This window comes from Microcaecilia unicolor, chromosome 1, assembly GCF_901765095.1.
Source record: "Microcaecilia unicolor chromosome 1, aMicUni1.1, whole genome shotgun sequence".
Taxonomy (NCBI): Eukaryota; Metazoa; Chordata; class Amphibia; order Gymnophiona; family Siphonopidae; genus Microcaecilia; species Microcaecilia unicolor.
Window position 1 is genome coordinate 620,454,220 of NC_044031.1, and position 288,358 is coordinate 620,742,577.

Consider the following 288,358-nt stretch of genomic DNA (forward strand, 5'->3'; position numbering starts at 1 on the left):
TTTGTACCTGAGGTAATAGAGGGTTAAGTGACTTCCCCCAAGGTCCCAATGAATGTCGGTGAGAGACGTAGGGATCTGAATTCTGGTTTCCCTGGTTCTCTGTCTTCTGCTCCGTCTCCTAGGTCACCAGTTCCTAAACTGTCCATGGGGATCACGGCCAGTTGGATTTTCAGACTATCTACAGTGAATATGCGTGCTTTACTGCATGCTTTGCATTGTGGATATCCTGGCAGACTGGTTTGCTGGGGGTCCCAGAGAACCTTTCTAGGAAGCAGTATGCAAGGTTGTTGCTGCTCCACATCAGAAGGGAAGACTGGTCCTCTGTTTAATTTTGTGTGTCACATGCATTTCTTAGAGATACAGAATTACACATCTGTGCAGGTGGTAGGGTAAGACTCTTCGATTTGAGTGTGATCCTTATGACAAGAAGTGTTTGCCAGCCTTAGCATAGCAACAACATGGAGAACAAAAGAGTCACAATATGAACCCATATTGTCCTGATCATCCCTCCATTGCCCTCAAACTGGTCCAGATCTTTCCAGTTCCCTCTTTCAGCAGATTTTACAAACTTCCTGAAGCTTCCAATCATCTGCCTCAGCAAACCTAGTCACCTTTCATCAGACTCTAAGAATAGGTTGTATATTACAGTTCTGTCATCAGGATCAGACATCTCATTTCAGGACTGAGTGGTCATTTGTTTATATAGAGAGTCCTTTTTTTAGTGGAGTTATGTTGGATTCCAAGACTGCCACCCATCTGCTCCAGCAACCTCATTACCAGATGTACGGGCTTTGGACCCCCTTAGGTCACCGCCATGAAAACTGGTCCTCAGCTCCTGTTGCATATGGAGCAGCATACTTTTCATCTAATCCATTCTACCTATGCAGTGTCTTTTTTTTTATTTATTTCCGAACCACTGTGCACAGATGTTTTTAGAGATAAGTGGAGCAAAACATCATATTCCTAATACAGTCCCTCCCCCCCCCCCCCCCCCATGTACAGAATAAAAAGAAATTAGATCCAGTCTCTATTAGGAATGGTAGGTTAAAATAAATAAATTGAGAGAGGGGTACAGTTATGATTATTCAGCTCAACCCTCCCTGGTGGAGGAGCAGCCTAGTGGTTACTGCTGTAGCCTGAGGAATGAGGTTCAATTCCCACTGCTGCTCCTTGTGACTCTGGACAAGTCACTTAACCTTCCATCGCCCCAGGTACAAAATAAGTACCTGTATATAATATGTAAAATACTTTGATTGTAACCCACAGAAAGGCAGTATATCAAATCCCATCCCCTTTTCCCTTTCTTATTCAGGGAAATAGTCAAGGCAGCCTCACTTACATAGGGGAAAAGATTGAAGAGGTGCAGGTAATGATGATTTAAAGTCTAGACATTTTTCAGACCTTATAGCTATTGCTGTGGCTCACAGACATTAATGCACAAATGTTGTGGACTTATGAACTCCTGCCTTCTGTCACCAGCTTGGAACCCGAATGGTTTATGGATTAGTTGGTACTTATTGTACTGCCGTTAATGGGTACCAACAAAGCAGTTTTACAATTATAAATAAATAAGAAAATAGAGAAAGGTATGCCAAAAATCAATAGAACAGAACAGGATGGTAAAATATGGTATTGCTTTGGATATCTGTTTGGAGTAATAATTTAGATGCTGTCATCTGGACTACCAGACCAGCTGGACTTTTTAAATCGCAGAAGGAAAAGCAAGGTTAAACAGGTAAGTCATAAAAGCAGCCTTAAACCTGAAACTAGACAATTTTACCTGCAAGTCACAAGGCAACAAATTCCACAGTGTCGCTGCAAGAAAGAAAAATGCTGAAGAACGGTTGAGTCTAGATGCGCTCATTGTGGCTAAGGAAGTTTGAACTGTGGAAGAGTTCAGGTGACAAACTAGTTTATAAGGGACCAGCAGAGATAACAAGTACTTGAGAATGCCTTTATGAAATCCGTTGTGCATTAAAAGGAGACTTTTAAACTGAAACTGGTACCTTATAGGAAGTCAATGATGCTGGTAAAGTAAATGTAAACCGCTCTGTGATGCCCACAGGAAGAGTAGTATATCAAATTTTAAATTAACCATGATCAAACTTGTGTGCCCTGCATAGGACTCTGCCATGTTCTGTACAAGTTGGAGAGAGCTTAAGTAGAAACTATAGGAGACCTGCCTATGCCAAATTACAGGAGTAGCCTAGTGGTTAGTGCAGTGGACTTTAATCCTGGGGAACTGGGTTCAATTCCCACTACAGCTCCTTGTGACTCTGGGCAAGTCACCTAACCCTCCATTGCCCCAGGTACAAAATAAGTACCTGTATATACTATATAAACCGCTTTGAATGTAGCTGCAAAAACCACAGAAAGGCAGTATATCAAGTCCCATTCCCTTTCCCTAAACATGATGTAATGAGGGCATAAAGTACAGTCATACAAAAGCACTGATTGGCTGCTTGCCCTGCAATTGGTAGCATGGAATGGTGCTACTAATTGGGTTTCTGCCAGGTACTTGTGACCTAGATTGGCCATTGCTGGCAGCAGGATACTGGGCTAGATGGACCATTGGTCTGACCTAGTATGGCTATTCTTATGTTCTTAGTTTATTGGTGCTTGATTTAACACCCTTCATTGCACAATCAGTGATTTACAAAGGAAAAAAAATACAAAAGTTAGAAAAGAACTACAACTCATGTCATACAACTAGAGCAAAAAAGAAAGAAGATACAGACTCCACTGTAGCAGAAATGTGAAGACCAACTTATAATTGCTGATCAATGATAATTCGTAAGTATTTAAAAGAATCAACAATTTGTAAAGACGATCTGAACAATTAGGTACCAGGGAAGGGTGACACATGTTGACCAGACAATCAAATAGCAACTGTTTTTGTTGGATTCAATGCAAGTTGATGACTTTGTAACCAAAAGGCGACCTGATCCAGAAATATCTGAAGTGGGATAAGGACAGGATTGCATGGATCCATATAGCGTAATAAAAATGTCATCCACATAATGATATGCACTTATACCTAGAGATTGTACCAAGGTAGCCAAGGAACTCTTGAAAATTATTGGCGACAACACCGAGCCCTGTGATCTGCCACATGATAATTATGAGAGGAAGAGACATTGGGCAAAAGCAGCCTAGAAAAAGAAGAAAACCAATCCAAGACACAACCCACTATGCCAATAGACATGAGTCTTACTAATCATAGCTCATGATCCACTAAGCTGGAAGCCACTGTGTGATCTAGTGAAACAGCTAAGGCTATTTTATGTTGTCTAAAAGATGTATGGACATCATTCAGAATTGCAGTCACTACTGTTTCAGTGCTGTAGCCAGCCCTGAGACCAACTGCTGAGTGTGAGGCTAATACAGATTACACCCTGTATGTTGTAAACAGGAACATAAAGACTCTGTAAATTATTATAAGACTAGTAAGAAATGCCCGTTTCGGGGGAAAATGAAACGGGCGCTAGCAGGATAATCCCCCCCACCGTCCTTCCTCCGTTACTCCCTCCCGAGTTCCAGACACCCCCTCCGTGCCTCCCTTCCAAGTTCCACACCTCTCCTCTCCCTCCGTCCCTCAGTGACGTGGTTGCGCGTTTGCGAAGTTCGGTGCGCTCTCCCAGCAGCTGTCAGAGAATGTGTGGAAGTCGTCCGTTGTGTGTTCGCCGCCCCGCCCTCTGCGTCAACGTGTGTTGACGTGAGGGCGTAGGTACACTGACTGCAGACCCGTCCCGCCCTCAACGTCTTCGCGTTTTGACACGAGGGCGGAGCTACAGTGACTGCAGCCTGCAGGCCAAACCGGATATCTCGGGCGCCTCAAGTTTCCGGCTTGAGGCTTCAATAGAACATTGGAGGTGCCTTTTATATATATAGATAGCACTCCGGAACTTAAAAGTCTAATGTCTGGAAAGCAATTAACGTTTCCTTTATCTATAGATCTGAACCCCTAAAAGCCCAAAAGACACTGATAAGCAAATCTCAGATATTATGAAAGATGAAAAACTTGTTTTTTGGCAGCAGGTAAAAATAATGTAAAAGTAAGACAAAATGCACAAATGCTAGACTACACAAATTGATGGTAAGAGCAATGAACTTTGATCTTTGTCAAACTAAGTTAGAGAATTCACACTGTCAGGATTGCTGGACATACTTAGATTAATATGAAACCGGCTTCTGATAACCCCCCCTCCCTCAGGAAGCCCTGAGGATGGCAGATAGACCAAATGTTGCCCAGCTGCCTGCTAGCTCTTTGTTTCTCAAGTACCCCTACTTAACATACCTTTGTCCTCTCTGGGCATCTGGGACCAGGGCTCTCTGAGAACAATGAAAGCCAGACAGATAGGCTCCAAAACTAGGGACTTCAAAGATTAAAACCTGTGAAAGTACTCACCTTCCTTACATCAGGAAATTAAACTGGAGTTTGCAAAGGAAATAGCTGATAACAAAGGCTGGGAAGAAAAGAAGTTATTTGATCCCTCTCTGGTTCTGTTAGGTATATAAAAGTCAGAGCACATGGCTCTGCTCTCTTCTTCCTTTCTCTACACACCCCCATCTTTAGCCACCAGAGCACCTAGCTCTGCTCCCCCTTTCTCCTTCAGCCCTACCCCAAGGCTCTCTCTCTTTTTTTCCTCTGAACACCCCTATCCTTACTTTTCTTTCATTGATTCCCATCTAAACACACACACAGTTACAGCATTGCAATATTTATCTGTACTAAGTGCTGTGAGCCTATATAGGCAAATATATATATATATATATATATAATATACACACACAAACCCGTGTGGATTGTGCATTCTTGGGAACCCACTGCCTCTACAGACTGCACCCGGGACCATACCTAGACAACGAATGCTGACACACGCTAGTACCCTAGGCCCTGAAGTGATTAGGACCACTGGCTTTCCCCAGCACTGTAGTGAATGAACAGTTTACGACCTGGCCCATGAAGAAGGGTCCTGGACACTGAAAGTGAAGAGATGGCGAAGGCTGGCAATGCTGTCTCTCAGGAACTGGAACAGATGCTGCAGGCAGGCCGAATTTTAACAAACTTAGGATGTCCTTATGGCCTAGCAGCTCGGATCTGGTGGCTTTCTGTTCACTTAGCAGCAGGACTTCAGATAACTTCTTATCGTTACAGAGGCTTCTTATTTATTTCATTTATATCTAACATTATCCCAATACATCAGGTTCAATGTGGCTAACAATGTATTGTAATTAACAGTACAAAAAGTGATGCAGGATAGTGGGTCTTGGGTGAAAACAACCCTCAAAAGTTTAGCACAACAGGTAGGGGTACCTGTTTGTGTCAGATGTTATAAGCTGGGGAAGCAAACACTGTCCCACTTGCATCATGCGGAGGGTCACCTCGATCACAAGTCCTTGTTCCCATAAACAATATGCAGGTGTTACTATTATACATCTGTTGCTACACGTTGGCAAAGGGAATTTACAGCAGACCTTGGCAAAGTCTTGCTGTGTAATCCTTGTCTAAGGCCCAGGAGGATTACAGGCCTTTGCATGCAAGTTGTACTTAGCCAGAGTATCTGATAGTGCAAGGGTATAGTGCTAAGTAGGAGGTCTTATCCCCACAGGAGGGTGTAAAAATAATGTTGCCTGTACAAACAGAGAAATGTTGAAAAACTTGTTTTTCCAAAATCTTAGCAACACCAAATTTGAATATTATTCTAGCCCAACTAATGTTGGGACCATTTCTAGCAAGGGCTGAAGCACCCATAAGATTCCTGACATGGAATAGGGCAGTGTCTATGGCTAAATTTGTATTCCTATTCTCCTGTCAGATTTATGGCAAACAGATGATAAAAGTTCCCCTTTAGTGAGCTTAAACCTTTAGGTAGAAAAATAATTAGTAGGCACAGTAATGAAACAGACAAAAAGAGAACTGGAGATGATTTTAGCCTTTAAAATAAAAGCTCCTTTTCATGGGCACTCCAGTATTGAACTAATATGGATGAAAGAATTATGGAATTCTTCACATTGTGAGGACAGGATGAGACATTGTGTTTTTTCTGCTTTTAGCTTTAGTTGGAATGCGTCCGCCCATGATTTCATTATTTGGAGGCTGTGTGTGATTTCATTTGTGATTTCGGTTATGTCTTGCTTGAACGGGTTGTATATCGTGACATCGTCAGCATAGATATATGGATTAAGTCCTTGGTTGGATAGCGATTTGGCTAAAGGTGTCATCATTAAGTTGAAAAGGGTTGGTGAGAGCGGTGATCCTTGTGGTACACCTCATTCAGGTTTCCATGGTGTTGACATTTTTGAGTTTGAGATCACTTGATAAGATCTTGCTGTTAAGAAGCCTTTAAACCATCTTAGTACGTTTCCTCCAATCCCGAAGTAGTCTAGGATGTTCGGGAGTATTTGGTGGCTGAACATGTCGAACGCACTGGACATATCAAATTGTAGGAGTAGCACATTGTTTCCAGTTGCAATTAGTTGTTTGATTTTGGTTATGAGAGTGGTTAGCACTGTTTCAGTACTATGGTTGGATCAAAATCCTGACTGTGATTCAGGTAGTATTATGAATTTGTTTAGGTAATTGGTGAATTATAACTAAGGGCACCTTTTAACAAGCAGCTACTGGCAATGACAACAGTTCTGACAACAGTTCAGTTCATATGGGAACAGTCCTTTCCTTGATGCACCAGGAGACAGCTAAGAGTATAATTGGCAGCTCCTGTGCCTGATTCCTCTCCTTCATTTGCCTTAGTCCTTAAGGCAGGGAACTAAGGCTCTCATGAGCCCCTGGGTGGGCTTCCCCAATACTGCTCCTATACAGGCTCTTTGTGGACACCCTTCACATCATAAGGGAGGCTCATTTGTCCTTGGGTTTTTATACCTCCCTCTTAAAGCTCCAGCTCAAATGTTATTGAGCTGTTTTTTTCAGAAATGACCTCCTACTATTCAGGGTTGATTGGCATCTTTGCTTGAGTTGGGCCCCAGAATGTTCTTCCTGGTAATGTGTAGGAAAGAGCACTTTGGTAGCTGGTACATATGTAAGGCCACTGCATGGGTTTCTAGCCACATCTTCACTATACAATACTATCTTGACTCCTCAGGTCACAATATGCTTCAAAATCTTCATCCACAAACCTTATTCTTGCCACCCACCTCCTTGAATAGCCATGTTGCCTATTAAGTGAATAAACAGAATGGGCAACCCTCAGCTTGGCGTTCACCGAAAGTGTTGCTGCATTATCTGGGCTTTCAATGGAAAAAGCAAAGCTGACCTGTAATTGGGATCACTGTAAACCTCAGGATAAGGCAAGACCCATCATCCTTCCTTTTGCTCTCTCCCAGAAGATGTGTATTCTATACTGAACCCATCAGAGAAAGTGACTCACTTGAGAGAGAGAGAGAGACTGAGAGACTGTGCCTGTGTGTGTGTCCCCTAATCACAGAGCTCAACATTGGTCTCACAAAAAGGAGCAATAGTTGAACTGAGCACAACACCCATACAATTCTGCTCTATAAAGAGCAGGCAGAGGTCATTGGGGCACAGTATCTTGTCACAATAAATCTGAACAGAGAGGCTGATGACCTGATAGCTCTATTTCCAAAAACCATAACTAGTTTCTGTCTGTAAGTCACCCACAGGGCTGCCAGTAAGATTACAACTTGTGAGATTAAAAGCCATTATGGATGTGTACATGTACATTTATCTGCTTTTAAGATGCTGATGATAACTGCTGGGTTCTAACCACTGTTTATAATCTGAGCTGATGGGGCCCGTGTGTGTGTATTTTAAATATTTTATTGTGTAAGTAAAATTGTGATCTGCCCAGAACTGTAGGATGGAGCGGAATATACATTTTTAAAATGTATGCGTACCTTAAACCAGTTTAAACTAGGATAACAGTGACCCTTTGTCTTTATCCTGTTTGTATGGTAAGAAACTGGAGGAGGAAATTGTAATATTTTATCCACAGACACTAAAAATGATTGTACCAGCCAGGGGGGGATCATCTTCAGCACCACTAATTGTAGGACTAGCTACAGAAATATCTGTAACTGCTATGTGTTATTTCTGTAGTGCTACTAAATGTATGTTATTCAGTCATATAATTTGTCTTCAGTTTAGCCACCCAGTTATTTGCTCCAATGCCTCTATCCTACCCTTCATTCTTTCTATATGTCTCAAGTGCACTTGCCCCCTCAGCTGTAACATACTGGCGTTATGAACATCATCCCTGTGTTTAATAAATGTTTGCTTTATGGTGAGAATTAATTTATTAGGATTTATTTACTGCCTCTTTGAAGAAATTCATAAAGAATAAAACATACTTACCAAACATAGTATGCAATCACACTTTACAAAGAGCAGTATAACTTGCTCAACGAATATAGTGCACTTGATGTCATTGCAGGCCTAAACATAGTAAAAGCCAAATTAAATAAATGTGCCTTCAACAATTTTCTAAATCATAACACAAACTCCACACTTTGCAGTTCAAAAGGCAACACATTCCAAAGTGATACACCTTCTACTCAGAAATCACTATAAAGAATCCATTACGCATACCTTCAATATTTAAAAACACAAAATTTTCCAATTAAATATATATATAAAGATTTTTCCCACCCATTAAAATTTCCATTAAAAACATGTTCAACTCAACAAACTCTCAGATTGCACGAAAAGCATGATTGTTCACCATTCTAGTTGTTAATACCCTTTTACCAAATCTTATCTTATTGATACAGAGAATGCAAAAAATACAAATACTTAATATTTTCAAATGCATTTCATGTGCCATCAATAATCTCTTGAGACTTTTGATACTAATATTTAAACAAGGAGAGAATGTTTCACACACACACAAGTTGAAATGTCAAAACTGTGACTTTGAAAAACTTGTTGTGAAAGTCAAGGGAGAGTTTGGAAGAGAACTCAGTGATCATTAGATAAAAACGCGAACAAGTTGGAAGCCACTGACTAAGACCTACATCTGGAACGTCGCAGAATGTATCAATTGATGGACTAGTAGTAGTGTGTGAAACATTCTCTCCTTGTTTAAATATTAATAACAAAGTCTCAAGAGATTATTGATGGCATGTGAAAAGCATTTGGACTGATGCACACATCAGTATTAGGTATCTGTATTTTTTGCATTCTCTGTATATTGAAGCTTTACTCAGTATCAATATAAGATAAGATGTGGTAAAAGGGTATTAACATCTAGAATGGTGAACAATCATACTTTTTGTGCAATCTGAGAGTTTGGTGATTTGAAAAAGTTTTTTATGAACAATGGGTGGGGAAAAAATCTTTATTTATAATATATATATATTTGATTGGAAAATAAAGTGTTGTGTTTTTAAGTATTGAAAGTACTGTATATGTAATGGAGTCTTTATAGTGATTTTTGATTATAGATATTTAGAGACTAATTATAATTTGAGTCCTTTTGTTATAGTGTTTACACCTTCTACCCAGACCATAGAGGTCTGGTACACATCAAGTCTAATTTGAATAACATGTGCTTATTTTTTTTCCTTACATTTGTACCCCGCACTTTCCCACTCATAGCAGGTTCAATGTGGCTTACATATTATATACAGGTACTTATTTGTACCTGGGGCAATGGAGGGTTAAGTGACTTGCCCAGAGTCACAAGGAGCTGCCTGTGCCTGCAGTGGGAATCGAACCCAGTTTCTCAGGACCAAAGTCCACCACTCTAACCACTAGGTCACTCCTCCAATCTCCTTCAATCTCAGAGCGGCAGCAAATTTTCTGATGCAGCATCAAGTTGGAGGAGAAGAATATGGTGACTTTTCCCAATCCTGGCAGTAACCTGGAGGATGGAGCATAACAGGCTTCCTGTTCCAGGGCATGGTGGGGCGGGGGGCACTTAGCAGTGGCAGGCAGACTGTGAAGCACCTGAGATACAGTTCCCCCACTCCTTAGCTACTTTCTCATCTCCCCAGACACAGCAGTTACGACAACTAAGCAACCCCCAAGAAACCAGCCTTAGAACTGGGCGTCCAGGGTCTCCTTCCATTCCTCCAAGACACCAGCCAAAGACTAGAGGGGGAAGGAGAAAAGGGAACAGTCTCCACCACCACTGTCAGACATGTTGGGCACAACTGCATATTTTCTGGGGAAAATGAAAGGAAACACTGCAGGTGAGTGTTGCAGGCAGTGTCTAGCTGTAGTTGTAGTACTGAGGAAGAGACCATCACTTTTGCCTCTAATACCACTGAGGGTTACAGGGAGTATTTGCGGACTATGAGACCCTCCTGTCCAGATCTTGTACTGGAGGGCATTGAAGGGAGGTCTGTCTGTTATACTGAGGCACATTGCAGGGAGTATGAGCCCCTCACATACAGCTCTGGTACCGGAGGGGGGGGGGGGGGTCATTGCAGGGAGCCCTGGCAGTATTACTAGAAGAACGTGAATTTTCTCTTTGACACCTGTCTGGTTGCTCCATTCTGCTCTTTTTCTCAGGGTGCCCTGTGTTTGGTATCTGGCAGCCTCGCATGTGTCCTCTCTATTCCTGTCCCTGTGTAAACACTGAGACCTAGCAGTCCAGCTTCCCTGGGCAGTACTGTACACAGAAAAGGCATTGGGAATACCTAACATAGGACAAGCTGTTCTAAATGGACTCAGAGGCTGCCAAATGTAAACAGTGGGCTGCAAATGTGATCAGAGGTTACCCAAGGAAACATGTTTGCCTGTAATTTGGTATCACCTTCAAGTAGTGTCCGTTGGTTTTGCAGCTGGCACAAGTGCTCAGTTTAAAACTTAATTTAACTTCCTTTCCCTAAGTACATTAGACCTGGTTTTTGTTGTCATCTGTGACCTTTAAATACATCCTGAGCTGCCTCCTCCATGTTCCCTCTGCAGAACCTGAGACAAAGTAAAGGAGGATTTTGAAGGCCAATTTGGAATTGCAGGGGCAGGTTGGAATATTTGATTGCTTTCAAGGAAGCTCCTCCATGCAGGAATAACTGGTTAATCTTGGCAGGAAAACTGGGATGTACAAATTATTAGGAGTATTTGTAATGTCACTTAAAATGCTCTGGGGCTGGTGTTACACAGCTCAGTTGTCAGTAATTTATGGATAAGGGTTGGCACCAGGCCCATGATTCATAAGCAGGAGGTACATAGATGAGGGCTTACAGCAGGAAATTATATTATGTCTCACTTTAGTCCACTCCCTATAATAGCAACAGACAGGGTCAATCCCCCCTCACACCCCTTGTGAGAGGAAGGGTCACTGTCTCAGGGGCAGAGCAAGGCTCATTCTTATGTTTCTGTAAGTTACTGCCCAGAGAGTTCATTGTGTGGTCATTTCCCCTTGGATTTGGATTTCTGTGGCTCTCAGTTATTTCTTATTCCTCATTTACACTCTGTGATACCAGAAGCTCAGTGAGTGTTTATTATTACAGATACTCTATGCTTTAAAGTCTTTTTCTATGATGCTTTATGTGTATCAGTGCAATACCTGCACAGGGATCTGAGGCAGATCTGTCCAGCTGTCCGAAGCAATTAGAATTTATGTGCACAATTTTCTAAGTGTATTCTGTAAAATGGTGCATGTAAATTCTAACACGCAGATCTCAAAAGGGGGTGTGGCCATGGGAGGTGCATGGGCAGGTTGTGGGCATTCCTAAAAATTACATGCACTGGTATAGAATACGTCTGATCTGCACCTAAGTTGGGCATGGGTATTTGTACCAGGTTTTAGTTGGCGCAAATGGTCATGCCTAAATTTAGTCGCAAGTCCGGTATTCTGTAAACTACATCTAACTTTAGGCAAAGTTTATAGAATAGCACCAAACACGTTCTTTGGTGCCATATATAGAATCTGGCCCTATGTATATCCACGTGATACCTTTATGGGATTCAGATGCAGGTCTGCTCGTTAGATTCCTCCATGCTTTACTCATGCTTTACATGTATCAGAGTGAGGCCTGTATGGGGTTCAGATGTAGATCTACTCTTCAGCTATCTGTGCTGTATTCATGCTTTACATGTATTGGTGTGAGGCCTGTACGGGGTTCAGATGTAGATCTGCAGCTCAGCTATCTGTGCTATATTCATGCTTCACATGTATCTGTGTGAGACCTATACGGGGTTCTGATGCAGATCTGCTCCTCAGCTATCTGTGCTGTATTCATGCTTTACATGTATCGGTGTGAAGCCTATATGGGGTTCTAATATAGATCTGCTGGGATATAATTATACCGGTCTATAATATGTTCAGGAAAGACAGGGTAGGAAGAAAGGGAGGAGGAGTGGCATTATACGTTAAAGATAATATTAAAGCCACATAATTGCAGAACCTACAGGGTAAGGAAGAAGAACTGTGGGTCAGTCTGGAAAGAGGAAATGGCAAATATATACTTCACAGACAGAAGTGGACAGGGATTTAATTGAAGACATACAGAATATAGCTGTGAAAAGGGACATACTACTAATAGGTGATTTTAATATGCCAGATGTTGATTGAGGTATCCTTATTGTGGGGTCTTTTAGAAGCAGGGAGATCCTGGATTCTCTAAAGGGGGAACTACTCCAGCAGTTAGTAATGGACCCCACGCAGGATGGGGTCATAGTGGACTTAGTGCTTACTAATGGGGAGAGTGTTTCTGATGTTATAGTAGGTGATCATCTCGCATCCAGTGAGCACCAGATGGTGTGGATTTATATTAAGATAGGTGTGGAGAGGATTCATTTAAAAGCGAAGGTTCTAGATTAAAAAAAAAAAATCTAACTTTTGTTCAGACAAGGGATTACCTCAAGGAATTGCTGTCTGGATGAGAAAATCTAGAAGAAGTTGGGAAGCAATGGACAAAACTGAAAGGAGCTATAGTAAGGGCAACAAACATTTTTGAAAGGAAAGTATGAGGAAAAGGAGACTGGTTTGGTTCTCAAAAGTAGTAGCTGAAAATGTAAAGAAAAAGAAAGAGATCGTAGAAAGAGGAAGACAGGTGATGGAAAAGCTAAGAAAAACTGGTGAAGTAGTCAGGAAAGCAAACAAGCAAATGGAAGAAAAAGTAGCCAATATGATAAAATGGGGGGGGGGGGGGGGGGGGGGGGAGAGAACAAGACATTTTTTAGATATGTTAGTGATAGGAGGAAGTGCAAAAGTGTCTTTGTGAGACTCAAAGGTTAAGAGGAGGAATATGTAGAAACTGATAAAGATAAGGTGGAATTGCTTAACAAATATTTCTATTCTATGTTCATAGCTGAAGGGCTGGAAACAGGATTGCAGAAGACAAACACAAATAGGAATGGAGAGATGATATCCCTGAATAATTTTAAGAGGACTGTGTTCATGAGGAGCTGGCTAAAGTAAATGTGGACAAAGGTGGATGGCATACATCCGAGGTAGTGGCGTTCCTAGGGGGGCTGACACCCGGGGCGGATCGCCGATGCGCCCCGCCCCCTGGGTGCAGCGCCCCCCCCCCCCCCGGTGCAGCGCGACCCCCTCCAGCGAAAGGACACACCCCACCCCAGCGAAAGAAACCCCCCCCCCCGGATGCACGCCGCTGGGGGGGTGCCGTGCGCCAGTCAGCTTCGTTTGTTTCCATGCTCCCTCTGCCCCAGAAAAGGTTACTTCCTGTTCCGGGGCAGAGGCGTGCACCCAGGGCAGACCGCCCCCTCCGCCCCCCCCCCCTTGGTACGCCACTGATCTGAGGGTACTGAAGGAACTTAGGGAAGTTCTAGCAGCTCCACTGACTGACCTTTCCAATGGTTCTCTAGAGTTGGGAGTGGTCCCGGATGACTGAAGAGGAATAGATGTGGTCCCTCTTCACAAAAACAGAAGTAAGGAAGCGGTTGGAAGCTACCAGCCGGTAAGTCTTGATTTCTGTGGTAAGTAAATTAATGGAAATGCTTTTAAAACAGAGAATAGTACAGTTTTTGGAATCCAATGGATTAAAGGATACAAGGCAACATGGTTTCACTAGAGACAGGTCTTGTCAGACAAATCTGATTGACTGGGTGACCACAGAGTTGGATTGAGGGAGAGCACTAGATGCGGTGTATTTAGATTTTAGCAAAGCCTTTGACACGGTTCCACATAGACGACTAATAAATAAACTGAATGCTCTCAGTATAGGCCCTAAAATGACTGACTGGGTTAGGAACTGGTTGAGTTGAAGATGACAGAGGTAGTGGTAAATGGAGCTCATTCTGGGGAAAGGATGTTACCGGTGGTGTGCCACAAGTTTCAGTTCTTGTGCCGGTTCTTTTTAACATTTTTGTAAGCGATATTGCTGACTCTCTGTCTGGTAAGGTTTGCTTCTTTGCAGATGATACCATAATCTCCTGATGGTGTGGATAACATGAGGAAGGATTTAGTGAAGCTAAAGGAATGATCTGGAATTTGGCAGCTTAGATTTAGCTAAAAAATGCAGGGCCATGCATTTGGGATGCAAAAACCTGAGGGAACAGTACAGTTTAGGGGGTGAAGAAATGTTGTGCATGAAGGAGGAGCGGGACTTGAGTTTGATCATATGGGATGATTTTAAGGTGGCCAAACAACTAGAAAAGGTGACAGCAAAAGCTAGAAGGATGCTTTCGTGCATAAGGAGAGGAATGGCCAGTAGAAAAAAGGTGATGGTGCCTCTGTGTAAGACTCTGATGAGACTTCATTAGAATACCATGTACAATTCTGGTGATCGGTTCTTGAAAAAGATATACATAGGATGGAATCAGTCCAGAGGGCGGCTACAAAAATGGTCATTGGTCTTCATCATAAAACATATGGGGACAGACTTAAAGATCGCAATATGTATACTTTGGAAGAAAGATGGAAGAGGGAAGATATGATAGAGACATTTAAATATCTATGCAGCATAAATGCACAGGGGGAAGCAAGTCTCTTTCAACTGAAAGCAAGCTCTGGAACGAGGGGGCATAGGATGAAGGTGAAAGAGATAGACTCAGAAGTAATCCGAGGAAATACTTCTTCATGGAAAGGGTGATGAGTTCGTGGAAAGTCCTCCCAGTGGAATTGGTGGAGACGGAAACAGTTATGCAATTTGTGGTATTAAGCTAAATTGATAGAAGGCTGCGAGTGGTGTGACCACATCACGCCCTCAGACAAAATGGGCTAGAGTATTTAATGAATAAGTTAACCCTTTACACACCTTTAAGACCTCTAAGGTCCTCTCAAGGATCATCACTATCTGTACCCTCATCAAAAGAAATTGTACGATGCGATACCCACCAGTGAGCCTTCTCAGGAGTAGTCCCCACACTCTGGAATTTACTGCCAGGGAAGCTACGTATAACTCGAGACTACTTCTACTTCAGGAAGGAGATGAAAGCCTGGCTCTTCTCCCAAGCCTTTAATACACAGGGTGACTGACTATACACGCATTCTGCACCTGGACTAGCTTGCTACACATATTGCCTTCACTTTAACTAACCATCAGATTATCCCAACTGACTCTGTACCACGTATCTTGTTCCCATCATATATCTGTTCTTGGCCCATCAGCTATATGGTAAACCATGTTGTAGAAAATCTTTAGTATCATATCTATGTTAGTTCTAATGCATACTTATTGGTATATCATTAGTATTATGCTAACTTTGTATTATAACTCTAGTATTTGAATTCCAGTGCTGCTAAATGTGTATATTTTGATACTGTTTTCACAGTACCTCTATTATTAGGTTTCAATTTACTGTTTTCATGTTTACCTCATTTATTGTATTTATGTTTATTCTTGGTTATTTTACTATTGTTATGCTGTTAACAAAATTGTAAGTTTTATGTTAAACTGTACCTGCTGTATACTGCCTTGGTTAATACATCCCAGGCAATAAATAAGTAAATATTAGGGTTATCAGAAAGTCAGTTATGTCAACTTCAAATAATACAGAATGCGGCTGCAAAGTTGATATTAGGAGGAAATTATTTCTATGAGATAGTAAGAAATTAAATGTTACTGCTCTCGCATCCTTTTAGTCATTAGCTGCAGGAGGATGCTGGGGTTGGGGGTGTCCTGATAATGGGACCACTTGGCTCTGGGTCACGTGACAGGCTTAGCCAGCCCTGGGCTTTTCCGTTCTGTCATTTAAGAATGGGGCCACCATCTGACCCAGATCAGTGAGGCTGGTCCAGTTCACTGCAAGTCTGTTCTGCTCTCTCTGCTCCTCTCCTGTACAAGTCTTTCCTTTGGAACAATCTCCCATCAAGTGCTTAGGATATCCAGCTGCTGCCTGTCCTTCCCAGTGAAATAAAAGCAGCCCTGTTGCCTTCACCTTTCCTGGATTACCACTACTACTATTACTTATCATTTCTATAGCGTTACTAGACATATGCAGCGCTGTACCACCTCCTTATCCCCCAACCCCGGTCCCTTGCACCTCAGACTGTGGTTAGGAAGCCCCTTTACGCCAAGTGAATGGGTACATAAACAGATGTGCTAGGATGCCTCCAAGTACTCTCCTGTTTCATAGAGCTGCAACCCATTTTCCCTTGCTGCCTGTGGCAAGCGTGCCCTGCGCTTGTATCTGTAAACAGACTGGTCCCCAGCTCAGCCAGCTTGCACTGGATGGAGTGTGTAAGTGGATCTAGGCATGGCGGGGGGGGGGGGGGGGGGGGGGGGGGTCTGGGTTCCTTCTTTAAATTGTGGGAGGTAAGATTCCACTGAGAGATCAGCTGTTCCTGGAAAGGTCAAAGCCTCCAGTCTCTCACTAAGAAATATGACTGACAGTGGCACACATGTGCCTTCTCCACCCCTGGAGTGGCATGTGATCAAAGAGGGAGAGAGGCGCCACCAGTGACAAGAGACAGACAGTGACAAGGAGAGGAGTTTGCACCAGTGAAAAGAGACAGTGACAAGAGGTGCTTGCACCAGTGAGAACTGACAGATAGTGACAGGGACAGGGGCCTGCCTCAGTGACTGAGAGGAGCTTGTAGCAGTGGGAAGAGAATGACAGTAGGAAACAGTGAGAGTCACCTGTAATAGCAAGAGAAAGAGAGAAAGTAAAACTCTGAGATGGTTAATGTAGGTAAGAGGACAGAAAGAAACCAAGAGCAGTCAGTGAGTTAAAGACGGAAAGGATCTTCAGCCTTTAACCTTGGACACAGAAGACTAGAAAAAGAACCTGCGTCAGACAGACAGACAGAGGAAGAAGCATTCACCTGTGATTCAGACGTCTGACAGCCTGGAAAGCCTCCCCAGGTTAGTGACCCTCCTCCCTGCCCTCTGTGCTGCAGAATAGGCTGTGACCCAGGAGACAAGTCCTCTCCCTGCACAGACCCGCCCATACTATTCCTGGAAATGGGATACTCATACCCTCATCCTAGAAGGAGTCTGGGAGTTATATTCAGAGTAAACTTTCTTCCTCTCAAAGTTTTATAAATGTGTGATATGATGTGATATAAACCACTCTAAAATCTCCAGAAGACACAGTCTAATCCCATGACAATTATCAAGATTCATATCTCCTTCCTTTGAGGGTAGGGCCAGCCTTGTCCAAAAGGAAATTTGAGGAAAATTGACTTAATGATGCAACATAACAGGGATTGAATCTGAGGTGACTGACCCTCATGATGCAGCATTGCAGTGTCTCTGGAGTTAATTGACCCTCATGATGCAGAGTTACAGTGATACCAGAGGTAATTAACCCCCAGGATGCAGTGTTACAGTGACTGACATTGGGTGTAATTGACTCCCATGAAGCAGTCTTAGAATGACTAAAACAAAAAATCCCCAAATCACTGGTTATTATTCCCATAATGCTATCAAAAAACCAGGAAAAATGCTACAAAATCTTTTTTTTCAGAAATCTTTTTTAAGAAGAGTGCCCTCAGAGATATCCGCTTTCTTTAACGGTTAACAATAACCTTTGCCTAGTGGTATAGCACTTCATTCATTCTATTCCAAAAGCGGTGACAGCTTTAACCCGAGTCCCTGAGGAAAGCAGTTTGAAACCCCATGGCGTTGGGCGATTTCAGGGGAGAGCAGTCCTTTGCTATTGCATCTTGGGAGCCCTGAGCATCCAGACAGCAAGGACGCGGGCTCAAAAGATGTCTATTTCTAATTTGGATTTTGCAACTTTAGTGAAGTGGCAGCTGGCCATCGTTGGTGAAGGTTTATCAGAGTTTTTTTTATGTTTGACCACATAATCACAAGTGACACAAATAGCATTAAGTATGGTGTTAAATGAAGAGCAGCCCGATGAATGAAGTGCTATACCACTAGGCAAAGGTTATTACCATTAAAGAAACTGGATATCTCAGAGGGCACTCTTCTTACAAAATCTTTTTTTCAGAAATATTTTTTAACATTTTTCCTGTTTTTTTTTTATAGTCTTAGAATGACTGACATTGGATGTAACTGGCTCCCATGATGCAGTGTTACAGTGACTGACGGGTGTAATTGGTTCCCATGATGCAGCATTAGAATGACTGACGTTGGGTGTAACTGGCTCCCATGATGCAGTGTTACAGTGACTGACGGATGTAATTGGTTCCCATGATGCAGTGTTACAGTGACTGACGGGTGTAATTAGTTCCCATGATGCAGCATTAGAATGACTGACGTTGGGTGTAACTGGCTCCCATGATGCAGTGTTACAGTGACTGACGGGTGTAATTGGTTCCCATGATGCAGCATTAGAATGACTGACGTTGGGTGTAACTGGCTCCCATGATGCAGTGTTACAGTGACTGACGGGTGTAATTGGTTCCCATGATGCAGCATTAGAATGACTGACGTTGGGTGTAACTGGCTCCCATGATGCAGTGTTAGAATGACTGACGTTGGGTGTAACTGGCTCCCATGATGCAGTGTTACAGTGACTGATGGGTGTAATTAGTTCCCATGATGCAGTGTTACAGTGACTGACGGGTGTAATTGGTTCCCATGATGCAGCATTAGAATGACTGTCATTGGGTGTAACTGGCTCCCATGATGCAGTGTTAGAATGACTGACGTTGGGTGTAACTGGCTCCCATGATGCAGTGTTACAGTGACTGACATTGGGTGTAATTGGTTCCCATGATACAGTGTTACAGTGACTGACGGGTGTAATTGGTTCCCATGATGCAGCATTAGAATGACTGACATTGGGTGTAATTGGTTCCCATGATGCAGCATTAGAATGACTAACATTGGATGTAATTGACTCCCTTGATGCAATAATACAGTTATTGATACCGGAGGTAATTGATTCCCAGGATGCAACATCTTGTGATGTGTTTTGGAGATAAATCAGCCTGATGATATACTTCCTCTTCCAGAAATGTATTTAATTATTTGCAATGGTTTGATATCCGGGCATTGTGCATATTGTGCGGTGTACAATAGAAATCCACAATGTAAGGAAAAGAAAATACAATATCATCATTATAGTGAGGGTGAAACAAGGCCGAAGACACACAGAGGAAATGTATAGGCAAAATGAATTCCTACAGATCAATGCTCTATTTTCCCTCATGAGCTAAACCTCAGACTAAGGTGTCTGAATATCTGCAGGGCAGAGATAGTTGGGGCCTCTCTGTTCTTTGGGGGTTTGGTGCACATCCTGCCTAGTTTGGTATCTTTCTCTCCCATGTGCAGCCTGTGTCAGTCTTGTTCAGCGGGTGATAAGACTTTCTGCTCTAGTATGGGTGTGGCAGAAGAGACCTGTAGGCGCCTGACAACTCCTTTCCCTGTTTACCTTTTACCATGTAGAAAAACCAACTGTACCAAGCTGTAGCTTGTGAAATCCTGCATGATGACAACAACCCTCTGATTATAGTGTGCTCACTTACAGCATATTCTTAAAGAAGCGATGCCATATCAGGATGAATTAGGCTGTCCGGGATAGCCTCTTTTTGCTTGGCTAGAAGAATTGAGGGGCATATTTGGTGTAGGGGGCAGTTTGATACCCCATGCTCCTTTGTGAATGGGGAGAAAAACAGGCTTCTGGAATTGTCAGCACAAATCCCAGTCCCGTAGAAAATGACACATCATACACTGGTTTGGGATTTATCAAAATAAAACCTTTCCTTGGCAACTTGTGGCAAGTGAAAAAATAAATCAGTCCATGCAATGTTATTGGTTCTGGCTCACTTCCTGTGCAAACCTGAAGCAGAAAACAAGAGTTCAAGCTCCAGAGGTCACAGTCCAGAACATCAAAATGGAAAGAGACTGCACCCACCACAAACTAAGTGCTACTTCTTTCGCCTTGTAGATTCTGAGGCACTATCCGGTGCTTGGGCCCACCATTGTCCCCTGGTGCAGATCCGTGGCATTAGACATGCTCTTCTGCTGGCAAATGTGAGCTTTTGCACTCTTGGCCGTCCTTCCACTTAACGCCAAGTCCACTTTTCACAAATCCTGGTGGAGTAACAGACTAACTCACTTCTTTATGTGAGAATACCCTCTTGACTTTGTCAATCGTGCCAGCTTTTGCACCAGGACCCCAAGAATTCCCCCAAGTCATCCCAAGACAGAAGACAACTTAGAAGGAATCCATAACATGAGGACTCATAAGCCTTATTCACTCCTAGAGATTTGTCTTCATTGAGGGAATGTTTATGAAGCACTCACCTAACTCTCTTCTTCCTCATCACTCAGTCCTTAGGGACATGTTTAAGGGGACCCTTCCAGTAGTTTTGTTCCTCATTGCTACGGATACATCCAAGCCACCAGCCATAGAAGCAATAAGCTAGCGCTTCTCATCCAAGTCAGTATTTATTTTATCTGGTGAAGAACTTTTGTGCATGAAAGAGGAGTAGGACTTGGGCGTGATCGTATGTGATGATCTTAAGATGGCCAAATAGGTAGGAAAGGTGATGGTGAAAGTTAGAAGGATGCTTGGGTGCATAAGGAGAGGAATAGCCAGCAGGGTAAAGGACGTGATGATGTCCCTGTGTAAGACTCTAGTGAGACCTCAGTAAGAACATGAGATTAGCCATACTGGGTCAGACCAATGGTCCATCTAACCCAGTATCTTCCTTCCAACAGTGGCCAATCCAGGTCACAAGTATCTGGCTGAAACCCAATTAGTAGCAACATTTCATGCTACCAATCCCGCACTTTCAAAAAGATATAAACAGGATGGAGTCAATCCAGTGGGCGGCTACTAAAATGGTCAGTGGTCTTTATCATAAAGTGTATGGGGACAGACATTTATTTATTTAAAATATTTATAGCCTGTGTATTAACTATGCAGGTTACAAAAAACAAACACAGTAATGCAACAAAATCACATACAAAAATATAATCAATACATATATATTAAAGATCTCAATTTATATACTTTGGAAGAAAGGTGGGAGAGTGGAGATATGATAGAGACATTTAAATACCTAGGAGGCATAAATGCACAGGAAGTGAGTCTCTTTTAATTGAAAGGAATCTCTGGAACGAGGGGGCATAGGATGAAGGTGAAAGGGGATAGACTCAGAAGTAACCTGAGGAAATACTTCTTCACGGAATGGTGGTGAATTCATGGAACTGCCTCCCGGTGGAAGTGGTGGAGACGAAAACAGTAAGTGAATTCAAGAGAGCATGGAACAAGTACATAGGATCTCTATGAGATAGAAGGAGATAGAAGATGACATGGATGCGCAAGTTGGATAGGCCGTATGTTCTTTATGTGCCTACATTATTCTATGTTTCTATTTATAACCTTTACAAAAACATCACAGATCCTCACCAGTCATGGGATAGGGGGTAGTGTTCTATTGTGGATTAAAAACTGGTTAAAAGATAGAAAACAGAGAGTAGGGTTAAACATAGTAACGTGGAGGGGAATAATCGAACGGCGCCGGGGAAATACATAGCCGGCGATGTATTTTGGCGGCGCCGCAAACAGCTGGCCAGACCCGTATTTTTGAAAAAGATGGCCGGCCATCTTTTGTTTCGATAATACGGTTCCGGCCAGCCAAATGCCTTGGCCGGGGTTTGAGATGGCCAGCGTCGTTTTTTAGCGATAATGGAAAGTTATGTTGGCCATCTCAAACCCCGGCCAAATTCAAGACATTTGGCCGTGGGAGGAGCCAGCATTTTTAGTGCACTGGCCCCCCTGACATGCCAGGACACCAACCGGGCTCCCTAGGAAAAGCTCCCACGTGCATAGCTCCCTTACTTTGGGAGCTGAGCCCCCCAACCCCCCCCAAAACCCACTACCCACAAATGTACTGCACCCACTAAAACTGCTCCAGGGACCTGCATACAGCCTCTAGGACTTATTGCTGCTGTATAACTTTGGCACACCTGAAGACTAATCTCTTTGAAAAAGTCCTTTATTTGAATATGCACATTTACTCACAGTTAACTGCAGATCAGAAGTTGTGCCCCACTGGCAAAGAGTCCCCTGGTACTAAGATGAGCAGTAGGTCAGAGCTGGCACAATGGTGTACAATGCCCTCTTTCAGCACCATTCAAGGTAAGAACTACGTTCTCTAACGTGGGTAACACAGGAAAGGGAACTAAAACTGGCTTACAAAAATGGCCACTACCGCATGGACTACAACAGCAAACAAAACAGGGCACACTCTGACCCAGTAAGCAGGGGGAAAGCACCAGGGGAGCAGAGCCTACCAACTACCAATACCTACACCCACGACAATGCATTGCTGATGTGACTCTGCAGTGCAAATAACAGAAAAGGTGTCACACTCACCCCAGAGCCACATCACAAGCAGGAAAAGGCTGTCGGAGGACAGAACACATTCTGCTGTCATGGAGGTGGGTACGGCATTGGAGGCTGGCATACAGGCTGGAAAAAAAAGTGTTTAAAGTGGGCTTTTTTTGGTGGGAGGGGGTTAGTGACCACTGGGGGAGTATGGGGAGGTCATCCCCCATTCCCTCCAGTGGTCATCTGGTGAGTTGGGGCACCTTTTTGAGGCTTGGTTGTGAAAATAAAAGGACCAAGTAAACCCGGCAAAATACTGCTTAACGCCGTTTTTTTTTCCATTATCGGTGAAAGCCGGCTATCTGGTAGCCACGCCCATACCCGCCCATGTCCCGCCTTCGCTTCGCTGCCAACACACCCCTTTGAACTTTCGCTGGCAAGGAGACGGGAAAGCGGCGATGCTGTCAAAAAAAAGCAGCTTTCGATTATACCGATTTCGCCACTTTTCTGAGATCGCCAGCCATCTCCTGATTTGTGTCGGGAAATGGCCGGCGATCACTTTCAATTATGAGCTGGATAGTAACATAGTAGATGACGGCAGAAAAAGACCTGCATGGTCCATCCAGTCTGCCCAACAAGATAAACTCATATGTGCTACTTTTTGTGTATACCTTACCTTGATTTGTATCTGTCCTCTTCAGGGCACAGACCGTATAAGTCTGCCCAGCACTATCCCCGCCTCCCAACCACCAGCCACGCCTCCCACCACTGGCTCTGGCACAGACCGTATAAGTCTGCCCAGCACTATCCCAGCCTCCCATCCACCAGTCCCGCCTCCCACCACTGGCTCTGGCACAGACCGTATAAGTCTGCCCAGCACTATCCCCGCCTCCCAGCAATGGAGCTAAAGCCAACATGGAACGGAGGAACTGCATGGAATAATGGAGCTGTGCTCAACATGCAGCGATGGAGCTGTGCTCAACAAGCAAAATGCATAGATGGAGTCCCAGGGAACAGCCAGAGAAGAAGGTGCTGCCAGGAGGCCAACAGAAAAGGAGCACAACTTGTGGAAATGCAGACCTGGCGCTGCACTCCCCTGGCCTAGAAGGACTAAAACTACAAGAAGAGAAAGCCCCATGCCCCAAGAGACACTCTCGGCACTGAAGTGATCTCTGAGCCACAATGACCGCCCTACTAGGCAACCGATATGGAGCAGCAGTCAACGTAGAGAAAGAACTCTTGCCAAGAGGGAGGTAAGCATCACGGAGCTGGAATCCTCCGATCATAGGGAGCAAAATGCAACCATAAGGCAGTGAGGAAGAAACAACTCTTGCCAGGCCAGGAACAAAGAGGAAGCTGGCCACTAACACCAAACTGAGGAAAAACCAGCTAAGAGAGAGTCAAACTCCAGACCTAGAACAGATCCACTTCCCTGCATAAAAGTAGAGAAAAGCTCACAGATAAGAGGCGATAATCCAGATGCACAGCAATAGATCTGCTCAGCAGGAAAGAACTGCATCCCTTACAGAAAAAGGAAGGAGTGCCAGGAGAGAGGCGCCTGAAACTAGAAAAGGCAAAATCCGCCTGTGCCAGGCTAAAACTCCCGCCTGAAAGCAAGGGAAGCAAGGAAGAGCTGTGGCACACTAGTCCTAAAAAGGCACATTCCCGTAAAGAGACAATGAACTGAGTCGAAGCAAAAGACTGGCAAGAATGGCACTCCCGAGGGTACTCAGAAGAGGAATTTGAGCTAGCAGTTGCACACCAAGGGCAACTCGGACCCCCACCAGAAGGAAAGTACCCTGTAGACAAACCAGAGCAGACAGGAGGGATCCACGGGGCCGAGAGAACCAGAACCTCCCTACGGAAGGGAGGAAAAACTGCTGCCAAAACAAGAATCAAATAGCAGGGGCGTCTCAAGCAAGATGCCAGAAGCAGCAGAGATCAGACGGTCTGGAAAAGAACTGACCAACAGCCGCATAAGGCTGACAGGAATGAAAAAATAGCCCTGGACTAAAAAGACTGAGTGGTCATTATTCTCAGTGGAGAAGGATAGATAGTGGGGTTCTGCAGGGTTCTGTGCTGGGACCACTGCTTTTTAACATATTTATAAATGATCTAGAGATGTGAGAAACTAGTGAGGTAATTAAATTTGCTGACGACACAAAGTTATTCAAAGTTGTTAAATCGCAACAGGATTGTGAAAAATTACAAGAGGACCTTTCAAGACTGAGAGACTGGGAATCCAAATGGCAGATGATGTTTAATGTGAGCAAGTGCAAAGTGATGCAAGTGGGAAAGAGGAACAGAAATTATAGCTACGTAATGCAAGGTTCCACGTTAGGTGTCACCAACCAGGAAAGAGATTTAGGCGGCATCGTTGATGATTCACTGAAACCCTCTGCTCAGTGTGTGGCAGCAGCTAAGAAAGCAAATAGAATGTTAGGTATTATTAGGAAAGGAATGGAAAAAAAATGAGGACGTTATAATGTCTTTGTATCGCTCCATGGTGCGACCACACCTCGAGTATTGTGTTCAATTCTGGTTGCTTAATCTCAAAAAAGATATAGTGGAATTAGAAAAGGTACAGTGAAGGGTGACAAAAATTATAATGGGGATGGGGCAACTTCCCAATGAGAAAAGGGTAAAGCAGCTAAGGCTCTTCAGCTTGGAGAAAAGATGGCTGAGGGGAGATATGATAGAGGTCTATAAAATAATGAGTGGAGTGGAATGGGTAGACGTGAATCGCTTGTTTACTCTTTCTAAAAATACTAGTACTAGGGGGCATGTAAAGAAGCTACTAAGTAGTAAATTTAAAACAAATTGGAGAAAATATTTCTTCACTCAGTGTGTAATTAAACTCTGGAATTAGTTGCCAGAGAATATGGTAAAAGCAGTCAGCTTAGTGGGGTTTAAAAAAGGTTTGGATAGCTTCCTAAAAGAAAAGTCCATAAGCCATTATTAAGATGAACTTGGGGAAAATCCATTGCTTATTTCTAGGATGAGCAGCATAAAATGTATTGTACTGTTTTGGGATCTTACCAGGTACTTGAAACTTGGATTGGCCACTGTTGGAAACAGGATTCTGGGCTTGTTGGACCTTCGGTCTGTCCCAGTATGGCAACACTTATTTATATATATTCACATGAAGGAAAAAGCCTCAGCAAACCCAGACCATTACTATATTCGGTCAATCATGGGTTTAGTTGCAATCATGGGCATAAAAACCTCCAGTGATAGTTTGTTTCAACTTGAATCAATTTTTAATCATTTTAAATGTTATAAGGAAAAAAGCACTTAGCTTACAAAAATGCCCATCTTCTCAACAGCGTTAGAAAAATCACGTCTGCCACCGACGATGGGCAGAGTTTCGAAAAAAAACTGCATCAGGGATGAGCAGAAACAGCTGTAGAGCACTTTCTTAACTTGCTCAGCACTACTACTACTTCACTGCTGCTTAAGGGCTCATATTTTGTCTACTTATACCTCTTAGGTCTCTACCAAATGGGGCAGATGAGTATACAGGATCCCAGACATAATCCATCACAGCAAGGTTTTAAGAGCAGGGCCCCTTTTAAAAGCTTACCTTTATGAGAAAGCTTTTAATGTGCAAACCGATAGTTTGGCTTCTCCTGGGATCCACTGAGACTGCAAGTCTGTCTCTGTTATATTACTAGAATTTTCTAATGTTAGCATTACTGGAACTGTTCCTTCTTTCTTTACATGCTTACTCACGCTATACTTTATACTTTACTGTCATTAATGGCGTTCTTTTCTGACATGTTTTTAATTTATATTGTACACCACTCACTTATTGTCTAAGTGAGGGCAGTATGTCAGATAAAACTAACCATAAACCATGGTATGTGGCCACCATCAGCGTGCTGCCACCAGCCCAGTGATCCCATGGCCTGCAGTGTCACTAGTTCCTGCATCCTTTATTGGCATCTCATTTTCTTCTTTTCCCTCTGCTCTAGAGAGAATAGGGGTTAGAGGGCATAGTAACATAGTAGATGACGGCAGATAAAGACCTTTTCAGTTCATCCAGTCTGCCCAACAAGATAAACTCATAGCATATGGGATGATGTGATACTACATATATATACTTGACCTTGATTTGTCCTTGCCATTTTCAGGGCACAGACCATATACATCTTCAGGTCCTCAAGTCTTTCATACGTCTTGTGGGTAAACACCATTCAATATTTTGTCACTTTTCTCTGAACCACTTTGTCTTTTTACATCCTTAGCAAGATATGGCTTCCAAAACTGAACACAGTACTCCAAGTGGGGCCTCACCAGCGACTTGTACAGGAGTATCAACACCTCCTTTCTTCTACTGGTTATACCCCTCTCTATACAGTCTAGAATCCTTCTGGCCATGGCCACTGCCTTGTCACATTATTTTGCCATCTTGAGATCCTCAAAGACCATTAGCCCGAAGTCCTCCTCAGCTGTGCTTCTCTCCTCCTATCTGTTACATCTCCTTTGGATTTCTGCACCACAAGTGCATCACTCTACACTTCTTGGCATTAAAATTTTAACTGCCAGACCTTTGACCATTGTTCTAATTTTTTGAGATCTCTTCTTGTGTTCCTACTCCCTTCAGAGTATCCACTTTATTGGCTATCTTCATGTTATCTGCAAAAAAGCAAACTTTTCCTTCTAATCCTTCAGCAATGTCTCCCACAAATGTATTAAACAGAATCGGCCCCAGTACTGACCCCTGAGGCACTCCAATACTCACTTTCCTTTCCTCCCATCAAATTCCATTTCACCACTACCCTCTATCATCTGTTGGTCAACCAGTTTCCAATCCAGTTCAGCCCTCTCAGCTTATTCATGAGTCTTCTGTGAGAAACCGTATCAAAGGCTTTGCTGAAATCCAAGTAGATTACATCTAGTGCATAGCCTTTATCTAGTTCTTTGGACATCCAGTCAAAGAAATCAATCAGGTTCATTTGGCAGGATTTTTCTTTGGTAAGGCCATGTTGCCTAGTATCCTGCAACCCGTTGGATTATAGAAAGATAGCTATCTTTTCCTTCAGCAGTGACTCCATTATTTTTCCTACCACCAATGTGAGGCATACCGGCCTGTAGTTTCCCACATTTTCCTCATCCCCACTTTTGTGAAGAGGGAACATAGATATTCCTTTCCCCAGATTCCTTGCATTTCAGACACTCTGATATTGTTTTTCACCTACAGCGCCAGTCCCCCACTTCTTGATCCCTCCTTATCCTTCCTAAAAAGATTATAGCCTGATATGGTCACATCCCATTCATGGGAATCATTGATCCATGTCACTGTAATAGCAACAATATCCAAGTTTTTCTCAAACATCATGGCTTGCAAATCTTGAACTTTTTTTGTACTTAGTCTATGAGCATTTGTGCTCATTGCTTTCCATGTGGTAAGAGAGGTTGTATGGTTTTCTATATTTACATGACCTGCCATCATTTATTTTATTTATTAGGATTTATTCATGTTAGCACAGTCTGAAAAGAATTTTCTGAGTTTTTAAAATCCTTTGTTGGAACTCCCTAGAAAAATCTATAAACAGTGGTGTACTGAGGGCGGGGCGGTGGGGGTGGGAGCCAGCGGAGCCGACAGCCGCAAGGCTGCTCCCAGCACCTCAGGAGGTAAGAACAATGCCCCTGGGGGGGGGGGGTGGCTTGGGGGTGATGCACTGGGAGGGGAATTATACTGCACCTGGGGTGTGTCATGCTGCACCCGGAGGGGGGGGGGGGGTGCGCAGTGGCTATCTGCCCCGGGTGGCATCTGACCAAGGAACACCACTGTCTATAAAAGAACAATTAAGGGTCCTTTTACCAAGCTGCATTAAAAAGTGGCTGGTGTCAGCTCATGGGTTTTCCGTACGCTGCAACCAGGGCCGGTCTTAGCAATTGTGGGGCCCTGTGCAGACCAGTTCAATGGGGCCCCCCCCGCTCTGCCTGCCCCCTGACCCACCCGCTCCCCCCACCCGCCACCATAAGCCATAATTTATCAGAGATTAAAAGGAGGGTTAGAGCTCTCAAAACCCCAACTCACCCCATATCTTGATGTGCATCTAGCACGTTTCAGTAGAGAGCGGCAGACAGCGGCAGTGAATTTTATACGGCAGCTGCCAAGCCCAGAGTCTCCTCACTCCTGCATCCCAAGCCCTTGCGGAAGCAGGAAGTGACATCAAAAGGGGGTGGCATGCAGCAGCGAGGAGGTTCTGGGCTCGGCAGCTGACAGGATATGAAAATCGCTACCACTACCTTATGCTTTCTACTGAAATGTGGATGTACATTAAGGTACGAATCAAGAAGGTGTTGCGAGACAGGAGGACAGACGTGCCAGAGATGGGCCCTAGGAGCGCGGGGCCCTGTTGCCCCTGCCTAAGACCAGCCCTGGCTGCAACCACTTTTAGCGTTGCAGAAAAATGGCCGCCTCAACACATTTTTTTGTAAAGGCCGTGTACAAATCTTACCATTACTGCATGGCCATTACCACAGGAGCCCTTACTGCCACCTATTTAGAAAGTGGTAAGGGCTCCCACACTACTCACGTGGTAATGTGCCTGCGCTACTCGATTAGCACAGGCTCACCTACCCTCCGCCCATGGACATGCCTCCCGTGCTGGAAAGTAAAAAATGTTTTCCAACATGGGATTAGCATGTGCTGAGTTGGAAATTACCACAGAATGCCTCAGCGCATCCCATGGTAGTGTCCTTTCAGTGTATGGTAGGCCTGCATTAGGCCTATTGCGCCTTAGTAAAAGGGCCCCTCACAGCAAAATCTCATAAAAAATGTATACAGAAACACAGACACATGTTTTATAAAATACCTCCCAAAAGAACTCTCATACATCTAAAAATTTATATATACATATGGACCATCAGAGAGTGGGGTACTCTAGATGATAAATTTCAGCCAATAGCAACACCAAGTTCTTCATCGGTCCTTTTTCTTTTTTTTACTTTTTACAATTATCAACCCAGGTATTTTCTCCATTTGTTTACCCTCCTCCCACCCCATCCATCACATTGACAGTCCTCAGCTGGCAGCCACACACCAGGGCTTCCTTTGCAATTTACCTAAAGTGGCCACTAGGTGTCACCATTGTGCAATGATTTAAGTTGTTCAGGAAGGTTTTCACAGCTTTATGCTGTGCAGGTTCTGCCCCTCTTTGCTGATCTCTGATTTCTTATCAGCCTTCTTGCTCGCTTCACACATTTCTCAGGAAATCCTTCTTACTGTTTCATCTATTAAATCAGATCATAAGAGTTCTGTGCACATGCAGGCCTTCTCTTTGGAATGTTCTCCCTATTATAGAAATTATTTATAGTAGTAGTATTAATTTGCATTTAACCTTATTGTATCTCTGTACCACCAAATGTATTTCTGTTCCCTGAAATGGTGAAGCCATTACAGGTTTTTGTAAGTCACATTGAGCCTGCAAATAGGTGGGAAAATGTGGGATACACGTGCAATAAATAATAATAATAATAATAATAATAATAATTTTATTTAGGGATGTTTTGTTATTGCTGATTTATATTCTTGTGCATGTTTGCTGTGATTTCTTTTGCTTAACTGTCTACATGAAAATTATTTCAGATTAAGTTTATCAGCTAAGAACTTTGGATTGGCAGATTACAAATAGATAGATAAGAGTTAACCATTAATGTATTCATTAGTAGAGTCGAGGAATAGCCTAGTGGTAAGAACAAAGCAGGGTTTGAATCCTGTTGCAGTTCCAATGTGGGCTTACTGCTCGGTAAGCCAGAAGTACCACCAGTGGCATAGCTAGGTGGGGCGCCAGGGGAGCAGCCGCTCTCCCAAACGGAGTTCTGCCGGCGCCTATTTTTTTCTCGTCGTGTTGCACTGAAAATGTGCGCCAGCACTGGCGGAAGTCCGCTCTTACTCCCCCTGCGCCGTCAACCTGGCTCCGCTTCTGGCTACCGCAGCAGCTTGGTGGTAGTTCCCACCCCCAGCATGTGCCATTTCCGGCGCTACAGAAATATTTTTATTTTTGTAGCGCTGGTGTTTACCTGGCACTGCTCGGTTACTTCCGGGTTAGCGTGGGAGCCCTTACCACCTCCTCAATGGGTGGTGGTAAGTGTTCCCCCTGAAATGGCTATGCGGCAAGTGCTTCACTTGCCACACGGCAATTTCTTTTTTTAAAAAAACAGCCTTTTACCCGCTGCAGTAAAAGGGAGTCTCGGTGTGCATCAAAAACACGTGCTGACGCCAGCACAGGCCCCCTTTTGCCGCAGCTTAGTGAAAGGACTCCTCAATCCACTATTATCTCAGATACAAAAATTAGATTGTGAGCCTTCTGAGGACAGGAAATACTTACCCTCAAATTCTATATATCGTGCCTTAATTCCCGCGTAGAAATTGAAGTGTATTCTACAACAATGTGTGTATCTTAATTGGTGGATGTTAAGCAAATATCAGCACAAATTAGCATTAAGATTTACACACACAACTCGCTAAATATATTCTGTTAACATGATGCGCGTAAATTCCAAGTTGCATAGTTGAAAAGGGGCGTGGTTATGGGTGTGGAATGGGCGGGATGTGGGCATTTTGAATACACCTGCTCTGCGCCTAATTTAGGTGTCTGGATTTATGCCAAGTAAAATATGGCTTAAATGGACACAACCAAATTTGGTTGTATGAAGAGGCACTCAGCGTATTCTATATACTGCAGGGAAATTTAAGATGATTCTATAAAATTTAGGCATACTTTAGAGAATATGTCTAGGCATATTTTTTTACCGTGCAGATTTTTCTAGCCTCTGGTGTATCTGAAAGTAACTTGCAGGAGTGGAGGAGTAGCCTAGTGGTTGGTGCAGCAGCATTTGATCCTGGGGAAATGGCTTCAATTCCCACTGCAGCTCCTTGTGATTGTGGGAAAGTCACTTAACACTCCACTGCCCCAGGTACAAAATAAGTACCTGTATATATGTAAACCGCTTTGAATGTAGTTGCAAAATACCACAGAAAGGCAGTATATCAAGTATCAAGTCCCATTTCCCTTCCCTTTCCCCTCCCATTTCCCTTGCCTTCAGTCTTTTGGAAAGTGTGAGCTAAATCCAAATCCACTACAGAGGTCAGACTAGCTGTCCAGAAGGTACCAGCCTCTTCCCTATGTCCACTTCTTCAACAAGGGACAATAGCAGCCTTTCTCCAATCCTGCAGAGTTGCCAGAACCTTTTGGAGCTCCCTCGATATCCTGGGTTATATTCCATTTGGCTCCAGTCCTTTGTCATGTTTCAGTATTGCTAATTCTAAATAAACCCTCCCTTCTGTAAATTATCTGCCCCTTCCAACAATCAGTGCTGTTTCTCCAGTTCCTGCTGTATGTTAAGGCTGAACTTATTTGTTTGGTAAATCACCTTCCCAGCATTTCTCCTTTCTCCTCTCAGCCCTGCAGTCCTCTTTTCATGAAGAAAGTCCTGCAGGCTTGCTTTATCACCACAAGTGTATTTCCTTCCCCTTTCATTTTCACCATCCTCACAACTTTCTCTACTTCTCTCACCTTTTTTTTTTTTTGTTACATTTGTACCCCGCGCTTTCCCACTCATGGCAGGCTCAATGCAGCTTACATGGGGCAATGGAGGGTTAAGTGACTTGCCCAGAGTCACAAGGAGCTGCCTGTGCCTGATTACTCTTTGGCCTCTTCTTTCTGAGGTCTCTGGTGACTTTTGACTGCTAATCTTTTAGTCTATATCTTTTCAGTCACCTCCTATGAAATTCACACTGAACTCTTTTTCCTTATATTTTATTTATTTTCCCATGTAAAGATTTTAAATTAGATTACTAAAATAAGAATGGTATTCCTTCAGCTCCTTACAAATACACTAAGCTGGGATGATTGAAATCTCAAGCAAGCAAATAACTAAAGAAAGAAAAAGAAAAAAAAAAAAGAAACATTTCAGAAGATTTAATTCAGTATTACATATCAAACATATCATCAGTGTTTCAAATCTGCAATCAAGATCTTCATAAAGGTAACCTTCCCTATTGAACAATTAACTTTTACACTCACCACCACTGAACTCCCCCTCACTAGTCGCTTGATGATGACATCATTGATGTGCGGCATCCATGGTAACAGCATCCATAGGAACAGCATCCATAGGAACCATTCCTGCTCAGCATGACCATACACAGGTATGTTCTACTAGAAGCTTCAGTGCATACCTGAAGACCTGGTGTAAAGGAGAAGGCTTTGGATTATATCTGAGGCTGGAAGGATAAAAGGTTATAATAATTATGGCCATCACCTATACAAAAGGGGAACTAAAATCTTAAGTGAATAGCTCACATCATAAGCACATAAGTATTGCCGTACTGGGAAAGACCAAAGGTCCATCAAGCCCAGCATCCTGTTTCCAACAGTGGCCAATCCAGGTCAGAAATACCTGGCAAGATCCCAAAAAAGTACAAAACATTCTATACTGCTTATCCCAGAAATAGCGGATTTTCCCCAAGTCCAGTTAATAATGGTCTATGGACCTTTACTTTAGGAAGTCATCTAAACCTGTTTTAAACTCTTCTAAGCTAATTGCCTTTACCACATTCTCTGGCAACGAATTCCAGAGGTTAATTACACGTTGAGTGAAGAAAAATTTTCTCTGATTCATTTTAAATTTACTCCATTGTAGCTTCATCGCATGCCCCCTAGTCCTAGTAATTTTGGAAAGCGTAAACAGACGCTTCACATCTACCCGTTCCACTCCACTCATTATTTTATAGACCTCTATCATATCTCCCCTCAGCCGCCTTTTCTCCAAGCTGAAGAGCCCTAGCCGCTCTAGCCTTTCCTCATAGGGAAGTCGTCCCATCCCCTTTATCATTTTCGTCGCCCTTCTCTGCACCTTTTCTAATTCCACTATATCTTTTTAGAGGTACGGCAACCAGAATTGAACACAATATTCGAGGTGCAGTCGCACCATGGAGCGATACAAAGGCATTATAACATCCTCATTTTTGTTTTCCATTCCTTTCCTAATAATACCTAACATTCTATTTGCTTTCCGAGCCGCAGCAGCACACTGAGCAGAAGGTTTCAACGTATCATCAACGACGACACCTAGATCCCTTTCTTGGTTTATGACTCCTAACGTGGAACCTTGCATGACGTAGCTATAATTTGGATTCCTCTTTCCTACATGCATCACTTTGCACTTGCTCACATTAAACGTCATCTGCCATTTAGACGCCCAGTCTCATAAGGTCCTCTTGTAATTTTTCATAATCCTCCCGCGATTTAACGACTTTGAATAACTTTGTGTCATCAGCAAATTTAATTACCTCACTAGTTACTCCCATCTCTAGGTCATTTATAAATATTTTAAAAAGCAGCGGTCCCAGCACAGACCCCTGGGGAACCCCACTAACTGCCCTTCTCCATTGAGAATACTGACCATTTAATCCTACTCTGTGTTTTCTATCTTTTAACCAGTTTTTAATCCACAATAGAACACTACCTCCTATCCCATAACTCTCCAATTTCCTCTGGAGTCTTTCATGAGATACTTTGTCAAACGCCTTCTGAAAATCCAGATACACAATATCAACCGGCTCCCCTTTATCCACATGTTTGTTCACCCCTTCAAAGAAATATAGTAGATTGGTGAGGCAAGATTTCCCTTCACTAAATCCATGTTGACTTGTCGTCTCATTAATCCATGCTTTTGATTATGCTCTGTAATTTTGTTCTTTATAATAGTCTCTACCATTTTGCCCGGCACCGACGTCAGACTCACCGGTCTATAATTTCCCAGATCTCCTCTGGAACCTTTTTTAAAAAATCGGCATTACCTTGGCCACCCTCCAATCTTCCGGTACCACGCTTGATTTTAAGGTTAAATTACATATTGCTAACAACAACTCCGCAAGTTCATTTTTCAGTTCTATCAGTACTCTGGGATGAATACCATCCGGTCCATGAAATTTGCTACTCTTCAGTTTGTAGAACTGTCCCATTACATCCTCCAGGTTTACAGAGAATTAATTAAGTTTCTCCGACTCATCAGCTTCAAATACCATTTCTGGCACCGGTATCCCACCCAAATCTTCCCCGGTGAAGACCGAAGCAAAGAATTCATTTAATCTCTCTGCTACGACTTTGTCTTCCCTGATTGCCCCTTTTACTCCTCGGTCACTAGCCGCCCAACCGATTCTTTTGCCGGCTTCCTGCTTTTAATATACCTAAAAAAAATTTACTATGTGTTTTGGCCTCCAAAGCAATCTTTTTTTCGAAGTCCCTCTTAGCCTTCCTTATCAGCGCTTTGCATTTGACTTGACATTCCTTATGCTGTTTCTTATTATTTTCAGTCGGTTCCTTCTTCTATTTTCTTAAGGATTTTCTTTTATTTCTAATAGCTTCCTTCACCTCACTTTTTAATCCATGCCAGCTGTTGTTTGGTCTTCCTCCCTCCTTTTTTAATACACGTAATATATTTGGCCTGGGCTTCCAGGGTGGTATTTTTGAACAGCATCCACGCCTGATGTAAATTTTTTGATCCTCACAGCTGTTCCTCTAAGTTTTTTTTTCACTGTTCTTCTCATTTTATCATAGTCTCCTTTTTGAAAGTTAAACGCTAACATATTGAATTTCCTTATTATACTTACTGCAAAGGTAATATCAAATCTGATCATATTATGATCGTTGTTATCAAGCGGCCCCAGCACCATTACCTCCCGCACCAGATCATGTGCTCCACTAAGGACTAGGTCTAGAATTTTTCCTTCTGTTGTTGGCTCCTGTACTAGCTGCTCTATAAAACAGTCCTTGATTTCATCAAGGAATTTTACCTCCCTAGCGTGCCCCAATGTTAAATTTACCCAGTCAATATCGGGGTAATTGAAATCGCCCATTATTATTGTGTTGCCCAGTTTGTTTGCGTCCCTAATTTCCTTTAACATTTCCGCATCCGTCTGTTCATCCTGGCCAGGCGGACAGTAGTACACTCCTATCACTATCCTTTTCCCTTTTACACATGGAATTTCAATCCACAGTGATTCCAAGAAGTGTTTTGTTTCCTGCAGAATTTTCAATCTATTTGATTCAAGGCTTTCGTTAATATACAATGCTACCCCTCCACCAATTCGATCCACCCTATCACTACGATATAATTTGTACCCCGGTATGACAGTGTCCCACTGGTTATCCTCCTTCCACCAGGTCCCAGAGATGCCTATTATATCTAATTTTTCATTTAGTGCAATATATTCTAACTCTCCCATCTTATTTCTTAGGCTCCTGGCATTCGCATAAAGACATTTCAAACTATGTTGTTGCTCCTATTTACATCATGCTTAGTACTTGACAGTATTAATTTGCAATCTTTTGTCTGTTTTTTTATTTTTATTTAAGGACACCTGATCTATTATGGTCTCTTTTTTTTTTTTGCAACCTCACTAGCAGGATACCCTATCGCAGTGGCGTAGGAAGGGGGGGCGGTGGGGCGGTCCACCCCGGGTGCACGCGCTGGGGGGGTGTCGGCTTGCTGGTTCCCTGCTCCTTCTGCCCCGGAACAGGTTACTTCCTGTTCCAGGGCAGAGAAAGCAGGGAAGCAGCAGAGCCGACGCAGCTGGGGGCGGATCGGCCCTCCTGCCTGCCCCCCGCTGAAAGGTAGGGTGCGTTTCGGGGGGGGAGCGCTCCTGAGGGGAGGGCGCCGTGCCCTGCACCCGGGGGGGGGGGGGTGCGCAGCAGTGACCCGCCCCGGGTGTCAGGCACCCTCGCTATGGCACTGCCCTATCGTCCCTATTTTGGTGATATCTTTGAAAGATACCTTATCCTGAACCATGCGCTTCTGAGTGACTGTCAGTCTTCCCCCCCTCCCCGTTTTTAGTTTAAAAGCTGCTCTATCTCCTTTTTAAATGCTGATGCCAGCAGCCTGGTCCCACCCTGGTTAAGGTGGAGCCCATCCTTTAGGAATAGGCTCCCCCTTCCCCAGAATGTTGCCCAGTTCCTAACAAATCTAAAACCCTCCTCCCTGCACCATTGTCTCATCCACGCATTGAGACTCCAGAGCTCTGCCTGTCTCTTGGGCCCTGCGCGTGGAACAGGTAGCATTTCAGAAAATGCTACCCTAGAGGTTTAGGATTTGAGCTTTCTACCTAAGAGTCTAAATTTAGCTTCCAGAACCTCTCTCCCACATTTTCCCATGTCGTTGGTACCCACATGTACCAAGACAGCCGACTCCTCCCCAGCACTATCTAAAATCCTATCTAGGTGACGCGTGAGGCGCACCAGGCAGGCAAGTCACCAGGCGATCCTCATGTTCACCAGCCACCCAGCTATATCTATATGCCTAATGATCGAATCACCAACTACAACAGCTGTCCTAAGTCAGAGGGGTGATAGGTAGGTGGAGGCTGGTTGGCTTGAGCAGTCAGCCCTAGCAAGCAAAGATAACTGATAAGAATCCCACAAAGTCATGTGTCAAGAATAGAGAGGAAACCAGGTTTGAATAAGGATTTACAGAGGGAAGATGAAAGGAGAAGTCGTATTTTGAAGGCTTTGAGCATAAATGCCAGACTTGGAATGGCATAGGAAGATCTAGATATTGTTGCTGTCATGGAAATGTGGTTCAGATGAGTCCTATGAGTGGGATACAGCCATCCCAGGCTAACATCTGTTCAGCAAGCAATCAAATTCACATCTGACCCCATGTCCCTCCCAAACCTTTCAAAATAGTACCATTATTTATAGGGTTGTAACTGTTGCTCGTGCAGGTTACCACAGTGCTTCATTTCCATCCTCTTATCATTAGGGATTCTTGGTGTTTCTCTCACACTTTTTAAAAATTCCACTACTGTTTTGTCTATATCACCTCCTCTGGGAGGGCATTCTAGCTCTTCACCATCCCGTCAATGAAAACAGAGTTTCTATTGCTGTTCCTCAGTCTCCTACTTGGGGTTTTATATTGTGACCCCTGGTTCTGGATCTTCCTTTCCACTGATAAAGGTTGCCTTTTTCTGGATTACTAATACCTTTAGGCATTTAAATGTTTATCATACCTCCCCCCCCCCCCCCCTTTCATCTCCCCTTTTTTCTAGGGTATACATATTTTTCACTGTATCTTATTTCATAAGACTTCTGATGCAAAGCCTACACTGGTTTGGTTGCATTTCTCTGGACCACTTTGAGTCTGTCTCTCTCTCCTTTTTGAGATACAGGGTTTAGATGAGTCCCTCACCAATGACTTGTACAAGGGGCATCATCACTTCCTTTCAGCTGGCTAATCATCTCTTATCAGACTATTTCTTTGTCTTGAGATCATCAGACATCATCACAAGGTCTCTCTCCTGGTTGGTGTACATCAGCTGCTCATCCCCCCTCCCCCATTGTGTACCTTTCTGCACCCCGATTTCATAATTTGGCACTTCTTTACAACAGATTTTAAATGCCAAGCATTCAGCCATGCCTCAATATTTCTCTCTACTCCTTTGGGGGTATTAGTATGATCCACAAAAAGACACATTTTTCCTTCTAACCCTTTCCTCAATATCTTTCACATAGATATGAAATGCAATTTTCTCAGGACTGGTCCTTGAAGCACTGCACTACTCACTTTTCTCTTCTCAGGGTGAATTTCATTTACAACCACCTACTGTCACTCAACCAGTTTCTAATCCAGTCCCCTCTACATTGGGACAGACACCCAAGCTGTGCAGTTTATTCAAGAGCCTCCAATATGATACAATATCAAGAGCTTTACTGAGATCTAAGTAAATCACTTCACCCCATGTCCTTGATATAATCTCTAATGCCTCTAGTAAAGCCATGTGCCCTGGATCCTGTAGCCCACTGAAGTTTGGATAGGTGATTATCTTACCTCATTTGAATCCCCATTAATCTTCTCACTACTGAAATAAGACTTAACCAGCTTGTAGTTTACCACCTCTTCACTTTTATCATATTGATCCTTCCCCAGTCTTATGGAACCACTTCCTGTTGTTTACTCCCTCCCTCCTTTTTCTTGAATATATAGAGTTCTCCCCCTCTTTCCTTCATGGTCTGTTGATTGTGTGTATTCACTTGCCTCCCTTTTTCTCCTTTTAATTTGTACGTTATAAGCCGTCTAGATGGCATGGCTGGCTAGCAGATTAGTAAATCCTAATAAACTTGAAACTTTGAATCTGGACACCCACATTCTGTTATAGAATACTGACATAAGCATCAGCGCACCTCACATTTGCACACTCACAGTTACACCAACCTATCATATGTGTTACTATTCTAGGACAGAGCGAAGGTCCTTCAAGCCCAGTATCCTGTTTCCAACAGTAGCCAATCCAGGTCACAAGTACCTGGCAAGATACTAGAACAGTAAAACAGATTTTATGCTGCTTATCCTAGAAATAAGCAGTGGATTTTTAAAAAACCCTGCTAAGCTAACTGCTTTTACCACATTCTCTAGCAACGAATTCCAGAATTTAATTACACGTTGAGTGAAGAAATATTTTCTCCAGTTTGTTTTAAATTTACTACTTAGTAGCTTCATTGCATACCCCCTAGTCCTAGTATTTTTGGAAAGAGTAAACACATGTAAATTTCAATTAAATCTAACTAGTGCCAACAATTGCTTGTTAAAAAGCCAATTAGTGCTAATTAGCTCATATAATTAGATCGCATGCACAAAGTGGGCACGCCCAAATTTGAATGCGCAATTTTTGGCAACTTTCATAGAATTAGGGGATAAGTCTAGCAATACCCACAAAAATGCTGCTATTCTATACATCAGGGGTCTTCAAATCCAGTCCTTGAGGTTCTCAACCCAGCCTGGCTGTTAGGATTTCCATAATGAATATGTATGAGGTCTATTTGTATGTAATGGAAACAGTGAGTGCAAATAGATCTCATACATATTCCTTATGGAAATCCTGACAGCCAGGCTGGGTTGTGGACCTCAAGGACTGGATTTGAAGATCTCTGCTGTACATTTACTCATGTAGATGCAGGGCTTTTTTTGAGGGGGTACTTGGGGGTACTGAGTACTGGCACCTTTTCCATTGTCTGCAAAAATTGACCCATGGTCCCCAAGTTTTAATGAAAGAGCTCAAGCTCTACACACCAATTCTGCCTTGTCGTAGATTCTGTGACTGGTTGCAGGGTGCCTGGCTATTGTGGGGTGGGTCCCTTAGTGATCACCCCACCCCCTGAAGGGTGGCCTGGCATTTGAGTACCGGCACCTTTTTAGCTAGAAAATATGCACTGTGTAGATGGTGCATAAATATAGGAACTCGGTTATAGACTTCCCTTCACACCTTTGTATCTTCAACCTCCTCTTTTAAAAACCGCATCTGGTTCTTTTTCATCTTGCTTTTATTTCATTTTCTACCCAAAAGATTTGTTGCCATAGTTTTAGCTCCTTTTAGTTTAACTCACTACTCGTCTACTTTGTCCTCTCAGTTCCCCTTTTTTCACAGTCAGTATTTTTGAAATTCAGGACCTTAGTTTTGGGTGACTCCGCTCCCCCTTGGCTGCTATCAGTGGCATAGTTAGGAGGGGTGCCAGGGGAGCAGCCGCTCCCCCAAATGGAGTTCTGCCGGTGCCTATTTTTTTCTCAATGTGTTGCATTGAAAATGTTTGCCAGTGCCGGTGGAAATCCGCTCTCGCTCCCCCCGCACCATCAACCTGGCTCTGCTTCTGGCTGCTATATTAAACCAAACTGACCCTGATATTGGAGAGACAGTCTCCATTCACAAGTGCCAGATGTAGTATCACTTCCATCCTTCATTTGTCTGAGCAGAGCTGCCTGATGGGAATCTGCAATCTCTGTATGTTTCACTGATTCTCACATGTGAAGCTCCAATCCAATTTGGTGGCTTAAATTCTCCTACCGACACCACCTCCCCCTTTCACTCCCACCTTTTGCAAATTGTCAGTCAAAGCCCGCCCCTCTCTGATTCCTCCATTTGAGTTGGAGGTCTATAGATCACACCAGGTGTTTCAGTTGCTTTGATATAATGTTTTTAGACAAAGAGTAACTGCTCCCCTTTTTCTGCCATCTCTGTCCTTCCCAAACAGATAACAGCCCGGTGTGGCCATATCACATTCATGGGACTCATTGAACCATTTCTCCGTAAGAGCAACAATATCCAAGTCTGCCTCCACTATTAGAGTTTGCAGATTTCCAATTTTATTGCTTGGACTTTGAAAATGTGTAATTGTAACTGTCCAGCTCTTTCTCCTCATCTTGCTTATACTCTGCATATCCTCATACCTGCCCTGTACAAACAGTCTGCTGAGCTCATCGTTTTCAGGAGTCTTCCCGCAATCGCGTCATGCTTTTTGGGGTTGACATCCCAAATGAAAAGGCTTCCATCTGCCACCCCCGTTCTCTAATTTATACATCTGTGACTTGTGATCTGAATTTCTCATTTATGATTTTTTGTTCAGACAGTGAAAGGTGTAGGCCATCATTGCAGCAGAGCCTTTTATTGATCCATAGTGGCTCCAGCCCGCTATATGTATCTATATCCTTCTCCTGTACACTGGGTTTGAGACATGTGTTGAAGCAGCTGTTTGACAGAGCCTTTCTTCTCACTTTCCATGAGCAGGCACTATCTGTGAAAAAGCCATGGCCTTTGCTAGGTGTCTAAGTTCACCCCCTAAATTCTGGAACTCCCTCTCTACAACATGGACTCCAATTCCTACCAGATCATTGGTCCTCAAGTGGATTATAACATCCAGGTCAGAGTCCTTGCTTTCTTCTCTAATAGCATTAAGAATTTGGTTTGTATTCCAACTTTGTTTAATCTTTTGTATTCCCATTTTGTTTAATCTGTTGCTCCAACCTTTGGGAATGGAGCTTGAGCGGCTAAAAATACCATTTTATATTTATGCGGATGACATCATTTTATTGTTACCAACAGCTAAAGATTGGGCCACCACTTTGAATAGCATGATGGGTTGTGTCAGAGTTATTGATAATTGGATTACTACTAATTGTTTAAAACTAAATCGAGAAAAATCTAAGCTGCTATGGCTGGGACTGGATGTCTAAACTTTCCACATAATTTTTGAAAAGGAACTAAGGGGCCCTTTTGCTAAGCTGCGTAAGCGTCTATGCACACCCAACATGCGCCAAAATGGAGTTAGCGCCCGACTACTGCATGGCTGTTGCAGTAATTTTGGATTGAGTCCGATATGCGCATCTGAAAAATATTTTTTATTTTCAGGTGCGTGTAACGGACGTGTGCCAAGTGGCATTTGGCAAGTGTAGGTCATTACCGCCCGGTTACTGCATGAGTCTTTACCGCTAGGTCAATGTTTGGCGGTAAGATCTTAGACCCAAAATGGATGCGTGGCAGTTTTCATTTTGCCACACATCCATTTTCGGCAAAAATAAAAAAAAGGCCTTTTTTACAGGCGCGCTAAAAAAGGATTGGCGCGCACCCATAATCCACACCGGGACTGTCTCTTTGTGTCAGGTGTTCAGTGCTGCGTGCGTCTGGTAGCGCTATACAAATGCTAATAATAATAATAATCATGAGGAGCAGCAGTGGAATTTGAACCAGGCTTTAAATACCAGGCTATTCCTCTATTCCAGTCCTCAAGGAGCATCATGATTTTTACTAGAAGCAGACTAGGCCAATCACATCTGATTGTCTTTTAGTTGGTGATCCTGAGAATTAGAGGAAGTACAAGTGCTGGACATGGATTTTTGCAAAGCTTTTGCATGTGTCCTACAAAAGGCTCACCTGGGGCTGGATTAAAAATTGGTTAGGTGACAGCCAGCAGAGAATGGTGGTAGATGGAATCCACTCTGAGGAGAGGAAGGTGTGTAGTGGAATGATTCAGAGATCAGTCCTGAGGATGGTTTTGTTTAACATGTTTGGAAGGGATTTAAAGGAAGTTTGCCTTTTTGCAGATTACATTAAGATTTGCAACAGAGGGCATAGACAACATGAGAAATGATCTGACAACACTGGAGGAATTGTGGGGCGATTTTAAGTTGAGATTCAATTCAAATGTGAGTGGAGTACTAAGGTATCCTCTCTGGCCCCTATACATTTAGAGCCTGCTTCCCTGGGTGTGTGTGTGTGGGGGGGGATCTCTGTTTATTCGGTGGCATTGCTTAGGTTTACAATGCTTTAGGCAGCTTTTGGATGTGGGGGAATTGTTGAGCTTTGAACATCTGCAGGAGTACTATCATCTCGCTGCTCGTGATCAGTTCCCATACTTTCAAATTAAACACTTTATGGTGGCACAAGGGTGGTTACGGGCCGACACAGATGACACAGAACATTTAGAAAACCTGTGGTTAGCACTAAGCAGGATACTTCATGTAGCTGAATATTGCTACATCTAAGGGTCCTAAATGACAGAAATGAGCTACATGCATGGCTCTCTTGGAAACAGACTACAGGCTCTACTATACTGGATTGAACCCATCGAGTCCAGATGGTTGCTGAATTGGATAAACTTACAACCAAGGTTGCCAGGTGGAAAATTTTTTTCCCACCCAAACCAGCCTAAATCCAGCCCAAAACCCGCCCAAACTCAAACCCCACCCCTGACACCCCCACCCCTGCGTCATCACCCCTGCCCCTGCAGTCATCAACCCTGCCTCCCCCGTCATCGGCCCCGCCCAGAACGTCAACCCCGCCCAAAACATCACTAACCCCGCCCCCCGCGGCCGAAAAAACCACCAAAAAACCGCCCAAAACACAAAAAAGAAGCCCAAAAAACCGCAACCCGCCGCGGGCAAAAATTTCCCGCGGCAGGTCGCAGAAAACCGCCCAATTGGGCGGTGAAACCGCCCACCTGGCAACACTGCTTACAACCGGTTTTGATAAAAATGTTGAACAGTGGACAAATTTGCAGCTGATGCTCCAGCTTTTTTTTTTTTGGGGGGGGGGGGGGGTTAATTGACTATTGCTAATGGTTTATGTATAGGGGAGGAGGGGTGGGGATGGGTTGGGAAACAGAGGATAGGGGGTTTTGGGGGGGAGACAGATAATAGAGGTATGTTTTGGAATGCTTACTCATGTGGTGTTCTCAAGTTTTGATTGTTTTCCTCTATGTACTTTTCAATAAATATTTATTGATACAACAACAAGTGGTCAGGCACCTGGAGCAGGGTCAGTACAAGGTTACCGAGTGCCTTAGGGGAACCTTCGGCCTTACAACCCCCCCCCCCCCCACACACACACACACACCTTCAATTAACTTTCAGGCCCCTAGTTCCCCCTCCTCCCCCCATGATGTTAGCAATTGAAGTCAACAATCCTGATCACCATAACATCACCCTTCCCACAATAATCCTGTGAAACTGGCTCCTGGCCAGTTAAATCACCTGTTCAGGTCTAACCACTAATTTTCAGTGGCATGTAACCAGTTAGCCTCCTGAAAATAACTGATTAGTTCCAAACTGCAAACTGGCTGTTTTGGGACATTCCGGGGGCAAAGTCAGCACAGTCAGTTAAGTGCTGATATGCAGAATGTAACTAGTCAGGTTAACTGCATTTTTTTTGTTTGTTTTTTTTTGTTACATTTGTACCCCGTGCTTTTCCCACTCATGGCAGGCTCAATGCGGCAGGCAATGGAGGGTTAAGTGACTTGCCCAGAGTCACAAGGAGCTGCCTGTGCCGGGAATCGAACTTAGTTCCTCAGTTCCCCAGGACCAAAGTCCACCATCCTAACCACTAGGCCACTCCTCCACTCCTATGGGAGCCTTGGGGATCTCAGCCCCCCCAGTTTGGGTTGGGGCCCCCAAGGTCTGCTGATTTGGCTGGAGGGGGGTCTCCAAGCCCTGCCAGCAGAAGGTTTCTTGCAGCGGTATTTTCTGCCATGCTGCCTGCCCTGCTTTCCCCCTCCCCCGTGCGCATGCTCATTTTCAGTGAAAGTGAGTATGCACGAGCTTCATGCTTGCTCAATCTCACTAAACACAAGCATGCATGCATGGGCGGGAAAGCAGGGTAGGCAGCGTGGCAGTGAATATTGCCATAGGAAAACTTCTATGGCAGGGCTTGGAGACCCTCACTAACCCAGGTATGTGAGGTTATGGCAGGGGTTGATAGCTGTGGTGGTAGGGGGGTGTTGGGCAGTGGCTGGGCGGGGGGCCCAGACCGCTCTCAGTCCACCCCTGGTGCCTATACATGTTTTCTATATACACTTTAGGGCACTGTGTTATTTCTGAGCACTTTTCACAAACAACAGTTTATGTGATTGTGGTTGGAACATAAGAACAAAGCCAGGTGGACTTCTATGATGTATGTCCCAGAAAGACCATGATCAAGTATATAATATCACATTCATTGTTGATTTAATTTAGAATTGAGAATGAGTGTGACTATTGGGCAGGCTGGATGGACCAGTCAGGTCTTTATCTGCCGTCACTTACTACGTTATTATGTTACTATCATATGTATTTATAATGATTAGAAAAACACTGAAATTCATGTTGGATAATGGATGTGACAGCAGTGCAAGAGCTAAGGGTATGATAGCTAAGGGGAAAAGTTCTGTGGTAAAGGGGGGGGGGGGATATGATGGAAAGGGAAATGGGACTTGATATACCACCTTTCTGTGGTTTTTGCAACTACATTCAAAGCGGTTTACATAGTATGAACAGGTACTTATTTGTACCTTGGGCAATGGAGAGTTAAGTGACTTGCCCAGAGTCACAAGGAGCTGCAGTGGGAATTGAACCCAGTTCCACAGGATCAAAGTCCGCTGCACTTACCACTAGGTTACTCCTCCAATATGGACATTGATATTTAAATACCTGAAAAAATAAGATACAAACCTGTTTCAGTAGAAAGAAGGTTCTAGAACCAGGGTCACAATCTGAAGCTCCAAGGGGCAGATCCAGGAAAAATGTAGGGAAGCATGTTTTATGGAGAGAGTGGTGGATGCCTGGAATGCCTTCCTGGAAAAAAACTGTGATAGAATTCAAAGTGTGATATAACCCCAGAGGATCTCTAATGACCTGCTCAGAGCAGCAGTTATAGCTCAAAGTAACAGTATCGCATTCTAAGAAAGCTGGGGTGATCTGTATGGTGGGACTATGGTTGAAACCCAAAGTTCACGTGGTCTTGTGATTCTTACAAAATTTGGTAGCAAAACGTAGAAGGGGCCTGGGGTGGATATAAGGGCTATGGTAGTGGTGTACAGTTGTGGGTAGTGGCTTTTGGGTGGGGGGTTGGGGGCTCAGCACACAAGGTAAGGGAGCTATGCACCTGGGAGCAATTTCTGAAGTCCACTGCAGTGCCCCCTAGGGTGCCCGGTTGGTGTCCTGGCATGTGAGGGGGACCAGTGCACTACAAATGCTGGCTCCTCCCATGACCAAAGGGCTTGCATTTGGTCGTTTCTGAGATGGGCGTCCTTAGTTTCCATTATCGCCAAAAATCAGAAATGACCAAGTCTAGGGACGACCTAAATGTCAAGATTTGGGCGTCCCAGACCGTATTACCGAAATGAAAGATGGACGCCCATCTTGTTTCGAAAATATGGGTTTCCCCACCCCTCCACCGGGATGTTTTGCGAGGATGTCCTCAGCAAAACTTGGGCATCCCTATCGATTATGCTCCTCCACATGCTCTTGAGACAGATATGGAGGGCTTTGGTTGGAAAAAGAGTTGAAGTCATGTGAAAGACATAGAGAGAGGGGGATGTGGGCTTAGCTTGTAGATGGGACTTTAGCTATGCATATACCCAAAATGGATGAATCTCAAATGGGCAGCTGGGATGGGCCATTTAGGTGTTTATCTGTCATCCTTTTCTATGTTGCATACCTGGTGCTCAATTCTGATCTCTGGCACTTCCAATCTATTCCAGCTGGGGGCAGCAGAGGATTCAGCAGGAGTGCCAGATGCTGAGAACTGATTACCTGATACCTACAGCTCTGCTCTGGTCTCTGGCACGTCCATTACATTAAATTACATTACACAAGTCTTATAGTCCACAAATACCACTTATAGTTCACTACGGGTAACAGTACTGTAAGGATGAACCAAACATTCAAAAATATATATTATGCTCTTTTAATAGAGCATACTAATCACAATACCATTGTCAACATTTATAAAAATACCTTAGTTGGAATCTGAGCAGATAAATTTCCTAAATAAAAATTTAATAACCTCTAATAACTTGAAGTTCAAGGGGAATAGAATTCCACAAAGTAATAGATGTGGACAAAAATCTAAAATACTTAGTTATGCACAGATGGATGACTTAAAAGAACCTGATTATGTAATCATTCAGATTTATCACATAATGAGATGTTAAGGTAAGATGGAGCTATACCATAAAGTATTTTAAAAACCATAACCTCAAGTTGGGGGCAGCAGATGATTCAGCAGGATTACCAGATGCTGAGAACTGACTACCTGGTACCTGGTACTCTGGTCCCTCACTGCCTCCAGCACTATCAGCCTGGGACAGTATAGAGTTCAACAGGAGCTCCAGAAGCCCATGGTGGGCCTTCAGTAGATTATAACTGAGGTAATCAGGGCCAGATAGGTAGAGTTTATCAGGGAAGATTTTGTGACAAGGAAAATTCCCTCAGGCAGTGTAAAGAATTCCCTTCCCTGCACCCCTGCAGAGATCTGCAGCTGACAGAGAACTGCAGAGAGAGACAGAGGTCAAGAATGAGCCCCGCCTGTCTCTTTAAAACATGATTCCTGAGATGCAGGGGGGTCACTTCTTCCCTCCCCCAGTCCTAACCTGCCCTTTGGATCTGCAGTCCTATACCAGCAGGGTAAGTCCCTTTCACCCTCCTCCATCACTGGAACCAGATGGGGCAGAGGAGGGGAGAAAATCTGTGCAGCACTTGTACAATGCAAGTCTTTTATTTAGAAAGTGGGAGGAGAGTGGAAGGAGAGGAGAGAGACTCAAGAGAGAGAAAGAGATCGGGAGGCAGTTTACAGACTATCCCAGGTTAACTCCATTGTCAGTCAGCACTTCAGCAAGGGCTGGGCAGAGGAGGGAGAAGCCTCTGTGACCCTGGATTCCCCTTTATCCCTCCACCCCAACAGCTGGACTTTCTCCCTTCCTCCTAATCTTTAATCCTGTGACCATCCAAGGTTCAGACTGCTCCGAGGTTGCCAGCTGAGTCTGCTGTTGAGTTTAACACCGGCAGGGCTGAGTAAATCTCCTGCTTTTGGGGGGGGTTTAAACTTTCTAAGAGGCTGATTGTAAGGAGCAGCAGCTGACTCAACTGGCAGGAGTGAGTCTGTACCCCTGCACACTACCTCTTAGGTATGAGCTTTCTGAGGCACTGTGGGGTACTGAAGATCACAGCTGTCTCCTCTGCCTCTGCCCTGTGGCCTGCGGGACCTTGGCACCGTGCCACGGTGCACCCCTTTGCCCGGGTCTGTCTCAGCTGTTCACCTTCCTTGCCTTACAGAGCGTTTTCCGAGTCACAAGGGCTGCGGGACAGTCTGGCCGCAGAGATGGAGAATGGAACACCCAAGGCGGAAAAAATCCTGACACTGGAGTCTATGAACCAGAATGTGAGGAAACTGGAGTATGCTGTGAGGGGTCCCATCGTCACTCGGGCCATGGAGCTGGAAAAGGAACTGCAGCAGGTAAGGCTGTTTTCTTCCTTTCCACACATATGCCAGGAAGCAACCCTGGCGGAGCCGGGGATAGAAAAACTCTTAGAGCTGCAGCAGACAGATGAGGAGAGGGCTCTCTGGTATGTGATGCTGGGGTACAGGTGTGATACCCAGGTATTTGTCTCCCTCACATGGACTCGGTGAAATTTTGGTTTTTTAAGGTAAGACTCTCTAGTAGGTTTAGAGGTCTGGGAAAGGGGGCTCTGCAAGCTGTGATACCAAAGCTCAGAATGTGCTTGAACTTTGTGGAACGCACAGACCTCTTTAGATGAGAATAATTATATGGGGAAAGTGTCTAGTTAATTACTGTCATCTGTTAAAATATATCCCCCCACCTCCCCAGCTGAGAGAAAATTTCAGCTAACTCCCCAGCAGCTGCTGTGCCTCCCTTTCCTCATATCCACTGCTTCTGCTTTTCATGCACACAGGTTCCACTAGTTTTGCCTCCAGATGTGCAGTAGCTGAGTTCCCCTCCCCCTGACAGCTGTGCCTCCCTTATCCACATGGAGTCTCAATGCACATGTGTATCCGCCTCTGCGAGCTGTGCTTTTTGTACCCCCCTCCCCACACACACACACCTGTGCTCCCCTCCCCCTGACAGCTATGTCTCCTGTATCCAAACATTATTGTGTGCAATTCAGGCGCCCGATTTCACAAAAATGCCAACCACAAGCACTGTACAAAGTGGGTGATTTATGCGCCTACCTCTATACCTAGAATTCAATGGCCCTCTCCATTTAGGTAGGGCTGCTGCATATGCATTCCTGAATGTGACTGGTACCTTTTCCATTTACGTACGGCTGCTGTCTATGCGATTTCCCCCAAATGGATACATTTTATCTGGATAGTCGCTGATTCTCGTGGCTAACTAAATACACTTTGGTTCCACTCCCAGAATGGCTCCATCTCTCCTAAACTGAAACAGATAAATATTGGATGGATATTGAGCTCTTGGACCAAACTGTATTTGTTAGCCAGACCCCGCTTCTGCAGTTCCCATACAAGTGCTTTTGAAAATTGACCTGACACAAGGGAGATCATTTTCAGCAATGCTTCCGCGTGTACAATAGCGATTTTGAGTAGAAATGGTACTGCTGTTTCACACACCTGAGAAGACGTGGATTTGTGGCTGGCTATGGAATTACACACAAACTTCTGGATTTCCAATGAATATGCTTATAAATGTTCTTGAAATATTTCTGCATATCAATTTTCAAAGGGAAGTATGAACATACGTTCCCTAAGACCCTGAAGTTCATTGGGTCTGTGCATCCTCACCTTTTGCTCAGAAATACTGTCTCTCTAAGATCCTCTGTGCTTGTTACAGGCTTTCCAGACCTCTGGTTCTGTCCTCATCTCCATCTCCCTTCTCTCACTCATTACGAGTGAGTGTGTCACTCTCATGTGAAGGCTCGCTCACTGTCACTACTCTTTCTGTCAAGAAGGTTACTCCTGAGTGACACTTTTTACCTCCATCCTATGCCCGGTCATTCCAGAGCTTCCTTTCAATTGAAAGAGACCCACCTCCTGTGCATTTATGCATATCTCCCCTCTCCCACCTTTCTTCCAAAGTATACATATGGAGATCTTTAAATCTGTCCCCACACACTTTATGACAAAGACCACTGACCATTTTAGTAGCCACCCTCTGGACCTACTCCATCCTGTTTATATCTTTTTGAAGGCGCAGTCCCCAGAATTGTTCACAATATTCTAAATGAGGTCTCACCAGAATCTTATACAGGAGCATCATCACCTCCTTTTTCCTACTGACCGTTCCTCTCCCTATGCATCCAAGCATCCTTTTAGCTTTTGCTGTCACCTTTTCTACCTGTTAGGCCACCTTAAGATCATCACATATGATCACACCCAAGTCTCGCTCCTCTTTCATGCATAAATATTCTTCACCCCCTAAACTGTACTGCTCCCTCGGGTTTTTGCAGCCCAAATGTATGACCCTGCATTTTTTAGCATTGCATCTTAGCTGCCAAGGTTTAATATGGAGCCTTGAGATCTATGATAGCACAGTTCAATAGAAAGATGATTGAAGATTGTAGATATCACTTCTGTAGTGCTACTTGAAGTAGTCCAATTCAGTGAAACTGCGCAGAGGGACAATCCAGGGTTTTAAAGCATGCCTCTTCTCCCCAACTCTCTCAAGGAAAGTATCCTCTGACTCCTTTTCTAGCAGATGTGTTCCCCCTCCCCACTGCTGCCTTATGCAGTGGAAAGATGCTTCGTTCATACTCACACTTCCATGTTGAAGGCAGATCTGAAAATGAGGGGTGGGGGTTGTTTCCTTCAGAACTGAAGCTGTTCTACCGTTTTGACTTCATAATGTTCTTGGGCACTAAAATAAATGTCTACAGGGGCTTATTAACCACTCACCCTCTCAAGAGTTCAGGAGCTTCCACCATGAGCTCACTGCTGCTCTTCAGAAAACCAACCCTCTCTAAACACTACTGTAGGACTTACTGAATGTCCCACACCCTGGAGCACACTCACAGCATCCTCTGAAAGCAGGTTCCTCTGCCAGGACCTGCTGACCCCATCTGAAAGCAGGTTACTCCATCAGAGCTCCCTTGGTATAAGAATAGTGGAATGGCAGGAGTGAGGTGTACTAGCAGAGATGTATGGGTGGGGATCTCAGAACTACTACTACTTATCTTTTCTATAGCACTACCAGGCATACACAACACTGTATACTTTATATGCAGGTACTTTCCTGTCCCTAATAGACTCACAGACTAAGGTGTTTTGTGTGCCTGGAGCAATGGAGGGTTAAGTGAGTTGCCCAGAGTCACAAAGAGCTGCAGTGTGAATTGAGCCCAGTACCCCCCCCCCCCCCCCCCCAGGTTCTCAGCCCACTGCACTAACTACTAACCTCCACTGAACTCAGAAGAACAAGGTGTGCATCAGCACAAGAATGAGTTACCTGAACAGAGCTGTATTGGGGGATTTCAGTATTGAAATGCCAGGGAGTGCAGCAGGGCAGAGCTCTTCGCAAGTGGAAGAGGGATTAGGGATCTTACTTTGTCCTCTGGTTAAGGTTCTGACCTCTTATCAGTGTTTGAAGCTCTCTGGCCTTTGACCTCCTCTCATTTTTTCCCTAGAAGCCATGATAACTTTATTTCACTCTCCCTCTCCCTCTTCTCATTTACCCCTCCCGCATTCTTTCTTCTATATTCATATCCCTCTATACCTCTGTACAGACATTTTACAATTACCGTACTTCCCATTCTTCCTATGCACCCCTCTCATGTCCTCTATCCCCATCCTTTCCACCAGGTATATGCAGTGCCTGCAGAGTTTACAATCTAGACAGACCAGACAACTCAGACAAGAAATAAATGAGTCTTTGAGGTAAAACAAGGAAAGAAAACAGAACAAAGAGGATGTTTACAGATGGGATTAAGAGAAAAAAGGCATTTGAGTAAAGCAAGGAGGAGCAGCGAGATCTCTTACAAGTCTATACTGAAAAACAGGATAAATTGGGTGGCTTAGTCCGTCCCATAAACTTAGAATAGTACTACACAGACACCCGAAACTGACACATTCAGACCAAAAGTCGTTGTTATTTATCAGTCTAAACAATCAGAATAAGGGCTAATATTTCAAGTCTCCAAATGAGGGAATAGGTGGGAAATGATTCACTGAGGAAAGGATCCCTTTATCTAATTAGGCAAAGCTCCTAGAAATTAGGCTACCACTCCACAAAAAGATCTAGATAAGAAAAGCAGTAAATGGGGTGGTGAGGTGCAAGGAGGGTGGAACCTCAAACAGAGACAGTATTTTTCCAAACCAAATGTGCTAACTCAATTAAGAGCAACAAAGAAATGAGAGACAAATGCATATTATTTCAGCACTGACATATTAAAACAATTACCCAGCCATGGAAATTAAGAGGAACATTTAGATTTCTGGAAAATGAGAATCCAAGCAAATAACTTTTACATTCCAACTGTGTTCCTAGATCTACAAAATACTGACAGTTATGCATCTAAGTGTATGCTTAGAGATGGAAATGTCTATGGGGGTCTAAGTGGTACTTTAGGCTCTCACCCCGCATTAACTGAGATGCCTAAATGGAGGCACCCTGTGGTAGAGCCACCCATAATGGCTTCATTTGGGCCAACTCTGACCAAGGTACTACAGAGAGAAGGACCAGGCTCAAGTCCTGGAAAGTTGCTGATCACCCATGTGTACAGATACCCCAGATGTCTTTATTGGGGAGATCTAACCCTCCATCAAGGCAGTGATAACTAATTCATTGTGATCCCAGTGGGTCTGAGCAAAGCTTAACGTCTCCTCCCCCATATTGTATAGATCCTGCACTTGAATCTTAGCCAAAAGGTCCAGATTTCTTGATACTGTGTAAGAGCACTTGCTGCTAAATGTACCGCTTCCACCGTGGTCACTCCGGGCTAGATTTCATATCTGTACATGCCAGAAGTGTAGCCAGGTTTTGGTGTCAAGGGGAGCAGATTTTTAGTAAAATAGTCGCCGGTGCAAGGCTGAAGGGTTAATCTGCATAGACATCGTTTCATTCAAAATCTGTTTTGGGGAGGGACTGCTCCCTGTGCATGCATTTTCATCGTGCTCACAGTGGGTTAGGTCTGAGTATGCAGTTGACACCTTGAACACAGTGGATCAGATTTTGGGGGTCTTAATGTGAAGCTCCTGCCTTGGTCACAGTGGGTTGGAGTTTGGGACTGAATGTGGAGCTTTCCCCTCCGATCTGAAAGTAAAGATCCCACTTTGATCACACTGGTTTGGATTTAGCATGATACTGCAGAATTTCTCTTATCCCTCCCTGACTAATGAGGGAGAGCCTGGGGTCAGAGGTCAGAAGCAGGAGCTGCGGGGGGGGGGGGGGGGGGGTGATTGCCTGGGGAGGTGGGAAAGAGTGTTAATATTTTTAAAGTGGTGTTTACCTTCCCATTAATAAGTTACCTTCTCTTTCACAAGAAGTGGCAGATAAGTGCTCCTCCAGGATCACTCAGGTGCTGACTTGGCAGTGACTGGAGGATCAGAAAGTGCATGTGTGAGAGCTGAGTCAGATGAGGGCAAAGTCCCAGTGATTGATCCAATCAAGTCTTCCCCTGCTTCTCCACCCCCTACCCCACCCCATCTCTTTTCCTTCTCTCTCTCTCTGGGGCTCATGTGCACAGCTCATTTACATCCCATGATAATGAAGGCATTAACTATTAAAGGAAGAGCACACAAGACCCAGAGGCTGCACAATTAGAAAACACTGGCAATGGTTTACATTTAAGATTTATCAAATTGCATTTTAACAAATTTACAAGAAAAAGGCAATTAAGGCAATATTTTAAACTATAAAACAAAAAAAGTCCACCAGTGGAGAAGGTCATACAAATCCTGTCCAGTTAAATAGCACTTTAGCACCTAACCATGGATATTCAATGGGAGATAATTGGTTATCTCCACTGAATATTCACAGTTAGTGGCTGAATATGCATTAGGCATGGATATTCAGCAGCAAACTGGCTATGTTTAGCTGTTAAAAAATTAAAATTTAAAACTCTGTGTCTGATTTTCAAGGCCCTTACAGGAAATGGCCCCGAATACCTGAAGAATAGGATGATCCTCAATACACCTCCAAGGACACTAAGGTCCTCTCAAGGACTTTCACTAACCACACTCTCTCCAAAAGACATTACATGATGTGATACCTGCAAGTGAGCCTGCTCTGGAGTAGCCCCCACACTCTGGAAAGCACTCCCTGAAGGCTCCGCTTAACACAAGACTATCTCTACTTCAGGAAGTAGGCGAAAGCTTGGCTCGTCAACCAGGCTTTTAATGGAAGAAGTAACTAACTTGTTAGTCTCACTCACACACACAAGGAGTGACACAGGCTGCACATACTGCAGTAGGACATGTTTATCCACTCCTACCCTAACTGAGATAATATTTAACCATCTCTCTGACCTCATGTGCACCTTTCTTTAAATTAGTCACCTTATTTTCTAATTCCTTTTACTTTCTTACCAATCTATATGTTCCATCTATGCTTATACCCTACGTTGTCTATTAAAATGTTCTATTATGTTTTGTGTTGACATTGTAAGTAGTATACTATGCTATACTTTGCATTGTTGTTTGAATATTTTTACTGCTGTAATTGTCTATTGCTCATGTTTGATTTATTCTTACTGTACAACGTCTTGAGTGAATTCTTTCAAATAGACAGTAAATAAATCCTAATAAATAAAATAGATAATAAAATAGGCCACTTAAATTGCAGTCCCATCTTTAACCGCTAAGCACTTAACTGGTTAACGCTGAATATCGGCATAACCGAGTAAGTTGCCACAGTGAAAAATGAAACCAGATATTACATTTATTTATTTTATTTATTTATTGCATTTGTATCCCACATTATCCCACCTCTTTGCAGGCTCAATGTGGCTTACAATTCTTCAAGGGTGATGGAGGTAGAAGAGAACATACAATTGGTTTAACAGAGGGTTTTGGGTTACATGGTGGTGAAATACATGATGATTTTAGAGCAAAAGACATTAAAGAGCATTTCTGGATATATTAGAGATACGTGAAATACATAATAGTTTTAAAGTAAAAGACATTAGAGAACATTTCTGGATATATTAGAGATAGTGCAGTTATACGTGTTGATCTTTATGATATATGTTGTCAAAGAGATAAGTTTTCAGTAGTTTGCGGAAGTTTACATTCTGTTTTATATCCCGCTATAGAAACAAAAGGGGTTCGAAGTTTCCACAAAAGTTCAACAAAAAAGAAAAAAGTGGAAAAACAGAACTTCAAGAGATCAATCCGAGACAAGGGGTGAGATGCTCCAGGAAAGCTTTATTAGGGACCCTACACGGTCCGTGTTTCGGCTTTTAAAAAAGCCTTCATCAGGGGTCGATCAATGAAGCTCATAAAATGTCGTCTCTGAATAAAATAAAAAGTATTGCCTCGTACCAACAGATTCAATTTGAAATAGTATACTATTTCAAATTGAATCTGTTGGTACGAGGCAATACTTTTTATTTTATTCAGAGACGACATTTTATGAGCTCCATTGTCTGTCAGTATATATTCTGTGCAACCACTGATCGACCCCTGATGAAGGCTTTTTTAAAAGCCGAAACACGGACCGTGTAGGGTCCCTAATAAAGCTTTCCTGGAGCATCTCACCCCTTGTCTCGGATTGATCTCTTGAAGTTGTGTTTTTCCACTTTTTTTTTTTTTTTTTTTTATATCCCGCTATAACCATCAAGTTCTAAGCGGGTTACATATAACAAGAGAGCTAGGACATTCTCTTAGGATATTATTAGCAAAAGATCATAATCGAGAGGTAAATTTTCTAAACAGAATAATCTTTAGACTTTTTCTAAAGGAGAGATACGAATGAGAAGAAGAAAATTATACTACAATGTCCTTTCCTAGACGTGCTGCTTGAACAGCCAACAGTCTATCGAAAATTCAAAATCTCCTTATCTCTTTAGTTGTTGGAAAAGTAAAAAAACAATATTTATTTATAGCATTTATATCCCACATTTTCCCACCCACGGGCAGGCTCAATGTGACTTACAGTAATCTACAGAAATCATACATCAATTCTACAACAAACAGTCAACGACATTGAAGTGAAAGAGACTAGAAAATAATAGCAAAGGTGGGGAAATGCGGAAAGAGAAATTGAAGTTAATAGGAAGAGATGTGGGGCGGGTCTTGAGCATAAGCTTTTCCAAATAGGAAGGTCTTAAGATATTTTTTGAAGGTCGGATGATCAGGGGTAATTTTCACAAATTTAGGTAGATCATTCCTCAGTTGTGCGCTAATATAGGAAAAGGTGGAGGCATAGGTGGTTTTATACTTGAGGCCACTATAGATTGGGTAATGTAGATTTAAGTACAAGTGAGCTGATCTGTGAGAGTTTCGAGATGGTAAGCTGACAAGGGTGTCCATATACGCAGGGGTTTCACCATAGAGAATTTTATGCACCTGGCTCTTTGAAATGAAACAAAACAGAAATGAGTTAATAAATAACTAGGAATTTGACCATGTAATGTTTTATAAAGAAATCACGCAAATTTGAAATTTACCTGAGCCTCTATAGGCAACCAATGTACTCTATTATAAAAAGGAGAAACGTTATCATATCTGGAAAGGCCATATTTCAATCTGACTGCCATATGCTGAACTGTCTGAGGTTTTTTAAATGAATGTTTGGTACTGTCCAAGTACACTACATTACAATAATCAAGTGATGAAAGTATCAGTGAATGAACCAATCGTTCAAACTGAACCAGATCAAAACATTTCCTTATAAAACATAGTTTTTACTTTTTTCATCATAAAAAAGCATTTTTATCACAAAGTTTATATGAAATTCTAATGAAATAGAACAGTCCAAAAAACACCCAAAATTTTAATAATTGGAGAAAGAGTAAAAACTGCATTATTAATTGTAATCGTTTAAGGATTTAGATCTGGATGGTAATTAAAACACAAAATTTTAGTTTTCTCCAAATTAAGCTTTAACTTATGATCCTGCATCCATCCTTCCACCATACATATATTATTATTTGTATTATCTAAGTCAGAGATCGATTGTATAGAAATTAGTACTTAAATATCGTCAGCATAGATGTAATGAATAAGACCGTGTTTCTCTAATAAAAGGCTTAGAGATCGCATGAAGATATTAAATAAAACCGGGGAAAGTGGAGAACCCTGCAGAACACCACAAGGGTTTTTCCAACGTGTGGACAATTCTTCCTGTGATTTTACTCTATACAATCTACTAGTCAAAAAACCTTTAAAGCAATCCAGCCCCGCTTTAATATCCAGTCTGACCACCAGCGCTGGGCAGTTACCACGCAGCCTGACGCTGGCTGAATTTTAGGGGATAAATCTTAGAGGGGACGTTACTAATGTGGGCTACTGTTAAGTCAGGTTATTTTACCATTAGCCCAAATCAGTGATAAAATAACAGATCTTAATAGTAGCCCACATTGATAACTATACCCCTTGGTCCGATCTTTATAGATGTCCTCGGAAACCAAGAAAAAACCCAATTTAAAGACCAACTCTAGAATGCTGGGAATGTAATGCAAGGTCTGAGGAGGTGTAAAAGACTAGCTCGTTCTTCTGTGGTTTCTTTGTGTTTATGCCCGTGTCTTCTCTTTTCTGCATCCATACAAGACCTGCAACTTTTTTTCTGGTTTCTTAGAAGAGGATGGGTATAAAAAAACCCATCAGGTATGATTCCTGAGGGGGATATGAGATGGAACAGGGTAAAACGAATCTGATGGACTGTTGAGAAACATGCAGAATAATACTAGTTTATTGATTTATTCATTAGGATTTATTTACTGCCGTTTTGATGGTGTTCACAGCAAATATTTCTGTGCAAAATATCATTCCAGCTCATGCCCATAATGTATGCACATCCATCTCCTTGACTAGTACACATTGTTGGTATTGGAAAAATTGTGTCTCATCACTCAGAGCTGCATGAACATGTGCTGGAATGCTATTCTGTGAGTAACTTACTGTACACACAGTCTAGCATTCGCAGGGTAAGATGCTTGGGAGGAGTGAATGGCATTTGACATTCAGGTCCACACACTGAGGCAGCTGGGGCTTATTGGCTAGTGAAACATGGTCCGTGTAGGCAGCAGATCTGGATACTGGACCTAAACTAAGTTAATTTGAGCTCCTCAGTACCTCTCCACTCTTATCTCCCCCTACACTCCTCCCTGGGAACTCTTCACTGGGTAAATCTCTCTTTTCTGCACCCTTCTCCTCCACCGCTAACTCCAGACTCCGTTCCTTTTATCTGGCTGCACCATATGCCTGGAATAGACTTCCTGAGCCGGTACGTCAAGCTCCATCTCTGGCCGTCTTCAAATTTAGGCTAAAAGCCCACCTTTTTGATGCTGCTTTTAACTCCTAACCCTTACTCACTTGTTCAGTACCCATATCTTATCATTCCCTTCTCTTATTTGTCCTGTTGACCTGTCCTAATTAAATTGTACGCTCTGTCGAGCAGGGACTGTCTCTTTATGTCCGGTGTACAGCACTGACTTTTTAAAGTGATTTATCAGACTAGCATTTCAGCACATGGGCAGTTGTATGCACAAGATCCTGCTGCTGCTAGTGCAGGCCTGTGTGCGCTCTCCCATTTTAGTGCAGACGTTGCACACAGCCTATTTGCATACAATTTGCATACTGCATTGGGAAGCAAAGCTTTTTCTTTACACTTGCGTTAGCCAGCTATACATAACTCTAATACAGGGTTACTGCAGCAGCCCATCTCTGTGTAGTCTCCTAGCAGCAATCACTATAGAAAGAGGTGGTGAGTGGAGGACTATGGTTAGAGCAGTAAGCTGAGAACCAGGGAAGCCAGAGCTCAAATAGAAACCAGCTGGTGATGACCTACACTACAAACTCCACCAATGCTGATTAATGTGTCTCTTCCTGAGTCCCTTTGCCCCTGATGCAGCCTGCATTTCTGGTGAAACATGGCCATGTTGGGCACTTGTTTGTAAGCAGTGGCGTACCAAGGGGGGGGGCGGTGGGGGCGGTCCACCCCGGGTGCACGCCGCTGGGGGGTGCCGTTGTGCGTGTCTGCTGCGAGAGTTCGCTAACTTCTCTCGTTCGCTGCAGCTCCCTCTGCCCTGGAACAGGTTACTTCCTGTTCCGGGGCAGAGGGAGCTGCAGCGAATGAGCAAAGTTAGTAAACTCGCAGCAGGCGCGTGCTGCGGCACCCCCCCTCCACAGCGGCATGCACCCGGGGGAGGCTCTTTTGCGGGGGGGGGGTCTTTCGCCGGGGGGGGGGGTCCACGCTGCATCGGGGGGGGGGGCGCTGCACCCGGGGGCGGGGTGCCGCCCCGGGTGTCCGCCCCCCTAGGAACGCCACTGTTTGTAAGTCCTGGGACCTTTGAAATAACTCATTAAAGACTGCTTTTCTCCAATAAGGTCTGCTATTTTCTTCTGTTCCACCGTGGATTTCTTACCATTCAAATTCAGGGTATTTATTTATTTACTATTTATTAGGATTTATTTACCACCTTTTTGAAAGAATTCACTCAAGGTGGTGTACAGTAAGAATAGATCAAACATGAGCAATAGGCAATTACAGCAGTAAAAATATTCAACTAACAACTTGTAGCGCTATAGAAATGCTAAATAGTAGTAGTAGTAGTAATACAAAGTATGGCATGGTATATTATTTGCAATGTCAGCACAATATGTAATAGAACATTATAATTGATAGTGAAGGGTAAGGCAAAGTTGTAACATATAGATGGGTAAGAAAGTAGAAAGAGTTAGAAAGTAAGGTGACTGATTTGAAGAAAGTTGCACATCAGGTCAGAGATGTTTAAATATTTGTTAACCCTGAGGCTATGTTCACATTTCACAGGCTCTGTGGGCTTTCTGAAACAGCTCTGCCATGTTGTCTGTACTAGCTCTGCTCACTGGCATTAGGTTCTTGACTGGTTCATAGCCCAAGGCGGGATGGAGCTGGGACGTCAGGTAGGAATTAGAGGGATGGTTTATTGTGGCAGCCAATGGCCAGCGGGTACTGTGCCAAACCCATAATTACAGACTTAGTCTGAGCCGGAGGCTGTGGAACCAGTCTGACAGCTCCTCTCTGTGTTACCTCTCTCCTCTCCTGCACCCTGGCCATCCCTTTCACTTTTTAACCCTAGAAGGGATGTTCTCCTGTGCAGCTCACACTGTAGGCATGTTGCATGCATGTATTCCATATGAGCTCTGATGGGATGAGCCTGTGAATTTAAATAGTGCAGCAAGACTCTCCTGTAGGTTTGACTCCAGTCAATTCACAGAATGTTACTGAGGTTGCACACGGCCTGCCTCCTCAGTGCAGGTTTGCAAACAAGGTGGGCAGAACTGCCAAGTTGCCCAGTTCCAGGAGAGATTTTTGGGATAGTCCTGCTTCAAAGTTACAACCCAGCTGCACAGTAGCTTTGTGGTCCCTGATTCCACCTGGTGAAATAGCTCAGCAGGTATCAGGCTGCATCAGGACCTGATTGTCAGATATCTGGAACAGGCTCCAAATCTCTCTCCTGAGAGTGGGTAACTTGGCCGCTCTGTAAGTGTGGAGGAATAGGTATGATATATCTTTCTTTCTGGTTTGCCATTCTTATGCTGCCTCCCAGTCTGAGCTGTGCCAGTGGGGTTATGTCTCAGCATGTGATTACTTGCTTAATGCATGATGGACTGTTGGGGTGTACTTAGCACATATCTGTAAGAGTCTTGACTTGCTTTGGTATCCAATCCACCCCTCCCTATGCACTAGCTGCAAGGTGTCAGCAAATTTGGGAATTCAAAGGGGTATGGGGGGGGGAGGGGAGTGCAGTATTCAAGTCTGTGTTGGAGACATAGAAAGAGCAGCTACCTCTACCAATTTTTCTCCCTCTCTCCTACATCTTCCTTTCATGTTCAAAGTCTCACCCACTGTTCCTCCAAGAGCAGAAGACAAGACCACCTGGGATAAGCATAGACGCCTTAGCTCATAGACGATCCTTAGCTGAGAGAGGAGGGGGGTAGAGCCTGGAAAAAGCACAGAGGATCCTTGGCTGTGTGTGTATGGGGGTGAGGGGTAAAGTCTGGGATAAGCAAAGAGGATCCTTAGCTGTGGGGGGAGTGAGGGATAAAGTCTGGGATAAGCACAGAGGATCCTTAGCTGTGGGGGGAGTGAGGGGTAAAGCCTGGTATAAGCACAGAGGATCCTTAGCTTTGGGGGGAAGCAGGGCCGATCTTAGCAATTGCGGGGCCCTGTGCAGATCAGTTCGCTGGCCCCCCCCCCCAGTCCCACCTAGCCCCGTCCCCACCTAGCCACACCCCACCTAGCCCCGCCCCTTGTTGACAAGATATGTTTTAAACATTTTCTTTTATTTCAAATAAAGACAAATCAAGCAAAACTTGTATACAAAAACTAATTCAAACATGAAAAATGCTATACTAGGAAACCTTTGGGTTTAAAAAGCAAAACCATGTGTATGTAAGGACTGGATAAATGAATTAAAATGAATCCCCTTAATATGTAATACTTGACAGCAATAATGAAACAGTGATTGAATATTCAGATAGCAAGCAGCCTGAGCCAACAGATCAGGGGCGTAGCCAGGCAACAATTTTTGGGTGGGCCTAGGCAAGAAGTGGGTGGGCACCAAGTGTTCTCTCCCCCCTACCACCACCAAAAATATATCTCAATTGGTAGGAAAATGCTTCTTTCCACCATGGCAGTCTGCTGCAGGCATGCACTGAAAACTGAGCATGCAGAGGTGCCCGGTATCATGGAGAGTAGCGTTTTCGTTACCATCAGAGGGAAGTCTTCAGCTGGCAGAACCTGAGATCCCCACCAGCTACTGCTAAATGTGTGCTACTGTTGGGTGGGCCTGAGCCCTGAGTGGGTGGGCCCCGGCCCACCCAGGCCTACCTGTAGCTACGCCACTGCAACAGATTTATTTTTCACTGAACATAATTAACTGCATGAACTTGGCTGCTAATTGTGTGCTGAACTGGACAATGTTGGCACATTTAGCCACACCCTTTTACCAGCCATGGCGCATATAAACAGTAATCATTGAAAATATTACACCAGTACAGGAGAAGAAAAATAACTTTTTTTTACCATTATAAATAATTTCTGGAAGCTGTTACAGCTCTATTATACCCAAAATGACACAAACCAAATTAGCATACAGACTCTGCATGCAGCACAATACCAGAAAAACAGAAAGAAACACATTGCTATACATTGCAAAATATGACAGCAGATGTAAATTCTCAAATTGGACATATTTCAAACACTAAAATGAAGATAACATGATTTTTCTACCTTTGTTGTCTCGTGACTTTGTTTTTCTGATCATGTTGGTCCCAGTCTCTGATTCTGCTGCTCTGTATCTGCTCCCTTAACTCCACTTACAGCGTTTCCTTTCCATTTATTTCTATACTTTCCTCCTTTCTTCTTCATTTCTTGCCATACATCCATAGGTAAAAGCTGGGTCCTCCGCGGACTTGACTGGAGGAGGTATAGAGTGGATCCAGCTTTTGCCTATTTTCTCTAGCCATGTGCAGTTTTTCTCTTCGTTTCCCTTTCCCTCATCTCCATCAGTATGCATCTCCTTCCTTTCTCTTCTCTCTCCTCCATCCATATGCATCTCCTTCCTCTCTCTTCCCTCTTCTCCATCCATGTCCAGCATTTCTCCTCTCTCTCCTCCACTCCATCCATATTCATCTCACTTCATCTCACATCCTCTCTCTTCCCTTCCCTCCATCCATGTCCAGCATTTCAACTCTCCCCTCCCCTCCCCTCTATCTGTGTCCAGAATTTCTCCTCTCCCCTAAATCCATGTGCATCTCCTCCTCTGTCTTCCCTCCCCTGCATCCATGTCCAGCATTTCAACTCTCTCCCCTCCCCTCCCCTCCATCCATGTGCATCTACTTCCTCTGTCTTCCCTCCCATCCATGTCCAGCATTTCTCCTCTCTCCTTTCCCCTCCATTCCATTTGTGTGTATCTCCTTCCTCTGTCTTTCCTTCCCTCCAACATTTCTCCTCTCTTCCCTGCCTTCCACTCCATCCATGTCCAGCATTTCTCCTCTCTCCCCTCCCCTCCATCCATGTGCATCTCCTTCCTGTCTTACCTCACCTCCATCCATGTCCAGCATTTCTCCTGCCCTCTCCTCCATCCATCCATGTCCAGCAACTCTTCTCTCTCCCCTTCCCTCCCCTCCCATCCATGTCCAGCGATTCTGCTCTGCCCTCCCTCCAGTGGTGTGCTGGTAAATGTTTAACAACAGGCTCTCTCCCCGGTCCACCTCTTCGCCCCCCCTCGTTCACCTCTGCGTCACCCCTCCCCCCAAATTGCAGAGCTGGCTATAGCCAGGGAGTGAGCCTGGGGGGGGGGGGGGGGGACAATGCATTACTCCAGGAAAAAAAATGAAATGATCCCAGGTTACAATCTAATTCATGTTTAAAGTGGGATAAAATGCCATAAATAAGTAAATAAATATAAACTTTTAATGTTGAGCACCTGATTCTCAAAGTGGACATATTCCAAACACTATAATGAAAATAAAAAGATTTTTTTCTACCTTTGTTGTCTGATGACTTTGTTTTTCTGATCATGCTGGCCCAGTATCCGATTCTGCTGCTATCTGTCCTCTTAACTCCGTTTCCAGGGCTTCCTTTCCATTTATTTTTTTACTTTACTACTACTACTACTACTACTTATCATTTCTATAGCGCTACAAGACATACGCAGCGCTGTACACCATACACAAAATACAGTCCCTGCTCAAAGAGCTTACAATCTAGATAAGACAGGTAAACAGACAATTAAGGGTAAGGGAATAAAGAGGTGAGGATAAAGGACAGGGCAAGTGAGTCGCGGCGCCGGCATTGAAAGCAGCAGGCTCGGCTCCAGCCTTCCCTCGCATGGTTCCGCCCTCGAGGAAACAGGAAATACATCAGAAGAGGGTGGAACCATGCGAGGGAAGGCTGGAGCTGAGCCTGCTGCTTTCAATGCCGATGCTGCGACTCGAGGAAAAATACAATATTTAAAGGCAGGGCGGCGGCAGGAAGGAAACGAGGGCTATCGGAGAGCTGAGGGCAGACAGGAGATGATGGACAACCTGCAGAGCAGGGGAGCCTGCAGCTCGCGGGGTGGGGGGAGGAGAGGCAAGTCGGCTCGCAACAACCGGCTCGGCTCGCATGATGCAAATAAATTTAACAAACGGCTCTTGCGAGCCGGTGTGAGCCGGCTCCAGCACACCACTGCCTCCCTCCCATCCATGTCCAGCGATTCTCCTTTGCCCCCTATCCTCCCTTCATCCACATCCAGTGTTTCTCCTCTGTCCCCTGCCCTTCCATCCCATCCCATCCATGTCCAGCGATTCTTCTCTGCCCGCTCCTCGATGTCCAGTGACTCGCCCCAGCCCCCAACTTACCCCCTTTTTCAGCCGCTAAGTTTCAGTTTCAACCCCAGCCCCCCACCTGCACCCTCAGCTTTCCAACAGTCCTCCCTTCCATCCAGCCACCCTGTGCTTAAAAAGTCTCAGCAGCAGTAGCAGGCTTGCTTGCCCTTCTCTCTGTGTCCCACCTTCGTGGAAACCGGAAACAGGAAATTGCATCACAGAAATGTGGGACACTGAGATAGAAGGGAATGCTAGAGGCAAGTGAACTTGCTGCTTTCGCTGACACTGACGCCGCTGCGACTTTTTAAACACAGGGTGGCTTTAAGGAAAGGAGGGCTGTCGGAAAGCTGAGGATCGAATGGCGGGGGGAGCAGGAGGAAGCGCTGCGGGGCCCCTGGAGGCAGGAGGCCCTGTGCAACGGCTCCTGTCACCCCTGCCTAAGACCGGCCCTGGGGGGAAGTGAGGGGTAAAGTCTGGGCTAAGCACAGAGGATCCTTAGCTGTGAGGGAGTGAGAGGTAAAGTCTTATTAGGGTGGGTTCTTTTGTATTATGGGAAGATTTAATGATTAGGGCAGATTTTTATTTTGATTTTTCTCACACCCTTTTCAGTAGTAGCTCAAGGTGAGTTATATTCAGGTACACTGGGTATTTCCCTGTCCCTGGAGGGCTCACAATCTAATTATGTACTTGAGGTAATGGAGAGTTAAGTGACTTGCCGAGATCACAAGGAGTAGCAGTGGGATTTGAACTGGCCACCTCTGGATGTCAAGCCCAGTGCTCTATGAGCCTTACTGACTTTTCCTGCCAAGAGATATACTATTTCTACATTTGTTCCTCTGCTTTCCCTTTTCTCTGACTCTCCCCCCCCCCCCCCCCCCCCCCCCCAATCCTTCTTTCTCTCTCCACACAGATTTTGTCTTTGTCCTCCTCAGGATGGGGCTCTGAAGATATGTAGGGGAGCTCTTTGACTGTGAATGGACACCTTGTTCAGCACTGCAGGGGATTAGCTCAGATGGGTCTTTGATCAACAAGAAAAGATTTTGTTTCAGATCACGTTGTTTATGCTTTCTCTTCTTTGGCCAGTACAAGTTGTTTTAGCCTTTGACCCACTCAAGAAGGAGCAGTAGAATTTTCAAATCATTCGCCAAAGTAGCTCTTAGGTTTCTGCTGTGGATGTCTGTAGTCTATAAAATCTCTGGATACAAAAAGGAGCTAAATTTACACACATTTGAAATTAGTGAGCAGTAACCTGCCTTATCTGGCCCCTCTTTCTATACTTTGTGTGTTAATGCACAGAGTATTTGCAGTCTAAGCTAACCAAACACTGTTCACAGTCTGGAAATTACCCAGTTGTTTGTTCTTTGCCTATTTGCAATTACACCAAGGTCAATTTCTTGCCATTTTAAGTATAGAAACAATTAATACATCTTTTTAAATTTGTTAAATAAAAGGTATTCATTATTTATTAAGAAAGCTGAATCCCTTCTTCCCAGATTCTAAATGGCTCCCTTCCTGAGTCTGCTTTTGGAACTGTTCCTGGATGTCTCTGCTTTACACTCGACTCCGTTACCTGACTGAGATATTCATGTGGTGTCTCTGCTTTACAGCTGACTCCATTTTCTGAGACATTCTTGGGGTGTCTCTGCTTTACATCTAACTCCGTTCTCTGAGACATTCCTGGGGTGTCTCTGCTTTACACCCGACTCTGAGACGTTCATGTGGTGTCTCTGCTTTACAGCTGACTCTGTTCTCTGAGGAATTCTTGGGTTGTCTCTGCTTTACACCCAACTCCGTTCTCTGAGACATTCCTGGGGTGTCTCTGCTTTACACCCAACTCTGAGACGTTCATGTGGTGTCTCTCCTTTACAGACGATTCCATTCTCGGAGACATTTTTTGGGTGTCTCTGCTTTACACCCAACTCCATTCTCTGAGACATTCTTGCAATATCTCTGCTTTACACCCAACTCTGCCCTCTGAGACATTTGTGTCTCTGCTTTACACCCAACTCCATTCTCTGAGACATTCCTGGGGTGTCTTTGCTTTACACCCGACTCTGAGACATTCATGTGGTGTCTGTGCTTTACAGCTGACTCCGTTCTCAGAGACATTCTTGAGGTGTCTCTGCTTTACACCTTGTCAATGTTTGAATATGTTAATGAGAAAGTGTTTTGAGCATATTGATTTTTGTTTTCTCCACTTCTCCATTGTTTTTTGAATGGTTGGTCATAGCATTCCTAATCCCCATCCTGCTGGTGCATTCTGACCTTCCGCCAATGTTCCTTCATATACATACAGTTCTTTTGCCAGACAGCCCTAATGCACCAATGGCAAGATGCCATCGTCATGTGCCATGAGTGCTTCACACTGTTCACTGCCGAGCAAAACAGGACGGTGATACAATTTGTTCAAGAAGAGCTCAACCAAAGTTTGCTCTGGACTAAGCCACTGCTGGTTGACAGGTCTTGTCAGCCATGACATCAGTGGTGTAGCCATGGGTGGGCCAGGGCCCACCCTATTTGGATTCTGGCCCACCCAAAATTGTGCACTCTTGCTATGGCTTGCAGAGGTCCTCAAACCCTGTCAGCTGAAGATTTCCTCCTTCTCAGGCAGCCAGTGCTCTTTCAAACAGTGGCATCGGCTCTAGGAAAGTGCAGCTGTCTTGTTTGGAAGAGTGCTGACTGTCTGAACAGGAGGGGATCTACAAACCTTGCCAGCTGAAGATTTCCTCGTGCTCAGGTATTTAATATTGTGGGCTTGCAGGTGGAGGGAGGGATGAAGAGCAGAGCAGAGGGGGGCTAGGGACAGGGGAAGGGCATGAATTCCATGCCCACCCACCTTGGACTCAGGCCCACCCAAAATTGGCTGTCTGGCTACGCCCCTGCGACACTTTCTGTGTGAGTATGGGTCAATCATTATATCTGGGTTTTGCTCACACTTTTTGCAGTAGGTAGCTCAAGGTGAGTTACAATCAGGTACATTAAGGGGTTCATTTTCAAAGTCACTTAGACTTACAAAGTTCCATAGGTTACTGTGGGGCTCATTTTCAAAAGAGAAAAACTTCTAAAAAGTGGCATAAAGCAGCATTTGGATGTTTTTCTCACCAAAGTGTCTAAATCAATACTTTCGAAACTAATTTTCCAGAAGTTTTTCTATGCAGTTTATCTGCAGTGCATCCAAATCTCGAAGGGGTGTGTCAGGGGCATGCTAAGGGTGGGATTTGAGCGTTCATAAGACCTGAATGTTTTTCAGCCATAATGGAACAAAACAAAACTGTCCAGGACAAAAACTAAGATGTTTTGAGTTAGACCTGTTTCAATAACTACTAAGCCACAAAAAAGTGCCCTAAATGACCACTGGAGGAAAAATAGAATGAACCCCCTTTACTCCCATAGTGGTCACTGACCTCCTTCCACCCCCCCCCCCCAAAGATGTAAAAGAAACAATACATAGCAGCCTCTATGACAGCCTCAGATGTTATGGCCAGTCCTATTAGAGCAGCAAGCAGTTCCCTGGAGTAGCCTAGTGATCGGTTCAGTAAGTGCACTATGGAGGTGGAGACCCAGGTCCATAATCCATTCTGTTACACTTGTGGTAGAATGTGTCAGGCCTCCAAAACCCACCAAAAACCTACTGTACCCACATATAGGTGACACCTGCAGCTATAAGGGCTATTGTAGTGGTGTACAGTTGGGCACAGTAGGTTTTTGGTGGGTTTTGGAGAGTTCACTACACAACATAAGGGAGTGATGGTGAGATGTGTACCAGGGAGCTTTTATATGAAGTCCACTGCAGTGCCCCTGGGCTCATCCACTGCTCTCCTGGGATGTCAGCACGGCTTTAATCTTGCCTGACCAATTTACGTCAATTATTTGAAGGAGTAAACAAACATGTGGATAAAGGGGAATCGGTTGATATTGTGTATCTGGATTTTCAAAAGGCGTTTGACAAGGTGCCTCATGAAAGGCTACAGAGGAAATTGGAGGGTCATGGGATAGGAGGTAATGTCCTATTGTGGATTAAAAACTGGTTGAAGGATAGGAAACAGAGAGTGGGGTTAAATGGGCAGTATTCACAATGGAGAAGGGTAGTTAGTGGGGTTCCTCAGGGGTCAGTGCTAGGACCGCTGCTCTTTAATATATTTATAAATGATTTAGAGATGGGAGTAACTAGCGAGGTAATTAAATTTGCTGATGACACAAAGTTATTCAAAGTCGTTAATTTGCGAGAGGATTGTGAAAAATTACAGAAGGACCTTACGAGACTGGGAGACTGGGCGGCTAAATGGCAGATGACGTTTAATGTGAGCAAGTGTAAGGTGATGCATGTGGGAAAAAAGAACCCGAATTATAGCTACGTCATGCAAGGTTCCATGTTAGGAGTTACGGACCAAGAAAGGGATCTGGGTGTCGTCATTGATAATACACTGAAACATTCTGCTCAGTGTGCTGCTGTGGCTAGGAAAGCGAATAGAATGTTGGGTATTATTAGGAAAGGTTTAGAAAACAGGTGTGAGGATGTTATAATGCCGTTGTATCGTTCCATGGTGCGACCGCACCTTGAGTATTGTGTCCAATTCTGGTCGCCGCATCTCAAGAAAGATATAGTGGAATTGGAAAAGGTGCAGCGATGGGCGACGAAAATGATAGCGGGGATGGGACGACTTCCCTATGAAGAAAGACTAAGGAGGCTAGGGCTTTTCAGCTTGGAGAAGAGACGGCTGAGGGAGACATGATACAGGTATATAAAATAATGAGTGGAGTGGAACAGGTGGACGTGAAGCGTCTGTTCACGCTTTCCAAAAATAGTAGGACTAGGGGCATGTGATGAAACTACAGTGTAGTAAATTTAAAACAAATAGGAGAAAATTTTTCTTCACCCAACGTGTAATTAAACTCTGGAATTCGTTGCCGGAGAACATGGTGAAGGGTGTTAGCTTGGCAGAGTTTAAAAAGGATTTGGACAGTTTTCTAAAGGACAAGTCCATAGACCGCTACTAAATGGACTTTGTGAAAAGTCCACAATTTCGGGAATAAAATGTATAGAATGTTTGTACGTTTGGGAAGCTGCCAGGTGCCCTTGACCTGGATTGGCCGCTGTCGGGGACAGGATGCTGGGCTTGATGAGCCTTTGGTCTTTTCCCAGTATGGCATTACTTATGTATGGACCTAAATCCTACCTGGGGTAGCAAAATTGTTCTGGTTTCAACTATATGTAGACATTAATACTATAGAAACCGTTATTACATTGTAAGCAATTTTTTTCTTTTTTCTCTATGCTGTGCTCTATATCTATAATCATCTATACATTTCACTAGATGGTTATATGTCTGTACTATATTCTAGCGATATGTAAGTGCTCAGTGATTTACCATTGTGCTTCAGCAGGTCTACTGCACAATGTATGATTTATTATACATCATCGCACTGCCCTCCCTCTCTCCGTTCAACACTCTTATTTATAGTTATTCTTAAGCCCCCGTTTATACTGGTTCATTGTCTATTTGAGAATACTCAAGCAAAAAAACTTAGCTTGGGGCTGAAGATCTTTGGTGCATACTGTTGGATTATTTGTAGTAAATAATTAGCAGATTTTAGTACACACAGCTTCAGCTTTAGAAATGTTAATTTCTTTCTTCATCTCTCTCTCATTCACCCCTGAATAATTCACTGCTGAGTCACTTTAAAGTTGAAGTAACAAAACATCTGTTTACTCACAGTTTGTAGTTAGATTATAATCAGACAGGCCTATATCTACATATTACTATACATTTGTCTTATCAGCTCCTTCCATGTGCTTAGATGGTAATGGATGCTCACACCACCATAGATCCTCTCAGGTTAGGAGAGATCATGAGCTCCATGTGCTCCATGTGCTGCATGTGCTGCATCAGACCCCCACAGGAAGTTGCATAGCAGTGTGACCTCTCTAAGTAATTCACATCAGAGGTCACAGAGTAATCACAGAGAAATAATAGGTGACAGGCAATGCATGTAAAATACAATTACATTCCAACAAACCCCTTCTCATGCATAACTGTCATGCAATTATTTATTCATACAAAGTCCAAGCTTTATACGCAGATTCACAAAATGTTCTCTGGGTAACGGTTTGGTCATGATGTCAGCTGTCATCTCACTGGTGTGACAATAGTGTAGACTGATGACCCCTTCTTTCGCCAACTCTCGCACGTTGTGGTATTTCGTTGCGATGTGCTTGGTGCGTGACTGAATCTTGTCATTCTGTGACAGTCGGATGCAGCTCTGATTATCTTCCATTATCTGGATTGGTCTCTGTTCAGCTATACCAAAATCCAGCATAAGTTTTTCAATCCACATCAGTTCTCTGCACGCTTCCGATACAGCCACGTATTCAGCTTCTGTAGAAGACAAACTCACAATACTTTGTTTATGACTGGCCCATGAAATTTGTACATTTCCATACATAAACACATATCCACTTGTGGATTTATAATTAGAATGATCCCCTGCCCAATCTGAATCACAGTAACATATTAGTTTTGGATTACTATTGGCTGAAATCTTTAATTTACAATCAATGGTACCCTTTAAATACCTTACCATCCTTTTAACTGCAGTCCAATCTGATTTGGTAGGTGAGCTGACCCTTCTGCTCAAAATTCCTACTGCATTTGCTATATCAGCCCTGTACGTGGTAGCTAGATATAAAAGCTTACCTATGGCTGATCTATATTGGATGTTATCTGGTAAAGGTTCTCTTACTGTTTCATCCTTCAGAAAATCAGTGATCATGGGAGTGCTTACAACTTGGGCATCTTGCATACCTAAACTTTCAATAAGCTCATTTATTTTCTGCTTCTGGCTTAGAAGATAAGAACCATCATTTTGTTTCTCAATTTCTATACCAAGATAGTATGACACATTACCAAGTTCTTTTATCTCAACATTGTGGTTTAAACACTTTACAATGTCCTTGTACTCTTGCTCACTTTTGCTTGCAATGAGCAGATCATCAACAAAAGCTAAAATGTATGCATATTGTCCATTTGTGCACCTAGTGTACAAACATTTATCTGCTTCACCTTGCTTAAATCCTAAATTGGTCAATATTTCATGCAATTTATCATTCCAACATTTTGCACTTTGCTTTAATCCATAAAGACCTTTGTTTAATTTACACACTAGCTGTCTTTGTTTTGTATTTATGAAACCTGTTGGCTGTTCCATGTACAAGTCTTCAGTTATATCTCCGTGAAGAAATGCTGTTTTCACATCAATGTGGTTGACTTGCATGCCTTTTGAGACTGCAATGCTCAGAAGTGTTCTTATTGTCGTGTGTTTCACTACAGGTGCAAACACTTCATCAAAATCTTCTCCATATTTTTGAAGATATCCCTTTGCGACTAATCTGGCTTTATACCTTTCCACTTTTCCTTGTGCATTCCTTTTTAACTTGAATACCCATTTGCATCCTATAGCTTTCTTGCCAGGAGGTAATTTTGTAAGAATCCAAGTATTATTTTTATCCAATGCATCAATTTCTTCTTGTGCAGCTTTATGCCATTCAGCAGCTTCTTCTGCTGGCATTTTCTCAATCTCATCCCATGTTAAGGGCTCTTGAGCTTCTGCTGACTTTGTTAGGTAAGACAGTCTTGGGGGTGGAACACCTTTGTTTTCCCTGGATGAGCGTCTGACAACAGGTTGGTCCGACCTTTCTGCATCCTCTAAATCTGAGAGTCCTTCTCCAATTGATTCCCCTTCTCCAACTGTACTGTCTTCTTCAATGATCCTTTCTGTGTCTGCTTCCTCTGCCTGTTCCTCGTTAGATACAGATGAGTTGCTTTCAGACATCTGCCTTGGTATGGCATTTATATACACTGGCATGTCTATTATGGTTCTAGTTTCATATTCTGGATGATAAGGCTCATCTGGGATAATCCAGCCTTTATCAACCCTTTTGTTTTCATCAAAATATGTAACATGTCTTATGCCAACAATGCCAGTTTTCAGATTCAAAATTCTATATCCTTTGTGTCCTGGAGCATAGCCAACTAAAATGCCCCTTTCTGTTGTGGAATCCAGCTTATGCCTTCTTTGCTTTGGTACATGAGCATATGCTGTACTTCCAAATGTTCTTATGTGTGACAGGTTTGGCTTCCTACCATGCCATGTCTCATGTGGTGTGCGCTCAGCGCCTTTAGTTGGCATTCTGTTTTGTAGGTACACTGCTGTGAGAATGGCTTCCCCCCATAGTCTTTTAGGGAGATTGCTATCTGACAGCATACATCTGGTCATTTCCACAATTGACCTAAATTTTCTCTCTGCAACAGAATTTTGCTCTGGTGTATAAGCTACTGTTGTGATATGCTGAATGCCTTCTTGTTCTAGAAATGTGCGCATGCTTTGTGAAGTGAACTCACCACCATTGTCGGTCTGAAGAACCTTTGGTTTTCTTTCAAATTTGTTGCTCACCATGGTTACGTATTTCTTCAGCATGTCTGTGACTTGACTTTTTTCTTTCAGCAAATAGGCCACACAATATCTAGAGAAATCATCCAAGAATATTAGCACAAATCTGTTATTTCCCAATGATGGGATATTAAACGGTCCACATAAGTCACTGTGTATTAAGTCCAGCACTTTATTACTCCTATTTCCTGTGTATGCAGGAAATGAGGGTCTCACACCTTTTTGAGTAACACAGTCTATGCATTTCTCCATTTTACCAGCATCTGCACTTATCTGAATGCCGGTGGCCAGTTGCTTACTGTAAAGATCCTGGATCACCTTAGAATCACGATGTCCCAGGCGGCGGTGCCAGATTTCCAGACTACATTTACCATCATTCTTCCTTACTTGCGCCATATGTGAGGCTTCACCTGAAATGTTCAGCTTATAAACATCATTATGCATAAAAGCTTCAGCATACACTTCATCATTTTTAGAGATTGTGCACTTACTGTTTTCAAAATGAATCACAAATCCCTTCTTATCTAATGTAGATACACTAAGCATATTGCAAACTGCTTGGGGAATATACAAGACATCACTTACAGGAATTTCTTTAACTTCATTAGACACTTTGCATTTTAAGAATCCAATACCTTTTGCTTGGATCTTAGCAGTCCCTGCGTTTGCAGTTTTAAGAATACCTTCCTCTGGACACATTTCCTGAAAGAAATCTTTACAATTGGTTAAATGGCATGTGCTCCCCGAATCCAAAATCCAAGTACTTTCATTTGAATTATTATTTACCATAGTCAAAGATTTTTCTGCCATTAGAAAGCCCTTGTGTTTATCTTTGTCCTTCATACATTTCCTGGTTTGAAAATTCTTTAGTTCCATTGGCTTAGGTGAGCTAGAGGGAGTGTTTTGTGTTTCCTTACACCATTTAGATACATGTCCCTCCTTTCCACATGAGTAGCAAATCAGCTTGCCCTTGGGTGGAGTTTTCCCATAGCTCCGCCTTCCTCTGTTCTTTGCCAAGAAATTTGTTTCATTTCTCTCTGACTTGCTTTGAGAACACATCTCCTCAGAATCATTTATTATGCATTCCTGCCTTAGTTTTGATGTTGTCTGTTCAAAAGATTGCCCTTCAATGGCCTCATTTACAGACCTAAAAACATCAAACTTCTTTGATAGTGAGGTAAAAAGAAATGCTCTTTTCAATGCATCACACATGGGAATTCCAGAAAGTTCTAGCTTTTGAAATGAAGACATAAGATGCATAATGTGATCATTACATTTACTTTTATCCCTTAATTTGGTTTCATTCAACTCTGCTAACCAAATTGGTTGCTGTTTTGCATATGTAGTTGCATACATAGTTCTCAGTTTATATAAAATGTCCTTTGGTGTATCTTTTCCCTCCACTAATATGGCTTGTTTCTCTGAGAGAGCTTCCAAAAGCATGCACTTCACATAATAGTTTGCATTGTCCCATTCAGCCATATTTTTAGCTGTTCTGTCTTGGTCTAAGCATATATTTAATCTTTTTGCTCGAAGGAGACATATGAATCTTAGTTCCCACTGCCGATAATTAAACTCAGTTAATTTAGGCACCTTGAGAGAATAGAACAATAGTGAATTTCTTCCCTCAGCCATTTTCTTAGCCTTCTGTCTGCTGTGTGGGGGGAGAGAGAGACAGACTGAATCTTTCCTTTAAAACTTAAGAGAAAAATGTGGCTCTTTTTTTCTGCCTGGTAATATTTCTCTTCTTTTTCAATTCCTGGCCCCTGGGCCCATAACCCTTTTGTTGGATTATTTGTAGTAAATAATTAGCAGATTTTAGTACACACAGCTTCAGCTTTAGAAATGTTAATTTCTTTCTTCATCTCTCTCTCATTCACCCCTGAATAATTCACTGCTGAGTCACTTTAAAGTTGAAGTAACAAAACATCTGTTTACTCACAGTTTGTAGTTAGATTATAATCAGACAGGCCTATATCTACATATTACTATACATTTGTCTTATCAGCTCCTTCCATGTGCTTAGATGGTAATGGATGCTCACACCACCATAGATCCTCTCAGGTTAGGAGAGATCATGAGCTCCATGTGCTCCATGTGCTGCATGTGCTGCATCAGACCCCCACAGGAAGTTGCATAGCAGTGTGACCTCTCTAAGTAATTCACATCAGAGGTCACAGAGTAATCACAGAGAAATAATAGGTGACAGGCAATGCATGTAAAATACAATTACATTCCAACACATACAGAGCTCCTGTAGGTTTTCCGTGCAGCGATCTGCCTCAGCTTCCTCCAATTATTGTGCAAAAACGTGATCTAAAATCTCCAATCCTTCACAGTCTTAGTTGCAATCGTTGTTTCATCTGCTGTAGTTCTTGACACCACTTGTGTTTCGCGTCAGGTGCTTTCTCAAGAGAACCATGCTGACTGCCTTCCAAGACTAGTGCATTCCCTCATCCATACCTATAAGGTGGAATGCCAACCTCAATCGATGATTTTTAGCCATGTTTTTTGGTGGGGAGGGGGCGCAGCTTGTTTCACTTAGGACAGGCTTGTCCAATCTATGGCCTGTGGCATAGGCGTAGACTGGGGGGGGGGGCGAGGGGGGCAGTGCCCCCCAAATGATGAAGACGATGAAGACGAGTTCTTTCCCACAGCGGCGAACAGGCGGGTGGGAAAGCAGCAAACAAGCAGCCACGCTGAATTCCGTCCTTCGCTTCCTGAATCCTGCCCTCTCAGCGTCCGCCCGTCCTAAAGGAAATGACATCAGAGGAAGGCGGGATGCAGAGAGAGGGCAGGATTCAGGAAGCAAAGGACGGAGTTCAGCGTGGCTGCTTGCTTGCTACTTTCCCGCCTGCCCGTTCACCGCTGCAGCTTCGGGAGTGGAGTGAGCCATATTTGGGGAGACCCTTGATTTGCAACTATTGATTTGGTGGATCGGTGTGTGCCAGCAGCTGTGATATTTCTTTTGCACACTGTGCATATGAAATTGTGAAAATGAGCTGGAAAAAAAAAGAAAGAAAGTAAGACTTCCTTTTCATTTAATCACCAAAATCCTCCTCAATCTCCGTACTCCATGTGCAGAATACAAGCTTTGCTTCATCATTTTACCATGACCTAATTTATGGCATTGCAGAAAATTGAATAAATATATTGAGTTGTGCTAAAACCAGAGTCTCTAATTCATAGGCGTAGAAACAGAGCAAGCAAACCTGTGTGAGCTGCTGCTGCTGCATCCACGTTGTCGTTCTTGGGAGATGCTTTGAATGGGGAAGGAGACGCTGGATAGAATGGGGAGGGGAACAGAAAGGGATGGAAAGAGGATGGGCAGGGGAGAGAGAAGAATTGTTGGACAACAGGGATTGATGGAGGGGACAGGGGAGAGAGGAAAGAAGGGTGAAAGAGCTGGCTTGATATCTCTTACATATTCCCCAAAAAAGCCAGCTCTTTTTCCCTTCCTTCCTTCATATTAGCATATTCATTTGACTATATATATGCAAATGAATATGCTAATATGCTCCGCCCTATTTTTGCCCCCCCCCCCCCCCAAATGAAACAGTCAAACTATGCCCATGCCCACCAATCTCATTTTCTTAGCCTGCAAAAGCTCCGGGTGAAGTCCTCTCATAGGAGCCGTTTCTCTGTCGCAACTGGTCTAACAGAGGGAGGAACTTTGTTCCACAATCAGGTCATAAAATAAAAGTAAGCTCAAGAGTGAGCACACTATAACTGAAAGGATCTGGCAGGAGGTAAAAGAAGACACTTTTCACTGAGAACGTAATGAACACTTAGGAGTACAAATTGGCAGCTTATCGGAACACATATCTTGGTGCTATGAAACACTTTAAACGTCAACACCAGCATTTTGAAAGTACAATATTTCTTAATTGGAAGCCAATGCAAAGAAGAAAGAATAGATGAGATATGATCTCGTAAACCTGAATCCTTCAAAAGTCGAACAGTCGAGCCACCCGGAAGTTGAGGCTGTTCCTGTGATATCAAGTCTCGTGAGACTTAAATATCGTAAGATCAACCTCAACTTCTGGTGCTGCATGCCACAACCTCGTGATGAAACCAGTTGCGGCAGAGAAGCAGGGATCCCATTGGAGGACTTCACCCGGAGCTCCTGCAGGCCACTCACAGCAGGCAAGCAAGTCTTCATCGAAGGTAAAGGGAATGAGACAGAGTGAAGGCTGTGTGGTAGGGTGGGGTGCAATGCAGTGGAAGGATACATCTAAGAGAGTATCACAGCTTCTGCAGAACAAGCTTTATTTTAAAAGTCCAGGTCACAGATGTTTGCATTTCTGTATTTTATTAAAATTGTATGTAATCTGCATGTTTGGCTATTGTACAACACTTGGAGGAAATGATGTTTTAAAAGAGAAAACACAAGACTACTCTGGGTTTAAATTTAACTTTACTAAATTGCTTGCCTTGGCATCGCAGGACAGAATTAGGACTTCATGGCGGGGGGGGGGGGGGGGGGGAGGGTGTTCCTCTTAAATAGGTGGACTGTTCTTTCTGATATCTAGACATCTATTTAAGAATGTGGACCTCACAACTTTATTGTATCAATGTGGATGTCTTACTTCATCATACCTCTACTACAATATTAGGCTGGTGACATTTGCCTCTTAGTTTACATGGAAGGATCCAGTTATTTAGGATGACAGAGTTACCCCATTGGGTATATGTCATTGCTGATGACGATTGCTTGCTTTGTTGTGTCTAGACCTTGTTCATGTTTGAAACTTCAATAAAATAAGATTTAAACCTAAAAGAGAAAACACATTTGGTTTCATTTATTTCCAAATGCACAGTTAACCCTGAATAAGGATGTCAAATGTGCATCAGGCTGGCCTGCACATTTCAATGCTGTAACAGCTGTGAGGAACCCCTGAGGGTCAGAGAAGAAGGGATCCGGGAGAGGAGCAAGATGGATAGGTTTCATACCCGGGATTCCAACTACAAGTCCCAGGATCCTAGGGGCTGGGAAGCCACACCTTCACGGAGGCATAAGTTTCCCAAGATCCAGAGAAGGGAGGAGGACTACAGTTCCCAAGAACCCCTGCAAAGCCCTGGGGGCAAGCAAAGGGAGCAGCAAGGGAACTACAAGTCCCAGGATACTGAGGGAGAGGAGGGGGATTGGCTGAGGAGGAATAATCAGGAGGGAGAGGACCAGCTGGGGAAAATAAAGGGAGAGGAGCCCATGGAATGGGAGGTGGAGAAAGAGGTCGGAGAGGAAATCCAAGCCCAAGATGACTGGGGAAGTGAGCCCATGGAGATTGCTGCTCTAGCTCAGGTACAAGGGAAGAAGTTGAAAGGCTTCATAACAAACCTTCTTCAAGGCTGGGGAAAGCTTGGAGGAAAAGTTAAGCAGCTGTTCCACTCAAGGAGGAGAGAGGTGCTGTGCTGTAAAGCAGTGAATGATTTCAGCTGTGGCTAGAAGTCAGACCCGGCTGGAGAAACAGGTAGTGACTTGAACTGAGTCCAGGAACCTGGCCATGCTGGGGGAGCAGTGAGTGATTTGAACTGTGTCCAGAAGTCATGCCATGCTAGGGAAGCAGTGAGTGATTTAAACTGTGTCCAGAAGTGGTGCCATGCTGGGGAAACAGGGAGTGACTTGAACTGTGTTCAGAACACTGCCATGCTGGTGAAAACAGTGAGTGATTTAAAACTGTGTCCAGGAATCAGGTCATGCTGGGGAAGCAGTGAATGATTTAAACTGTATCCAGAAACTGTGGCTGGCGGGGAGAAGGAACAAGGGGTGATATGTGCTGTAACCAAGGACTGTGTCTGGAAGAGGAAATGTCTTGGCCTTGCTGATGGAATAAAGCGGTTTAAAGCATATTTTTGGAGTCTGCTTCTGGGAGTGCTGTGTCCAGGGAAGGGCCCTTCCAGGGTCAGCCGAGTTCATACCTGCAGGAAGGCCTGAAGGTGGTGGCCTGCTGACACAGCCGGGGGGGGGGGGGGGTGGTGGTGATGTTTACATATATGAGAGAGAGAATGAGAGACAGCCGGAGGGGGGTACATAGAGAGAGAGAGAGAGAATAAGAGACAGCCGGGGGGGGGGGGGGGTGTTTACTTATGAGAGAGAGGAGAATGAGACAGCCGGGGGGGGGGGGGGGGGGGGGGGGGGGAGGTACATATGAGAGAGAGAGAATAGGTGAAGGTGGGGAAGGGGCATGGAAGAGAAAGAGCGTGTGTCTTGATCCTCCGAATGTTATGAAGTATTAAATGTGGCCTCCAATAACAAAAAGGTTTGACAAGCCTGACTTAGGATCTCTAAAGGAGTGATGGGGAGAATAGATGTTATTGATGGACAGGCTGGATAGGCCATATGGTCTTTATCTGCCTACATTTTTCTCTGTTTCTGTTGCTTATTTATTTATTTCGTTTAATAAAATAAAATTAAACAACAGTTCCAGTCTGACAATTTCCATTTCAACTCATCAAATTGCTAGATTAAAATAAATAAGTTTGAACAGCCTTATGAAATCCCAAAAGATCATTAATAGATCTCACAGAGGGAGGAACCTTGTTCCACAACAACCAGGAACATAAAATAAGTAAGCTCAAGAGTGAGCACACTATAAATGAAGGGATCTGGCAGGAGTTAAAAGAAGACGCTTCTCACTCTGAGAACGTAATGAACACTTAGGAGTACAAATTGGCAGCTTATCGGAACACATATCTTGGTACTATGAAACACTTTAAATGTCAACACCAGCGTTTTGAAGGTGCAATATTTTTAAATTGAAAGCCAATACAAAGAAGACAGAATAGATAAGTTATGATCTTGTAAACCTAAATCCTTCAGAAGTCGAACAGCTGCATTTTGATCACGCTGGAGTCTTTTTAAACTCTTGTCAGGTAACCCCACAAACAATGCATTGCAATAATCAATGCGTGAAATTACATAAGCATAAAGCAACTAAGCAAAATAAGTAAGAATCCTGGGTAATTGGTGTAGATAATAAAATGAAGATAATATACCAATGCTTGAGGCCTAAAAAATAAGATGGGAGAGTTGGAGTATATAGTACTAAACAAAGAGGTAGATATAATAGGCATCTCAGAGACCTGGTGGAAGGAGGACAATTAATGGAACACTGTGTTATCAGGGTACAAATTATATCACAATCATAGGAGCCAGCTCTGTGGGTGTTTGAGCACCCCCAATGTTGAATAAATTCCTTGAATGTGTCCAGGGAGAGGTAATTTCTATTAGGTTCAGCACATCCAATAATTTTGAAACGTTGTCTCCTATGATCGCAATGATAGAATGGATTCAATTGGAGGGGGGGGGGGGGTTGCGCTATATGTTAAAGAGGGAATTGAATCAAACAAAACAAATATTCTACATGAAACAGATAACAGTGAGGAATCCTTGTGGATAGAAATTCCATGTATAAAGGAAAAGAGTAAACTGGTAGGTCTGTACTACCATCTACCAGGACAGAACGAACAGGGAGATGAAAAATGTTTACAGAAATTAGGAAAGCTAGCAAATTGGGCAACATTATAATAATGGGTGATTTCAATTACTGAATATTGACTGGATAAATGTTACATCAGGGAGCGCTAGGGAGGTAAAATTCTTAGATGTAATAAATGATTGCTTCTTGGAGCAACTGGTCCAAGAATCGACAAGAGAGGGAGCTATTTTAGATCTAGTCCTTAGTGGAATGCAGGGCATAAAATGAGGTAATGGTGTTGGATCCACTGGGAAACAGCGATCATAACATGATCAAATTTGAGCAGATATCTGAAGTAAAGTCACTAAGGAAATCTACCGTAGCAGCATTTAATTTTCGGAAGGGCGACTATGACAAAATGAGGAAAACGGTTTAAAAAAAGCCAAAAGGGTCAGCCACAAAAGTTAGGACATTAAAGCAGGCATGGACGTTGTTTAAAAATACTTGTTGTAAGCCCAGACCAGATGTATTCCACATATTAGTAAACGTGGAAAGAATAGCAAACAACAGCATTGATAAAGAAGGCTAAAACAGAATATGAAGAAAAACATGCTGCAGAGACAAAAACTCATACTAACAATTTTTTCAGGTACATCAGAGTCGGAAAGCCTGTGAGGGAATTTGAGGGAGCGTTAGATCATGAAGGAGCAAAAGAGGCACTCAGGGAGGACAAGGTCATAGTGGAGAGATTGAATGAATTCTTTGCTTCAATTTTTACGGAAGAAAATGTAAGAGATTTACCTGTACCGGAAATGGTTTTCAAGGGTGACAATGCAGAGGAACTGAAAGAAATCTTGGTGAACCTTGAAGACATACTGAGCCAAATCTATAAGTTAAAGAGTGATAAATCACCTGGACTGAATGGTATACAACCCAGGGTACTGAAAGAACATGAAATTGCTGATCTGCTGTTAGTGATCTGTAACCTGTCATTAAAATCGTCCTTAGTACCTGAAGATTGGAGAGTGGCCAATGTAATACCGATTTTAAAAAAGGGTTCCAAGGGTAATCCAGGAAATTACAGGCCGATAAGCCTGACGTCAGTGCCAGGCAAGATGATAGAAACTATTATAAAGAATAAAATTACAGAACATGTAGAGAAACATGGTTTAATGGGATAGAATCAGCTTGGGTTCAGCCAAGGGAAGTCTTGCCTCACCAATATGCTTCATTTCTTTGAAGACATGAATAAACATTCAGATAATGGTGAGCCGGTTGATTTAGTGTATGCTGAAATCTTCTACCCAGTATGTGGCGGCGGCCAAAAAAGCAATCAAGTTGTTAGGAATTATTAGGGAAGGGATGCAAAATAAGACCAAGAATATTATACTGCCTCTATATCACACTATGATGCAACCTCACCTTTTTTTTTGTTACATTTGTACCCTGCACTTTCCCACTCATGGCAAGCTCCATGTGGTTTACATTGGGCAATGGAGGGTTAAGTGACTTGCCCAGAGTCACAAGGAGCTGCCTGTGCCTGAAGTGGGAATTGAACTCAGTTTCTCAGGACCAAAGTCCACCACCCTAACCACTAGGCCACTCCTCCACCTTGAGTGTTGCATTCAGTTCTGGTTGCTGTATCTCAAAAAAGGTATAGTGGAATTAGAAAAGGTTCAAAGAAGAATGACCAGAATGATAAAGGGGATGGAACTCTTCCCGTATGGGGAAAGGCTAAAGAGGTTAGGGCTGTTCAGCTTGGAAAAGAGATGGCTGAGGAGGGATATGATTGAGGTCTTTAAAATCCTGAGTGGTGCAGAACGAGTAAAAGTGAATCAACTTTTCACTCTTTCAAAACATACAAAGACCAGGGTACACTTGATGAAATTACATGGAAATACTTTTAAAACAAATAGGAGAAAATATTTTTTCACTCAAATAGTTAAACTCTGGAACTCTCTGCTGGAGGATGTTGTAACAGCGGTTAGAGTATCTGGGTTTAAAAAATGTTTGGACAAGTTCCTGGAGGAAAAGTCCATAGTCTGTTATTGAGATGGACACGGGGAAAGCCACTACTTGCCCTGGGATTGGAATCATGAAATTTGGGTTTCTGCCAGGTACTTGTGACCTGGCTAGGCTACTGTTGGAAACAGGATACTGGGCTAGATGGACCATTGGTCTAACCCAGTATGGCTATTCTTATGTTAAGAGACCAACTGAGAAATATGGTTATCAAAGGTTAATCGAGCATCTAACAAAAGTGCCAGACTATGTACTTTGTCTTTTGTCACTATATTAGACCCTTCCGTTGATAAGATGGGCAAGAAAGCTGACAATTACCTGTATGAATCTACAAGAATTTGGTTTTGGATGTATTCAATTGCAACTTATTCAACATCATCCAATTTTTTATTTCAGTCAGACACGTTTTTGGTGAAGTCAGACAAATCTGTAATTTCTCCAATAGGCCTTCTTGGGCTGATCCAACTAAATAAATAACTGAATATCATCAGCAAATAAGTGGATTCCATATCTCAACGCAATGTCAATAGCTGGACGTACATAAAAATTTAAAGCAATGGTAAAAATAGAGCACCATGAGGATGGAGACACATCTTGAGACAGAAAGATGGCAATAGAGTGGAGGGATCAGGAAAGGAGTTGGAGAGAAACCTTAGGGAAGAGTGAGGGCAATGGAAGAGTGGAAGGATGAGGGATCGTGATGAAGAGAGATCTTGGGACAGAAAGAAGGGAATAGCTGAGTGGAGGGATCAAGAAAGGTGGTGGAGGGAAGCCTTAAGGAAGAGTGAGGGCAACAGGGAGCAATATAATGCCTTTGTATCACTCCATGGTGCGACTGCACCTCGAATACTGTGTGTAATTCTGGTACTGCATCTCAAAAAAAGGTAGAGCAGAATTAGAAAAAGTACAGAGGAGGGTGACGAAAATGATAAAGGAGATGGGACGACTTCCTTTTGAGGAAAAGCTAAAGCAGCTAGGGCTCTTCAGCTTGGAGAAGACACAGCTGAGGGGAGATATGATAGAGACCTATAAAATACTGAGTGGAGTGGAACGGGTAAATGTAAATCGCTTGTTTACTCTTTCAAAAAATACTAGGACTAGGGGGCATGCAATGAAGCTACTAAGTCAGTGTTTTTCAACTGGTGTGCCCGTGGTTGCTCCCCAGGTGTGCCGCTGGAGTTCAGAAGTCCCCATGACACTGCCTGATTTTTTTTTTTATGTCGTTTGCAGCCGTGTCTTTTTTCTTTCCTACCCTCATACTGCATTTTCCCCTCAAGTCAGCAGCTCTCCTGATGCCTCCTCACCCCGGGGCCACACACCTCTCCAGCTTCTTTCTATGCCTACGGCGCTTCAAACCTGTTTACTTGCTGCAGCAGCGATCAACACATGCTGACTGCAGCTGGCCCTGGAACCTTTCCTCTACACATCCCACCCGCCTGCTGATGCAATTTCCTGTTTACATAGGGGCCGAGACATGCAGAGGAAAGGTTCCAGGGCCAGCTGCAGACAGCATATGTTGATCACTGCTGAAGAAAGGAGAAACATTTGAAGCGCTGCAGGCATGGGAAGAAGCAAGCAAGGTGTTTGGACCTGCGGGGGAGGGGGCATCAGGAGAGTTGCTGACTTACACTTGGAGAGGTGGGATCAAGGAGACAGGTTTGAAGTGCCATGGGGCTGGGCGGGGGAGGGAGAGCAGCTGGATTTGCAGGAGTGGCAGGAGAGTTGTTGAATATGTGGAGGGCAGGAGAGATGCTAGACTGGCAGGGGAAGGGGACAAAAGAAAATCTGGACCTGCGGGGGGAGGGGGAGATGATGGAAGGACTGGGAAGAGATTCCAAACTACCCAGGGGGACCCAGAGAAAAGGGGGGGGGGTTGAAATGAGATCCTTGTGGGCTTGGGAATCGGCACTTAAGTGCTATTCTATAAAGGGTGCTTAGCGCGGAGCACTTTCTGTAGAATAGGAGTTTCACACAGATAAATGTGGGCACCATTTACTAAATCTGGCCCTGGGTGCTTAGCTCAATGAGAAGAAAGGTGGTTTGTAATATTGGGCTACTAGAAACTGTATCCCAAGAGACATATAATACAAATCTTTTCCAGAGAAGGGGAAACGGTAAAACTAGCGGACATGAGCTGAGGTTGTGGGGTGGTAGACTCAGCAGTAATGTCAGGACATTTTTTTTCATGGAGAGGGTGATTGATGCCTGCAATGTCCTCCTGAGGGAGATGGTGGAGACAAAAGCAGTGACCAAATTCAAAATGGTGTGGGTTGAACACAGAGGATCTCTAATTAGAAAATGAATGGTATAAAATAACAAAACTTGGTTGCATGTGTGTTTGCATGTCGAGTGGCACTTTAGATGGTGACTCCGACTGTGAACTAAGACTCCGACTGTGAACTAAGACTGTACAAGCTTGCCCAGCACCAGCCTGGGTCCCGTATATGGCATTCCGGTTTTGGATGGGCTGGAAGGGCTTCAACAGCAACTTTAGTAGCTGGAACGTGATGACAGTGCTGGGCAGACTTTTACAGTCTGGGTCCTGCAAATGACAAGGCGTATTTGGATAGGCTGGAGTGGGCTTCAGTGGCAACTTCAGTAGTTGGAACCTAAGTACAGGGTCAAGCGGACTTCTACAGTCTGTGTCCCAGAAACCAAAGAGACAATGATCAAGTATTTTGTATCACATTCATTGTTGGTTTAATCATGACTTGATAATGAGTGTGACTGTTAGGCAGACTGGATGGCCCATTCAGGTTTTTATCTGTCATCATTTACTATGTTACTATGTTAAGAAATGGAGAAGAAAATGTCACTGTAAGAGTGAGAATTAGGGGAACTGTAGTCCCAGGGAAGTTTTCCTGGGAAGGCCAGCTGATGGTAATCAGGGCCTAGTTGGAATAAGAAGGGAAACTGCAAGGGGAGGCAGGAACTGGAGACTGTCAGGAAAGTGGGCAACTGTGGGCTGCCCTGGAAGTCCCAGAGAAGCCCTAGTTTGGCTGAAGAGAGGTCTAGTGGGGAGGCTGTCCTGTTTGTCTGTCTTGATTAGTTTGCAAGCTCTGTTGAGCAGGGACTGTCTCTTACATGTTCAGTGTACAGCAGTGGGTATGTCTAGTAGTGCTATAGAAGTAAGTAGTAGTAGTAAGTACTAGTGGTGGTAAATACAGGAACCATATCTCGATCAAAACCAGCCACATGATTGGTTATGGAGAAGTGAATAGAAGCTAAATCATGGGAAATTTAGTTGCAGTCCAAGACAGTGGATTACAGATCAGATGGTTCACAGTGAGAATAGGGAAAACTGATATATATGAATTCTGTCTGGAAGAGGTGGAATTGGTTATACAACTTGCAGCAGGCTGCAAAATTCTGACGAGAGAAGGTTTCTATATGGGAAAAGCACAATAAGGTTGAACGTGTCATCCAATGGAAACTTTGTAAACATCACAACGTCCCTGTACCAGAAAAACACTGGGATCACAATCCTGAGAGAATTATGGAGAATAGAGAGATTATAATTATCCTGGACGTTCCAAAACCTACTGGGAAAAAGATCAATGCAAGAAAACTGGACATCGTGGCCAGCAAGGAAAACATGAGAACTGTATTTGTAATAGAGACATCAGTGCCAAGTGATTATGCTGTGCGTCAAGTGGAGGAAGAAGCTCAAGTTCAATTTAATTTGATATACCATCTATATATTACATTACATATCGTATTTATTGACTGCCAATACCACAAAGTTCAAGGTGGCTCACAATAAGAAACAGCTGAGTCTTCCCAGGAATAGAATATTCCAAACAGATTCACTTTATTAACACAAATTTCTTGAATATATCCTAGGCAATCTAAGCAGTTTACAAAAATAAAAATAAAGGGGGAAGGGGGCTTTTGAACACAGTACAACACAGTATTAACCAGTACGATATAGGTATATACAATGGGAAGAGATAGTGGAGAGAGATAAGGAGTGAACAAGAGGGTGGTTGAAACATCTCACCAGTTTAATTAGTCACCCCTCCAAAATGATTCATTAATCATGGCTTGAAAAGCAATAGGAAAATAATTGCCTTTAGAAGAGCTTTGAATTTAGAAACATACCATAAGCCATGCTGAGTCAGGCCATGGTCCATCAAGCCCAGCATCTTGTCTCCAACAGTGGGCCACAAGGGCCCTTCAAATCTCAAAAAAAGTAGATCAATTTTTCATATCTGATTTTCAAGGATCTGTGATGGCTTTCCTGAGTCTACCTGGCTAATAGTTTTAAAGACTTTTGCTTCTGGAACTTGATCAAACCTCTTTTGAACCCTGCTATGTTTGTTGCCTTTACTACATCCTCCAGTAACAGGTTCCACAGTTTAATTAATGTAAACATAAATTTCTCTTTTTTTCTTGCCCTTTAATTATAAAAGCAAAACCCTGGGTGAAGTAATTCGCAAATAATAAAGCCATTCTGGTCCCGGATCCTCAATGCTCTGGGCCTAGCATCCTCTATAGGCCACTGAGACAACCATGCCAAGACATTATTAAGCAGTCACTACTTCAGCGGTTTTCAATTCATAAGTACATAAGTAATGCCACATTGGGAAAAGACCAAGGGTCCATCGAGCCCAGCATCCTGTCCACGATAGCGGCCAATCCAGGCCAAGGGCACCTGGCAAGCTTCCCAAATGTACAAACATTTTATACATGTTATTGCCGGAATTGTGGATTTTCCCCAAGTCCATTTAGTAGCGGTTTATGGACTTGTCCTTTAGGAAACCGTCTAACCCCCTTTTAACCTCTCCTCAAGACCCTTCACTGGCTCCCTATCCGTTTTCGCATCCTGTTCAAACTTCTTCCACTAACCTATAAATGTACTCACTCTGCTGCTCCCCAGTATCTCTCCACACTCGTCCTTCCCTACACCCTTTCCCGTGCACTCCGCTCCATGGATAAATCCTTCTTATCTGTTCCCTTCTCCACTACTGCCAACTCCAGACTTCGCACCTTCTGTCTCGCTGCACCCTATGCCTGGAATAAACTTCCTGAGCCCCTATGTCTTGCCCCATCCTTGGCCACCTTTAAATCTAGACTGAAAGCCCACCTCTTTAACATTGCTTTTGACTCGTAACCACTTGTAACCATTCGCCTCCACCTACCCTCCTCTCTTCCTTCCTGTTCACATTAATTGATTTGATTTGCTTACTTATTTATTTTTTGTCTATTAGATTGTAAGCTCTTTGAGCAGGGACTGTCTTTCTTCTATGTTTGTGCAGCGCTGCGTACGCCTTGTAGCGCTATAGAAATGCTAAATAGTAGTAGTAGTAGTAAACTCTGCCAAGCTAACCGCCTTCACCACGTTCTCCGGCAACGAATTCCAGAGTTTAATTATGCGTTGGGTGAAGAAACATTTTCTCCGATTTGTTTTAAATTTACTACACTGTAGTTTCATCGCATGCCCCCTAGTCCTAGTATTTTTGGAAAGCATGAACAGACTCTTCACATTCACCTGTTCCACTCCACTCATTATTTTATATACCTCTATCATGTCTCCCCTCAGCCGTCTCTTCTCCAAGCTGAAAAGCCCTAGCCTCCTTAGTCTTTCTTCATAGGGAAGTCGTCCCATCCCCGCTATCATTTTCGTCGCCCTTCGCTGCACCTTTTCCAATTCCACTATATCTTTCTTGAGATGCGGCGACCAGAATTGAACACAATACTCAAGGTGCAGTCGCACCATGGAGCGATATAACGGCATTATAACATCCTCACACCTGTTTTCCATACCTTTCCTAAGATAGAGAAGAAGATTATGGCAAAGGGTTGGAGCCACCACTCCAAAGCAGGAAGTCCTAATGGTATCCACATGGGCTTGGCAGAAGTTAGGAATAACCAGAAGATGTTGTGTGTCAGAGCAGAGTGATTGCTGAGGTGAATATGGTATTAGAAGAAGATCTTCGCGTACCGAGAAATACAATCAGAGAGCAAGAAAATGTGGAAGAAAAAGACAGAAATATTCCCCATTGGATTGAGTGCCACAGACTTGAGAAGTTGCCTTGACTTGACATCTTACATCTTATGGACTCCAGAAGGAAGTGCTTTATGGCACAATGCAAGTACTACATTGAGTACTAGCAGTAAACGTAAGAGACTGAGATCATATTCTACATACCCTGGCTTAGAAGTGAGATTCATTACTGTCATGATATGTGCAAAACCAACCCATTTGTAAACATTAGCTTTAGACATAATTTTTGTAAGCCCTCTGAGAACACCAAAATACCTATTGTATTGAATGTAACTCGCTTTGAGCTATCAATGAAAAGCTGTGAGCTAAATCCAAACACAGTAAAATGGCTTCAGCACAGGAATGTATATATTCAGCTGCCTGGTAACTATCAGATACAAACCAGTAGTGAAGTGGATATTTACACTGAGCCCTGTGGTTTTGTGAAATAATGAACCCAGAACACAAGAGACAAAGACGTGTTCTAGGAAGCATTACTGTATTGTCTTGTGGAAGAAAAGCCATTCCCAGCTGTGTTTAGTGAAGTTTCTCACTGGTGACAGACAAGGATCCACCAGCAGGCTCAAAAAAGATGCTGCCAAAGCAGGTGTGCTTCTATAGTGCGATACAATCTCCAGAACAAAACATAATACTTAATGTTTCATTTCACTAATGACCTGTGCAGGATTAAGAAGGGGACTGAAGAGCCATTCTGAGACAGAAAGAGACCAATAGAAGAGCAGAATGACTGCAGAGGGGGTGGGAGAGAAACCTGGCATCATAGGTAGTAGAATGGGATGCGCCACTGGGGGTCATGGCTCAACCAATATTTTACCCAACACAGAATCGACAACTAGAGAGCTTGGGAGCAAGGCCAGAAATTGGTTTGAATGGCTCCTCCAACCAATAAAGTGTTCCACTGCCACCCCCCTCCCCCCCCCTCCCCGTCTGGGACAGAAGGATGCCAAAAGAAGAGCGGAGGGTGTGGGAGAGAATCCTGAGCACAGAGAGAAGGCAGTAGATCAGTGAAGGGATTCGGAACAGAAATGGAGAGATATCATGGGATAGAGAGACAACAGGAAGGAGCAGAACAGAGTGAGTTTTATTTGTAATTCTCTGGCTTGCTGACTCTTTGTAAGAGAGGTGGGTTCTATTCAGGTTTCAGAGTCAGGGTGCTCTCTGTCGGTACCTCTGCTCACCTTGAGAACCATCTTTGAACAACACTGACTTTCTTCTGGTAATGAGCACTTTTATCAGACAACAGACATAAAAGAAAAATCAACCTGGTACACTGGAAATGTTTAAATTAATGCTTTCAAGATTAACTTTGCCCAGTTTAAACAGCAGGGGAATGGAAATTGATTTGAGGTAAGTCTGTTTGAAGGTCTCATCTATGCACAAGAATCTCATTGAAGGAACAGCAAATACCAGCTGTCCAGACAGGGTAGGAGAATGACATGGGATCGGAAAGGGCATTAATTGAAGCCTTGGAACCCAAAGGGGACAGATGTGAGAGAAGCAGGGGAAATGGAGATAAATGGGGTGAGAAGGAGAAGTAGGAATGTAGAAATCTGAAAACCAGGAAGTTGGTTTGGATCTGGATGAAAGGGACAAGGCAGAAGAAATCTGAGGACTAGGGGAGCTATTTAAGACAGGATAGAGAACAGAGAGCAAGTCCCTAGGGCCAGGTCTGAGTCAGCTGCCAGATCTGTCCCATGGCTTGTTGGCCTCTGAAGTGTTTTGCCTGGCTCCTGCACAAAGTCTAACACTGCAGATCTGAGCTAAACTTGTTTATTCACCAGAAATCAGATTTGAGTGATAGCATTAGCCCTTCACCTTGCACAATAACAGGTTGATATTTAGCTGCCTGTTTGCAATAAGGGGTGAATGACCAGACGGGGACTGGGCTCATTTTCAAGTACTGACATTCAGATTTCAAAAATGTAAACTTTTTCAGGCACAAAATATAGATGAGATCTCTCACAAACCCACTAAATAACTTGCCTTTCTACCCCCCCCCCCCCCCCCCCCGGGCAAGCCATTCCTTTCTCCTCCTCCAGGTTTTCGGCTAGGCTGGGATTCTCTTAGGGAGGACACAGAGTGAGAAAGACCAAGGCTATGAAACAAGAAAAGTTGATTAATCTTTATTATATATATTTGCATGAGTATAACACAATCAAACTAGGTTATAGACCATCACTGGAGCGTAGGACTCTACGTAAGTACATAAGTATTACCATACTGGAAGAGACTGAAGGTCCATCAAGCCTAGCATCCTGTTTCCAACAGTGGCCAATCCAGGTTACAAGTACCTGGCAAGATCCCAAAACAGTACAATCCTAGAAATAAGCAATAGATTTCCCCCAAGTCCATTTTAATAATGGTCTATGGACTTTTCCAAGAGAATAAAGAAACACATTAAATAAAATAGGTGAAAGAGGAGAACCGCGAGGTACCATCAGATATTATATTGCTCATTTTCACCTTATAAGTTCTTGTCAAAAAACCATGAAACCAGTTCAGTACATTTCCTGAGATTCTAATATCATCTAACACCTTGAAAAGTATCTGAATATCGACTAAATCAAATGCCAATGATAAGGCAAATGCATTAACACAATTTCTTTTCCTTCCCTTAGAATACATTTTGCTTTATCCAAAATTGAGCCAACCACATAATGGGCATGCAATCCAGATTGAGAACTATATTAAATATTAAACTGATCTAAAAAATTTGACAGTTGGGATGCTACTATACCCTCTATAATCTTAACAAAAAGGGAAACAGATGCAACAGGTCTATAGTTTCCAAGTTGTGATAGGGTTTACCTAGAGTTGTTAACAATAAGGGTTAACATAATTTTGCACACTGTAGGTGGAAAACTACCTTCAGAAAGAAGCTGATTAACCCAGTCATGTAACATCAATTTAAGTTCAGGGGGAGCAGGCCTTCATCTTATAACCTGGAGAAGCATCAAGCGTACAATATGAATGCACAAACTTGGGAAAAAAATGACAAAACACGCGTTATCAATCAGACTGCTTCAGTTCCACTTGCCTCATTATAAAATATTATATGCTTGAACTCAAAAATAGATGCCTATTAAATTCAAATTCCTTTCTATTTATTGTTACTACTGCAAAACTATCTTTTTAGTTTCAGGTTGGGCTCCTCTTGAATGAAGTACATAAGTACATAAGTACATAAGTAGTGCCATACTGGGAAAGACCAAAGGTCCATCTAGCCCAGCATCCTGTCACCGACAGTGGCCAATCCAGGTCAAGGGCACCTGGCACGCTCCCCAAACGTAAAAACATTCCAGACAAGTTGTACCTAAAAATGAGGAATTTTTCCAGTCCATTTAATAGCGGTCTATGGACTTGTCCTTTAGGAATCTATCTAACCCCTTTTTAAACTCCGTCAAGCTAACCGCCCGTACCACGTTCTCCGGCAATGAATTCCAGAGTCTAATTACACGTTGGGTGAAGAAAAATTTTCTCCGATTCGTTTTAAATTTACCACACTGTAGCTTCAACTCATGCCCTCTAGTCCTAGTATTTTTGGATAGCGTGAACAGTCGCTTCACAATATAAAACTCCTTTAATTATAATCCCTTGAGATTCAGACATTGACAGCAACAGATACAGATAGTAAGATCAATATTCAGTGATATTTAGAGGGAACATTATCAATGTGGGTTATCGAGGGGATGTGTTGGCTGTCGATGGAATGTGCTATTTTACTATTAGTCCCACTTATTAGTAGCACGGTCCGTTCGTCAGGAGTCTTTAAAAGCCATAAAATAAATATATAAATATATTCTCTGTATAGTGGATCAAAAACAACCATATTAAAATACATATAAATATACAAAAAATATAGATAGTTAAAATATAAAGAGACATATTGTCACGGCTGTGACTGTATCCCATGCCTGCACTCACCTCACCTCCTGGTGGCCGGGCCCTATGGCTGCTGTGGACTGTCTTCTTATTTCCCAGACATATTCCAGAGTTCATTCCAGTCCTGATGTTCCAGCACTCCAGACTTGCCCTGGTGTTTCTGCTGCCAAGCCTCACCTGTGACCTCATCTGTAATTGCCTTTATTAAGCACCTGGGAACTTTCAGACTTGCCTTTGCAACAGAGCTCTTCAGATGAGTTTTTGTCTGTGTGTGCTTGTTGCAGTCCCAGCCCTGCTAGTTCTTGTCTTGTTGTCTTCAGCTTCAGTTCCCATCCTGCTTGTGTCTGCCCTGTTTGTCTTCAGCTTCAGTTCCCATCCTGCTTGTGTCTGCCCTGTTTGTCTTTAGCTTCAGTTCCCACCCTGCTTGTGTCTGCCCTGTTTGTCTTCAGCTTCAGTTCCCATCCTGCTTGTGTCTGCCCTGTTTGTCTTTATCTTCAGTTCCCACCCTGCTTGTGTCTGCCCTGTTTGTCTTTAGCTTCAGTGCCCATCCTGCTTGTGTCTGCCCTGTTTGTCTTTAGCTTCAGTTCCCACCCTGCTTGTGTCTGCCCTGTTTGTCTTCAGCTTCAGTTCCCATCCTGCTTGTGTCTGCCCTGTTTGTCTTTATCTTCAGTTCCCACCCTGCTTGTGTCTGCCCTGTTTGTCTTTAGCTTCAGTGCCCATCCTGCTTGTGTCTGCCCTGTTTGTCTTTAGCTTCAGTGCCTATCCTGCTTGTGTCTGCCCTGTTTGTCTGTAGCTTCAGTTCCCATCCTGCTTGTGTCTGCCCTGCAAGCCTTCAGCTTTGGTTCTGACCCTGCTTGTGTCCGCCCTGTGTGAGAATCCTGAATCCTGTTCCAGCCAAGGTTGTGTGAGAATCCTGAATCCTGTTTGTTTGAGAATCCTGAATCCGGTTCCAGCCAAGCTTGTTTGAGAATCCTGAACCCTGTTTGAGAATCCTGAATCCAGTTCCAGCCAAGCCAAGTCAAGTCTGTTCCAGCATCCGGTTCCAGCCAAGCCAAGTCCGTTCCAGCATCCGGTTCCAGTCAGGCCAAGCAAAGTCTGTTCCAGCATCCGGTTCGAGAATCCTGAATCCTGTTCCAGTCCTGCTTATTCCAGCCCTGCCTACCAACAGCTTCAGTTTCAATCTTGCTAGCTCCGGTCCTGCTTGTACCAGCCTGTCTGTGTTCATCCTCGCTTCCTGTTTGGGTGGTTCACCTGCTGCAGCCGGTCACTGGCAGTGGTCCAAGGGCTCACTACTCCGGACTTCCTGACAGTTGTGACACATATGTTTAAAAACAGAAAGACAGACATATGTAAATACAGTGACGAAAGAGTGATAAAAGATACCAATGAAAAGTGCAAAGACCAAATAAAAAGATTAAATAAAAATCCATAAAATGCAATTTAAAAAGCAGAGGATAACCTACAAATGTGGAGTAAAAAAGTTGCATATAGTAAAGATGCTCATAAATATTTTTTTAATTATATATATATATATATTTTTTTTTTTTTTTTAAATTATTATTTACTTATTACTGAATGAATGAAAATGCATGACATTTTTACCTCATATTAGCCCAAGAGTGACTCAGGTTCAATATGTCTTACATAACAAAAAATAAACAAATGAATCATACATATTAAAAATTACATAAACAGATTATCAAGTACAATAAGTAATGCTATAACATTGGCTTTGTAAAACAAATATAACATATGTGGTGAATTAACCTGGATGCAACTGTTCTGAAGGGTAGATGGATACAGAAGAAGATTAAATCATAATTAAGTTTGTAAACAAAGAAGTGAAGATGAATAAATATAAATAAAATAAATGTTATGTTTAACTCATTTTTATTAAATTTCAAAAGCAACAGAACATAACTTGAAGGAAACAATCTACAAAAACATATCTTCATAGCAGGTGTACATTCCCAGTATTGTTCCCTCCTATCCGGATCCCCTGTCCCTCCCCCAGGATCCCCCTTCCCCCCTGCCCCCCCTGGTACCCCCCCATGTTATCCCTGTTATTTGCAAGGTGTCCAAGTCACATGGATCGAGCCCAACAGCGTGTTAATTCAGTATTCTGCTTCTTGCCGCAGGCTGCAAGGTATCCCAAAGGTTCGCCCACGTTTTCTCTAGATTCCTGCCCTCTTTAGAGGCAAAATTTGTAACTCCACATCTTTCCAATTTCAGAAGTTCAATCATTTGCGTCCTCCAAAAGCTTATTGATGGGGTCGCTGTTTCTCGCCAGTTCAGTAGTATAGTCTTTTTCCCAGTCAACACTGCTCGCCTGAGAAAGGAGGCGAATCCCGGAACTGTAGATTTCGCCTCTTTATAAATCCCAAAGAGCAGCAACGGATGTTTTTGTATCGTGCGGCCCCAATATGCCCGAATTTCGACCAGCACCCGGGACCTAAAGTCCGCTATATTAGGGCAGTGCCAAAACATATGGCCAAGTGTTGCCAGTGCCTGTCCGCATCTAAGGCACACTCCTGAGTCACCAAACCCTGCCTTCAGCGCTCTTGATGGAGAAACATAAAGCCTCATCGCAAATTTGTACTGTAACGCTCAATGACGCGTGTAAATTGCACCGCTCTGGGCTGAACGAAGAAAATCGCTAAATATCTCTGTTGTTATCTTGGTCTCCAAGTCTCTGGCCCAGGCCTGTGCTCTACTAATGTAGTCAATGTCCTCTGTGGAGTCCTGGAGAAACCTGTGGTAATATCGGAGGGGCACAGAGTTCTGGGCCCCAAGAGTCAGAGCTGTGTTCAATGTATCTTGCACATCCTCACTAAGGTTAATCCAGCCCAGATCTTTCAAATCTGCAGATATGCAAAATGATCTGTCGGAGCCAAATGATAGTCCCGCTTAAGCTCAACAAAGGGCCGTGTTTTCCCTTCTTCAGTCAGAAGTTGATACAGATAAATAAATTTTAAAAAGTGCATTCTCATATAAATGTGAGTGTGTTGAGTATAAAACATGTGTAAACAGTATATGGTGCTGATCAGGAGTGTGTCTAATCGAATATATATAATAAAGACTTATCAACTTTTCTTGTTTCATTGCCTTGGTCTTTCCCACTCTGGGACTTGGTTTTGCTGACTCTTGTGGAATTGTTTGTCATTCTATTAGGGAGGGCCAGGGGTATGTCTCACTCCATATCCATGTATAGAGCCGAAACAAAGAAAATGATGGCAGATAAAGACTTCGAGACCATCTAGTCGCCCAATTTCATTTCTAGTGCATAGCCCTTGACAAAAAAAATAATTTGACCTGATAACTATGAATGTATAACTTCTCTGTCTTTGGATGTTATATGAAAATCATTGGGCTGAAAATAAAACTGAAAAGTCTGAAATTATCCAGATAATGGTGATATTAGCCACTATCTTGTTAACTTTTTCGTTAATTATCTTTATTGGCAACAAAATGACTTACATAAACTCAAGAATGCACCAAACAACTTGAAATTTGCATAACAATGAATCAAGCAATTTTTTTTTATAATTCCTCACACTTTATTTTTTACCCCTACCTTCCTACCCCCCCCCCCCCCCCCCCCCCCCCCCAATAACCAGGTAGTTTAGGCTCACACAGGACAAACTTAACTCACATCTCATTTATGGTCATCCCATCCGAAGCAAACCACATCTAACCCATATACTGCTAGCCCATCCCACTTTTATTGCTGTGCTATGTAACTTTTCTAGTGTTGCTTTTTTTTTTTTTTTTTTAATATAGCAACCAAAACTGCATATAGTACTCCAGGTGTAGCTTTCACAACTAGCCAGGCCCCAAAATCAGTTTCACTGGTCTGTAATTCCCTGGATCAGCATTAGGGCCTTTTTAAATTTTAGTGATTGATTACCAATTACATATTTGAGTTGTATCAAACCTCTGGGATGAATACCATCTGGTCATGGTGATTTGCTGCTATGAAGTTTGTCAATGTGTTCTAAATACACCTTCCAGTTTCACTATGATCTGCTTTCTCCTTACAGCAAAGGGTTCTGGTTAGGATATCTCCCCATCATCCAGTGCGAGGTCTGGGTGTTCTCAGGAAGTGCCAGGTTGTGTGTTGTTAGGTCAGGAATCTCTCAAGACTGAGGAAGCCCTGAGTTATGTGTATTGCTCCATGGCTGCAGTTGGCCTTGATTGTCCTCTGTCACCTGCTGTTTGCTTCTTTCTACAGCTAGCTCCTTCTCCATAACATCTCACAATGCCAGCTGGCCCTTGTCCTCTTTTGGATCCCTCTCTGTCCACTGAGAGGTTATCAAAGGTGAATCATACCTGGAGTACTGAGATCTTTAGGAGACACTCCTGCTTATAATCGAACGAGAAAAACGCCCAAGTTCCGACCTAAATTGGGAGATGGACGTTTATCTCACAAAAACAAATAACGCGGTATAATCGAAAGCCGAACTCGGACGTTTTCAACTGCACTCCATCGCGGAAGCGTACAAAGTTGATGGGGCGTGTCGGAGGCGTGGTGAAGGCGGGACTGGGGCATGGTTATCACCCGAACAGAGATGGGCGCCTTTCGCCGATAATGGAAAAAAAGTATGCGTTTGTAGCTAGAATTTAGGGCACTTATCCTGGACCCTGTTTTTTCACGAATAAGGCCCCAAAAAGTGCCCTAAATGACCAGATTACCCCCAAAGGGAATCGGGGATGACCTCCCCTGACTCCCCCAGTGGTCACTAACCCCCTCCCACCACAAAAAACGATGTTTCACAACTTTTTATTTTCACCCTCAAATGTCATACCCACCTCCCTGGCAGCAGTATGCAGGTCCCTGGAGCAGTTGTTAGGGGGTGCAGTGGACTTCAGGCAGATGGACCCAGGCCCATCCCCCCCCCTACCTGTTACAATTGTGCTGCTTAATGCTTAGTCGTCCAACCCCCCTAAACCCACTGTACCCACATGTAGGTGCCCCCCTTCACCCCTTAGGGCTATAGTAATGGTGTAGACTTGTGGGCAGTGGGTTTTGAGGGGGATTTGGGGGGGCTCAACACACAAGGGAAGGGTGCTATGCACCTGGGAGCTCTTTTACCTTTTTTTTTTTTTTTTTGTAAAAGTGCCCCCTAGGGTGCCCGGTTGGTGTCCTGGCATGTGAGGGGGACCAGTTAGATTTATTCGTTTTTGAGCTGGGCGCTTTCATTTTCCATTATCGCTGAAAAACAAAAACGCCCAGCTCACAAATTGTCGAATAAAACATGGACGTCTATTTTTTTTGAAAATACGGTTCTGTCCGCCCCTTCACAGACCCGTTCTCGGAGATAAACACCCATGGAGATAGACGTTTTCGTTCGATGATGTCCCTCACTAAGGTCAAGCAGTGTCTTTGGTGTTTTGAGTACAATAGTTTAATTTGCATTCAGAGCTGGGTTTCTCATTAGTCAATTTGTTTATTGATATTTATAAATACATGAGCATCTTCACTATATGCAGTTTCATACTCCACATTTGTACTTTAGGTTACCCACATGAACTTTTTCAATTTATTTATTGATATTTATATATTTATGAGCATCTTCACTATATGCTCTTTCATACTCCACATCTGTAGGTTGTCTTGCAGCCCTCCACTCAAGGTTCACAAACCATCCCGTGGAACATTCTGGATTATTTATGGTGAGGTGCTAGAAGGCCTCATTGAGATCCACTGAACTTTGATGCCTTGTGCTCTGCATGGCTGAGCCCTTGGATTGGGACTGAGGGCCCTGGAGTGGTTACACAATATTACTGGGACAGATTCTACATGCTTCAATTGGGAGTCTGGATTGGATTTGCGTTATATGCACTTTCTGTAAGTTTCCTTGATATTCTTGGGTGTATCCCATCCAGCCCCATGGCTTTGTCTATCTTCAGTTGTTCAAGTTGTTCATATACTCTTTCTACTATGAATTGTGCGATATCTACTCCATTCCCATATATACTCTTAGCAGCCAACTTCAGCCCTTCTCCAGGATCTTTTTTTCCATGAAAACAGAACAGAGGGATTTCTTAGCACATCTGGTTTTTCCTCATCACTCTCCACATAGCGTCAGTTGGTGGCTTTCAGTCTTACATTTGTAATCTGAAAAAAGGTCTTCTCACCTCTCGTAACATCTTTAGCCATTTTGCTTCTGCCTGTGCTTTTGCTAAATGTATTTTCCTCTTTGCTTTTTTGAGTTTTACCCGATAATCTTTCCCATGATCTTCTACTTGCGTTCTTCTGTATTTCTTGAACGCTGCCTCTTTTGCCTTTGATTTTTTTCATCCACTTGTTTAGAGAACCATATTAGTTTCCTTTTTTTCTTGCTTTTGTTTAATTTCCTTACATTAAAAAAATGTTGCCATATTTAGAGCTCCTTTCAGCTTTGACCACTGCCCTGCCATTTCTCCTATGTCTACCCATCCCGTTAGCTCTTTCTTCAGATTCTCCCCCATTCTGCTAAAGTCAGCATGACCTGGAATGGCTGCACTTATAGCAACATACAGTAAGAACGGCCAAAGTGAATGAGACCAAAAGTTCATCTCGTCTAGCAGCGGGTGCTCAGAGAATATTGTGCATTCCCAGTCATACTGGAGCACCTCTCATGCCTATGGTTGTTGATATACCAAAGCCCAGGACTTGGAGAATAGAAATACAGTTCTGTTTTTTCTATCACATTTCTTTGTTTCTCTTCTCAGGGGGTGAAGAAACCGTTCACAGAAGTGATCAGAGCCAATATCGGAGATGCACATGCCATGGGCCAGAAGCCCCTCACCTTCCTAAGACAGGTAAAGGGAAAGGGAATGGAATTTGATATACTGCCTTTCTTTGATTGCAATCAAAGTGGTTTACATATTATATACAGGTACTTATTTTGTACCTGGGGCAATGGAGGGTTAAGTGACTCGCCCAGAGTCACAAGGAGCTGCAGTGGAAATCGAACCTGGTTCCACAGCTGCTGAACTAACCACTAGGCTACTTCTCTACTTTGATAAGTCCTGGCAGCTTTTCTCACGGCTGTGGAAGATAATGACCACAGAGCCTCAACCTAGAGGCCCCTGCACACCATTAACCCCCTGTGCCCAAAATCAGGTGATCTAACTTGTTCAGTTCTCTGTGTAAATTGTTGTTAGCATTAAAGTACCTCAATTACTGACCCCAAACCCCCTGGGGATGTCTAGTGTACTCGCTTCTAGTTACTATTTGCTCATTATTGAGATGCTTTGTTCAAATCCTGAATTGGCATGAATGCGTCTTATCTGGGGATGTGGGTGGAGGATTGGGGGATGACTTCTGAGTTATGGTGGAGGTCCTGACTGGCTATGAGAGATATAGTTCTGGTTTCCTCCATGGGGGGGGGGGGGTCATTCTAGTCTACAGCTGAGGGCCTCTGCTGGAACTATACTACAGAGTTGCACAGGGACAGAATTTTCACTTGCCCTGCCTATTGCTGCAAGTATTCTCCTCTATCCCTGCCCATCCCTTTTACTAAAATAATCCGACGTGGTAAAATAACCCAACATAACAGTGGCCTATGTTGATAACTTCCCCTCTCAGTGCTTAAGGGGATTTCAACGCTATCAACCATATCCATTAATTTTTTAGTGCTATTATAATTGCTAAGCTAACATAGAAACACAAGGAAAGGATAGGTAGACTGGCCTGGCACTACACTTCCGTGGGAACCCTGCAGGACCTGCGTCCATCCCCACGGGATCCCCATGGATCTGGAGGAGATCCCCGCAGGAGTCCGCTAACTCCATTCCCATGCAACTCTCTAAACTACACAGAGGCCTCCCTGGACTAGTCCATCTCCCTTCTGTGTCTCGCATCATACGTCCCTATGTGCTAGCAAGAGCATGTTGAGTCCTTTGTCCTGGGAAAATGAGCATCTCCTCATGTTTCCCTCTGTTCTCACAGGTCACTGCCCTCTGCCTCTACCCTGAGATGCTCAATGATAACAAGTTCCCTGAAGATTCCAAACAGAAAGCCAGGCGGATCCTGCAGGCATGCTCCGGACAGAGTTCTGGTGAGTACTCATCGGGGACGAGGATGGGGGTTCCAGTAACTGTCTGCATTAGAGGGAAGGGGCATCGCCTAGGGGAGAGGGGAGTTACTCAGAAGAAGTACTGGCCTGGGAATATGTATTATTACTGTCATGCTATGGTTTGCACGGTGACCTGTGGTAGGGTTATTATATCTGGAAGAGGTTTCACATGTACTTCAGAGCAGGGGAGCCGAAAGGGAGTGCGGCTAAGAAATCCTGGACAAAATGAAATGCTTTTCTCTCTACAGGGGCATACAGTGCCAGTCAAGGAATCGAAGTGATTCGTCAGGATGTTGCAAAATTCATTGAGAGACGAGACGGAGGGATCCCAAGTAATCCTGACAATATCTACCTCACTACGGGAGCCAGTGATGGCATAGTGGTAAGAAAATTACCTCAACCATCTCGTATAGAGATCCCATATTCTGTAGACCACTCGCTTGCACCTCGAACACTGCCCATCCTGCAAACATGAGAATAGAACAGCTGCCCTACAGTATCAGAGCAAGGGTCCATCCAATCCTGTTTCTAACAGTGGCCAATCCAGGCAGAGTCCCAAAAAATGGCAAGATGCCATCCTATGTAACTGCAGGGATAAGCAGTAGCTTTCTCCAGGTCTACCTTAATAACAATTTATGGACTTTTCCTCCAGGAATTTGTCCAAATCTTTTTTAAATCCAGCTTTTACCACTTGCTCTGGCAATAAGTTCCAGAGCGTAACTATACACAGAGTAACAAATATTTTTCCTATTTGTTTTAAATGTGCCACCATGTACCTTCATAGTGACACATCAGTCTTTGTACTTTTTAAAAGAGAATAGATTTGCTCCTGTTCCACTCCATTCAGGATTTTAAGATTTTATAGACTTCTGTAGAGCTTACAATCTATACAGAGAAACAGGACAAGATTAGGGCATTTCATTTATTATGGAAATGATTAAAGCAACATAGGTATTAAACAGGTGAATAAGGGTTTAAGATTTAAAAGCAGCTTTCAAAAGTTGGGTTTTTAATCTGCATTTCAATAGGACCAGATGTACTGACTCAGGCTTACTATGTAGCAAGGTGGCAGGGACTGGTGGAGTAGACAGTGGAGAAAAAGGGCACAGAGATAAGAGTGACTTACCTGATAAGTGGTATTCTGGAGGGGGTGTAGGGAGAGATAAGAGAGGAGAGATACTGAGGAACTGCAGATTGAATGCACTTGTAAGCCAGTAAAAGGAGTTTCAACTGTGTAGAGAAACTGATAGGGAGCTAATGAAGTAACTTGAAGAGAGAGGTAATGTGAATGTAGTGACACTGGCGAAAGATAAGTCGCACAGCAGAATTTTGATCTGATTGAAGGGGACAGAGATGGTTTAGTGCAAGACCTGTAAGAAGCAAGTTGTAGTAATCTAAGTGGGAGTTGAAGAGAGTGTGGAAAAGGGGTTTGGTAGTGTGTTCTAAAAAGAAGGGATATATTTTAGTGAAGTTATAGAAAAAGAAATGGCAGATTTTAGCAGTCTGTTGGATATGTGCAGAGAAAGGGAGAGAGAGAGAGAGAGAGAGAGAGAGAGAGAGAGAGAGAGAGAGAGGAGTCAAAGATGACCCCAGGATTATGAGCTGAGGAGATAGGAAGGATGAGAGTGTTATCCACAGAAAGGAAGGAGAGAGATGAGCTTAGGGTGAGAGATAAGAACCTCCATTTTTGGCCATGTTCAGTTTTAAATGGTGAGGAGACACTAGCAGCAATGTCAGACAACCAAGCTGAGACTTGGGCCTGGATTCCTGCTGAAATATCTGGTATGGAGAGGTAGATCTGGGGGTCATCAGCATAAAGATGATGCTAAAAACCATGGGAGGAGATCAGAGCACCAAGGGAATAAGTATAGAGAGAGAAGAGAAGAGGTCCCAAGACAGAGCCCTGAGACACATCAACTGATAGTAGGAGAGAAGTAGAGGAGGATCCACCAGAGCATACACTAAAAGTGTAATGGGAGACATAAGAAGAAAACCAAGAAACAGAGCCCCAAAATCCAAGTGAGGACAGTGTATCAAGGAGTAGGTGGTAATCCACAGTGTCAAAAGCAACAGATAAATCGAGAAGGGTTAGGACTGAGTAAAGATCCTTGGATCTGGCCAGGAACAGGTGACTGTAGTCTTTGGCAAAGGTTATTTCTGTAGAATGTAGAGGACAAAAGCTAGATTGTAGTGAATCAAGAGTGGCTTGAGTTGAAAGAAAATCATTATTACACACGCTTCTCATTTCACAAATTGATTATAATAATTCTATATACTCAGGTTTAACATGGAGTAGTCTAAAAAGACTGCAAATATTGTAGAATGCAGCAATTAGATTATTGGGTAATAGACATAAATTTGAGCATGTTACCCCATTATTTTTGCACTACCATTGGTTGGCAGTTAAATATAGAATTTATTTTAAGATGCTAGACTTGTTTCATAAGGCCCATTATGAAATGCAGCCACCATATTTAAACACCTTAATAATACCCTATATACCAGGAAGGGTGTTTCGTTAAGCACAGGACGGCAGATTTGTAACTCAATGTTTAAATAAGGTCAGATGAAAAGCATTAGGAAAAGAGCCTTTTACTGTTTGTCCACAAACCTTTGGAATAGATTACCTAAGGAATTAAAGAACAGAGGTTAGTTTAAAAAGATTTAAAACATTGGTCAAAACTAATTTTTTCTGTCAAGCATTTAACTTAGTTGAGTAGAGGGCTGAGAAGATTTACTGAGAGAACTGCAATTTAAGAGGCAGGTCATATCAGACAAATCTAATTTTTTTTGACTGGGTGACCAAACAGTTGGATGTGGAAGGGGCGCTAGATGTGGTGTACTTGGATTATAGCAAAGTCTTCGACATGGTTCCACACAGGCGACTGATAAATAAATTGAGTGCCCTTGGTATGGGACCTAAAGCGACTGACAGGTCAAAAACTGGTTAAGTGGGAGGAGACAGGGGGTTGTGGTAAATGGAGCATGCTCTGAGGAAAAGGATGTATATTTATTTATTTTTGTTACATTTGTACCCCACGCTTTCCCACTCATGGCAGGCTCAATGCGGCTTACATGGGGCAATGGAGGGTTAAGTGACTTGCCCAGAGTCACAAGGAGATGCCTGTGCCGGGAATCGAACTCAGTTCCTCCGGACCAAAGTCCAGCACCCTAACCACTAGGCCACTCCATGTGATCAGTGGTGTGCCTCGGGCCAGCTCTCTTTAACAACTTTGTGAGCGATATTGCAGAAGGGCTGTTTGGTAAGGTTTGTCTCTTTGTGGATGATACTAAACTCTGTAATAGGGTGGACACCCCGGAAGGTGTGGTTGGCATGAGGAAGGATCTAGCGAAGCTTGAAGGATGGTCCAATAATTGGCAGCTAAGATTTAATGCTAAGAAATGCAGGGTCATGCACTTGGGTTACAAGAATCCAAGGGAACAGTACAATGTAGGGGATGAAGTGCTTCTGTGTACAGAAGAAGAACGAGGCTTAGGAGTAATTGTGTCTGATTAACAAAGTGGCCAAACAGGTAGAAAGAGCAACATTCAAAGCCAGAAGGATGCTCAGGTGCATAAGGAGAGGGATGACCAGCAGGAAAAAAGAGGTGATATTGCCATTGTATAAGTCTCTGGTAAGGCTCCATTTAGAGTACTGTGTGTAATTCTGGAGACTGCACCTACAGAAAGATACAAACAGGATGGAGTCGGTCCAGAGGGTGGCTACAAAATTGGTAAGCGGTCTTCGTCATAAAACATAATAAGCATAGGCTTATGAATTTTAACATGTATATGCTGGAAAAGAGGTGGAAGAGAGGGGATATGATAGAGACATTTAAATACTTTGGTGGCATTAATGTACATGAGGAGAGCCTTTTTCAAATGAAGGAAAACACTGGAATGAGAGGGCATAGGATGAAGTTAAGATGAAATAGGCTTAGGAGAAATCTAAGAAAATACTATTTCATGGAAAGTGTGGTGTACGCGTGGAATGGCCTCCCAGTGGAGGCAGTGAAGACAAAGATTGTGTCAGAATTTTAAAAAGTGTGGGAAGGCATGTGGGATCCCTTAGGAAAAGGAGGAGTTAGTGGTTACTGAGGATGGGCAGACTGGATGGGCCATTTTGCCCTTATCTGCCGTCATGTTTCTATGTTTCTAAGAAGGATTAACTTTGAGAGTATGAGTGAGCACTTGGAGAGAATGACTAGGTCTTTCCTGTCAATATATGGTGTTCTTTTCTTAATGTACGTATTATTAATGTATGTAATAATTTTTAGCATTATGAACTGCCTAGATTTAGAAAAGTAAGGTGGTATATATAATATTTTTAATAAATGAAAGACAGCAGCAGTGAATGGCACATTCAAATAACTTGGATTCAAAAGCGAGGAGGGAGATGGGGCGATAGCTGGAAGGACAGGTAGGGTCCACTGATGGGTTTTTGAGGAGTAGTATAATCACAGCATGTTTCAAGGCATCAGGAACAGTTGCAGTGGAAAATGAAAGGTTGACGATATGACAGTAGGGAAGATAGTGCTGAGTAGATGGGTGAGAATGGGGTCTGGAGAACAAGTGGTGAGTTTGGAGGAGGCAAGATGGTGTGCCATTTCCTCTCTGTGATTTTAGAAAAGGATAAAAGAGTGGAAGGAGGTGAGGGAAGGATGTGAGAATGAAGTGGGAAAGAGGAAATGGAGGGACATGGTGGGGAACTCAAGATTAACTTTGTGAACCTTGTCATGGAAGTACTCAGCCATAGTATGAGCAGAAAGTGAAAGGGGGCAGTGGGGGTTGGAGGTAGAGGCATTTTAAGGAGGGAAGACACAGTAAGGTTGGAAGCAAGAGGTTTCATCAAATGGACATCATACTCTTATATATGATCCCATCCCACCCAGGCAGACCTCATCTAACCCACATATTGCCCACATCTAACTGATATCCCACCATCCCATTCCATGTAGGATATACCTAACACAGGTACTACCATCCTATCCTACGCAGGTAGCAGACCTATCTCACAAAGTAACATCCTAAACCATACAGAAGCCACACCTAACCCACATAATGCTGTCATATCCCATACAGGATGCACACCTAACCCACATGGTGCCATCCTAAACCATGAAGGAGCCACACTTAACCCATGTTGTCACATTCAGACCACCATTCTTTCCATAATGAAATACTTTCTAATGTTATTTCTGCGTTGGCCCTTTTTGAGCCTCATATCATGATTTCTGTTTCTGGAATTGCTCTTCCTCTGCAAAGGTTTGCTTCTTGGGTTTTATTTGTATATTTGAGGTATTAAATGTCTCTTTCCTATGCTGCTTCTCCCTTCCCTCCTGTAGTGCCCTAGGATAATGCTAGCTTAACTGTGGATTTCTGGAGGGGGGGGGGGGGGTTCTTGTGGTGTTAGCTTCAGTCACTGTCAGAGTCCATGTGATTCAGACACTTGTATAGATTTAGACCTGTTTGTGCACAATATACAAATAAAACCCAAGAAGCAAACCTTTACAGAGGAAGAGCAATTCCAGAAACAGAAATGATAATATGAGGGAGAGGGGGAGGGGGGCTTTGTACCCAGAAGCTTTTCACGTTCTTTCTTCCTGCCACACTGTGTGGCATGTGTATGGTAATTAATGGATGGAGCTGTGGGCATAGGCTGCAGCACAGTGGAGGCTGAAACAAGGCCACAAAGAGAGCCTTTGTCCATCCTCTGGCAATGCCAGGCTGTGGATAGATGAGCCAGAGCTGTCATGACTGTGCACACAAGCTCTGCAATGCTCGGGCCAGTGATGTCATCCTGCCCTTTATGTCTGCCCCCCTGGGTAACGGTGATGGCATTCACCATGGAACTCTACTCCCTCCCCCACACTTTTGTTCTGATTGTTTTCTCTCCCGGCCCCCCTTCATGCCACCTTGTTAACTCCTTCATCTCTCCTCTCATTTCTCTAGTTCTTTCGTTTCTTTCCATCTCTCCTTTTTTCTTCCCTTTCCTACTTCTCATCTGATCCTTTTTCCCTCCCCTCCTTATTTTTTTTAACTCCTCTCTTTCCCAGTTCCCTTTGGTCAGGCAAGGCTCAGTGCCTGATAAAGCTAACGATTTTTCCCTCTTCCTTGTTTTCTTTCTAGACAATAATAAAATTGCTCATTGCTGGACAAGGGAAGTCCCGAACTGGGATCATGATCCCAATCCCCCAGTATCCCCTCTACTCTGCAGCTATAGCTGAGCTGGATGCAGTGCAAGTCAATTATTACCTGGATGAGGAAAACTTCTGGGCCTTAAATATCAAAGAGCTGAGACAGTCATTGCACGAGGCTAGAAAACACTGTAATCCCAAGGTGCTGTGCATCATCAACCCAGGAAATCCTACAGGTAAGTCTCCCCTACCATCCCAAGGCTGTATTGCCATCCCAAGGTGCTGTGTATCAACGGCCCAGAAAATCCCATGTTAGTCCTCCCCTATCATTCTAGGCTGCATTACAATCCCAAGGTTCTGTGCATCAACAACTCAAGAAATCCCCCACATAACTTTTATTTATTTATTTATTTAATACATTTATATCCCACATTTTCCCACCAATTGCAGGCTCAATGTGGCTTACACATATACAGGGGTGTGCTGGTAAATTTTTAACAACAGGCTCTTTCTCCGGACGTAGCCAGCTCTGCAGTTGGAAGGGCCAGGGGTGGCCGGGGGGGGGGGGGGGGCAACACTTGCCTCTCTCTCCTCCCTCCCTTCGTGTGGGCACGCTAGGCATACCTTTGCTGGCAGCCAATAAATGGACTGCTACCACTCCCAACGTCTTGCTCTGAGCAGCATGCTGGAACTTCTTTCACATGCTCGAGAAGTACCAGCCTGCTGCCCAGAGCTTGGAAACAAGGAGCGGGAAGCAGCAGTAGTCTATTTACTTGGCTGGCAGGGCTCAGCATCCCCACCAGCAAAGTAAAAGATAATTCAGCAGGGGGCCAAAGCCCACATTTTGGGAGCCAGTTGTTAAAGTAGCCATGGAGGGCCCTACTTTAACAACCGGCTCCCAAAATTCTTAAAAACGTAACAACCGGCTCTTGCGAGCCTGTGAGAGCCTGCTCCAGCACATCACTGCACATATCTGTAGAAAAGGCTACAGTGCATGAAGTACAATTATGCAGTTTAGAAGTAAGATAGTAAACAACATTTAAAACAACAATATGTAAAAGATAATAAAGATAATTAGTGTCCTTGAATCTTTGATAGACTAGAAGTTAATTTGACTTATGTTGAGCCTGGAGAATAAGCCTTTTTGAACAGTACATAGTAACATACACTTTTTGTGTATACTTACCTTGTCTTACAGTCTTCAATCATTTTCTGAATTTTAAGTAGATCTGGGTACATTTGACTGATTTGGGTAGAGCATTCCACAATTGTATGCCTATAAATGTGACGTTGGAGGCATAAATAGATCACCATCCCAGGGTGCATTGCTATCCCAAGAGGCTGTGCACAAACAGCCCAGAAAATCCCACAGATAACTGTCCTCTACAATTCTAGGTTGCACTGCAGTCCCAAGATGCCGTGCATCAACTCAGGAAATCCTAAAGATAGCTTTTCTCTACCATCCCAATCTGCACTGCAGTCCCATGGTGCTGTGGTTCATCAGCGCTGGGAATCCCACAGATTATGCTCCTCTACCAGGAGAACTGGGAGGAAGCAGGCAATTACAAAAATCCATTTGTCTATGATGGTGGACTAAACTATGGAAAAAGAGAGCAGAGCACCATGAAATTAGAGTACAGGATCCTGGAAGAGCCTGCCAGACAAACCTGATTGGGTTCTTTAATGAGGTGATAGAAGTGAAAGATCTAGAGGTGCCATAGACGTTGCATATCTGGACTTCAGTGAGGGCTTTGATACTGTTCTACAGAACAGACTGGTGAATTATCCAAGTGGTATGAAAGCAGGACAGGACAGCGGGAGAGGTGATAAATGGAGTCACTCAGGTGAAGGTAAAATGAGTAATGGGGATCCCCAGGGCTCAGTACAGGGATGAGTTCTGTTCAATATCTTTATTAGTGACATTGCTGAGGAATGAGGTACAAATCTGTAACAGAAGAGAAAACACAGGAAGGGGTGAAAAAGTGAAAGGAGACCTGAAAACTCTGGAAGAAGGATGAACAATTTGGAAAATGAGCTTGAACCATAAAGTGAGAAATCTGCATTTGGTATGCAAAAAATGATTAACCCCATATCAATTAGAAGGACAACAAGAAGAAACTATTAAACAGGAGAGAGATGAAGGGTTGATCACCTTAGATGAGCTGACAGTGGGCACTCGGTGTAATGAAACGGCAGGGAAAACTATGCCTACCATGGCCAACAAGTTGTCTAGTTAGTTTGGATTTCAAAAACTTTTGAAAACTCGGATTTTCGAAAAGGCTTTCAGCAACTCCTAAGCTATATAATTTGAGGACTTGTGTTAAGTTTTGACATTGTATTTTTTAAAGTTGAATTTAATGGGTGTTATTTTTATTTTCATTTTCAATATATTTTTTTTAATTAGATGCTATTTTTTTGTTGTAAACCACTTTAAATATCTAGTAAAAAGTGGTATATCAAATCAAATCTGACAATTTAGCAATGACAGCCTCCTCAGGGCACAGTTTGCTTATACCAGTAACAATTCCACATATCCTTGAGATTTTTTTAACTTAATCCCATTTATCTTCTTGAAGCAAAAAAAAATCCAGTAGACTTTCTTCAATTATAAAATCTTTTTCTCAGGGGGAGAGAAATAATCACACATAGTCCTTGTGGTAAATGCAGTTTTGCGATATGACATTGATTAGACGGAATGGATTCATTCATTTACAGCTAAGTACAGATTATGATCTCACACCTCGTGCGATTCTTCTTATATTTTTGGCCTTGCAAAAAATTTTATGTTGGACATATTATTCAGAAAACAAAGACAAGATTGGTTGAACATCGTAGTCGTCTCACTACACATGCTATGTCTGCTCCCGTGGTGCAACACTTTTTTTGAGAAAAATCATAGCTTTTCTCAGATACATTTGTTCATTTTAGAACAAGTTCAAGAGTTACCACTAAGGGGGGTGGGGGGGAGGGCAATAGAAATTTGAAACTGGCAGAAAGGGAACAGTATTGGATTTTTCAATTTAAGTCTCTGTCTACATGGGGAATGAATGATATGGTGGAGTGGAATTCTATCTTATAGATAGGGATGAAACTGATGACTTGCTTGTGCAGGTTCTATGGTTGTTTAAACAGACTCCCATTTAATTTACTGGCTCAGTGCCAGTAAGGAATCGACACTGGTTGATGATGTAATTTTTAGCAGCCTGAGTTGGGCTCGGGAATGATGGTATTTTTGTTCTGTTAGAAGAAGAGATATAAGGGACTTCCTGGAAGTGCAGTTTTAAGCCTCATATTCAATGGTGGTTAAGGATTAGCTATGAAGTGTGAGTAGATCAAATAATTGAAAGTAACAGCTCCTGAGGAACATTCGAAATGGGGCACCTTGTCGGCCCAGAATTTAAGAGAGTCTACTGGATTTGTTTTTGCTTCAAGAAGATAATTGAGATTAAGTTATTAGTTCATTAAGGTTTAAACCGATATGTGAAGGGGCACTATTGTTGATTATAGCACATTTGGACATTCAGTTTTAAATGGTTTTGGGCCAGAATCTGGAGATTTTTTGAAAAATATCTACTATAATAATTTGCACCTCCAACGTTCTGAAGCTGACCGTGGCACACTGGAGTGAAGGGTTCGCAGAGTTCATAAGTCTGTCACCATCTCTCTCTGTCCCGCCCTCGCATCAAATGTGATGACGTCGAGGGCGGAACAGTGAGAGGGAAGGGAACGCTGCAGAGTTGCCAGGCAAAGGAAAGCGACGTCACATGTATGAAGGTGTCATTGTCCCTCCCTTTCTCCCTCCATCCCTTCCAGTTCCACGCCCCCTCCCTCCAAATTTTAAAAGTCATCTTGACTTACCAAGTCAGGGTTACGGCGGCCACCAGCAGCGGTAAAAGGCGTGCAGGCTCTGCCCTTCTCGCTCTCTGAGCTCTGGTCCCGCCCTTGCGGAAACATGAAATGAGGGCGGGACCAGAGCTCAGAGAGAGAGAAGGGCAGAGCCTGCACGCCTTTTACTGCTGCTACCAGCCGCCGTAACCCCGGCGAAGTAAGTCAAGATGACTTTTAAAATTCGTAGGGAGGGGGCCTGGAACTGGAAGGGAGGGAGGGAGGAAGGGAGGGATGACGACCGTGGAACTGGGAGGGAGGAGGGGACCCTGGAACTTGGAGGGAGGGGGGACTCTGGAACTGGGTGGGAGGGAGGGGGGACCCTGAAACTCGGAGGGAGGGGATGACCTTGAAACTCGGAGGGAGGGAGGGGACGACCCTGGATCTCGGAGGGAGCAAGGGGATGACCCTGCAACTCGGAGGGAGGGAGGGGATGACCCTGGAACTCGGAGGGAGGGAGGGAGGGGGATGACCCTGGAACTTGGAGGGAGGGGGGACCCCTGGCACACACTCTTATTCTCACACACACACTCTCTCTCTCTCACAGACACCTCACACCCAGTCTCACTCTCTCTCTGTCACACACACACACTCTCTCTCTCTCTCACACACAATCACTCTCACACACAATCACTCTCACACACACTCTCTCAAACATACACACTCCGAGGAAAACCTTGCTAGCGCCCATTTCATTTGTGTCGGAAACGGGCCTTTTTTACTAATTTAAAAATAATATATTAAAGTGTTTCCACAATATAAAAACTCAAGGATGTGTGGAACTGTCACTGGTATAAGGAAACTGTGTCCCGTGGAGGCTGGTCATTACTAAGTTACAAGGTACTCCGTGGGGAGTGTAGGCAACTCACTGAGAGGTTTTATTTCACAAAACCTTTTTATAACTTCTAGAGATGGTTCTTGCCTATGGGAATTCAATAAGAAGGTCCTAGTTTTTGGATACAGAGAGTTTATATCTTTTTGGAATAACTTCCCAGCAGAGATGGTGGAAAACCAGTAATGTGAGAGAATTTAGGACTGGCTGGGACAGAGATAGATGGACAGTGCTAAGAGCAGGACTAGAAGTTTAGGTAAGAGGATTAGGATTCTGTTTTAAAGATTGGAAATTGCTGCTTATGTACCTCAGTGGATCATTAAGGAGAAAAACCAGCCTGACTTTGGACAAGGAGCGATATAGAGTAAAGGCAGCTAAAGCAAGTAGAAACTGGGCCATCTGCTATTGTATTTCTCTGTTACAATGCAGAAAATGCAGGGGCAATGTGTTCTGTTTTATCACGGACAAATGTTTCCAGCCTTAATGTATCCACAACAGGGATCATTTTTATAGAGCATTTCCCACATATAAGGCAAGGAGAATGACCACTAAAACACCGTCCAAGCGAATAAACTCAGAAAATGACGACAGATAAAGACCTGCACAGTCCATCCAGTTTGCCCAACAAGGTGGCCAAAGCTGTGCCTGCCACTCTGTAAAGGCCCCAGTCGTCCACTCTTAAATGCTGGATGTCAAGTCTCCACCATGCTAACCATATAGGCAACCAAACACAACAGTATTCAGCCTATATAATTTAATAAAACTTTCTATATTGATCTGACGAGCAGAGCAGAGCAGAGCGGTGTACAGACTAAATAAAAACAGTAAAGACAATCAATGAAAAAGAAAAAGGAACTAAAATATCATTAAGAAAGCACACTAGTCACACAAGAGAGGGAAAAGGTACAGGGGTGGGAAGGTCAGACAGTATAAAAAGAGGAGCAACTGGACTGTTATCGAGACCCTAGTTGACCATCATCACTCTTACTTTAAACTTTGTAAAAAAGAAATTACTACAGAGCGATGGGGGAAGATGTTTCCCCCGCCCCCCCTGAGCTGCACAGCAACCTCACTCACAGCACATAACACCCATATACACGAACAACTACAGATGCCCAAAGGAATTTACAAACTGTGGCACAAAGTACAGATGGGTGGAGCTGGGGCAGAATGCGAGGTACATGTACATTTTATAATGTTTGCATACGCACAGTGCAGGTATCACTTTGCACAAGAGATTCCGCACAGTACTGGAAGTTATTTTGGGAGCTTCTTTGATAAGGCAGAAAGGTGTCTGTTTTGCCTTTCTACAATAGGCATAAAAAGGTGCATTAAAAAAAAATGTTTAGGCATCACTGTTCCCTCTAAGCTGAGTGGGGCCTCCCACTACATTGCTACCAGTAGGTGGTGGTGGTGCTTCAATATTATGTTTTCAATCACTAGGGACAGGCATAAGTACATAAGTATTGCCAGACTGGGACAGGCCAAAGGTCCATCAAGCCCAGCATCCTGTTTCCAACAGTGGCCAATCCAGGTCACTAATACCTGGCAAGATCCCAGAAAAGCTCAATACATTTTATGCTGCTTATCCCAGAAATAAGCAGTGGATTTTCCCAAGTCAATTTAATAATGGTCTATGAACTTTTCCTTTAGGAAGCCGTCCAGACCCTTTTTAAACCCTGCTAAGCTAACCGCCTTTACCACATTCTCTGGCAATGAATTCCAGAACTTACCTGTCGCTCACTGTTGAAAATGTGCTAATGAAACAGCACCCTGTAAGGACTGTATATGGAGGACTCCTGCTCAGTTTAGAGAGAACAGAGATAGGAATCCTGTTCCTATTAGCCTTACAGTGTATGCCATCCACGCAGAGGAGATGTAATCTGCTGAGGACTTCATTCCAAATTTTTCCTCTGACTTATTTTGCACAATAATTATAAGAATTATTAATTAAAGTTAACTAATAAACAGCCTATTCTTGAAATGTCCCAAGAAGCTTACAAAATATTAACAAGACTGTTCCATCTCACTTCTTCTGACATCTGTCCTGCTGGACAGGTTACAGAAATGTGCTGCCATGCTTTCCACTCCGGAGGTGGCTGACCCAGAGTAGGGCCCAGCTTGCTGGAAAGGTGAATAGAAATGCAATTCTGTTGCTTTCTGTCAGACTTTGGTCTTATCTGCTTTCTTGGCTTCCAGGGCAGGTCCAGAGCAGGAAGTGTATTGAAGATGTCATCCGATTTGCTGCTGAGGAGAACCTGTTCCTGATGGCTGACGAGGTATTATGCACCCCTCTGTTCTCCTTCTCACCCTCCGATATTTTACCTGTTTGCTCATTCCCCTTTCATTTACACTGCTGGAAAAGGCTCAGGGAAGCTGAGGAGAGCTTCTTGTCAGAGGAAACCATACACTCAGTCCTCCTGCTGCCTATGGCTGTGCATGACTCAGTAGTTTTCAGCAGATAAGGAATGTTTAGCCCACTCCGTTTGGGGAGCTTGATGTAGCGGAAGCACTGCTCTGCTTGACAGACTGGATGTTCTCTCCAGTGGCGTAGCCACAGGTGGGCCTGGGTGGGCCAGGACCCATCCACTTAGGGCTCAGGCCCACCCAACAGTAGCACATGTTTAGCGGTAGCTGGTGGAGATCCCAAGCTCTACCAGCTGAAGACTTCCCCTGATGGTAATGAAAACGCTACTCTCCATGATACTGGCACCTGCGCATGTTCAGTTTTCAGCTCATGCCTGCTGCAGATTGCCAAGGTGGAAAAAGCATTTTCCTGCCAGCTGAGATATCTTTTGGTGGTGGTGGCCCATCCAAAATCTGTTATCTGGCTACACCCCTGGTTCCCTCCTTTGGGCCTCTCATGTATTTTACCATACAGATTTCTAAAACAACCCCCAGGTCAACCCCTCGTGTACTAATCCCTCCCTTAATACTACCCTCTGTACCTGTCCCCTCCATGTCTTAATTCTGTCAGCATACTGGTTTCCACCTATCTCTGCTAGAAGCTTATTGTAGGCATCTACTAGCCTTTCAGTAAAGATGTATTTTTACATCGTTCCTCTGAGCTTCTCTCCCTCCTTAATCGTCCTTGAATTATTATAATTATTATGCCTTTCTGACTCTGTTCTCTGAAGAGGGCCCGACTGTCCATTTCTCCATTTTTATTTTTTTGAGATGAAGGAAGCTCATCTGTTTTACTCCAATATTCCTCGGGAAAGCATCCTAGATGCCTTCCACTATTTTCCCCATCCCATGTTTACTCCTCAACGTTCCTCAGGAAAGCGTCCTAGACACCCTCCAGTATTTTCCCCATCCTATGTTTACTCTTCAACGTTCCTTGGAAAAGGGTCCTAGATGTCCTCTGATATTTTTTCCTTCCAACGTTTACTCCTCAGCTTTCCTTGGGAAAACATCCTCCACTATTTTCTCCATCCTATGTTTACTCCTCAGTGTTCCTTGGAAAAGGGTCCTAGACGTCCTTCAGTATTTTCCCCACCCAATGTTTACTCCTTAGTGTTCCTTGGAAAAGGGTCCTAGATGTCCTCCGGTAATTTCCCATCCTTGCTCACCTCTCATTCCACTAGTAATGTAAGCTCTGCAGTGAAGCAGCATCTCTTTGCGGGACCATCTCCTGTGTTGCTCTGGCTTGGCTTTTCTTTCCCCGGAGAGTTGTGAGTGCAAGTTCTGTGGGCAAAGTCTTAATATTTGTAATTGAATGGTTTGTTCATGTCATGTAGACCAGTGGTTCTTTAAACTTGTCCTCACCTTTTCAGGACATCCATAATGAATATACATGAGAGAGATTTGCATGTAATGGAGGCTGTGCATTGAAATCTATTTAATTAATATTCATTGCAGAAAAACTGACTAGCTGTGGGACCTCCCAGGACAGGTTTGGGAACCACTGATCTAAACCAGGGGTGGGCAACATCAGTCCTCAAAAGCCGCAGCCCAGTCAGGTTTTCAGGATTTCCCCAATGAATATGCATGAGATCTATTTGCATGCACTGCCTCCATTGTATGCAGATAGATCTCTTGCATATTCATTGGGTAAATCCTGAAAACCTGACTGGGTTGCAGCCCTCGATGACCGAGGTTGCCCACCCCTGGTCTATACTAAAAAACTGCTTTAGGGAAATCTGCTGGAACCCTGCTGTATCTTCTTTTGGGAGGAGAAAGAAGCTGATGGTGTCCAGGTTCCTAAGATCATCTTTAGGATTCTAACCGGGAATGGTCCACATTTCTATCTACAAGAATGCTGTCCCTTTCCCGGGGATGCACCATACTCTGAGGAAGAGTCTTGTGTCCTTGGTAATTCCAGCATATCGGTTATCATTGCAAATAAAAGGTTCTTAGCTGATATGGTGCAGCACTGGAACCAAACGCTGATGCACTTGTAAAACTATCAAACCTTAAGCAAGAAATTCAAGAATTCCTTGGTTTACCCAGGAAGTTAAATGGTGCAATACCAAAATTAAGGAAGAAAGAGAAGTGGAAGGAAACTGCAAAGCCAAGGGCTAAGGAAACATTTAAAAATGCTTTTTGGATCTATAGGACTATTGTTAACCACACTAAAGGGAAAGGGATTTGATATACTGATTTTCTGTGGTTAGAATCAAAGCGGTTTACATATTATAGACAGGTATTTATTTTGTACATGGGGTAATGAAGGGCTAAATGACTTGCCCAGAGTCACAAGGAGGTGCAGTGGGAATTGAACCCAGTTCGCCAGGTTCTCAGCCTACTGCACTTACCATTAGGCTACTGCTCTACTCTATAACAAATGTCTTATTGTTTTCAGTTGAAGACATCCCTATTACTTCCTTAAGAGCTCTTTAATATATTAAAGGATTTCTTGACAGTAGGTCTGTGAGGTTCATGGCTGACTGTTTGCCTAATAAAGCTGCTTCAGTTCTGAATTCTCTTCCTGTTAGAGTGAACATGAAGTGCTGTTTGAGTCTCAGTGGAGGCAGTGGCGTAGGAAGGGGGGGGGGCGGGAGGGCGGTCCGCCCCGGGTGCACGTGCTCAGGGGGTGCCGGCCCCGCTGGTTCCCTGCTCTCTCTGCCCCAGAACAGATTACTTCCTGTTCCGGGGCAGAGAGAGCAGGGAACCAGCGGGGCTGACGCAGCTCCGAGTGACGTGCACTCGGGGCGGATCGGCCCTCCCGCAGGTAAGAATGCGGTCCGGGGGGGGGGGGTGTGCCGCAGAGGGGGGGGGGGGGTGCGCAGCGGCGACCCGCCCCAGGTGCCATTAGCCCTCGCTACGGCACTGAGTGGAGGCCTTGTCTTTGGTTTCCCCAAGTCAGGGTTTGACATGTATGATTATTAACTAGAATTCCCTTAACTACAGTATAAGTCCAAAAATCCGGACTGGGAATTGGGTCAATCCAGATTTTGGGATTTTCAGAATTCTTAGGCAGGTTTTTTCGGCTTCTTTCCCCTCACTCCCGGCCCTTCCCGCTTCCTCCCTCTCTAACCTGAAGTCTTCACAGTCCAGCGGCAGACTTACTTACTGGCTGCATCCAGCATGCACTGGGCCTTTTCCCTCTGACCTGTACTGCTCCTTCTGAAGACAGGAAGTTTCATCAGAAGGGGCAGTATGGGTCAGAGGGGAAAGGTCCGGTGCATGATCGAGGCAGTCATTGAAGTAAGGCTGCCGCTGCTGCTGGACTGCGAAGACTTCAGGTTAGATAGGGAGCAAGTGAGTGGGGGAAAGACATCAGATCGTGCGGGGACAGAAGGAAGGAAGGGGGAGGCATAGCACAGGGGGGTCTTGGAGGCCTGGGAGAGTAACTGAGAGCGGAGTGAAAGTGCACAGGTCAGGGAGAGAAGCTGTCCTGTGCAGGGGAGGGAAGGAGGGAGGGAGGGGGAGTCCGGATTCTCGAGTCTGGATTCCTAAGTGTTCTGGATTTCTGGCATCTGGATTTCCGGACTTCTACTGTATATAGGAAAAGAGATAGCAGGCAGGTTACCGAGGCTTAAGTCACTCTATCTATAAGATCCTGAGAATTTTCAGTGACTCCTAAAGATACTACAGGAGCTGTGCAACTAAGAATGAAGATAATTGTACAGACAGAAACGAGATATATTTAGTGGCACTAAATTTAACTATACATTTACATGGAAATTTAAGAAAGAAAATAGCACCCAACTGGAGGATGCCAGGTCACAATGGCAGAAATTCTCTCCTGCACTCCTTGCGTGTCTTTAGTCACTTCAGGAAATATCCTAATTTTAGGATTTAGGACAAGTTCATCCTTATGCCTGAAGTAACCAGTTTTGGTCTGATTTTAAAGCAAAAGAAACAGTTGATATTGTCAGTGTCGTTGGGTCAGAGTCGAATGTCTCCAATATCAGAAAAACTTCAATTAGTTTCAAGAGTTTTATTCACCAGAACAGATGCCTCTTTGCCATCAGGAAATAGTCAATCTGCACCATGGAAGCAGCGTCTCAAGAGTCACTTTCAAAATTTCAGTCAAATATTGAGAGAGAACCTGAAAGGTACTGTAGGAAAGTTCAGTATTTGATGATTGATAGCACTTATTTCACTCTCCAGTGCCTCTACTTTAGAATTCAGGAGCATTAGTCCTAATTAAAACCACATCGGTATTGAACAATGCTGTTAGTTTTAAATTACAGTTCTCCAAGGATTTTTTTCACAACAGTAATATCAGATTCAATAGATTGTATTTTCCTGTCCAGATCCCGAACTTTCTCAGAGAGCAAATTAATTTGGGGACATATACCCTCCTCAACTCTAATATCACTCTCTAAATCGACTCTAAGGTGAAACGAGCAGGTCATTTTGGCTGAAAATGAGACAAACAGGTACAAACTGGCCTTATCCAGGATCAATAACAGAAGTGGATGCTATCTCTACAACTGCATTTTCCTCACTATTCAGAACCACACTTAGAGCTCCTTCTCAATCCAGCACTGATCGAAATCCCCATCATTCAGTGGATTCACTCAGATCTTGACTCCTCGGGCCTGCAACATGTCGGCCTCTTTGGTAGGCAGTTGCATAGCACTCATGCCTGCTGGTAAGAAGGAGCCTGACTGCATCGGTGAGTCCTTACATCTGGGCTCAAGATGACTTCAGACACCGGGGTATGCTATGGTCCACTTGTCCCTGCAGCAGCTCCAATTGGCAACACACCAGACATCTCAGCAGAAGTTTGTGTGCTCTACAAAAGTTGATAGGTCCCAGAGCAGGGGCAGTAGGGGTGTCCGAGGGATAGACTCTTACTCTTCTTCTGTGCTTTCCCATAAGGTAACAAGCTTAGCAGAACACAGAAATGGTAGGTCAGACGCTGCCATCTTGACTCTGCCCCACCACGGCATCACTTTCTTCTCTTTCTGAGGTGCAGGAGCTTGGAATGTTGTTAGATTCCAGGAAACTGAAATGAGTAAGACTTATTTCCCAACAGAAGCATTCTGCACTCTAGTCCAATCCATGGTCCTCACCCATGCAGATTACTGCAATGGAATATATGTCTGATGCAAGGAACAAACTCTAAAGAGGTTACAAAAGCACAAAACACAGCAGCAAGAGGGGAAGAGAGGGTGGGTGATGGGAACAGGGACTGATAGTGGAGCTGTGGGAGAGGAGTAGACACAAGATGTGAAGGTGAGAGGAACTCAAGGAGAGCAGGGGCTGTGTGGGGGAAGGTTGCTAGCAGAAGGAGACAGGAGAGAGGAGGAAGCGCAGGCAGAGGGGACCCAAGGTGCAGACAGCAGAGGCAGTGATGTAGCCAGACAGCCAATTTTGGGTGGGCACAACATTTTCTCTCTGCCCCTCCCTTCCCCCAGTACCTCCCAACTCAAAATATAAATATTTTAGCTGATGAGGATCCCCAAGTTCTGTCAGCTGAAGACATCCTCCAAAGATAGCAGAACTCCCTTTTACCAAGTTTGGCAGGCAACAGCAACTCCTTGAGTCACCGATGCCGGCACCCCACACATGCTTAGTTGTCGGTGGCTCAAGGATGCTGCCTTGTCTGCCGAGCTTAGTAGAAGGGAGTTCTGGTTTCCTTAAGAGGAAGTCCTCAGCTGGCTGGGCTTGGGGGATCCCCACCAGCTAACATTAGGGTCAGGGCTGGTGTTAGCTATGTTGAGGCCCAGGGCAGAAAATAAAGAAGTTCTCCCCTCCCCTCCAATTCCTGCTTCCATTCCAATCCCCCCATCTGCCATTATAATCACACCAACGGACCCTCACTAAATACAGAACAATGGATCACAAATTAGAATTAAAAATATGTAGACAAAAATTGAATTGGGAACCTCGGCATGTACTACAACACTGAAAAAATAAAAACAGAAATGCATTTCCTTTTCTATTGAACACAGTAAAAGGACATCTGCTATATATATTTTTCAAAGCTAACATATTCCATTTAAAACATTCAGAATAAAATGCTTTTTATACCTTTGTTGTCTGGACATTTTATTATTCCATCATGTTAGTTCCAGTTTCTCTTTCCCGCTTTCCTGTGTCTTCTGCTAATTCTCCTTCAAGCAGCTGCTGTCTATTTGTCTTTTCTCCCCTCTTGTTCCATTTCCTCACTACACATGCCTCTGGCATATAAATCTTTCCATTTTAGCTCTTTCCTCTCTTTTTTTTTCCTCTTCTACTCTCTGTCCACTCAAATTTCACCCTCTTTCTAATCCTTCCTTCTTTTTTTAATTTTCAGATACCTATCAGATTTCCATCTCCTTCTTTCACCCACTAGCATTCCTATTCACCATTTCACTCCTTTCCCAGCCTTCCATTCCCTTCCATCTTTAATTTACTCACAATTACCATATTTCTACCCCCTGTAATCACTGTCCTCTCATTCATTTTCTTTCCACCCCTCAGCCTCTCCCACATGGTTCCACCATTCCCAGTGTCTCCCTCCCTCCATCCTTCTAGCCCAGCGTCTGATGCCTCTTTCTCCCCTCCCCACCCTCATAGCCTGACATCTCCCTGACCCTTCCACTCCACACCCACCAACATCTAACTGTCTCTTCTTTCTTCCCTCTTGTCCCCTCCCTAGGGTCCGGCATTTCTCCCTCTCTCTTTCCTCCCACCCATCCAACATCTCCCTCTTTCTCTTCTCCCCTCTTGCGCAGTATTTCTCCTTCCCTCTCCTCCCCCCCCCCCCCCCCCCCCCCCCATGGCCAACATCTTTTCCTCTCTTCCCTCCTCCTCTACTATTGTCCACCATTTCTCTCTCTCTCTCTCTCTCTCTCTTTGTCTTGTACCCTAATATTTCTCCCTCCCCCCAATGCAGCATCTCTTCCTTCCATCCCCACTGCACTGCCATGTTCAACATTTCTCACCTCTCATCTCACCTCCCTCCCCTCCACTGCCATGTCCAACATTTTCCCCTCTCTCATTCTTCACCACTCCTCTGCAGTCTCTCCCCACCCATGTCAAGCAATTTTCCCTCTCTTCTCCCCGTGCAGCATCTCTCCCCCCCCCCCCCCCGCATATCCAACCATTATTTCTCCACCCCACCTAGCATTGCCCCATCTTACTCCGCACACCAACAGTGCTCCTGTCTAGCTGACCCCCCCCCATGCCACTCACTGGCATGCTGCAGGTTTTGTTCCCTCCCTTGCTTACCATCACTGGCGGGCCGTGGTTTTAATTCTACAACAAAGCCGCACAGGCCCAGGACTTGCATGCTGCAGCTGCTTCATTCAGGCTGGTCCCACCTTCTCAGATATAACCCTCTTTCGGAGGAGGTGGGGCTGGCCCGTAGGAAGCAGCCGTAGTATGCAAAGAGTCCAGGTCCTGTGTGGCTTTGCTGTAGAATAAAAAAACGCAGCCCAGCAGTGATATTAATTGAAGGAAGGAACAAAACTTGCAGCATGCCAGCCGGAGGTGGGGGCAATACCCATGAAGCAGCAGGCGGGGAAAGCCACCTCCTCACACCTTATATTCTGGGCGCCTATGGAGTGCACTGCTGCTGGTGCTAACTTCATTCTCACTCCAAAGAAACTCCATACTCCAGGTTTATGAATCAGATGCAAAACTTACTGGAAATACTGCAACAGGCCAACACCCAACTTCATACTTTCTTGTAACAGGAAAACAGTTCCATTTATATCCATACAGTTCAATTTACTGAAAGAGGTTTTATGCCAGTCCAATACCATTGGTTAAAGTTCTTATGCTGAATTGAATGTCTCTTATAGGTCCTAGGGTATTTATTTATGTATAGCTCCAACCAGTTCTCCAATACCCATCCTTGCTGGCAGGACAAACCAAGGCAGTGTCTTCCCACTTCTTCCGTGAGTGAGCTGTTCCACTGGGCTTTACCAAGACATTGGCTCTCCTCTGGACCAGACCTGTAGGTCTGTCCTTCTCCTCTCAGGGGACACCTCCACGAGCTGATCCCCTCCACCATTAAACCGCTCTTCTGTTCCACTTCCGGGCTGGATTAACCCTTCTACCCACCTGGAGCTTCACTCTTAGTTACTTCTGATGTTAGCAGAAAGCCTCCCTTCGTTGCAGCCTTAGGTTTATGGGGCCTGACCGGGATATCCCCTCTCCTCATGGATCCTGACGGGGTTGAAGACAACCAAAGACCATATGATCAGTAAAGCAATAACTTTTATAACCCTGACTATGACATCCCTTGTCCATCGAACCCCTCAAACATTTCCTGCAGCAACTTTCCCCACGAACACTCCCCTTGGCCTGGGTTCATCACCATCCACACAACTCAATCCCTCCCCTCAGTGACTCTGTTCTCCCATTAATTCTAGTAAACACCCATATAATGGGGGATTACGCAAATATGAATGGCGTCTGGGGCTCTGGGAAGGGGAAGTAGTAGGAATATGATCCTTGCCAGAAGAGGAAACCTAATAGGGTGAGGAATTAGTAGGAAGGAAGGCGGGTCAGGTGAGTATGAAGTAGAGAGCAGAGAAGTATAGAATGGGGGAGTGGAGCAGGTATGAGAAGGAGGGGGGTATTAAGCATCCTACCACAAAACAAAAGTCAAACTGCATTTTGAGAAAGAAGTGAGGCTAAAAACAGAATAAGTTGATAAGAGGAAGAAGATATTAAGGCGGGAAGGGACTGAGAAAGAAGTGTGGATGATCTGAGAGAAAAGAAAGTGTATGGTTTGCACAGGTTAGGTAGGGAAGAGGGACTATTGAGGATTGGCTGGGGGGGGGGGAGTAGAGAATGGGTTGTATAGATGGGCTGGGGTGGACTGGAAGGCATAGCATGAGTGTGGTGTACATGTACTTGGAGTAGGGTGGTAAACTGTGGCAATGAGTTAGAGTTGGAAAGGAAGAGAAGCTGGTGGGACTTGCATCGCTACCCCTAACATTTCTTTTACTCACAAGTCCTCCCAGTGTGTGCACCACCTGCTGTGCTCTTCATTTAAAGACAGCCTGACCAGTTGTGTTCACAACCCACCATTCTTTAATTTTCTTTATATGAACTTGGTAATTTATGCGAGTTAAGCACCCCCAATCATTTTGAAAAGTTGGCTCATGTGTATAGTTGTGTTACCCACACTGATCAAATGTGTGTTTTGGATTTACGAGTTGCTAATCTGTTGAAATAAGGAACTAGATAAATTTGGAGTATTGCTCTTGAATCTCAGGAACAGTCCCAGTACCCTCACTTCAGGACATTTCTGACCTTGTAGACAAGTCCTGGGATGCTCTGGACTATCTGGACCAGTTCTAGCATTACTCATGCAACAAGGCACTGGATCTATCCTGGTAGTACTCATACAAGGATACTCTAGACCTTAGGGAGCAGTCTTTCTCCTTGAACGCTCCAGACTGTCAGGAAGCATCCCGTTCCCCCTATCCGAAAGATCTCCTGGCACTTGGTTATAGAGTCCTCTTTATATGGTGTCTAATAAAGTTGACTGACTTCATCTATCCTTTCTTTCAGGTGTACCAAGACAATGTCTACGCCAAGGACTGTGCATTCCACTCTTTCAAGAAGGTTCTATTTGAGATGGGCCCTAAGTATTCCAGCACTGTGGAATTGGCTTCCTTCCACTCTGTCTCTAAAGGCTTTATGGGAGAGTGAGTAATGATCCATTAACCTAACCCTACTGAAAAGTCCCAGAATGCACTTGGGTACATAAGTGCAGCTACCGCCCAACACTGGCACTGATAGCTCAGTGGCTTCCAGTGGAAGGCTGGTAGTACCTGAGAGGCACTGGCACAGGTCTGAGCTTAGGAATCTTCTCAAGCAGCCAGACTTGATGCTCATCTCTCTTGCAGATGAAGATAGGGGCACATTCTGGAGATGTGGCTCTTGTACCCTTGGAAAAGTAAGGATCTTGAAGGCATGTCCTTTAAAGATAGAAAAGGAAGGTAAATACCAGAGTACAGCAGACATGTGATTTCTAGGATATCCACAATGAATATTCATATGTTTTAATTGAATGAAATTATTTTTTGATTTGATTTGGATTTAGCTCATACCTTTTCAATAGTAACTCAAAGTGAGTTTACATTCAAGTATAGTAGGGTATTTCCCTTTTCCTAGAGAGAAAACTGGTTGTGGTCCTTGATCTTGGCTTCACATCCCTGTCTCTGTGGGATCCCAGAGGTTTAGTCTGGCAAAGATGAGAATAGATCGCTAAATCAGGTTTTGATGAGAGGAAGGAGGTGGCTTTGATATATTCTTTGACGGATTATTTTATGCTATTTGAAGTAAACCTCCTAGAACAAGGGCAACCCAAAGCAACTGAGCATTTACAAGAGTTGTCTTGGATAGTGAGATAATCACTTTTTTCCTGTACTTTCCAGATGTGGATTCCGTGGAGGATACATGGAAGTCATTAACATGGATCCTGTAGTGAAGCAACAGCTGACCAAACTGGTATCAGTGCGTTTGTGCTCTCCAGTGCCAGGCCAGGCTATGATGGGTGTTATTGTGAACCCCCCACAGCCCGGAGATCCATCTTATAATCAGTTTAACAGTGTAAGCTGGGAAACTAAGTCGTCTTTTGTGTCTTCAACCTAAACTCCCATTGACAGGGGAAGAAGGGAGAGAAAGTGGAATGGGCTGAACTGGCATGGGTGACAATCATAGCAGCTTATTTATTACCTTTCCTTAGCCTGTTACTTATCCATCTCTATTCTGTTTCTCTAACAACTCTTTCCTCTATTACACAATTAGCTTCATTCTCACCATTTCATAACAACATAAGAATAGCCATACTGGGTCATACCAATGGTCCATCTAATCCAGTATCCCCAGATATGGGGAACGGGATGCTTCCTGACAGTCTGGAGCATTCAAGGAGAAGGACTGTTCCCTAAGGTCACAAGTGCCTGGCAGAAACCCAAATAGTAGCAACATTCCATGCTACTAATCCCAGGACAAGCAGTAGCTTCCCCATGTCTGTCTCAATAGCAGACTATGGACTTTTCCTACAGGAACTTGTCCAAATCTTTTTTAAACCCAGATAAGCTAACTGCTTTTACTACATCTTCCAACAGAGATCCGGAGCTTATCAATTTTTTTGAGTGAAAAAGTATGTTCTCCTATTTGTTTTAAAAGTATTTCCATGTAACTTTGTTGAGTGTCCCTCTCCCTTCCCCATCAACCAGTCAGGATTGTTTTTTAGTTCTCCATATGTCTCTGCTTTCTTGGTGTGGTCGTCTGGCTAGTTTGAAATGAACATGAAGTTAAGTGATTCCTAAAAGAATAGGTGCTTTAGAAGTAATCTTTTCATAAGGGAATGTATTGAAGCTCTCTTGACTTCCTCATCCAACCCAATGAGAGGTGTTTCACTCTTCCTATTGGTGATAGAGCATCTCTGCAGTGATATCCTGTTCTCTGGTTCCTCAGGAGAAGCTTGCAGTGTTGAACAACCTAGCCGAGAAAGCCCAGATGACAGAGAAGATCTTCGGCCAGTCACCAGGAATCTACTGCAACCCTGTTCAGGGAGCCATGTACTCCTTCCCTAGGATTGAAATCCCTCCCAAGGCTGTGCAGGAGGCAAAGGTGAGGTCACTTGCTTCCTTCTTACAATGGTAATCCCCTTTTGGTTTTCTGTGGTTATTTCTATCTCAGATAGGTATATGTTCATCTCATTCTTGAAGCTGTGATGAGATTAGATGAGTCTGGAGCTGTCCATAGTCTAGGAACACATCTGTCATGAAACGCAGAGCCACCCACCTGGGGCTAACCCTGTGGCCACTTGGGGGGGTCTGTCCCCAGCACAGCTCAGGTCCACCTGCTGCTTGTGTTCTACACTAGCACCTTCCTCCCACTGACTGGGTCTCGCTTGCCTCTGAGCGAGTTTCCCACTCTTAAGTTATTCCCCGGTGATTTCTAGGCTACTGGGATCACACTCCCAGGGGACCACAGTTCCTAGAAAGCACTCGCAGACCCAACACACAAACCACCAGGATTCTTAGTCGGTCCAGGACATCAGGGCCAATAACTAACAGGTTTATTGTCACAAGATTTAAACAGTGAACCATATAAAACTGATGGAAAATTAACAGGCAATAACAGGTAAAACAAACAGGAATTAATATTAAAACTATCTAACACTTGTTCACTACCTGAAAAGTGCCTGAGAAGCTTCAGGAAATTTAACTGATCACAAGTCTGAACAGGGCCTCAGGTCAGAGATGTTTACCTCTGTGCTTCCTAGCTCAGACTAACAAATTACCTCACAGGCGGGAAAAAGAAAACTGTCAATTCTGGTACAGCTTAAAAATTAAAAAAGACAATCACCATCTGCTGGTCAACCAGGAGAAACATATATCATCAGCAAAACAACCAGGAGAAATACATGTCATCGGCAAAACAATACAGTTCATAGGCTCAGAAACCCACTGTTTCGTCACAACCCCCTCTTATTTTAAAGACATCTCCCCTTTTATTGCCCAGCATTAGATTTCATTATCCCTTGACCCTATTGACATCAGGACTTCTTTCTTAAAATGCCAATGTAATGTTTGAATATGCTCTTTGTGGAAAAGTTAAAGAACTCATTTTGGAAGACCTAACCACTGATACGGTTGCATAAGAAATAGAGCGCATAGATAGGGATGGGGTGGATGGAGGACACTGTGGTCTCAAAGAAACCAGCACATGGAAAGGAACTCTATAACTGGGCACCTACTGTAGTGAGTAGACAGGCACCTATTTCAAGACTACTTTTCTTTATAAAGTACTATTGTAAGTGGCCAAATTTGTGCCTTCATTTAAGGCGTGAACATTTGCACCAGCCATGGAGTTGCTGTAAATGAACATTCCTAGGGCCCTGTTTACTAAGGTACACTAGCATTTTTAGTGTACGCTAAAATTAGCATGGCTAAATGCTAGAGACACCCATATATTCCTATGGGTGTCTTTAGCGATTAGCTTGTGCTAAAAATGCTAGCTTGCTCATAGCACAGCTTAGTAAACATGACCCCTACATAGACGTACGCAGCGCTGTACCACTCGCAATTCCCAAACTCTGCCCTTGTGAACAACCACAGTGAAAGTACGTGCTGTGCACAACACACATACCTATATACTAGTCATAATAAGAAGTCATTTACGCACGGATTTTGCCACATACACGTTAATGTCTAAAGTAATGACATTTACATGGATTTTTCTCATGTAGAACTAAGTGCCACCTTATAAAATTACCTCCACAGAGTGCAATTTGTAACAGAAATACAACTTGGAAAGCTGCACCATAAATTAAATCCCTTTATTGAAGTCAGAAAAGAATACTCGACATGGTGCCACACTTCACCATGCGCTGCTTCAGGGGTCATAAACAAAACTAAAACAGAAAAAGATATAAAATTGCAATATAAAAGAATATCTATACAAAAAAGCCCCACATTGGTCTTGTAGACGTACAATTGTAAAACTGTATTTAAACATTGATAATATGTTACTAAAAAACGGGTAAAAAATCAAAAATGAATATAAGTAGAAAACATATAAATACTTTTAAAAAATGAAGCAATCAAATTAGAAACAAAAATAAAAACAAACAGCAGCTGAATTGTACTTTTAAAATAATTACATACTGATATCCCGGCAAGAGTGTTTTTTTTAAATTTTCACCGAGACAGGATAGAATAATTTCTTATTCCAACAATCTTTAAAATATTTTATATGGTATAAAAAAAAATACTATAATACTCATATAGCATACCAACACCCTAGAAAACTGAGGGCTTGATCTTCAAAGTGATTTTATGAGTGGAGGAATGGCCTAGTGGTTAGGGTGGTGGACTTTGGTCCTGAGGAACTGAGTTCAATTCCCACTTCAGCCACAGGCAGCTCCTTGTGACCCTGGGCAAGTCACTTAACCCTCCATTGCCCCATGTAAGCCACATTGAGCCTGCCGTGAGTGGGAAAGCGCGGGGTGTTACAAATGTAACAAATAATAATTTAACTATCCAGAAATGGTTCCTGGCCTGTTTATTTGCTTGTTCAGGGCTATCCACTGATATTCAACAACATTTATCCCATTAGTGCCATTGAATATCACCACAGACCACTAATCTCAAAGTCAGCTATTTTGTGGATGGTCTGTGTTAATATTCAGCACATAACTGCGTAAGTTTAGTGGTTAAATCAGACCACATAAAAGTCAGTCCTATCTTTATGGAGTGCTGCTTATGTGGTTAAGTGCTGAATATTGCACTTAACCACATATGAGATAGCCAGCTGCATAAATCTGGATATTTAATGTTGGTGCCCAGACATGGCCCAGCATTGAATATCTGGAAATAACGTTGTCATCGACTAAAAAAACTCCTCACTGCCACTGGCTGAATATTGACCCCTTAGTTTTGTGACATACTACAATTCTTGTCTAGTAGGTTTCTTAGAGTCTGTCAATGACCAAATCAGAAGGGCAGTGTGACAGGGTTTATGGGACATTGCCCATTACCCTTTAGAAACGTTCCTCTTTAATTAGCCGGGGACACCTTAAGACTGCAGCTCCCACCTCGGGAGGAAGTAAGCAAGGAGGGGCGGAGTCACTACTGGGAAGTTCAAAAGACAGAACTAGGTGGAAGTTAAGGAGGCCCAGGGAGGGAAAACATGAATGTCCACTGTATGCCGTTGAAGCTCCCATTCCATAATCATTACCTGGCTGAAGTAAGCCATTGTCTCTATTGAGCTGAACTGTGCAAGTTGGGCATGGGAGTGCAGGGGGGTTCGGAGAGAGGGAAAATTATTAGGCATGGGAGTGGAGGGGAGGGAGAGAAGGAGAGATGCTGCATGGGCAGGTAGAAGAGAGGGCCCATTGTTGATGAGGGGAGAGAGTGAGAGATGATGCAAGGAGGGGGGAGAGAGGGATTATTGTTGGATGATAGGGTGGGGAAGGAAGGAGACATGCTGGACAGGAAGGGTGAAGGACAAGAGAAGAAGAAATATTGGACAGGGGAGGGAGAGAGAGATGCTGCACAGGGGAGAGAGGGAAGAGGGAAGAGGGAAAAATGTTGACATGGTGGTGGAGGGGAGGGAGAGATACTGCAGGGGAGGAGAGATGTTAGGCTTGCGATGTAAGGGTATGTGAGAGAGAGGGATGGTGGACAATGGGAGAGAGGGAAGAGGAAAAAGAGAGGGAATAATGTTGAACGTGAGGGTGGTGGAGAGGGAAGGAGAGATGCAGAACAGGAGGGGGGAAGAAGGAGGGAAATGTTGGATCCAGGGGTAGAAGAGTGAGGGAGAAATGCTGGACTATGGGTGGGAGGGAAGAGAGAGAGAAATGCTGACCCCCCAGGGGAGCGGGCTTGAGGAAAGAGAGAAGGGACAGGAAGATGCTGGGAGGGGGTGGAGTGTTGGGAGAGAATAAAGAGGGAGCAGATGCTGGGCTGCAAGGGTTGGAAGAAGAGAGACACTAGGATGGTGGAACCATGTGGAAGAGGCCAAGGGGGATGCTAAGGAAATGAGTGAGAGGAGGATAGTGATTACAGGGGGTAGAAATATGATAATGGGGAGTAGATTAAAGATGGGAAGAAATGAGATGGGGAATAGGAGAGCTAGTGGGTGAAAGAAGGAGATGGAAATATGATAGGTATCTGAAAGTTAAAAAGAAGGAAAGGGATTAGAAAGAGGGTGAAATATGAGTGGACAGAGAGCAGAAGAGAAAAAAAGAGAGAGGAAAGAGCAAATATAGAAAGATCAATATGTCAGAGGCAAGTGTAGTGAGAGAATGGAATGAGAGTGGAGAAAAGACAAATGAACAGCAGCTGCTTGAAGGAGAATTAACAGAAAGACTGGAAAGTGGAAAAGAGAGCCAACATGATGGAAAAATTAAATCAGCAGACAACAAAGGTAGAAAAGGGTTGTTGTTGTTTTTTTTTTTTTAATACAGTGTTCAGTAGAAAAGGAAATACATTTCTGTTTTTATTTCTCCACTGTTGCAGTACATACTGAGGTTCCCAGTTCAATTTTTGTCTACATATTTTTATTTCTAATTTGTGATCCATTGTTCTGTATTTGATGAAAGTCTGTTAGTGGGATTGTAATGGTAGTTAGGAAGGTTGGAGGGGAAGCAGTGAAGAGAGGGAATTTGGGGGGGGGGGGGGGGGTTCTTTATTTTTTACCCTGGGCTTTAGCATGTCTAACACTAGTCCTGACCCTTGCCGTAGCTGGTTGGAATCTCCAAGCTCCATCAGCTGAGGACCTCCTCTAAAGGCAGCCAAAACTCTCTTCTACTAAGCATGCCAGGGGTGCCAGCATCGGTGACTCAAGGAGTTTCTGCTGCTGCCTGCCAAGCTTGGTAAAGGGAGTCCTGGCTGTCTTCAGAGGACATCTTCAGTTGACAGAGCTTGGGGATCCTCATGAGCTAAAGAATATTTTGAGTTGGGAGGTGTCGGGGGAGGGGTGGAGAGAGGGGGGAGGAAGGATGCTGGGAAAGAGAGAAAAATTTGTACCCACCCAAAATTGGCTGTCTGAGTTCACCTCTGCTTCACCCCTGGCTTCTGCACTACGCCAGTTCCTGCTTTACTTCTGGTTTTTGCTACACACTAGTTCCTGCTTCATCCTTGGCTTCTGCTCCACACCAGCTCCTGGTTCACCTCTGACTTCTGCTCCATACCAGTTCTTCCTTGTCGCCTGCACTTGTCCACCCTGCCTTCAGTCTAGCTGCCCTATCTATGCTCTTGGCCAGGGAAAGTCCTGACAGTTGGATTGTCTGTGATGTGATCTAACCAAAATATTATTTTCCCCCTCTATAAATTTAGCATATAACTCGGATCAGGTATTTACCCTCCCCCCACCCCAGAATATAGCCAGCTAAATAGAGAGGCCAAGTAGGGTCTGTAGTAATACAGCAGAAAAGAGACCGTGATTTATGTGAGCGAACTGTTAGCTGCCATTTTCTGTACTCCTGTGGAGGAAGTATCAGTAGGGGGGGTAGGGGGGATGGAATGTTCTGCCTTTTTTACCTTTATTTTGAGCTTTTGTCCAGATTGCTGCAGATGAATAGTTACCCAAACATTGCTGAAGGAAATTCTAGTAACACAGGAAATGACAGCAGCTAAAATCTAAAATGGCCCATCCAATCCTCCCAGTATTGATTCATCCATTTTGGGTAGATGCTTTCTCATAGGTTCACCAGTTTTAGGCTTGTAATTGCAGCTCCATACAGGTTGTCCTCCCCCTCCGCCCAAGCTTTCTCCATGGATATGTTTCCCATGGTCTGTCTGGAAGTTTCACTTATGTTAAAGGTCATAGTAGAGCTACCTGACCCTCACCACTTTACCTCCACCCCCATTTATCTCCCTGCTTATGTTTATTTCTACAGTTTACAAAGATAATTTCATACTGGTCAAACTTTAGTGATGGCAAACAGTTGTCTAGTTAAGGCCTCTGCCTCTCTAAGCACAGCCCACAGATCAGAAAATGTACCATACATTAAGGGCAAAACAGATAGTCTCCTCTCCTGCTTGTCCTCCTCTCCCCCTCGCTTGCACATTGCCATTGTTGTAACTCTTTGCTTCCTGTCCATACTTTAGGCTCAAGGCTTGACTCCAGATATGCTGTTTTGCATAAAACTCCTGGAGGAGACTGGAATCTGTGTGGTCCCTGGGAGTGGATTTGGGCAGCGAGAGGGCACCTATCATTTCAGGTAATACCCAGCAGCAAGTTGAAGGCTTCAGAGATAAGCTATTCACCCCAAGGGCTGAAAAAATTACTACTACTACTTATCATTTCTATAGTGCTACTACACATACGCAGCGCTGTACGCTGGTAAGACAGGGTTTTGAAGAAAACAGATTCAGAACTCATTACTATCAAGAAAATGTGTCCTCTACAAACCTAGAACAAGAGGTCAAGACGAGAGAGACAGCTTCAGTAAAAAGGCTGATTAAAGCTGGGGGAGCTGGAGGATCAGAAGAAAATAGATAGCTCAGAATTTATACTATAAGGAGATAAGGATGGACCTAAGCAAAATATGTTTTCACATACTGATGAGGTACTGGCACTACTGATGGTAAAGAAAGCTCTGGGACCTGATGGTGAGGTATTAAGTATACCCTTCACAGCTCTGTTCAACTTCTCAATGAAAACAGGAGAAGAGCAGATACAGTATCATTCCACAAGGATGGGAACAAAGAGGAAGTGGAAAACTCCAGACCTGTAGTGATAGACAACATAACAGAAGCACTTCTGTAGGGTAGATTAGTATTTACAGGATCACAGACACATGATTTCACAAGGGAAAAATCTTATCTTGCCAAACCAACATAATATATTTTTTAAATGACGTTAAGAGTAGATCTAGAGTGGGGGTAGGGGTGGGAGAGCAGTAGGTGTGGCCAATATGGATTTCATAAAGGCTTGGATATTATTTCGCATTGACTGGTGAACAAACTAGTAGTCAGCCTGGGAGTTGAAAGAAAGATTGTAAACAAGGTGAGAAGTTGGTTGAGTAACAGGACTCAGAGAGAAGTAGTCAGCAGGGTTCTGGTTATGAGAAAGTGATCAGTGGAGTACAACAAGGATTGGTGCTAAGTCTAGTCCTCTTCAATATCTTTATAAGTGATATTGGGAAAAACATGAAAGGGAAGCATACGGCTGTTTAGAGATGATATGAAATCCGTATTTCAGATGGAGATGAAATAAAATAAATGTGTTTTTATATATACAGAGCCTTGTAAAAGTCTTCATACCCTTGTACACTTTTCACATTTTGCTGTCTAAAAAATACAATTCTAAATGCATTAAAGTAGGAGTTTATTTCGCTGATCTACACAACATACTCTACATTTCCAGCATTAAAGAAAAATTATAGAAATATTGAGAAAATAAGTAAAAATAAGAAACTAAAGTGTCTGACTATGTAAGTTCACACCCCTTGATTCAGTGTTTGATGGAAGCCCATTTTGCAGTCATGAGATGTTTTGGGTAAATGTCTATGAACTTTGCACAGTAGAATGGAGCAGTTTTTGCCAATTCTTCTGGGTTGACTAGCTGGCGTTCTTTCAGGTTGGCTGGAGATTGTTTGTGAACTGTAATGTTTTGCTACTGATTTCCCAATGGATTCAGATCTGGGCTTAGACTGGGTCTTTCAATGACATTCACTTTCTTCTTGCTGAGCCACTCAATTGTTGTGTTTGCTTTGTGCTTAGCATCATTGTCCTGCTCCCCTGTCTAGGTCTACGGCAGACTGGAGCAGTGTTTGTCCGGGTTCTGCCTTTGCTTTCCACCATCCATCTTTCTTTTGATCTTCAGAAGCCTCCTTGTCTCCTTGCTGCAAAGCCTCCCCACAGCATAATGCTGCCACTACCAGGCTTCACTACCAGAATGGTGTTAGCGAGATAAGATGCTGTGATTGTTTTATGCTGAAACCATTCCCAAGCAATGAAGATCTCAATAGACACCACTCAAATAAATAATGTCAACCGTGCCCATAAAACTAATACAATTTCTACAAACATCAAAATGATTTTTATATTTTTATATATTTTTTTGACTTTGGCAATGCTGCAACTCAATTGTATCAACTTTGCCAATGAGCATTACACATCAAAATCAGCACTGGTCAATGTTTTAAATTTTTAACTTTTGGTTTTCAAGTTTATAGCTCTTCATTGATAAAAATATGTACTCATTTTGAAGCAAGAAGTCGACTAGGGGATACTGTTGCGACATGGCACATGTTTGACAGATTAAGCAGCCAGACCCAACCGTCTTCTATTCAGTCTCAGTCAGATACAGCATCTGCAAAACATGTGCCATGTTGGAACAGTATCCCCTAGCCGACTTTTTGCGTCAAAACAAGATGAGTATATATTTTTTAGGTAAAAATTTTAAAAATTGAGCAGTGACGATTTTGATGTGTAATGCTCAATGGCAAAGTTGAGACCATTGAGTTGCATTGCCGAGGTAAAAAAAAAAACCCCACATAAAAATATAAAAGTCATTTTGATGTTTATAGACATTGTATTAGTTTATGGGTACTTGGTTGAAATTATGCGTTTGTTTTATGCTACACATATCAATGAGCATTGAGGCCAAAAAGTTCCACTTTGGCCTCATCAGACACAAATCCTTCTACGTGTGTGCAGTGTCCCTTAAGAGTTTCTTTGCAAATGCTACGTGGCTTCTCATATGGCCTTTCTTTAGTAGTGGTTTCCCTCTTGCCACCCTCCTATTCATGTCATGTTTGTTAGGTTATCTTGAAACTGTTGAACAGACAACATTTTCTCCAGTTTAAACCAGACCTCTGTAGTTTTAAAGTAATCTTAGGCCTCGGTGTCCTTTCTCAGCAGTTTTCTTAATACATGGCTACTGACTCTGGAAAGATAGCCTAACTGAGACAGCATCTTGGTGGTTCTAAACTGTTTCCATTTTACAGTGATGGACCTGACAGTGCCCTGAGGATCTTCAGAAATGCTAACATTTTCACGTGCGTTTCCCCATCTTTATCTTTGTATAACTTTATCCTGGAGTTCTTTTGACATTTACATGTTCAACATGTTTAGAACTTTGCTTCAAATTCACTTCATTCAACAGAAACAGCTCATGTGGTCGTCCAGGAATATTTCAAGCAGGTCAGCTACTGTGATTAGTCACAGATGTGCTATCTAACTTATTATGGGCCTTGTTAAGATATTTTTTTAGAAAACAGTGCTGATCTGAGTCATGATGGCAAAGGGTGTGAAGATCTATGCAATAAAGAGTTTGGGTTTTTTTTTTTCCATTCTTAATTAGTTTTTGAAAATATATGTGAACTTTCAGAGGGAAGAGCCATGTTAGTCTGGAGCAGTGAAAATGCCAGAGGCAGGTTGCACTTTATAAACCAACCAATTTATTGAGGCCTGAACTTTTCAGGCCTAGAAACCATGGAGGATAAAGATATTTGACGATGGTTGGTTGGGTGGGTGGGTGGGGAGAGAAGATACAGAGTATGGAAAGGGCTTGTAAAAGTAGAGGGTAAAGGGTGGAAAAGGAGTGATAATAGCAGCATGGTTCATCTAACTACCAACTGTGCTGGGTGAGTGAAACCAGGGCAGGATGATATTAGAGTAGGTAAGTCCATTCACATCCCTAGTGGGCCTTGAAACTATTGTCCCTCTTTAGGCTTAGGGTGGTGGATCAAGCTTTATGATGAGTTCCAATTCTGCACTTTCACTCTGGAGCATCACTTTGAAAGTGTATGTAACCTGGCTCTTGCTGGAGGTGATGTATTGGATGTCAATCCCATAGGGCCTTGATCTTTGCTGTCAGTTCTTGAGTCAGGTTTTAGGATATCCCTAAAGGAATATGCATGAGAGACCTTTGCATTCCTACTGCCTCCATTGTATGCCAGTCTCTCTCATATATATTAATTGGGGGGTATTCTGAAAACCTGACCTGTTGGCGGGGAGTAAATACCACTGCCATAGGGTATAGAAAGAATTTGTAAAAATCTTTGAAAGGGGTTCTAGTAGGCAAGGGGTCAAAGGGAGGAATCGTATGTCTCAAGACACTGACTGCCTAATCAAACTGAGGAAACTGCACTGCTCCAAACTCAGAAAAATTCCAGTACAGTCCAGACCAATGAATAAATAAAACCTTTATTTTGAGGCTTTCACTTAAGACATTTACAGAAGAAAATGGCAAAAGTGCAGAAATCAGACTCAATTCACAAAACATCAGGGGTAGAATTTGCAAAGGAGGCAGGCTTTTCTGGTAACTCCTTTGTCTTTTTGCTGGTTTGGTACCGAGTGGGTCCCTTATCCTGGTCTCCTCACTAGATCTCTTGGGGCAATGTCACCAAATGAATTAGTTGTGTTCTTACCTTGACTGTAAAGAAAGGATATGTGGAGTATGATCTCAGCTTTTCAAATTTAATGTTAACACTCATCTTGCATTGGACCAAAGAGTAGGCAAGAGTCCATAAGATGCAAAATAACACAATAAATGATAGCGGATAAAGACCTACACGTTCCATCCTGTCTGCCCAACAAGGTAGCTAGAGCTGCTGTCACCACTCTGTGTGGGCCCCAGTCACCCATGCTTGAACACTCAAGTCTCCACCATGCCAACCATATATAGGCAGCCAAACATTATGGAGTCTTGATTCTAACCACATGTCTTCCCCAAGTATTGCTGACAGTATTCAACTTACCAGTCAAGATGTCTTCCCTTCCCTCCCTGAACTGCACAGCACCCTCGCTTGCAGCATGTGACAATAAAGTGATCTACAACACTGGAGTTCCCGAAGCTTCACCTGTCTTTTGCGGGATATAGACCGTAGAAAACTGTCTGGCATCGGCCTCAGTTCCCCCTTGCTGGATTTGGCTAATCTTCTTTCAGTCTTTGCCATTTATGGGACACAGACTCATGTATAGGCAACTTATCTGGGTGTGTTTGAAAATTCCTTTTAATCAAACCAGTAACTCCCAAATCAATGGGGAGTATTTCTGTACTTTCTGCCGTATTTTCTTGGTCTCTGACTGCATTGCTTGGTACTTGAAGATCTTCTCTTTCTTCGTGTGATACACAAAATAAAGATTTATTTGCTTGTTTATTGGATTTTATTTACTGCCTTTATGAAGAGATTCACTTAAGGTGGTGTACAGCAGATACAGCTTGACATAAAATTAAAAATTTTGTGAACAGCATAACAATAGTAAAATAGCCAAACATAAGCATAGATATAATCAATGAGGTAAACTTGGAAATGGTAAATTGAATCCTAGTAATAGGACTACCATGATACAGTATCAGAAAAGTCCAACAGTACAGTTCCCCCTTCCTGGAAAAGGCCCTCAGTTGCCTCATCCTGAAGAAGCCCTCTTTGGATCCTTCTGTACTATCTAATTATATGCCTATTTCTACCTTGATCTACCTGTCAAAACTTGCCAAGAAACTAGTTTTCTCTCAGATTCTTTAGCACATTAAGCATTCCCACGTACTCCACCTACACCAGTCAGGTTTTTAGACCCAGCCATAGCCCAGAAACCCTTCTAACAGCTCTGATTAATGAACTCTATAGTGCATTCAAGAGTGGAAAAGTGGCCTCGACAGACTCTCTAGATCTCACCTCGGTGTTTGACTGGGATGACCCTGGCCTGCTACTATCTTGACTGTCTGACTCAGATATGGCTGGGACTGTCCTTCAGTGGTTTGCCTCCTACCTTTCCAATTGGTTCAAACATGCGTGGGATAAACATAAAGGAATCCTGCTCAGAAGGAATGGATCCTAAGGAGCTTAGACGAGATTGGGTGGCAAAGCCGGTGGTGGGAGACGGAGATGGTGCTGGGCAGACTTATACGGTCTGTGCCAGAGCCGATGGTGGGAGGCGGGACTGGTGGTTTGGAGGCGGGGATAGTGCTGGACAGACTTATATGGTCTGTGCCCAGAAAAGGACAGGTACAAATCAAGGTAAGGTATACACAAAAAGTAGCACATGTGAGTTTATCTTGTTGGGCAGACTGGATGGACCGCGCAGGTCTTTTTCTGCCGTCATCTACTATGTTACTATGTTACTATGTCTTATACTGTATCATTACCCACTTCCAGCTCTTTCTCACATTTTCTGCCATGTGGTGTGTCTCAAGGCTCTGTTTTAGCTCACCTCCCATATTTCTCAGCCTTCTGGTGACCCTTATTCAAAAATCTTTCTATTACTGCCTACTTCTATGCAGATGATATTCTTATTAATTTCTTGGCCATCACCTTATTCTTAATCCTGCCAAGACTGGTGTGTCTTGGATCACTGGTTGGTCCTTTCATCCTTCCATTACTCCCACTATTCATGCTACATCACTTTAGTGGACACTTAGGAGTACATCTCAATCAACAATTATCCATTGACTTACAGGTGGCCACTGTCATTAAATCTCATTTCATAGTTTCCTTGATAAATTGTCCTGCTTGACCCTTCTCTATTTATTAGTCATCTCTCAACTTGACTATTGTAATGTAGTCTATGCCAGTCTTAGTGCTGGTTGGATAAACTTTTACAATCTGTCCCAAACCTTGCTATTTGAATTCTATCACATGCAAGGAAATATGACCATATTACTTCCTTATTGATCCATCACCACTGGCTCCCAATTGCTTTCATGATCCAATTTGAAATCCTTATCCTAGCCCATAAGGCCCGCTTTGCCAACACCCCAGCTTACCTTGCCTCCTTAGTCACACCATATACCCCAACCCGAGTTCTCCAATCTGCTCAAGATGCTCAATTGAAGGAAATGGTGAGCAGACCACAAAAAGACTGCAGAAGTCCAAAATAATACAAAAACACCTTTATTATGCAACAAGAGTGGACTGTTTTCAACAGAGAGCCCAACTTGGCCAAGATTTGCCAAATGGCTGCTTCAGGGGCTAAAATTACCACATCAGGTTGTAAACAGGCATGTACCAGATCTGACTCAATTGTAGTCTTTCCCTACTCACAGGGCTATGCCATGCTGTGATATTTTGAATAAGTGTTGGGACAAGGTTCCTATTTTTTGTCTTCAGCTGAGATGCTGGGCATGTTCATATTGGACTTTTCATATCGAATGACCTCTGACGCAGGCGCTGGTGTGCCGAAACACGACCCGTGTCGGGTCATTGATGTACAAGATTGAGTCTTTGATATACAAGATTGATCTACGCTGTGGAATAAAAGGACTTGTCCTGTTTTTGAAGGCTCTTGGTACTTTTCGTGCTTTGGACTGTGTTCTGTGCTTTGAACCCTCTATGTGTTGTTCAGTGGCCTTCTTTTTGGCATATCAGGTTGGACGTAGATGGAGACTCTTATGATTGCAGGCCCAGTTCTGTGGAATTCCCTCCTACACAGCTTACATTCAGTACACCATTGCTATCAGTTAGAAAACAGCAGATAGCTCATCTTTTTCAACCAGTCTCTTCACATTAATAATGCATGTGCAATGTAATTTATGATCTATCAGAACTTATGATATGAATCATTTAGCAGCAAACAGATTTAAGTTTATATGGACTTCGCTATGTCCGTCTGTTGTAACTGTTTTTTTCTTTTATGTGTCATTATCTAAGTTTTTATTGTTAGCTGCCTGGATTTGGAGATAGTGTGGGATAGAAGAATTTAAAAAGAGATTTAGCAGAGTGGAGGAGTAGCCTAATGGTTAGTGCAGTGGCCTGAGAACCAGAGGAACTGGGTTCAATTCTCACTGAAGCTCCTTGTGACTCTGGACAAGTTAGTTAACCCCTATTCTCCCAGGTTCAGGATAAGTACCTATATATAATATGTAAACTGCTTCAATTGTAACCACAGAAAGGCAGTATATCAAAATCCTAGTGGTCAGATTTTTGTTGTCAATTATAATTGAAATTGGTAATTTGGACTTGAGCCGTTTTAACACGGATATTACTGTATACTGAGGAAGGAGAAATATTTGTAGCAGAAATGGAATCCAGGGTTTAGGCAGAGGAATTTGGAACTTTTAATTGATTGTGTTTAAGTTCAATCTTCTATTTTGGTACTAATGGATAATGGAAAATGTGGTGGGCAATCATATTATATTAGAAAAAGGAGAGACTGTTATGTGAAAAACATTGCTCATTTTACTTTCAATAGCACACGATGAATATGGCCTCTCTACCAGTGTGTTATTTTAACTGCGTGTAATAAAATTGATCTCATTAGGGATTCTGTGGGAGAAAGGCAGCTGGGATTAGATGCATAACTGAATGTGCCATTTTCCCTCTGGGATATTCTTTGGCTCTTCTATGGTGGGTAAATGAGGGGAGGGGGTCACCGTTAACAAGTCTTTAAAAGTTGAAAAGGTTGATCAACTAGAATTGGAAGTTTTACAGTTCAGATTAATTACATCCAGTTCAACGTCAGATTGGTGTATTAGTGATTTTAGACCACCAGGGGACGGGGGAGGGGTAGTGGTTATTGATTTTCCAGAATTCCATAGACTTCACAAAGTCAAAGGTAGCCTCCTTTTCCACTGTCCTCAAGAGTTTAGGTTAGTCAGCTCCCTTATAGGAGGGATTGGATGCAATTATCTTCTTGTAATTCTTCCGGAGAGACATTAATAGATTTTTGTGCCTTTGCTAATTTGATTTGGTCTGATCATGCACTTAAAGAATTTGTATAAAGAGTTCAGTTGATGGACACAGGAAATCTTAGGCCAGAGATTAAGCATGGTCTAGGTCCGGAGTAAGATACTGGAAGTACAGTTTGGGAAGGGGGTACTTAAAGTTAGATATTTTTTCAGTTACCTGCACAGCATCTTCCTTGTTACACTTGGAATGATACTTTACAAATAACTCTGGATACAGTAACTCCTTTAAGATTGAAAACTCCAAGGAAAAGGGTGTGCCCTTGGTATAATACTAAGTTACAAGCCAAAAAGAGGGTGTGTAAGGCACCATTAGAGCCTCTGGCAAGAGACGAGAGCTGTACATTAGTTTGGCAAATGATAAAGGAAGAGAAGAAAATTTATGATACGTCCTTAATTGCAGGTGGAAAGAAAAATGTGAGAGAACTTTTCAAAGTGAGTAAAACATTTTCTAGAAAATCTGGCCATTTTTCAGTTGATACTCTTAGAAGGTTTTGTGCATTTCTTTCAAGAAAAAGTGGAGAAATTACATCAGAATATTAATACGACTACTTGTTTGACACACACTACTAGAGCTGCTTTATGGTGGGCTCTCAGTAAATTGTTACTATTTTTTTTGTTCTTTTTTGTATTGTTGTACCATGTTCAAAGATAAATGTGAAAATTCATTAAGGGTAATTTCAACATGGTTCTTATCCAGAGAGTTTATGGCTAGATAAATCAGGTTATGGACTAGTTTTGCTTCTCTCAACTTGGACAGATCATTCTTACCCCTCTATGGAAAGGAGATACGTCAATGCTTCAGTTGTCGACCAATCACCAACCTTCCAGTTTTGGTGGACATCACTGACGTTCCAGACATATTTATCTGACTATGACATTTTAGAGGCAGGTCAATTAGGTTTTCAAAGTTTATACAGAACTGAAATGGTTGCAATGTAATGATAAAGGCCAACAAGCTTTTGTAATGCAGTTAAATTTGTTGGTGACTTTTGACCTGGTCGCACATGCCCTACTGTTACTGCACATAAATTCTACTGAAGTGGATGGTGATGATGTCAGGTGCTTTACAGGTTTTTTGGAAAGTAGAGTGTTGTCGGTGCACCATCAAGGATCACTCTCATCCATTGCATTTGCTCATTTAGTCCTTACTCCTTAGGTAATAGTTCATATTCCTATGCTGACTATTTTCCTCTGATTCACTATGTAAATTTATCCACCGTGGATTTGAAGCCAGTCCAGGACTGTCTCTGTGAGGTTGCCAGATGGCTTTCCGAACATCATCTGATATTAAACCCGGATAAGACAATGTCGCGTGCACGAGGACCTTGGCACACTGTCAGGCTTCTTCCCCGGGAGCACTGGTTTCGTGAGTCCTTGGGCCACTACCGTGGAGCGGCAGTGGCAGGCAAGATCACCTACAAGGTAGAGATGAGACAAGACTGGACCGGAACTCCGGACTGGAGTTCTACACCGGAACACTCGGAACTGGAACGCACCGGACGGGTGCGCACTGGAGTGGGGCCCGCTGGACTGGACACCCTGGAGTGGCCCCACTGGACAGGAACATACAGGAGTGAAACCCGCTGGACTGGAACACACTGGAGCGGAACCCGCGGAACTGGAACACCCTGGACCTAGGCTTCACCTACACTTGACTGCCTTCCCCCTCGGGTTGAGCCCTCAGGTTCTGGCAGCCGGTAGGACTTACAGGAACCGCCGGAATGAAGGTCCAGGAGTGCCCCCTGGCCCCTAGGCGATGGCAAGGCAGACAGGCAGGGAATGTCCGGGTTCTGGCAGTAGGCAGGTTCAAAGCAATGGTCACAGAAGGGCTGGAAACCCACAGAACAGAAGGGCTGGAAACCCACAAAGCAATAAACACAGAAGGGCAGAAAACCCCCAGAGCAATAAACACAGATGGGCAGAAAACCCACCGAGCAATAACCACAGAAGGGCTGGAAACCCACAAAGCAATAAACACAGAAGGGCAGAAAACCCACAGAGCAATAAACACAGAAGGGCAGAAACCCCACAGAGCAATAAACACAGAAGGGCTGGAAACCCACAAAGCAAATAACACAGAAGGGTAGGAAGCCCACAGAACAATAAACACAGAAGGGCTGGAAACCCACAGAGCAATAAACACAGAAGGGCTGGAAACCCACAAAGCAATAAACACAGAAGGGCAGAAACCCCACAGAGCAAAAAACACAGAAGGGCTGGAAACCCACAAAGCAAATAACACAGAAGGGTAGGAAGCCCACAGAACAATAAACACAGAAGGGCTGAAAACCCACAGAGCACAAGACAAGGAAAGCAAACGGTGCTAACAGCACACTAACCTCGGGACCTAAGGCACTGCGGAGGAAATGGCAATGCAAAGGCCAGGACTGTAGTCTCCAAGTCACTAATAAAGCTCATCAACACCAGAGCCACAGCTGCAGCAATCACCTTGCAACCAAACAGAGGCTTGACACACAAAGCAGTCATCCCATAGGAAGAAACAGCGGGAGCCATCTTGGATACTGGCAAGGAGGAGGAAGCGGCAGCCATCTTGGAAGAGGCAAAGCCCACACAGGTGAGATTCAGTAGGGCAATCAGCACACAGAGCCAGAGAGAAACTAAGACAGAGACAGACACAGAGACAAGCAGAAGCCAGCACAGCCACTGACTCCCAGAAACAGGGTAAGTATGAGGGTGGTCACGGCCACAGACGTGACAGTACCCCCTCCTCAAGACCCCCCTCTCAGTCTCCCTGAGGAGGTCAGGTGTCCAGGGGTAACTGTGGTGAAACCTTCTGATCGGTGTCAACCCCCAGACATGGATCACTGGACTGGAAGTCACAAAGAAGTTCAAAACTGGCAGACAGGAGCGGAACTTGTCAACAGGAGGCTCCTTCCAATCACCGCTGGGCCAACTCAGGAACTTGGATGCATCAAGAGGAACCATGTTCAAAAGGAACCCTTCTCTGAGGGAACCCAGACTGAACTCAGGAAGCAAACCGGGACTGGGACCCGGACTAGAGTCAAGAAGCAAACCGGGACTGGAACCCAGGCGTGCGTCAGGAGCTTGACTGGAACTGGAACTCAGAGCAGGCTCAGCATCTTGGCTGGAAGTGGAACTAGGAACGGACTCAGCATCTTGGCTGGAACTGGAGCTCGGAGCAGGGTCAGCATCTTGGCTGGAACTGGAACTTGGAACAGAAGTTGAACCGGGACTGGGACCCGGACTGGAATCAGAGTCTTGACTGGAACAGGAATTCTGAACAGGAGTTGAACCGGGACTGGAACCCGGACTGGAATCAGAAGCTTGACTGGCAGGACCCCTCAAACTGGACTCAGGAGCTTGGCTGGGAGCGCCCCGCGAACTGGACTTTAACTGAGGCTCGGTCTGAAGCACCACTCGAACTGGCCTTAGGAGCTTGATAGGAGGTGCCCTCTGGACTGGAAGCGGAGGTGCCACCTGAACCACCCTGTGGACTGGCATCGGAGGCTTGGTTAGAAGCCCCCCTCGAACTGGACTCAGTGGCTTGACTGGACGGGTCACTTGAACAAGAACCGGAGACTTGACCCGAAGCGCCACTTGCACAGGAATCTGAGGCTCCATCGAAGGCTTCCCTCGGACTGGACTCGGAGACTTCAAAGGGCGTGCCACTTGAACGAGGACTGGAGGCTCGACCTGGAGCGCCACTTGCATAGGAATCTGAGGCTCCGTCAGAAGCACCCCACGGACAGGACTCAGAGGTTTCAGAGGGCGTGCCAGTTGAACGAGGACTGGAGGCTCGACCTGGAGCACCACTCGAACAGGAATCCGAGGCTCCATCGAAAGCCTCCCTCGGACTGAACTCGGAGCCTTAAGTGGCATCGTTACTTGGACTTGAATTGGAGGTTCAGTATGAAGCATCCCCTGGACTGGACTCAGGCTCTTAAGCGGCCACGCTACTTGAACTGGGGTCAGGGGCTTGGTAGGAAGTACCCCTCGGACCGGCTTAGGAGCTTGGCTGGACTTGACATCCCGAACAGGAGCTGAACTGCGAGGGGCACCCCGATTGTTCTGTACCACCCGCTGGGAAGCCCCGAGCGTGGGCCTTCCACAGCGTATTCGTTCAGCCTCCGCTTCTGGAGTATCCCGCAGGGCTGGCTCCTCGAGAAGTCTGTAGCGGTATTCATAAAGCTGAGTCAATGGATCAATATCCGAAACTGGGCTATGGCGGACCCTACACCTCTGGAGACGCTTTCGCTCAGCTGCCGCTTCCAAAGTATCTCTCAGGGTTGGATCAGACAAAAGTTTCTTCCGGTAGTCGCGGAGGGTCAAAAAACGATTCACAGAAAAAATTGGGTTGATATAGGGATCGGACCACAAATTTAGGACTACCTCCGGATGGTTCGTGAGGAACTCGGACATGGACGGTAGTCCCCGCTGGGCGGATGATCTTGCCGGACTCATGGCTTTTGCATTCTGTCGCGTGCACGAGGACCTTGGCACACTGTCAGGCTTCTTCCCCGGGAGCACTGGTTTCGTGAGTCCTTGGGCCACTACCGTGGAGCGGCAGTGGCAGGCAAGATCACCTACAAGGTAGAGATGAGACAAGACTGGACCGGAACTCCGGACTGGAGTTCTACACCGGAACACTCGGAACTGGAACGCACCGGACGGGTGCGCACTGGAGTGGGGCCCGCTGGACTGGACACCCTGGAGTGGCCCCACTGGACAGGAACATACAGGAGTGAAACCCGCTGGACTGGAACACACTGGAGCGGAACCCGCGGAACTGGAACACCCTGGACCTAGGCTTCACCTACACTTGACTGCCTTCCCCCTCGGGTTGAGCCCTCAGGTTCTGGCAGCCGGTAGGACTTACAGGAACCGCCGGAATGAAGGTCCAGGAGTGCCCCCTGGCCCCTAGGCGATGGCAAGGCAGACAGGCAGGGAATGTCCGGGTTCTGGCAGTAGGCAGGTTCAAAGCAATGGTCACAGAAGGGCTGGAAACCCACAGAACAGAAGGGCTGGAAACCCACAAAGCAATAAACACAGAAGGGCAGAAAACCCCCAGAGCAATAAACACAGATGGGCAGAAAACCCACCGAGCAATAACCACAGAAGGGCTGGAAACCCACAAAGCAATAAACACAGAAGGGCAGAAAACCCACAGAGCAATAAACACAGAAGGGCAGAAACCCCACAGAGCAATAAACACAGAAGGGCTGGAAACCCACAAAGCAAATAACACAGAAGGGTAGGAAGCCCACAGAACAATAAACACAGAAGGGCTGGAAACCCACAGAGCAATAAACACAGAAGGGCTGGAAACCCACAAAGCAATAAACACAGAAGGGCAGAAACCCCACAGAGCAAAAAACACAGAAGGGCTGGAAACCCACAAAGCAAATAACACAGAAGGGTAGGAAGCCCACAGAACAATAAACACAGAAGGGCTGAAAACCCACAGAGCACAAGACAAGGAAAGCAAACGGTGCTAACAGCACACTAACCTCGGGACCTAAGGCACTGCGGAGGAAATGGCAATGCAAAGGCCAGGACTGTAGTCTCCAAGTCACTAATAAAGCTCATCAACACCAGAGCCACAGCTGCAGCAATCACCTTGCAACCAAACAGAGGCTTGACACACAAAGCAGTCATCCCATAGGAAGAAACAGCGGGAGCCATCTTGGATACTGGCAAGGAGGAGGAAGCGGCAGCCATCTTGGAAGAGGCAAAGCCCACACAGGTGAGATTCAGTAGGGCAATCAGCACACAGAGCCAGAGAGAAACTAAGACAGAGACAGACACAGAGACAAGCAGAAGCCAGCACAGCCACTGACTCCCAGAAACAGGGTAAGTATGAGGGTGGTCACGGCCACAGACGTGACAGTACCCCCTCCTCAAGACCCCCCTCTCGGTCTCCCTGAGGAGGTCAGGTGTCCAGGGGTAACTGTGGTGAAACCTTCTGATCGGTGTCAACCCCCAGACATGGATCACTGGACTGGAAGTCACAAAGAAGTTCAAAACTGGCAGACAGGAGCGGAACTTGTCAACAGGAGGCTCCTTCCAATCACCGCTGGGCCAACTCAGGAACTTGGATGCATCAAGAGGAACCATGTTCAAAAGGAACCCTTCTCTGAGGGAACCCAGACTGAACTCAGGAAGCAAACCGGGACTGGGACCCGGACTAGAGTCAAGAAGCAAACCGGGACTGGAACCCAGGCGTGCGTCAGGAGCTTGACTGGAACTGGAACTCAGAGCAGGCTCAGCATCTTGGCTGGAAGTGGAACTAGGAACGGACTCAGCATCTTGGCTGGAACTGGAGCTCGGAGCAGGGTCAGCATCTTGGCTGGAACTGGAACTTGGAACAGAAGTTGAACCGGGACTGGGACCCGGACTGGAATCAGAGTCTTGACTGGAACAGGAATTCTGAACAGGAGTTGAACCGGGACTGGAACCCGGACTGGAATCAGAAGCTTGACTGGCAGGACCCCTCAAACTGGACTCAGGAGCTTGGCTGGGAGCGCCCCGCGAACTGGACTTTAACTGAGGCTCGGTCTGAAGCACCACTCGAACTGGCCTTAGGAGCTTGATAGGAGGTGCCCTCTGGACTGGAAGCGGAGGTGCCACCTGAACCACCCTGTGGACTGGCATCGGAGGCTTGGTTAGAAGCCCCCCTCGAACTGGACTCAGTGGCTTGACTGGACGGGTCACTTGAACAAGAACCGGAGACTTGACCCGAAGCGCCACTTGCACAGGAATCTGAGGCTCCATCGAAGGCTTCCCTCGGACTGGACTCGGAGACTTCAAAGGGCGTGCCACTTGAACGAGGACTGGAGGCTCGACCTGGAGCGCCACTTGCATAGGAATCTGAGGCTCCGTCAGAAGCACCCCACGGACAGGACTCAGAGGTTTCAGAGGGCGTGCCAGTTGAACGAGGACTGGAGGCTCGACCTGGAGCACCACTCGAACAGGAATCCGAGGCTCCATCGAAAGCCTCCCTCGGACTGAACTCGGAGCCTTAAGTGGCATCGTTACTTGGACTTGAATTGGAGGTTCAGTATGAAGCATCCCCTGGACTGGACTCAGGCTCTTAAGCGGCCACGCTACTTGAACTGGGGTCAGGGGCTTGGTAGGAAGTACCCCTCGGACCGGCTTAGGAGCTTGGCTGGACTTGACATCCCGAACAGGAGCTGAACTGCGAGGGGCACCCCGATTGTTCTGTACCACCCGCTGGGAAGCCCCGAGCGTGGGCCTTCCACAGCGTATTCGTTCAGCCTCCGCTTCTGGAGTATCCCGCAGGGCTGGCTCCTCGAGAAGTCTGTAGCGGTATTCATAAAGCTGAGTCAATGGATCAATATCCGAAACTGGGCTATGGCGGACCCTACACCTCTGGAGACGCTTTCGCTCAGCTGCCGCTTCCAAAGTATCTCTCAGGGTTGGATCAGACAAAAGTTTCTTCCGGTAGTCGCGGAGGGTCAAAAAACGATTCACAGAAAAAATTGGGTTGATATAGGGATCGGACCACAAATTTAGGACTACCTCCGGATGGTTCGTGAGGAACTCGGACATGGACGGTAGTCCCCGCTGGGCGGATGATCTTGCCGGACTCATGGCTTTTGCATTCTGTCGCGTGCACGAGGACCTTGGCACACTGTCAGGCTTCTTCCCCGGGAGCACTGGTTTCGTGAGTCCTTGGGCCACTACCGTGGAGCGGCAGTGGCAGGCAAGATCACCTACAAGGTAGAGATGAGACAAGACTGGACCGGAACTCCGGACTGGAGTTCTACACCGGAACACTCGGAACTGGAACGCACCGGACGGGTGCGCACTGGAGTGGGGCCCGCTGGACTGGACACCCTGGAGTGGCCCCACTGGACAGGAACATACAGGAGTGAAACCCGCTGGACTGGAACACACTGGAGCGGAACCCGCGGAACTGGAACACCCTGGACCTAGGCTTCACCTACACTTGACTGCCTTCCCCCTCGGGTTGAGCCCTCAGGTTCTGGCAGCCGGTAGGACTTACAGGAACCGCCGGAATGAAGGTCCAGGAGTGCCCCCTGGCCCCTAGGCGATGGCAAGGCAGACAGGCAGGGAATGTCCGGGTTCTGGCAGTAGGCAGGTTCAAAGCAATGGTCACAGAAGGGCTGGAAACCCACAGAACAGAAGGGCTGGAAACCCACAAAGCAATAAACACAGAAGGGCAGAAAACCCCCAGAGCAATAAACACAGATGGGCAGAAAACCCACCGAGCAATAACCACAGAAGGGCTGGAAACCCACAAAGCAATAAACACAGAAGGGCAGAAAACCCACAGAGCAATAAACACAGAAGGGCAGAAACCCCACAGAGCAATAAACACAGAAGGGCTGGAAACCCACAAAGCAAATAACACAGAAGGGTAGGAAGCCCACAGAACAATAAACACAGAAGGGCTGGAAACCCACAGAGCAATAAACACAGAAGGGCTGGAAACCCACAAAGCAATAAACACAGAAGGGCAGAAACCCCACAGAGCAAAAAACACAGAAGAGCTGGAAACCCACAAAGCAAATAACACAGAAGAGTAGGAAGCCCACAGAACAATAAACACAGAAGGGCTGAAAACCCACAGAGCACAAGACAAGGAAAGCAAACGGTGCTAACAGCACACTAACCTCGGGACCTAAGGCACTGCGGAGGAAATGGCAATGCAAAGGCCAGGACTGTAGTCTCCAAGTCACTAATAAAGCTCATCAACACCAGAGCCACAGCTGCAGCAATCACCTTGCAACCAAACAGAGGCTTGACACACAAAGCAGTCATCCCATAGGAAGAAACAGCGGGAGCCATCTTGGATACTGGCAAGGAGGAGGAAGCGGCAGCCATCTTGGAAGAGGCAAAGCCCACACAGGTGAGATTCAGTAGGGCAATCAGCACACAGAGCCAGAGAGAAACTAAGACAGAGACAGACACAGAGACAAGCAGAAGCCAGCACAGCCACTGACTCCCAGAAACAGGGTAAGTATGAGGGTGGTCACGGCCACAGACGTGACAGACAATAGCTTCCTGGGTAACATGACATAGTCCTTGAGCTATCCTTAATTACAACATTATTTGATAGGCAGATCGTTCCAGTGCAGTCTTTCAGATACCTACGTGTGATTATAGACTCTGCTCTCTCTTTCAATGATCAGATATCCAATGTTGTGAAAAAACTTTAATTCCTTCGACAATTACGCGCCATCAGGAATTCTATAGAAAAAGAATCCCCATATACTCTAGCATATTCTTATATTATAACACAATATGATTACTGTAACAGTATTTATACTGGCATTATGAAAACTAACCTAAAACGTTTACAAACTATTCAGAATATAACTGCCCGTATTATCTGTCGAGCCTCAAAATATGATAGGACCACTCCTCTCTTACACTGTCTTCATTGAATTCCGATAGACTTCAGAGTAAAATTTAAAGTTCTTATTCTGACACATAAAGCGCTTTATATAGCAGCCCCATCTTACCTTGCAACCCTAACTATTCCACACACACCGACGCGAACGCTCCGTTCACTTACAGACAATAGACTAGTTATACCCCCACCTTCAAGGGCTAGATGGGAATCAACCCATGCATCAGCATTCTTCTTTTTATCCCTAGCATTATGGAACTCTCTACCACAGTCAATTAGGTTAGAACAATCATACTCCCTTTTCCGTAAAGCTTTGAAAATTCATTTTTACCAAACGGCCTTTGATATTTAAAGCTACATTTTAGTAGGAAGACCACACAGGTACCTAGAGTGCTTTAGACTGTTGTAAGGAGATGTTAATATTAGGTTATTATGTATGACTGTATTGAGAATGAGTGCTTGTGTTACTATCTTTGGTGTGGAAGTTTTGTTTGTTCTTTCCTATCATACAATGGAATTCCTAGTTTCAATTAATTTGTGTTGTCATTGTACAATTTTTTGACTTGTAAACAGTTCTGACTTGCTATGCAGTAAGTGACGGTATAGTAAATAAATAAACGATAAATGATCTGTTTGGTCAATGGCTCAAGGAGTCACTCTGGTCTCCCTATTATCATCCATTCTATTAACTTGTCTCTGTCCTCTAGGTGAGATTCCAAAGTCTCTAAGGATTTCATATTACATTTCTGCAGATGATATTTTGTTACTGTTTCTCCCACACTCCCCGCCCAGTCGGCCGCGGAGGAGGTGTTGAGTTACTACTCTCACCCGCCTGTAGTTTTCAACCCCTCCTCCTACCGCAATCTCACTGCTTCTCATCCTTTGCAGTTCACTCCGTCCGTCTATTGTACCCGCTGCCACTCAGAGTTGCAGTCATTTACCGCCCCCCTGATAAATCTCTCTCTTCCTTCCTCACTGACTTCGATGCCTGGCTTTCTGTTTTTCTTGATCCTTCATCTCCGTCCCTCATTCTCAGAGACTTTAACATACACGCTGATGACCCATCCGACTCTCACGCTTCTCAGTTCCTCACTCTAACTACCTCCTTCAACCTCTAGCTGTGCTCCATCACCCCTACTTACCAAAATGGCCATTGTCTTGACCTCGTCCTCTCCTTTTCCGGCTCACCCTCCAATTTCCATGCCTCAGCCCTTCCTCTCTCTGATCATCACCTGATCACCTTCACACTTCTCCACCCCCCTCAGCCCCGCCCAACATTAACCACTACTTCCAGGAATCTCCAGGCTATTGACCCTCCCACCTTATCCTCTAGTATTTCTAATCTCCTCCCCTCCATCATGTCCTCCGAGTCTGTCGAAGAGGCTGTCTCCGCTTACAATGCCACTTTCTCCTCTGCTCTGGACACCCTCGCACCATCCATCTCCCATCCCACAAGGCGTACTAATCCCCAGCCCTGGTTGACCCCTTGCATCCGTTACCTTCGCTCCTGTGCCCGATCTGCTGAATGCCTCTGGAGGAAATCTCACACCTATTCAGATTTCCTTCATTACAAATTCATGCTATCCTCCTTCCAGTCCTCCCTATTCCTTGCCAAACAGGACTACTACACCCAATTGACCAATTCTCTCAGCTCTAACCCTTGTCGTCTCTTCGCCACCCTTAACTCCCTCCTCAAAGTGCCCTCCGCTCCCACCCACCCCCCTCACTCTCTCCTCAATCACTGGCTGACTACTTCCGCGACAAGGTGCAAAAGATCAACCTTGAATTCACTACCAAGCCACCTCCTCCTCTTCACTCTTCAACCCTCTTCCTCAACCAACCAACCAACTCTTTCTCCTCCTTTCCTGATATCACCGAGGAGGAAACCGCCCGCCTTCTTTCCTCCTTGAAATGCACAACTTGTTCCTCTGATCCCATCCCCACCAACTTACTTAACACCATCTTTCATACTGTCACCCCTCCATCTGTCATATCCTCAACCTCTCTCTCTCCACTGCAACTGTCCCTGACACCTTCAAGCACGCCGTAGTCACACCTCTCCTCAAAAAACCATCACTTGACCCTACCTCTCCCTCCAACTACCGCCCTATCTCCCTCCTACCCTTCCTCTCCAAAATACTTGAGCACACCGTTCACAGTCGCTGCCTTGATTACCTCTCCTCTCAGGCCATCCTCGATCCACTTCAATCCGGTTTTCGCCCTCTACACTCGACAGAAACAGCACTCTCTAAAGTTTGTAATGACCTGTTCCTTGCCAAATCCAGAGGCCACTACTCCATCCTTATCCTCCTTGATCTATCCGCCGCTTTTGACACTGTCAATCATGATTTACTTCTTGCCACACTGTCCTCATTTGGGTTCCAGGGCTCTGTCCTCTCCTGGTTCTCCTCCTATCTCTCCCACTGCACCTTCAGAGTACACTCTCATGGATCTTCCTCCACCCCCATCCCGCTGTCTGTTGGAGTTCCCCAGGGATCTGTCCTTGGACCCCTTCTTTTTTCAATCTACACCTCTTCCCTGGGCTCACTGATCTCATCTCATGGTTTCCAGTATCATCTTTATGCTGATGACACCCAGCTGTATCTCTCCACACCAGACATCACCATGGAGACCCAGGCCAAGGTATCGGCCTGCTTATCCGACATTGCTGCATGGATGTCCAACCGCCACCTGAAACTGAACAGGGCCAAGACCAAGCTTATCGTCTTTCCACCAAAACCCACTTCTCCTTTTCCTCCACTCTCGATCTCAGTTGATAACACCCTCATCCTCCCCGTCTCATCTGCCCGCAACCTCGGAGTCATCTTCGACTCCTCCCTCTTCTTCTCTGCGCATATCCAGCAGACAGCCAAGACCTGTCGCTTCTTCCTCTTTAACATCAGCAAAATTCGCCCTTTCCTCTCTGAGCACACCACCCGAACTCTAATCCACGCTCTCATTACCTCTCGCCTTGACTACTGCAACCTACTCCTCACTGGCCTCCCACTTAGCCATCTATCCCCCCTTCAATTCGTTCAGAACTCTACTGCACGTCTTATATTCCGCCTGAACCGATATACTCATATCACCCCTCTCCTCAGGTCGCTTCACTGGCTTCCGATCAGATACCGCATACAGTACAAGCTTCTCCTGCTTACCTACAAATGCACTCAGTCTGCAGTCCCTCATTACCTCTCTACCCTCTTCTCCCCTTACGTTCCCACCCGAAACCTCCGCTCACAGGACAAATCCCTCCTCTCAGTACCCTTCTCCACCACCGCCAACTCCAGGCTCCGCCCATTCTGCCTCGGCTCTCACTATGCGTGGAATAAACTTCCTGAGCCCCTACGCCAAGCCCCCTCCCTACCCATCTTCAAATCCTTGCTCAAAGCCCACCTCTTCAATGTTGCTTTTGGCATTGAACCTTTATACCTTTCAGGAAATCTAGACTGCCCCAATATGATTGCCCCTACTTGACTGACTGTACATTTGTCCATTAGATTGTAAGCTCTTTGAGCAGGGACTGTCCTTATATGTTAAATTGTACAGCACTGCGTAACCCTAGTAGCACTTTAGAAATGTTAAATAGTAGTAGTAGTAGTAGTAGCAATCACAATCGAATAGTTCACTTTTTTGATACAATTTTTCATTGGATGCAGATAAATATTCTATAAAATTGAACCTTGAAAAATGATGCCTTATGAATAAGTGGGAAATGTAATACTTTTCTATCATCTTACCCTACCATTTTGCCCCCATTTGCATGGAGGCAGGGATTTGGGTTGTGCCCTTGAGCAACAAATCCCTGTAGTTCTCTGTGCTAGGTTCTTTCAGAGCACAAGTCCAGTTCCCTGTGTCTTATGGGATTCTTTCTATTGGCTTGCCTTGTTCTCTGTGCAGGCTGGGCTTGTTCCCCACCCCCACCCCCACCCCCCACCCCCATCAGGTCTGTAGAGTTAGTCTGCAGCATGTCTCCTCTGTGAACTGAAACTGCCTATGCTGTATTCTACTGTATGACCCCCTTCAAGCTACTGTGACTCTATCAAGATTTCACCAGTGTGAAAGTATAAACAGCATTACTCTCAGCATGTTGTTGAATGTAGATATAATATATGAGTATTTGCCTGTATGGAGGAGCTAGTCTTGTTCATCTGAAGCCCCCATGCATCTTCCTTCTTCCTCTTACTGTTTCCATTGTTCTCCTCTCTCTCTCAGAATGACCATCCTTCCGCCCACTGAGAAGCTGAAGACGCTGTTGCAGAAGTTGACTCAGTTCCATGAGAAGTTCGTCAAGGAATATTCCTAAGAAGGACAGTGTCTACCACCCAAATAAACCAAATAAACCAAACTAACCAATCAGGGAGGGATCTGCTGAGGGCCATCACTGAGGAGCAGTGAGGGAGGAAGCCAGGCAGCAGATGGGCGAGGGACAGGTGTATATATATATATAGGTTTATATCAATAAATAATCTGGAGTTGTGACCATGGGAGGAGGGGCAGGGTAGAGGCCATAGTCCAGGGGTGGGTCAAGCTATGATTTGGAGTGCTGTTTGGGGGCAGTGGTTAAGAGGGAGAGAGGGAGTTAATGGTAATTTTTCTACTAAAGTTTCTTCCATTGACTTCTCAGGGAGACTGATTCTGCTGGATGTCACTCCCCCACACCCTACAGGGCTGGCGCTACCTGTGATGATATTTGGGAACCAGTGGGCTGGAGGGGAGCTGAAACTGTGGCACTGTGGGGACTGGAGGTGTGTCACACTGCACTGAGGAGGAGCTCCCCACAGGGTTTTAGTAACATTGGTTTGTGACAATCACCAACCAGCAGGGATCCAAGGTGTGTGAGGTCTGAATGATTCACCAGAGTATCCCAGTGCCTGTGATAAAGCGGCCACAGAATGGTTTTAGCTTTTCTCTTTTTCCTGTTGGTTGTAGGATTAGCTCTGTGGTTAATCTGTATCCATAACTTCCCTAGGATCAGTGTCACTGAGAAGGCTCCCAGTGATGACTGGGGGAGGGGGGGGGGGAGGAGGACGAGGGTCACTGAGCCCAAATTAGCATGTAAACAAATTTATAATCCTATCAAGCCAGCAACGTACAGTATGTGTACCCAAAACATGGGGTTCCAAACTCCCTTCCCCAAAGAGCTGACACACAGAGCTTGAGGTCACAGAGGCCACACAGTGAGTCAGGAATGTTTCTTAGCCTGGGTAGCAACAGGAAGTGAGCCAGGATGGCACAGGCAGAGACAACAGGGTGCGAGCCAGATAAGCAGTGGGGAGGGCTTGTTTGGCTCCTTGGAGGATTCCCTGTACAGAGGGACCCTGTCTAGTTGTCAGGTCAGAGCACAACATACATAGAACAGAATCAGGACAAGCCATGGAACTGGACAGTGTGCTGTCTCTTTAATTAGCACCAGAAGGAGCAGTACCTCTGAGGTCAGGATTTGCTAGTCCCATCAAAACAAGTGATTCTGCCTTAAAGCTCCCTCTGTGCCCAGCGGTCTCCCTTGCTGCACCAGTGGGTGGTCATTGGCTTTACATTTAGGGCTCTTCCCTGCATCAGGGCAATAGAAACACCTCTGCACCTTTACTCACTTCTGTGCCCCAGATCCCAAGATCATGTACCAGTGCCACCTCTAAACACTTAGCCACTTCTCCATACCAGTGGCCACTACCCAGAAGCAGTACCTACTTCCCTGGACCAGTGGCCATTACCCAGAAGCAGTGTCCACTTCCCTGGACCAGTGACCACTACCTGGAAGCAGTGCTCGTGCCTCGAAGCAGTGTCACTTCCCTATACCAATGACAACTGTCTTGAAGCACTGCCCATTTTTTCCTATGCCAGTCCCTCATATTTGCAGTGTATTACTCTGTTCAAGGTTAACCCTTAGAGGACAGGCATGTCCTGGGGACCTCCCACGTAGAAGGAACTCACAAATCTATGAAGAATAGCATTTATCTATGCATTTGAATTAAACTTTTATCTTTACATGCTCTATAGGAGTCTCTAATGGTTGTAAAAATAAAGATTTTAGCTATTAAATTAAAAAATTAAGCTTTTTAATTGTTGGTGTTCATAATAAGGGCTCACTTTACTAAAGTATGCTATTGTGTAGCACATACAACCTGCAGTAAGTACATGTGTTCATGGATATTAGAATTTGCACTTTACAAAATCTAGCCAAAATTTAGTTTACTATTAATGGAAAACGTGACTTTATTAGTTATAGAATAGACTCAAAAGTGAAAGAACACTTGGGCGTCCTGGAAAGTCTCTTCTGCTGTATGGAGATATCTGAGGATAACACTCAGCACCTGTGCACAGTCCTTGCTCTTTCGGAGGTGATGATACTATGAGTAACACTCAGCCTCAATGCACAGTCCCTGATGCTTCATGGATTACATGTGATAACAATTCTCAGCCTCTGTGTACTGTCACTGAGGTTTCATGGGTGATACATGAAGATAGCACTCAACCCTTACGCAGAGTGCCTGCTATTTCATGGGTAATATGTGACAGTAACACTCAGGCCCAGTGCACAGTGCCTTTGTTCAACAGCAGATATAGGACAGTAACACTGATCTGTTTCATGGAAGATATCTTGGTGTAACATTCAGTTCTAGTGCACAGTCCCAGCAGTTTCATGGAAGATAATTGCAGTAATTTTTGACTGTTCACGGGCAATATGTGAGGATAACACTTAGCGCCTGTGCACAGTCCTTGCAGTTTCATGGGTGATACCTCACCCCTGTACACAATCCCTGCTGTTTCATGGAAGATATCTTGGTGTGATACTCGGCCCTGTGCACAGGGTAATGAGGATAATAGGGCAGGAAGGTACCTACTTGTTAGCAAATATAGATCATACCTTATGCTATGAGTTTATCTTGTTGGATAGACTGGATGGATAGTACTGGTCTTTATCTGCTGTCATCTACTATGTTACTATGTTAGGTGTCTATGGGGCTCATTTTCAAAAGAGAAAAGTGTCTAAAAAGTGGCATAAAGCATCATTTGGATGTTTTGCATGTCATAACGTTGATATCGGTATTTTTGAAACCTGTTTTTCTATGCAGTTCATCGGCAGTGTGTACAAATCAGAAGGCAGCATGTCAGGGGCGGGATTAGGGTGTCAGTAACAGTTGGCCATTTTTCTGCTATAATGAAACAAACAAAAATGCCCAGGACTAAAACTAAGATGTTTTGAACTAGACTTGTTTTAATAAGCCACAAAAAAGTGCCCTAAATGACCACTGGAGGAATAAAGGAATGCCCCTCACCTTACTCCCCCAGTGGTCAATGATCCCCTCCCATCCCTGAAAGATATAAAAGAAACAGAGCATAGAGTTGGTTGGCAGTTGGTGCAGTGCAGTGTGGAGAAGGGGACCCAGGTCCATAATCCACTCTAACTGTTTCACTTGTGGTGGAATGTGTCAGCCCCCCCCCCCCAAACCCACCAAAAACCTACTGTACCTACCTATAGGTGACACTTGCAACATAAGGGCTATTGTAGTGGTGTATAGCTGGGTACAGTAAGTTTTTGGTGGGTTTTGGAGGGCTCACTATGGAATATAAGATGTCCGTGGCGAGATGTGTACCTGGGACCTTTTATGTGAAGTCCACTGCAGTGCCTTTAGGCAGTGGCGTAGCAAGGAGGGCTGCCACCCGGGGCGGTTCACCGTTGCACCCCCCCCCCCGGGTGCAGCACGATGACACCCCCCCTCGGCGCATCAACACCCCCCCCCCGACCCAGTGCCTACCCTCCTCAGCTCCCTCCAACCAGCTCCTGCACCCTACCTTTAAAGAAATTTCGGAAGCCGTGGAGAGGCGAGGCGAGGCGCAGCGCTTCGTGCCTGCATGTAAAAAAAGCGTGAATCATCATCGGGCCTTCCCTCACGCTGTCTGTCCCGCCCTTGCGGAAATAGGAAGTTGCGTCAGCGGAGGGCGGGACACAGTGGCATTCCTGGCCTGGATGGCACCCAGGGCGGAGCGCTGATGCGCCCCCCCTGGGTGCAGCGCCCCCCCACTAGATGACACCCCCCCGGGTGCACGCCACTGGTGGGGGGTGCCGTGGCGCGTGCCTGCTCCTCCGAGTTCGCTAAACTTCGTTGATTCGCTGCAGCTCCCTCTGCCCCGGAACAGGAAGTAACCTGTTCCGGGGCAGAGGGAGCTGCAGTGAATGAACGAAGTTTAGCGAACTCGGAGGAGCAAGCGCGCGCCGCGGCACCCCCCAGCAGCATGCACCCAGGGCGGACCTCCCCCAACCGCCCCCCCCCTTGGTACGCCACTGGAGGGACAGACCGCATGAAGGAAGGCCCGATGATGATCCATGCTTCTTTTACATGCAGGCGCAAGGCGCTGCGCCTCTCCTCTCCACGGCTTCCGAAATTTCTTTAAAGGTAGGGTGCGGGAGCTGGTTGGAGCCGGAGGGAGCTGAGGAGGGTAGGCATTGGTCGGGGGGGGGGGTTGATGCGCCGAGGGGGGGAGCTGGCAGGGAGCACCCCCCCGAGCTGACACCCGGGGCGGACCACCCCTCCCGCCCCCCCTTGCTACGCCACTGCCCTTAGGGAGCCCTACTGCTCTGCTGGGAAGTCTGTGTGGTCAGTCTACTAAGAGTGCTGGCTCCTCCTACATCCCAGTGGTTTGATTTTGTGTGTTTTTCACTTGGATTTTTTTTTTTATGAAAATGGTACCAAAAAGATAAATGCACAGAGCACAACAATGTCTAGCAAATATCTATTTAAAAAAGACAAGACATTTTGCTGTTTTGAAAATGGCTATATTTGCCACCTGGATTCTGGAAAGTTTTGAGCAAAATGTCCAAAGCTGGAACTTGGATGTCATATCAAAAATGCCCCTCTTGGTGTTTTTATAAAATGGCTTCACAAAATCCTGCAGCTGCATTAAAGGCCCAGACATTCCACCTGCACAAAATCATGTATGAGTGTATAATATATGTGATCATCCGTGCTCTACACAAACTCCTTCCCTGAACATGCCTTCTGTACAAGTCCACGCCAGCTTTCATCCTGTGCGCTTTTAGGTATGATCTAATTTTATAACAGCCCAGTGATATGCGTAGCTCAGTATTTTACATGTGAAAACGATCTAAAGTTACTGTCGTGCAATGAGTGGAGGAGTAGCCTAATGGTTAGTGCTGCAGCCTGAGAACCAGGTTCAATTCCCACTGCAGTTCCTTGTGATTCTGGGCAAGTCACTTGACCCTCCACTGTCCCAGGTACAAAAACTTTGATTGTGAGTACCTCTATATAAACTGCTTTTGTTTTGCCACAGAAAGGCAGTATATCAAATCCATTCCCTCTATGTGATGGAAACACCTAGTCCCTGCTGTTCTGTGATATGGGAAGGCAGTGATCTGGGCCCTGGCAGCAGGGGTCATGGGCATCTAACCACCTATCAAAAATTATTAAACTAGATGGAAGCTAGGAGAGAGTAGGCCCTTGGGCACTGCCCTATTGCCCTAACAGTCAGTTCCCCTTGAGTGGAAGAGTAGTCAAAAGATTAGTGCAGTGGACCTTGATCCTGGCAACCTGGGTTTGATTCCCACTGCAGCTCCTTGTGACCTTGGGTAAGTCACTTAACCCTCCATTGCCCCAGGTACAAAAACTTTGATTGTGAGCCCTCTAGGGACAGAGAAAGTACCTTCATATAATGTGTACATGGAGTGATACTATAGAAATGATTAGTACCAGTAGTAGTGTGAAGTTACCACTCAGAACCCTGTGCACAGCTGCTACTGCTCCGTGGGTGTTAAGTGATAGTCTCTGTTGCTTATTCGGTGATATGTGACAGTGCTCCTGAGCACCATACCTACTATTGCTTGGCCAATCACTTTCAAAGGACAAGACCTACGAGTGTGAGGAGAAATTGCTGATTACCTGCAGCTAGGAGACAGCAGATCCCACATAAATTGTATAAAAGATGGGACTGATATTCTAGGAAGAGGCATAATGTTCCCTGATAGGGAAGGACAGAAGGGATATGGTCCCCTCTAGTGGAGGAAACTGGTAGAGCAGCCCTGCAGAGGATTGTGCCGGAGCAGAGGAAACACAGGGCAGGGGACAGACAGTGGGGAAGGGATGGAGAGAAGCAGGGGTCTGATGCTGGATAAGGCAGAGAGCAGCTGGTTTAAAGAAGGAGAAAATGCAGAGCTGGATATCAGATAAACCTGAAGTATGAGAAGGAGGTGATGGAATGGGAGGCAGCAGTGGAAATGTAGGAAGGGGAAGTGGAGCAAAGAGTGAAGACATGGGAAAACTGAAGGAGGAGAGAAGAGATAAAAACTGAGAAGAGAAAGATGAGTTGGGGGAATGATGGAGCTCAGGCTCTGGTGATGATGGGCCGGTTTTACTACTAGAATACAAGAATTGCACCAGGGGTGGGTGGGGTGGGGATGGAAACAGCACTCCCCTCCCCCTTCCTGGTACAAAATTTTGTGCATCCATATAAAAATTAGAGGACAGGTGGGGTGGGTGCCACAGAAAGTGGTCCTCCATGTGCTCTGCAGGAGGTCTCACCTAGTTCCACCAAGGGAATAATTCTGTAGCATTGGGCATCTGTTTGGTGCATTTTCTATAACAGAAAAAAAAAAGAAGAAGAAGGGACTGTGCCAAGCAAACACAGAAAACAAAAATAACAGAAAAGAAGAACCAGGGACAATCAGTCGACTTCCAACACAAGGGCTAAACTTTATTAAAAACAACTCAATAAAACTGACTCGATGCAGTCCTGAGTTTCAGCAATAAGACGCCTGCCTGAGGAGTCAAGACAATTCAGCTCTAACAAGCACATCTAGAAGGCTATACAAAAAAAAAGCTCAAAAGATGGTTAGAAACACTGCAACATCAAAAATTATTAAACTAGATGGAAGCTAGAGGAGAGTGGGTCCTTGGGCGCTGCCCTATTGCCCCAATGGCCAGTCCACCCCTGAGTGGAGGAGTAGCCTAATGGAAAGTGTGCAGAGCGCTTTGATCCTGGTAACCTGCCTTTGATTCTCATTGCAGGTCCTTGTGCAATTCACTTAACCCTCCATTGCCCCAGGTACAAAAACAGATTGTGAACCCTCTAGGGACAGAGAAAGTACCTGAAATAAAAGAAAAACTCTGAAACATCCTAGTTAACATGCTAATTGTTAACTGCTAGCAAAGTAAAAGTGAGGATGTCTGCAATTTCTATATGGAAATGAGGTGCCTTCTTTCTCTAAAGATTACCAGTGTAAACAGCTAATATTGCTTAGTCCTGACACAGAACTGGTGTAACTACATTTATTTTTCAGTGATACGTGTGTATCTTACAGTACGGTGTGCATTTTGTGTGTAAGTGGGCACCCATGCTCTCCTGGATGATGCTCAAGTGTACACCACCTGCAAACTGTGCGCTATCACAGACATCCATATGTTCGCACCTGCTTTAAAGAATTACTCCCAAAATGTTTAATAGATGCACTGTGATAGTAACACAATCCCTGCTGTCTCTCTGGTGATCTGTGACAGTAACACTCAGACTTTGAGCACAGTCCCTGCTGTTTCTTATGTGTACATAAGTATTGCCATACTGGGACAGACCGAAGGTCCATCAAGCCCAGCATCCTGTTCCCAACCATGGCCAATCCAGGTCACAAGTACCTGGCGAGATCCCAAAACAGTACAAGTGGGTAGGCAACTCCGGAATGCCTGGAATATCCTTCCAGGACTGTGATAGTGATAAGGCCATGCCAAGGAAAAGGAAAGTGCAAGAATCTGGGGGCTTGGATATTGGACTAAATATAGAACACTTTTAACAAAATTGAATCTTAATCCACATATAATTTATTTATTTATTTATTTGTTACATTTGTATCCCACATTTTCCCACCTATTTGCAGGCTCAATGTGGCTTACATAGTACCGTAAAGGCGTTCGCCTTGTCCGGTAGAGAAACAAATACAAGGTGATATTGTAGTCATAGAAAGGTACATGTGTTACAGGTACAATGGGGGTCGGGATGAGGAGGGCTTATGTAGTGTCCATTACGAGCTCTGGTTTTGCTGTGTTGCCGAGTGTAGGTGTTTATGTTGGGTTGGTGGGGTATGCCCCTTTGAACAACTTGGTTTTTAGTGATTTCCTGAAGTTTAGGTGGTCGTAGGTTGTTTTCACAACTTTTGGCAATGCATTCCATAGTTGTGTGCTTATATAGGAGAAGCTAGATGCATAGGTTGTTTTGTATTTAAGTCCTTTGCAGTTTGGGTAGTGGAGGTTTAGGTGTGTTCGAGATGATCTGGTTAAATTTCTGATTGGTAAGTCTATGAGGTCTGTCATGTATCCTGGGACCTGGCCGTAGATGTGATCGAAACTCCAAACTAATGTGGACATTAATATAGATACCAAGCTTCTATTTATATATAAATGCCACTCATATATAAGTATATAAATAAGGGGAAAAGGCCTCAGAAGTCTGCAGTAATACAGCACCCTATGGACCGGTCTGTAGCGTGTTCAATTGAAGCAATATTCTATAGAGTCTTCTGGAACCTGCCTTCTGTCTCTGTCCTCACTCTGGAGAAAAGACAGTAAAAAGCCCATCCTCCTGCTGACTTTCAAAGAGACACCAAGGGTGGTGCATCCCACAACTGGAGACTTATCCCTGCAATGCTGGAGATTGAAGGCCAATGAGTGAGATTTTTCTTGCAGGCCCCAGCCATGTCTAAAACCAGTTCTGGCAGATGCACATTCCAAAAACTGACATATTGTAATCATTAAATAGAAAATAAAATTCTTTTTTTTCTATCTTTGTCGTCTGGTCATTTTATTTTTCTAATGGTGTTGGTCCCAGTCTCTGGTTTCTGCTTTCCCCTGTCTTTTCTTAACTATCTTGCCAGAGTCTCCTTGTCCATTTGACACTTCTTTTCTCTCCATTTCTACCACCCATCTTCCCTCTGCATCCCTCATCTGTTGTATCCAGCAATTCTCCTCTATGTCTCTCTCTCTATCCTCCTCCCATGTTCCTCATCTGCCTTCTCAGCACCCCTGTCTCCCCCCCCTCCCCACCGTTTCCAGCATTGTACCTCTATGTCCCTGTTCCTAGGCTCCCTCGATGCCTATTATCTTTTCTCTGTGTCTCCGTCCCTTCCCTTGTCCAGAATATCCCATCTCTCCTCCCCTCCTATGACACCCATCCCGGGGCCAACATTTCTCCTTCTCTCTTCCCTGCCCACCTTTACAGTCCAGCATCTTTCTCTCTCCATTGGTCCAGCTTCTCTCACTTGGTCTCTCTCCCTTTTTCCTTCACTCCCCATTTCCCCTCCCCACCATGGGTTCAGGATCTCTGCCCATCTACAGTCCGGTCTCTCACTCACCTCCCTCCACCACTCCTCCCCCCCCCCCCCAAAGTCCAACATCTCTCCTCCTTTCTTCTCACCCTAACCGTCTTGTCTGGTCTAGTCTGGCATCTCCCCTCCATGGATCTGCCATCTCTCCCTCCTCCCCCCAACACTAAGTCTGACATTTCTTCCTACCCCCCCCCCCCCCCCCATCCTGCAGGTCTGCAGCTCTCCCTCTTCTCCCTCCCCCCACTGTTACTCCCCACGGATCTGGCATCCCTCCTTCCTCCCTTCCAACAATGGGTCTGGTATCTCTTTTTCTCTCCCCCTCCCCCCCATCCTGTGGGTATAGCAGCTCTCCCACTTCCCTCTCACTCCCCCCCCCCCCACCGCTGGCCAGGCATATGCTGCTCCCTGTCCTCAAAAACCAGCACGTCATGGGCAGCACTACAGATGCACTGCTGCATCTGGCTGCTGGTCCTTCTCTCTGCTTGGTCCCACCTTTTTTGATGCAACTTCCTGTGTGCCGAACTAAGCAGAGAGAAGCAGCATATCTTTAGCGCTGCCCGTGGCTGGTTTTTAAGAATGAGAGGAACAAATGATGGGCCAGCAGTGGAGAGAGGGGAGAAGAGAGAGAAAATTGTTGGACCTGTAGGAGGAAAGGGAGGGAGAGTTGCCAGACCCTGGGGCATTTGGGAGCCAGTGAATGATATCAGGTCCCTTAAGTGTGTGAGCCTGAATGCGTGTGTCACATGTCGAATGCATGTGGCTTGGTATGTCTGCTTTCATCTGCTCGGTCTCCTCTCCCCAAATCTCTCATTGGGTAGGAGGTCCCTGGACTACACTTCCCTGAATTTCTTGGGAACCCTCTGACTCTTGGGATAGGTAGGCCCTGGTAGAAACTTCTTTGTACCCCTCCCCCAAAATGCATACCCTTCTTCTTTTTCCTCTATATCCCAGGGACCGTAGAGCCTTAATGGTTGACATGGGTACTTAGTCTTCCAGTCTCTGATATCAAGCCCTTGTTATTAATTAATTTATTATTTATTTATTGCATTTGTATCCCACCTTTTCCCACCTATTTGTAGGCTCAAAGTGGCTTACAGAGTGTGGTTATGACATCATTTCGTGATAACAAGTACAATTCTTATAGTTTGAATGTTTGGTGAAGAAGGGCTTTCTTTTTCCCTGTCTTTGAGCTGGAACTCTGTATCCCCTTCACACACTGCAGTGGGGCTTTGGTATGTTCTCAGCATTGAATTGCAGTGGGACTTTGATAAGTTCTTGATTTGGTAAGCTACAGACAAAAGGAGAAGGAGCCTGGCCCCACTGCAGAAGCTCCACTCTGAACAACTGGCAGCTGGGACTTATCTCTAGTGCCGAGGGCCATGATAAGAGCAGAAGTTATACCAATACACCTTATTTAGAATCTGTAACTCTGAGATCAATGGTTCAACATGGACTAGTCATCCATCCAGTCACCCAAGCTTGCTGGGTGTCCACTTGTGAGAGTGCATTGTTTTGGCTGGCACCTGCTTTATGGAACCAGCTCCCTATAATTATTGGTGAAATAAAATCATTGCCTAAGTTTAAAATAAGACTGAAAACTTTTTTTTTTTTTACTCAAGCGTTTAATCTTTCAGATAGCTCAGGAGATTATATGATTTTATATGATTCGTTAGCCCATTCCAAATGTTCACAGCCATATATTTAAAAGAGGAATCTAAATATCTCTTCAATTTCACCCCTTTACAACTTGGAAATGCTAAGGTGTAAGATTGGGTTACACGAAAAGCCCTACCAACAGTTAACAAGAGTGTGTGTTTGACCTCAGTCTTTCCTATTTATAAAGGAGTTCCTTTCTATTTTATTTTCATATATTAGTGTAACGTCCCTGACCTGGGCGTTTTCTGGGTTCAGGGTCTGACCTGCTTGGAGCCTCCCATAGGCAGTCTCTGTCAGACCCTTTCACTCACTTGGTGCTCGGTGCCTCCACCTGAGGAAGGAAGCATTAGCGGGCGGGATACCCTCTCCCCCTCCCCCAGGAATCCAAAAATAAGTCCAAAAGCAAACTGTGGAACACAAGGCTGGTTACAAATGTGGTAGGCTTAATAGTCACTTATATTCTCTTAAATCCAAATGAACACACTTGAGTCAGCAGCCCATGCAAACTCAAACCATTTATTCTTCAACTCTGCCGCAGCAGGAACATCAATCCATTCAACTCTTCAACAAGGAATACAAAGCGTTTAAAACCACACTCCTCCTGGTGTTCCACTGGGGGAATGCCTATGTTCTTCTCTCTTGGATATATTTACAGGCACTTGTTAGCAGGATTATATATACTTTTTACAGACTCCTGTCTATACCTATCCCAGAGAATAATGTCCCAAAGGCTGTGCTCCTCCTATACTCTTAGGTACAGACCCCCTGTGGTATGACCTCCCTCCAAAGTGACCTTTGCATTGGCCCACCCTGGCTTTGGGATGAGCGCTCCCTGGCTCTGATCTCGGGCTGGGTATCTCCTCTGCCCACCCGTAGCTCTCCTCTGTTCACAGTTACTGCTTTGCTGAACCATAACTCCCTTCGACAGACAGTATTTTATTTCTCTTAATTGAGATGTATTTATTTATTTATTGAGCTTCCCCTTTCTCCTCCAGGTCACTGATAGGAGACCATCAAACAACCAAAGACCCCCCTAAAAGGGCATAACCTTAACTTTATTGCCTTCCGAACTCCTCCCCCCCCCCCATCATTTTCCAATATCAGAGCACTATTTCGCTACATTTTATTTCAAAACTATTCTGTTTGGGCTGGGCTTCTTCCCACCCAGGGACCTCCCAGTCGCTCCCCCCAGTGACTCTCTACAGGAACTTACTCTCCTAGTTATCCCTAACCATAGGGGATTACATTAGATTTTGTAAAGCACCCTGATCACTGGTTGCCAGGTGGTATATAAAGTTTTATTGAACGATAAACTAGAGCAGTGTTGCCAGAGATATGCTCAGCTAGGAAGAGCCAGACAGACAGACTATGGGCTAGGCCGTTTGGTCCTTATCTGCTGTCGTCTATACCTTATAAAGAGACAGTTCCTTCACTAAAAAGGTAACTGATGAATTGAGACAAGAATTGAGAACTGATGAAGAGAGACAAGAGAGGGCACAGATATACCAGGATTAAGGTTAAAAATAATGGTGAGAAAATCAGAACTAAAAATTCACTGATTCTCTCTCCCTCCCCCTCCCCCCTCCATCAGTAATGAATTACAAAGGTAACAGTCTAAAATGTTCTTTTATTTGATGAGAGACAGCTCCCAAAGGCTTGGCTGCTCTGTGCAACTGTCTTGGGGGAGAAGAGAGAGGGCAGCACCCAGGGACAAAATCTGAGCAGCACTGTTCCAGGAAAGGGACATAGTTATGTACTTTGGTTATTTGGGTGTAAATAGTCAGGAGAGGTGTCAGCCCTGTTAAATAGTCTTTAATATTCAATGATACTTAACCGGATAGAGCTGCTGAATAGCATGTCTGACCATCATGACACTATCCAGTCAGTGCCGGGTGGTCCAAGGGTGGGGTCAGGGCTGACCTGGAAGTTATCAGAGCACCACCGACATCCAGTGCCGATAGGCAATTAGGAACATATAAAAAGCATAACATAACATGACAGTAGTATTTGTTGAATTGATTTGCTCTTTTCTGACCACTGACAGGTTATCTATGACCTATGAACTGCATAGCTATAAGGCTCAAACTTTTCTATGCTTTTACTGAGAGCTGCATCTTTCTGAAATCTCTGACTTCAGCATTCTGTGTAGTACAGCAGCAATCTTGCTGAGAGCTGTCGAAAGCTGTGAATGCAAGGTCATGCTGTCCCAGCAAGGAGCACTCTTCCCACCTCCCTGGCAGAGCCGGTGCCACTTATTCTACGATTCACAAGGACACAAGAATGAATATGCAGTTTGAGAGTTAAGACCTGTTGAGGTTTTGAGATAACACTATGATAAACATGGGTACTAGAGAAATTCATGTAACAAAATGGCGACTGTAATCCTTTGTAAAAACCTTGGAGGTGCTGAAGTTCTATAAACATTGTTCTATGTTCCATAACATCCAGATAGTATGTTCCATTCTATGTAAACAATGAAGTAAGACTGAAATTAGATGAAATTGCAAATTGGGAGGGGATTGATGTCCAATCCACTGTATATAAGGCACTGCTGTTCTGTATCTAGTCGGGAGGGCTGAGATGATCAATCGAATGACTCTTCATCACAGAGGTCTCCCTCTCTCCCTCTCATAACAAATTGCTGTTGCCTGATTTCTTTACTATTTGTTACCTGCCTGATTGCTTTGTTATTACATGATCACTTTGTCTGATTACTCTGATTATTCTGATTACTCTAATTATGCCGATTACACTGATTACTTTGTCTGATTACTCTAAATACTTTGCCTGATTTATTTAGCCTAATTGCCTCTCCATCCTCTCTAATTTCTCTGTTCTTTCTGTCTATTCTGTCACACTATATTTTGGGAATGGCTGGTCCACTGTATCTTGGGGTAAGATTTGGGAGACAGAAACCCTATTGCCTCACCTGTCCAAATTATTATATTCCTTATGATAAGTGGAAGGATAAGAAGGAAGAATATTACGGCCTTCTCTGGGACTGGGTAGTTATCAGGGGAGGACCATATTCAGGGCCGGTCTTAAGGCGAGGCGACCGAGGCGGCCACATAGGGCCTCGTGCTCAGGGGGGCCCCACGCGGCGCACCTCAGGTCACCCCGCCCGCCCGAGCTCCAGTCCTTCCTCCCTCCCTCCCAACGGTGCGCACGATGGTGGCGTGGTGGGGGCGGTCCGCCCCAGATGTCAGTGGGGGGGGGGGTGCTCCGAGTCCGTTCCCGCTGCTCCCACCCTGTCCTGCCTTTAAAAAAACAATTTGGAAGCGCCGGAGTGACAGGCAGCGCCTCGCGTCTGCCCTGCTATCTAAAAATCTCTTTGATGTCGTTGGGCTTTCCCACATTGAGTCCCGCCCTCCTCTGAGGTAACTTCCAATTACTGCGCGGGCAGGTGGGACTCAATGTGGGAAGGCCCGAACAACGTCAAAGAGATTTTTAGTAGCAGGGCAGACGCGAGGCGCTGCCTGTCACTCCGGCGCTTTCAAATTGTTTTTTTAAAGGCAGTGAGGGTGGTGGGCGGCAGGAGAATGGAGCTGGTAGGTGGGGGGGGGGGGGACTCAGATGGGAGAAGGGTGTGCGATAAATGTATAGGAACTGCTGAAGGGAGAGAGAGGAGCGGGATGGAGAAAGCAGGGACAATAAACATGAGCTGAAATTATTTCAGAAAGTTGATAGAGGCCAGTTAATTGGGCAGTATGTACCCAAGCTAAGCAGTGATCTGCACCATGGAGTGGAGGGTAGGGAGAATTGTGTTTGCTTCTTTGTAGGCCGGACATTTGGGACTGTTTGGCTACATAGCTTATTCTCCAATTAAGTTTGATGGAGGTAAAACCATATAACATCTACTGGAATGGCAGGGAATAAGAACTGTGTGTAGGACTTAGGAGGACTAATACGGGGTGCTGTAGGATGGGGGTGAAGTGCATCAGTAGAGCTGTGTGTGCACTGGAATAGCAGGAGTAGAGACGCTCAGGGTTGCCAGTCCCAAAGAAACTATCCTAGTGAGTGAAATTGAAGGCTAAAGAGTGAAAGCTTTCAGGTGGCATGTTATACAAATTAAAGGAGCAACATCAAATGATATTTACATCTTTAGATGTTGCTGAAATCCCATCCTTGCTGTTGCTCCTGCTTAGCTTCAGGTCCTGGCTTGAATTAACTCCTGCTCTGTTGTTGCTGCAGTCTGGGCTCCACTTTTGTTTTTTGGAGCTGGCTGAGAACTGAACTAGTTCTGTTGCTCCAGTCCCGAAAATCCACTTTCTGCCTTACTCCCTCCATTAGGTTAACTGAGTTCAAAGATGGAGGGCCTGTTCTGCTGCCCCTTCCTCTATCAGGACACTGTAGGCGTGTTCTAAACTTGGTGTGCCAACAGAGAAGCATAGTGGTGGGGAGCAGTGGTACAAGCTGGGCTGCCTCTAACAGATTTTCAGTGATAGGGACTAGAAAATGCCACCAGCCGTGCTATTCCAGTGTTCCTTTCTTCTTAGGCCTGGGAAACTTCTGCTGGCCTCACTGTTGCAATCCCAGGCGACAGGGCTACAGATGGTAGACAGGACACATAAGGACACAGGAGGATGGTGGACACGGTGAGAGAAAAAATATCAAATGGAAAGAAGACACTGCATAAAACAGAAGACACTGGGACCAAAGCGAATAGAAAAAACAAATGATCAGACAACAAAGGTAGAAAAAAGTATTTTATTCAGAATTTATTAATTGGAATATGTCAGCTTTTGGAAATGCGCATCTGTGATATTTTGCATGTAAGTTTCAATTTTTCTAGTATTGCTGCATGCTGAGTCTGACTTCTTGAGGTAACTTTCCAGTTCAGTATTTTGCCTTCATATCTGTTGTGTCATGTGTTTTTCATGTGTGATCAAGGTGCAGTATCCTGCTTGCGTGTAGTATTTGCAGCCCTTTTTGTTTTGTTTTTTTTCACGAGGTAGTGTATTGGTGTTTTAGAGCCTGGTGTAATTACAGTTCTGCCTTTTCACGCATAAGGTTGTTCTCGTCCTGTCCATGGAATTAGTGCTGTTATGGTTTGGTAAGGTTATGAGTGTGTATTTGCACAAGTTTGTGTATAGTGTTTTGCAGTGGAGAGATTGTGTGTTGGCCTTACTAAGGTGGCACCAAAACATCAGAAAAGGTGTAGAGCCTAAATCATGACACACTACCTCTAAAAGGGTGTTTTGTGGCTCTACATGAGAATTCTGATATTATCATCCCTTGCTAGCTTCATATTGTTGACGGTCTGCATTTTCCGTGTTGCTAGTATATTGGTGTATAAGGTATTAATTGTGTCTATTTTATTTTTACTTATTTTTTTTCTGTGTGTTGTCAGACAATTATGGATGACAGACAGAGTCGGAGTCTTCTTGAGTCAGAGACTTGTGGTATATATCTTAAAACAATTTTAATACCTTGGTGGTCTATATGTTTTTATATTGTACATTATATTTTACACATCACACCCAGGAGCAGGAGGACTAGATTTAGGACAGTCAGTCTGTAATATAGCTGATTTATGGAAACATTTGGTACTGTAAATGTGTTGTGGTTTTGTCTTTAATGGGAACCTTGCAGTTACTTACCTCTTTTTTGGCTACTTGCCTCTCTGGTTTGATGGGTTACAGAGTAACAGAGGAATTTGAAAGTACTGGATCTTTTCTTAATATTTTTCCTTTATTCTCCTTTGTTATGAGAATTGGAACTACTAATTGTAGTGGACTTGAACTGAATAATTTCTGGGGAGGGGAGGTTTCATGATAGCATTGTGCTTATTATTTCAATCAGTTTTTTTGTACAAGTTTAGCTTCATTTGTCTTTATTTGAAATTTCATAAATAAAAAATTTTTCTTAAAATGGAATAATCTTATCAATGGGGTGGAGCTAGGGTGGGGTGGGGCTAGGGTGGGGACAGGGCTAGGGTGGGCGGGGCTAGGATGGGGCCCCACCAAATTGGTCTGCATAGGGCCCCGCACTTGCTAAGACCGTCCCTGACAGTATTATGGCCTTCCCTAAGACTTCACTATAAACATTGTATACTGCTATAACCACAAAGTTCTAAGCAGTTCACAACACTTAATTAAGAAGCCAGGACAATCTCCCAGGAATTACAATAAAGTATAATCCCCCAGATTCTATATAGTGCGCCTAGAGATCCACGCCAAAATCTAGGTGTATTCTATAACAACGCATATAACTTAATTGGCTTAACAAGCTAATCAGTGTTGATAGCAGGTCTTAAAGAGAAATAATAAGCTCTAATTGGTAATAATTAGAATTTACGCACGCAACTCACTAAGCACGTTCTGTAATGAACTGTGCAGCTTAGTAAAAGGGCCCCTAAATGCAATATTCAGCATTGAACCAGCTATGAAAAGCCATTTAAAGACAGAATTGCGTTTTATATGGTCCTATTTATGAATTATCTTAACTGGCTAAGTGCCGTCTCCATCTCCAGAACACCCACCAAAACAGCTGGTTTCCTCTTGAGCACTAACCGGGCGTTTTCAGAAGTACTATCTGGTTAAATGCCGCTGAAAATATCCAATTAGCACCAGACAGGCGATTTAAACAGCCAGGAGCTTCTGCTGGCTGTTTAAAATGTTCTGAAAATTGGGCTCTAAGCTCTTTGGGAGAAGGGTATAATATACCCATGTAGTTATCATAACTTTACAGCATTGTGTATGTCCAGTAATGCTATAAAAATGATAAGTATTTCTTTTGATAGATGGGAGAGCTGGAAGAAAGGATACAGCAAAAGAGGGGGGGGGGGGGGGATTTACAGGGGATTTGAAGAAGGAGGACAGGGAGGAGTCAGAAGAAGCTGACAAAGTACCTCATGAATGGCTCCTAAGGAAATTAGAAAGTCATGGGATAGGAGGCAGTGTCCTGTTGTGGATTAAGAACTAAAATGTATTTATTTGGATTTTGCTCACACCCTTTTTCAGTAGTAGCTGAAGGTGAGTTACAATCAGGTACCAGACATTTCTCTGTCCCTGGAGGGCTCACAATCTAGTTTTGTACCTGAGGCAATAGAGGGTTAAGTGACTTGCCCAACATCACAAGGAACAACAGTGAGATTTGAACTGACTACCTCTGGATGTCAAGGCTGGTGCTCTAACCACTAGGCTACTCCTCCAATCCCACTAGGTTACTGAGAGTGGGGTTAAATGGTAAGTATTCTTAATGGAAAAAGGTAGTTAGTGGGGTTTCCCAGGGGTTTGTGTTGGGACAGCTGCTTTTTAACATATTTATAAATGAACTGGAAATGGGAATAACGAGTGAAATGATTAACTTTGCTGATGACACAAAGCTATTCAAAGTTGTTAAATCGCAAGAGGACCTTACAAGACTGGGAGACTGGCAGTGGCGTAGCCAGACAGCCAATTTTGGGTGGGCCTGAGCCCAAAGTGGGTGGGCACAAAATTTTCTCTCTGTCCCTGCCCCCTTCCTTCCCACACTCTCCACATCTCCCCCGACACCTCCCAATTCAAAATATACTTTAGCTCATAAAGATCCCCAAGCTCTGTCAGCTGAAAACTTCCTCCAAAGACAGCCAGAAATCCCTTTTACCAAGCTTGGCAGGCAGCAGTAGCAACAATGCTTTGAGACACTGATGCTGGCACCCCATGCATGCTTAGTTATCGGTGGCTCAAGGATGTTGCCGCCATCTGCCAAGCTTAGTAGAAGGGAGTTTTGGCTGCTTTTAGAGGAGGTCCTCAGCTGATGTAGGTTGGGGATCCCCACCAGCTACAGCAAGGGTCGGGACTAGTGTTAGACATGCTAGGGCCCAGACTCTCACCAAATACAGAACAAGGGATTACAAATTAGAAATAAAAATATGTAGACAAAAATTGAACTCGGAACATCGGCATGTTACAGTGGAGAAATAAAATCAGAAATATATTTCTTTTTTTCTACTGAACACAATAAAATGATATCCGCTATGCACATTTCTCAAGCTAACAAATTTCAGTTAATAAATTCAAAATAAAATGTCTTTCCTACCTTTGTTGTCTGGTCATTTTATTTTTCCATTATGTTGGTTCAAGTTTCTCTTTTCCACTTTCCTGTCTTTCTGTTAATTCTCCTTCAAGCAGCTGCTATTCATTTGTCTTTTCTTCACTCTCATTCCATTCCCTCACTACACTGACATATTGATGTTTGTTTCATTTTAGCTCTTTCCTATCTTTTTTCTTTCTTTCCTGCTCTCTGTCCACTCAAATTTCATCTTCTAATCCTTTTCCTTTTTACTTTTCAGATACCTATCTGATTTCTATCTCCTTCTTTCACCCACTAGCTCTCCTATTCCCCATCTCACTCCTTCTCCAGCCTTCCATCTTCAATCTACTCCCCGTAATCACTATCATCCTCTCGTTCATTTCCTTACCACCCCCTTGGCCTTCCACATGGTTCCACCATCCCAGTGTCTGCCTCCTTCCAACCCTTCTAGCCCAACATGTGCTCCCTCTTTCTCCTCTCTCCACCCTCTATCCCCTCCTAGCATCTTCCTGTCCTTTTTCTCTTTCCTCTTGCCCTTTCCCCCAGGGGCCAGCATTTCTCCTCCTCTTCCCTCCCACCCGCATTCCAGCATTTCTCCCTCACTGTCTTCTACCCCTGGATCCTACATCTCCCTCCTTCTTCCCCCTCCTCCACCCTCATGTTCAACATTGTTCCCTCTTTTCCTCTTCTCTCTCACCCTTGCATCCCAAGTCTAACATCTGTTTCCCCTTTGCAGCATCTCTCCCACCACCATGTAACATTTCTCCTTCATCTCTCTCTCCCCTGTGCAGTACCTTTTCCTCCCCTCCCTCCCAGGTCCAACATTTCTCTTTCTTTTGTCATTCACCCCTCCTTCCCTCCCCACCCTACCCTACATCCAGCAATTATCCCTCTCTCTCCCCTCCTATCCCAATAATGATCCCCTTTCTTCTACTCTCCCATGCATGTCTCCCTCTCCTACACCCCCCTGCATCTCTCCCTCCCCTCCCTAACAATTTCCCTCACTCCTACACCCCGTGTAGCATCTTTTCTTTCCCTCCCCTCCACTCCCATGCCCAAGCAGCCCAAAATTTTATCTTCTCTCCAACCCCCCCCCCCCCCCCCCATATGCAGCATCACCGGCTTTCCCACTCACTAGTCACCAAACAACTGAACGCCCAGCTCCTCTCTTGGCCCCTTCTGAGTTAGCTGGCAGCAGCGATTTTCTTCTAGCTTCGGTCCCTGCATTCTTTCCTTCGATCGTCGCCGGCAGCGCTGCCATTCACACAGGCAGCTCTGCTCCCCTCTGCCGCGTCTATCCGGCCCTCCTACGTAAACAGGAAGTGCATCAGAGAGGGCCGGATGGACGCGGCAGAGGGGGCGGAGCTGCCTGTGTGAATGGCAGCGCTGCCGGCGCCGATCAAAGAAAAGAATGCAGGGACCAAGGCAGCACTGGCGGGGAAGACAAGAATTTCCGTTCCAGCCGGACGCCGGAGAAAAGGCAGCGAGCGAGCGACGTGGGCGGGCCTGGAGGGAAAGTGGGTGGGCCTGGGCCCATCCAGGCCCACCCGTGGCTACGCCCCTGGAGACTGGGCATCTCAAAGGCAGATGACGTTTAATGTCAGCAAGCACAAAGTGATGCATGTGGGAAAGAGGAACCCAAACCGTAGCTACATGATACAAAGTTCCACATTAAAAGTCATCACCCAGGAAGAGGATCTAAGTATCACCATTGAGGATATGTTGAAACCCTCTGCTCAGTGTGCAACGGTGGCTAAGAAAGCAAATAGAATGTTAGGAATTAATAGGAAAGGAATGGAAGACAAAACTGACGATGTTATAATGCCTTTATATCGCTCCATGGTGTGACCGCATCTCCAATACTGTGTGCAGTTCTGGTCATCACATGTCAATAAAGACATTGCGGAATTAGAAAAGGTACAAATGATGAATGGGATGGGACGACTTCCCTATGAGGAAAGGCTAAAGCAGCTAGGGCTCCTCAGCTTGGAGAAGAGATGGCTAAATAGAGATAGAGGTCTATAAAATACTGAGTGGAGTGGAATGAGTAGACATGAATTGTTTCCAAAAATACAAGGACTAACAGGATCACAGCAAGTTGTCCCCTTCCCCCCACTTACACCGCTGCTCCAGCCCACCCCCTTACCTTTTTGTCTTTGCTTCCAAGGGGGGGGGGGGGGGGCACGGACCCAGGCCTGGCACTGGCAAGCAACTTCCTGTGTACCTACTACTACTACTACAAATCATTTCTATAGCGCTACCAGTCGTACGCAGCACTTCACAGTTGAACATGAAGAAAAGACAGTCCCTGCTCAAAAGAGCTTACAATCTAAATCAGGACAGACAGACAGGACAAATAAGGGATACGGGTAGGACAGACAGATAGGATACATAGGGAAAAGGGACTATTGAAGAGAGGAAGACAAGATAAGGTTACGAGCAGGTGACAAGTTAGGAATTAAAAGCAGCATCAAACAGGTAGGCCTTTAGCCTGGATTTGAAGGCAGCCAGGGATGGAGCTTGACGTAACGGCTCAGGAAGCCTATTCCAGGCATAAGGTGCGGCGAGATAAAAGGAACGGAGTCTGGAGTTAGCGATGGAGGAGAAGGGTACAATTAGGAGAGATTTGCCTGCTCCCATGGTCTGTCCTCTCCTGCTCCTGTCCATGCTGGCAGCCAGGACCCAGATGATTGCATTAACACAATATCATACTAATGCAATCATCCGGGACCTGGGCAGCACACAGGACCAGGGCAGGACAGACCCGAAAGCAGGCAGCAAGAAGAAGCCTGCTGGTGCTGGGCCCAGCCCCCCCCCCCCCCCCCCCCCCGCTTGGAAGCTGGACCCGGGGAATTTTGCCCCCCCCCCCCCATGTCCCCCTTTCAGCAGCCCTGAGGACTAGGGGTTCACAATGAAGATACTAAGTAGTACATTTAAAGCAAATTGGAAGTAATATGTGACCCACTGAGTGAAAAGTTACCAAAAGTGAGGTTTGTGACTTATTTATACCACAAGACAGAGGGACATCAGACTGCAAAATCCTGCAAAATTTCAGCCTCAGATATGGACTAATTATGTCTTTAAAAAAATTTGAAACTTTATAAATAAAAAAAAAAACATTTTTTGGAAAAACACACTTGAAGAATGGCAAACTTAAAACATTTATATCTCTGTAATCCATAGAAAGTTATGGATACAATTTTGCTCAGCCCCTTTCTAGTGACCCTATAGTACACAGAAATGAAAGTTTTGCCCCTTCAAACTTTTATAGCCTTTATCTCTGCTATTTGTTACCCCATGTTTGGTACCTTTTGTACCCCACGTTTGGTACCTTTTTGCCCAACACATCACATATTTCTTCACTCAACGTGTAGTAAACACTGGAATTTGTTGCCAGGGAATGTGATAAAAGTAGTTAGATTAGCAGGGTTTTAATAAAGGTTTGGACAAGTTCCTAAAAGAAAAATCCATAAACCGTTATTAAGATGGACTTGGAAAAATCCACTGCTTATTTCTAGGATAAGCAGCATAAAATCTGTTTTACTGTTCTGGGATCTTGCCATGTACCTGTAATCTGGATTGGCCACTGTTAGAAACAGGATACCAGGCTTGATGGACCTTTGGTCTGTCCCAGTATGGCAATGCTTATGTTCTTATGAGATTAAGAGACACAGCAGAAAAGGAGGTGGGAAGGGCAGAGGGTGGATGGGAGAGCGGTACAGAGGGGAGTTTGAGGAGGAGGCACTGCAGAGGGAGATCAAGGGAGAACTTAGAGAAGGACAATATTAAAAGTGGAGACAAGAAAAAGATGAGAAATAGCTTATTCCGAAGAAGATAGAAAGATTTCCTCAGTGCAACGGAGTGTACAGGGGAATAGCAACTCCTTCAGATGTCACCATGGGGTGGGGGATCGTGCATCACCCACCCTTACTCTGTCTCTCAGGAATATTCCTCAAGGAACTTCTTCTGGAAGTCTTTAATGGACTGTAGGATAGTCTTCAGCTTCTTCTTGGGAGGAAGAAAAGTCAATCTAAAAAAAAGGGAGATACATGTCAGAGAGTAGAGGTGGGGAGCATGTTAGACACTGGATATTAGTAGTAGTAACCACTTGTAACCACTCGCCTCCACCTACCCTCCTCTCCTCCTTCCTGTACACATTAATTGATTTGATTTGCTTACTTTATTTTTTGTCTATTAGATTGTAAGCTCTTTGAGCAGGGACTGTCTTTCTTCTATGTTTGTTCAGCGCTGCGTACGCCTTGTAGCGCTATAGAAATGCTAAATAGTAGTAGTAGTAGTAGACAGGGGCTCAGCTCATGAAAGTCTCTGGCTGGCCACTGGTGTAGTGGGCTCTGTCCCAATGGGGTATGACTGCCCTTTTTCCATCTCACCAGGAGCTATTCTCTAACCCTCTTCCCTCCCCTTGGCTCCATGGCTCACCAGAAATGAAGGACACTGACCTGCAGAGTTACTTAACCCTTAAGGTGATGAATAACCTACCTGCCTGGATCCTGTCCTAGCTGATTGAGGGAAGAAGATATTTGACCTTAAGAGATGAAGAGGGTCCTATTATCCTTGTTTTGATCATTCTTCATGTTTTTTCTGATATATAATTGTTTCTAGACAGACATAATTGGATCATTGGAGGTGTTTGTATGTGGATAATGTCTGGTAAAGTTTTGTCACTGCTTCATAATAAAAAGATTTAAACATAACTTACGTGGACAGATGCACTGTGTCTCTCCAACAGGCTAGATCATTTTTCACCTTTCCATTTTCTGCTGACTTTCCAATTGCTGGTACAACCACATACCTTCTTTTCTATTGTAGCTGTGGCTACTTTCTTTTGCTATTTCCAATGTGGATTATTCCTTTTCTCTTTTTTCACTTCCCTTTCCCTTCACCCTTCTAAACAATTATTGAATTCTATGCGCACATTATACTTTCTAATTTAGCACAATTTTGTTCACTTTCACCTCCCTTTATCCCTTTTATAGCGTTTTTCTCTTAATGGTATATTTTTCTTGAATGGATGGTGCATATTCCCTCATCATACATTTTAAACGCTTTGATGTCTCTAGTTTATTAAGTCATCATTACCATACCTTCTCCAGAATTGTATGATTGTTGCTCCCACCTTAGGTGAATTTTACCTTTCGTACTGTGCCCCCCCTTTTGTTTACAATGTCAAGGTGCCACCAGAAGTTTGGCCTCCACCTTTTTCCAGTCTGCATTGCACAAAGGTATACTCGTAAGTGAATCTCAATATAGCCCTCTTTATTCCTTCAGATTCACACTTTTTTGTGTTTTATTTTATAAGCGTGATTTTTCAGTGTACTTAGGCTATACCATTGTTGATACCTTCTGATACCTTCAATACAGATGTGTACTTTTACCTTATTTCTTTATATATTTTTTTATTTTGTATATCTTACACATACGTCCTTAGCTATTATTATAGATTCTATTCCTGGTTTTTTTTTAAATGTATAGGTTATAACTAGTATAATTATTTGGAGGTTTTTTCTTATTCTATTGTTTTTAATTGCTACTTTTCATGTAAATTATATACATGCTGACAACATTGCATTTTTAAAATATTTTATGTACTTCTTGTGTTGCATTATAATTTCTCTTTTTTTTATTTATTTTTTGCATAATTTATTATATTATGTCATTTGTATTGTGTGTGATTTTTAGACCCATGAGGCAGGTACTTAACTGAAACACGATGCCGTGTCAGGTCAATCAAGGAATAAAGAGCCCTATGTACTCAGCTGTGCTGTAGGCACACTAATATTTTAGCGCATTCTAAAAATTTACACGGTCTAATGATAGAGACACCCATCATAGTCTTCCTGCAGTACTCTGTGAGGCTCTTCCTGAACACATGTCCCTGCTCCCTGAGCCTTATGGGACTTTTCCTATTGGCTGGTCCTTGTCCCTGTGTACACTGGGCCAGTAGCCCATCCCTTCTCTCTCCATTGGGGTTGAGTGTGTCTGCAGCATGCATTTCTAAGATCTGTAAGCTGACTTGCTGTACCTTGTTTCATACTCCCCCTTCAAGCTACTGTAAAATAACCAAGTTTTTTTGTACTAGTTTAAAGGTATTCACGGCACCTACTCTCTCAGCTTGATGCTGAGATCCCCTGGCTCTCCCTGTATACAGGGTGAGCTGGCAGAGAACAGACTCCCAGTTCTGCAAGGCAGAGACTCTTGTCCAGCACATTTAACTGTAAGTTATTTCCTTTTGCTTGAATTTGCATTAAAGAAGATTTTGGTTCAATAGTTCTGAGTCTTCACAGTGATGTTCTATACTCTGGTTAACTGCATGCTAACCTCCTGAGTAGACAGATCCTAACAGGAGACAAAGCAGAACAATTTTCTATCTCTAGATCCCCTCTCCATTTTGTGACTGGGAGACATTCACAGGGAGACCAGCTTCTGTTCTTACCTAAAATGGTAGGTCCCCTCAGCTTGTCCAAATGCACTTCCAGCAGCCAGAATAACCCCCGTCTCTTCTAGCAGCTTGTAGCAGAAGAAAACATCTGGTTCCATGCCTTCCTCCTTGAAGCAAAGAATCATTGTGAGACTAACAGACTCTTGAGAAAAGAGGAACACCAGTGCCTAGAATCCTTTGAGATAGAAGTAAATAGCATGAGTCTGGAAACATGCAGTGGTTGCTCAGGATGATTTGGTGATGGAACCTGGTTATGAAAGCAACATTCTTCACTAGTCCTAGTGGTTAGTGCAGTGGACATTGATCCTGGGGAACTGGGTTCGATTCCTACTGCAGCTCCTTGTGACTCTGGGCAAGTCACTTAACCCTCCATTACCCCAGGTACAAAATAAGTACCTGTCTATATAATATGTAAACTGTTTGATTGTAACTACCGAAAGGCAGTATATCAAGTCCCATTCCCTTACAGAGTGCCTTTATGGCTATAAGAAATATTAATAGAGCTGGTGGTATACTCTGGTATTAAGTGACTTATGTTGTTAATTCCAGTTAGAAATGACTGAACCCAAATAGGGGGACAAGACATTTTTTAGATAGGTTAATAATAGGAGGAAGTGCAAAAGTGGCTTTGTGAGACTCAAAGGTGGAGGGGAAGAATATGTAGAATCTGAGAAAGATAAGACAGAATTGTTTAACAAATATTTCTGTTCTGTGTTCACAGCTGAAGGGCCGAGCAAGACCACAGAAGACAAAAATAGGAATGAAGGAGTGGTAGCCCCTGAACAATTTTCAGCGGACAGTGTTCGTGAGGAGCTGCCTAAACTAAAGGTGGACAGAGGATGGGACCGGATGGCATACATCCGAGGATACTGAAGGAACTTAGGGAAGTTCTAGCAGCTCCACTGGCTGATCTTTTCAATGCTTCTTTAGAGTCAGGAGTGGTCCTGGAGGAATGAAGAGCGGATTTGGTTCTCCTCCACAAAAGTAGAAATAAGGAAGCGGTTGAGAACTACCAGTCAGTAAGTCTGACTTCTGTGGTAAGTAAATTAATGGAAATACTTCTAAAACAGAGAACAGTACAGTTTTTTGAATCCAGTGCATTAGAAGACCCAAGGCAACTTGGTTTCACTAGAGGCAGGTCTTGTCAGACAGATCTGATTAATTTGTTTGACTGGGTGACCAGAGAGTTGGATCGAGGGAGAGCGTTAGATGTCGTGTATTTAGATTTTAGCAAAGCCTTGGACATGGTTCTGCAAAGACATATGAGTGCCTTCATTATGGGCCCTAAAGTGACTAACTGTGTTAGGAACTGGTTAAGGAAGGCAACAGAGGGTAGTGGTAAATGGAGCTCATTTTGATGAAAAGGATGTTACCAGTAGTATGCCACAAGGTAAATTCTTGGGCCAATTCTTTTAAACATTTTTGTAAGGGATACTGCTGAAGGGCTGTCTAGTAAGTTTTTCCTCTGTGCGGATGATACCAAAATCTGCAATTGGGTAGTCTCCCCTGATGGTGTGGATAGCATGAGGAAGGACTTAGCAAAGCTAGAGGAATTGCCTGGAATTTGGCAGCTTAGACTTAATGCTAAAAAATGCAGGGTCGTACATTTGGGCTGCAAAAACCCGAGGGAAAGGTACAGTTTAGAGGGTGAAGAACTTTTGTGCATGAAAAAGGAGCCGAACTTGGGTGTGATCGTATGCGATTAACTTAAGGCAGCCAAACAAAAAGGTGACGGCGAAAGCTAGAAGGGTGCTTGGGTGCATAAGGAGAGGAATGGCCAATAGGAAAAAGGAGGTGAAAATGCCTCTTTGTAAGACTCTGATGAAACCTCATTTGGAATATTGTGTACAATTCTGGAGACCGCACCTTCAAAAAGACATAAACAGGATGGAGTCGGTCCAGAGGGCGGCTACTAAAATGGGCAGTGATCTTTGTCAAAAAACAAATGGGGACAGAAAGATTTCAATATGTATACTTTGGAAGAAAGGTGGGCGAGGAGAGAGATGATAGAGATATTTAAATACCTATGCGGCATACATGCACAGGAAACGAGTCTCTTCCAAATGAACGAAAGCTCTGGAATGAGGGGGCATAGGATGAAGGTGAAAGAGAATAGACTTAGAAGTAACCTGAGGAAATACTTCTCCACAGAAAGGGTGGTGATTCGTGGAACGGCCTCCTGGTGGAAGTGGTGGAGATGAAATCAGTATCTGAATTCAAGAGAGCTTGGGACAAGTATATAGGATCTCTAAGGGAGTGATAGGGAGAGTAGATGGCCAGAGTGGATAGGCCACATGGTCTTTATCTGCCTACATTTTTCTATGTTTCTGTGTTGAAAGGAGCATAACTAGCAAAAAGGAAGCATTAATGTCCTTGTACAAGACACTGGTAGGACCTCATTTGGAGAATTGTGTTCAGTTTTGGAGACTGTATCTTGCTAAGGATACAAAAAGACTAACCTGCTTATAATCGAAAGAGAAGAACGCCTATATTGTGACCCAAATCGGGAGATAGACGTTTATCTCCCAAAAACGAATAAAGCGGTATAATCAAAAGCCGAATTTGGACGTTTTCAACTGCACTCCGTCGCGGATGCGGACAACGTTGATGGGGGCGTGTCGAAGGCGTGGTGAAGGCGGAACTGGGGCGTGGTTATCTGCCGATCAGAGATGGGCGCCTTTCGCCGATAATGGAAAAAAATATGCGTTTTTAGCGAGAATTTAGGGCACTTTTCCTGGACCCTGTTTTTCCACGAATAAGGCCCCAAAAAGTGCCCTAAATGACCAGATGACCACTGGAGGGAATCGGGGATGACCTCCCCTGACTCCCCCAGTGGTCACAAACCCCCTCCCACCACAAAATATGCCGTTTCACAACTTTTTATTTTCACCCTCAAATGTCATACCCACCTCCCTGGCAGCAGTATGCAGGTCACTGGAGCAGTGGACTTCAGGCAGGTGGACCCAGGCTCATCCCCCCCCCCCCCCCACCTGTTACACTTGTGCTGGTAAATGGGAGCCCTCCAAACCGCCCCCCAAACCCACTGTACCCACGTGTAGGTGCCCCCTTCACCCCTTAGGGCTATAGTAATGGTGTAGACTTGTGGGCAGTGGGTTTTGAGGGGGATTTGGGGGGCTCAACACCCAAGGGAAGGGTGCTATGCACCTGGGAGCTGTTTTACCTTTTTTTTTTTTTTTTTTGTAAAAGTGCCCCCTAGGGTGCCCGGTTGGTGTCCTGGCATGTGAGGTGGACTGGTGCAGTACGAATCCTGGCCCCTCCCACGAATAAATGTCTTGGAGTTATATTCGTTTTTGAGCTGGGCGTTTTCGGTTTCCATTATCGCTGAAAAACAAAAACGCCCAGCTCAAAAAAAGATAAACGTCCATGTTTTTTCGAAAATACGATTCGGTCCGCCCCTTCACGAACCCATTCTCGGAGATAAACGCCCATGGAGATAGGCGTTTCTGTTCGATTATGCCCCTCTAAGTAGTTCAGAGAAAAGCAACCAATATGCATCAGAGGGAAAGGGATGAAGTTTGATATATTGTTTTTCTGTGGTTACAATCAAACTGGTTTATATGTTATACAGGTACTTATTTTGTATCTGGGGCAATGGAGGGTTACGTGACTTGCCCAGAGACATAAGGAGCTGCAGTGGGAATTAAGCCCAGTTCTCCAGGTTTTCAGCCTGCTGCAGAGCTGTATGCACTAACCACTAGGCTACTCTTCTACTACACCAGGAGATGTTTGAGAAGAGACTTGAAGACCTGAATATGTATAACCTAGAGTAAAGAAAGGATACGGGAGATATGATGCAGACATTTAAGTACTTGATAGCTATTAATGGAGAAACAAACCTTTTCCAAAAACAGGGAAGCTGTAGAACTAGAGGACAAGAAATGAAGCTACAAGGAGGGAAACTGGTGGTGGATGCCTGGAATGGAGGTGGTAGGGACAAAATGGTGATGGAATTTTAAAAAAAACATGAAATAAACACAGAGGATCTCCTCATTCAAAGCAAAACTTAAATGAGTTTCACAGTACAAAATGAGCGTAGAGAGGGTGGCCTATATGGAGCAGTAGCTACAAACCTAAATAGGAGCGGGGATAATTCTTGTTATTCCCTTTCATAGTTCACCTTTTCACACTTGTGAATCTCATCATTATGATCTTCATTCAGTGCAACATATGTTCTGCTTTAATCCTAAGGCAAAATATCTGGAACCTTAGAGCTTGCCCTATCTGTCTCCAAATGTCAGCCTTGCAAGAAGAGATCAACAAACTCAAGAAGGAATTAACTACAATTAAAGAAGCATCCAGGATTACTCTTCTCCCAGCTAAATTACCAGCACCACTGCCTCAGAGAATGAAACATCAGAGGAATTCATGGGTCACAGTAGGCTCTGGTAGACTAAGCTCTGTGACAAAGAAACATTCGCCCTTCCAAGCTTTGCCCTGTCAAATTCTTTTGCAGCGTTGCATCATTATGATGGTGAAAAAAGAAGTACTGTGGTAGAACCAGAAGCAATAAAGTAGCACAACCCAAGAAACATCCCCCAAATAATGACAGAATGGTGAAAAGCAGAAAATTCTTACTGCTCAGAGACTCCATTATCAGAGACAGGAACACAGTTCAGGCAGGGGTTCCAACCTAGTGAAATGTCTCCCAGGATCTTCAGCTACAAGATATACAGACCAAATACTGAAAGTGATCCAAGAAGAGAGCGAGGCTTCAAACGCTGATGTTGTAATTCACCTGGGGACAAATAGCAATAGCAAGTTTATAGCACAGAGCGCATTTCAGAAGCTTGGGGAGGGACTGAAATCTATGGTTCCGACTGTGGCTTTTTCTGAAGTAATTCCTATGTGGGGGAGGGGAGACGAAAGACTATGCAAAACAGAGGAATTCAATAAGTGGCTTGAGTCTTGGTGTAAAGAAGAAGGTTTTAGATACATAGGAGAATGGGGTAATACATGGAAAAATAACAGGCTGTACTGTAATGATGGGCTAAATCTTTCTGTGATAGGAAAAAGGATCCTCGGGGAGAAATTCAGACAGTATGTTTCTAGACATTTAAACTAGAGGGTGGGGGTGACAAAAGGAAGCAGGGGATTTCAGAAAGTCACCCCCAGAATAAACACGATGGCAGAGGGAAAGTTCATGTAAATATAGAAAACCACCCAAACTCACTAAGAGCATGGAAAGCTATGTGCACAAATGCTCATAGTCTAAGTAAAAAGGTTCAAGACTTGAAAGCCCTGATGTTTGAAGAAAACTTGGATATTGTTGCTATTATGGAGACGTGGTTCAACGATTCCCATGAATGGGATGTGACCGTACCGGGCTATAATCTTTTTAGGAAGGATAGAGAGGGCCGAAGAGGTGGAGGAGTGGCTTTGTATGTGAGAGACAATATCAGAGTGGCTGAAATGCGGGGAGCCTGGGGAAAGGAAGAAGCTTTATGGATCGTCCTGGAAAGAGAAGATGGAACCTGTATCCACATGGGGGTTATCGACAGACCTCCTGCGAAAAAGAAGTTAGACAAGGATCTGATAGAAGATATTCAAAAGATTGGTATGAGAGGGGAGGTGCTACTGTTGGGAGATTTCAATTTGTCTGACGTGGATTGTAAGCCCCGTCTGCGGAATCAGGAAGAACTAGGGAGATTGTGGATGCCTGTCAAAGTGCCTTGCTCAGACAAATGGTGACGTAACCCATGAGGGAAGGGTCAATGCTGGATCTAGTGCTCACTAATGGAGGTAGTGTTTGTGCAGCGCTGCGTACGCCTTGTAGCGCTATAGAAATGCTAAATAGTAGTAGTAGTAGTGTTTCCAATATCTGGGTGGGTGCCCACCTATGTAATAGTGATCATCACACCGTACGGTTTGATATAAGGAAGACGGCAGAGTGCGGACGCACAAAACTCAAAGTACTGGATTTCAGACGTACTGATTTTGATAAAATGGGGGAATACCTGAAGAAGGAGCTATTGGCGTGGGAAGGCGTAGGAGAAGTGGAAAAACAGTGGTCCAAGCTAAAGGCTGCTATAAATATGGCAACTGATCTTTTTGTGAGGAAAGTAAACAAAAACAAGAGAAGCAGAAAGCCTTTATGGTTCTCCAAACAAGTAGCTGAAAAAATAACAGCAAAAGAGGCTTTGTTCAAGAAATACAAAAGAATGCAACGAGAGGATCATGGAAAAGATTATCGGATTAAACTCAAAGAAAAGAAGAGGGAAATATGGCTAGCGAAAGCGAGAGCAGAAGAAAAAATGGCTAAGCATGTAAAGAGAGGTGACAAGACCTTTTTCAGATATATTGGAGAAAGGAGAAGAGATAGGAATGGAATTGTGAGACTGAAAGATAATGAGAATGGCTATGTGGAGAGTGATGAAGTTAAAGCGAACATGCTAAACAATTATTTCTCTTCGGTGTTCACGGAGGAAAATCCTGGAGAAGGACAGCAGTTGGCTGCCGAGGGAACGTCTGGGAATGGAGTGGATACTGCGCCGTTTACGGAAGAAAAAGTTTATAAACAGCTGGAGAATCTGAAGGTGGGCAAAGCTATGGGGCCGGATGGGATACATCCCAGAATACTGAAGGAGCTCAGAAAGGTGCTGGCGGGACCTCTTAAAGATTTATTTAATAGATCTTTATAGATGGGAGAGGTTCCGCAAGATTGGAGATGAGCGGATGTGGATGTAGATCATTTGCATTCCGTTTTTGTTAGCTGCAGGGTGCCCGGTTGGTGTCCTGGCATGTGAGAGGGACCAGGGCACTACAAATGCTGGCTCCTCCCACGACCAAAGGGCTTGCATTTCGCCGGGTTTGAGATGGCCAGGCCTGGTTTCCATTATGGCCGAAAACCGAAGCCGGCCATCTCTAAACCCGGCCATCTCAACATTTGACCTAAATGTTGAGATTTAGCCGGCCCCAACTGTATTATCGAAAGAAAAGGTGGCCGGCCATCTTTTTTGATAATATGGTTGGCTCTGCCCCTTTGCGTAGCTGGCCCCGAAGATGGCCGGCCATTGGCCGGCGCCGTTCGATTATGCCCCTCTATGTTACTATGATAACCTGCACATAGAGGCAATTACACAAAGCGAGCAGCAGTTAAAAACCTAAGAACCTTACAGAACAGACTGGATGGGCCATGCTAGCTTTATCTGCCCTTCCTCCATCCACATACTGCTCCAGCACTATCAGATATATGTAAGGATATTCAGCAGCACTGTTTGGATAATGCCCACAGCCAGTGCTGGCTAAGCCATTTATCCAGATTACGGTGGCCATTATCTGAATAAATGCTTTTAATTTGCAGGCTGAGAGAGTTCTGCGGTGTGTCTACAATGTGACAGTTTGGTGTCCTCTGCTAAAAATGGTGGTAATGCTATTTTATACCATCCTCTGGATCAGTCACAGGATTTGTTGTAATAATGTATTGTGTTTTACATGCATTGTCTGTCAGCAATTTTTTCTCTGTGATTACTCTGTGACCTCTGATGTGAATTACCTAGAGAGGTCACACCCATGCAACTTCCTGTGGGTGTGGTTAGGAACAGCACATGGAGCTCATGATCTCTCCTAAGCTGAGGATCTATGGTGTGAGCATCCATTACCATCTAAGCACATGGAAAGAGCTGATAAACCAAATGTATTATATTATGTATATATAAGCCTGCTGAATATATATCTAACTACAAACTGTGAGTAAACAGATGTTTTGTTACTTCAACTTTAAAGTGACTCAGCAGTGAATTATTCTGGGGTGTATGTGAGAGAGATGAAGAAAAGAAATTAACATTTCTAAAGCTGAAGCTGTGTGTATAAAAATCTGCTAATTATTTACTACAAATAATCCAACAAAAGGGTTATGGGCCCAGCCCAGGAATTGAAAAAGGAAGAAGAGAAATATTACCAGGCAGTGAAAAAGCCAAATTTTTTCTCTTAAGTTTTAAAAGAAAGATTCAGTCTGTCTCTCTCTCCCCCCCCCCCCCCCCCCCCACACACCAAACAGAAAGCCATGGCTGAGGGAGGAAATTCACCATTTTTCCACTCTCTCAAGGTGCCTAAGTTAACTGAACATAATTATAAGCAATGGGAGCTAAGATTCGGATGTCTCCTTCAAGCAAAGAAATTAAGTATATGTTTAGACCAAAACAGAACAGCTGAAAATATGGCTGAATGGGACAATGCAAACTATTATATGAAGTGCATGTTTTTTGAAGCTCTCTCAGAGAAACAAGCCATATTGGTGGAGGCAAAAGATACAGCAAAGGATATTTTAGAAAAACTGAGAACTATGTATGCAACTACATATGCAAAACAGCAACCAATTTGGTTGGCAGAGTTGAATGAAACCAAATTAAGGGATAAAAGTAAGTGTAATGATCACATTATGCATCTTATGTCTTCATTTCAAAAGCTAGAACTTTCTGGAATTCCCATGTGTGATGCATTGAAAAGAGCATTTCTTTTTACCTCACTATCAAAGAAGTTTGATGTTTTTAGGTCTGTGAATGAAGCCATTGAAGGGCAATCGTTTGAACAGGCAGCATCAAAACTGAGGCAGGAATGCATAATTAATGATTCTGAGGAGATGTGTTCTCAAAGACAGTCAGAGAGAAATGAAACAAATTTCTTGGGAAAGAATAGAGGAAGGCGGAGCTATGGGAAAACTCCACCCAAGGGCAAGCTGATTTGCTACTCATGTGGAAAGGAGGGACATGTATCTAAATGGTGTAAGGAAACACAAAACACCCCTCTAGCTCACCTAAGCCAATGGAACAAAAGAATTTTCCAAGCAGGAAATGTACAAAGGACAATGATAAACATAAGAGCTTTCTAATGGCAGAAAAATCTTTGACTATGGTAAATAATAATTCAAATGAAAGTACTTGGATTTTGGATTCGGGGAGCACATGCCATTTAACCAATTGTAAGGATTTCTTTCAGGAAATGTGTCCAGAAGAAGGTATTCTTAATACTGCAAACGCAGGGACTGCTAAGATCCAAGCAAAAGGCATTGGATTCTTAAAATGCAAAGTGTCTAATGAAGTTAAAGAAATTCCTGTAAGTGATGTCTTGTATATTCCCCAAGCAGTTTGCAATATGCTTAGTGTATCTACATTAGATAAGAAGGGATTTGTGATTCATTTTGAAAACAGTAAGTGCACAATCTCTAAAAATGATGAAGTGTATGCTGAAGCTTTTATGCATAATGATGTTTATAAACTGAGCATTTCAGGTGAAGCCTCACATATGGCGCAAGTAAGGAAGAATGATGGTAAATGTAGTCTGGAAATCTGGCACCGCCGCCTGGGACATCGTGATTTTAAGGTGATCCAGGATCTTCACAGTAAGCAACTTGCCACAGGCATTGAAATAAGTGCAGATACTGGTAAAATGGAGAAATGCATAGACTGTGTTACTCAAAAAGGTGTGAGACCCTCATTTCCTGCATACACAGGAAGTAGGAGTAATAAAGTACTGGACTTAATACACAGTGACTTATGTGGACCGTTTAATATCCCATCATTGGGAAATAACAGATTTGTGCTAATATTCTTGGATGATTTCTCTAGATACTGTGTGGCCTATTTGCTGAAAGAAAAAAGTCAAGTCACAGACATGCTGAAGAAATACGTAGCCATGGTGAGCAATAAATTTGAAAGAAAACCAAAGGTTCTTCAGACCGACAATGGTGGTGAGTTCACTTCACAAAGCATGCGCACATTTCTAGAACAAGAAGGCATTCAGCATATCACAGCAGTAGCTTATACACCAGAGCAAAATTCTGTTGCAGAGAGAAAATTTAGGTCACTTGTGGAAATGACCAGATGTATGCTGTCAGATAGCAATCTCCCTAAAAGACTATGGGGGGAAGCCATTCTCACAGCAGTGTACCTACAAAACAGAATGCCAACTAAAGGCGCTGAGCGCACACCACATGAGACATGGCATGGTAGGAAGCCAAACCTGTCACACATAAGAACATTTGGAAGTACAGCATATGCTCATGTACCAAAGCAAAGAAGGCATAAGATGGATTCCACAACAGAAAGGGGCATTTTAGTTGGCTATGCTCCAGGACACAAAGGATATAGAATTTTGAATCTGAAAACTGGCATTGTTGGCATAAGACATGTTACATATTTTGATGAAAACAAAAGGGTTGATAAAGGCTGGATTATCCCAGATGAGCCTTGTCATCCAGAATATGAAACTAGAACCATAATAGACATGCCAGTGTATATAAATGCCATACCAAGGCAGATGTCTGAAAGCAACTCACCTGTATCTAACGAGGAACAGGCAGAGGAAGCAGACACAGAAAGGATCATTGAAGAAGACAGTACAGTTGGAGAAGGGGAATCAATTGGAGAAGGACTCTCAGATTTAGAGGATGCGGAAAGGTCGGACCAACCTGTTGTCAGACGCTCATCCAGGGAAAACAAAGGTGTTCCACCCCCAAGACTGTCTTACCTAACAAAGTCAGCAGAAGCTCAAGAGCCCTTAACATGGGATGAGATTGAGAAAATGCCAGCAGAAGAAGCTGCTGAATGGCGTAAAGCTGCACAAGAAGAAATTGATTCATTGCATAAAAATAAAACTTGGATTCTTACAAAATTACCTCCTGGCAAGAAAGCTATAGGATGCAAATGGGTATTCAAGTTAAAAAGGAATGCACAAGGAAAAGTGGAAAGGTATAAAGCCAGATTAGTCGCAAAGGGATATCTTCAAAATATGGAGAAGATTTTGATGAAGTGTTTGCACCTGTAGTGAAACACACGACAATTAGAACACTTCTGAGCATTGCAGTCTCAAAAGGCATGCAAGTCAACCACATTGATGTGAAAACAGCATTTCTTCATGGAGATATAACTGAAGACTTGTACATGGAACAGCCAACAGGTTTCATAAATACAAAACAAAGACAGCTAGTGTGTAAATTAAACAAAGGTCTTTATGGATTAAAGCAAAGTGCAAAATGTTGGAATGACAAATTGCATGAAATATTGACAAATTTAGGATTTAAGCAAGGTGAAGCAGATAAATGCTTGTACACTAGGTGCAGAAATGGACAATATGCATACATTTTAGCTTTTGTTGATGATCTGCTCATTGCAAGCGAAAGTGAGCAAGAGTACAAGGACATTGTAAAATATTTAAACCTGAATGTTGAGATAAAAGAACTTGGTAATGTGTCATACTATCTTGGTATAGAAATTGAGAAACAAAATGATGGTTCTTATCTTCTAAGCCAGAAGCAGAAAATAAATGAGCTTATTGAAAGTTTAGGTATGCAAGATGCCCAAGTTGTAAGCACTCCCATGATCACTGATTTTCTGAAGGATGAAACAGTAAGAGAACCTTTACCAGATAACATCCAATATAGATCAGCCATAGATAAGCTTTTATATCTGACTACCACATACAGGGCTGATATAGCAAATGCAGTAGGAATTTTGAGCAGAAGGGTCAGCTCACCTACCAAATCAGATTGGACTGCAGTTAAAAGGATGGTAAGGTATTTAAAAGGTACCATTGATTGTAAATTAAAGATTTCAGCCAATAGTAATCCAAAACTAATATGTTACTGTGATTCAGATTGGGCAGGGGATCATTCTGATTATAAATCCACAAGTGGATATGTGTTTATGTATGGAAATGTACAAATTTCTTGGGCCAGTCATAAACAAAGTATTGTGAGTCTGTCTTCTACAGAAGCTGAATATGTGGCTGTATCAGAAGCATGCAGAGAACTGATGTGGATTGAAAAACTTTTGCTGGATTTTGGAATAGATGAACAGAGACCAATCCAGATAATGGAAGATAATCAGAGCTGCATCAGACTGTCACAGAATGACAAGGTTCAGTCACGCACCAAGCACATCGCAACAAAATATCACAACGTGCGAGAGCTGGCGAAAGAAGGGGTTATCAGTCTACACTATTGTCACACCAGTGAGATGACAGCTGACATCATGACCAAACCGTTACCCAGAGAACGTTTTGAGAATCTGCGAATAAAGCTTGGACTTTGTATGAATTAATAATTGCATGACAGTTATGCATGAGAAGGGGTTTGTTGGAATAATGTATTGTGTTTTACATGCATTGTCTGTCAGCAATTTTTTCTCTGTGATTACTCTGTGACCTCTGATGTGAATTACCTAGAGAGGTCACACCCATGCAACTTCCTGTGGGTGTGGTTAGGAACAGCACATGGAGCTCATGATCTCTCCTAAGCTGAGGATCTATGGTGTGAGCATCCATTACCATCTAAGCACATGGAAAGAGCTGATAAACCAAATGTATTATATTATGTATATATAAGCCTGCTGAATATATATCTAACTACAAACTGTGAGTAAACAGATGTTTTGTTACTTCAACTTTAAAGTGACTCAGCAGTGAATTATTCTGGGGTGTATGTGAGAGAGATGAAGAAAAGAAATTAACATTTCTAAAGCTGAAGCTGTGTGTATAAAAATCTGCTAATTATTTACTACAAATAATCCAACAGGATTAAGTAACTGTGGTCCTAGTGCAGGTCTTTGTGGATTCCCAAGTATCACCTGATGTGCTGTTAACTGTGATCCTCTGTGGTCTCCCCTTCGTTTACCTCCTAAGCCCTCACCCCACCTTCTATCTTTTGAAGATCGCTCTTTCATGGATATCATAACCAGTGGTTTGCTGGAGCCGACTCGCACCATCTCGCAAGAGCCGTTTGTTTTTAAGAATTTTAGGAGCCAGTTATTAAAGTAGGTCCCCTGTGGCTACTTTAACAACCAGCTCCCAAAATTTGGACTTGACCCCCAGCCTGAACTCCTTTTACTTGCCGATCCCCGCCAGCCTAATAAATAGACTGCCACCTCTCCCCACTGCTTGTTTCCGGCTCTGAGCAGCATGCTGGGATTTCAGAAAGAAACAATGGGTAGCAGCAGCAGTCCATTTATTAGGCTGCTGAGTCTTGGCATCCCTGCCAGCAAAGGTATACCTAGTACACTCGCACCGGGGATGGGGGAGAGAAATGCATTGCACCCCCAAGTCCACCCTGGGCTTCCCCCCCCCCCCCCCCCCCCCAGATGGCAGGGCTGGCTATGCCTGGCGAGCCCGTTATTAAAAATTTACCCAAGTCACATGATTCCTGATTTCCCTGGCAAGACTGGGGCTCAGTTTCTCCAGCCCTTGAGTAACCACAGAAGGGAACAGATTTACCTGGGCTTGCTTCACCGCTTTCTCTGGAATGTCGATCCTGGGGAAGGCATACATGGATCCCCGAATTGGGCTGCAGTAGATCCCAGGAACTTGGCAGAATATCTCCTCCATCAGCCTGGCATTCTCTGCCAGGGACTCTATCGTTCTCTGCTTCTCCTGGCACCAAACAACAATCAGGAAATATTGTTTGGAACACAAGATTCAGGAGGAAATGTATTTTGGCATTTTCATGCCATACAATTAACTCTACACAGGAACAATGAATCCCTGCCCTGAAGAGCTTACAATTCAAGTGGGTCCCTGAGACACAAAAGAGATGAAGTAACAACATAAGGTCACAGTGAGTGCCAGAAGCAGGGTCTTCGTATATGCTGTGGATCATTATTCTGATCACTAGGCTATGCACTTCCATGAAAGAAGAACTAGGCATGTGAACCCAAACATCACCATAAAGAGCCACAAAATTCAGTAAACTGTTACTAATGACATCATCCATCATTAAATTAATTTTTATTTAGCTCACACTTTTCAATAATACCTCAAGACAGTGGAACCTGAGACCTGGTTTCCCTGGCTCTACCCACACTGAGTTGGGACCAATAGCAATGAACAGAAACCATACTGACCTCCATGAAAGAATGATAAGATGGATCTCCAGGGAGGGGAGGAGCCATCAGGATGTCCATTGCAATATGACCCAACACAGTAGGGTGGCCTGGGGTTATTGTGTTAGTAGTGCAGTCCATCACTAATGGGTCAATGTTCACATACTCGATACAGCCTGCACTGAGTCCATACCTGTGAGGAGAGACAGAAGGATGCGACTGGCCAGGCATTATTGTGTTGAAAACTGTGACGATCTAACCAGAACATGGCTCATTATTGTAAAGTCAATACTCACAGTCAGAACTTACACATTAGGAGACACCCAAGACTCTGAGACCCAAAAGGCTTTGCTGTGTAAGAAGGACTTTATTTAAATTTAAAACAACTCCTGCATGTGCGGTTCCTAAAGATTGTTGAAGTTTCAAGTAGTGCCATCTACCAATGGCAGACCAACCAGACAGACTAAGAGAAGCCTCGTTTTACCCCTGTCTGAGAGATTCATTGTTCCTGATCGATTCTCCTAGTAGGATTGAAATTACACATCCCTGGATACCTTGGGACAAAGCCAGGCCTGGCTCAGCCTGCCCAGATGGAACTGGTAACCACTGAGGTTTGCAGGAAAATGTGCTGGTATCCCCGTGACCTTCTATCCGAGTCTCCTATAACAATCCATGGACGTAACACCCTGTTAAATGCTTACTTACTCTCCAATGAATCCCTGAGAGATGGAAAAGCATGAAATCAGCTGGACTCTGGATGAGTATTTTGGGCCCATCTCAAATAAAACCTTCTTGAAGGAGTGGAAATCATGACCTGCACCAAATACGAGATCCTGCAGCACCTGAGTAGGGCGAGATATGGGAAGAGTCTCAGATATACGCCAGAGTTGCTGCCTTCCAGGAATTGGCCACTAGATGGTGCCAAGTGCCCACACTTCAGCATCACAGAGCCTAGTCCTAAGCAGCCATATTCTGATGCCCTCGCTGGACCTGAGCTACCCTGATACAGGCTATCACACTGCATCCATGAACTTGTTGTTCGGATTCTCTTCAGGACAGTAGCACTTCATCTCCCAGCATGCCCTAATACAGGAATTCTTAACCACTGGTGCCCACACCAGGCAGTTATTAGTAGTATAGCTGCATATTACTCTAATGTTAGAGAAGTTAGCTCTGTTTATGTAGCTGTCAATAGTCATGTGGTTTAGGAGGGGGGTGGAAGGAGACAGCATTTGATATACCATCTTTCTGTGGGTACAATTAAAGCAGTTTAAATATTATATACTAGTATTTATTTTGCACCTGGGGCAATGGAGGGTTAAGTGACTTTCCCAGAGTCACAATGAGCTGCAGTGGGAATTGAACCCAGTTGCCCTGGTTCTCAGACTACTACTACTACTACTTAACATTTCTAGAGCGCTACTAGGGTTACGCAGCACTGTACAGTTTAACAAAGAAGGACAGACCCTGCTCGAAAGAGCTTACAATCTAAAGGACGAAATGTCAAGTTGGGGCAGTCTAGATTTCCTGCGTAGAGGTATAGTGGTTAGGTGCCGAAGGCGACATTGAAGAGGTGGGCTTAGAGTAAGGATTTGAAGATGGGCAGGGAGAGGGCCTGGCGTATGGGCTCAGGGAGATTATTCCAAGCATGGGGTGAGGCGAGGCAGAAAGGACGGAGCCTGGAATTGGCGGTGGTGGAGAAGGGTACTGAAAGGAGGGATTTGTCTTGAGAGTGGAGGTTACGGGTAGGAACAAAGGGGAGATGAGGGTAGAGAGGTAAGGAGGGGCTGCAGAACGAGTGCATTTGTAGGTTAGTAGGAGAAGCTTGAACTGTGTGCGGTACCTGATCGGGAGCCAGTGAAGTGGTTTGAGGAGAGGGGTGATATGAGTATATCGGTCCAGGCGGAAGATAAGACGTGCAGCCGAGTTCTGAATGGACTGAAGGGGGTATAGATGGCTAAGTGGGAGACCAGTGAGGAGTAGGTTGCAGTAGTCGAGGTGAGAGGTAATGAGAGAGTGAATGAGAGTTCAGGTGGTGTGCTCAGAAAGGAAAGGGCAAATTTTGCTAATGTTATAGAGGAAGAAGCGGCAGGTCTTGGCTATTTGCTGGATATGCGCAGTGAAGGAGAGGGAGGAGTCGAAGATGACTCCGAGGTTGCGGGCAGATGAGACGGGAACAATGGGGGTGTTATCAACTGAAATAGAGAGTGGAGGGAGAGGAGAAGTGGGTTTGGGTGGGAAGACAATAAGTTCGGTCTTGGACATGTTCAGTTTCAGGTGGCGGTTGGACATCCAGGCAGCAATGTCGGATAAACAGGCCGATACTTTGGCCTGGGTTTCTGCAGTGACATCTGGTGTGAAGAGATAAAGCTGGGTGTCGTCAGCAAAAAGATGATATTAGGTTACTCCTCCACTTATTGATTCATTGGTCAGTTAAAGGGGTACAGGAACCAAACAGGTTAAGAACCTCTGCCTTAGTGGCAAAGAATAATCCCCAGTGACTTCTTTCAGAAAATCAGCAGAGTCCATTTTCAGTGGAGTGCGGACCACCTAACTTTAAACAGATTTATTATCCAATTACCAGTTATGCTGATCTTCAGCTGTGCCCCAGCTCACCCCAATTTTAAAAGATATTGGTCTTTTAGTCATCCAAATGGCCAAAACTATCTAAGTAATGTACAATAAAAAAAAAAGTGCATGAGGCTGGCTCCTGTCGCAACTTGCATAAGTGCTTTTAAATACTGACCTGGAGAACTACTACTACTACTACTACTATTTAGCATTTCTATAGCGCTACAAAGCATACGCAGCGCTGCACAAACATAGAAGAAAGACAGTCCCTGCTCAAAGAGCTTACAATCTAATAGACAATAATAATAAAGCAAGCAAATCAATTAATGTGTAGAGGAAAGAGGAGAGGAGGGTAGGTAGAAGCGAGAGGTATAAGTGGTTACAAGTCAAAAGCAATGTTGAAGAGGTGGGATTTCAATCTAGCCATCTCTGCAGGTAAAGGAACAAAAGCCAAAAATAAAACAGTCTGTTCAGTCTCACATGGAATGTAGAGTGCTCTTCAGCAGGATACTATAGGAAGACTAGATGAGCAGACACTAAAGCTTCCAGTGCACGGGATGTGACAACCTGCTCCTTAGGGTCACCAATAGTGACAATACTTTCTAGGGACATTCTGCCAGACTTTTTCAAGCAAGCATGTTCTCTGACAGTCTGTGCACTGCCGTGTTTCATGTGTTGTGATTCATTCCTTCCTGCACCAATGACTGCAGCGTCATACAGATTGAACCCAGAGCACCAATGGCACAAGCCCCATTGCTCAGGATGTCTTTACTGAGGTGAAACTGTTTTACTACTTATCATTTCTACAGCGCTACTAGACATACGCAGCGCTGTACACTTGAACATGAAGAGATAGTCCCTGCTCGACAGAGCTTACAATCTAATTAGGACAGACAAACAGGACAAACAAGAGATAAGGGAATATTAAAGTGAGGATGATAAAATAAGGGTTCTGAACAAGTGAATAAGGGTTAGGAGTTAAAAGCAGCATCAAAAAGGTGGGCTATTAGCTTAGATTAAAAGACGGCCAGAGATGACGTACCGGCTCAGGAAGTCTATTCCAGGCATATGGTGCAGAAAGATAAAAGGAACGGAGTCTGGAGTTAGTAGTGGAGGAGAAGGATGCAGATAAGAGAGATTTATCCAGTGAATGAAGTTCCCGGGGAGGAGTGTAGGGAGAGATGAGATTGGAGAGGTACTGAGGAGCTGCAGAGTGAATGCACTTATAGGTCAATAAGAGGAGTTTGAACTGTATGCGGAAATGGATAGGAAGCCAGTGAAGTGACTTGAGGAGAGGGCTAATATGAGCATAACAACACTGGAGGAACATTAGTCGTGCAGCAGAATTTTGAACAGATTGAAGAGGAGAGAGATGGCTACGTGGGAGACCTGTGAGAAGCAAGTTGAAATAGTCTAAGCGAGAGGTGATAAGAGTGTGGATGAGGGTTCTGGTAGTGTGCTCAGAAAGGAAAGGGCGAATTTTGGTGATATTATAGAGAAAGAAACAACAGGTTTTAGCAGTCTGCTGAATATATGCAGAGAAGGAGAGGGAGGAGTGGAAGATGACCCCTTTTCATAGACATGTTGTTTTATTGCTTATATTTTTTGTACAGACAATTAGAAACCCTGCTGCCCTGGGGGGTTTGAAGGTATCCCATTCCCAGCAGCATGGAAGATCAGCATACCACAGTATGGTGATCGCTGGGGCTCAGGTTGTGACCCAGACCTGTTCTCTGGATGAGATTTGTAGAAGTAACTGGGATCCCATCACACTGGCTTCAGCTACTAGCCATGGGGGGCTGAGCCCCTCCCCCCCACACTTCAGGCTCAGGCTGGATCCATGTCTGGTGGGGATGGTCAAGCCCCACCAACCAAAGAGATTATCTGCTTGAGCCCTGTGATAAGTATGAGGCTGTCCTATCTGGGGTAGGCCACTAGAGGGCGCTAGTAGGAGAATAGGTGGAGGTCGCTAGGAAGGACCGGGGAGAGCCCTGGGAGGTCCACAGGTGTAGGGCCCTTCCCATTCACTAGGCCTTGAGGGGCTCTCACTGCAGCAGGCCCTACCTGACCCTCTTCTCCTGCACACAGGGTTTCCTAACTCTCTTTCCACCTAGTGGCAGCCACTCTACACAACCTGCCAGCCTACACCCATGTCTTCCCTGATTGCAGCTAGGAGTCCAGTCTGGGTTCTTCATCTCCCCCTCTGGCTCCTTACCTGCAATGCCTTCTGGGACTTGTATTTCAGACTGAAACTGCCTTAACCCAACTATCCTGGAGGTGACTTTATCACAGCCCCCACCCATGCAGCCTGAACAGCAGGAATTTGGCAGGTTGCTCCAGCCACCAATACCGGGACTTCTGCACATGCTCAGTTCATGAGCATCCCCACCAGCAAAGGTATGATTAAAATTAAGTTCTGGCTATGCCCTTGCTTCCAGCTTCGAGGTTCTAGCTTCTGTCTCCCTCCCCCAGAAAACAATAACTGCAGAAAGACCTGAGATCCTACGTTACCTTACCATCCAGCTCCTTCTCTTTTGCCTAAGAGTGTTAGAGGAGCACTGGTGAGAGAGAAAGCGTGAATGTTAAGAGGAAATAAAGTACTGCTACTAATTATTTCTATAGTTCTACTAGATGTATGCAGTGCTGTACACATTATATGTAGGTACTTTCTCTGTCGCAAGAGGGCTCACAATCTTTGTACCTGGGGCAGTGGAGGGTTAAGTGACTTGCCCAAGGTCACAAGGAGCTGCAGTGGGAATCAAACCCAGGTTGCCAGGATTAAAGCCCGCTGCACTAACCATTAGGCCACTCCTCCGCACCCATAGATGAAAAGATCTATGGGGTGGGTGGGGAGGGGAGGAGGACATAAGAACATAGGAGTTGCCATTCAGAGACAAAGAAATGCAGTCTGAGACTAAGAAAATGTGGCAGAAAGGTACAGAAATATTTCCCATCGTTTTAGGTACCACAGGTTTGGTCAAAAAGAACTTCCAAGTGTACCTGGATAAGTTGCTTGTACATGTTACATCTTTTGAACTCCAGAAAGGAGTACTCTTTGGCACAATGCAAGTACTACAGTGAGCTTTAGCAGTAAATTTGAGAGAATGAGGTCATACTCCACAGACCCCTGCTTAGGAGTGAGGGTTATTCCTGTCATGCTGTGTGCAAAATTAACCCTTTTGGATAAATTGCCCTTGGGACAAAGGTTCATCTTGTTTCTAACAGGTATCTGCAGGGATACCCATTATACCTGGTAGTGAAAGGAACCCTAGAAGGGGAAGTGGTAGAGCAGCTCCTGAAACTCCAAAGCCTACCACCAACAATTGCTTCAGTCATCTCACAGTCAGTTGCTAAGGGGTTCATTTGGTTGAGGAAAAGACCTGGAAACAAATATTGGCCTACTTCTTTTGCCTAGGGTTATATAAACGAGTATAATGCTAGTGTCCATTTTTCCCAACGTGCCAGTTAAGTAAGCCTGCTGAGGTCTGACCTGCTCCTCTGGTACTCATGCCTGTCATAGAGATGTTCTTTGAAAGAGTGGCCATGGATTTGGTAAGGCCGCTGGAATGAACCACCCGAGGTAATATATATATTCTGGTCATTTTGGAGTATGCTACCCAATACTCAGAAGCGGTAGCTCTGAACAAAAAGTGCTCACAAAGCATGGACGCCATTGGTGTCACGAGTAATGAAGCAAATATACACCTTGCTGAAGGTGAGAACTCTCCACACCTTGGAATACCGCTCCAAAACTGATGGACTGGTCGAACGCTTCAATAAAAATTTTCAAACAGTTGCTAAGGAAGGGAAAAATTGGGATTCCTTGTTGCCCTATGTATTGTTTGTCATCCATGAAATATCCAACAGGTTTTCTCTGTTTGAACAACTCTATGGAAGATGACTCAGAAGAATCCTGAATGTCATCTGGGAATCCTGAGAGGAGGAGCCAAGCCCAAATCCTGGTGGACCATTGGGTTCATTTCAAAACAGAAAAACGTCCAATAAGTGTCATAAAGCAGCATTCGGAAGTATTTCTTCTCAAAACGTCCAAATTGCTATTTTCAAAACCTATTTTGCAGATGTTTATCTATGCACTGCATCTGCAGTGCATCCAAATCACAAGGTGGCATGTCGGGGGCATGTTGGGGGGGGGGGGGTGGAATTAGGTACGTTCCTAATACTTGGACATTTTTACAGCCATAATAGAACAAAACAAAAACGCCCAGGGCTGGTCTAGACCTGTTTTTAGGATGAACAAGCACAAAGGGTCCCCTGAATGACCAGATGACCACTAGAGGGATTCAGGCCTGGCCCCCTTCACTCTCCCAGTGGTCACTGACCCCCCCCCCCCTCCCCCAAAGATGTGAAATAAACAGTACATATCAGCCTCTATTTCAGCTTCAGATGTTATGGCCAGTCCTATTAGAGCAGCAAGCAGGTCCCTGGAGTAGTCTAATGGTTGGCGCAGTGCACTCTAGAGAAGAGAACCCAGGCCCATATCCCACTCTACCTGTTACATTTGTGGTGGAAAGTGTGAGCCCTCCCACCCTCACCACAAACCTACTGTACCCACATATATGTGACCCCTTCAGCCATAAGGGCTATTGTAGTGGTGTACAGTTGGGTACAGTATGGAGGGCTTACCATACAATATAAGGGAGTAACAGTGAGATGTGTACCTGGGAGTTTTTATGTGACGTCCACTGCAGTGCCCCTAGGGTGTCCTGCTGCTCTGCTGGAATGTCTGGGTGGCCAGTCTACTAAGAATGTTGGCTCCTCCTACATCCCAGTGGCTTGATTTTGTGTGTTTTTCACTTGGACTTCTTTTTTTTTCAAAAATGGACCAAAAAGATCTACATATGGATATTTTTGGAAAAAAAAATAAGACGTTTTGCTGTTTCATAAATGGCCATATTTCCTTTTCAAATTTTGGATATTTCAGCAAAACGTCCAAAGTTGAACATAGACGTAATATCAAAAATACCCCTCCATGTCTTGCAGATTCAAGAGCAGCTGAACAAAGTAAGAGAGACTGCCAGGGAGAAGAGTGAAGTTGCACGAACCAGGGAATACAAGTGCTCCATCCTTGATATAGATTTCTGGTGCTTCTACCTTTGTTGGAGAGTAAATTATTATGCAAGTGGCAGGGACCTTATGAAGTCATTGAAAAGACTGGGCCTGTAGCCTATAAATTAGCCCAATTTGACAAATGGAAGAAGGATCAAATTTTCTATGTGAATCTGCTAAAAAAAAGTGGATCCTCATGACCTTGACTGTGGTCCAGAGAGATAACTTAGGGCCAGAGATTCTGCTGAAACCCAAACCACTACAGGTCCCATTTGAAGACAATTTCTTGGCAGCACAAAAGGAGTGGCTTGTGAGTCAAAACGCAGATGTGTTTTCCATCTTGGGATGGAATCATCTTACTTGCCAGAACATCATTATGGACATTAGGGTAGTAGTCTAACATCAACCCTACTGGACTCCAGAGGCTCAACAACAAACCATGGCCACAGAAGTTAACATGATGCTTAAACTCAGAGTGATAGAAGAGTCCAACAGCAAATAGTCATCTCCCATTGTACTGATTCCTAAACCAGATGGAAGTTTCTGCTTCTGTATTGATTTCTAGAAGGTCAATAAAGTTTCCAAGCTTGAATCCAATCTGATGCCTTGAGTCAATGAATTGATTGAGAAACTAGGAGGATCACTGTTTATTTCTATGATAAGTAGCATAAAATCTGTTTTACTGTTCTGGGATCTTGCCAGGTACTTGTGACCTGCATTGGTCACTGTTGAAAAACATGATTCTGGACTTGAAGGACCTTTGGTCTATGCTATTATGTCAACGTGTGTGTTCTTATGTAACATCTTCTGGAAAAGAAAATAATTGAATCATATATTCTGATCTAACTCCCTCAAAAAATAAATATTAAAATAAATTCAAGCTTTTATGGGGAGCCAATGCAATTTTATCAACAAGGGGGTGGGCACTAAATTTTATGACAGTTAAAGATCATACATGCTGAAACATTTTTCAATGTCTGAAGTTTCTTAACCAGCTTATTAGAAATATTATAATATAAACCATTACAGTAATCTAGGTGCAAGAGTATTAAACCTGTACTAATACAGAATAATGTTCTTCTAAAAATAAAGATCTAATAGTACGAAGCTGTTGCCACCTACAAAATACTGTCTTAATAAATTTTTTAATCTGAGGCTCCAGAGTAAGGTTGGTGTCTAAAATGAAACCAAGAACTGTAGTTGATTTATCCACTTGTAAGGATAGACCTGTAGAAAGGGTCAAGGTCTGAGGAATCGATCTGATGGGGTTTTATCAAGGACTGAGGAATCGATTTGTTGGGGTTGCTCAGCCATGAGAATTGGTCTTTCAACAGTTTCAATGCATTCAGTTAATTTAGATGTAGTTTTATCACACAATGTAGTAAATGGAAAAAGTATAAACATATCATCTGCATAAGAATGGTAAAGAACCTCCAAATTTTGTAAGCAATCTTGGCCTACCTCATCAGCAAATAGAAGGAGGCTTTCTTCAGCAGCGAACCTGATCACATCTTCAATGCATTTCCTGCTTTGGACCTGACCTATGAAGCAAACAGGGTAGTGAAAGTTTGCATCGACTTAAGTGCATCACCATTTTTAGACACTGTTTCATAGTAAATGTCACTCAAATGCAAAAACCCTGGCAAAAGGATTACTGAATATTGTTAAACCAACACCCAATACTGTAGCCTACTATTATATAAATAAATTTGACCAAATAAGGGGGACACTCCTATTGTGGTTATATGTGGAAAAAAGAACCAGCAGAACTGACTATTCAAGTCGGCTCACTGTGCATTATAATGGTGCTCTATTGTCATTCCTCAGTCCCAAAAGCCACAAATTTTGTTTTTTTTATCATTTAGCTATTGCAGATAAAATCCAAGCTTTTCAAAATCCATTTCCTAGGAGTTTCAGACAGAGTTTGAGCCGCCACTACAGGAGGTTTTTTCATATCTTAGACAACATCCTTCTATAGCTGGGGATTTCCTAGATGCAACAATTGTGTTGTTACGTAAAAAGCAGAGGGATATGGATGATGATAATGCATACGGCCAGGGGTGTGCTGGTAAATTTTTAACCTCAGAAAATATAACTCGGAATGTGTGCTCCAAGGGAAATAAAAAGACAAAACTCTCTTAGGTCTCCTCTCTTCTAAAAAATATATTAAAAAGCAAAATGAACTTGTAATACTCCTCTCCGAAGAGATGTCTACAAATGTGAGATGTATTGAAGCACACATTCCGAGTTATATTTTCTGAGGTTACAAAGACCCCTGAGGCAGGCCTTTGGGCCGAAACACGGCCGTGTCGGGTCATTTTTATGTATATTATGTTACTTTTTAATTTTTATTTTTCATGTGAATAAATATATATTTTTTGGTATCCTCATTCACTCTCCTCACTTTTTGTTTTATATCTCACGGTTTTGTGAGGGTTTTTACCTCCTTTTTTGTTTTTGCTTGGTAAATTTTTAACAACAGGCTCTTTCTCCGGACGTAGCCAGCTCTGCAGTTGGAAAGGCCAGGGGTGGCCGGGGGGCGGTGAGGGAGCAATACTTGCCTCTCTCTCCTCCCTCCCTTCGTGCGGGCACGCTAGGCATACCTTTGCTGGCAGCCACCACTCCCAACGTCTTGCTCTGAGCAGCATGCTGGAACTTCTCTCACATGCTCGAGAAGTCTCAGCCTGCTGCCCAGAGCTGGAAACAAGGAGGGGGGAGCAGCAGTAGTCTATTTACTTGGCTGGCAAGGCTCAGCATCCCCACCAGCAAAGAGAATTCAGCAGGGGGCCCAAGCCCACATTTTGGGAGCCAGTTGTTAAAGTAGCCATGGAGGGCCCTACTTTAACAACCGGCTCCCAAAATTCTTAAAAACTTAACAACCGGCTCTTGTGAGCCTGTGAGAGCCTGCTCCAGCACACCACTGTGCCCCATTTCACTACTTAATGCTGGCCTGAAGTTAGTCGCTAAGATTTCACAGCTTTGGCTGCAAAATATTCTTCCTTTCCTTATGCACTCGGACCAAACAGGTTTTATTTGAGGCCGAGTTTCCATGGACAATACTCAACAGCTATTCAATATCTTGCAGCAGGTGGAACGGGACAAATCGTCAGGTTCAGTGTTAGCCCTAGACACGAATAAGGCTTTTGATAGAGTGAGGTGGCCCTACATGTTTTTGGTACTTAGATAGTTTGGAATGCCAGATGAATTTATAGGTTGGATCCAGTCGCTTTATTTATCCTCTTCTACCTGCTTGTTTATTAATGGAGCTTTATCTGAATCTTTCCCTCTCTACTGTGGGATGAGGCAGGGCTGTCTTTTGTCTCCAGCCCTGTTTGATTTGGTTTTAGAGCCATTTGCTTCGTGACTCTAAATGTATTAAGGGCTTGATGGTTGATGGAGCTGAGCATAAGTTATCTCTTTATGCTAATTATGTTTTAATCTCTGTTTCAGATAGATATATCAGGTCCAGCTTTAATGACATTGGTGGATCAGTTTGGTCATGTTTCTGGGTATCATCTCAATCTCGCCAAATTTGAGTTGCTTCTTTTGGGGGGGGTCAGAGATCTATCTCCCATTGCAATTTGTGTTGTATTCTATACATTGTTATGTTTTATTCACTTTATTGTTTGTGAGTCTTTTTTGGGCTAATGTGGGGTATAAATGTCATAAATAAATAAATAAATAAGGTTTGGCAGCAGGTTCTTCATTGATTGCATATTCACAATAGGCTTCTATCTCCCAATGCTCTGAATAGTAAGAATTTATCTCTTTCTGGCGTTGCCTTTTTTCTTGAAGTTGGCCTTTGGGAAGGCAATGGCCTTCATTTTGTTTAGCAGTTAATGAATGGTAGTCATATCAAAGCATTTGACTCCTTAGTTTTGGACTTCCAGTTGGAACTCCAGTCGTAGCCTGCTTTTGATAGCATTGCAATTGCATTACACCATTTGAGAGATCAGGGCTCATCAACCTACTCTAGTGGAGAGGATTCATATGTTCCCCTGGGCCTTCTCATAAGCGGATTTCTCGCTTATATACTGCTTGACACCCTTAGCTTTATAGAAGCATGAGGACCAGTGGAATTCTGATTTATCTGCTGCACTTGACTTGTCAGATTGGGAGGTCATCTGGCCAGTGGTCCATTCCGTGTCTATGTGTTGTTGTAGAGTGGAGCTCATGTTTTGCTTGGCACATCATACATATAGATCCTCTCAATTTTATGCTTCCCATATTGGTAATACATTGGATCATTGTTGGAGGGGGTGTAATTATCAAGGTACTTTTTTCCATATGTGGTAGTACTGCTGTGTGGTTCACCTTTTTTGACAATGGGTACATGGGAAGATCCAGACCATTTGGGGTGGTCTTTTACTCTTGCTCCTTTGTATTGCTTGTTGGGTTATGGTCAAGATCTAGAGCTATCCGGAAGGACTGGGAATTGACTGGGTATTTGATACATGCTGCAGCCACACCATAGCCACTTTTTGGAAAACTGCCCCTTCTTTTGAACACTGGGGTGCTCAAGAGGAGGAAATTGATTTGATTGAAAAGTTATCCTACACTGTGAAAGATAAGTCTGATGCATATCACATGGTTTGGAAGAAGTACTGAACCTATCATCAAGAGCTCACATTGTATAATTTTACTTTGTGCCTTGTTTCTGGAGAGGGACTGTTTGTTGTTTGCAACTGTTTGCTACTTATAGCTGTTTTTCCTATTGTTGCCTGTTTGTGGTGGATATAGTCTGTTTTGTGCGTGCTTTGCCTAATAAAATGCAAGTTTAAAAAATCAATTTCCTGCATAATATTGCAACATTTTAAGAACAGCACAGTCTCCTGATGTTCCCTTCTTCTACATATATTTATAAGCCACAATAGGAGTGTCCCCTTTTTCTGTTACATACCTATACAATAATGGGTTACAGCTTAATGTGAGATATGTCACAGGACAGGAGCCACTGGCCCGTGCAATCTTCCTACTTATCCACCTGCTGTAAGAATGTCTCAATTGACAGCACTGACGAGTCTGACCATCCACACTGCTCTACCCCCCGCCCCCAGCCTCAGCACAGAGCCACAATGACATATTTGCCATTGGCACTACCCACATAATGCCCTTTAAATGTCAGGAGCCCAGTATTCTGCTTTCAGCAGTGGCCAATCCAGGTCACAAGTACCTAGCAGAACCCAATTAGTAGCAACATTCCATGCTACCAATACCGCAGTGGCTTCCTCCTTGTCCATCTCATTAACAGACTATGGACTTTTCCTCCAGGAACTTGTCCAAACCTTTTTTAAACCTAGATACATTAAGTGCTGTTACCACATCCTCCAGCAACGAGTTCCAGAGCTTAGCTATTCTTTGGCTGAAAATTTTTTTCTCCTATTTGTTTTTAAAGTATTTTCATGTATTTTCATCAAGTGAACCCTGGTCTTTGTACTTTTTGAAAGACTGAAAAATCAATTCAATTTTACCCATTATACACCACTCAGGATTTTATAGACCTCAATCATATCCCCCTCAGCCCAAGGTGAAGAGCCCTAACCTCTTTAGCCTTTCTTCATATGGGAGGAGTTCCATCCCCTTTGTCATTTTGGTCACTCTTCATTGAACATTTTCTAATTCTATAACTTTTTTAGGATACGGCAACCAGAATTGCACACAATACTCAAGGTGAGGTTGCACCATGGAGCAATACAGAGGCATTATAATATTATTGGTCTTATTTTCCATCCTTTTCCTAATAATTCCTAGCATTCTGTTTGCTTTTTTGGCCACACTGCAGACTGAGCAGAAGATTTCAGTGTATTGACTACAATGACACCTAGATCTTTTTCTTGGGTTCTGACTCCTAAGGAGGATCTTAGCATCAGGTAACTATGATTTGGATTATTCTTCCCAATGTGGATCACTTTGTGTTTGTCCACATTCAATTTCATCTGACATTTCGATGCCCAGTCTTCCAATTTGTTGGAATGTAATTGTATTTTACATGCATTGCCTGTCACCTATTATTTCTCTGTGATTACTCTGTGACCTCTGATGTGAATTACTTAGAGAGGTCACACAGCTATGTAACTTCCTGTGGGGGATAGATGCAGCACATGCAGCACATGGAGCACATGGAGCTCATGATCTCTCCTAACCTGAGAGGATCTATGGTGGTGTGAGCATCCATTACCATCTAAGCACATGGAAGGAGCTGATAATACAAATGTATAGTAATATGTATATATAAGCCTGTCTGATTATAATCTAACTACAAACTGTGAGTAAACAGATGTTTTGTTACTTCAACTTTAAAGTGACTCAGCAGTGAATTATTCAGGGGTGAATGAGAGAGAGATGAAGAAAGAAATTAACATTTCTAAAGCTGAAGCTGTGTATACTAAAATCTGCTAGTTATTTACTACAAATAATCCAACAAAAGGGTTATGGGCCCAGGGCCAGGAATTGAAAAAGAAGAGAAATATTACCAGGCAGAAAAAAAGGCCACATTTTTCTCTTAAGTTTTAAAGGAAAGATTCAGTCTGTCTCTCTCTCCCCCCACACAGCAGACAGAAGGCTAAGAAAATGGCTGAGGGAAGAAATTCACCATTGTTCTATTCTCTCAAGGTGCCTAGATTAACTGAGTTTAATTATCAGCAGTGGGAATTAAGATTCATATGTTTCCTTCGAGCAAAAAGATTAGATATATGCTTAGACCAAGACAGAACAGCTGAAAATATGGCTGAATGGGACAATGCAAACTATTATGTGAAGTGCATGCTTTTGGAAGCTCTCTCTGAAAAACAAGCCATATTAGTGGAGGGAAAAGATACACCAAAGGACATTTTATATAAACTGAGAACTATGTATGCAACTACATATGCAAAGCAGCAACCAATTTGGTTGGCAGAGTTGAATGAAACCAAATTAAGGGATAAAAGTAAATGTAATGATCACATTATGCATCTTATGTCTTCATTTCAAAAGTTAGAACTTTCAGGAATTCCCATGTGTGATGCATTGAAAAGAGCATTTCTTTTTACCTCACTATCAAAGAAGTTTGATGTTTTTAGGTCTGTAAATGAGGCCATTGAAGGGCAATCTTTTGAACAGGCAACATCAAAACTAAGGCAGGAATGCATAATAAATGATTCTGAGGAGATGTGTTCTCAAAGCAAGTCAGAGAGAAATGAAACAAATTTCTTGGCAAAGAACAGAGGAAGGCGGAGCTATGGGAAAACTCCACCCAAGGGCAAGCTGATTTGCTACTCATGTGGAAAGGAGGGACATGTATCTAAATGGTGTAAGGAAACACAAAACACTCCCTCTAGCTCACCTAAGCCAATGGAACTAAAGAATTTTCAAACCAGGAAATGTATGAAGGACAAAGATAAACACAAGGGCTTTCTAATGGCAGAAAAATCTTTGACTATGGTAAATAATAATTCAAATGAAAGTACTTGGATTTTGGATTCGGGGAGCACATGCCATTTAACCAATTGTAAGGATTTCTTTCAGGAAATGTGTCCAGAGGAAGGTATTCTTAAAACTGCAAACGCAGGGACTGCTAAGATCCAAGCAAAAGGTATTGGATTCTTAAAATGCAAAGTGTCTAATGAAGTTAAAGAAATTCCTGTAAGTGATGTCTTGTATATTCCCCAAGCAGTTTGCAATATGCTTAGTGTATCTACATTAGATAAGAAGGGATTTGTGATTCATTTTGAAAACAGTAAGTGCACAATCTCTAAAAATGATGAAGTGTATGCTGAAGCTTTTATGCATAATGATGTTTATAAGCTGAACATTTCAGGTGAAGCCTCACATCTGGCGCAAGTAAGGAAGAATGATGGTAAATGTAGTCTGGAAATCTGGCACCGCCGCCTGGGACATCGTGATTCTAAGGTGATCCAGGATCTTTACAGTAAGCAACTAGCCACTGGCATTCAGATAAGTGCAGATGCTGGTAAAATGGAGAAATGCATAGACTGTGTTACTCAAAAAGGTGTGAGACCCTCATTTCCTGCATACACAGGAAATAGGAGTAATAAAGTGCTGGACTTAATACACAGTGACTTATGTGGACCGTTTAATATCCCATCATTGGGAAATAACAGATTTGTGCTAATATTCTTGGATGATTTCTCTAGATATTGTGTGGCCTATTTGCTGAAAGAGAAAAGTCAAGTCACAGACATGCTGAAGAAATACGTAGACATGGTGAGCAATAAATTTGAAAGAAAACCAAAGGTTCTTCAGACCGACAATGGTGGTGAGTTCACTTCACAAAGCATGCGCACATTTCTAGAACAAGAAGGCATTCAGCATATCACAACAGTAGCTTATACACCAGAACAAAATTCTGTTGCAGAGAGAAAATTTAGGTCACTTGTGGAAATGACCAGATGTATGCTGTCAGATAGCAATCTCCCTAAAAGACTATGGGGGGAAGCCATTCTCACAGCAGTGTACCTACAAAACAGAATGCCAACTAAAGGCGCTGAGCGCACACCACATGAGACATGGCATGGTAGGAAGCCAAACCTGTCACACATAAGAACATTTGGAAGTACAGCATATGCTCATGTACCAAAGCAAAGAAGGCATAAGCTGGATTCCACAACAGAAAGGGGCATTTTAGTTGGCTATACTCCAGGACACAAAGGATATAGAATTTTAAATCTGAAAACTGGCATTGTTGGCATAAGACATGTTACATATTTTGATGAAAACAAAAGGGTTGATAAAGGCTGGATTATCCCAGATGAGCCTTATCATCCAGAATATGAAACTAGAACCATAATAGACATGCCAGTGTATATAAATGCCATACCAAGGCAGATGTCTGAAAGCAACTCATCTGTATCTAACGAGGAACAGGCAGAGGAAGCAGACACAGAAAGGATCATTGAAGAAGACAGTACAGTTGGAGAAGGGGAATCAATTGGAGAAGGACTCTCAGATTTAGAGGATGCAGAAAGGTCGGACCAACCTGTTGTCAGACGCTCATCCAGGGAAAACAAAGGTGTTCCACCCCCAAGACTGTCTTACCTAACAAAGTCAGCAGAAGCTCAAGAGCCCTTAACATGGGATGAGATTGAGAAAATGCCAGCAGAAGAAGCTGCTGAATGGCGTAAAGCTGCACAAGAAGAAATTGATGCATTGGATAAAAATAATACTTGGATTCTTACAAAATTACCTCCTGGCAAGAAAGCTATAGGATGCAAATGGGTATTCAAGTTAAAAAGGAATGCACAAGGAAAAGTGGAAAGGTATAAAGCCAGATTAGTGGCAAAGGGATATCTTCAAAAATATGGAGAAGATTTTGATGAAGTGTTTGCACCTGTAGTGAAACACACGACAATAAGAACACTTCTGAGCATTGCAGTCTCAAAAGGCATGCAAGTCAACCACATTGATGTGAAAACAGCGTTTCTTCACGGAGATATAACTGAAGACTTGTACATGGAACAGCCAACAGGTTTCATAAATACAAAACAAAGACAGCTAGTGTGTAAATTAAACAAAGGTCTTTATGGATTAAAGCAAAGTGCAGAATGTTGGAATGAAAAATTGCATGAAATATTGACAAATTTAGGATTTAAGCAAGGTGAAGCAGATAAATGCTTGTACACTAGGTGCACAAATGGACAATATGCATACATTTTAGCTTTTGTTGATGATCTGCTCATTGCAAGCAAAAATGAGCAAGAGTACAAGGACATTGTAAAATGTTTAAACCTCAATGTTGAGATAAAAGAACTGGGTAATGTGTCATACTATCTTGGTATAGAAATTGAGAAACAAAATGATGGTTCTTATCTTCTAAGCCAGAAGCAGAAAATAAATGAGCTTATTGAAAGTTTAGGTATGCAAGATGCCCAAGTTGTAAGCACTCCCATGATCACTGATTTTCTGAAGGATGAAACAGTAAGAGAACCTTTACCAGATAACATCCAATATAGATCAGCCATAGGTAAGCTTTTATATCTAGCTACCACATACAGGGCTGATATAGCAAATGCAGTAGGAATTTTGAGCAGAAGGGTCAGCTCACCTACCGAATCAGATTGGACTGCAGTTAAAAGGATGGTAAGGTATTTAAAGGGTACCATTGATTGTAAATTAAAGATTTCAGCCAATAGTAATCCAAAACTAATATGTTACTGTGATTCAGATTGGGCAGGGGATCATTCTGATTATAAATCCACAAGTGGATATGTGTTTATGTATGGAAATGTACAAATTTCATGGGCCAGTCATAAACAAAGTATTGTGAGTTTGTCTTCTACAGAAGCTGAATACGTGGCCGTATCGGAAGCGTGCAGAGAACTGATGTGGATTGAAAAACTTTTGCTGGATTTCGGAATAGCTGAAAAGAGACCAATCCAGATAATGGAAGATAATCAGAGCTGCATCCGAATGTCACAGAATGACAAGGTTCAGTCACGCACCAAGCACATCGCAACGAAATACCACAACGTGCGAGAGTTGGCGAAAGAAGGGGTCATCAGTCTACACTATTGTCACACCAGTGAGATGACAGCTGACATCATGACCAAACCGTTACCCAGAGAACATTTTGTGAATCTGCGTATAAAGCTTGGACTTTGTATGAATAAATAATTGCATGACAGTTATGCATGAGAAGGGGTTTGTTGGAATGTAATTGTATTTTACATGCATTGCCTGTCACCTATTATTTCTCTGTGATTACTCTGTGACCTCTGATGTGAATTACTTAGAGAGGTCACACAGCTATGTAACTTCCTGTGGGGGATAGATGCAGCACATGCAGCACATGGAGCACATGGAGCTCATGATCTCTCCTAACCTGAGAGGATCTATGGTGGTGTGAGCATCCATTACCATCTAAGCACATGGAAGGAGCTGATAATACAAATGTATAGTAATATGTATATATAAGCCTGTCTGATTATAATCTAACTACAAACTGTGAGTAAACAGATGTTTTGTTACTTCAACTTTAAAGTGACTCAGCAGTGAATTATTCAGGGGTGAATGAGAGAGAGATGAAGAAAGAAATTAACATTTCTAAAGCTGAAGCTGTGTATACTAAAATCTGCTAGTTATTTACTACAAATAATCCAACACAATTTCCTAAGCTCTTCCTGCAATTTTTCACAATCTGCATTCATTCAAACAACTTTGACAAGAATCTTGGAGATCCAGAGAGGGTGAAGGACTTTGAGAAGATGGATGGAAACCTTCCATCTGGAGGGGATGAAAGCGAGGTTGGCTAAAGCTGACTTACCCGTTGGGTTGCCGGGGTTGATGATGCAGAGAACTTTAGGGATGCAGTGCTCTCTGCCCTCCTGCAGGGCTCGCCGTAACTCTTGCACATCAAGGACCCAGTCATTTCCCTCATCAAGCTGGTAGGGCACCTTGACGACATCAGCCAGCACAAGGGCATTCGTATACACTGGATAATGGGGGACTGGGACCAGCACTCCAGTCTTCAGAGGTTCATTCGTGGCTACCAAACCCATGACACTCTGCACAAGACAGTCCAAGAACAGAAATGTACATTAGGGTTAAGGTGGAGAGGCTCACAGAGGGTCAATCAAAAGACACAAAAGAGATATTCACAGGCTCTGTGAGTCCTCAAAGCAGTAAAGGGGGTCCTTTTTCTAAGCTGCAGTAAAAGGGTGCCTGCACTAGCATCAGCGTGTGTTTTTGACGCGTGCTGAGGCCCTCTTTTACCACAGCGGGTAAAAGGCTACTTTTGGGAAACAGAAATAGCCATAAAGTATGTGAACCACATACCGCACGTCCATTTCGGTGGGGAGCCCTTACCGCCACCCAGTAAGCAGTGGCGTTCTGAGGGGCGCTGACACCCGGGGCGGATCGCCAATGCGCCCCACCCCCCCCGGGTGCAGCGCCCCCCCCCCCCCCGTGCAGTGCGACTCCCCCCGGCGAAGGGACACCCCCCCACCCTGGTGAAAGAACCCCCCCGGGTGCAGGCCGCTGGGGGGGGTGCCGCGCGCCAGTCAGCGTTGTTGGTTTCCATGCTCCCTCTGCCCCAGAACAGGTTACTTCCTGTTCCGGGGCAGAGGGAGCATGGAAACCAACGACACTGACCGGCGCGCGGCACCCCCCCAGCGGCGTGCACCCAGGGCGGACCGCCCCCCCGCCCCCCCCTTGGTACGCCACTGCCAGTAAGGGCTCCCGTGTTACCTGGCAGTAACTGGGCAGCACACAGTGCTGTCCGATCACTGCCGGTTAAGTTCCGGCACTACAAAAATAGGACACTTTTTGTAGCGCCGGAAATGGTGCAGACTAGTGGTGGGAACTACCGCCAGGATCCTGTGGTAGTCCAACAGGAGTTCCAGATTGGCACGCAGCCCACAGTGGGCTTACTGCTGCTTTGTAAAAGGGCCCCTATGGTCATTATTTTAGAACCATATCCCACACGTAAATAGTGGCATTCGCACAATCTATATCGAATATATGTGTAAATATTGATTTCAGAAAAAGGTTATATGGGATGGGGTGTGGTTTGGGTGGGGCTTAGGGCGGGACTAAAATCTACACATATTTCCCATTTTACACCAGCTCAAAGGCACCCCTACAAATTTCAAAAGTGCTCGTTTTGGCCAGGGTTGTATATGAGGGATTAAGGGCGACTAGTTGCTCCCTCCCCTATCCAAACCTGGCCACCTCCAAAAGACCACCAGGCCTGTGGCGTTGAGGAGGGGTGCAGACTCACCAGCTTTTTAAAAATAATGTCCCCATTCCTGTCAGCGTGAAAGTCATTGATTGTTCATTTTAGTGGTTGTTTACTCTTTCTAAACATATAACGATTAGAGCAGAGCTTCTTAGACCTTTCCTGGAGGCACCCTAGCCAAGCTCTGTCGAGCAGGGACTGTCTCTTCATGTTCAAGTGTACAGTGCTGCATACATCTAGTAGCACTGTAGAAATGATAAGTAGTAGTAGATTTTCAAGACTACCCCAATGAATATGCATGGCATAGATCTGCATACAACCAGGTGACCAATATATCCAGATTAATCTCATGCATATTTATTGGAGTAATCCTGAAAACCTGACTGGCTAGGTGGGCTTCCAGGGTGAGTTGAGAAGGTCTGAACTAGGGGACAAGTAGTACATTTAAAACAAATTGGAGCTCAATGCATAATTAAGCTCCTAAAAGACACCATGGAAAGCACATTCATACAACATAGATATAGCATGATACTCACAATGTCACCACAGTATAAATGAAACAACTTAATAGGCACACATTAGAACAATCAAATAACTGATATGATGCTCACAATCTCAGTGCAATACAATAAAACATCTTGATAGGCAGCTGAGGGAGCAAATGCAGTTAGATGCAGGGGTGTGCTGGTAAATTTTTAGCAATGGGCTTTCTCTCCGAGAGTAGCCAGCCCTGCAATTTGGGGGGCCAGGGGTGGACTAGGGGAGGGACAGTGTATGCCTTTCCCCCCCCCCTCGTGCGGGCATACGGCATACTTTTGCTGGTAGGGATGCCGAGCCCCACCAGCCAATAAATGGACTGCCACCACTCCCCGCTGCTTGTTTCTGGCTCTGAGCAGCATGCTGGAACTTCTCACGCATGCATGAGAAATCCCAGCCTGCTGCTCAGAGCTGGAAACAAGAAGCAGCAGCAGTCTATTTACTTGGCTGGCGGGGCTCAGCATCCCCACCAGCAAAGTAAAAGAGAATTCAGGAGGGGGCCTGAGTCCACATTTTGGGGAGCCAGTTGTTAAAGTAGCCATGTGGGGCTTACTTTAACAACCGGCTCCCAAAATTCTTAAAAACTTAACAAACGGCTCTCGTGAGCCCGTGAGAGCCCGCTCCAGCACACCAATGGACAAGCTGGATAGAACAAAGTTATTGAGATAAATAGATGGGTGGCTAAACTGAAGGCAAATTATATGTACATATGAGATAGTCTCTGTTCAACAGAGCTTACAACAGATTCAAGACTAGTCACAACTCACAAAATGGCACCAAAAACTGCTGATCTGTATCTGAGAGACGTTTGGCAGAATGAATCTTATTGACTTCTTTGACTGGGTGGTCAAAGAACTAGATGAGGGACGTGCGCTAGATGTAATCTACTTGGACTTCAGCAAAGCCTTTGATACGGTCCCCCACAGAAGACTAGTGAACAAGCTGAAAGGGATGAACTTAGGACCGAAAGTGGTGAACTGGATAAGCAACTGGTTGACTGACAGGTGGCAGAGGGTGGTGGTAAATGGAATCCGCTCGGAGGAAAGGAAGGTGAGCAGTGGAGTTCCTCAGGGGTCGATGCTGGGGCCTATTCTGTTTAATATATTTGTGGGAGATATTACTGAAGGGTTGGAAGGAAAGGTGTGCCTTTTTGCAGATGACATGAAAATAGCCAATAGAGTGGATACCCTGGAGGGAGTAGAAACAAAGAGAAGGGATCTCTGAATGTTAGAAGAATGGTCGAGGGTCTAGCAGTTAAAATTTAATCACTTATTAGTTCTATAGAAACCTAAATATTCTATCGCTATCTTACATCACTAATCCCATGTGTTGTTTAATATAATAGTGCTCAGTATCAGGTGTTTATTTCTTGAACTAATGAGTAGCTCATATCATCGCACCAGTAACCGCCATCATTGCACTAGATGTCCCTTCCTCCCTTCCTATAAATATTGCTTCTTATGTTTAGTTATTCGTTCTCCTGACAATGCATTTGGGCGAAACATGTAGGCATATTGAGAACGGCAAGAAAGGGGTTAAGGGAAACACCTCATGAGCAGATGCAAAAAGAAGAAAAAAAAGAGGAGTAGCAGACTTGAACACCAGTTAACCCAGAACATTAGGAAAACAACTGTTGCCTCTGGCAAGATAAGTAACCTTCCCATAATACCCTGGTACTTACTGGGTTGAGAGCCATTAGAGTACAAACACAGCAAAAGGATGGTAGTGTAGCAATACATAGAGCTTTAAGAAGCAATATTTATAGGAAGGGAGGAAGGGACATCTAGTGCTATGATGGTGGTTACTGGTGCGATGATATGAGCTACTCATTAGTTCAAGAAATAAGCACCTGATACTGAGCACTATTATATTAAGCAACACAAGGGATTAGTGATGTAAGATAGTGATAGAATATTTAGGTTTCTATAGAACTAATAACTGATAATAAGTTAAGAGAAACCGAACGACGATATATCCCCAGGGAATAGGAATAAGTTAAAATTTAATGCCAAGAAATGTAGAGTGATGCAGAAACCTAAAAGAGATATACCGGATAGGAGGGGAGAGATTAATAAGCTCGACTCAGGAGAGAGACCTTGGGGTGTTGGTGTCTGAGGATCCAAAGTGTGAAGAAACAATGCGACAAGGCGATGGCCGTGGCCAGAAGGATGCTAGGCTGCATAGAGAGGGGCATAACCAGCAGAAGAAAGGAGGTGTGGATGCCCCTCTACAAGTCATTGGTGAGGCCACACTTGGATTATTGTGTTCAGTTTTGGAGGCTCTCATATCTTGCTAAAGATGTAAAAGACTGGAAGCGGTGCAAAGAAAAGCTACAAAAATGGTATGGGATTTGCGTTGCAACCCATACGAGAAGAGACTTGCTGACCTGAACATGTATACCTTGGAGGAAAGGAGAAACAGGGGTGACATGATACAGATGTTCAAATAATTGAAAGGTATTAATCCGCAAATGAACCTTTTTCGGAGACACGAAGGCAGTAGAACTAGAGGACATGAATTGACTAATGTCAGGAAGTATTTTATCATGGAGAGGGTGGTGGATATGTGGAATGCCCTCCCATGGGAGGTGGTGGAGATGAAAACGCTAATGGAATTCAAACATGCGTGGGATAAATACAAAGGAATCTGGTTTAGAAGGAATGGTTCCTTGGAATCTTAGCGGAGATTGGGTGGCGACGCCAGTAATTGGGGAAACAAAATGGGAGCTGGGCAGACTTCTACTGTCTACGCCCTGATCGTGACTGAATAGATAGGGATGGGCTGGAGTGTAAATTTTAAGGTACTTCGACATTAGCTTCAGAACTTAGTACAAGAACAGTACTGGACAGACTTCTACCTTCTGTGCCCTGAGAAAGGCAAGGACAAATCAAACTCGGGTATACATATAAAGTAACACATATCATGTAAAATGAGTTTATCTTGTTGGGCAGACTGGATGGACCGTTCAGGTCTTTATCTGCCGTCATTTACTATGTTACTATATGTGTTCTAGCCAAGACATTCTCTGATGTAAAAAAAAGATATTTTTGGCTGAAAACATCGGAGTCAATATTCAGCCGATGGTGCCCAGCATTTTGCTGACCGCTGGTGCCGTTATGCCCAGAAATTCAATGCCGGGTCATGTCCGGGCTCCAACGTTGCATTTCTGGGTTTGAGGAGCTGGCTACATCATAGCCAGTTAAGTACAATATTCAGCACTTAACCAGCTATGGATTACAACTTATAGATAAGACTGATTTTTATGTGGCCCTATTTATGTAGTTACCTCGGCCGGTTAAGTGATGAACATTGGCACTTAACCAGCCAAGTGCCCCGGATCACCCCCAAAATAGCTGGATTTGCTTTAGGTACTAACTGGACTTTTTCAGTAGCACTAACCAGTTAAGTGCCACTGAACAAGCGATTTAACCAGCCAAGTTAAATCGCTTTGAATATCAACCCCATTACCTTGTTATACCACAATAAATCTGCCATAAGACAATATGTCTGAAACCTTAGCAACATGTCTGGCCCAGTGCTGGGATTCAGAGGTCGGCCACAAGGTGCTTGAGAAAAATTGAGACTTTGAAGGTTGCGAGAACTTCTAACAGACCAATAAGAAAATAGAGGTTGTAGAACTTGATGGAGCTTTTTGAGAGCTCACATCTCAAGTGGCCCATGAGGTCTCCAAGTATCATGTACAACATTTTTGTTGGTCCTTTTAAAAGGTCTCATTGGCAACAAAGACTCACAAGTTGGGGTCCTAACCTGATTGGATAATGGTCCTTATCTTCTCTGTGCATCTTTGATTGTGTTTACACTCACCCTAATACACAGGGTGGCTCCATGATACGTAACGATGTTCCTAGGGTTAGAGGGGATCCCGCCATCTCTTCTCTCAATGAATTTGGCAACCTTTTCTGGTATGGAGTAGGATATGTAACTGAGATTATAGCCACCTTAAAACAAAAGAAAGAGAGAGAGAGTTCAGTTTTCTCTCCTTCCATAAACCCAGGTCTGATTTCTGCTGCTTGGAGAATGAAGTCAGCGGTGATTCTCAAGCCCCAGGACTGGCAGATGCAGCGGTACCGTGAGTTACCACACATTAAGCACTGCAGATAGCCAGCAGCAGTCAGCGTTTCTGTAGGGTTCTTAAGCTTGGAGAAAAGATGGCTGAGGGGAGATATGATAGAGGTCTATAAATAATGAGTGGAGTGGAACTGGTAGACATGTATCAATTGTTTACTCTTTCCAAAAATAGTAAGACTAGGGGGCGTGCAATGAAGCTATAAAGTAGTAAATTTAAAACCAATCGGAGAACATTTTTCTTCACTCAACGTGTAATTAAACTCTGGAACTTGTTGCCAGAGAATGTAGTAAAAGCAGTTAGTTTAGCGGGGTTTTAAAAAGGTTTGGATAACTTCCTAAAGAAAAAGTCCATAGACCATTATTAAAATGGACTTGGGGAAAATCCACTGCTTATTTCTAGGATAAGCAGCATAAAATGTATTGTACTTTTTTGGGCTCTTTCCAGGTACTTGTGACCTGGATTGGAAACTGGATGCTGGGCTTGATGGACCTTCGGTCTGTCCCAGCATGGTAATACTTAAGTACTTATGTAAACTCTGACCACCACTGGCTACATTAGACCTGGATACGTAGTACTGGGCCATATCTGAGCATCTTTGGTGGCATCTGAAACCTGACTATGGTCAAAATTCAGTACCATACCTGCAAAGCTAACTGGGCAAAGTTAGGATTGCCATGCAATCCTCTATACCCGGTCAGCTGTGTATGTACCAGCCCTGAAAATCGCCAGTACCTGTATAACTCCCGACCCATTCTGGCAGTAACTGATTGGAGAGCAAATCAGTGATAACTCTATACTTAAAACGAATATCTTTGCTCTTACAACTGTTAAAATAAAATAGACACTTGGTAATTACAAGGGTCTCTTTTAACAGTTCTAAGAGCAAAGATATTCGTTTTAAGTATATTGCCATGGTGATTAGAGCAAATATTTGCAGCACTATTTGGTTAAATGCTCTCAGCCTGCTCATGATGATTTAACCAGACAGGAGCCTCTCTGACATAATTTTCAGATAGGCTCACTCTGTTTTTGTTATTAAAATCCTTGTACAATCTGCACCTTTTTAAGGAGTTTTTTTTGCCAGTGATTAATCTATGCGTTTGAGGTGTAGTAGAGCGTTCTGAGGTGTTTTTTCCCCTCCTTTTTGAGCACTTTACTAAATGATTGGTATGTGGTGTTTCATTTGCCATTTGATCGGTTTACCAGAGGGAGACCATGTTCGACAAAGATGATCAATTTCTTTGATTGAGTGACAAGAAAATTAGAAACACACACACTTCATATAGCTCCTGTCACCCTGAGATAGAAGTCGCCATGGGGCTGGTATTCAGTCTGGGGGCGTTAGCTGGGCCTGCCTCCCGTGGTCAGAGCTGAGCCTGGATATTCAATGCTGGGCTGTTTCCAGTGAGCGGCATTGAATATCCAGTTTATTTTTGGTCGGTTTACACTTGACCGGCCAAGTATATATTCAGCACTGGCTAATTTAAACTGGCCAAAGATAGGCCTGCTATTTCAGCGGTCCAGTTTGGTTTCCAAACTTAGCTGGCAATGCACTGAATATCCGCGATGTAGCCGGTAAGATATAGCCGGTTAGCTGCTAAGCGCTGACCATGAATATTCAGTGGGAGATAACTGGCTATCTCCTGCTGAATATTCGCGGATAGCCAGTTAACCGCTATTTACCAGCCAGGAGCCGTTTCTGGCCAGTTAAAGCACTGAATATTGGGCGGTAAGTGTTTTGTGTTTTAATTACTTTGTGAATGTGGTTTTTGCAAACCGCTTAGATATGTAGTGATATTCTGTCTATATACTGAATAAATAAATCTTTCTATGATTGTTGCGGTTGTCTGGGTCTTGCTGCATCTGAGTAAGTGGAGCCGACCTTTCAGTTGTGGCTTTCTTCAGGGTATGAAGCATGATGGCTGAAATGTCAGCTCCATTTACTCAGATGTGGAAAGATTCAGATAACGGCAACAATCATGACACTGGCCTTGGAAGCCTATGAGAACATATAACCTAGCTTTACAGGGAGAACATCTTTAAGCTCACACCATGATGAATAGCTACAGCACAATGGCTGCAACATCAGTTTCAGTTACTCAGATGCAGCAAAATCCGGACAACTGCAACAATCATGACCAGGGGCGGCCCAAGGCAAGATGCCACCTGAGGCAAGACTGAGATACCCGCACCCCCCCCCCCAAGCCAAGTTCTGGCATCTCCCCCCTTCCTTCCTCCACCCACTTCCTCAAGTTTACCTTCTTTTTCTATTTTCCAAAAGCCAGTGGTGGCAGCAATTCCCACACGCTGGCACGACCTCTTCTCTGAGGAAACAGGAAGTTACATCAGAGAGGTGTGCCGCAGTAAAAAGAAGAGGCGGGTGCCGGCAACAGGGCAGCATGTGGGAATGGCTACCACTGCCCACTTTTAAAAAATGTAAAAAGAAGGTAAACTCGGAGAACTGGGTGGAGGAAGGAAGGGGGAGATGATGCTCCCAGAAGAGTGCCGCCTGAGGCCCCTGCCTCAGGTGGCCTAATGGTCAGGCCGCCCCTGATCATGACGCCAGACGCGGAAGACTAAGAGAACAATTTCCTTCCAGTTCAAACTCTTTCCTTGCTCTGTGTTCTCACCTCTCTCGCATATCCTAGGAGCCACTCTGCTTTCCTTCTTCTCAGCTGCTAAACATTTCTTTGCAGGCCTGCAGTGAACTGGTCTAGATCTTTCCACAACTCCCATTTCTCTGAACATTGCCTTCCTCTAAACTTTTCCACCTGCTTCACCTTGGCAAGGAGTTGTGCCAGCTTCTTAAAACTAGTTTGCCAAACATCTGGTCTGCTCATTTTGCCCTCACGACTCTTCATTTGTGCTAACATTTGGAGAGAAATCAGATGATGAAGGCTGTTTGAAATATCGGTGTGTCACCCGCTCTCCAATGAAGCCTCAGCCTGCAGGACTGTGACCACCTCTGTTTGGAAAATTCATAAACATATTTCCTGACTGCTGTAGTGACTGGTAATTTTTAGTGCCCTCCTCCTATTATAACTGGGGACTTCTAAGGCTGTAACAAGGGAGGCCATGTGATGGTGTCTGCAGTGAGACCTTGTTTGTACCGGGTGATAATTATACTAATAAGACACTGGCGAATTCCAGCTTTACACCAGTCCTCTGGAATACAAAGCTTTATTCGTTAGCATTTGTGAGAGCCTGAGAAATAAGTTCATTAAGAAGGAGATGAGGGTGGGGGCACAGGGAAGATGAAGGATTGGAGAAATCACCGATGCCGAAGCCTTCAAGACCCTGTAAGATGCTCTGAGCTTTCCGCTTGGAATCCTCGGGCATGCTGGCACTCTGCAGAAGCTCTGGGTAAGCACAGATGGCAGCAACCTGGAAAATACACAAAATGGCTCATTAAGACACAGGAGTATTCAGATTGCATTTATATCGCACCTTGGCCCCGTCCCCCTGTCCCCCCTCACACACACAAAGATGACACTTAAGATGACACGTTTACATAGTTGTAGTGAATTGAACCTCCCATATCCTTCCACGTAACAACATTTCATTATAATAAACCTATTCACTAGTGTCTCACAAACAAGCTGTGCAGCAAAGAATGTGCAGAAGGAGACCAGCGAGCACTTTATTGCCATTCTTCTCTCCCTTCAAGCTTGAGTTCAAATGGATAGATAACGGCAGACAAAGACTGAAATGGCCAACCCAGTTTGCCTAGTAAGGTGATTAGGGTTGTAACTTCCACTAAGTACAGGTTACCACCACCTGCCTTCATGTAGGTTTATAAATACCACCCTGAGCAGATTATCCCCCCCCCCCCCCCCCCCCCCGTCTTCTTAGAAACACAATAAAGTCATTCCACCAGAGAAACCAAGTCTCACTCATTAGCAATGTGTCACACTCGGGTTGAAGGTTTTCTCACTTTCACACTCTTTGAGGCCCGTCCTTCACTCATTAGCACACAGCAAAAGAGCCTGGGGTAAAAGAGCTCAAAGAAAAAACAGCCCCTGACAAAACGGCCCACAACAGAAGAGCCCCGACAAAAAAGCCCAATATAACTAGTCTCCCAGCTCTCCATTTATTATTTTATTTTCATATTGTGTTATTTCAATTTCTTTGCTAAATTCTTCTTTCTTGACTTTCCTGGGGATTCCTGATTCTCCAATCTCACCTGAATTTCAAATTGCAGGTGATGGAGCATAAAAGCCACTGAGGAACCCTCAGGGTGGGAAAATCATACCCCACTCTACCCAATGTTCTGGGATTGGGGTCCTCCTGTTTTCATTTGAAACACCTCCACACATCTGAGCTGGCTGTAGCGATGGGGGCATGGACCCCTTTACTTCCGCCAAATGGACCTGGACATCTCCAGCTTGGCTTACTGTCCATATGGCCAGCTCAGTGCCCATTGTGCCACTGCCAGCATACTACCACAGACCCCTGCAGTCCTTGCAGTATCATTCACCTTAGTGCCTGTGTCCTGGCTCTATGCTGGACCAAGCTGCACAGCCTTCATAACAGCAGCAAAATGATATTGTCCAGTCTGGTCCTTACTTCCATGCAAGATGCCTCCAGGGTAGAGACACATAAGATGCCACACCAAAAGCTATGATGCTGCAGTCTCTATCACCAACTACAGCTTCCAACGCTTGACTCTGTCGGCATCAAGGGCCTGCTCCATCTCCTGTGTTGCCCTTGGCTTCAATGCCAGCCATCATAGCATGGGCACTTTCCCTCACACTCCTCCACTTTGCAGTATATATAGAGAAAGGGCCATGGACCTCACCCAGCCCAATTAAATTACCTCTGCTCCAGTACATAGTGCCTTGCCTCAATGACCTCCGGCACCACCCAACATGTCCAAACCAACAGGAGCAGCAGAGGCTTCTCAGAACTATGAGTCCAAGACCTAGTGCATACTAGCTGAGAGGCAATAGCACTTCACTGCCCCAAGTAGCCACTTCAGCCCCACTAGGGCACCGCCTCCTCTGTCAGCCCTATTCATGGATCCTCTCAGGATCCCTCGCTTTGAGCTGTTCCCTGAACCTTTATGTTGCTGGTGATAACCCACATCACTGCTACTGAATGGGCTCTTTTTTTGTCCTGACTCCACTTGGGGTCCTGGCGCTGAGGTAGAGTGTTAAACACCAAGGCAGGTAAACAATTACTGGGATATGTTGTTGAGGACTGTTTTGTCTTTGAGCTGTTTTGTCAGGGCTCTTTTGTTGTGGGCCATTTTTTTCAGGGTGCCCTCTCACTCTCACACTCTGGATCCTTTCTCTTCAACAGTGTGCCACGCTCATTTGGGGGATTCCCCTCCCCCCTTGTTTTATACTTCCTTCTCTCTCTACAGCATACCTAGTCTGGTATATCGCAGGGACTGTCCTAGAACAGGCTTCTTCCAGAATCTTGTAATCATGGGCCTTGAACCAGAAATCAGTTGTCACCTTCAAGCAACAACCATGTCTTCATATGCCCCCCCCCCCCACACTCTTCATAGTGAGTGCAACCTCCACAGCACCCCCAGCTCCAGCAAACCTGGGGAGTGGAAGACCCAATTCAGGGGAGTGAACTGGGGACGTTCGGTATGAACTGGGGACCTTCGCCCCCAAATTGGCTTATTAAAGTAACATCTTCCCCTCCTCTTCCTCCACCTCAGCTCTATCTAGCATCATTGCTGCCGCTTCTTTCTTTCTTTCTTTCTTGCTTTCATAGTTGAAAAGGAATGAAACTACTCACCCACTCAGAATATAGCAACCATCTCTGCGGGTGCCAGTGGGTGCTGAGCATCCCCCAATATATTAAAAAGTTTCTTTACTATGTCCAGGGAGGAGTAATTTGTATTGTATTGTATGGGGCACCCTGAATCATTCTGAAAGGCTGGCACCAATGATTCAAGATGTTACGACTGAACTGGATACAACTGCTGCTCTGCACTGACCTAATACCCTGGTACTGTCCTGACTCTGAGCCCTCCCACAGCGACTGTTTCAGAGTGCAATATGAGACATTTGGAGGGGCATTTTCGAAACAATATCCAAGTCAGAATTGGGACATCGTGCTCATAACGTTCAGGAAAAAAGGTCCATCTCACAGCCATTTTCAAACAGGAAAAAGTTTGGGATTTCCTGTTTGAAAATACGTGAGAAGGATGTTCTTGCGCTGAAAACGTCCAAAATGAACAGCCATTTTTCCAAAATGAAATATCCAAAATATGAGTGCCAAAAAATGGCCACACAGATGTCCCTGCAGAGTAGAGGGGCAGCCCATTAAACAACAGGGCCCAGGTACAAATGCCACCTTATTCATTTACTAGCTGTTAAGCCTGTTAAAACGGGTGAGATTTGTGTTTTGCAAACCATCTTCTCTCCCCTGCCCTCCCCCCCATGTCCAGCAGCCCTCCTCTCTCCCCTGGCCTCACCCCGTCCACCGATCCTCCCCCCCCCCCCCCATATCCAGCAACCCTCCTCTTTACCTTGGCCTCCCCCCCCCGGCCACCAACCCTGCCCTCCCCTCATGTCCAGCTACCCTCCTCGCTGGCGCTCCCTCCCCCCTCCGTGCCGGGCCCCCTGCACTGACCTGACAGTGCCTCTCACCTCCTTGTGAAAGCGTTGCAGGCAGCAGCAGATCGCTGGGAGCAGCTGCACTTCTCTCGGCTCCCTGCTCCCTCTGCCCCGGAACAGGAAGTAACCTGTTCCGGGGCACAGGGAGCAGGGAATCAGAGGAGCTGACAGGCACGCAGCTGCTCTCTGCACCCCCCCCCCCCCCCCCAGCAGCGTGCACCCGGGGCGTACCGCCCCCACCGCCCCGCCCTTGGTTCGCCGCTGCTCCTCACACTTGTTTGTTGCTCTATTTGGAACAGCCATTATACCTGAAGCTGTCATAGAGCCCGGTATCCACTGTCACTTTCACTTCTTAGCAGAGGTGTAGCCAGGTGGGTCGCCAGGGGAGCATCTGCTCCCCCAAATGGACTTCCGTCGGTACCTATTTTTCACTTGATCTGTCACATTTAAAATACGTGCCATTGCTGTTGCCAGTCCGCTCTCTGCTTCCCCTGCTCCCTCAACTTGGCTATGCATCTGCTTCTTAGTGGGGTGGGGCTGGGGGTCAATAATCACTGGGAGATTGAGGAGGGGTCATGTTTTCATCCCTCCAGTGGTCCGCTGCCAATCAAGGCACCTTTTTGCAACCTGGATATGATTAAAAGAAGTCTAGATAAAAATGTTCTTTTTTTGCCTTGGGCATTTCTTCCCATTCCATTATCGCTGAAAGATGTCCTACCCTAGTCCCACCCAAAACACACCTTCAACATGCCCCCTTGCTATTTGGACTAACTGCAGTGTAAAACGTGAAAATTCTGCCCTTCGAAATTTGCAATTTAGACATTTTCAGTAGATGGACTTTTTTTTTGCCATTTTGAGACATCTATCTGCTTTGAAAATGGCTGCCATAATCTTCTTACCTGCTGAACGAATGTGATTGGCTTCTGACCCATACCGTAGAGATCACCTATGTGACATTTCATGATCTCTGAGAATGGCCTACCTTCTCCACCCTGCAAAATACAAGGAGACAGTGAATAAGAAACTGCAGGACCCGAGCATGCAAGCCTGAGACTGCAGATGATGAAGTGCATGGTTCTTATGATACCTGAGGAAGCATATGATGGACTGAATTAGCAATATTGGTGTTGAGTTGTACTACCATTGGAAAGACGGTAAGGGTTGGATTGGATGGACAAAGACCACAAAAAATGTTTAAGTTGGGCTATAAACTGCCAACCAGAGATGGACTGGAGGGTTCCTGTGATTGAAGGACAGGAGGGATGGGCTGGAGATGCTGTGATGGCTAAGATACGAGGAGATGAACTGGAGGGGCACCATGAAAACAGAAAACAGTTTCTCCCAAATTGGGGGTTGGGTCTTCAAATGGGTCACATTATCAGTGGATGGGGTCACAAAATTAGTGCTATTCCCCTCTTCCTCTGGATTTCCACTGTGACCTATGTCCAATGTTTGCAATAAGAATGGGACATCGCATTCTTTGGGGGCTTCATGTTAGACTGGAATCCTATGCACAGTACTGAGGTTGGTGACTGCACACTGACACACAAGGCCTTTTGCTCACTGTTCTGCTATTAACATAACTACTGCTGCAGCCTTCATGCTTTCGATAAGTGGGGCAAAGAGGACGTGGATGAGGGAGGGGAGGGGAATACAGGTCTGCTATTTTTTCACACCATCATCTGAGCTCATGTGAATTTTTAAGTATGAAAATGGGATCATATTAGATAAAGGTTTGAGAAGCACTAGACTATAGAGTCCCTATGATTGCAAGGACAAAAGGAGATGGACCGGAGGGGTCTATGACTGCTGGGACAAGTGATAGTCTTGAAGGGACATGATAGCAGAGAGATGAGATAGACTGGAGGGCACTTTTGATGACAGGGACAGGAGGAGATGGACTGGATTGGGTTTGTGATGGGACAAGAACGCAACTGAAGGTGTTCAGAATGCTCTGCTGAGGACAAATTGTATGCCTTCCAACATATGTGCACAGTGAGAAATCCTACTGATCCCTTATCTACCTTAACAACAAGATTGTGCTTCAGTTCAGTAAAGCAAAGGTCTTCATAGATCTCAGTAGTAGCTTCCTCCACCTGCCAAGAGGACACAAGCTTAAGAGGCAAAATACCTAACTGCACCCACATGACTACCTGCCTACCACCACCTAATTAACTTCATCACTCCAAGTACAAATGCTCCTCTTGGTTCACTTCTCCCCAGATCTATCATTACTTAAATACCAAGAACATAAACTGGAAAGGAAATGGTCCAAATCCTACCTAGATGAAGACGAGCTCACAAATGAAAATGTACCGCCAGGCCTTAATAGTAGCCAAAAAATTTAAAATTCTCATAATGCATTGAAAAGGCTGCAATTTCATCCAAATAGCTATTGAAAATAGTAAATGGTCTACTGCAGCCCCAGAACAGGACCAGCCTTCCCAGTCACGACTTCCCAGTGATGATTTTGCCAGCAAGATTAAAGGTCTCCATCAGGACCTAGAGGCAATTTCACTGAGTCTCCCACTAGCTAACAAGAGAACACTTCCTCATTCACCCTTCTACAGGACTAGTTTTAGAAATGGCGGTGCCCCGGGCAAAATTTAAGGAGGAAGCCCTGACCCCCCCCCCCCCCCCTCCCCGCTGATCTCCCCACCTGCATTGCTACTGTGTGGTCCAGGTATCTATCTCTTCCCCTTCTGCCAACTACAGTCCATCTCCCTCCCTTCCCCTCACCTTGCAGTCTTTAAAATTGTTATTTCTCTTCTCAGAAAAGCCCCAGCATGGCAGCCATCCTCACAAGCTGCCTCCAGCTGTCTCGAAGCTTTCCCTCTCTGCCGCGCGCAATCCACCCAGGCAGAAACAGGAAATTGCGTCAGAAGGGGTAGATTGCGGTGTGACAGGGAAAGGTTCAGGGCAGCCGCAGGCAGCTTGTGAGAATGGCTGCCAAGCCAGGGCCCTCTGAAAAGAGAAATACATTTTTAAAGAAGATCGGGAAGGGAAGAGGAGACGGACTGTGATGGGGAGAATTATCCCCATAGTCATAGACCCCGCCTTGGTGTTTAACACTCTACCTCTGCACCAGGACCCCAAGTGGAGTTAGGACAAAAAGGAGCCCCATTCAGTAGCAGTGATGTGGGTCATCACCAGCAACATAGTTTCAGGGAACAGCTGAAAGGAAGGGGTCCTAAGAGGATCCCTGGACTGTGGAACCCCCTGGAGCTGTAGGGCTTAGGGCAGCTGCCCTGTTTGCCCGCTCCCCCCCCCCCCCCCCCCCCCCCCCACACCAAATGCCAACCCTGCCCTGCCCTCCTACCTGGTCATCCTCGCACCAGAGATGCCCACAAGGGGGCACTACACCTGCTTAACAATCTCCATGGAAACCATGACGAGAAATTTGCCTTAACACGAGTACCATTGGGTTTCTCAGCAACTTTCGACACTGCAGACCACAATAGCATACTTGCACAACTGGCAGAAGCAGATATTGATAGAATAGTATTTGCATAGTTCAAATCCTATCGCTCAGAAAGACAGTAATCAGTTCAGCAACAGCCAATGTAATAAAAATCCAATGCTAACTGCTTAGTGTAGGATGGGGTGGTGATTGTGAGGAGGTCATGGGTGGAGATTGGGCGTGGCCTACACATTGTGGTTTGCACATAGAAATTAGCATGCTCTAATTATCAAATGTGTAGTTCGCGCAGGTGTAACGCCACCTCAAGAGCAGCAATAGATGCATCAATGCTAATCACTCTTGATATTAATGTGGAGTAGAGAAGTCTGAGGCCCTTTTACTAAGCTGCAGTAAAAAGGACCCTGCGCTAGTGGTGGGGGCTATTTTTGTTGCGCACTGAGGCCCTTTTGACCGCACTGGATAAAAAGGTGAAAAAAAGACATGGCCATGCGACAAGATTGCTCTTACTGTGTGGCCATGCAGGGGGGAGGAGCACTTACCGCCACCCACTGAGGTGGTGGTAAGGACTCCCATGCTAAGCCGGCAGTAACCAGGCAGTTCGCAGAACTGCCTAATTTCCGCTGGGCAGTGCTTTTTTTCTAGCAAAAAAGGTCCCGGTACTCAAATGCCAAGCCACCCTTCAGGGGTGGGGTGATCACTGAGGGACCCACCCCACAATAGCCAGGCCCCCTGCAGCCAGTCACAGAATCTATGCCAAAGCAGAATTGGTGTGTAGAGCCTGAGCTCTTTCATTAAAACTTGGGGTCCATGGGTCAATTTTAGCAGACAATGGAAAAGGTGCCAATACTCAGTACCCCCAAGTACCCCCTCAAAAAAAGCCCTGCCGCTGGGTAACCTCCTGCGGAAATATTTTTCAAATATATCCGTTAGTACTGGAAATGCCACGCGCTGGCGGTGGAACTACCACCAGCGCCCATGTTTAGGCTGGTGGTACTTCCAGAATGCTGAGTGACAAGCTCGGATTGGGCTTACCAGCGCTTAGTAAAAGGGGCCCTTTGTGTGGTAAATAGTGGGAGAATGCCGGACATGCCCCCAGCAGTTACCGCACAACCTTGCAACTACCACACACTAGATTTTGCACCTGAGGCACAAAATGTCTACACTTTAGTGGGCAACAATCTGATCAACCTGCTGAGGTTATCCACGGAGCTTCCAGCATTACCTCACACTTATTACTATGATGCATAATAACTACAACCAGGATGTTCCCCTTAACATGTGTCGGATGATCCAAAAATTAACAAAATCCCCAAATTAATAAATTAAAGAAAGCATTATTACTACCTGGTCATTCCCATCTTTAGCATTAAAATGGGTATTAAAATCCCCTCACACAAGCAGAATTTGGAAACCAAGAAGAATATCTAGAACACTCTGAAGTGACAGGGCAAGTGAAGATGGGCATCTCCAGGAGTTCTATATAAGAACGAAACGCACAAATTTAGAGCAGCTAATCTAAGTAACAGACGTTTCCACCCTGATAATGAGGAAGAGGAGTGGTGGTGACCAGGGCTGCCGAGAGACTGAATCGGGCCCAAGGCAGGACCACCGCCGCCAGGTCTGGGGCAGGGCTGCCGCCGTTCCCCCCAAATCGTCGTCCACTGCCGCTGCACCTCCGATCCCTGCCGCCCCCCCCCCTGATCACTGCCGCTGCCTCAACAGGATTGAAATACCTTGGCTGGCGGGATCCCGAGGCCTCGCCAGCAGAAGACGTCTTCCTACAGTGCTGACTGCCTACCCCTGCCGCTGCATTTCCTCAAAGGGCATGATCGGTTTCAAAACTGAGCATGCGCACCTGAGAGGAAAAGCAGCCGCTCAGCAATGGGCAGAAAAGCAGCGCTGGAGGAAGCTCCAGGTCCTCCCCAGCCTCCAAGGAGGACCCGGCGCCGGAGTTTTCTCTCTCCTGCTCTTGTCGGGACACGATCACGCGGGTTCCGTCAGGAGCGGGACAGAGAGAGAGAGAGACCCCGGCACTGAGCCCCCCTTGGAGGCTCGGGCCCGAAGAATTTTGCCCCCCCCCCCTTTCGGCGGCCCTGGTGGTGACCAAAGGGAGGGATGATAGAAGACCAGCAGAATAATTTCAAAGGCTTTATTGTAAGTCCCAATGTAACAAAATGAATATTCAAAACACTCACAGTGACCCAATACACCCGTGTTTCAGCGTAGTATGCCTGTGTAAGGGATCTGAAAACTGCATTACAAACTTGATACTAATAAAATACTGCAACACGGCTGTGTCAGGTCACTGTGAGTGCATCGAATATTTGTTACTACATTTGCACTCACAATTAAAGCTTTGAATTATTCTGTGCATAAGGAATGGATCCTCAGAAGCTTAGCTGAAATTGGGTGGCAGAGCAGGTGGGGGGAAGAGGGGTGGGTGGTTGGGAGGCTAGGATGGGGGGGGGGCAGACTTATAAGGTCTGTACCAGAGCCGATGATGGGAGGCGGGACTGGTGGTTGGGAGGTGGGAAATACTGCTGGGCAGACTTATACGGTCTGTGCCCTGAAAAGGACAGGTACAAATTTAAGGTAAGGTATACACATATGAGTTTGTCTTGGGCAGACTGGATGGACCATGCAGGTCTTTTTCTGCCGTCATCTACTATGTTACTATGGTGGACTCCTTGGTTTTCTATCATCCCTCCCCTTGGGTTGCCACTGCTCCTCTCTCTTATCTTTGTTTCTGTGGAGACCCCCTCCTCTGGCTTTTTCATCAGCCCTGATAATGGCATACTTGATGATAGAGTTGACATGTGATAGCTCAAGGACAATCAGCACTATCCCTCCTCCCTTAGATTTTGTCTGGGGACGTGAGAACTTTGAATAAGGAAATTAGTGACCCATAAAAGCAGCTGAAGTTTTATTAAAGTGAAATAACTAAACCAATGCAGCTAATCCAAATGAAAAATTTCTGCACACTCAACAATTAATAAATAATCTGTTGCACCGGTGAGCTCAAAGATTGCACATCATTATCAGAAACTGACGAAATGGCCAGAAAAACCCAAATAATATCCCTACAGAATTATCTTTTCCTTACATTAAAAGTTGAAACTACTTCTAATATTCTCAGAGTCATTTTAGATACATCTTTATCTTTATGTTGATGCAGTTATTAAAACTACTTTTTTTTTTAAGTTACACTGTCTTAGAAGAATTTGTGGGTTTTTTGAAGCAAGGCATTTTTTAAATTTTGATCCAGGTGATGGTACTTGCTAAATTGGACTACTGTAACGGGCTACATTGTCTTCTTTCAGCTGCTTTTAATTTCTAACTGCTAGTCATTTGTTCAGTACCCATGTCTATTTTAATCATTCCCACCTTAAGTAATTCCCTTAGCCCTCATTTGTCCTGTTTGTCTGTCCTGATTAGATTGTAAGCTCTGTCGAGCAGGGACTGTCTCTTCATGTTCAAGTGTACAGAACTGCGCATGTCTCTTAGCGCTAAACAAATGCTAAGTAGTAGTAGTAGATTACAGGTAATGCAAAATACTGCAGCTAAGATGATTTTGAGGAAAAAAAGATCTGACTGTGCTACACTTGCTTTGATGTAACTTCATTGGTTGCCCATCAAAGCACGCATTAATTTTCAAATGATTATGCTGGGTTTATAAAATGTTTAGAGGTACTTGGCCAGAATACTTTTACTCTTTGTTCTCTTTTCCATTACTTCCTTTTTTGTCATGAGTTGTGGAATCTTGCTTGGTCTATTTTCCTTTGTTTGTTAAAGTTATATATAAAAAGTCTTTGTCATCTTCATTTCCCTATCAGGAATTTTCAGCATGGTGTTCTCTGCCTGTTGGGTTAAAGATAATTTCTTCTTATTTATTATTCCAGAAACAACTGTTTTAAAAACATCTTTTGTTAGGCTTCAGCTCTATTTTGTAACTTTTGTTTTCCTTCTTTATTATTTCTCATTTGTAATTTGTATTTTGTGTTATCCACTTTGAACCTGTTGATGGAAGTTGACGAATTGCAAGCACCATTACCAATACCAAATGACAGGAAACAAGAATTTCTCTGGCTATCAATCCCTACAAATTTTATCTGACATATCTGACAACCCCCCCCCCCCCCCCCATGTCCCCAGCAATATCAACGTGAAAAAATGGGGAAAACTGCACTTCCACAGAACACAACCAATCAAATTAAAAAGTGAAAGACTCCAGAGGAAGGGTCCCAAGAAGACCAACTGATGCAAAAAAAAAACCTCTCAAAAACAAAAAACACACAAATAAAAAACTTCTGAAAAGTCAAGGTTTATTCTCCAATGTAAAATGCAAGACGCATTAACAATTCATGACCCATCAATATCAAAAGATATTCAGCTATGATCTAAGCACGATACTTCTATAGTTACCACTTCATCCACTTGTAAACCCATATTAGCATCAAAGCAATGAAATAACAGGTATTATTGAGCAATAATAGGCCATAAATGACCTTAATTGATGCTAATGGACACCAATGAGCAGTTATGCACACAACTGCCCTTAGTTGGTATTCTAGAAGTTGCACAAGCAAAATGTGTAGCGCACGACCTCTAGGGGGCGTGGACATGGGAAGGGCATGGGCAGATCCAGGGCGGGCCCAGAATTAGCATGCCCAGGTTTTAGAAAACTATCACGCACGTAACTGACATCGGTTAGGTGCACGCACTTATACCAGGCACTGGGCTGCAATAAGTACTTGTGTCTAAAGTTACATGCATAAATGGACACCTGCACTAGTATTGGAAAAGGGACGGATGAGGGGAGATATGATTGAAGTCTACAAAATCCTGAGTGGTGTAGGACAAGTAGAAGTGAATCAATTTTTAATTCTTTCAAAAAGTACAAAGACCAGGGGACACTCAATGAAATTACATGGAAATACTTGTAAAGCAAATAGGAGCTCGCTGCAGGAGGATGTAGTAACAGTGGCTAGTGTATCTGGGTTTAAAAAGGGTTTGGACAGGTTCCTGGAGGAAAAGTTCATAGTCTGTTATTGAGATGGACATGGGGGAAGCCACTCCTTGCCCTGGGATTGGTAGCATGGAATGTTGCCACTATTTGGGTTTCTGCCAAGAACATGTGACCTGAATTGGCCACTGCTGGAAACAGGATACTGGGCTACATGGACCTTAGGTCTGACCCAGAATGACTATTCTTTTGTTCTTCTTGTATGACATCAATTATGCTCGTACAGTAGAGGATGAAGATCATACTGAGCTAGTGGGGGAGAAGAGAGAGAGTGAGTATGCTGATCAGCTGTGGGGTGGAAAGAGAGAGAAGGTGCGAGTGGGAGAGAGAAGTTGCTGACTAGGTAGTAAGATGGAAAAAGAGAAGGTGGTGAGTGGAAAGAGAGAAGGAGAGGGTGCTGGGCAAAAACACTGGGTGATGCTAGGCAGACAGAGAAGAGGAGAGGAAGATGCAGTGGTTGGGCACAGAGTAACCTAGTAGCTAGAGCCGCAAGCTGCCAGAGAGACCAGGGTTCAAAGCCCACTGACACTTCTTGTGATCTTGGACAAGTCACTTAACCCTCCATTATCTCAGGTACAAACCCCCCTATTTACAAAGCCACACTAGTGGCTGGCGGTGCTGTAATGCTGACACAGCCCATTCGATGGGCTGTGTAGGCATTGCCATGCAGCTTTGTAAACAGGAGGGTTAGATTGTAAATCTTCTGGGGTGAAGATCAGGAAGAGGATGCAAGGTGCTGAGGTAGCTGGAACATCTTGTTGGAAAGCTTAATTGACACATTCTGGCCCACTGCTCAAAGGAGCATGCAGTGATAGAACCCAAAGCCCCAGAGGGCTGTGGTGTTGGCAGCCATCCATGGCCAAGGTAACTGGGAAAATCATGCTGAAAGGGAAAGGGAAATGGGACTTGATATACCACCTTTCTGAGGTTTTTGCAACTACATTCAAAGCAGTTTACATATATTCAGGTACTTATTTTGTACCAGGGGCAATGGAGGGTTAAGTGACTTGCCCAGAGTCACAAGGAGCTGCAGTGGGAATCAAACTCAGTTCCCCAGGATCAAAGTCCACTGCACTTACCACTAGGCTACTCCTTATTACTAGTTTTTTGGCCGCAGGAGAGGTACCCATGACATACTACACATACTCCATCTGCCCCTCACTTCTTCCGTGTCCCTGTCAGATACCTGTTTCAGGTCCTGTTGCAGCTCCTCAGCTCTCTTCACCAGTTGATCTGCAATTGGTAACTTTATGCCCTTTACATTGGGATTCATGGATTCCACGCTCAGCACCTTCTTCCGGGACTGCATTTTCCACCAGTTCCTAGATGTGTCAGAGGTTCTGTAGGCTTAACACTTGCCTTACCCAGATAATTGTGGCTAGAGGCTGGGATCAATGTGGGAAAGAGTTTCTAGGTGAACAAAGACCAAGCAACGCAACAAGTTAGAGGAAACATTTCAAGCCAATCCTGAATTTAAAGATATTAAACAAATATTCCTTTCAACCTTTGAGCTCATTTCATTTGTTCCTCTTTAACTAACCAGAAAGAAACAGATAAACCATTAACTTTGTCTTCATACAGGAGTTGCAGGCACTTATCTGCCCCTCTAATCTTCTCCAGGTCAGGATGTCTGTGTCCAGTCAGCATCCACACCTTAAAGGGCATCATCTCTCTGAGAAAGAGAAGCCCTGAAACGTAGGGTTACCATATGGTTCCAGAAAAAGGAGGACACATTGATCCAGTCTGGGATTTGCTTCCATTGAAAGCAATGGAAATAAAACCCAGACTGGCTCAATCTGTCCTCCTTTTTCTGGAGCCATATGGTAACCCTAACTGAAAGACTCCTGGAGGAGGAAAAACACAGAGGAGGGTTTTGAAAGAGTAGGTGTGTAACCTCAATGGAGTAGTGGTTAGAACTCTGAACAGCAGTGGTTTGATTGCATTGAGTCTCCGAGAAGGCATTGGGTAACCCACATGGAGTAGTGGTTATCACCTAAAACAGCAATGGTATGACCCTTTCATGCTTGCAGGATTGCTGGGATAATGTGTATTGGAGAAACCATGGTTAAGCCATGGTCAACGAGCATGGACTGGCTCCATTAGTGGCGATGGTGAAGGCCAACACTGTGGCAGATTTTGGACATGCTTGGGATTTGGAGGGCAGAGGAAGGTGCAGAACTGCAAAAGAGATACAGTGTTCAAACTGCTCTTCTGCCCCTCTCTGCCTCATATTCTGTTGTCTGTGGAGTGGAGTGGAGTGGAGGAGTAGCCAAATAGTCAGTGCAGTGGCCTGAGAACAAGGGGAACTGGGTTTAATTCCCACTGCAGCTCCTTGTGACTCTGAGCAAGTCATTTATTTATTTTGTTTTGCTGCATTTATATCCCACATTTTCCCACCTATTTGCAGGCTCAATGTGGCTTACAATATAATACAACTACAATCACATTGATGAAATAGAGAATCAGAGTATATATAACAGATAAGGTGCATAGGAATATTATGGCAGTCATATTAACGGAGAAGAATTTCAGAATTATTGCTATTAAGGTTCATACGAAAATTATGTTGATTAAGAAGTGGGTAAGTAGATAACAACATAATATAATGATATCAGGACAAGGTATGATTAGGGTGTAAATTAACCCTTCATCTCCCCAGGTACAAAATAAATACCTGTATGTAATATGTAAACTGTTTTCATTGTAACCACATGATAGGAAGGGAGCAGCAGGTTCAAACCTCATGGATGGTACTTCCTGCTGCTAATCATCATTTCTGCAGGATGTGCCAGAAAGCACAGAGATGGCAGCAGCAGGACAGGCTCCGGTGCACTGGCAGGAATTTTCTACTCTCGAGGAAAAGACTCCGGCTGACTGTGAGAGATTGGCCAGGTCTGTGGGTAAAGGGATGGAGGTGGGGAAGATAGAAAGCTGGTGTTGGATAGCAGTGGGAATTCCTATAATCACTTACCTAAAGTGGAATAATTGCAACCGGACAGCCTGGATTTCATGTGCCCTCATCTACCATGTTACTATAACATGTTGATTTTAAATCCTGACAAGACCACTGCATGCTGGTCCTTTATCTCAACCCCCAGTGACCCCATTTCTTTTTGGTCTTCCAATTGCTCCTGTCACAACTTTCTTCTATCTGGGAGTTTGGTTTGACTCACAGCTCACCTTCAAAACTCACATTTCCTCTGTCCATAAATCAGGCTTTGCCACAATGTGTACTCTCCACTATTCATTACACACTGCAATGCATGCTTTCCTGGTACCTCGTCTCGACTACTGCAGTACTATCTACACTGGCCTTTCTTATTCACAAATTAGACATCTTCAAACATTCCAAAACTGTGCTGCCAGACTTCTCTGCAAAGCCAAGAAACATGACCACATTTGCTCCCCTCTTGGTCTCGCTGCACTGGCTTCCTTTACAGTTCAGGTTCTCTTCCTGAGTCATTGATCATATTATCTAGGTTCCTCCTCTTATCTTACTAATCTTACTATCCCATATACTCCCTCCTGTAGCCTACGCTCTCTGGATGCAAATCCTCCCTAACCCTTAAAAGGCCTACCTTGAGTCTACTAGGCATTTGGCTTTTTACTTTTTATCCTGTAAATTATGGAACGACCTGCCCACTTATATTAGTAATGAACTTTTACTCAAAACTCATTTTTTTTCCACAAGCCTTCCAGACACAGTGACTGGCTCTTCTGGCCTGTGGGGCTGGCCTACGGCACAGAGGTTCTGTGTGCATGCTGTCTGTCTCTGTCCTATTTTAAATAACAACGTTCTTTTCTTTTCATTCTGGTTTTATTTTATAATGTACACTGCCTAGATCCACGTGTTGGATCTAGGCAGTATAAAAAGTTTTAATAAGTTTAAACATGTGCATAGTCCCCCAAATTCTATATATCACGTCTTAATTTCCACACAGAAACCGAAGCGTATTCTACAACAATGCATGTAACTTAATTGGTAAACTAGCTAATCAGTGTTGTTAATTGGATGTTAACAAGTAATTATCTAATTTAATAGACCTTTATATTTTCTCTTTGTATGAAGGAACATACACAGTGACGCATGCCTCTTCCCTGAAGAAGAATATCGAAACCTGGCCATGTCGGCGGAGGTTTGAGTTGGGAGGAAAAGCGCTGCTGAAATACATTTAAAAGTTAAATTATAGCATAAAAGTTAATTTATATAAAAAGTCATAATGAATTGGTTGGTACTGAATCCAGAAGCATATTGGATTAAAGTAGATGAGAAGCTGTAATGAAAATGTAAAAAGAAAAAACATTTTTGTAGAAAAATAGAAAATCACGGGTTGATCAATGACGATGTAAGCAACACCACTAAAATACTGAGACATAGTCCCCGGATGGTGGAAGCAGTTGAAAATCTGAAGATCCCCGTTTGATAAATTATGACAACGAATCATTACATTGTGGTAATACTTATGAATATCTTAACTGAAGGAGTGTCTGGGATAACTTTAAGTGTGTAACAAGTAATTGTCAGCACAAATTGGCATTAAGATTTGCACGCAAGCTTGCTAAGTGTATTCTGTAATGTGATGTGTGTAAATTCCAAGTTGCATAGTTGAAAACGGGGCATGGTTATGGGTGTGGAATGAGCGGGTCGTGGGCATTTTGAAAATCTATGCATGTTATAGAATACACCCACTCTGTACCTAATTTAGACGTCAGGATTTACACCAAGTACAACATGGCCTAAATGGACGCAACTGAATTTGGTCATATGGAGAGGCGCTCGGCATATTCTATATATGGTGTGGAAATTTAAGCCAATTCTAGAAAATTTATAAGTATTTCTATACTGGGACAGACCGAAGGTCCATCAAGCCCAGCATCCTGTTTCCAACAGTGGCCAATCCAGATCACAAGTACCTGGCAAGATCCCAAAAAAGTACAAAGCGAATGCTACATACCTGTAGAAGGTATTCTCCGAGGACAGCAGGCTGATTGTTCTCACTGATGGGTGACGTCCACGGCAGCCCCTCCAATCGGAATCCTTACTAGCAAAGTCCTTTGCTAGCCCTCGCGCGCCCGCGCGCACCGCGCATGCGCGGCCGTCTTCCCGCCCGAAACCGGCTCGAGCCGGCCAGTCCAGTATGTAGCAAGACAATACAAGGGAAGACACAACTCCAAAGGGGAGGCGGGCGGGTTTGTGAGAACAATCAGCCTGCTGTCCTCGGAGAATACCTTCTACAGGTATGTAGCATTCGCTTTCTCCGAGGACAAGCAGGCTGCTTGTTCTCACTGATGGGGTATCCCTAGCCCCCAGGCTCACTCAAAACAACAACCATGGTCAATTGGGCCTCGCAACGGCGAGGACATAACTGAGATTGACCTAAAAAATTTACCAACTAACTGAGAGTGCAGCCTGGAACAGAACAAACAGGGCCCTCGGGGGGTGGAGTTGGATCCTAAAGCCCAAACAGGTTCTGAAGAACTGACTGCCCGAACCGACTGTCGCGTCGGGTATCCTGCTGCAGGCAGTAATGAGATGTGAATGTGTGGACAGATGACCACGTCGCAGCTTTGCAAATCTCTTCAATAGTGGCTGACTTCAAGTGGGCTACCGACGCAGCCATGGCTCTAACATTATGAGCCGTGACATGACCCTCAAGAGCCAGCCCAGCCTGGGCGTAAGTGAAGGAAATGCAATCTGCTAGCCAATTGGATATGGTGCGTTTCCCCACAGCCACTCCCCTCCTATTGGGATCAAAAGAAACAAACAATTGGGCGGACTGTCTGTTGGGCTGTGTCCGCTCCAGATAGAAGGCCAATGCTCTCTTGCAGTCCAATGTGTGCAGCTGACGTTCAGCAGGGCAGGAATGAGGACGGGGAAAGAATGTTGGCAAGACAATTGACTGGTTCAGATGGAACTCCGACACAACCTTCGGCAGAAACTTAGGGTGAGTGCGGAGGACTACTCTGTTATGATGAAATTTGGTGTAAGGGGCCTGGGCTACCAGGGCCTGAAGCTCACTGACCCTACGAGCTGAAGTAACTGCCACCAAGAAAATGACCTTCCAGGTCAAGTACTTCAGATGGCAGGAATTCAGTGGCTCAAAAGGAGGTTTCATCAGCTGGGTGAGAACGACATTGAGATCCCATGACACTGTAGGAGGCTTGACAGGGGGCTTTGACAAAAGCAAACCTCTCATGAAGCGAACAACTAAAGGCTGTCCTGAGATCGGCTTACCTTCCACACGGTAATGGTATGCACTGATTGCACTAAGGTGAACCCTTACAGAGTTGGTCTTGAGACCAGACTCAGACAAGTGCAGAAGGTATTCAAGCAGGGTCTGTGTAGGACAAGAGCGAGGATCTAGGGCCTTGCTGTCACACCAGACGGCAAACCTCCTCCATAGAAAGAAATAACTCCTCTTAGTGGAATCTTTCCTGGAAGCAAGCAAGATGCGGGAGACACCCTCTGACAGACCCAAAGAGGCAAAGTCTACGCTCTCAACATCCAGGCCGTGAGAGCCAGGGACCGGAGGTTGGGATGCAGAAGCGCCCCTTCGTCCTGTGTGATGAGGGTCGGAAAACACTCCAATCTCCACGGTTCTTCGGAGGACAACTCCAGAAGAAGAGGGAACCAGATCTGACGCGGCCAAAAAGGAGCAATCAGAATCATGGTGGCTCGGTCTTGCTTGAGTTTCAACAAAGTCTTCCCCACCAGAGGTATGGGAGGATAAGCATACAGCAGACCCTCCCCCCAGTCCAGGAGGAAGGCATCCGATGCCAGTCTGCCGTGGGCCTGAAGCCTGGAACAGAACTGAGGGACTTTGTGGTTGGCTCGAGATGCGAAGAGATCCACCAAGGGGGTGCCCCACACCTGGAAAATCTGTCGCACTACACGAGAATTGAGCGACCACTCGTGAGGTTGCATAATCCTGCTCAACCTGTCGGCCAGACTGTTGTTTACGCCTGCCAGATATGTGGCTTGGAGCACCATGCCGTAACGGCGAGCCCAGAGCCACATGCTGACACAGGGGGCGAGATCCGGTGCCCCCCTGCTTGTTGACACAGTACATGGCAACCTGGTTGTCTGTCTGAATTTGGATAATTTGGTGGGACAGCCGATCTCTGAAAGCCTTCAGAGCGTTCCAGATCGCTCGCAACTCCAGAAGATTGATCTGCAGATCGCGTTCCTGGAGGGACCAGCTTCCTTGGGTGTGAAGCCCATCGACATGAGCTCCCCATCCCAGGAGAGACGCATCCGTGGTCAGCACTTTTTGTGGCTGAGGAATTTGGAAAGAACGTCCCAGAGTCAAATTGGACCAAATCGTCCACCAATACAGGGATTTGAGAAAACTCGTAGACAGGTGGATCACCCAGTCCCCAGCGGCCTGATACCACTGGGAGGCTAGGGTCCATTGAGCAGATCTCATGTGAAGGCGGGCCATGGGAGTCACATGAACTGTGGAGGCCATGTGGCCCAGCAATCTCAACATCTGCCGAGCTGGGATCTGCTGGGACGCTCGCACCCGCGAGACGAGGGACAACAAGTTGTTGGCTCTCGTCTCTGGAAGATAGGCGCGAGCCGTCCGAGAATCCAGCAGAGCTCCTATGAATTCGAGTTTCTGCACTGGGAGAAGATGGGACTTTGGATAATTTATCACAAACCCCAGTAGCTCCAGGAGGCGAATAGTCATCTGCATGGACTGCAGGGCTCCTGCCTCGGATGTGTTCTTCACCAGCCAATCGTCGAGATATGGGAACACGTGCACCCCCAGCCTGCGAAGTGCCGCTGCTACCACAGCCAGGCACTTTGTGAACACCCTGGGCGCAGAGGCGAGCCCAAAGGGTAGCACACAGTACTGGAAGTGACGTGTGCCCAGCTGAAATCGCAGATACTGTCTGTGAGCTGGCAGTATCGGGATGTGCGTATAGGCGTCCTTCAAGTCCAGAGAGCATAGCCAATCTTTTTCCTGAATCATGGGAAGAAGGGTGCCCAGGGAAAGCATCCTGAACTTTTCTTTTACGAGATATTTGTTCAGGGCCCTTAGGTCTAGGATGGGACGCATCCCCCCTGTTTTCTTTTCCACAAGGAAGTACCTGGAATAGAATCCCAGCCCTTCTTGCCCGGATGGCACGGGCTCGACCGCATTGGCGCTGAGAAGGGCGGAGAGTTCCTCTGCAAGTACCTGCTTGTGCTGGAAGCTGTAAGACTGAGCTCCCGGTGGACAATTTGGAGGTTTTGAAGCCAATTTGAGGGTGTATCCTTGCCGGACTATTTGAAGAACCCACTGATCGGAGGTTATGAGAGGCCACCTTTGGTGAAAAGCTTTCAACCTCCCTCCGACTGGCAGGTCGCCCGGCACTGACACTTGGACTTCGGCTATGCTCTGCTGGAGCCAGTCAAAAGCTCGCCCCTTGCTTTTGCTGGGGAGCCGAGGGGCCTTGCTGAGGCGCACGCTGCTGACGAGAGCGAGCGCGCTGGGGCTTAGCCTGGGCCGCAGGCTGTCGAGAAGGAGGATTGTACCTACGCTTGCCAGAAGAGTAGGGAACAGTCTTCCTTCCCCCGAAAAATCTTCTACCTGTAGCGGTAGATGCTGAAGGCTGCCGGCTGCCGGCGGGAGAACTTGTCGAATGCGGTGTCCCGCTGGTGGAGATGCTCTACCACCTGTTCGACTTTCTCTCCAAAAATGTTGTCCGCACAGCAAGGCGAGTCCGCAATCCGCTGCTGGAGTCTATTCTCCAGGTCGGCGGCACGCAGCCATGAGAGCCTGCGCATCACCACACCTTGAGCAGCGGCCCTGGACGCAACATCAAAGGTGTCATACACCCCTCTGGCCAGGAATTTTCTGCACGCCTTCAGCTGCCTGACCACCTCCTGAAAAGGCTTGGCTTGCTCAGGGGGGAGAGCATCAACCAAGCCCGCCAACTGCCGCACATTGTTCCGCATGTGTATGCTCGTGTAGAGCTGGTAAGACTGGATTTTGGCCACGAGCATAGAAGAATGGTAGGCCTTCCTCCCAAAGGAGTCTAAGGTCCTAGGGTCTTTGCCCGGGGGCGCCGAAGCATGCTCCCTAGAACTCTTAGCCTTCTTTAGGGCCAAATCCACAACTCCAGAGTCGTGAGGCAACTGAGTGCGCATCAGCTCTGGGTCCCCATGGATTCGGTACTGGGACTCAATTTTCTTGGGGATGTGGGGATTAGTTAATGGTTTTGTCCAGTTCGCCAGCAATGTCTTTTTGAGGACATGGTGCATGGGTACTGTGGACGCTTCCTTAGGTGGAGAAGGATAGTCCAGGAGCTCAAACATTTCAGCCCTGGGCTCGTCCTCCACAACCACCGGGAAGGGGATGGCCGTAGACATCTCCCGGACAAAGGAAGCGAAAGACAGACTCTCAGGAGGAGAAAGCTGTCTTTCAGGGGAGGGAGTGGGATCAGAAGGAAGACCCTCAGACTCCTCGTCAGAGAAATATCTGGGGTCCTCCTCTTCCTCCCACGAGGCCTCACCTTCGGTGTCAGACACAAGTTCACGAACCTGTGTCTGCAACCTCGCCCGGCTCGACTCCGTGGAGCCACGTCCACGATGGGGGCGTCGAGAGGTAGACTCCCTCGCCCGCATCGGCGAAGCTCCCTCCGCCGACGTAGTCAGGGAGCCCTCCTGGGAGGTGGCCGCAGTCGGCACCGCACGCGGTACCGACGTCGGGGACCTCACCCTGGGCGATGGGCCAGCCGGCGCCACGCTCGACGGTACCGGAGGCGCAAGCACCGCCGGTACCGGAGGGGTAGGGCGCAACAGCTCTCCCAGAATCTCTGGGAGAACGGCCCGGAGGCTCTCGTTCAGAGCGGCTGCAGAGAAAGGCAGAGAGGTCGATGCAGGCGTCGACGTCAGAACCTGTTCCGGGCGTGGAGGCTGTTCCGGGCTGTCCAGAGTGGAGCGCATCGACACCTCCTGAACAGAGGGTGAGCGGTCCTCTCGGTGCCGATGCCTGCTGGGTGCCGACTCCCTCGGTGACCCAGAGCTCTCGGTGCCGACGCGGGGAGGAGACCGGTGTCGATGCTTCTTCGACTTCTTCCGAAGCATGTCACCGGAGCTCCCCGGCACCGACGAGGAGGACGTAGAATCCAGCCGTCGCTTCCTCGGGGCCGAGGCCGAAGGAGGTCGGTCTCGGGGGGGGGGGATGTACCGCAGGAGCCCTCAGGGTAGGAGGAGACCCACCCGAAGGCTCACCGCCACCAGCAGGGGAATGGACAGCCCTCACCTGCACTCCCGACGATGCACCACCGTCCGACGACATCAGGAGACGAGGTCCCGGTACCACCGACGTCGATGCAGCTATCCGATGTCCCGGCGCCGATGCAGAGGGCCGATGCCTCGATGCACTCGATGCACTGGCGGCCGAGGATGAAGCTCTGGACGCTGAAGACGTCGATGCACTCGATACCCTCGGTGCCGATGCCGACAAAGAGCCCGAGAACAAAACGTTCCACTGGGCCAATCTCGCTACCTGAGTCCGCCTTTGCAAAAGGGAACACAGACTACAGGCCTGAGGGAGGTGCTCGGCCCCCAGACACCGAAGACACGACGCGTGCCTGTCAGTGAGCGAGATAATCCGGGCGCACTGGGTGCACTTCTTGAAGCCGCTGGAAGGCTTCGATGTCATGGGCGGAAAAATCACGCCGGCGAAATCAAAATCCGAAATGACGAAATGAGCACCAAAAAATTTTTAGGGAGAAAATCTCGACCGAGGCCGAAAAGAGGCCTACCCCGACGACGAAAGAAAACTTACCGGGGCAAAGACTGAAAATACGGGAAGGGGCAAAACGAAACCCGAGGGGCTTCCGGAGCACTTCCCAACAATTTTTAAAGATTTTCCGAAGAAAAAACAACACGTCGAAGAAAAAGGACGCGCGAGGTCGACTTTCCGGGGCTCGACACGGCGAAAACACGACCGTACCAAGTGCGGACAAAAGAAGACTGGCCGGCTCGAGCCGGTTTCGGGCGGGAAGACGGCCGCGCATGCGCGGTGCGCGCGGGCGCGCGAGGGCTAGCAAAGGACTTTGCTAGTGAAGATTCCGATTGGAGAGGCTGCCGTGGACGTCACCCATCAGTGAGAACAAGCAGCCTGCTTGTCCTCGGAGAATACATTTTATGCTGCTTATCCTAGAAATAAGCAGTGGATTTTCCCCAAGTCCGTTTTAAGAATGGTCTATGGACTTTTCCTTTAGGAAGCCATCCAAACCTTTTCTAAACCTCGCTAAGCTAACTGCTTTTACTACATTCTCTGGCAATGAATTCCAGAGTTTAATTACATGTTGAGTGAAAACAAAATTTCTCTGACTCCTTTTAAATGTCTACTGCCATCATAGGTGTTAGGTCGGTGGCCTGTTGTCTCTCTGGGCCAGACTGTCTGTCAAGGCAGTATTCCTCTGATCTTTGTTGATTGGTTATAGGATATATGCAGCTGCTCGGTATTGAGGCCTCCAGTTGCACACAGTAGCTTAATTAGGAAGCCCTAATAATGAAATGCTTTTCCTTCCCTTTGTATCTTGCAGGTAGTGGGCGGAAGGTGTAGAGACTCTTGCACTGTGCAAAGCACCTGCTTCAGCTAATTGATTTTGCACTATAACTGCCTTCTATGTAATTCTCATGCAGCAAGTGTTATTAGGCTTTTTACTTTAACCATCCAAATTTCCCCTCAAACTGACACAAAAAGTATTTTAAGCAATGCAATTTACTTTAACAGTCTTTTATTTGCTCTGGTAGAGATACAGCTGAGGCTTAGGGATTTCACATTGCATGGCTCTTCTGCAGAATTATTTAATTTTCACTTGAGATCACACATTAGAAGCTTTTAAGCAATGTACCACCCAGTCTCCAATCAGTTAACCAGGAGTGCACAAACTTGCCCCCTCCTGACAGAGACAGATGGGACACTTTTAACCCAATGACAGAGGAGAGCCTTGACAAAATCCTAAGAGACCTTCCACCAACTACCTGCTCCCTTGACCCCTGCCCATCAAAGTTAGTGGGCAAGTATGGGCCTCATAGAAGGCGCCACAAAAATTATGAACTTCTCTCTTTCTAATGGGCAACTACCAGCAGCATTAAAAAGGGCATGGTTCACCCTTTGCTTAAGAAAAACAACCTTGACCAGGAAAAACTTGAAAGTTACAGGCCAGTATCCAACATCCCATTTCTATGAAAACTTAAAGAACAAACAGACTGTGTTCAACTCAATGACTGGCTAGAAGAGAGAAACTGGCTAAATCCATGTCAATCTGGATTCAGACCCAGTTATGGAACAGAAATGGTCCTCGTATCCCTACTAGTGTTAGTACTGCTAGATTTCTCAGCAGCTTATGACACTGTGGATCATGATATCATGCTAGCATGACTGTCAGAAACAGGTATCAATAGAACAGTACTTGCTTGGTTCAGATCCTATCTATCAGACAGGCAACAGTCCATAATATTTGGCAGCAATTCATCGCCACCATGGGCACTGACCAGTGGGGTACCACAAGGATCAATACTGTCACCTATTCTGTTCAATATCTACCTCGAGCCACTAGCCGAGCTAATTTGGTCAATGGACACTCAGTTCTACATCTACGCAGATGATGTGCAGCTACTCCTACCCATTGATCCTGACTTACCTACAGCCTTGAATAAACTGATTACCTGTCTAACATCAATTCAAGAATGGGCTAAACACAACAAACTTTGCCTGATTCAAGTAAAACTGAGCTTCTCTGGCTCTCTAACACGAGTGGATATGTACCTGACATCAAAATCTCTTTTGAGAAGTACGAACTCCCCCCTCAAATCACAAGTCAGGAATCTTGGAATACAGTTAGATTCAACACTTACTCTGAATCCCCAAATCCAAGCAACCTTCAAGAGCTGCTTCTACTATTTGCGACAGCAGCCTCTCTCCTTACATCAAGAAGGTAAATCTTATCCCAGTTGTGCATGCCATGATAACATCAAGACTGGATTACTGTAATACACTCTGCAACGGTCTGACTACAAAGGGCCTGCACCAGCTCCAACTGATCCAGAATGCTGCAGCAAGACTAATAGAAGGTTGCAAGCGACGTGACCACATCACACCATTTTTGCAAAAACTTCACTGGCTACCAGTAAAACACAGGGCTAAATTTAAAACTCTATGTCTGATCTTCAAGGCCCTTAAAGGAAATGGCCCTGAGTACCTGAAAAATAGGATGATCCTCTACACACTTCCAAAGGACACTAAGGTCTTCCTAAGGAGTATCCCTAACCATACCCTCTCCAGAAGACATTAAACAATGTGATACCCACAAATGAGCCTACTCCGGAATAGGCCCCACACTCTAGAATGCACTGCCTGAAAGGCTCCGCTTAACACAGGACTATCTCAACTTCAGGAAGCAAGTGAAAGCTTGGCTTTTCAACCAGGCCTTTAACGGAAGAAGTAACTAACTTGTTAGTCTCACTCACATACACAAAGAGTGAGTCAAGCTGCACATACTGCAGCAGGACATGTTTATCCACTCCTACCCTAACTGAGATAATATTTAACCATCTCTCTGGTCTCCTGTGTACCTTTCTTTAAATTAGTCACCTTATTTTCTAACTCCTCTTACTTTCTTACCTATTTATATGTTAACTATCTCTTTGACCTCATGTGTAGGGTTACCTTTCGTCCGGATTTACCCGGACATGTCCTGTTTTTGAGGACATGTCCGGGCGTTCGGACGGATTTGGCCAGCCTGCCCGTTTGTCCGGATTTCTGGACAAACGGGCTGGCTGGCGGGCGCGGGACTCCTCTCCCCTACTCTACTCTACTAGCCCTGGTGGTCTAGAGGTACCTCTTCATTTTCGGGGCAGGAAAGAGCCCCCTCTTTCCTGCCTGGAGCGCTGCTGCTAGCTGCCCTGCATACTGTAAGTCTGACTCTCGGCGTTTCAACATGGCCGCCAAGAGTTGAAGCAGCCTCGCGAGACTTCAACTCTCGGCGGCCATTTTGAAACGCCGACAGCCGGACTCACAGGATGCAGGGCAGCTGGCAGCAGCGCTCCGGGCAGGAAAGAGGGGGCTCTTTCCTGCCCCGAAGACGAAGAGGTACCTCTAGACCACCAGAGCTAGTAGAGTAAGGGGAGGGGAGGTGATGGGGGGAGGGGAGTTGATGGGGGGAGGAGGGGGTGACCAGGGGAGGGGAATATGCATCAGGGGCGGGGCACGTGTGTGAAAGGGGCGGGGCATGGGACGTGAAAAGGGCAGGCAAGTGTCCTCTTTTTATGAGGACAAAAAATGGTAACCCTACTCATGTGCAACTTTCTTTAAATTAGTCACCTTACTTTCTAACTCCTCTTACTCTCTTACCTATCTATATATTCCATCTTTGCTTATACCCTACACTGTCAGTTAAAATGTTATATTACGTATTGTGTAGACATTAAAAGTAGTATACTATGCTATACTTTGTACTGTTGTTTGAATATTTTTACTGCTGTAATTATCTATTGCTCATGTTTATTCTTATTGTTCACCGCCTTGAGTGAATTCCTTCAAAAAGGCGGTAAATAAATCCTAATAATAATAATAACTGCTTTCTTTCACATTGAGAAATGCTTATAATTACTCTGTATGCACATGTCCACTAAACGTTTTGTCAGTAGAATCCACTGAGTGACCAGGATTCTTCACTCTCCCTGAGATTTTTACTGTAGTGTCCAAGATTTTCACTGTACTGTTCTAGGCAAAGTATAGTGTAGCTTAAACAGTCAACTTAAACCATCCCCAAGTAGAAGCTTTACCAGCAGACTCTTAATTCTTAAGCAAATCTTCTTTATTGTAGTACTCAGAATAAACAAAGAAAAGCCAACTTACAGTTCAGTTACTTAGAAGACAATTGTTGCCTTCTGCATAAAGAGTCTGAATCTAACCACCCCACTGGCATGGAGATGGCCAGAACCTCAGCCCAGCTGAGAGGAAAAGCTGTAACTCTCAAAGGAAAATAAGGGGGAGTAAAAGTAACTCAGGGAAAATGAAAGGGGAATGGCTTGGGGAAATGGTAAAATATACTGATGAAATTACAGTAGATTAAAGAGGAATCAGCCCCTAGAACAGTTGCTGATCACAAAAGCATGCTAGGAAGACTAAGCTCTCTCACACAGCTGCAGGGGCAAAGAGAGAGGGCTGGCCCTAGCTCTCAGCTAACAGCCAATAGGAAAAGCTTACAAGGAGACAATCACAAGATACTGAAAAATATAGGGGGTGGGTGCCCTGAGCACAGTGCTATCTATTACACAGGCAATGCAATTGAATATAGACAATATTCATATACATAAAAATATACTCTGCCTCCATGAACATGGGGGCAGAAAAATCACCAACTGATCCAAGTCCACTTATTTCAACAGTGCAGTACTATGAATAGTAGTGGTAGTAGTAGTAATAGTATGAATAATAGTAGTAGAAGCAGTAGTAGTAGTAGTAATAGTAGTAATAATAGTAGTAGTAGTAGTAATAGTAATAGTATGAATAACGATAGTAGTAATAGTAGTAGAAGCAGTAGTAGCAATAATAGTAGTAGTATTAATACTTGTATGAATAATAGTGGTAGTAATACTGTGAATAATAGTAGTAGTAGCAGCAGCAGTAGTAATATTAGTATGAATATTAGTAATATAAACAGTAGTAGTAGTAATAGAATGAATAATAGTAGTAGAATCAGCAGTAGTAATAGTAGTATTAATAGTATGATTAATAGTAGTAGTATAGTAATAGTTGTAGTAGTAGTAATAGTGTGAATAGTAGTAGTAAAGATAGTAGTAGTATAGTAAGTTGTAGTAGTAGTAATAGTAGTAGTAGTAGAAGCAATAGTAGTAGTAATAGTGATAGTATGAATAATAGTAGCAGCAGCAGTAGAAGCTAAATTAGTAGTAGTAGTGATAGTATGAATAACAGAAGTAGTAGTAATGAAGTAGAGAGAAGGGTCATTCTATTAGAACCTTTATCCAGATTAGTTTTTGTAGACCTCCAGGGCCCCCAGTGAACATAGGTCTGGCAATAACCTGTTTGGATAGTTTTTGGATTTTGAATTATTCAGATCATTCATTTCCATTCAAGACATTGGGGCAAACAATTTTGCACTCTGATAGGGTGAAGGGGGAGTTTCATCTATTCTTAATCAAACTTGCTTAAAACATATTGACTAGCATCTGGCATAGAGGCAACAGTAGTGCAAGACATGGAGAGTGGCAGGAAGAGTCTACAGCAACAAAACAGGGGCAAATGACACTAACAGTGGTATGAAGATTCCAAGCCACAGTCAGCAAAGCAAAGTGGCACAAACAATGGAATAAAACCCCTGATGCATGGGGAGAGGAGTAAAACAGCACTGACACTGGCAAGAATACGCCAATACATCAGGATGAGAACAAAAGTGGCACCAACACTGACAGGAAAACGCCGAAGCACCAGCAGAGGGCAAAAGTGGTATCAATACTGGCAGGAAAACACTGAAGCACCAGGAGAGGGCTAAAGTGGTATCGACACTGGCAGGAAAACACCGAAGCACCAGCAGAGGGCAAAAGTGGTATCGACACTGGCAGGAAAACACCGAAGCACCAGCAGAGGGCAAAAGTGGTATCGACACTGGCAGGAAAACACCGAAGCACCAGCAGAGGGCAAAAGCGATATCGACACTGGCACGAAAACAGTGACTGAAGCACCAGCAGAGGGCAAAAGTGGTATCAACACTAGCAGGAAAACACCAAATCCTCTGCTCCCTGGACAAAGAAGCACCAGCTAGGATAAGGAGTTTAGTGGGAAATGTGCCCATTAGAGGGGTGCATGAGGGAGGATCTGGGTATCTTCAAGGTCATGTTTGTTGAAAAAAATGACATGAAAGGAACAGTTGAATACAACTCAAAAATGTATCCGGACGGGGGGAAATGCATCGTTTTTACAGTTCCAGCCTCTCCTAGTAGGAGTCACTGAGGGAATGGTGCAGAAGCAGTGGATATGAGAAAGTGCACCATTTTTACAGTCCCAGCAGGAGTCACTGTAGAGAATGGTGATAGAACAATGCGTGTCGGGGAGCATGCAGTATTTGTAGTCCATTCTCTGTCAGCAGGAATCACTGAAGGGAATAGTGCAGGAGTGCTGTGTGTAGGGGAGCATGCAGCTCTTGTCATTCCAGCCTCTCTTAGTAGGAGCAACTGTAGGGAATGGTGCAAGAGCAGTGGATATGGGGAAGTGTACCATTTTTACAGTCTCAGCCCCTTCCAGCAGGAATCACTGTAGGGAATGGTACATGAGCACGGTGTGTAGGAGACCACACAAGCACTGTGTGTAGGGAACCACACAACTTTTGCAGTTCCAGCCTCTTCCAGTAGGAGTCACTGTGGGGAGTACTGCAAGCATACTGGGTAAGTGGGACTTCACCATTTATGCCTGGCCTCTCCTAACAGGAATCACAGTGGACTGTTTTCAGGACTGTCCACTTCTTGCAATAACTCAGAAGTTTAGAAGTAAGAAACAATGGGTTTTCCTGCGGAATCCATTTTCTTTCGGTGCTTTGTTAAGAAAATCCTCCGATTGCCCTGTGTAATTGACCTTCTCTCTGAAGTGGCTACAGTGGGGTTAGAGGAGAATGGCTTTGAAAGCAGATGTTTCCTGAGGTGAGGGAGTTCCTGAAGACACTGTGTTCATGGTAATAACACCGCTAGCCTTCTTTAATCAAAGCGTTCTATCCTGAGCTACAGTGTAATCTATTCTACAGATGATTTTCAGGGTCTTTGTGCCAACTACCAAAGGATCTTCTGCACGTAGACTGGGGGGGGGTGGGGGGTGGGGTGGCAGGGGCTGAAGTGTACTGCTTGCTCCTCTATGTTCTCCTGCGTACATGCTCACACCACCAGAGATGACAAGGGTGGCCCTTCGCAAAAAGTGAGATTCACCACTCCAACGAGCAAACGAGCAGGGCCGGTGTTAAACAGGCTGAGGCCCACTGCTGAAATTTGGAGGGGGGGCCCCCAAATCCCTCTGCAGGCTGTACCTCCTTCAGATTTAGCTAGGCTTGAAGGCTCAGGTCAACTGCCCTGTTTGCACCCCCCGAACACCGGCCTTGCCAACCAGTGCCATTGAAGGACAGAGTGAGGTTTTTCAGTTGAAGTTTTCAGCAAGTAGATTTGGAAAGAACTGACTGTTGAATTTCTTTGTAAATGAAAGGAACAAGACAAATATTTACCTGTAATTTAAGTTATAAGAATTTAATCTGTTCTGCAGAGAAGCCAAGTCTCACTCATTAGTGGTGATGTGCACAGAAAATTTTCCATTTGCTTTAGCTATTTCAGTTTCCAAGTTATTTTCTTCTGTCACTTATCTCATTTTCCATTAAAGTCAGTTCTTCCTATTTTTGTACCTAATCTTGGGGTTTTATGGACTTATAGGCAGATGTGAGCAGCAGAGGCTATAGTGCCCCACAGCACTAAGAATGGGGCAAAGTGACACAAAAAAATGACAGAATCAGCCCATGGCACAGTGAGAAGGGTAAATCCATGTCAACAGTGACAGAAAGAACCCACAAGCAAAATAGCATCCAAGCCACCAGGAGAGGGACAAAGCATCCAGGTCCATACATATTCCGCAAATTAGAAAAGAAAGACGGAAGTCCAAAAGACAGCCGGCCTGGTTGAAAAGTGAGGTGAAGGAAGCTATTAGGGCTAAAAGAAACGCCTTCAGAAAATGGAAGAAGGAACCATCTGAAAATAACAAGAAGCAGCATATGGAGTGTCAAAGCAAATGCAAGGCGCAGATAAAGAAGGCCAAGAGGGATTACGAAAAAAAGACAGCATTAGAGGCAAAAAAACATAGTAAAAATTTTTTTCGGTATATTAAAAGCAGGAAGCCGGCAAAAGAATCAGTTGGGCCGCTGGATGACCGAGGGGTAAAAGAGGCGATCAAGGAAGACAAAGACGTAGCAGAGAGACTGAATGAATTCTTTGCTTCGGTCTTCACCGAGGAAGATTTGGGTGGGATACCGGTGTCGGAAATGGTATTTCAAGCGGACGAGTCGGAGAAACTTATTGACTTCACGGCTAAGCTTCTGGGGATCCCTTTCTTCCGAGCAGGATTCCTTTATGTTTATCCCACGCATGTTTGAATTCCGTTACCGTATTCATCTCCACCACCTCCACCGTCTCTGGTCGTAAATTACAGGTAGATTGAATGGCATTATAATCCAAAAGAGATGGTTCATCTTCCTTGACCAGTTGGGCCACCCTTGCCAAGCCCTCCACTTTCCAGCAACAATAACAAGAATTCTGTTGGCCCAGATGAAAAAACACATTACCAACTATGACCAAGTACTTAGAATATTGAGAGTGTAATCCAAAGTTCTGACTCTGTTTCTTTTATCTCACTGCACCATATGCCTGGAATAGACTTCCCAAGTCTGTCCCTTATGCTCCATCTCTGGTTCTATTCAAATCCAGGCTATAAGCCCACCTTTTGAGGCTGCTTTTATTCACCTGATTAATACCCATGTTGTTTTAATCATTCCCAGAATAAAAGAAACCTTCTGATTTCTTATTTGTCCTATTTGACAGAGATTACAATCTATCCAAGACAGACAAGAGGGACTGTCTCCTACATGTTTGTGCCTAGTAACAATATGTAATATGTAATTTATCTTTAAAATCAAGAATGGTACCAGAAGATTGGAGGGTATGAGGAGAAGTTATTATAGATGGTCTAGGTCCAGAAATGTATGTTGATCTCCTGATCGATGGGCAGAGAAAGGGCGGTGTCTGGAGGCATCTGGTTGAGGTAGTACTCTCTCTGCTAACCATGAAAATAAATTTAGGACAGCAAAAAGGCTGCTCCTACTTTATCTGGTTAGCCATTCAAGTAGCCTATCTGGATATTCAGTGCCAGTTGTTTCACTACACCAGAACTAAATATCCTTTTTTTGTTTTTTTAAAGGTGGCGGCCAATGTTAAAAAAAACCCACTGACCATTGAAGGTCAATATGGACTTTTAGAAAAGGCTTGGAAATCCTAATGTACATACAGCAGTAAACAGAACAGGAACAGCCATTTTCTAAAGGGAACCATCCAATAAAAGAGTGACATTACTAGGAGGCTTGCTTGCATAAGTAGAGCTCCATGAAGTGGTGGTTATTCCGTTTAGAAATCTGCCATTCTGCAGGACTCAAATGTTGCAGATTGAGGTGGTTCTGAATGCCAGCGAGGTAACCACAGTTCCCTCCCCCATCTTCCCTCCAAAGCCCAGGTCCAAATGAGTCAAGTGTAAATTCTGAGAGGGAAACTTTCCAAGGTAGGTGGACTACACGAGGTCCTACCAAACCACGCCCAGAACATGCCTCCTTTAAGTTTACAGGTAGCACAGCAAATATGTATAAGTAGCACTGTTCTAAAGTCACTATTTCCACATGCACAATAATTTACATGTGTGAATAGTGCTTCATTGCTCCATAGTCAACTCAGGCTACACATGTTAATCGATATAACCATCAGGTGGCAGTATAACTCAAAATATACAAAAATAACCTCTACAGAGCACTCTCTTTCTCATAGTTCCTGTGTAGAAATAAGTCAACAACCAAGTCGTAAGTAATATCATTTTATTAGTCTCACTTAAGGGCCCTTTTATTAAGCTGCAGTATAAAATGGGCATGGATATTTGTTTTTCTTAGCCACTTAGGTTTAAGTGGAGTACAAATTTTTAAAATAAATAAATAAAACACAGGACTTTCCTGCATGCTGAGCCCATTTTTACCATGGCTGTAAAATAGAACTCCACCTCCCCCCTTTTTTGTCTGTCCTGCGCTAACTTTTCCATTAGATTGCAAACCCGGCAAAAATATTATAGTGGGAGCACTTACCGCCTCCTATTTAGAAGACGTTAGAGGCTTCTGTGTTAAGTCTACATTAACCAGTTAGTGTACGGTAATGCGAATGCGCTAGCTGATTAATGCTTCCATGCCCACTCTCCTCCCATTCTCCATCCATGCCATGCCACCTCAAAGCAAGAAATAGAAAAAAAAATAAATACCACACAAATGGCATTGTTCTCTGGACCCCTTTCCTTCACATTGGCTGAAGATGCTGGTCCATGACTGCAACCAATGATCTTACTATTGATAAAACAAAGCCTTGAGGCTGGCTTGGTGCCTGTTGCATAGACGTGGGCTTTAGATTGCCTAGTTCTAAAGAGTCCTTCAGTTGATCCTTTGGGTCTTTCTAACTATAGGCCCATCTCCAACCTTTGGTTTCTAAGTTGGTTGAGAGAGTGGTACTGAATCAGATAACTGATTTTGTGGAGTTCCACAATATCCTGCACTCTTCACAGTCAGGTTTTTGCTCGGTCCTGGCAGCTTTCTATAGCGAGGTACGTAGTTTCCTTGATAGCAGCCATATACTGCTGGCTATACCACTGGACTTGGCATCCACTTTTGATTTGGTAGACTATTTTCTTCTATTATCTGCGATCAATAGGGCTGGAAGATACAGTTTTGGCATGGTTCTCCCCCTGTCTTACCGACCTTTCGTTCGCTGTGACTTGTAAAGGTGAGGTGTCTGAAGAAAGAAGATTAAACTGTGAGGTATTCCAGGGCTCTGCTTTGTCATCAGTTCTTTTCAATATTTTTTGAGCCTGTTACTGTCTGTTATTCAGGATTTTGGGGTTAGTGGGTATACTTACACAGATGATCTTATGGTGACTAGGATCTTGCCTGAGTTTATGGACCTCAGACCCCAGATGTGTATGACTGCTATCTTGGACAGTTTTATGGCCTACAAATTGGTGTTAAAGATCTCTAAAATGGCAGCCTGCTGGATCACTGGACATCGGGAGCACCTATCTTTGGTTCCAGTCTTGCTGGGCAGCTCAGTTGATTGATAGTTTTAAATACTTGGGAGCCATATTTGATTATCAAATTAGTTTTTTCAAACCAGATTTCCTCTGTCTTGAAGATAGGTGTTATATGTATATATATATATATTTTGCATCATATCCATTCTGTCAAGTGCTTTTTTGATGATACAGCTCTTCATACCCTGATCTATGCACTGCTTTTGTCATGCATGGATTACAGTAATGTGGTGTATGCTGGGATTACCCAGACAAAGATTAAACATCTTCACACATTACAGAACACTGGCATTTGTTTGCTGGAGAAGGTTAAGAAGGACAACTCAGTGGCACCTCTTCTTTACTGCCACTGGCATCCAGGGCATTTATTGGTTTACTTTTAAGCTATTGGTATTACCACATAGGGCTTATTACAAGAAGAGGCCATCTTACCTTTTAGATTTGGTGGTGCCTAATATGCTCCATAGGGTGTTGAGATCTGTCATAGATTGTAGTGTGGTGGTTCCGCCACTGACCAGGGTATACTGGGAATCCATGAATAAGAGCACTTTTGCTTTTTTTAGCATCTATGTTATTTATTTATTTATTTATTACATTTGTATCCCACATTTTCCCACCTATTTGCAGGCTCAATGTGGCTTACATAGTACCGTAAAGGTGTTCGCCAATTCTGGTATGAACAAATACAGTAATGTTGTGGTAGGATAAGGTTCGTGTGTACAGACACATTAGGGAATCGTAGAGAAGAAGAGTTATTATATGTCCATTACAAGCTTTGGTTTCGTTGTGTTGCAGGGTACAGGCATTTAAGTTGGGTCGGTAGGGTATGCCTTTTTGAACAGGTTAGTTTTTAATGATTTCCGGAAGTTTAGGTGATCATAAGTTGTTTTCACGGCTTTTGGTAATGCGTTCCATAGTTGTGTGCTTATGTAGGAAAAGCTAGATGCATAGGTTGATTTGTATTCGAGTCCTTTGCAGCTTGGGTAGTGGAGATTTAGGTATGTTCGTGTTGATCCTGTTGTGTTTCTGGTTGGTAGATCTATGAGGTTTCTCATGAATCCTGGGGCTTCGCCATAGATAATTTTATGAACCCTAGGGCTCTGTGTGTGGAATGTTCACTAAAGAAATTGTAAAAGGTGTTAAAAGCTTACTGTTTTGCTACTGCCTTTAGGCCATAACCCTATGAGGGATAGAGATTCTCCCTTGGGTATGTCAAAATTTAGGGAGGTATGGATGTTTTTTGACTCACTGTATGTTGACCTGTCGTATCACATTACGGGAGTCCTTTTCTGATTCTTTTTGTATCCTGCATTGATTTATTGTAAACTGCCATGTTCTGGAAAGTTAGGCAGTATTGTAAATCTTAATAAACTATAAACCATAAAACGGAATATTACTGCCAGAATCTTTAATGCGCCTTTCTCGGCGTGCTAAGTTCATTTTAGGGCTTAGTGCACCTTAGTAAGAGGGCTCCTTGATATATCTTTGACAAGCTATCTAAAAAGTAGACTAACTTGGCAATCATAATTCTCTTCTTCATGAAATAAGCACTCAGGACCAATACAGAAACCTTACATGAGAGAGCTATCTGCTAATGCTTAATGCACAATTTTTAATTTCATTTCATTTATTATCATTTATAAACCATTCTTATTCAGAGTGGGATACAAAGCCACATATAAAAACAATACAATAACCTTACAAACACACCAGTCAAATAATACAAACAGATTCCTTACTGCATAGTGTCCTCACTGTAATGAAAGCAGATTGCAACTCACTTAAAAAAAAAATACTCTGTCAATAGTTTTTTAGAGTCCAAAGATCTTCTGACTCCTAAGAAAACCAGGGAGTTTGTTCTATTCTGTAGGGCCTGCCACACAAAAAAAAAGTTTCTTCCTAGTACATACAAGACAGAAAAGTTAAAAGTTAGGCACCTCTAAAGTACAAGAACAGTCTGAGCAAAGCGCCCACTTTGGGCGATACCAACGAAGACAATCCAACAAATAAAGAGATGATTCCTGGTATAAATATTTATAGAAAAATCAGCTATATTCAATATCCGGTGTATGTATTCCTGAATTAGAGGAAAAGCCTCAAAATCTAGAGGAACACTCTATCGTTGATTATATCAACATAGGAGGTCCCCTAAATCATCATGGGCAAAAACCTCTTTAAATATGGCTAAATATGCTCAAAAATCTTTTAAATATAACTCTCATGCTCAAAAAACTTCCATATATCGTGTGAAAATTCACTAATCGATACTTAGCTTTAAACAGTCAGTGGACACCTACCACGGCCCAACTCCGGCCAAAGTTTCGAAGTACTGCCTCAGGGTACCGCGGTGTTTGACTGTAAAAAATCTGTAAAGAAAAAAGAAAGAAAACATACATCAGTGCAGTCCTCTCGAACTTACAGAGCCAAAAGAGCTTCATAGACTCTTACAAGATCCTTATCCAGAACTCTCGTGTCAAACTGATCACAAAATGGCTAACGTTCTTTTATGCCTTGACGTCAGACGCCTTCATTTAAGTTCCACTCTTAAGGGTGTTCTCGATCCAAACTACCAGATGGAAATAAAACCAAAAAATCAAAAAAGATTTTCAAAGAAAAATAAAAATTTTTTTTTTTTTTTTAAATTGGTTCCATTCAATTTTTGAGTTCAGACCAAATGGGTGCAAAGTATGCAAACGGAAAATCCAACGTTGTTCCATTCTCAATAGGAGGAGCTTCTTATCTCCACCTCCTGGATGCCATTTCAATTGTTGAAGTACTATACATTTCAAACTCTCAAAAGAATGACCTTCTTTATTACAATGAACAGCAAGAGGAGCTGTAGTTTTTCTTGTAATGATGTTGCTTTTATGTTCACCCAATCTAATAGATAGTTTACGGGAAGTCTGACCAACATATACTGTAGTTTATTGCAACTACATTGGATGCAATAAACCACCCAATCAGATGCACAGGAGGTATTGTGATGTAAAATGTACTTTCGTGTCGTTTGAGGATCACAAAATTCTGTGGCTTCCAGCATAATGGAACACATTTCACACTGTCCACATTTTATATGACCCGTAGCATTGCTATCCAAGGAAGTAGAATATCGTAAAACAGAAGGCGCCAAAATTTCTTTTAAAATATTTTTCTTTGAAAATCTTTTTTGATTTTTTGGTTTTATTTCCATCTGGTAGTTTGGATCGAGAATACCCTTAAGGGTGGAGCTTAAATGAAGGCATCTGACGTCAAGGCATAAAAGAACGTTAGCCATTTTGTGATCAGTTTGACACGAGAGTTCTGGATAAGGATCTTGTAAGAGTCTATGAAGCTCTTTTGGCTCTGTAAGTTTGAGAGGACTGCACTGATGTATGTTTTCTTTCTTTTTTCTTTACAGATTTTTTACAGTCAAACACCGCGGTACCCTGAGGCAGTACTTCGAAACTTTGGCCGGAGTTGGGCCGTGGTAGGTGTCCACTGACTGTTTAAAGCTAAGTATCGATTAGTGAATTTTCACACGATATATGGAAGTTTTTTGAGCATGAGAGTTATATTTAAAAGATGTTTGAGCATATTTAGCCATATTTAAAGAGGTTTTTGCCCATGATGATTTAGGGGACCTCCTATGTTGATATAATCAACGATAGAGTGTTCCTCTAGATTTTGAGGCTTTTCCTCTAATTCAGGAATACATACACCGGATATTGAATATAGCTGATTTTTCTTAATTAATTTTTTCATATCCTTGTTTGCTCTTTATTATGTTTTAGAATAAATATTTATAGACCAGCAGCAAAAGTTGATATTTTAATCTTTCCTGCACAGATAGCCAACGCAACCGTTGATGGAAATGGGTAATATGGTCATGTTTGAATAGACCAAATAACAAACGAATAGTAAAGTTCATCACAACTTGTACAGCTTGTAGCAGCAGGCAATCCGACATAACAAACACTATAATAGTCCAGCCCTGAAAAGATGAAACTGCAAAACGTGTTGAAAATCAGATAAAGAGATAAGAGGACGCGGCTTACTAAGCAGACGCAACTTGAAAAAAAGATGCCCTGACCACAGATCGAATCTGAGCAGAAAAAGACAATGTAGCGTCAAAAAGGACCCCAAAATATTTTACGACAGAAGAAATCTTAACAGTGGTACCGGACACTTCCACCTCAGAAGGAAAATGGAGAAGAGAATAATTGGATACAGCTTCCTAACACAAGAGTATCTTCAAAGTTTTTCTTCTAATGCAGTAACCAAACAATATGCAGATATGGTCCAGTGCAAAAACTATGTGCTAGCATGGGAGAGTTCACTGGACACATGTGCACTCAGGTCTGCACACCAAAAATTCATATTAGGACCCAGATTTGGAGGCGCTTGCACTTTCCCATATGTTGTAAAGTTATTCTGTGTGTAAAACGTTTGTGTTACCAATAACTGGGCACAGGATCTCATTCCATTGCATACACAGATGTATCTACATGCCAACACCTGGTGCTGATGAATTATTTGTTGCACAGACGCTTGCACTCATTCAACTCTCAACAGTCCAGCTCTTTGCTCTTTGTTCCTGCAACCAACACCCCCTCCCCACCAGATCTTTCTTTTTTTTTAACCCATGCTCTTTATGGAAGCCAAAAATAAGTTGCGGATTTTATATGTTGATAGTAAAGAGAAGAAACAGACAAGAAATCATCACCAACTCTGATTGCAGAAGAAGAGTTAATCTTAAAGCCCTGGTGTTGAGCTCATCTTTTTAGTCTTCTGCACACTTTTCTGTATCTGTGCAAAATAGTTAATAAATTCATTAGCGAGGATTTAAATGTGCTGTGTGCTGGTGTCTACACAAGGCACAAACCCATTTGTGCATAAGCCTCCAAAATTGTGCAACTAAAGACAAGCTAACTGGTGCATCAAAGCTTACCGTACTTTACTGCATTAGCCCCTGAGCTTCTAAAACACCTTGCTACTTTGTGCTCTGACTAGATCTGACTTTTCCTTAAGGAGTCTGGCCCTTTCTCTTTACTCACTACCAGGTTCTAACCATCCACCAATTTACCTCCTCTGCTTTCAGGTAGCTGTAACCTATCATCTTCTTTACAAGCGCCCCTCCTCCTTTGTCATCAATGTTAATTCCTGATGTTCCTTCTTCCTTGACCATCTTCATCCCTTATTCTTGGGTACTTTAACATCCTGACGACCAGTCCAACACTTTTGCTGCCAAGTTCCTTGCCGTCGCCTCTTTATTTGTCCTCCAATGATGTACTGCCCCCTTTCACCAGCATCTCAATCTGGTCCTTTTTTAAAAATGTTCTCTCTCTGGCTTTTCCACTTCTGTTCTTCCCATCTCTGACCATCATCTCATAACTTTTAATCTTTCTTCCCATAATCTCACCCTTCTACCTTCAGAAATCTCCAGGTGATTGATTTTTGCGCTCTTTCTACTATGGTCTCGCCTCTCTTCTCCTCTGCCACCTTATCATAGTCTGTTGTGGAGGCAGCATCTCCTTCAACACCTCTGCTCTAGATGCCCTCACCCCTCCCCTCTTGCATCCTGTACGACATTTGAAATCCCACATTGGTTGTTCCCCAAAATCTGTTTTCTACATCTCTGCACCTGCTCTGAATAACATCTCTGGTTGAAGTCCTGTTTACAAGTCATAAGTACGTAAGTATTGCCATACTGGGACAGACCAAAGGCCCATCAAGCCCAGCATCCTGTTTCCAACAGTGGCCAATCCAGGTCACAAATACCTGGCAAGATCCCCAAAAAGTACAAAACATTTTATGCTGCTTATCCTAGAAATAAGCAGTGGATTTTCCCTAAGTCCATTTTAATAATGGTCTATGGACTTTTCCTTTAGGAAGCCATCCAAACCTTTTTTAAATGCCGCTAAGCTAACCGCCTTTAACATATTCTCTGGCAATGAATTCCAGAGTTTAATTACATGTTGAGTGGAGAAACATTTTCTCTGATTCATTTTAAATTTACTACTTTGTAGCTTCATTGCATGCCCCCTAGTCCTAGTATTTTTGGAAAGAGTAAATAGATGCTTCACGTCTACCCATTCCACTCCACTCATTATTTTATAGACCTCTATCATATCTTCCCTCAGCCGTTTTTTCTCCAAGCTGAAGAACCCTAGTCACTTTAGCCTTTCCTCATAAGGAAATTGTCCCATCCCCTTTATCATTTTCGTCTCCCTTCTCTGCACCATTTCTAATTCCACTCTACCTTTTTTGAGATGCGGTGACAAGAATTGAACACAATATTCAAGGTGTGGTCGCACCATGGAGTGATACAAAGGCATTGTAACATCCTCGTTTTTGTTTTCCATTCCTTTCCTAATAATACCTAACATTCTATTTGCTTTCTTATCCACCGCAGCACATTGAGCAGAAAGTTTCAACGTATCATCAATGACGACACCTAGATCCCTTTCTTGGTCAGTTACTCCTAACGTGGAACCTTGCATTACATAGCTATAATTTGGGTTCCTCTTTCCCACATGCATCACTTTGCACTTGCTTACATTACATGCCATCTGCCATTTAGACGCCTCTCCCAGTCTCGTCAGATCCTCTTGTAATTTTTGACAATCCTCTTGCGATTTAATAACTTTGTGTTGTCAGCAAATTAAATTACCTCACTAGTTACTCCCATCTCTAGGTCATTTATAAATATGTTAAAAAGCAGAGGTCCCAGTTAATATCATTCCTACATTTCAGATTCATGCTAGCCTCCTTCCAATTTGCTGTTACACTCAGCGAGCCTGTGGAGAGTCATTTTATAACAGGTGACCTAGGTCAGGAAGCCAATTAGGCACCTATCTTAAGTCTATTTTATGAAGACCCATCTTCAAGTCATCAGATCTCTTCTCATACACCTTGTGGTGCAAATCCCATACAATTTTCTTCATCTTCCTCTGAACTGCTTCAAGTCTCTTTTTACATCCTTAGTAAGATACAGCCTCCAAGGGAAAGGGAGTGTAGAAAAAGGATGCAACAGAGAAAGGAAGTGTAGGAGAAAAGGGGACAAAATTGATATAGTCCAAGAATAGAGGTATAAGAGATCCTGGTGAGTTAAAGGGAGCAAAAGACAGAGCTCTCACTGAGATCTCTGTATTACAGCATTAAAATAAACAGAGTAAAGGGTTTGCACTGCTCTGCCTTTGTGTGCACGGCTGCTCTGAAACCTGCGCTCTCTCTCTCTTTCTCTCTCTCTCTCTCTCTCTGGCAGCTTGCACATAGGAGGAGGAGCAGCAGCAGCAGTAGACACATCTGGAGATCATCTGGAAGCTCACTGGTAAGGCCATGTCACAGCTAAGGTTCATGCTGACTGGCAGGATGATGAACACACGCTATACGTTCAAACATAACACAGCAGCGCCTAGTTGAGCCCAAAGGGGTGGGTACTGAGAGGGCAGGAGCTGGGCAGCCTTGTGGAGAATGTATCCCCCAGAACAGTGGATTCTCAGTGACCCTGCCTGGTTCTGCCTTGCCTGGGTTTCCGTTCTGGTCCTGGGTACCATCTGTATCTGGATCCTTTTCATTTACTGCTCTCTGCGTGGCCGGCAACCAACTTATTTCATCACATCTCAGACAGGTACCGTACAGAACAAGATGCTGGATCTTCTTCCCCATCTCATCTCCCTCCAATTTCTCATTATCCTTCCTCTCTGTCATCCTCGGCTCTTCCTCTCCCTTTCAATTTCTTACTCACTCTGTATGATCCTTTTTCACCCTATCCCTTTCTCTGCTTCCCCCTCTTACCTCTTGGTGTCTCTCTTCTCCTGCTCTTCCTCTGCTGCTCTTATCCTTCCTCTCCTCATTCCCTTCATCTCTTGGTATCTCTCTGTCTCTCCGCTCAGTTGTCTCTCCCCCATGTTCTCTCTTCCTTTCTTTGATTAGTCTTGACTTTCTCCTTCTCTGTGTCCCCATGCTCCCTCGTCTCTCTTTTTTCCTATGACACACACATGGCATCTTTCAATTTCCTTTAGATCTAATGTAGTGCTGGTCCTAGTAAAGATGGTGCCCTTTTCCCAGGCTCGCTGGGACAGACTTTGGCCTCAAACCGGCAGAGAAGAAACTTTCTGAATTGAATAAGAATGGCACAGAGAACTCCCAGTGATGACGTTCTGTCCAGGAATCCAGATGCTGACATCTGGATTCCATTTGCTCTCAGCTGATGCTGGCTTTTTGACACTCCTTAGAAATCTCCTTGTCAGACAGATTGTGGGATGGTGGAAAGAGGAACGGGACAGGGACAGGGGGCAGAGAGGTAGAGGATGAAGATGTCATAGGAATGATCTCCTTCCAGGGTATTTCATTTGCTCCCTGCTGCTCTGGAGATTTCACTCAATGGTATTTACATCTGTCACTCCATGAACCCCCATTAAACTACTACTACTACTTATCATTTCTATAGTGCTACAAGGCATACGCAGCGCTGTACACCATACACAAAAAGACAGTCCCTGCTCAAAGAGCTTACAATCTAGATAAGACAAGCAGACAAACTGAGGTGAATCTCTGAAGGTGGCTACCTTCAAACACTGTGTTACGTCAGGTTTCAAATGTGTCTGTGATTCATGGTTCTATAAAGGAAGCGCCAGCATTCATGACTCAGTGACCAACAGTCTTAAGAGGGTCTGGTACAGTTTAACTAAGGCCCAAAGCCTGGAGTTAGGTATTACTGGATTTAACAGGTTAAGATCATTGAAAAATATTTATTACACCCACTATATTTCTTCTTGAACCCTGACTCTCTGACCCTGTGCGGCCTCTTCCACAGATGGAAGACTGAAATTTGAGGGCTTTGTGGCATTGAGGGGTGTGGGAACAGTATGAACCTGGCATAGTGGTTTTTTTCTCAGTCTCTTTATCTGCTCCCCATCCTTAGAGATAGATGCCAAGTTACCCAGTTCCAGGAGGGAGACTTTGTGGCCAGTCTTGCTTTGGAGCTTACATCTCACAGCATTGGAACAAAGGAGAAGCCTAATGGTTAGTGCAGTGGACTGAGAACCAGGGGAACTGGGTTCAATTCCCACTTCAGTTCCTTGTAAACCTGGGCAAGTCACTTAATCCTCCATTGCCCCAAGTACAAATACTTAGCTTATGAGCCCTCCAGGGCAGAGAAAGTACCTGTATGCAATAAGTAAAGAAAAAAAAAGGCTTTAGTTGTACCACAGAAAGGTAGTATCTCAAATGCATGACCCTTACCCTTGGTAGTATGGGATTTGGAGGCCCTGATACTGCCCATTGAAATCAGTGCTGCAAGTCACATAATGCACCAGGAATGAGTGGTCAGAAATCCAGCACTGTCTCAAACCTCAGCATGGAATTGGGTAACTCGACATGTCTGTCATCCTTCAAAATCCTACTCCTACCCCGATAAACTTTCTGTCTCATTTCCTATCTGGTGACTGAGATGAGGAGGGATGTGCAAGAGAGAAAGTTGATAGGTGTGACCCCGCATCGTACTCCCTGTTCTGATGAAAGCTTGTCCTCAAGGAGGTGGGGGGGGGGGGGGGTGGCTCTTCAGCTTGAAAAGTCAACAGAGCCAACCACAGTCAGCAAGCTGACCTCAGCTACATACATCCTGCAGGCCTAGACATCCTAGTGAGCTTTATAGAGCAGAGCAGAGCTGAGGCTGCATCTCCTGCCTCTGATGTCCATAGGCGGTCAGTGACTCAACTGTTTGGGGAGGCTAAGATGGGTGGGGATAAACAGTGGGTGGGTTAAGGCGAGGCCAAGGTGCGGTTGAATGGAGTGTGATTGGGAAGGTTAAAATCCTTAGTGTAGGGAGTAGCCCTTAGATTGTAAACTCTCCAGGGACAGGAAAATACCTATTGTATCTGAATGTAACTCTCCTTGAGCTACTGCTGAGAAAGGTGTGATCTAAAATCACATCCTGAAGACTAGTACCACACATAATAAAGTGATATAAAACACAAAAAATGTCACCTAGGACCTAAAGAACAATTCTACAATACCATAATAGCACTAACTTCCAGGAGTCACACAGCAAGGGCAGCATCGTAAACAGTGCAGTGGGCACTAGAACATCAATATTGGAAAACTAAACAAGACGGATTAGAACAGGTCAGCCCTACATAGACATTCAATGTTAACAGAATACCTAGACTTTCACACAGACAGATAGACCCTCACCAGGTATAGAATAAGTAACCATGAACTAAAAATAGAAATATGTAGCCAAAAATACAAATACTTATGGATTACAGCAATATAACTAGGCATAGCTCAGATGTACAGTCATATGTAAAGTATTTACATTTTCATCAACCCATATTCTTAAAAATACACTAATATGATTTTAAGAACTTCTGAAATTAAACCAAACCCCAATAAACTAAACTCTCCAATGCAACACTAAAATATATGTCAAATGTAAAGATAGCAGATGTAAATTTTAAAATATGACATATTCCAATCACATTACAGATTAACAAATAAAAATAAAGCAAAAAAATGGAAATAAGGCAATATCTTTTTATTGGACTAACGTAATATTTATTTATTTATTTATTTATTTATTTGTAGCATTTGTATCCCACATTTTCCCAACAATTTGCAGGCTCAATGTGGCTTACATTATGCCGTAATGGCGATTGCCATTTCCGGGAACAGAAATTACAAATGGTATTGCATTAAGGTGCATACATACATGGTAAAGAAGAATACATTATAGTATTGCATAGAGGTTCCTGAGTGATAGATTGAATTGTAACATAAGTTAGGTCATCGACTATAGAGAGACCATTTTCGACATAAGGATTAAAGTGGTAGTGCGTGTTCATTAATAGCAATTAGGTTAATCAGTCAAGTGATAAAAGTTCAGTTTTGTCTAGTTCATGTACAGTCTTATTATTTAGTACTTACATGCCTGTTTATGGATGATGGCTATCTAGGGGTAGCTTGTTCCAGCCCTTCTGCTCCAGCTTGTTCCTGTCCGCCTAATCCAGCTTGTTCCTGCGTGTTCCAGTCCGCCTGATCCAGCTTCTCCCTGCGTGTTCCAGTCCACCTGACCCGGCTTCTCCCTGCTTTTTCCAGTCCATCTGCCCCAGCTTGTTCCGGTCCGCCTGATCCAGCTTCTCCATGCTTGTTCCAGTCCGCCTGATCCAGCCTCTCCCTGCTTGTTCCAGTTCATCTGCTCTAGCTTGTTCCAGCCCGCCTGATCCAGCTTCTCCCTGCTTGTTCCAGTCCGCCTAATCCAGCTCGTTCCAGTCTGTCTGCTCCAGCTTGTTCCAGTCCGCCTGATCCAGCTCGTTCCAGTCTGTCTGTTCCAGCTTGTTCCTGCTTGCTCCAATCCGGCTGCCCTGCTCTCTTCTGCTCCAAACTATTCCAGCTTGTTCCAGTCCTACTGCTGTGCTCTCCACCGCACTCACCTGCTCCTGCCTGCCTGCTAGCCAATCAGCCAACCTCCAGATTATTCCAGCTTGTTCCAGTCCTGCTGCTGAGCTCTCCACCGCACTCACCTGTTCCTGCCTGCCTGCCTGCAAGCCAATCAACCAACCTGCCTGCTATCAGCCCTTCAACTTGCCTGCTTATCTCCCCTTCAACAACCTGCTGCTGCTGAGCTCTCCACCACACTCACCTGTTCCTGCCTGCCTGCCTCCCTGCCTCCCTCCCTGCTAGCTTATCAGCCCATTGACCTACCTGCTCACCAGCCCATCAACTTCTTCTCAGCCCATCTACCAACCTGCCTGCCTCAGTCACTACTTATGGCCCCTGTACACATTCTCTTCCTTGCCCTATCCCTTCCTAATCTTTTTCCCCTCCCCCTACCACTGTCTACCGCTGAAACTCACTGCCCACCTATGTCCTCTCCAGTCCTACTCACTACTGCAACACCCTATTCACCCCGTCCCTCACCACCTCACCATCTCTCTTGTCCCCCTCCTCCTTCCTAGCTCTCAACCTTCAACACTTCCTTCCTGCCATTAACCCATCCCCATTCCTCCTAAGTGCATCCCGTCTTTGTCGCCTTCGTCGCCCTACCTCCCCTACCCTCCTCCGCACTCTCTTGCTCCTCCTCCTGCTATCCGCAGGAGACATCAACCCCAATCCAGGCCCCCCCCACCTGTCCTCGTCCTATCCATGCAAATGATTCCGTGATGTCTCCAATCTCATCTCTATTCCCCTCCTCCCCCCTCTTCCCTCCCCTTCTCATGTGCCCTGTGGAATGCCCGATCGGTCTGCAACAAACTTCCCTTCACCCACGATCTCTTCATCTCTCGCTCCCTTCAACTGCTCACCCTAACTGAAACCTGGCTCTCCCCTGATGATTCTGCCTCAGTCGCGGCCCTATGCCATGGAGGCTATCTCTTCTCCCACACTCCCCGCCCAGTTGGCCGCGGTGGAGGCATCGGGTTACTACTCTCACCCTCCTGTAGTTTCCAACCCCTCCTCCTACCGCAATCTCACTGCTTCTCATCCTTTGAAGCCCACGCCATCCGTCTATTCTACCCGTTACCACTCAGAGTGGCAGTCATTTACCGCCCCCCTAATAAATCTCTCTCTTCATTCCTCACTGACTTCGATGCCTGGCTTTCTGTTTTTCTTGATCCTTCATCTCCGTCCCTCATCCTCGGAGACTTTAACATACACGCTGATGACCCATCCGACCCTCATGCTTCTCAGTTCCTCACTCTAACATCCTCCTTCAACCTCCAGCTGTGCTCCACCACCCCTACTCACCAAAATGGCCATTGTCTCGACCTTGTCCTCTCCTCTTCCGGCTCACCCTCCAATTTCCACGCCTCAGCTCTTCCTCTCTCTGATCATCACCTGATCACCTTCACACTTCTTCACCCCCCCTAAGCCCCGCCCAACATTAACCACTACTTCCAGGAATCTCCAGGCTATTGACCCTCCCACCTTATTCTCTAGTATTTCTAATCTCCTCCCCTCCATCATGTCCTCTGAGTCTGTCGACAAGGCTGTCTCCACTTACAATGCCACTCTCTCCTCTACTCTGGACACCCTCGCACCATCCATCTCCCGTTCCACAAGGCGTACTAATCCCCAGCTCTGGTTGACCCCTTGCATCCGTTACCTTCGCTCCTGCGCCCGATCTACTGAACGCTTCTGGAGGAAATCTCGCACCTATTCAGATTTCCTTCATTACAAATTCATGCTATCCTTCTTCCAGTCCTCCCTACTCCTTGCCAAACAGGACTACTACACCCAATTGACCAACTCTCTCAGCTCCAACCCTCGTCGTCTCTTCGCCACCCGTAACTCCCTCCTCAAAGTGCCCTCCGCTCCCACCCCCCCTCACTCTCTCCTCAATCAATGGCTGACTACTTCCGCGACAAGGTGCAAAAGATCAACCTTGAGTTCACTACCAAGCCACCTCCTCCTCTTCACCCTTCAACCCTCTCCCTCAACCAACCAACCCTGGCCTCTTTCTCCTCCTTTCCTGATATCACCAAGGAGGAAACCGCCCGCCTTCTTTCCTCCTCGAAATGCACCACTTGTTCCTCTAATCCCATCCCCACCAACTTACTTAACACCATCTCTCATACTGTCACCCCCTCCATTTGTCATATCCTCAACCTCTCTCTCTCCACTGCAACCGTCCCTGACACCTTCAAGCATGCCGTAGTCACACCTCTCCTCAAAAAACCATCACTTGACCCTACCTGTCCCTCCAACTACCGCCCCATCTCCCTCCTACCCTTCCTCTCCAAAATACTTGAGCGCGCCGTTCACAGCCGCTGCCTTGATTTTCTCTCCTCTCAGGCCATCCTCGATCCGCTTCAATCCGGTTTTTGCCCTCTACACTCAACAGAAACAGCACTCTCTAAAGTCTGCAATGACCTGTTCCTTGCCAAATCCAGAGGTCACTACTCCATCTTCATCCTCCTCGATCTATCCGCCGCTTTTGACACTGTCAATCGTGATTTACTTCTTGCCACACTGTCCTCATTTGGGTTCCAGGGCTCTGTCCTCTCCTGGTTCTCCTCCTATCTCTCCCACTGAACCTTCAGAGTAGGTTCTTCCTCCACCCCCATCCCGCTCTCTGTCGGAGTTCCCCAGGGATCTGTCCTTGGACCCCTTCTTTTTTCAATCTACACTTCTTCCCTTGGCTCACTGATTTCATCTCATGGTTTCCAGTATCATCTTTACACTGATGACACCCAGCTCTATCTCTCCACACCAGACATCACCGCGGAGACCCAGGCCAAGGTATCGGCCTGCTTATCCGACATTGCTGCATGGATGTCCAACCGCCACCTGAAACTGAACATGGCCAAGACCGAGCTTATCGTCTTTCCGCCAAAATCCACCTCTCCTCGTCCTCCGCTCTCAATCTCAGTTGACAACACCCTCAACGTCCCTGTCTCATCCGCCCGCAACCTCGGAGTCATCTTCGACTCCTCCCTCTCCTTCTCTGCGCATATCCAGCAGACAGCCAAGACCTGTCGCTTCTTCCTCTTTAACATCAGCAAAATTCGTCCTTTCCTCTCTGAGCACACCACCCGAACTCTCATCCACGCTCTCATTACCTCTCACCTTGACTACTGCAACCTACTCCTCACTGGCCTCCCACTTAACCATCTATCCCCCCTTCAATCCGTTCAGCACTCTGCTGCACATCTTATATTCCGCCTGAACTGATATACTCATATCACCCCTCTCCTCAGGTCACTTCACTGGCTTCCGATCAGATACCGCATACAGTTCAAGCTTCTCCTTCTTACCTACAAATGCACTCAGTCTGCAGCCCCTCATTACCTCTCTACCCTCATCTCCCCTTACGTTCCCGACGAAACCTCCGCTCACAGGACAAATCCCTCCTCTCAGTACCCTTCTCCACCACCGCCAACTCCAGGCTCCGCCCATTCTGCCTCGCCTCACCCTATGCTTGGAATAAACTTCCTGAGCCCTTACGCCAAGCCCCCCTCCCTACCCATCTTCAAATCCTTACTCAAAGCCCACCTCTTCAATGTTGTTTTCGGCACCTAACCTTTATACCTTTTCAGGAAATCTTGACTGTCCCAATTTGACGACCCCTACTTCCTTTAGTTTGTAAGCTCTTCGAGCAGGGACTGTCCTTCTATGTTAAATTGTACAGCGCTGCGTAACCCTAGTAGCGCTTTAGAAATATTAAATAGTAGTAGTAGTAGTACTTAGGATGGATGGTTATGGTATGCCTTCTTGAACAGGTCAGTTTTCAGTAGCCTTCGGAAGATTGTTAGGTCTTGCGTTGTTTTTATGGCCTTCGGTAGTGCGTTCCATAGTTGCGTGCATATATAGGAGAAACTGGTTGCGTATGTGGATTTATATTTTATTCCTTTACAGTTGGGGCAGTAGAGATTGAGGAATGTGCATGCTGATCTTTTTGCCTAGTAGGCAGGTCTATAAGGTCTGACATATAGGTCGGAGCTTCCCCATGAACGATTTTGTGGACCAGGGTGCAAACTTTGAACGCAATTCGTTCTTTTAATGGGAGCCAGTGTAGTTTTTCTCTTAGGGGTTTGGCACTTTCATATTTCGGTTTCCCAAATATGAGTCTGGCTGCTGTGTTTTGAGCGGTTTGAAGCTTCTTAATGATTTGTTCTTTGCATCCAGCATTAAATGGCATTGCAGTAATCTAGATGGCTTAGCACCATTGATTGTACCAGGCTGCGGAATATTTCCCTTGGGAAGAAAGGTTTGATCCTTTTAAGTTTCCACATTGAGTGGAACATTTTCTTTGCTGTATTTTTCAACTAGCTTTCAGAGACCAAAACTTCCTTCCTCAGATCAAGACAATATACTGCTGTTATGGTATACTGTTCTGACCTAACGAAGGAGGCTTCGATCTCCAAAAACTAGTAAAAAAAAAAAGTATTAGGTTAGTCCAATAAATGGTATCATCTTATTTTTCGTTTTTTGTTTTATGTTTGTAAGAGTAGAATAACATTACTACCACACTACTTTATCCTAAATTAAAAATACATTTTTCTACCTTTGTTGTCTGGCCATTTAATTTTTCTAATTGTGTTGGTCGCAATTTCTGCATTCTGCTTTCCTCTATCAAGGGTTTCCTGTCCATTTGTCCTTTTTCTCTCTTCTCTTGTCTTCTTCACATCCTCCACTACATCCATCTCCAACATTGATATTTTCCTCTCAGCTTCCTTCCATTTATTTTTATCCATTTTTCATTCATTCTTACTAGAGTCTTCAATTTTCCTCTTTTTACTGAATCTACCTAGAGCTTTCCATCTTTTCCTTTCCTTTTATTTCCCAGTCTCATTAACTCTATTCTCTCCCCTTCCATCCAGCATTTCCTCTTTCCTCTATGCTGTCTTTTACTGTGGCCTAGGTAGATGTAGCCATGAAGTGATGGTGAGGAGGGTAGGGGGCAAACGGAAGGAAAGACAGGAGAAGATGCTGTTCATGGGAAGATAAGAGTTTGGGATATGCTGGATTATGGGAAGGTGAGTATAAAGGGAACTGAAGGAGATATCCTGGGACATGGGAAGTAGGAAAGGGAGGGAGGGCATGGGGAAGAGAAGAGAGGGACGTGCTAGCCACAGGGTATGGAGGGAGATGTACAGAGAGAGGGAGTTAATGCAAGCGTCACTAATAAGAGGCCAGGGAAGGAGAGAAAAAGAGGGAGGGAATGGAAGGGCTGAAGTTGGTACAGGATTCTGGGCTTGATGGACCTTCAGTCTGTCCCAGTATGGCAATACTTATGTATTCTTCAATTGATTTGCAAAATATCTTGGAAAGCTCTTATAAATACAATTAGACATTAGGGGGCTATTAGCAGGCTATCTCACGCTGAATATTAGCGCTTAGCCAGCTGTAGGTTATTTAACCAGCCAGGAACTGTTCCTGGCTGGTTAAATAGTTTTAAATATCAGCCGGCTAAAACTCGAGGGAGCCAATGATGTTTTCAGAGTTTTCTGGATAGTAAACTGGATATTCAGCACTGGCTGCTATCTAAATATTGCCATCAAATATCTGCATATATTTTGGCTGCTGTGTTCAGAATTTAAACAAAACACCAAATAAGAGCGGAAAAGATTTCCTCCTTGGTTTGATAAAGTGGATGCTTTGCCTCTGGATAATTTTCTCTTCAAAATGCTCCATGTGAATGTGTCAGAACAAAACTTTTAAAGTCCTCCAAGAAGGATATATTTCAGGCATTTGGGGAGGGAAGAAACCAGGGTTATCTATAATGGTTCTAATAAAGCCCACAGCAAGGTGGAGGTCAGGGTAGAGCTTTCCCGGATTAAAAGATGCGGAGAGACATTTTCAAAAGAATAACTAAGTCAGAAATGGGATGTCCTGCTCATATCATCCAAAAAGAGTCCATCTCAAAGCCATTTTGGAACAGGAAAAACATCAGGATTTCCTGTCCAAAAATACATGTGAAGGATGTTCTTGCACTGAAAATGTCCAAAATGAAGAGTCATTTTCCAAAATGAAACGTTGAAAATATGAACGCCAGAAAGGGAGGCAACCCAAGCAGTCTCAAGCTATGTTAGGCCTGCTGCTAGAGGCCTGTTTAATAACTGTGTTCTTGAACCGCAGAGGTCTACCCATGCTATGACTCGGGTCCTGTGAAGGAACAGGCCTAGGAATCCCTGTAAATAAATACTTATTTTGTGTGCCTCCCTGTTGTCCAGCTGCATTATTCCACTGGTCCACTCCCCACATTCGCTCGTGGGTCTCACAGGCAGAGAGTGGGTAAAAAGTAATAAAATCATTCCAGTGGTGGGTAAAAAGTAATAATATCATTCCAGTGGTGGATAAAATGTACTAATATCATTCCAGTGATCTTATTCTCCACCGTGGGAAGACTCTAATCCTTTCACCTCTATGGGCAGAAAAGAGTTCTGCTCTCTAACAGTTCTGGAAAAAGGTCAGGCAACCCAACTGTTTAACCAAGAAGGATTCCCTCCCTAGAGTCTATGAAATGAAGTATCTAAATCTGGATCTATCCCAGCAATTAAATACTTACAGAGAAAAGGAAGCTTAACTCAAAAGGCAATGAAAAATAAAAGCAAGTCTGCCCTTAATATGGTTCGAACAAGAAACCAAACCAATGGATTCATCTCAAGAAGATAACACCACAGTCTCGTAGAGGGAAGTGGGAGACTCACAGACAGACAAACGTGGAGGCTCAGAAAAGAGCTCAGAGAGGTGAAGCACCCATTGAAATCTGTGAGAAAAGTTCAAAAAGAAATTTAGTCACAGGAAAAATTCAAACAGTTGCAAACTGATATAGAAGTGGTATCTATACCCAGGGAGTTATCATTTATGGATGAATTTTTGGAAGTGAAACTGAAATGAAATGATTATTGTTGTGTAATTATTGTTACTATATTGTTCTTTGTTGTATTAGATTACTTTGTAAACCACTTTGAGTTCAGGTGTTGGACTAAGGAAAGTAGTATATAAGTACAGAATAGTAAATGGCGACAGAGAAATACCAGCATGGCCCATGATGATTGTTTTTCTTACCAGGCTAGTAAATTCTGGAACTCTATAACTGAACAAGTTCGTGTGATTTTTAGTTATTCACAATTCCACGAGGGATTAAAAACTTATCTTTGTAATAAATATTTGAATGATTAACTTTTGTAAGTTTTCCCAACTTTCCAGTATATTTTTTACATTTATGTAACCCCCCCCCCCCCCCTAGATTCATTATTGATATTAGCGGGATATAAATACCTAGAACAGAATCTAGTCTGCCCAGGAAGGAGGCTAGGGTTGTATCTGCTACACTGTGCAGGCTGCTGTATCTTTCTTTAGGGTAGCACCTGCCACTCCATGCAAGTTAGACCCCTCTATGCCTTTGTTTGGAGTTTCAACTGCCGCTCCATGCAGGTTACCCCCTCAATGCCTTTGTTTTGGGTTGTAGCTGCCACTCTGTGCAGGTTCCTCCCTCTATGCTTTTGTTTGGGTTGTAACTGCTGCTCCATGCAGGTTAAACCCATCTATGTCTTTGTTTCAGGTTATAACTGACACTCCATGCAGGATGCACCCCTCTATGCATTTGTATAGGGTAATAACTGCAGCTCCATGCAGGTTACCCCCATCTATACCTTTGTTTCAAGTTGTAACTGCTACTCCATAGAGGATGAACCCCTCTATGCCTTTGTTTGGGGTTGTAACTGCTACTTCATGCAGGATACACCCCTCTATGCCTTTGTTTAGGGTTGTAGCTACGACTCCATGCAGGTTGCACCCCTGTATGCCTTTGTTTGGGGTTGTAACTGCCACTCCTTGCAGGTTACACCCCTGTATGCCTTTGTTTGGGATTGTAACTGCCACTCCTTGCAGGTTACACCCCTGTATGCCTTTGTTTGGGGTTGTAACTGCCACTCCTTTCAGGTTACACCCCTGTATGCCTTTGTTTGGGGTTGTAACTGCCACTTCATTCAAGTTACACCCCTCTATGCCTTTTTTCGTGGTTGTAACTGCTTTTCCATGCAGGTTACTCCCCTCTATGCCTTTGTTTTAGTTTGTAGCTACAGCTTTGTGCAGGTTACACCCCTTTATGCCTTTGTTTAGGGTTGTAACTGCCTCTCCATGCAGGTTACACTCCTTTATGCCTTTGTTTTGGGTTGTAGCTGCTGCTTCATGCAGGTTACACCCCTCTATGCCTTTGGGGTTATAACTGCTACTTCATGCATGTTACCCCCATCTATGTCTTCGTTCCAGCACCTTTTGCCAAATAAAGGGCTCCTTTTACAAACTGACACTACCGATTAGCTGTGTGCTGAATTCTGAGAAGTCCATTCAGTTCCCTTAGGCTTCTTCGCATTCAGTGCAAGGTAATTGGTAGTGCTGCTTTGTAAAAGGAGCCCAAAGTCTTATTCCTTGTACTCACTACCAATTGGAATTCTTGTTGTATGATAAATCAGTTGGAGCATAAGCCATATAGAACCTTAAAAACAAAAGTAAGCACTTTAAATTCAATCCTTATATGGACAGGAAGTCAGTGTAATCTACATAATAGTGGTGTGACATGATCAAATTTCCCTCTTCCCAAAATAAGTTTTGCAGCAAACATTGTGTGGTACCTGCAATCTTTTTAGGGTTGAAACCATGGGCGTAGTTTGGGGGGAGAGGGGGACATTGCGCCCCAAAAGAAGCTGCTCTTACCCATAGGCATCTGTGCCTGTCCGGTATCCCACCTCCCTCCCCACAGGATCCAGTACCTCTCTCTTCCTTCCCGGTCCCCCAGCGCTGGAACTCCTGCAATCTTCCGGTGGGTCGCCAACAGTGTCAGTGATGCAAGTACACTGTGTTCAGTTGGCCCTAGAAGCTTTCCCTCTCCAGCATCCCGCTTATGCGGGAATAGGAAGTTGTAGCAAAGGGAAAGATTCTAGGGCCGGCCAAAGACACTGATTCTGCTGGTAACCCCCTGGAAGATTGGAGAAGTGCAGTGCTACAGACAGCGGCAAGGAAGAGAAAGGAACTGGACTCGCAGGGCAGGGCAAGGCAGAGGAAGCAAGAAATGCTGCATCTATGGATTGGGGGGGGAAGGGAAGGGACTGGAGCAAGAGCTGCCACATTGTGAGTAGGGGGGAATGGGAAGGAGAGAGATGCAAGAATGTGGGAGGGGGAGAGGGAAGGAGAGAGTTGCCAGATTGTGGGAGGGAGGAGGGAAGTAGAGAGACACCAGACCACTGGGGGGGGGAGAGAAAGGAAGAAGAGAGATGCCAGACTGTGGGGAGGGAAGGAAAGGGAAGGGAAGGGAAGGAGAGAGATGCCAGAATGCAGGGGGGGGGGAGAAAAGGAGAGAGATGTCAGGTTGTGGTGAGGGGAAGAGGGAAGAGAGCTCAGATGAGAGGATGGGAAAGAGAAGGGGAGAAATGCTGAACCCACAGGAAAAGGACAGAGAGAGATGCTGGGATGGGAGGGGAAAGTGAGTGGAGACAGAAAAAGAGATCAAATAAATGTGTGGGGAAGAGAGTAGGAGAGACTCTGGACCTGAGAAGGGAGTGAGAGAGAAGGTAAAGGGGGTAAAGAATCATGGATTTGATATGCAGCCTTTCTGTGGAACAACCAAAGTAGTTTTGAGACAGAGATGTTAAACCATGGGGCAGAGAGACAGGAGAGATGCTGGCCCCAGGGTACAGGAGAAAGGGAAGAGAGGGGGAGAAGCTAGACAGGAGAAGGAATGGGGACACAGAGGGGAGGTGCTGGACAGGACAGATGAGAACATGGAATGACAGTGGGCATGGAGAGAGAAGAAATATCAAATGGACAGAAGACCCTGGAAAGAGCAGAAGGTGGATAGGATGTGGATAGTAGAGGAGAAGGGGAATAAAATAGAAGATGAAAGGAACTGGGTGAGGAGAAGGGGAACAAAAAAGAAGATGGATGGGACTGGGTGGGGAGAAGGTATGACAAGTGAGATGATTAAATTTGCAGATGACACAAAACTATTCAAGGTTGTTAAAACAAGTGTGGATTGTGAAAAATTGCAGAAAGACCTTAGAAAACTGGTAGACTGGGCATCCAAATGGCAGATGAGATTTAATATGGACAAATGCAAAGTGCTACACATTGGGAAGCATAAACCAAATCATAGTGACCTGATGATAGGGTCCACCTTGCAGGTCAGCACCCAAGAAAAAGAGCTAGGTGTTATTGTAGAAAATATGCTGAAATCTTCTGCTCAGTGTGTAATGGCGGCGAAACAGGATGTCAGGAATTATTAGGAAAGGGATGGTAAATAAGACCAAGAATACTATAATGCCTCTGTATCGCTCCATGGTGCAACCTCACCTTGAGTATTGCATTCAGTTTTGGTTGTCATAGCTCAAAAAAGATATAGCAGAATTAGAAAAGGTTCAAAGAACAGTGACCAAAATAACAGGGATGTAACTCCTCTCATATGAGGAAAGGCTAAAGAGGTTAGGGCTCTTCAGCTTGGAAAAGAGACATTTGAGGGGAGATATGATTGAGGTCTACAAAATCATGAGTGGTGTAGAACAAATAGAAGTGAATCTATTTTTTTATTCTTTCAAAAAGTACAAAGACTAGAGGACACTCAATGACGTTACATTGAAATACTTTTAAACAAATAGGAGGAAATATTTTTTCACTCAATGAATAGTCAAGCTCTGGAACTCATTGCCAGAGGATGTGGTAACAGCAGTTAGCTTATCTGGGTTTAAAGAGGGTTTGGATAAGTTCCTGGAAGAACATGGTGACGCCACTGCTTTTCCTGGGATTGGTAGCATGGAATGTTGTTAGTATTTGAGTTTCTGCCAGGTACTTGTGACCTGGATTGGCCAACTGTTGGAAACAGCATACTGGGCTAGATGGACCATTGGTCTGACCCAGTATGGCTATTCTTATGATCCTAAGGGGAATAGAGCAGAAGATGGATGGGAATAGGGATGGGAGTTGAAGATGACTGTGGGGGTAGGGGAACAGAGCATAAGATGACTGGGACTTGGTGATTGAATGGGAGAGTGTTAGGGAGCAGAGCCAGGAATTGTGGATGAGAGAGATGGATTGGGAATTTCAAGGGGATAGTGAGTACTTGGCAATTGGTGGGTATGAGTGGGGGGAAAGTTGGGTTGGGAAATGAGTGAGGGTATGAAATGAGAATGGGGATGAAGTGTGGGGAAAGGTTGAGACATAGTGTGAATGACCTGGAAGAATGATGAGAAGCATTGAAAATGGATAGGGGTACTATAGAAGGATATAAGAGGAAGGGGATGGGACTCCCAAGGAATTAGAGTGGAAATAGGGTTAGAAATATGGTGAAAGAGAGGCAATAGGATATGGGGTATAGAAGAATGGCCTGGAAACAAGGGAAGGAAGGAGAGACAGGGATATAGCTGTGGCTGGTGAGGAGAAAAGAGTCAGTGGAGAGTAGATGAGTACAAAAGATGGAAATGGGGAACTGAGGAGGGGAATAGGAAATTTGAAAAAAAGAAATACAGACAGAGGGAGCAGTGGGATTGCCAGAGAGGGGATGAGAGAGAGATGGGAAAAGCTGTTAGGTGGATGCTGGTTCCAGTCGCAAAATGGCTGCTGGGGCAAATGAAGCAGCAGCACGGGGCAGGAACAAGTGGGGTTTGTTTCTGCCCCTGAAGACTCCACTAGACCACAAAACCTTCCTAAGCTAGGCCCAGGGAGGGCCTGTGGGGGAAGGGAAGTGATCGTAAGGGAGGGGGCCACCTCCGGGGGGGGGGGGTGGAGGAGGAGAGGAGTGAACTGAGCATGCACAAAGAGTGCAGACATCAGTGGCTGGAAAGGATGCCACTGACTTCTTCCTGCTGAGGCAATTTGGACAACGATCTCCGCTAGCAGGGATTGGGCATCTCCACCAGTGAAGGTAAGATTAACTTTAGGGAGGAGGAAATGCATTCTCCCCCCCCCCCCCCCCCCCCCCCCCCCCCACACACACACGCAGTCCACCCCTGTGCACTCCCTAATGGTGGCTATGCCCTTGATTGTCCCTGCTTCTCTGTTTAAGGTTGCACCTGTCGTTCCATGCAGTTACCCCCCAAATATGCCTCTGTTTAGGGTTGTAGCTGCTGCTCTATTTAGGTTGTCCCTCTCTATGCCTTTCTTTAGGGTAGTAACTGCAGGTTACACCTTTCAATGCCTTTGTCTAAGGTTGTAAGTGCCGCTCCATACAGGAAATATGCCTTTGTTTAGGGTTGTAAGTGCTGCTCTGTGCAGGTTACACATCTCTATGCCTTTGGCTAGGGTTGTAACTGCCACTCTGTGTAGGTTACACATTTCAGTGCCTTTGTTTAGGGTTGTAAGTGCCGCTCTGTGCAGGTTACACCTCTCTATGCCTTTGTTTAGGGTTGTACCTGCCGCTCCGTACAGGTTACCCCCAAATGTGCCTTTGTTTAGGGTTGTAAGTGCTGCTCTGTGCAGGTTACACATCTCTATGCCTTTGGTTAGCATTGTAACCGCTGCTCTGTGCAGGTTACATCTCAAATATGCCTTTGTTTAGGATTGTAACTGTCACTCCTTGTGGGTTACCCCCTCTATACCTTTGTTTATGGTTGTAAGTTCCATTCTGTGCAGGTTACCACACATGCACATATCACAACGTAACATTTTGGATCAATATTGGTGAGTCTGTGGTGGGTAAAGCACTTTTTGCATATTTGAGTGGCTTTCGGAAAGAAGTCAAGTCCTGGATTTGTGACACTGTTGACATCTCTCTACCGTGTGAACCCCTGGGATGACTGTGGGGGAACCTTTGCCAAGGGTGTAGACACAGGGTAAACATATTTTCTAGGTGACTCATTCCTCAGCTAGGTATACAACAGAGGCATGGAAAAGCATTCCACAGCACTGCAGAGAAGGTTCATTTGCAGCTGGATGGTAGATTTCTGGATGGAAACGCATATTTTCTTAACAAGAGCATCATACCCTGATTACCTAAGGGTCACCTTAAAGGGCTTCAGAGTAGCATATTTTGAAAACCTTTCAGGACATAGGTATGTAAAATAAATTAAATGTATGTCATTTGGCCAAGGAGAACAGATGGATACGAAGCACCGTGGAGTAATATTAGAAAATATTTCTATGTTTCCCTTTTACCCGGTACAACTTATAGGAGTAGAAGGAACTCAAAACCCAACATGTACATTAGGGATAAAGATATTTCAATGTGTAGAGCTTTGGGTAAACAAAAAGTTAAACAATTTTGTTTGACATAACACAATGCCCCTGGGGGACTATGTGGAGCCTGATTTTTGGAAAGAGGGAGTGGGAGGGGGTGCCCATTTTTTTTTAATCAGTAGGAATAATGCTACTAAATAAAGATCTTACCAACTTTTATATTTACTAATGTATTCATATTCCACACTGTACACTAGGCAGAGCATAAGCAATCAAATGACAAATGTATTAATCACCTTCAGAGATCTTCAAGCAGAGTGATGGGAGCTAGGCTGGTAAGGGATCTAAAATTAAATTCAACCAGCTTCAGAGGTCTAGGAGGCAGGGTGAATTGGATCTGCCTGATTTTACATTGTATTTCTAGGCCTTTCAACTGGCACAACTTACAGACTGGTGGCAGGAAGGTGAGTCTACACTAGAATGGGGATTGGCCTTTTCTAACGGATTGCAAGATCTGCTGTATCGTAAGGCCAAACAGATAGAAAAGGCGATGGTGAAAGCTAGATGCATAGGGAGACGAATAGCCAGTAGGAAAAAGGAGGTGATGATGCCCCTGTATAAGACTCTGGTGAGACCTCATTTAGAACATTGTGCACAGTTCTGGAGACCACACCTTCAAAAGGATATAAACAGGATGGAGTTGGTCCAGAATATGGGGACAGACTTAAAGATATGTTCTTTGGAAGAAAGATGGGAGAGAGGAAATATGATAGAGACATTTAAATACCTCCGTGGCATAAATGCACAGAAGTGAGTTTTTCAATTGAAATGAAGCTCTGGAACAAGGGGGCATAGGATGAAAGTGAAAGGGGATAGACTCAGAAATAACCTGAGGAAATACTTTTTCCACAGAAAGGGTGATGAATTCATGGAACGGCCTCCTGGTGGAGGTGATGGAAATGAAAACAGTATCTGAATTCAAGACAGCTTGGGATAAGTACATTGGATCTCTAATGGAGTGATAGGGAGAATAGATGGCATGGATGGGTAGCCTAGTGGTTAGCACAGTGGACTTTGATCCTGGGGAACTGGGTTCAATTCCCACTGCAGCTCCTTATGACTCTGGGCAAGTCACTTAACCCTCCATTGCCCCAGTACCTATATATACCATGCAAACTGCTTTGAATGTAGTTGCAAAGACCACAAAAAGGTAGCATATTAAGTCCCATTCCCTTTCCATGTATCTGTCTTCATTTTTCTATGTTTCTATGGATGGCAAAATCTACTTTATCGTGATGATCATGAGGCTGGTCTGGTTACTTCTCACATATTATTATTATTATTTATTATTTATTGTATTTGTACCCCACATTTTCCCACCTTTTTGCAGGCTCAATGTGGCTTACAGAGTATGGAAATGAGAACGTCATTACGTGATTTACGAAAACAGTCGATCATAAGCTGAGGTGAAAGAGGAATTTAGGTAGAAAGGTGTTAGGTAAGGTCGTGTGAGAGGTGTTTTGGTGTACTTGGGTGGTTTAAGGAATGATTTGTTTCATTGAGGGTGACTTTTGTAGGCTCTGTTGAAGAGATGTGTTTTCAAAGCTTTGCGAAAGCTGGTTAGATTGGTCATGGTTTTCAGGGCCATGGGTAGTGCGTTCCAAGACTGTGTGCTTTTGTACGCAAAGGTAGTAGCATAAGCCTGTTTGTATTTCATTCCTTTACAGCTGGGGAAGTTCAGGTTGAGGAATTTGCGGGCCAATCTTTTGGCATTCCTGGGCGGTAAGTCCACTAGGTTTAACATATAGAGTGGGGCATCTGCGTGAATGATTTTGTGTACAGTCGTGCAGATCTTGAACTCAATTCGTTCCTTGAGCGGGAGCCAGTGCAGTTTCTCTCTGAGGGGTTTTGCACTTTCGAATTTAGATGTTCCAAAAATGAGTCTGGCTGCGGTGTTCTGGGCTGTTTGGAGTTTTTTGATGGTCTGTTCTTTGCAGCCTGAATACAGAGCGTTACAGTAGTCCAAGTGGCTTATTACCAATGACTGTACTAGGGTGCGGAAGATGTTTCTTGGGAAAAAAGGTTTTATTCTTTTGAGTTTCCACATCGATTGGAGCATTTTTTCGTCGTATTCTTCGCGTGGGTGTCAAAGGTTGTAATCTGGACAAAAGCACAGAGGTCTGGGGGAAAGAGGAGATTCTGATGAGTGAACCCTATATAAAGCAGAATTAACCCTAGTAAGATATATTACAGGACGAAGGGAACCTACACCACTGGAGATGTTTGAACAATGCAACAGGGGTCTAGTGGTATTGTGTCTGGACCACTCTACAGCACTGGTTGGATAAGGCATATCCTAAAGGCTCATCCTAAAGGTTCTACCTTACTTGCAGTCCCCAAATACGAATCCTTCACTCACCACTGTTTCGAAAAAGTACCAGTCTTTCTAAAATACCTTCACTGGTTCACTCCCAAAAATATACAAATAATAGGAAAAATACAAGTAAATGATTGTGGTACTGGAAATGTCCAAACAATAGACAAGGGGAATTTTCGATATGACATCTAATTCCGATTTCAAAATCCAAATAGGAAAGAAGGTCATTTTCAAGAAAGAAAAATATCTATCAAAAATACTGTTTCGAACAAAGTTTTGTGCTTTGGATGTTTTGTGTTTTGGTCCATTTAAAAAAAATGAATTTAAGTGCAAAACAGAGAGATTCATGCTATTGGGATGTAGGAGGAGCCAGCATTTTTAGTAGACTGGTCCCCCAGACATCCCAGGAGAGCAATGGGGAACCATAGAGGCACTTCTGTGCAGTTCATAAAAATGCTCCCAGGTACATATCTCACCTTTACTCCCTTATCTTGTCCCCTGAACCCTCCAAAACCCATCCAAAACCCACTACCCCCCAATGTACACCACTACAATAGCCCTTATGAGTGAAGGGGGCACCTATATGTGGCTACAGTAGGGTTTTGGTGACTTTGAGAAGGGTCACAGTTTCCACATCAAGTGTGACTGGTAGAGGGAGATAGGGACCTGAGTCCCCCACTCTATAGTGTACTACACTGACCACCATACTACTCCAGGGACCTGCATGCTGCTGTAATAGACCTGACTTTAACATCTGAAGCTGTCATAGAGGCTAGTAAATCATATTTTTATTCACATTTTTGGGAGTGGAAAGGGGTCAGTGACCACTGGGGGGTATTGGGGGTCCAGTGTCCAAACAACTCCACAACACTTTGGTATGATCCTGAGAGAAGATTCAAACCTTTTAGACACCAAAAATTTCCTCCAAGTGATGCTACTTGTTAGTCCCACAAGACTCCTTGAGAACACACATAGCTCAAAGTTTCTAGGAAGTATTTGGATTAGGCCCCACAAGGCTTTTTGCTCCCACAAAAAATGTCATCAACACCCCTGGATATCCAGGTTCAAGCCCTTCTAGGCCTGGACGACTGGTTCTACTTCTCACTGGTTATGCATAGCAAGCTCAGATAAACTCCCTTCTTGTTCTAAATTTACCTGGTCCTAGAAGCAGAGGAGCTTCTTTCCTGCTTCTCCACCAGAAAACACCCAAGACCCCTTCTTGAGCATCACTAAAAGATTACCACTGACTTGGCTAAACATGTGCATAAACCTATCTTACTGCATTTAACCAGCATTTTGCCATTACTTTGAGAGCATAACTGCACTTGTCTTCAGCAGGATACATTAAAGGTCTTTCTCAAGACCATTTTCATTACACCACCTTTTGACCTATTGGATGGTTTTAGCCTCCAGACTTAGCCCCAAGACTCTACAAGAAGGCATCTTTGCTGAAACACAATGCTGTGTCGAGTCTTCTACCACCAATAAATATTACTTCATTGAATCTTCGAAGTCTTGTTGATTTGTCCTTGGAGAGCCATTGTCCACTTCCCACTGTCTTTTTATCCATAAACCTATCGCCAACCGGGCACCCTAGGAGGCACTGCAGTGGACTTCACAAATTGCTCCCAGGTGCATAGCTCCCTTACCTTGTGTGCTGAGCCCCCCAACCCCCACCCCCAAAGAAAACCAACTCCCCATATACACTAAATGCTGTTACCACATCCTCCAGCGGCGAGTTCCAGAGATTAACTATTCGTGCATTTTTAAATCAAGATACATTAACTGCTGTTACCACATCCTCCAACAGTGAGTTCCAGAGATTACCTATTCATTGAGTGAAAAGTATTTCCATGTAACTTCATTGAGTATGTCCAGGTCTTTGTACTTTTCGAAAGAGTAAAAAATCGATTCATTACTACTCATTCTACATCACTCAGGATTATGTAGACCTCAACCATATCCCCTCTCAGCTGTCTTTTTCCAAGTTGAAGAACCCTAAACTCTTTAGCCTTTCATCATATGAGAGGAATTCCATCCCTTTATCATTTTGGTCGCTCTTCTTTGAACATTTTCTAATTCCACTATATCTGTGGAATTAGAAAGTGACCAGAATTGAACTGAATACTCAAGGTGAGGTCAGACCATGGAGCGATATAGAGGCATTATAATATTCTTGGTCTTATTTACCATCCCTTTCCTAATAATTCCTGGCATCCTGCTTGCTGTTTTGGCTGCCACTCCACACTAAGCAGAAGATTTCAGCGTATTGTCTACAATGACACCTAGATCTTTTTCTTGGGTGCTGATTCCCACTAGCATCAGTAACTATGATTCAAATTATTCTTCACAATGTGCATCACTTTGCATTTGTCCACATTACATTTCATCTGCCATTTGGATGCCCAATCTTCCAATTTCCTAAGGTCTTCCTGCGATTTTCAAACTGCATGTGTTTTAACAACTGAATAGTTTTGTGCTATCTGCAAATTTAATCACGTCATTGCAATTTCCAGATCATTTATAAATATATTAAATAGTACTGATCCAAGTATAGGATCAGTACTATTCACTCTCCACCATTGAGAAAAATGGCCATTTAACCTTATCCTCTGTTTGTGTCCAAAAATCACGCAGAGTCTTTCCATTAAACCATGTTTATCTATGTGTTTCATAATTTTATTCTTTATAACAGTTTCCACTATTTTGCCCAGCACTGACGTCAGGCTTACTGGTCTGTAATTTCCCAAATCAACCCTGGAACCCTTTTCAAAAATCAGAATTACATTGGCTACCCTCCAATCTTAGGATACTATGGATGATTTTAATGACAAGTTACATATCACTAACAGTAGATCAGCAATTTGTTTGAGTTCTTTCAGTACTGTAAAGGGTTGGAAAAAAATAAAAAAAAAATAAGAGTGTGTCCCCTTTAAAAGGGGTTTTACCTGGGTGTGTGTGCTGAGGGTTAGAGCTAGGGAGAAGGTTCTAAAGTGACATCACTGGGAGAACAGCTGAGCAAGCTGGCCTGATTGCCTTGGCAACGGCTTGCTGGGCAGTTGGGAGGTGAGTTTGACGCTGAGCAGACGTGTGCTAGTGATATGCTCAGCTGTCATACAAAAAATCTGTGTTAGGACAGATGTGAAGTGTTATAAAGCCTGTATGTGAGTGTGAGGAATGTAATTGAAAGTAATTACTTAATTTTAAAAGCCTGTCGTGATTTTAGGGGCTTTAGGGAAATGATTGATGGCTGCTTGAAAGGTCTTGGTGTTGGAATTGAAGTAGCACAATAAATCCTGCTAGGATATTAAAGTTTTAATGTGCTAAAAAGGCTGGTCCATCTGATAAGGTGTTCCAGTTAATATTTTTGTAACAGTGCTGGTTGCAGTACACTTTAAAATCCTATTACATCTGATTGATTTTAAGAAAGAGTTTGGAAAGTGAAAAGCTGCACTGAATGTTAAAATACATGACTAATTGAAGGAAAAGACTAATTGCACTGCATTCTGATGGCAGTGCAAGCTGATGTAAAAATAGTTTCCAGGGATTGAGAAGTCTGGTATTGAAAATATAATTTAATATACTCACATATTAATATTCTACTGAAAGAAGCTATGGGAGGGAAAGTATAGGGACCCAGAATTATCCGTTTCTTTGGCTGGGGTAGCTAGCTAGAAAAAAAAAAAACCATAATTCTCCCTGCAAGCGGATAAGAGGGTTATGTACCAAGGGTTATGTACCAATGCCAATAGCTAGGGTATAGGGTTTTGTATTTTTTGAGTTTATTAAAGTATAGTGTAGTAGGTACCCAAGTTCCAGGTTCCTGCTCACTGGCAGCATTGAACCAAAGTACTGGCAACATCAAAGCAACAAGTGCACCAACGTTAAAGAAAGACCAAAGTTAACACCATACAAGAAAGGTCTACAAAACAGCTAAGTACAAACATCTACAGTGGTTCAGAGACTAAAATTACTTACCTGAAGGTATATAAGTGTTTTCATATCCAAGTGGAGGAGGTTTAATCCTTAAAGAGAAAAATTGAGACAAAGAATCAATTTCTTCAATAATATTTTCTGGTTAAAGTAAATTTTGAAGAATAGAGAACATAAACAACTGTACTACTTATCTGACTTGTGTTGTGAAAGTTGTTAGTAGATGGAAGTCTATTTATTGAAGGTGTACACATTTTCTGAAAGTGAGAAAAAATGTTGCAGATTATAATGTCTACTGTTTGTTCTGAAGTGAAAACAAATTTTTTACATTTGATATTTTAATACAATTGAACAGCTGTTTTATTAATGAAATTATTACAATTATATATTGAATTTTTAAAGAAACACTTTGCACAATAAATTAATTTAATTTCAAGTCTAGTGTGCAATATTGTCATCGCTTTGTAAAATTTGAATCATCACCAAGGGAAATTCATTTATTAATATCTTGAATTGCACACTATATCAAATATAGAATTTCCTTATTTTTCTCTGTATTTCCTCAATTGGTGGGTGTTGAGTGTGGGGCCTTTACACCGTGAGTACATACTTTTACCAACTGCACTAAACCTCACCCATAGGGGATCTACAAATGGCGTCACGGACACAGGATATCTGAACATTCTAATTCAGAATGTTCTATTTCTGAACATTCTGATTTTGAATATTTTATTGTTGAACATTATAATTCAAGTTTTTTTCTTAGAGGGAGCAAAAGGTCATATTTGCCCTTGTTCCTGGAGGGTGGTGGTGCTTTTTGAAAATTAATAAGTGTGTGAAACCCTGTTTTCCTTGGAGAAATTGTGGTGAGCCAGAACCATGGAAGACTGGAGAACTGAGATGGAGAACCTGCGCCAACGGTTGGGAGAGCAAGAGAGACTGACTCGAGAACAGGCAGAGGTAATCCGAACATTTCGGGGAGGTCATGGGGACGCTAGTACTTTGCATCTGGAGGAAAGTATGCGGTACCCTGCTTTGTACATACCTCGAGACAAGCAAATTTTGGATTTTTCGGGACAGCCTCTGAAAGTGGGGGAACCAACCGTGGAAGAGTGGATAAAGATGACCAAATCAGCTTTGAAAATTTTGAGAGTGCCACCCGAAGACCAGTGGGAAGTGGTCCAAGATCACTTAAAAGGAGCAGCAAGTGATGTGATGAAATTGTACACCGGAGACCAGAGGCATGTGGAGGATATGTTTCAAAGATTGTTGAAGGAATTTGGAGACCGAGCGCCCTTGAATTTAAGGAAGCATGAGTTTTATGGTAGGAAACAGCTACCCGGGGAGTCGGTGCGTGCCTTTGGCTGTGACCTGTTTGAACGCATGAATAGAATTTTGGCCAGAAAGCCACAGGCAATCCTGGACGTGGAGGATGCGCTCAAAGATCAGTTAATAATGGGATTAAAAAGCGATAGTCTGCATCGGGAGATGAAGAGAAAGAACAAAGAAAATCCAGGTTTCTCTTTCCAAGAACTACTTGCAGCTGCTATTGAGGGAGCTGAGGAGGAAGAGAGAATTTTTGGGGATGGAGATCGGGATAGGTTGCGAATGTTGTCAAGAAGAAATGAGGGGATGGTGAGAGCCACTGCAGTGGAAGCGGACCAGACACTGTTGGCTATTCAACAGTTGACCCAGGCAGTTGATAAGATGGGTAGGAGTTTAAGCCTATAGCAACAGGAGTTTTTTCAAGTGATACAAGATAGGGAGGAAGATACCAAGCGAGAATCTTCGAGGTGGAGAAGAAATGATAATCGCCAGAGTGGTAACTATGGACCTTCGGATTGGAGAGGACCCAGAAGGAATAATAGAGAAGATATAATTTGCTTCAAGTGTCATGAGCCGGGACATATTAGCCGGTTTTGTCAAAGTGAGAGAGTAGTGGAAAATAAAAAAGGAAAAGTGACAAAAAATCAGGAAGATGTCGAAGAGACAAGTCGTACTGTAGTGCGGAAGGAAGAGAAAAAAATGGAGACGAGATCGGAGTCCCCGAGACCTTCCACTTCCAGAGGGGGAGTGAAAGTGGTGGTTATAGATGAAACATCCTCTATAGATGGATTAAAGGAAAATGCAGTGGGCCCTAAGCCCATAATGGAGGTATGGATCGGTGGGGTTCCGGTTCGCTGTCTAATCGACACTGGATCCACGGTGACCACTTTAACGGCCACTTTCTTCTACCAGAACTTGGCAGAAGGGAAGCGGTTGAAGGATGCGGCCTGGATAACCTTGACTGCAGCGAATGGGTTAGAAATTCCCGTCGTTGGATGTCTGGAGGTGGATGTGGAGTGCTTTGGGCAGAGGATCCCACAAACGGGAATTTTCATCATTCGGGATGACCCTTGGGATGCGCAGTCCGGAGAGGAAAAGATACCCGGGATCATTGGAACCAATGTTTTGCAACATATTAAGGGTTGGCTACAAGACATGACCTGCTTAAGCTCAAAAGGGAAAAAAAGGTTGAATGGAAAAAATGATGAAAGGGGTAAACTAGTAGATGATGCAAAAATGATAGATGTAGATGCAATTAATCTGAAAGAATTTTTGGAATCTGAAAGAGATCATAAGGAGAAAATTCAGTTGACTTCTCCTCAGACATATACAGATCTGGGAAGTATGCAGGAAAAGTACCAGCAATTAGAGAAAAGAAATACAGAATTAAATAAACAAGAAATTAAACTTGAGGATTTGCAGAATAAATTACAATCTGTTCAACACTCCCTTCAAGAGAAGAACAGAGAGGAGGAAATAAAGAAAGAAGGAATTGAACATTTGAGGAAGGAACTTGAAGATAGCTCTGCTCAAGTGAAAACTCTAACAATAGATCTGCAGAGGAAAGCTGAAGAGTATACAGATTTGAAGGAGAAACTGGCTGATGCCAAAAAGCAAATTCAGCAAGTTGAAAAAGAGGTCTCCACAATGCGGGAAGAGACAAAATTACTGACTAACAAAGTTAATGAATATGAGAAAAGCAAAGAATGGATGTCTCAGGAACTTGATATTAGGCAGCGAACAATTCAGCAACTTAAAAGGGAACAACTGGCTAATGAGAAAGTAGAAGAAGTTTCAAAGCTATACCATGACACATGTGAAGGCCTACATGAAAAAGAAAAGAAAGTTGAAGACAAGCGGTTGACACTAATAGAACAGGAACATTGGCCTAGTTCACTCAACACCCATTATTTAAAATGGGATAAAGCATGTCAAATAACTCCGCAATCCATGGCCAAAAATGGAGAGATGAGGAAAAAATATTATGACAGGCAGGCGGCAGGCTCTCAGCTACGGTTGGGTGACAGAGTCCTGTTGAAGGTTGGGAAGTACTCAGGAAGACATGAGATCCAAAATGATTGGGAAGATGCAATTTATGAAGTAATACAATTGGATGGAAATGTGGTTGGGATCAAAAATGAGCACAATACTAATGTCAAAAGGGTGCACAGGGATCAGCTAAAGAAAATGCCTCTGCCTATTGAAAGTTTTTCGGAGGAATCGGATTTGGTTTGTGAGGAAGAAGGTGTGGATGAGATAGAGGAACAGCCCGATTGTATCTACTTGCTGGTGGAAGAACAAGGAAATCCAGTCCTAGATCCTGACATCA

The 288,358-nt window shown here is 44.2% G+C and overlaps 2 protein-coding genes and 2 long non-coding RNA genes across 9 annotated transcripts in view; 3 read left to right on the top strand and 1 right to left on the bottom strand.

Annotated features, from left to right (window-relative positions):
* Positions 1 to 16,862: 16,862 nt before the first annotated feature.
* Positions 16,863 to 154,741, top strand: GPT (glutamic--pyruvic transaminase). Of its 5 annotated transcripts, none has more exons than XM_030220321.1 (12): positions 16,863 to 17,196; positions 47,954 to 48,134; positions 98,601 to 98,690; positions 99,823 to 99,931; positions 100,198 to 100,331; positions 106,079 to 106,322; positions 113,003 to 113,082; positions 122,714 to 122,850; positions 123,583 to 123,757; positions 124,631 to 124,786; positions 130,777 to 130,889; positions 152,898 to 154,741. In XM_030220321.1, the coding sequence occupies exons 2-12, from the start codon at positions 48,000 to 48,002 to the stop codon at positions 152,986 to 152,988; spliced, it is 1,464 nt and encodes a 487-aa protein (XP_030076181.1). In that variant the 5' UTR covers positions 16,863 to 17,196; positions 47,954 to 47,999; the 3' UTR covers positions 152,989 to 154,741. The 5 variants fall into 5 exon arrangements, with proteins under 5 accessions (XP_030076181.1, XP_030076173.1, XP_030076164.1 ...); XM_030220313.1 differs by lacking the exon at positions 16,863 to 17,196 and adding an exon at positions 47,227 to 47,305; XM_030220304.1 differs by lacking the exon at positions 16,863 to 17,196 and adding an exon at positions 47,364 to 47,484.
* Positions 131,281 to 149,053, top strand: LOC115481222. Its single transcript, XR_003943903.1, has 3 exons — positions 131,281 to 131,292; positions 136,473 to 136,477; positions 148,910 to 149,053. It is a non-coding gene; the product is annotated as an uncharacterized LOC115481222 (long non-coding RNA).
* Positions 154,742 to 175,268: 20,527 nt separating the features above from the next.
* On the bottom strand, positions 175,269 to 233,378 carry LOC115481229 (alanine aminotransferase 2-like). Of its 2 annotated transcripts, none has more exons than XM_030220340.1 (11): positions 233,111 to 233,378; positions 224,380 to 224,472; positions 220,181 to 220,289; positions 216,641 to 216,774; positions 210,866 to 211,106; positions 201,070 to 201,149; positions 192,676 to 192,812; positions 191,992 to 192,163; positions 191,366 to 191,521; positions 178,136 to 178,248; positions 175,269 to 175,711 (listed from the first exon to the last, which is right to left on the bottom strand). In XM_030220340.1, exons 1-11 carry the CDS (start codon positions 233,231 to 233,233, stop codon positions 175,621 to 175,623), a joined length of 1,449 nt encoding a protein of 482 aa, XP_030076200.1. In that variant the 5' UTR covers positions 233,234 to 233,378; the 3' UTR covers positions 175,269 to 175,620. The 2 variants fall into 2 exon arrangements, with proteins under 2 accessions (XP_030076200.1, XP_030076209.1); XM_030220349.1 differs by lacking the exon at positions 233,111 to 233,378 and adding an exon at positions 228,635 to 228,714.
* Positions 233,379 to 278,147: 44,769 nt separating this feature from the next.
* Positions 278,148 to 288,358, top strand: part of LOC115460484 — a 15,017-nt gene continuing 4,806 nt past the window's right edge. Inside the window, exon 1 of the long non-coding RNA XR_003940508.1 lies at positions 278,148 to 278,269. This is a non-coding gene — a long non-coding RNA (uncharacterized LOC115460484). The remainder of the gene's footprint in view (positions 278,270 to 288,358) is intronic.

Excerpts from the sequence above, each read along its gene's own strand:
- LOC115481229 (XM_030220340.1), bottom strand. The coding sequence starts at position 233,233 with ATGCAGTCCCGGAAGAAGGTGCTGAGCGTGGAATCCATGAATCCCAAT. Across the intron at positions 211,107-216,640 it reads GAGCCACCCTGTGTATTAGG|AGTGTCATGGGTTTGGTAGC; the intron begins GTGAGTGTAAAC and ends TGTCTTGTGCAG. Across the intron at positions 201,150-210,865 it reads CAACCCCGGCAACCCAACGG|GTCAGGTCCAAAGCAGGAAA; the intron begins GTAAGTCAGCTT and ends TTTGCTTCATAG.
- GPT (XM_030220284.1), top strand. The coding sequence starts at position 47,808 with ATGAGCTTTCTGAGGCACTGTGGGGTACTGAAGATCACAGCTGTCTCC. Across the intron at positions 100,332-106,078 it reads GAGCCAGTGATGGCATAGTG|ACAATAATAAAATTGCTCAT; the intron begins GTAAGAAAATTA and ends TTTTCTTTCTAG. Across the intron at positions 130,890-152,897 it reads GAGGGCACCTATCATTTCAG|AATGACCATCCTTCCGCCCA; the intron begins GTAATACCCAGC and ends TCTCTCTCTCAG.